The sequence below is a fragment of the Dipodomys spectabilis genome, unplaced genomic scaffold (assembly GCF_019054845.1).
Source record: "Dipodomys spectabilis isolate Male_0828 unplaced genomic scaffold, ASM1905484v1 ptg000076l, whole genome shotgun sequence".
Taxonomy (NCBI): Eukaryota; Metazoa; Chordata; class Mammalia; order Rodentia; family Heteromyidae; genus Dipodomys; species Dipodomys spectabilis.
The window spans coordinates 6,997,583-7,240,000 of NW_024870753.1; the positions used below are offsets into that span (position 1 = coordinate 6,997,583).

The 242,418-nt window shown below is 51.2% G+C and overlaps 11 protein-coding genes and 1 pseudogene across 22 annotated transcripts; 6 read left to right on the forward strand and 6 right to left on the reverse strand.

Annotated features, from left to right (window-relative positions):
• Positions 1-1,394: 1,394 nt before the first annotated feature.
• Positions 1,395-16,225, forward strand: Nlrx1 (NLR family member X1). Of its 5 annotated transcripts, none has more exons than XM_042682932.1 (10): positions 1,395-1,690; positions 3,456-3,571; positions 4,059-4,128; positions 4,565-4,653; positions 5,371-5,990; positions 6,984-7,805; positions 11,802-12,397; positions 13,071-13,157; positions 14,498-14,749; positions 15,185-16,225. In XM_042682932.1, the coding sequence occupies exons 2-10, from the start codon at positions 3,511-3,513 to the stop codon at positions 15,504-15,506; spliced, it is 2,919 nt and encodes a 972-aa protein (XP_042538866.1). In that variant the 5' UTR covers positions 1,395-1,690; positions 3,456-3,510; the 3' UTR covers positions 15,507-16,225. The 5 variants fall into 5 exon arrangements, with proteins under 5 accessions (XP_042538866.1, XP_042538868.1, XP_042538865.1 ...); XM_042682934.1 differs by lacking the exon at positions 1,395-1,690 and adding an exon at positions 1,708-1,726; XM_042682931.1 differs by lacking the exon at positions 1,395-1,690 and adding an exon at positions 1,998-2,070.
• Positions 16,226-16,995: 770 nt separating this feature from the next.
• On the forward strand, positions 16,996-22,390 carry Pdzd3 (PDZ domain containing 3). Of its 3 annotated transcripts, none has more exons than XM_042682946.1 (11): positions 16,996-17,030; positions 17,441-17,471; positions 17,617-17,693; positions 17,975-18,186; positions 19,158-19,347; positions 19,446-19,582; positions 19,795-19,999; positions 20,194-20,390; positions 20,491-20,718; positions 21,344-21,544; positions 21,785-22,390. In XM_042682946.1, exons 1-11 carry the CDS (start codon positions 17,015-17,017, stop codon positions 21,806-21,808), a joined length of 1,518 nt encoding a protein of 505 aa, XP_042538880.1. In that variant the 5' UTR covers positions 16,996-17,014; the 3' UTR covers positions 21,809-22,390. The 3 variants fall into 3 exon arrangements, with proteins under 3 accessions (XP_042538880.1, XP_042538882.1, XP_042538881.1); XM_042682947.1 differs by having other exon boundaries at positions 16,997-17,030; positions 17,444-17,471; XM_042682948.1 differs by lacking the exon at positions 20,491-20,718.
• A 17-nt stretch (positions 22,391-22,407) lies between these two features.
• On the reverse strand, positions 22,408-46,621 carry Ccdc153 (coiled-coil domain containing 153). 2 transcript variants are annotated; one of them, XM_042682953.1, is made up of 8 exons: positions 27,297-27,362; positions 27,161-27,202; positions 26,964-27,045; positions 26,559-26,624; positions 25,750-25,869; positions 25,199-25,291; positions 24,145-24,275; positions 22,408-22,799 (listed from the first exon to the last, which is right to left on the reverse strand). In XM_042682953.1, exons 3-8 carry the CDS (start codon positions 27,031-27,033, stop codon positions 22,671-22,673), a joined length of 609 nt encoding a protein of 202 aa, XP_042538887.1. In that variant the 5' UTR covers positions 27,034-27,045; positions 27,161-27,202; positions 27,297-27,362; the 3' UTR covers positions 22,408-22,670. The 2 variants fall into 2 exon arrangements, with proteins under 2 accessions (XP_042538887.1, XP_042538886.1); XM_042682952.1 differs by adding an exon at positions 46,608-46,621 and having other exon boundaries at positions 26,964-27,310.
• Positions 33,466-91,910, forward strand: Cbl (Cbl proto-oncogene). Its single transcript, XM_042682935.1, has 16 exons — positions 33,466-33,790; positions 52,168-52,415; positions 69,390-69,536; positions 71,516-71,672; positions 73,246-73,367; positions 74,897-75,034; positions 77,349-77,436; positions 77,797-77,928; positions 78,282-78,485; positions 81,208-81,339; positions 81,433-81,810; positions 84,074-84,168; positions 86,158-86,298; positions 86,892-86,986; positions 89,301-89,483; positions 91,302-91,910. Exons 1-16 carry the CDS (start codon positions 33,599-33,601, stop codon positions 91,589-91,591), a joined length of 2,742 nt encoding a protein of 913 aa, XP_042538869.1. The 5' UTR covers positions 33,466-33,598; the 3' UTR covers positions 91,592-91,910.
• On the forward strand, positions 48,376-48,463 carry LOC122110428 (annotated as a pseudogene).
• Positions 91,911-101,493: 9,583 nt separating the features above from the next.
• Positions 101,494-109,425, reverse strand: Mcam (melanoma cell adhesion molecule). Of its 2 annotated transcripts, XM_042682937.1 has the most exons (16): positions 109,326-109,425; positions 107,738-107,862; positions 107,422-107,629; positions 107,270-107,340; positions 107,092-107,179; positions 105,221-105,400; positions 105,003-105,124; positions 104,744-104,906; positions 104,531-104,649; positions 104,318-104,459; positions 104,054-104,175; positions 103,797-103,938; positions 103,610-103,705; positions 103,278-103,425; positions 102,852-102,969; positions 101,494-102,368 (listed from the first exon to the last, which is right to left on the reverse strand). In XM_042682937.1, exons 1-16 carry the CDS (start codon positions 109,390-109,392, stop codon positions 102,339-102,341), a joined length of 1,941 nt encoding a protein of 646 aa, XP_042538871.1. In that variant the 5' UTR covers positions 109,393-109,425; the 3' UTR covers positions 101,494-102,338. The 2 variants fall into 2 exon arrangements, with proteins under 2 accessions (XP_042538871.1, XP_042538870.1); XM_042682936.1 differs by lacking the exon at positions 102,852-102,969 and having other exon boundaries at positions 109,326-109,405.
• Positions 109,426-120,835: 11,410 nt separating this feature from the next.
• Positions 120,836-123,492, forward strand: Rnf26 (ring finger protein 26). The gene has a single exon (XM_042682950.1). It carries the CDS (start codon positions 121,353-121,355, stop codon positions 122,652-122,654), a length of 1,302 nt encoding a protein of 433 aa, XP_042538884.1. The 5' UTR covers positions 120,836-121,352; the 3' UTR covers positions 122,655-123,492.
• A 1,330-nt stretch (positions 123,493-124,822) lies between these two features.
• C1qtnf5 (C1q and TNF related 5) lies at positions 124,823-126,674 on the reverse strand. The gene is made up of 3 exons (XM_042682951.1): positions 126,384-126,674; positions 125,899-126,155; positions 124,823-125,668 (listed from the first exon to the last, which is right to left on the reverse strand). Exons 2-3 carry the CDS (start codon positions 126,110-126,112, stop codon positions 125,151-125,153), a joined length of 732 nt encoding a protein of 243 aa, XP_042538885.1. The 5' UTR covers positions 126,113-126,155; positions 126,384-126,674; the 3' UTR covers positions 124,823-125,150.
• A 453-nt stretch (positions 126,675-127,127) lies between these two features.
• On the reverse strand, positions 127,128-131,413 carry LOC122110365 (membrane frizzled-related protein). Of its 2 annotated transcripts, none has more exons than XM_042682943.1 (13): positions 131,352-131,413; positions 131,160-131,262; positions 130,939-131,052; positions 130,651-130,812; positions 130,337-130,550; positions 130,025-130,155; positions 129,728-129,799; positions 129,434-129,510; positions 128,681-128,829; positions 128,227-128,357; positions 127,994-128,122; positions 127,458-127,585; positions 127,128-127,364 (listed from the first exon to the last, which is right to left on the reverse strand). In XM_042682943.1, exons 1-13 carry the CDS (start codon positions 131,403-131,405, stop codon positions 127,140-127,142), a joined length of 1,689 nt encoding a protein of 562 aa, XP_042538877.1. In that variant the 5' UTR covers positions 131,406-131,413; the 3' UTR covers positions 127,128-127,139. The 2 variants fall into 2 exon arrangements, with proteins under 2 accessions (XP_042538877.1, XP_042538876.1); XM_042682942.1 differs by having other exon boundaries at positions 129,728-129,853.
• Positions 131,414-136,288: 4,875 nt separating this feature from the next.
• On the reverse strand, positions 136,289-165,362 carry Usp2 (ubiquitin specific peptidase 2). 3 transcript variants are annotated; one of them, XM_042682938.1, is made up of 13 exons: positions 165,163-165,362; positions 155,874-156,709; positions 141,978-142,028; positions 141,037-141,160; positions 140,501-140,612; positions 140,292-140,402; positions 140,086-140,150; positions 139,794-139,897; positions 139,633-139,713; positions 139,120-139,198; positions 138,812-138,919; positions 138,536-138,656; positions 136,289-138,023 (listed from the first exon to the last, which is right to left on the reverse strand). In XM_042682938.1, exons 2-13 carry the CDS (start codon positions 156,666-156,668, stop codon positions 137,936-137,938), a joined length of 1,839 nt encoding a protein of 612 aa, XP_042538872.1. In that variant the 5' UTR covers positions 156,669-156,709; positions 165,163-165,362; the 3' UTR covers positions 136,289-137,935. The 3 variants fall into 3 exon arrangements, with proteins under 3 accessions (XP_042538872.1, XP_042538873.1, XP_042538875.1); XM_042682939.1 differs by lacking the exon at positions 165,163-165,362 and having other exon boundaries at positions 155,874-156,710; XM_042682941.1 differs by lacking the exons at positions 155,874-156,709; positions 165,163-165,362 and adding an exon at positions 145,203-145,592.
• A 6,361-nt stretch (positions 165,363-171,723) lies between these two features.
• On the reverse strand, positions 171,724-177,243 carry Thy1 (Thy-1 cell surface antigen). Its single transcript, XM_042682954.1, has 4 exons — positions 177,168-177,243; positions 174,152-174,211; positions 173,385-173,720; positions 171,724-172,952 (listed from the first exon to the last, which is right to left on the reverse strand). The coding sequence occupies exons 2-4, from the start codon at positions 174,186-174,188 to the stop codon at positions 172,840-172,842; spliced, it is 486 nt and encodes a 161-aa protein (XP_042538888.1). The 5' UTR covers positions 174,189-174,211; positions 177,168-177,243; the 3' UTR covers positions 171,724-172,839.
• Positions 176,114-177,334, forward strand: LOC122110225 (formin-like protein 5). The gene has a single exon (XM_042682722.1). The coding sequence runs from the start codon at positions 176,114-176,116 to the stop codon at positions 177,332-177,334; it is 1,221 nt and encodes a 406-aa protein (XP_042538656.1).
• Positions 177,335-242,418: the final 65,084 nt, after the last annotated feature.

Genomic DNA, 242,418 nt, shown 5'->3' on the forward strand with positions numbered 1-242,418 from the left:
CACACACACACACACACACACACACACACACACACACACCCTGTATAAATGCACTCTGCCCATCTCTACATGTTTGGAAATGGGGCCTTCTCTCCCTAAGTGCTCACCTGATCAGGTTCTTTCATATGACCATTTCTGAATGTATGCTAGGACTACACAAAGTACCAGAGGACAGTTGACCAAGACAGTTCATGCTACAGCTTTTAGAGCACCTGGCACTCCATCCCGCGGTCAGACAACAGAAGACATGCCCACGGCATGACTCGCTCTACTTCTGTCTGCAAAAGGCCAGTCAAATTATATGTTATTAATAAAATCTACATGGGTGTTGTACCAACAGGAGAGGGGAGCAGCAGGCTCCCAGCCATGGCCAGTACCTGCAATCAAGTGACATCTGCCTCTTATGGTAACCCCCCCCCACTCCAACCCCAAAATGTCACTTCTGAGACTACAGCCAGAGGATTGTTCTATTCCCCTCTCCCCTTCTCATTCAGCTCCCCTGGGAGAACGTCTCTTAAAATGCAAATGTGCCATTTTCCCTGTTGCTTGAATTCTCTTTCCTTCTCTGGCTTTTTTTTTTAAATTTTGATGAATGAATCTTGGTGTTTTGAGACAGGGTCTCACTATGTAACCTTCACTGATCTCAGACTTTCAAACCTTCTGCCTCAGCCTCCCACCTGCTGGGATTACAGGCGTGAGCCACCAGCGCCGGGCTGATTTATTTATTTATTTATTTTTGGGTCCAGTCATGGGGCCTGAACTCTGGGCCTGGGCGCTATCCCTCAGCTTTTCAGCTCAAGGCTAGCACTCTACCACTTGAGCCACAGCACCACTTCCAGCTTTTTTCTTTTTGCTTATGTGGTGCTGAGGAATCAAACCCAGGGCCTCAGTCATGCAAGGCAAGCGCTCTACCACTGAGCCACCTTCCCAGCCCCTGATTTATTTATTTTTAAGAATCCAGTTCAAATGTTGCCTTTCTCAGTCAGAAGCAGGTAGTTTAATTTCCTCTTCCAGACTTGTCCAAGGCCTTGTTTTGCCTTGGTCTCTCAAGTCCATCCATTTGAACCTGGTGGTGTGTCCCAGAATTCTGCTTGATCTCTCTAGGGCTATTACTGGGCCTGGCAATGGGGTGGGTGCCCAGTAATGGCCCAACACCACATATTCAATGAATAGACAATTGTCTAGAAGTAAAACATACACATTGTCTTCTGTGTGGAAGGAAGATGGCCCGCAAAGCCGTCTTCCCACCCCACCCTGGCGAGTCTGTCTCAGTTCCCCATGTATGCAGAAGGTTCTGGCACACTGTACACCTCCGTCTGCATGTTGAGGTGTGTCCTGCGGGGCGGGGGGGTGATGGCCTCTGTGTACGCCGCTGTTCCTTGCCCAGAAGCTCAGGGATAAGGGCGAGGGCTTTGAGGACGCGGAAGTTCCACTGCTGACCCACCACTGGATGGCAAACAGGAAGAGCAGGTTGGGGTGGGAACTGTCCAGCAGACCCATTCTTCCTCCTTCCTGACTAAAGGGACCTGGGCCGCACGCAGAGGCCTGGGGTCCGACGGATTCAGAAGGGAGGCCCCAGGAAGTCGGCCGAGGAGGTGGCGAGCCGCAGACTGTCGGGGATGGGCGTCGGGGAAGATCCAGGCCCCAGCCTTCCCGCCCGCCCGCCTCCCTGCCGGATCAACCAGCCCTGGTCGGTTGGCTCTTCTTTGCGTCGGTGTCCTCATCGGTGAGATGAGGTCACCGGGTGGCAGCCCGGGGGGGGGGGGGCGCGGGGGGGCAGTGCCAGCGGGGACGGGCCGGAAGACGGGGCGCAGCGGGAATCCCCCCCCCATCCGCGCCGGTCCCCGCTCGCTCGCGGGCCAGGACCCCGCGGCCCGTCCGTCCCTCCGGTGCCCCTGCCCGTGGCGCGTGCCAGCCCGGCCTCGCTCGCCCGGGCGCGGGCGCGGGCGGGCAGGAAGCGCCGCGCTGAGCCAGCCGGGACGCCGCGAGCCCGCGGGTGACGCCGGCTTCCGCTCCGCGCTCCTCCGCCCCGCCGGGCCGCGGCCCCGCTCCCGGGCCTGGGCAGCCAGGGTAAAGGCCTCGCCGGCCCGATCGCCCGTCGGGCCTCGGCTGGGCTGGGCGGCGGCGCGGGGCGGGGGCCGGGCGGGGCGCGGGGCGCGGGGGGGGGCCCGAGCGGGGAGCACCGCGCGCGGGGTCCCTGAACGGCGGGGCAGGCAGGCTCCCCGGGGGTCACCTGAAAGCAGGGGAGCCGTCTGGGACCCGGAGCGTTTCGGGGAGCTACCCCGGACTTGCCCTGCCCGCCCCCTAACTTTTCTTCCTGCCCGGGACCGTGCAGACGGTAACAGCGCCCCGGCTCCCTCCGTGACTCGGGCTGCGCTTTCCCAGGCTCTGGGTCGCTGGGGGCTGCTAAGGAAGGGGAGGGGGTGGGCAGAGCAGACACTTGTTTCCTGTTCTCAGTGAAGACCAGGCCCAGGATTTAAGGGAACTCGGGGGACCCAGGAGCAACTTCCTGAGAGCAAGGATCTTAAAGTAGGTTAGAAATCAAAAGCAAGAACCAGCTGAGCCAGAGTGAGGTGCAGGCTGGAGGCAAACGCGAGGGGAGGAGGAGCTTTGTCTGGGCCAGGAGTTCTATGTCTGTAAGGAAACTTTGGAGAGGGGTGGTTCCTGTCTGGAATGAGGGATAGAAATGGGCTGAGACTAAAGGCAGAGATGCCCGAGGGGAGATGGGGCCCTGTCAGCCCTGGGAGCTGCTGGGTGAGCTCAGATAATGCAGCACTGAGAGCACTGGCAGGCATAAGACTGGTCCTTGGCTTGGAGTGGTGGAGGGAGGTCTGGAATAACAGGCCAGCTTTCCCGAAAAAGACCTGAAACAATGTTACAAAGTAAGTGGAGAGCAGGTTTGCGTGGCTGAGGTTGGAAGCAGTGGCAGCATTTCGTTATGGAGATGTCAAGTTGAAAGTGGCTGCTTCTCCTTCATTTATTATTTATGCCAGCCTCAGAGGCAGCCCAGATCAAAGTCACAGCAGAGAAAGTGATAAAACCATTAAAACTCAGCTAAAGGAACCCAGTGGCGAGGGAAGAAAGGCAGAAGGGAGCGGGTAATTATTCCTGGAAAATCTGGGCTCCAAAAAGCCCCTGGAAATGAGCTTGCTGGCAGCCAAAGGGGAGAAAAAGATGCCTAAAAACAGAACGTTTGCCTGGAACTGAAGACAGAGGGATTTGTGAAGCCTCTGGGGAAAGGCAAGAGGGGGCAGGAGATAAAATGCAACCACTCTGGTTGGGATTTTCCTTGCTAGAGAAGAGCTGGAAGCCAGGCCAGGCCTTCAACCATGCTGACACCTGAGGGAGGGCTGGGCCTCTCCTGGGAGAAGGCTCCTCCTTAGCTGCTTTGGAGCAAGTGGCACATGGGAGGGGTGAAGGACAGCGGCTTCCCATTCCCATCATTCTTCTTGTAGGGAAACAGGACAGAAGTGGTCCTAAGTCACCAAGGCTCTGGCCTTCCCTCCCAAGATGAGGTGGGGCCGTCATTTGCCTAGAGCCTCTGGTCTGGGAAGAACACTGCAGCCACCAGGTGAGCAGGAAGCTGAGGTTTCTGTTTCTGCCTCTTCATTCTTCGGGATCCAGATGGTGCCTCTGAGAAAGCGGCAATTCAGATGCCAGGTGCATTAGTCCCAGCGCTTTGGGTTTCCAAATTGTTGACCTTGGGCAGGTCACCTCACCCCTGTGCGCCTTCTTTATCCCACCCTAAAATAAGAGGGCTGAACTAGATAATCTTCTAGGGGTCCCTTATAGTTGTGGAACTTTGATTTCATTTTTTCCTCCAGTTGCTATTTACCTGCCTTAAGCTCTAGGCACAGAGTGGTGAACAAAACCAGATGAGGTTCCCTCCTCTCATGGAGGAGGGGATTGGATATTAATCAAGTAATCATATCGTGAAATACAAGACTGCCTAGTAACTGCTACAGAGGGGCATCCCTGTTGGCAGGAGAGCCAACGAGGTGGGTATGAATGCAGACACATGCATGGGGCCTGCAGTAGTTTCTTTCTTCTCTCTGTAGATAAGCGCATCCCCTTCCTGACCCACTGGAGATGGTCCCTTAAAGGACATCGCCCTTTGGGGCCCTTCAGGTGAGCCTGGGTATTTTGCCATACATTATACCCGGGGACAGCTCAGCAGACTCGGGGCAGGGGTGGTGGTGGTGAGGAGATGGCGTCAGGCTGATCTTTGGGAGAGAGGATTGGGCTTCTGGAGGCGGGAGGGTACAGAGGCAGCTAGCTGCGGCCTGAGGACATTAGCTTAGTGGAAGTCATAGCAGTGGGGGAAGGGAGGGCCTGTGGGAAGTGCGTGGCTCCAGCCGGGGCCAGGCTGACTTGCAGTCAGGCAGGCAGCAGTAGGGGCTGAAGGCCCTGGGCCCAGGCTTCTGTTGCTGGGAAGGACATGAGAACTTGAACCGGATCAGGCCTGGATCTCAGGAAGCAGAAGTCTAGAGCAGCCTGGACTCAGACTGTACGGAGGCTGAGCCCAGTGGCCAGGCCTCAGCTTACCTCTTGTGCTCACTCCCAGGGCATTTTCAAGTCACCAAGAGAGCTCAGCGGACAGTCCTCCCCCACTAGGGAGGCATGGACAGCTGTTCCGGAGTGTCTCTGCAGCTGGTAAAGGACTGGATGGGATTCTGGGTGGGGTGCCTGGATTCTGGAGGGGGGCCTGGAGGAGGATCCACTGCCGTCACCCATCAGTGGTCCCTGGCTCTCTTTCTCTGCTTCCCGCTCTCTCCCGCCTTCCTATATGTGTGTGTATCCCTTCCTGCCGCGCTCATTCAGAACACACTTATTATAAACAAAACACTTGGAGAGACGTGCTCTTTCTACCTTTAACTAACATTGGGTCTAACAGTCAAGTTACAATTGTCCAGGTTCAGTATTACTTGCCTCGAGTCTCCTCCTTTCTGTCACAGAGCTTCCAAACTCAGTGGGCAATTTGTATTTTCTGAGGGGATCGTGGGCCCTGTATCATTCTGTATCTTTGGGTACTGTGGTTTGGTTTGGTTTTGATGCCAGTACTGGGGCTTGAACTTAGGGCCTGAACACTGTCTTTTAACTTTTTCACTCAAGGCTAGGGCTCTACCACTTGAATCACAATTTCACTTTTGATTTTTCTCTGGTTAAGGTGAGATCAGTCTCAAGAACTTTTCTGCCTGGGCTGACTTCAAACCAGATCCTCCTGAATAGCTAGGATTACAGGTGTGAGCCATTAGTGCCTGGCAGGTTGTGTTCTGACTCTCCAGCCTGATCTACCACCACCCTGGTTAGGCCTGAGCTTCAACATCTCCAGTCCTTTCCCTGACTCACGTCCCTTGCCTTTTTGTGTAGAAGCTATTCAGCGGCATCGCCGGAATCTGGCTGAGTGGTTCACGCGGCTTCCCAGGGAGGAGCGCCAGTTTGGCCCAACCTTTGCTCTTGACACGGTGCACGTTGACCCTGTGATCCAAGAGAGCACCCCCGATGAGCTGCTGCGTCCATCTGCGGAGCTGGTCCTAGAGCACCAGCGGCCCCCGGCTAGGCTTCCCCCTCTGGCTCTGGCTCAGCTCTTTGACCCGGATGCCTGTGGGCGCCGGGTGCAGACGGTGGTGCTGTATGGGACAGTGGGCACAGGCAAGAGCACGCTGGTGCGCAAGATGGTCCTGGACTGGTGTTACGGGCGACTGCCTGCCTTCGAGCTGCTCATCCCTTTCTCCTGCGAGGATCTGTCATCCCTGGGCCCCACTCCCACCTCCTTGTCCCAGCTTGTGGCTCAGCGATACACACCGCTGAAGGAAGTTCTGCCCCTGATGGCTGCCACCGGGTCCCGATTGCTCTTTGTGCTCCATGGCTTAGAGCGGCTCAACCTTGACTTCCGGCTGGCAGGCACAGGACTTTGTAGTGACCCTGAGGAGCCTGGGGCCCCAGCTGCCATCATCGTCAACCTACTGCGCAAGTACATGCTGCCTGAGGTGGGCGTCCTTTGCCATACCCTGCTGTTGTTACCCCCTGCCCTGCCCTGCCCTGTAAGGAGTTTTGTGTCCCCGGCTTGCTGGGTTAGTTCAAATCCTGGCCTAGTTACTTTCCAGTTGAGTGACTCTGAGCAAGTCAGTAAACTGTGTTCTTCTATCCTTTGTGTTGCACCAATTAAATGAAAGACCCTCCCCCCCATATAAAATACTTAGATCATGCCCTGGACTATTGCAGGTGCTCATTAATTGTTACTTATAATTGTTGTAGTCATTGTCCTCTTCATCCCTGGATACTCCCACTTCAGGAACTAGAGGAGACAGGAGTCTAAAATGTGTGAGTGCGCATGCGTGTGTGCATGCACTCTCTCACACACACATACACACATATACATACACACACACACACACATATACACACACACACATACTTGCTAGTGCTGGGGCTTGAACTCAGGACCTCATTGTCTCTCTCAGCTTTTTCTATTATGACTGGTGCTCTACCACTTGAGTCACACTTCCAGTTCTAGCTTTCTGCTGGTTAATTAGAAATAAGTCTCTTGGATTTGTCTACTCCAGCCAGTGTCAAATTGAGATGATCAGATCTCAGCCTCCTGAGCAGCTAGGATTATAGGTTTGAGCCATCAATACCCAGACCTAAGATCTTTTTTCCTTTTCTCTCCTCTTCTTTCCCCTCCCATCCCCTTCTTTTTCTTTTTGTTCCCTTTCTATTAGGGCTTTAACTCAGGGCCTAGTCTCTGTCCCTGAGCTTTTTCACTCAAATATGACACTCTACCACTTGAGCCATACAGCCACTTCTGGCTTTCTGGTGGTTAATTAGAGATAAGAGTCTCACAGACTTTCCTGCTGGGGCTGGCTTTGAATTATGATTCCCTGATCTCAGCCTCCTGAGTAGTGGGAATAACAGATGTTATCCCCAGAGCCACCATTGCCTAGCTTAATATCTTTCTTAACCATCAACCATGCCCTTTCCAGGCCAGCATTCTGGTGACCACCCGTCCCTCCGCCATAGGCCGCATCCCCAGCAAGTATGTGGGCCGCTACGGTGAGATCTGCGGCTTTTCAGATACCAACCTGCAGAAGCTCTACTTCCAGCTCCGTCTCAACCAGCCGGACTGTGGGTATGGCGCCGGCGGTGCAAGTATCTCTGCCACCCCAGCTCAGCGAGACAACCTGGTGCAGATGCTCTCCCGAAATCTGGAGGGGCACCACCAGATCGCTGCCGCCTGCTTTCTGCCCTCCTATTGCTGGCTGGTCTGTGCTACCCTGCACTTCCTACATGCCCCCACGCCGGCTGGCCAAACCCTCACAAGCATCTACACCAGCTTCCTGCGCCTCAACTTCAGTGGGGAAACGCTGGATAGCACGGACTCTTCCAATTTGTCCCTGATGGCCTATGCAGCCCGAACCATGGGCAAGTTAGCCTACGAGGGAGTGTCTTCCCGCAAGACTTATTTCTCTGAAGAGGATGTCCGAGGCTGCCTGGAGGCTGGCATCAGGACAGAAGAGGAGTTTCAGCTTCTGCACATCTTTCGCCGAGATGCCCTGAGGTTCTTCCTGGCACCATGTGTGGAGCCAGGGCACCTAGGCACCTTCGTGTTCACCGTGCCGGCCATGCAGGAATACCTGGCAGCCCTCTACATTGTGCTGGGTTTGCGCAAGACCACCCTGCAGCGGGTGGGCAAGGAAGTGGCTGAGCTGGTGGGCCGCGTCGGGGAGGATGTCAGCCTGGTGCTAGGGATTGTGGCCAAACTGTTGCCTCTGCGGATTCTTCCTTTGCTCTTCAACTTGCTCAAGGTAACAGTGCCAGGACTCCTCCCCTTCCCCTTCCTCTCTCAGATCCCTCCGCCTCCCTTGTTCCTCTCCTAGTAGAAAGCTCTGTCTTAGCCAGGTGCCGGTGGCTCACGCCTGTAATCCTAGCTACTCAGGAGGCTGAGATCTGAGGATCACGGTTCAAAGCCAGCCCAGCAGAATAGTCCGTGAGACTCTTATCTCCAATTAACCACCAGAAAACTGGAAGTGGCGCTGTGGCTCAAGCGGTAGAACACTCGCCTTCAGCTGAAGAGCGCAGGGACAGCGCCCAAGCCCAGAGTTCAAGCCCCACACCCGACAAAAAAAAAAAAGAAAGAAAGCTCTGTCTCTTCTACAGCAGGGGCCTTCTCCCAGGGTTAACAGGCTTTCCCTCGTGGCAGTTTAGCTTTTAGTAGGATTGGAGCCTAAGAAAGGGGGAGAGAAGCTGCAGGAAGGCTTGGGGGCTGGAGTGAAATTTGAGGCCAGGACCTTTAATATTGATCCTACATGGATATCTAACATTTTGTATCTCCCTGTCTTTTTGTCTGCTGAGATTTGAACTCAAAGCCTCATGACTTTTTTGCTTTAGTTACTTTTGTGGATGGGATCTCATGGATTTTCTTTTTCTTTCTTTTTTGTCCATTGTGGGGCCTGAACTCTGGGCCTGGGCGCTGTCCCTCAGCTCAAGGCTAGCACTCTACCACTTGAGCCACAGCGCTACTTCCGGCTTTTTTCTTTTTGCTTATGTGGTGCTGAGGAATCGAACCCAGGGACTCAGGCATGCAAGGCAAGCGCTCTACCACTGAGCCACCTTCCCAGCCCTGATCTCATGGATTTTCATCGCTGGCCTTGACTTCAGTCCTCCTAAATTAACAGACTACTGCAGAAGTAGGAATTGGGGTCCAGCTCATTCATTGTTTGTTTGTTGGTGCAAGCTGGGATAATCTAAACATGATCCTCTTGATCTCGGCTTCCTGAGTGGCTGGGATTATAGGTGTGGGCTACTGCACCTAGTGATCTCTTTCTAGTTTTTGTTACTTGGAGGTGAGGGTCACTGCAGTGCAGCATTGTCTGTCCTGTGCTTTGTAGCCTCAGAAACATGACTGTATCTGTTCTCCCAGAGGTGATCAGGCTCTGGGAGTGATGAGTCATCCTAACTCAATCACCAGAGACAGGTTTAAAAAGCAGATGCCCTTTATTCATTTATACTGAGAGGATGAATGGTATCAGTAATTGGCTTAGGATGGTTCACCCTGGAAGCAGGTCTGCTCCAGAATCCGAACAAGAGGGCCAAGGACCCTGCTGTGAGCAGGGCGGATGTGTGATTGCTTGAGAGATGCAGGGCGGCCTGTCTGCTGCAGACTGCCATTTCTTTTGTCTTTCACACCAACCCTGGAGATCCAGAGATGAAATACTGTTCCCATCCCTTTGATCAGGGAAGAAGTGGAGCAAAGGAACTTGTCCAAGGGGCTCCTAGCGCAAGTAGAATAGCCGGGATGTGAACCCCAGGTTTTGTGATTTTTGAGGCCTGTGCTCTTTCTGTCAGAACTCTTCTGCTGTTTTAGGATATCTGTCAAGCGGTGGTGCCTTGCTAGGAAACTATGGTTTCCTCTAGGAATGAATCAGCAGCTTCTCTGTGAAAGCAGAACCACAGTTAGTGCTCGCAGAATTAAAACATGTTCACTTTTCATAGGCCACGAGACATAAAGAATTGGGGTTCCCCAGTGGCTTGTGCCTGTAATCCTAGCTACTTAGGAAGCTAAGATCTGAGGATCCTGGTTTGAAGCCAGTCCGGGCAGGAAAGTCTGTAAGATCCTTTTTTTTTTTCCCCCGGTCGTGGGGCCTGAACTCTGGGCCTAGGTGCTGTCCCTCAGCTCTTCAGCTCAAGGCTAACACTCTACCACTTGAGCCACAGTGCCACTTCTGGCTTTTTCTGCTTATGTGGTATTGAGGATTAGTATCCAGGGCCTCATGTTTGTACCACTGAGCCACCTTCCCAGCCCTTTAACATTCTTTTTTTTTTTTTGGTTGTGGGGCTTGAACTCTGGGCTTGGGCACTGTCCCTGCATTCTTCAGCTCAAGGTGAGTACTCTACTGCTTGAGCCACATCACCACTTCCGGTTTTCTAGTGGTTAACTGAAGATAAGAGTCTCATGGACTTTCCTGCCCAGGCTGGCTTTAAACTGTGATCCTCAGATCTCAGCCTCCTGAGTAGCTGGGATTACAGATGTGAGCCACTGGCACCTGGCTCCCTGTAACATTCGTATCTCCAGTTAACCACCAAAAAGCTGGAAGTAGAGGTATGGCTTAAGTGTTAGAGCACCAGCCTTGAATGAAAAGCTGTGTCAGTGCCCAGGCTCTGAGTTCAGACTCCAGTATCAACACACACACACACACACACACACACACACACACACACACACACTCAGCACAAAGGGCTGGAGGTGTGGCTTAATTAGAACACTTGCCTAGCAAGCATAAAGCCCTGAATTCAAATCCTAGTACTCATAAAAAAGACGAAGTGATAGATGCTGGTGGCTCATGCCTGTAATCCTAGCTACTCAGGAGGCTGAGATCTGAGGACCACGGTTCAAAGCCAGCCTGGGCAGGAAAGTCCATGAGACTCTTATTTCCAGTTAAACACCAGAAAACTGGAAGTGGTGCTGTGGTTCAAGTGGTAGAGTGCTCGCCTTGAGCTGAAGAGCTGAGGGACGGCACTCAGGCCCAGAGTTCAAACCTCATTTAACTGGGGGGGGGAATAAAAAGACAAAAACACCCCAGACATTCAAAGAGGCACCGCAAGCTAATCCAATAATTCATTGCAAGGGTGTGAGGTGACATCGCCAGCCCCCAAGACATTCATTTCCTTGTTAAATATTTGAGTGCCTGCTGTGTGCCAGGTAACATGCCAGATCCTGAAGGAAAAAACAATCAATTAACCAAACTGCAGGTTCCTGTCCTTTCTGATCTCACAGCCTGAACACAAATGAACAGAACCCGATAGTGAAAAATGATGCTAAATGCCTATAAGGCAAAGTTCCAGGTGTTCTGGAGGTGGAATGGGGGAGCCGGGCTGGAGAAGGGGGTCAGGGAAGTCTCGCTGTGGAGGGCAGGAGAACTGGTTCTTATAGGATTAGTCCAGGGGAGAATTGAGGTGAAGCACCCCAGGAAAGAGCAGCATCATGGAGGCTCCGAGGGAAGGGAAACCTTGACATTGTCAAGAAGATGAGAAAAGCTTGAAGGCGGGAATAGAGTGAGTGTGGAGGGAGGTTTGGGTTGGTGGGGATGCCATGGTTGTTTCAAGTAGTAGGAGCCACAGTGTTCGTAGATGCTTCGAGGATGTGGAAGGCGAGGCACTGACCCCACCCAGTCCAATCCCCTCTGGATTCTCTGGGGACAACTGTGTAGCTCCTTTCCTCCCACTCCCTGCCGTGCTTGGAAATGTATGGGTATTTTGGGGAAAAATAAAGAGAGAAAGAAAGAAAGAAAGAGAGAGAAGTCAGGTGTCAGTAGCTTAGGCCTATAATCCTAGCTACATAGGAGGCTGAGATCTGTGGATGGAGGCTCAAAGTCAGCCCAGACAGAATGTCCGTAAGACTCTTATCTAACCACAGAAAGCTAGCAGCGGAGCTGTGGCTCAAAGTGGTAGAGTGCTAGCCTTGAGCACAAAAGCTTAGGGACCGTGTCCAGGCCCAGAGTTCAAGCCCCAGGAATGGCAAAAAGCGAGAGACAGAGACTGAGAAATTTCGAATGAGACAAGAGTTTAAGAACTGAGTCTGGAAAGGTCAACTGGCCGCTAGATGATGACATCTCAGGTTCCCGGCTCCAGGTCTGAAGTGTGACCCCCAGGTGGTGGGGAGCCATGGGAGGTGTGGCAGTGAGGGGGATGAGTGTGGGCTGACAAATGGTGCTGTGGGTGCAAGGGGCGATCACGAGGCTGGAGCCCCGAAGGCTGCGAGTTCCATGGAGGGCCACCGTGACCTTCCCCTGCTTCTTTTCTAGGTTGTTCCTCAAGTGTTTGGGCGCATGGTGGGGAAGAACCGTGAGGCCGTGGCCCAGGCCATGGTGCTGGAGATGTTCCGAGAGGAAGACTACTATAATGATGATGTTCTGGATCAGATGGGTGCCAGTATCCTGGGGGTGGAGGGCCCCCGGCGTCACCCAGATGAGCCCCCCGAGGACGAGGTTTTTGAGCTCTTCCCCATGTTCATGGGGGGCCTCCTGTCTGCCCACAATCGAGCCGTGCTGGCTCAGCTTGGCTGCCCCATCAAGAACCTGGATGCCCTGGAGAATGCCCAGGCCATTAAGAAGAAGCTGGGCAAGCTGGGCCGGCAGGTGCTGCCCCCCTCAGAGCTCCTGGACCACCTCTTCTTCCACTACGAGTTCCAGAACCAGCGCTTCTCTGCCGAGGTGCTCAGCTCCCTGCGCCAGCTGAACTTGGCGGGCGTGCGCATGACACCCCTCAAGTGCACGGTGGTGGCAGCTGTGCTGGGCAGCGGGAAGCATGCCCTGGATGAGGTGAACTTGGCCTCCTGCCAGCTCGACCCTGCTGGGCTGCGCACGCTCATGCCGGTCTTGCTGCGTGCCCGGAAGCTGGGGTGAGCACCTGTCCTGGTGCATAGATAATGATGAGAGGAGAGGGTTGGAGGCGAAGCAGGGAAGAGAACATGCAAGGGAAACCAGAGGGAGAGGAAGGACCAGCGGCTGCTTCTTAGTTTATTTTCTTTTATTATAGCAAAAGACCTGAGGCTGGGTAGTTTATAAAGAAAACAGGTCTACCTAGCTCAGGGCTTTGGAGGCTGAAGGCTCAGACTAGACAGGAGCCTCTATTGGTGCTTCTTATGCTGTGTTGTAATGTGGTTAAAAGGGCAGAAAAGGAAACAGCTCCATTCAGAAGAGGCTGAGCACATGGAGTGGGATTGCTTTAAAACAACCCCTTCTCATGAGACCTAACTCGCTCTGTGTGTCCACCATGAATCCCCTCGCCAATGATCTCCTTGCCTTTGCACCAGGTCCCATCTCTCAAGATTCTAGACTATCTCAGTTATCACCAACTGGGGGCCATGTCTCCAAACTCATGTCCCTTGGGGGACAAGCCACCTCCAGACCATAGCAGGATGGGATGGAGAAATTGGTTTGGGTGAAGGTGACAGAAGCAACAGAGGGCATGTGGCTCTGGGAGGCAGGCTGGTGAGATCCGGGCCTGGTGGATGGGGAGACCAAGCTGCTTTCTTTGTCCCGTTCTTCCCTTCTATCTTCTTTCTGCTCTAGCTTACAACTCAACAACTTGGGCCCCGAAGCCTGCAGGGACCTCCGAGACCTGCTGCTGCATGACCAGTGCCAAATCAACACGCTGCGGTGAGTGCTGGACAGTGGCTGGAGAGGCTCTGGCCTAAGGGTCTGCTCAGGTCAGGGCAAACTCCATGCCTCACAGTGTGCCTGACACAGGCCCACCTAGGCCACAGTAAAGATGGTGGGAGTCAAGGTTCTAACCTTCCCCAGGTATGCCCAGGTCCATTGGAAGCAGAAGGATGGGGTAAAGATATTAACAAAAAAGATGTTAAGAAAGGCTTAGTAGCTGGGCACTGGTGGCTCATGCTTGTAATCCTAGCTACTCAGGAGACTGAGATCTGAGGATTGAGGTTTGAAGTCAGCCCAGGCAAGAGGGTCAGCCCAAGAGTCCATAAGACTTATCTCTAATAATCCACCAGATAACCGGAAGTAGAGCTGTGGTTCAAAGTGGCTGAGCACTAGCCTTGAGCAAACACGCTCAGGCACAGCACCCAGACCCTGAATTCAAACCTAACAACTGGCAAAAGAGCTCAGGGAAAGCACCAGGGCCCTGAATTGAAACCCCACAACTGACAAACACAAAAGAAGAAAAAGAAGAAAAGCTCTCGTGGTGAATATCAGCCTTGGAGAAGCGGGTGGTAGGTGGAGAGGTTGCTGTAATATCTGGGCTGGAGGCTTGGAAACAGCCAGCTTTTCCCCAGCAGCCTCAGCTGGATGACCTAAGCTGTCTCCCACTACAGCCTCACAAGGTGTGGTGTTGGATGGTTCACCAAGATTCCAGTTGCCTGGAGGTGGATGAGGAAGAAAGATGGCAGAAGGAGAGGGGAGGAGGAAGAAGAGGTTGGAAGGGCAGGAAGAAAGACAGGGATAGGAGAAGAAGAAGCAAGGAAACAAAGGCAAGGAAGGGAAAGGAGAGAGAAAAGAAAAGAAGTCAGCTTTCCCTACTTTCCTCGGCAGGGGCAGCACCCACTTTCCTGTTCCTTTCTGGGCCTGTAGTTTCTGTGTGTGTGTGTGTGTGTGTGTGTGTGTGTGTGTGTGTGTGTGTGCATGTGTATGCTGTTCCTAGGGCTTGAACTCAGGGCCTGGGCAGTCCCTCAGCTTTTTTGTTCAAGGCTATTGCTTTACCATTTGAGCCACAGCTCCACTTCCACCTTTTTTGGTGATTAATTAGAGATTAAGGTCTCACAGATGTTTCTGACTGGGCTGGCTTTGAACCTTGATCCTCAGATCTCACTCTCCTGAGTAGCTAGGATAACAGTTGTGAGCCACGGGGTGCCCTGCTGAATCTGCGTTTCTGTCCTGTGTCTCCTCAACCCAGCCTATGTCCCCTCTTTGGCCTAAGACCTAATTCCCTGCCCAGAGCATCTGTAATGGCCCTCACAGCCTTCCGTTGCTCGTGGCTCTAGGCTGTCCAACAACCGGCTGACAGAGGCGGGGGTCGCCCTGCTGATGGAGGGCCTGGCAGGAAATACCTCACTGACACACCTGTCCCTGCTGCACACGGGCCTTGGAGATGAGGGGCTGGAGCTGCTGGCTGCCCAGCTGGACCGAAACCAGCAGCTGCAGGAGCTGAATGTGGCCTACAACGGTGCAGGCGATATGGCAGCCCTGGCTTTGGCCAAGGCAGCCCGGAAGCATCCGTCCCTCGAGCTGCTGCAGTAAGTCTGCCTGCCCTTGGTCCCATGCCTCATGTCCCCATCCCCTTGCTCTTCTTACCCTGGAGTGATCTGGGCCTGGGCCTGGTGGCTCAACTCTAACTGATCCCTGTCAACAGAGTGCTGAGCTGTTTTGTTTTTTTTTTCTGTGACCAGACCTTACCCTGCCCTGATTGTTTTCCTCCATCTCTTCTAGGAGCCTACTGTCTCCAGTCTCATTCAATGCTTGTGTCCCTCCCTGTCTTCCTAGCCCCCTTCCTTCCTGAACATGGGCCTCTTCCCTTCCATCCCTGGCTTATTGCCCACTCTGACCCATTGTCCTTGGCAGCCAGGAGATGAGTTGTGAGTTTCACCCCTGCCCCTGATGTACCCATCCACCCTCAGGTCCTCCTTCTCAGGGCCCCAATGGATAATGTCCTCCCTTGTCTTTCCTCCTAGCCTCTACTTCAACGAACTGAGCTCAGAGGGCCGCCAGGTCCTGCGAGATTTGGCAGGTGCTGCGGAGGGGGGTGCCCGGGTTGTGGCATCGCTGACAGAAGGGACGGCAGTGTCCGAGTACTGGTCTGTGATCCTCAGCGAGGTCCAGCGGAACCTCAACAGCTGGGACTGGGCCCGGGTCCGGCGCCACCTCGAGCTGCTGTTACGGGATCTGGAAGACAGCCGCGGTGCCACCCTTAATCCTTGGCGCAAAGCCCAGCTGCTGCGAGTGGAAGGCGAGGTCAAGGCCCTCCTGGAGCAGCTGGGAGAGTCTGGAAGTTGAGACCTAGTTATGGGACCACCGGCCCTCAAACCCCTTCCCTCTGAGCCCACCCCCCCTTGTGGTACTCTTTCCAGAAAGATCCCTTTAGGGCTGGAAGCAAGGCAGTGGAGCACAGCTGTACCAGCTACCCCCCTACCCCCACCCTGGGGCAAGTCCAACAAGGACCCCTAAGCTTGGAATTTCCAGGGTCAAATATAGTGAGTGGATTGCCAGAGGAGGTGGCTCATGCCTATAATCTAGTACTTGGAAGTCTGAGGCAGGAGAATAGCAGGTTCAGGGTCATTTGGGCTACATTATGAGACTCTATCTCAAAAACCAAAGACAAAAACAAAAGCAAACCAAGCCAACAACCAATCTGCCAAAATCAAACCAAAACAAATACAGAGAATGGGTTTCGTGGTTGTGGAAATGGATCAGGCCTCTTCTCCCTTTGGTCAGAAGGCACTCAAGTGACCCGAGTGTGTCTAACACCCACCAAGAACTTGACTCTGCCTAGCTCGGTGCCTCTGGTAGTGCCACTCAGGGCTCACCTCTCCTGTCTGACAAGCCAGAGATGTGTAGAAGGGCTTCCTTGTCCTGCCTGATGCTCACCTGTGCACTCTGAGCATACCCTCACTTGGTGCTTTCCCTCACCCCCATGCTCCTGTATTGCACTGGTACAATGCCCCAAGGGCTGCTAGCACCTGACCTGCTGCTATTAAAAAGCTGTGTGTGCTCTACCTACTGTTTCTTGCCTGGTGCTTCCAAGAAAGGATCACTTTGGTTAGAATTTTGAAAGTGACTGTTGAGCTGGGTGCTTGTGGCTCACGCCTCTAATCCTAGTTACTAAGGAGGCTGAGATCTGAGGATCATAGTTTGAAGCCAGCTGGGGCAGAAAAGTTCATGAGACTCTCCAATTAACCAGCAAAATACTGAAGGTGTGGGTGTGTGGCTCAAGTGGTAGAGCACTAGCCTTGAGCAGAAATGCTAAGGGACAGCACCTTGGTCCCAGTACTGCCACACACATGCAAAAAAGGGGCGGGGGCTGGGAAGGTGGCTCAGTGGTAGAGTGCCTGCCTTGCATGCATGAGGCCCTGGGTTCCATTCCTCAGCACCACATAAGCAGAAAAAGCCACAAGTGGTGCTGTGGCTCGAGTGGTAGAGTGCTAGCCTTGAGCTGAATTGCTGAGGGACAGCGCCCAGGCCCAGATTCAGGCCCCACAACCGGCAAAAAAGAAAGAAAGAAAGAAAAGAAAAGAAAGTGACAGCTGGGTACTGAGTTCACAATCTGCCTTGCCTGTGCAGAGGAGCACCTGGGCCTGCTCCAGGATCTCAGGAGAAAGTTAGCATAGGAATGAGGACTGAAGGAATTCACTTCCCAGAGGATAAGATTTACTGATGTTAACCATTACCCGATCGCTTCCTTGAAGGTCTTCAAGGAGGTGGGACTTGGGAGAGGGTAGGTGGGAGGGTCAACTGGTTGAAATGGACCTTGGCCCTACTCTGAACACTCGATCACAGATCCAAGTATGGAGGCAGCTACAGGTAGGAAGCTGGGAGATAACTTCTTTAGAGGGGACCTTGGGGGCAGTTGGGGTGGAGGTGGGGGGTGTTTTGGAGGCTTTGAGACTTGAGGCACAGTTGAAGTTGGGTCTTGGCGTCCTGAGACAAATAGAAGTTCAGAGGAATGAAGTGAACTGATCTGTCTGCCTTCCTGGTCCACACCCTGTTGATAGATTTATGGGCCACAGACCTGGAGGAGTGGGGAGGAAAGGCAGGGGAGAAGAGCACACACAAAATCCTTGTGTGTGAGATGGTAGAGAGAGGGGAAAGCCCTTTTAGAACAGAGTGCAGAGGGCTGGATGGGGGCTTTCCCTAAGTCCGTCCAGTTTATGATCATGGAAGCTTGTCCCAGGGAAGAAGGTGCCTCTCTTCTCACCCACTTCTTTATCCAGTAGGTCTTCGGGACATGGCTTCATTCACTCAGTAAGTGGCGTGAGGGTGGGGGGGCAAGAGGAGGAGAAGAATCTGGAAGGTGGGGAAGCTTTTCAGCTGTAATTCCCTAAGATAGAGCCTGGGGCCCAAGTCCAGCTGCTAGCTTCTCCCTCCAGCTTCCCCTGCTCCCCTGCAGGAAGTTTAAGTTTAATCCCAAGCTGGGCATTGATAATCCTGTCCTCTCCCTGGCCGAAGACCACCAGGACAGCTCTGGTAACCTCCTCGCCCCCCTGGCAACCATTGCTTTTCCCTGGAGACACCACAGGTCCACACAGCCTCCCGTTTCCTTGGTAACCACTCACTGCCTCCCTCGGATCGCAGTTACTGTATGGAGATGCAGGGGGAGGGGGGGCCCCCCCGCAGGGGTGGGGGGGGGCACTCACTCTGTCACTGTCATTCTGCCCTTGAAGTGTGTAGCCACAATGCGCAATATCTGGCTGGGTAGAAGCCCAGGGCCTTCCTTGTACTGGGGTTGTGTCTCCTCTCTCTTTCAGATCCCTGGAACCTGAAGCAGCCTCGCTTCTGTCTGCTGAGCAAGGAGGACGGCAAGAGTTTTGGTTTCCACCTGCAGCATCAGCTGGGCAGAGCTGGAGATGTGGTATGCAGGGTAGAGCCTGGCTCCTCTGCCCAGAAACAGGGTCTCCGAGTAGGAGACCGGATCCTGGCAGTGAACAGCAACGTTGTGGACCGTGAGGACCACATAGTGGTAAGGCCAAGCGCAGCTGCTTAGAGTGGGGAGTGGTCGGAGCACTGTAGAAGGGAAGCTGGACACTGGGGCTGTGATCCTATCCACTCAGGAGCCTGGGATCTGAAGATCGTGGGTCAGAAGCCAGCCCAGGCAGGAAAGTCTGTAAGACTTTTATATCCAATTAACTAGCTGAAAGTGGAGCTGGGAAGGTGGCTCAATGGTAGAGAGCTTGCCTTGCATGCATGAGGCCCTGGGTTCGATTCCTCAGCACCACATAAGCAAAAAGAAAAAAGCCGCAAGTGGTGCTGTGGCTCAAGTGGTAGAGCGCTAGCCTTGAGCTGAAGAGCTGAGGGACAGCGCCCAGGACCAGAGTTTAGGCCCCACGACCGACAAAAAAAAAAAAAAAGCTGAAAATAGAGGTGTGGCTCAAATATCAGAGTGACAGCCTTGAGCAGAAAAAGACAAGTGAAAGTACAAGGCCCTGAGTCAAGCCCAAGTACCAGCACACGCGCACACACACACACACACATGCACACGCACACGCACACACACACACATGCACGCATGCACACATGCACACACACGCACACACACATGCACACACACATGCACACATGCACGCGCACACACATGCACACACGCACGCATACACACGCACACACATGCATACACGCACGCACACACATGCACACACGCACACACATGCACACGCACACAGGCACACATGCACACACACATATGCACATGCATGCACATACACACACAGAGACATATACACACAACGAGGCTGGACCTCACCCCATTGGGTACTGTAGTTCAGGGCCCAAGAGTCACTTGCCCACCCTCTAGGATTTGAGGGTGAGGCGTGTCCGTAGGAAAGGTGGGTGAAGGCATCTGGAGAACTAGTTCCTGGGGTGTCACACACAGCTCCAGGTGGGTCCGGGGAGTCGGCGACCAGCCTTCTCCATTCCCACGTGCCCTCTTTTCAGGTAGTACGCCACATCCGGGCCAGCGGTCCCCGGGTGCTGCTCACGGTCTTGGCGCAGCACGTGTATGAGGTGGTCCAAGCTCAGCAAGAGAGCGATGCCTGCCTCTGTCCTCTGCTAGGCCTGGGGGTCCGGCCCCGGCTGTGCCACATAGTGAGGGATGAGGGCGGCTTTGGCCTTAGTGTCATCCAAGGTGAGGCGGGATGCGGCCCAGGGGGTCGTGGCCCCTGTTCTAGGCAGGCAGCCAGTTGGAACTTATTTTTGTGATTTTTCTTTCTTCTTCTTTTTCAGGAGCTCAAGGTTCATTCTGGCTGGCGCTAAGTGCCGGAGGAGCAGCCGAGCGGGCAGGAGTACCCACAGGAGCTCGGCTGCTAGAAGTGAACGGGGTCAGTGTGGACAAGTTCACCTATAACCAACTCAGCAGGAAGGTATGGCTGCCCATTCCTCCCACTTGCCACCCACCCGGGTGAAGGCTCCATGCACCCAATCTCCTGACCTGCTGGTCGGTACAAACCATCAGTTTGTGCTTGGCCCTCTCTTAGCCCCTGGTTCCTGTGCCTGGGAGGGAGCGCTGGGAGGAGGTACCCCCTTCTTCCTCCCCACTCAGGTGGATGTTCATGCCTCTGCTGGGTCCTCACAGCTTTGGCAGAGTGGAGAGCAGGTGACCCTGCTGGTGGCAGGGCCAGAAGTAGAAGAACAGTGTCGCCAGCTGGGAATGCCCCTCGCCGCCCCCCTGGCAGAGGGCTGGGCACTGCCTGCCACGCCCCGCTGTCTGCACCTGGAGAAGGGGCCCCAGGGCTTCGGGTTCCTGCTCCGGGAGGAGAAGGGTCCTGATGGCCGCCTTGGTGAGTGGGAGTGGGGAAGGTGGGTTTTCGGGTGTGGGCCCACGAATGTGTAGTGTCCCCAATCTGAGCTCCACCCGCGGGGTTCCCCTTCTTGTCTATGCTGGGCATCGTCCCCCGGTGGGTACAGGGCGATGGGGGGGGGTGCACTGCTCAGTGCAAGCTGGAGAGCAGCAGTGAGGTTGTCTGTGTGGTAGGACACTTCCTGTGGGAGGTGGACCCAGGACTTCCGGCTGAGAAGGCTGGGATGCAGGACGGGGACCGGCTGGTGGCTGTGGCTGGGGAGAGTGTGGAGGGGCTGAGCCATGAGGAAACAGTGTGCAGAATCCGAGCACAGGGCACTTACGTGTCCCTCATTGTCCTCGACCCTGAGGCTGACCGCTTCTTTAACATGGTGAGTGCAGGGAGGGCCGGGGCTTGGGGGGTGTGTGGGGGGGAGAGCAGGAATGGCTCACAGCTCAGATGCCACAGGTGAGCTCCCTCTGCCCCTCCAGGTTCGCCTGTCACCTCTCCTCTTCTTGGAGAACAAGGACACTGCTGCCTCCTCCCGGGATCCTCACTCAACATCTCTGACTGAGACTGAGGACCTACCAGTGGAAGACACAGCCTTGACTCCCTGCCCTGCTGGGTGCCGCCAGTGTTTCCTATACCCTGGGCCTGGTGGTGGCTATGGCTTCCGACTCAGCGGTGTGGCCAGTGGACTTTGTCTGTTTGTCTCTCAGGTGACCGATGCCCCATAACCTTGGAGTCTTTCCTTGTTTTTCTTAGTGCCAGTCCTGAAGTTTGAACTCAGGGCCTGAGTTTTGTCCATGAGCTGTTGTGCTAAATGCTAATGCTCTACTACTTGAGCCACACCTCCACTTTTGGCTTTTTTGGGTAGAATACGATAAAAGTCTCATAGACTGTTATGCCCTAGCTGGCTTGGAATCCCATGATCTTCAGATCTTAGCTTCTCAAGTAGCTAGGATTACAGGTGTGAGCCACCAGTGCCTGGCTGCGTTAGAATCTTTCATCATTTGCCTACTGTTCAGCCTTCCTCTGCCTCCCTTCCAGAGCCTTAGGACACCCAGGAATTCTTGAACTCTGGGCCTGGGTGCTATCCCTCAGCTCTTCAGCTCAAGGCCCGTGCTCTACCACTTAAGCCACAGCACCACCAGTTTTCTGGTGATTTATTGGAGATGTGTCTCATGGCCTTTCCTGCCTAGGCTGCCTTTGAACCGTGATCCTCAGATCTCAGCCTCCTGAGTAGCTAGGATTATAGGCGTGAGCCACTGGTGCTCGACACCCAAGAATATTTCTATGGTGTTTCACATTCTAAATGCTCCCCCCCTAACCTAATACCACCAGGTGACCCCAGGAGGCTCAGCTGCCAGAGCAGGGCTGGAAACAGGAGATGTGGTTCTGGAAGTGAATGGGTGTGCTGTGGGCGGAGACAACAGCCCAGAAAGGCTGCAGCAGCTGTCTGAGGCGGAGCCACCCCTCTGCCTGACGCTGGCAGCCAGGACTCAGCAGAGCTTAGAAGCCTGGATTTCCCCAGGGTCTGGAGAGGTGAGGAGGAAGAAACGATTGTTTTGGGGGGGAGCAGCCAGAGAAGGGCAGAAAGGATGGAGTAGGAGGGCTGCTGGGGGGGGGGGGGAGACAATGTGGGATATGCCAGTGGGGACGTCAAGTCATCGAGGATGGAGACAGAAGGAACTGTGGAGCATGTCCCAGTCCTGGACATCATCGATTAGGGCGGAGGAACTCTTCTGGTCATAGGATGACCTTCTTCCTCTTCTCTCTGTGTAGGACTGGGCTCCCACCAGTCTATAAACCGTTCTGCTTGGCACGGATCTACTGAATGGCTTTCCTGTCTTCAGGCTGCAGCCTGAGACACTAGGGATCATCTCACAAGATACCACCTTGAGAGATACGAACACCACCACTCATGGGACAAACCCACGATTGCCCCAGGGTCCCTCACTTCATGGGCCTACCTCCCAGCAGAGAGCATGCTCAGAGATTTCAGGTGGCCTAGTGGGGAGACTGAGGCCCCAGTGCTTAGTGTGTGTGGAGCTTTGGAGAGCTGTACCTCAAGGAAGAAGTTCTTCATGAGAAAGGAAAGCCTTGGGGGACTGCCTGGGATGGAAGCCTTCTGGAACTTGCTCTAGATATGACTCCAGCATGCTATTGCTCACAAATTTGAAGACCACCTCTGTCCTGCTTCTGTGGACACCTTAGGATTGTGGAGGCAGGTGCCTGGTCACTGTTGATTGAATCCTGTTAGAAAAAATAGCCTTTTCCAAGGCTGGGGATGTAGCTCCATGGTAGAGCGCTTATGTAGCACATACAAGGCCCTGAGTTCTATCCCCAGAACTGCAGAAAACAAACCAAAATAAAATAGCCTTTTACTTGGCTGTCTGTGTTTGTGTTGGTAGTGAATAAGCAGAGGTGGCTGGAGAAGGTCTCGGGGCCCCAGGCTCAACAGGTGGGACCTAGTTTTCCATAAAAGAATGGTTGAGACCTTGTTATATTTCTTTCCTGTCATTCAGTCTCCAGGATGATGGGTCAATCAGGAATTGAGATGTGTGTGCCTACAAGGGCTACGCTTCTCTGTTAAAGGTCATAGCTCACAGGGTTGCTGAGTTCTCCATAAGGACACTTTATTGCTGGGCCTCAGAGATGAGAGAGAGTCTCAAATATCCAGAGGGTTGAGCCCAAACTGGCGCAGCTGCTCCTTGTGCCTGGCATGGAGTCTAAGAACGTCTCCATCCCACTGCGGCTTCACAGCTCTCATCTTGGCCAAGAGCTGGTCCAGGCTGCCCTGCAGACACCAAGCTTCAGCTCCCGGGAAGAGGCCAGGGGTGAGGGCTGCCCCAGGCTGCTTAGAAAGCTTTCCTTGTCCAGTGGCTGTGCCCTCTCTTTCCCTCCCGCGCTCCATTCCTTCCTTCCTTCCTTCCTTCCAGTAGGGTCTTGCTATATAGTTAACTCACTGGATCTTGCCACGTACTGAAATTACAGAGGCATGCATCATGGTAGCCAACTGCCATTAGCTTCTTTCCTCCCTCCCTTCCTCCTCTTTCCCTTCCTCCTTCCCTTTCCTTCCTTCTTTCCTTTCTGCCTTCGTGCCTGCCTTCCTTCCTTCCTGCGCTGAGGATCAATACTAGGTAGGCAAGTGCTCTACCACTGAGCTATATCTCCAGCCCTTGTTTTATTTTATTTTTTATTTTATTTATTTGTAGGTCTCAATGTGTAGCCGGGATTGGCCTTGAGCTATGTAAACTCTGTGTGTGTGTGTGTGTGTGTGTGTGTGTGTGTGTGTGTGTGTGTGTTGTCAGTTATACGGTTTGAACTCAGAACCCAAGCACTGTCCCTGAGCTGTTTTTGCTCAAGGCTAGTGCTACACCACTTTGAGCCATAGCTCCAGTGGTTAATTAAAGAGTCTCATGGCCTTTCCTGCCTGAGCTGACTTTGAACTGTGATCCTCAGCTCTCAGTCTCCTGGGTAGCTAGGATTACAGGTATGAGCCACCAGCACTGAGCAGCTGTGAACTTTTGTCTTCCTGCTTGTGTCTCCTGAATACTAGGATTAGAGGCATGGCTACCTCTGTGAGTGTTTTGTTTTGTTTTTGCCAGTCCTGGGCCTTGAACTCAGGGCCTAGGCACTGGCCCTGAGCATCTTTTGCTCAAGGCTAGCACTCTACCACTTGGGCCACAAAGCTACTTCTGACTTTTTTGTTTATGTGGTCCCGAGGAATTGAACCAAGAGCCTCATGCATGCTAGGCAAGCACTCTGTCACTAAGCCACATTTCCAGCCATCTGTCAGTATTTTTTTTTTTTGTCGGTTGTGGGTGCTGTCCCTCCGTTCTTCAGCTCAAGGCTAGTGCTCTACCACTTGAGCCACAGCACCACTTGCAGCTTTTTCTGCTTATGTGGTGCTGAGGAATCGAACCCAGGGCCTCATGCATGCAAGACAAGCACTCTACCACTGAACCACCTTCCCAGCCCCCTGCCAGTGTTTTCTTAAACTACAGTTGTATCTTCTCTGGCTGCCCTCAGGATAGAGCAGTCAATCCACTCAGGATTGTCAGCCATGACACTGGCTGGGGGTGTGGGCATGAAGGAACACTGGCTGGTGAGTTGTCTGGCCACCAGAGGGTGGTGCTTACATGTAAGATTTCTTCATACTTGGCTTCCATGTCTGTCACATGAGCCTGAAGCTGAGCCAGGATCTGGTCTCTCTCTGCAAGTGCTTGCTCAGCCTCTTCCCTTGCAGCCTTCGCCTTTTTCTGGCATATCTCTGGGCGAAAGGGCAAAAAGGTTGGAAAGGACAGGATGATGATACTATGCTATGCCCTGAACAGTTTCCAGGGGCACCCTGTGTGGGATCATTACAGACCTTCGCAGGGTCATTGACTTTCTTGTTGATTCTGTAAAGAGCTTCAGACCCGCCAGGCCAGTAATCCTAACTACTTAGGAGGCTGAGATCTAAAGATAGCAGTTCAAAACCAACCTAGGCACGAAAGCCTGGGAGATTCTTATCTCCAATAAACCACCCCCAAAAAGCTGGAAGTGGAGCTGTGGCTCAAGTGATAGAGTACTAGCCTTGAGCAAAAAAGCTAAGGGACAGTATAAGCCCTGAGTTCAAGCCCTAGGGGACCTGGCTTGCCTTTTTATTTCCCTTTAGTTTCCTAGTGTAAGTCAGCTAAACTAAGAGGCAGTATGTTCTGCTTAGGAGAGAGACAAAGCAGTGTAGGGAGGGAACTAAGTGCCAAAAACTTGGAGAGACCAAACAAAAGGGAAAACAGAGTAAGAAAATGACTTTTTGTACCTATGTCTCAGAGGTTCTTTTTTTAAATTTTTCCAGTCCTGAGACTTGAAGTTGGGGCCTGGGCACTGTCCCTGAGCTTTTTGTTCAAGGCTACCACTTGAGCCACAGTGCCAGTTCCGGCTTTTTCTGTTTGTGTGGTACCGAGGAATCGAACCCAGGGCTTCATGCATGCAAGGCAAGCACTCTACCACTAAGCCACCTTCCCAGTTCCCTCAGAGGTTCTTGCCATCCTGTATCCTCTGCTCAGAGGAGACAGGTGTAAAGGGATCCAAATTCAAACTCCACCAATAGATTTCAGCCTTCTAGAAAAGGATCTTCTAAGTCCTCCTCTTCACACTGGAGGATGTCATTGACTCTTGGAGAGAAAGGGGCGGGTATGGAGGGAGGGCTACCTAGCTGCTCCTGAAGGCCCCTGGCCTGCTCCTCCAGCTGCTTGCTGTGGGCCGCCATCTTCTCCTGCAGGGCTTGTTGCTGGCGGCTCATCTCTGACACAGGGAGGGGTGGCGGCCAGAAACCCAGGTTGAAATAAAGGCATAGAGAGAGCAAATGAAGTGTCACCTGGGGAAGACTTTGTTTGGTCCAGAGGGACAGGAGTACGAGGACTTTCTTGTGATGCTAAGACGCCGGGAGACCCTAAGAACTTGGGGAAGGGATGGAAGCCAGACCCTCTCCTCATGCTGGCTTGGGATGGGTATTCTGGCCCTTTGCTCCACTCACTCCCAGGCAATGAACAGTAGCTCTGGCTTCCTTTTGTATTGTACAAAACATCAGTCATACAGTATTACACAATCTGGAAGGCCCCTGCCTGGGAGATATGCCTTTTCAAGCCTGAGCTAGGCCTGGCAGTTAGAATCTTCTTCTCTTCCCTTGCCTGCATCCTTTGGCTGTCTTGGTTGTTCTCTTCCGGACCTGTGTCTGCCCACTTGTTTAGCCAACCACCTACCTGCATATATGGCCTTCGTTTCGCTCTGAGCCCTTTCTAGTTCAACCTCCAATCCTTGCAACCTCTGCTTCATCAGGTCTTTGGCAGCCTTGGCTCGGCGGGCCTCATCCCTTCGGAGAGCTGTGGGTAATAGAAGAGCTGTGCCCAGAACTGACTTGGGGTCCCCCAGTATCAGTCTCTATGGGCTTGGTAACTCTTGCCTACCTCTGGAAACCTAGCCAAAGGATGTCCCACCTTTAACTTTATTAGTGGTCACTTTCTCTCTAGAATCTCTGGGGCCCTTCAGCACTATGAAGTTTGCCTGGGCTGTAGGTATAGCTCAGTGCTCCAAGGCTTCCCACCATGTGTGAGACCCTAGATTTGATCCCCAGAATCAGAGGGGAAAATAGCTGCCCCAGTTTGCCCAGCCCTCCTCCCAGAAGGAAGAGACAGTTTGGATTTGGCTTAACCTTAAACTGTAGCTCCAAGCTTTCAAGGACACAGCCATGTCTCATGCAGGCCAGACGCTGGTGGCTCACCCCTGTAATCCTAACTACTCAGGAGGCTGAGATCTGAGGAGTACCATTTAAAGCCAGCCCAGGCAGGAAAGTATGTGACTCTTTCTCCAATTAGCCACCAAAAAGCCAGAAGTGGTGCTGTGGCTCAAGTGGTAGTGTATTAGCCTTGAGCGAAAAGTTCAGGGATAGTGCCTAGGCTTGGGTTTAAGCCCCAGTACCAGAAAGAAAGGAAGTGGGGGGGAGGAAGGAAGGAGGGAAGGAGAAATGTCCCTGCAAAACCTCTGCTACCCCCACACCCTTCATGCTTCTCACCCAGCTGGTCTCGAAGTAGCTCCTTCTCCAGCAGCATCAGCCTGTGCTTGGCTTCGGTCTCCACATCTGCCTTGGCAAGGTGGCAAAGCCTTAGTTTATCATGATCTCAGCCTTGGTCCCTGAAGCAAAGAGTTGGTTGGGGCTCCCTCTAGTGGGCTTGTTTGGGGGGGCGGGGGAGAAGGTGGGACTGAGACAGGAATGTTGGGTTTCTGGAGTGTACCTGTTGCGCAGACACCTGGGAAACAGAGTTTACAGGCACAGGAAACTGGCGAAATCAGCTCACAAAGCTTAAGTGAATTCTATCTGAGGACCTCTGCCTGGTCTCTCCTCCAGGACATGAAGAAGCTGGGGTTACCCCTAACCCACAAAACAAAAACAAAACAAAAAAACAACCTAGCTACTCACCAGCACCTGAGTTCTTTTTCTTCTTTTGTGCCGCAGCTTTCCTCCCTTTTTCTTTCATCTTAGGTGGCATGTCCTTGCTTTCCTAGGAGAGGGAGGCTCTTGTGGGTAAGTCTAAACCCAAAGATGACCCCTTAGATGGAAGCAGGAATCTCAGGAGAAGCAGAATCAGAATTCTCCTCTGCAAGTCTGTCTCATACTTTCCAGAAGTTTCAGTTCCTGATCTTCTGATCACCAGCTCTCTGTGGAAAAATCAATGTTCCCGGTCCTCTTTTAGAGAAAATAAATGGCTTGCTTTCTCTCTCTCCCCATCTTCCCTACCCTACCTCTTCCTACCTGTAAGACCCCCTCTCTTGTGTTCTCCCTGTGGAGACCCATACACACAGACAGGCAGACAGAAGCCCACACAGATAAAGCCCGAGGAGGAGCCTAGGTTCTGGTAGCCAATCAAGGATGGCAAACTTGGTCCCCTCCTCCAGGGGAGGAGAGCAGGGCTCAGACTGTTGGTTTTCTAGAAGCTATCTGTTGTCCAGGCAACTGGCAAACACCAAGTTTATAGGATGGTGGCACAGGCTAAATCAGCTCACAATGCTTAAAATCCATAGGTCTTGAAGTACCCTTTCCACCCTTGTCCCCCGCAAAGCCGAAATATCATTTGAAGAGAAAGGGCTTGGAGTTGATTAGCTATGGCTCACTTGTAGATAGACACTGCCTGTTATTTGGAGACTTAGACAATTCTGATATGAACATGTATGAGGCAGCTTGCTCCTCTTGCTGGTATGGAGGAAAAGTAGCCATCGTGGGCATCTTGAGGAGTCGCTGGCAAAATGACATTAGACTTTAAAAAAGAACTTCAGAAAGATATTCTATAGTGAACAAGGGAACAAATATTGGAGCAACTAGTCAAGAAAGTTTTGTGTTTTGTTGGGCACTGGTAGCTCATGACTATAATCCTAGCTATTCACGAGGCTGAGATCTGAGGAAGCTGGTCTGAAGCCAGCCCAGGCATAAAACTTTTAGATCTCCAATTAACCAATAAAAAGCAGAAAGTGGATGTCTGGCTTGAGTGAAAAAGCTAAGCAAGAATGTGAGGCCCTGAGTTCAAGCCCCTGTACTAACTCAAAAAGAAAAGAAAGTTTCACGCTCCAGAGAGATGAGAACAGATATGAGGTGGTCCTGTAGGCTCCGGGGTGCTGAATTAGGAGAAAGCAAATGTTGAAAAGAGAGCACCAGTTGGAGAAAGTTGGGAATTCTAGTTCCCTCTGGATACATGAACTTGGGTGGCAATTTAACTGCATTCAGCTTCTTTCCTGGTCTGCTTATCTTTGATTTAGTAACTCCAGAAAGTCTGTTTAGTTGAGTGTTCACAAGACACTTTTTTTTTCTCTCACAGTGATCTACTGTATTGTCTCTTACCTACCCCTCCCTCCGCCCCCCAGTATCTTTAAGTGGTTTATCAACAGACAGGTGTTGAGAAACTACATTGAAGCTTCCTGTAACCATAAAGTTGGTTGGGGCTCCCTCTAGTGGAGAGAACTTGACCTCTTGAGCTTCAAATTTTCCTTTTTTATTTATTTTTAAAGATTGTTACTATAAAGATGATGTACAGAACGGTTACAGTTACATAAATCAGGTAAAGAGTACATTTCTTCTTGGACAATGTCACCCCTTCCCTTGCTCTCTCCCAGTTTGTCCCTCCCATCTTTACCCACAAGTTGCAAATTTTCCTTTTTAATATTTTTGCACAGTGTTGGAACCACTTTGCCCTTTTGAGGATGCATCCTAGAATCCATCTAGGTTCACATATGGTTTGAAAAATAAGTTGGGGGCAAATATACGTGGCAGCTTGCTCTTAGCAGGCAGCCCCCAGCCTCCCTCTAGCCAGAGGCTATCCTGGAGCTGTGCAATCTGTCGGCCACCCAGCTCTCCGGGCCCCATACTGATTAGAATGAAAAGAGCCAGAACATCAAGGTTTTTCTTTTTGGTGGATTAAAGAACTTACAGACTCCTGCTTTCAGTATTTCTCTCCATCCCTGTCCTCCTTTATACTTTTGGTTAATTGCCTGCTGTCCACGGCAGATCTGCAGAAATAGACACAAGATCTTGGAGTGTAAAGTCTTGTCTCTGGAGCAGGGAGATTCAGGCAGAGACCAACACATGTGCATTGGGGGTACTTCTGTGACAGTTTGGATTTTTTTTTTTGCCAGTCCTGGTGTAGTGGGGTCGTGCAATGAGACTTCTCAGTCTGCAATGAAAATGTAAAAGATTTTATTGAGCAAAAAGTGTTGATGTGCCAGGACTGCACCTGGAGTGGGGATCCCAGAAAACAGCCCTGAGTGCCAGCCCACATCTGCTTGTAAGCATTTTTGGCTAGGGCAGGGAAAGGGTGAGGTTGGGTGTTGATTTTAGCCAATGATTGTTACAAGAAATTCACATCTTAAGTTTAAATTTCCCGCCCAGGTTTTGCTCTCACCTTGCAGGGAAGCAGGGGAATAAAACAAAGGGTGGGATGGTTCCGCTGGATTAGGGCTCATATTGTTCAGAAAATAGCAGAAGCAAAGTTACAGAGTTACAGGGTTACAGAGTTACAGTTACTAGCTAAAATAGCTAGTTAGTTACCAGGGAAGTCTTATCCACAGAAAGCACAGTTATATTTATATCTTGAAATCATTCATTATCCATTTTACACAATTCAAGTCAAATATTACATTCCATCTTTTCTTCCTCCATCATAGCATTGGGGCTTGAACTCAAGGCCTGGGTAGCTGAGCTTCTTTTGCTCAAGACTAGCACTTTAACACTTGAGCCACAGTGCCACTTTCTGGTCTTTTCTGTTCATGTGGTACTGAGGAATCAAACCCAGGGCTTCAATGCGTGCTAGGCAAGCACTCTACCACTGAGCCACATTCCCAGCCAGTTTGGATATTTTATAGAACAAAGAGAAGATAGAATTGTTCTCTCAACTTTTCTTTTTCTACTTCTCTTTTTCTCTCTCTCTCTTCTTCCTGGTACTAGGGTTTAAACTGAAGGCCCAGGAGCTGTCCCTTAGCTTTTTTTTTTTTTGTCCATCATGGGGTTTGAACCCTGTCCCTCAGCTCTTCAGCTCAAGGCTAGCACTCTACCACTTGAGCCACAGTGCCACTTGCGGCTTTTTTTTGCTTATGTGGTGCTGAGGAATGGAACCCAGGGCCTCATGCATGCAAGGCAAGCACTCTACCACTGAGCCTCCTTCCCAGCCTTGTCTCTTAGCTTTTTTCCTCAAGGGCTGGCATTCTTTCACTTGAGCCACAGCTCACAGTTCCACTTCCAGCTTTCTAGTGATTAATTGGAGATAAGACTCTGACAGACTTCCCTACCCACTCAGGCTGGCTTCTAATCTCAAACCTCAGATCTTGGCCTCCTGAATAGTTAGGATTACAAGTATGAGGCACTAGCACCTGGCTCACTCCTTGTACTATTAATGACTTTTTTGTCCTGTCAGTCATGGGGCTTGAACTCAGAGCCTGGGTACTATCCCTGAGCTTTTTTGTACAAGGCTAGTGCTCTATCACTTTGAGTCATACCACCACTACTATTAGTGATTTCTTTTTATTTATTTATTTTTGGGTCCGGTCATGGGGCCTGAACTCTGGGCCTGGGCACTCTCCCTCAGCTCTTCAGCTCAAGGCTAGCCCTCTACCACTTGAGCCACAGCGCCACTTCTGGCTTTTTTCTTCTTGTTTATGTGGTGCTGAGGAATCGAACCCAGGGCCTCATGCATGCAAGGCAAGCGCTCTACCACTGAGCCACCTTCCCAGCCCCACTATTAGTGATTTCTAAACTAATAATAATAATGAAAATGTGGTACAATGGCATGTTCACTGTCAAGAAGGAAATTACACCATTTTAAGGAAAATGGAAGGAAGTGGAGAGTCTCGTGTTGCTCTAGATAAGCCAAGCTCAAAAAGACAAACAGCTTGAATATGGAATCTAGATCTCTTAGTTTTGACTATCTCTCAATAGTGCAATTAGTTGGGAACCAAACCTTCAGAACATGAGCTTTTGGAGGACATTTACTTTTATTTATTTATTGTCAATCCTGGAGCTTGAACTCAGGACCTGAGCACTGTCCTTGAGCTTATTTTGTTCAAAGTTAGCACTCTACCACTGGAGCCACAGCATCACTTCCGTTTTTTTTTTTTTTTTTCTGTTTATGTGGTACTGAAGAATCGAACCCAGGGCTTCATGTGTGCTAGGCAAGCACTCAACCACTAAGCCACATTCTTAGCTCTTGGAGGACATTTAAAATCCAAACTATAGGGCTGGGAAGTTGGCTCAGTGGTAGAGCGCTTGCCTTGCATGCCTGAGGCCCTGTGTTTGATTCCTCAGCACCACATAAGCAAAAAGAAAAAAGCCGGAAGTGACGCTGTGGCTCAAGTGACAGAGCGCTAGCCTTGAGCTGAAGAGCTGAGGGACAGCGCCCAGGCCCAGAGTTCAGGCCCCACGACCGGACCCACAAAAAAAAAAAAAAAAAAAAAAATCCAAACTATAACATGGTATTCTGTAGTTCCTGGAATATTACAGTGAGAATGCTGAGAGCCCTCAGAGCCCAGTTTATCAGTCTGGTAGCAGAAAGCTCACCCACAAGCTTCCAAGATTGAGGTTATTCATTGTTTTATTTATTTTTTGCTGGTGCTAGGGCTTGAACTCAGGGCCTTCTGTTCTTGTTTAGCTTTTTTCTGCAGCTGATGCTCTACCACTTCAGCCATACCTCCACTTCTAGTTTTAGCTGGTTATTTGGAGCTGGGTATAGTGGTCAACTCCTGTAATCCCAGCACTTGGGAGGCCATAGCAGGAAATTGTTGTTTGAGGCCAGGGATACATAGGTTTTTTTTTTTTTCTTTCTTTCTTTCTTTTTGGGTCCGGTCGTGGGGCCTGAACTCGGCCTGGGCGCTGTTCCTCAGCTCTTCAGCTCAAGGCTAGCGCTCTACTACTTGAGCCACAGCGCCACTTCCGGGTTTTTTCTTTTTGCTTATGTTGTGCTAAGGAATTGAACCCAGGGCCTCAGGCATGCAAGGCAAGCGCTCTACCACTGAGCCACCTTCCCAGCCAGATACATAGGTTTTAAAAAATGGAGGGCCTGCTACTAGGTTGGTAGCACTAGGTTTGCAAGTTTTGAGAATTTCAAAAGGATTCTCTAGATTTTTCTCTGGTAGATCCTTTTAACTTTAGCTAGGTAGAAACTGATAAAAGGACTTTCTATTGGTAGGAAATGATAATGTAGGCTCTAAAAATCAGTCTTAGATAAAGGCGATTGATAGGCAAACCCAAGATAGCTAGCTGAATGAATGTTGGTCCTTGAGTTCTGAGATATTTTTCCCCTCTTGCGGCAGTACCAGATAAATTCAAATGCCTTATCAGTCAAGGGCTTTGTGGAAGAGTCAGGAAGGAGCCCCTGAACCAGCGGAACTCATTCCTATTGACACTTCTGAGCGTTCAAACTTACAACCACAGTCGAGGCTTAGAACTAGAATTAAGGCTGTGTGGCTTCCTTCTTTGCAAAGGAAGTTCCTACTTTTGGAGTTCTTCCAACTGAATTTTTAGATTAGAGAAGTGGAGAGCGCTGGAAACTGCACGTCTGTTCGCAGGGTCAGGGTGAGAACCCTGCTCTGGCTCGCGGCCTCTGGGGGCGGGTGTCGGATTGCAGACTTGTGGTGCAGTGCGCTGAGCATCAAGTACAACTTCAGTTCTCAGAAAAGGAGCTGATCAGAAAGGGAAGAGAGAAAAGAAGAAGAAAGAAAAAGGGAGGAGCTGGAGGAGGAGAAAAAGCGCTTGGTTTCCAAGAGATGAAAGATCCGGAAGGCGGAACTAAAGTTTTAGTGTGCCTTCAAGCCTCCCTCAGGCCAAATCAGGCTCCGACCATCCAGGGCATTAAACTTTCTGCGTCTTAGTGAAGAGTTTGAGTGCTAGGCGGTGGAGAAACACTATTCCTGTTCTCCCACCATTTTCCCACAACGAGATGCAAATAACCGCAGCCTCGATTTCCATAGTTGTCAGAAGTGGAAAAAAGACGGTGATTCTCTTTCCGACGCTCCGTAGGCTGAACTGCAACGTTGTGATGACCCCACTCCCCGGAATACGGAACTCTCGTTGCCCACAAAGAATATGGAGCTCCGGCTTCTGCTCATTGCGCAGACTCCATGCTGGGCCCCGCCCCTTCCCTTCCCCGCCTCGCCGGCAGAGGGCGCAAGCGCCGGCTTTCCTAGCCCCGCCCTGAGCCGGCCCCGCCCCCAGATGTGGCCCCGCCCCTTCTCGCCTCCGTGGGTAGGGGGAGGCGCGGAAGCTCGGGCTGGGCCGCGGCTTTCCGGGAGCTGCGGGCGCGCGCGGTCGGGGGGTCGCCGCCTCGTCAGGACGCGCCCGACCGCAGCCAGGCCGCGGCGCGCGTCCCCGCGGGGCTCGCGCTCGCCGCAGGGGCGCGCCTCGTCCCCGGCACCGCCCCCTCCCCTCCCCGCGGCCGCTCCTCCCTCAGCTCCCGGAGCCGGCGGCGGCGGCGGCCGCAGCTGCCCGGAGAGGCCCCCTCCTGCGCTCCCCGCGCCTTCCCCTCGCTCGCGGCCGAGCGGAGCCGGCCGGGCCGCTGGGCCCTTGATCCTCTCCGGGCCATGGCGGGCAACGTGAAGAAGAGCTCCGGCGCCGGGGGCGGCGGCGGCTCGGGCGGCTCGGGCGCGGGCGGCCTGATCGGGCTCATGAAGGACGCCTTCCAGCCGCACCACCACCACCACCACCTCAGCCCGCACCCTCCGGGCGCGGTGGACAAGAAGATGGTGGAGAAGTGCTGGAAGCTCATGGACAAGGTGCGGGCCCCGCGGCGGCGGCGGCGGGCGCGGGGTGGGCGTGGGCGGAGGGCCGCGGCGGCGGGGCCGGGCCGGGCCGCGGAGGAAGCGGGGGGAGGGCGCGGGGCCGCCGGGGCCGCGGGCGGGCGGCGGTGGGGGGCCTGGCGGGGTCGGCCGCCGTGGGGAGGCGGCAGCCCGCGGGGCGTGGGGAGAGACAAAGATGGGTGGGGGCTGGGGGAGGGCAGGCTGGGAAGCCACCCGAGCGGAAGTGCAATTGGGGGTGCGGAGTGTGGGGCTCCGGGCCGGGTGTGGGGATGTGGGTCACGGAGTTGGGCCCCGGGAGGGGCTGAGGGGGCGTTTGCTCTCCCGGCGCCCGGGGGGACCGCGCGGCGAGGCTGCTCGGGTGGACCGCAGGGCCGGGGGCGAGGGTAATCCCGCCGGCCGGCTCGCCGGGAGGTCACACCCAGATGAGAGAAAGCGAGGCTTCATCCGGGGCCAGCCGGGAACTTTTCTGCACCTCCAAGCTGTGTGTGGCTCAAGTTTTTGATTAACCCCGCAAAACCTAGGACGGTGATGAGATAACGCACTGATTAAAACCACAGTGGTGATTAGAACCATTCTCTTCCGAAAGGTGCCTTGGCTGAGCTTGCTCAACAGCCCATTCTGCCTTCCACTGTCTACAATCCTTTAGCTGGGCTCTGGTTGATTATATAAATATATATAAAGGGGCCCAATTGCTAATTTATTATGTCAGGACCTATCTAAATTTGTTCGATAAACCTCTTTGATTACCTTCTTTTAATCAGATGTGAACAAATAACTTGTTTTCTTATTTAGCCCTTTAAGCTTGTCATTTAGCAGAATTTTTTACTTGTAACTGTGTCTATATCATGAAATAATAACAGTTTTCCCAATATTTAAAAGTGTAAGGCTGGGAAGGTGGCTCAGTGGTAGAGTGCTTGCCTTGCATGAGGCCCTGGGTTCGATTCCTCAGCACCACATAAGCAGAAAAAGCAGCAAGTGGTGCTGTGGCTCAAGTGGTAGAGCGCTCACCTTGAGCTGAAGAGCTGAGGGACAGCGCCCAAGCCCAGAGTTCAGGCCCCCCAACAGACAAAAAAAAAAGTGTCTAAACACTTTTGTTAGAATTCAATACTATCATTACTATTATGTTCATTAATAACTTATTTGGAAGAATTCACACTGCAGATGAGAAGTGGTATAGAGGATCTGCCTATAAAATGGTGTGTTGTTTCCTTCACAGTGAAATTGGTTTTCTTTGGTTCCTCCTTAAGCCTGGGTTCCTCTTCTGTGAAGTTCTTGGGTTGTTTTGGATTAGAAACAGCTACTAAACTAATTATGAAGCACTTGATAAATGTAAATGTGCAATATAAATGCATAACAGATCACCCTTGTAGAGAATACCAATGGTGTAAGAGCTGCTTAGCGTTTCATTTCATTTTTGTTCATCATGGGGCTTGAACTCAGGGCATGGGTACTATCCCTGAGCTTTTAGTTCAAGGCTAGGGTTCCACCACTTTGAGTCACAAGTGCTACTTCCGGTTTTCTGGTAGTTAATTGGAGATAAGAATCTCATGGAAAGCAGGGCACCAGTGGCTCACACCTATAATCCTAGCTACTCTGGAGGCTGAGATCTGAGGATCAAGGTTCAGAGCCAGCCCAGGCAGGAAAGTCTGTGAAACTCTTTATCTCCAGTAAACCACCAGAAAACTGGAAGTGGCACTGTAGCCCAAGTGGTAGAGCTCTAGCCTTGAGCTGAAGAGCTGAGGGACAGAGCTCAGGCCCAGAGTTCAAGCCCCATGACTGGCAAAAAAACACAACAAAACAAAAAAACAAAAGCATCTCATGGACTTTCTTTCTTTCTTTTTTTTCTCTCATGGACTTTCTTGCCCTAGCTGGCTTTGAACTATGATCCTCAGATCTCAACTTCCTGAGTAGCTATGATTATGGGCATGAGCCACGGTGCTAGTTTTTTCTTTTCTTTTTCTTTTTTGGTGCTGGAACTGGAACTTGAACTCATGGCCTATCACTCTTGCATTTTCTGCTCATGGCTGGTCCTTGATCCACTTGAGCAGCTCTATCACTTGGTATATGCCTCTGATACAGCCTTTTTATTAATTGTAGACCCACAGACTTTTCTGCCTGGGCTGGCTTTGAACCTGGGTTATCAGACGGCTCAGCCTCTGTATTGTAGGTATGAACCACCAGCACCTGGCTCGATAAGGGCCACTTTCTCAGAGTATACCTTAGTATCACCACCAAGGGGGAAATAGTATAGTAATTAATGATGTATTTAAATTATCATTATTAGAAGCTATAGCAAAACCGTTATAGATAGATGTGCAAAGAGTAGTTTAAATGTGTTTACATGTTTAAAAAAATGTCTCGAGTGGAGCTGGAGGTGTGGCTCAAGTGGTAGCAAGTGCCAGACCCGGAGTTCAAACCCCAGTATCATCACCAAAACAAAAAAGGAAGGAAAAGAAAGCGAATACATTCAAAATGGAAAGTTTTGTAGGTTTCCATTTTAGAGATTTACTATGAAGAACTAAAAAGATCTCTGGCTTAAGAAAAAGTGCATTTCTAATTATTTTCTCATCTAGAACATGTGAATGCATGTATCAAACTTACAGTGGTAATGCCTGACTTTTCTTTTCCTGCTAGTCCTAGGGCTTGAACTCAGGGCCTGAGCAGTCCCTGAGCCTCATTGTGTTCAAGGCTAGCACTTACCACTTTAGCCATGGTGCCACTTCCAGATTTTTCTGAGTAGTTTTTATTGGAGATAAGAGTCTCATGGACTTGCCTGCCCAAGCAGGCTTGGCTCCACAATCTCAGAACTCAGCCTTTTGAGTAGCATGAGCTACAGGCCTGTCTTTCCAGCTTGTTATTTTTAAAGAAAAGTCATGTCGGGCACCAGTGGCATAGTTTATCCTTCATTCATAGGACTAACACATAGCAGAAAGCACTAAGTTCATTTCAGCACAGTTAGTAACAAGTGATGTGGGATGGTTGTAAAGTTATTCAAGACAAGCAATACAAGAATAAAGCATCCCTCTTCCTTGACAGAATGACAGTGTAGAAGCCCATACTATCCTTGAAGCTCCCAAAATCTAAAAAGCATTTTGACTTAAAACTGTTTTGAGATTATTCTCTTATTTCTCCCAAATAACATTGCATAGAAAAACTCAAAATTCAACACATGTAGCTCTTAAAAGGAGTAAGGCATAGGAAAGGATTTATTTGAACTACTTTGTAAAATCCGATTATATGTAGTTTATCCCTCATTCACAGAAACATGAGTTTCAAGTTTATTTATTTATTTTTTAATGTATGTGTACTAGTCCTAGGGCTTGAACTTAGGGCCTGCGTGCTGTCCCTGAGCTTTTTCACTCAAGGCTAGTGCTCTACCACTTGAGCCACACACAGTATCACTTCCAGTTTTTGAGTGGTTAATTGGAGGTAAGAGTCTCATGGGGACTTTGCTGCCTGGGTTGGCTTGGAACCATGATCCTCAGATCTCAGCCTTCTAAGTAGCTAGGATTAGAGGCGTGAGGCACTGGCACCTGGCCAGATTTTCTTAATACTTCCGTAGCACTGCTAGATTGCTTCATCTCTTTTACTTTTTTTTTTTGAGGTGGGGTGTTGCTTCCTGCTTTAAATTGAAATGTGCCTGAATTGAGATTTTTGTTTTTTTCTTCTGGCTGCAGTCTCATGACAGATACTTACCACCATGTCATTGAGATGCTGACTTCTTTTTTTTCAGGTCCAGTCCTGGGGCCTGAACTCTGAGCCTGGGTGCTATCCCTCAGCTCTTCAGCTCAAGGCTAGCGCTCTACCACTTGAGCCACAGCTCCACGTCCGGCTTTTTTCTTTTTGCTTATGTGGTGCTGGGGAATCAAACCCAGGGCCTTAGGCATGCAAGGCAAGTGCTCTACCACTGAGCCACCTTCCCAGCCCTGAGATGCAGACTTTTCTGTGTGAACTGAATTGAAGCTGATATCCTCCCCCGTTTCAGCCTCCCAGCTAGCTAGGATGACAGGTGTGAGCCATTGGTGCCTGGCTACCGTTGATGCTTTAAGTGTTAGAAGTGGTTTTCCTTTTTTCACTTTTATTTTTCTTGGCAAAAGTGTTTAAGGGGATCCCCATACCTTGACTTCGTGTGGCATTATGTAAGTAGTGCAGAACTTACTGACTTGTCACAGGTATCCCCCACATTTATTGAATTAGTCACCATTTCATACTTGATTTGTTTTTGTTGACACCAGAAGTATATAATCCAATTTAGTTAGTTAGCTTTGGAAAAAGATCTTTTTCCCTGCTTCCTCCAGTGTTGGTTGTGTGCAAATAGAGAAGTTGATGTAAATCATGAGTTCTGGTCAACGTAGGTTCAGTTTACTAATTTGCTAATTCATTGGGGGAACTTAAGCTCATTATTGGAAAAACATACTGGATTGCCTGTTATTAAAAGCTAGACAGTGTAAGCCTTTTATTTTTTCCCTCCCCAGAATATTATAATAAATATTTGCAGAAATACCTGTGTAGAAATGGCTTGTAAACAGAGCTAGGCAGAGGAGAGTGGAGAGAAAAATCATGTAGTTACCTTAAATGTAAAATTTAAGATGGCAAGATACTTAGTGACAGATACAAAATTCCATTATGAAATAGGGAAGGCACAATGGCTTTCTGTAAAGGGAGGGATAATAAATATTTTAGCATGCTGGCTGCATGCTTCATTCCATATGCTTTATTGTTATAGTTGTTTAAAAATGTAAAAACCATTCTTAGCTTGCAGATGCATTGGGGGAGAAAAAAGACTGCAGATCATAATTTGCCCATGGAGTAGAGTGTTACTCTGATTAGTATTTTAGATCTCTACTGTTCTTTGTTTTACTTTGCATTTTCAGTATGAGGGTGGGAACCAGGGCTTCAAACATGCTAGGCAATCCTGTGCCCTCAGCCCTCTCTTTATATTTTAAATTAGCTCGCATCATTAAAGCATTAAGGTGCTGATAATTTTGTGTTTGTTTTGGTGGTACTGGGGTTTAAATGCAGGGCTTTGCACTTGCTTGGCTTGATTACTTGGCTGATGCTCTCTTCTACTACTTGGAGCCACATAGGCAGCTGTTCATTGGGTTGAGACAGGGTTTTGCTGTAAGCCCTGGCTAGCTTTGATTTGATCCTTGACCTATCCTCCTATATTCTGGGATTACAGGCCTACACCTCTTGATGATTTTTTTTTAAATGAAGTATCATGTATTAAAAAAATGAGTTTAAAAAGTATTTTTGAGTTAATCATTTTTTCATGCCAGGCATTGGTCACTCACGCTCGTAATCCTCGCTACTCAGAAGATTGAGTTCTGAAACTTGTAGTTCAAAGCCAGAAGTGGAGCTGTGGCTCAAGTGGCAAAGCACTAGTCTTGAGTGGAAAACCTCAAGGCCAAGACAGTACAGGCCCTGAGCTGAAGCCCTAAGACTGGCATGCACACACATACATACATGCTCTCTCGGTCTCTCTGTCTCTCTCTGTCTCTGTCTCTGTCTCTGTCTCTCTCTCTCTCTCACACACACACACACAAAATTTTAGACAGGTGCTTGTGACTCACATCTGTAATCCTAGCTACCCAGGAAACTGCATTCTGGAGGATTTTGGTTCAAGGCCATCCTGGAATGAAAAGTCTGTGAGACTGATTTCCATATTAACTAATAAAAAGCAGGTTAGAGGCATGGCTCAAGTGGTAGCGCATGTCAAGTAAACATAGGGCCCTAAATTCAAACCCTGGTACTGTCAAAACATTTTCCAAACCATGATTATTGTGCTGGGCATGGTGGCTAATGCTTATAATCCCAGCTGTTAGGAGGATCGTGGTTTGAAGCCATTCAGGGCAAAAAGTCAACAAACAACAAGTTAGACATGGTAGCACAAGCCTGATCTAGCTACATGGCTGGCAGAAGTAGGAGAATGATAGTCTTAGATGCTGTTTGAAAAACAAAAATGAAAATTGATGGTGGTGTGACTTAAGTATAGTGCACCAGGCCTGAGTTCAAACTCTAGTACCCTTCCCATCCCACAAGGTACAATTAGATTTTTTTGGGGGGGGGGGGGGGTGTCTGGTCGTGGGGCCTGAACTCTGGGCCTGGGTGCTGTCCCTCAGCTCTTCAACTCAAGGTTAACACTCTACCACTTGAGCCATAGTGCCACTTCCAGCTTTTTCCCTTTTGCTTATGTGGTGCTGGGGAATTGAACCCAGGGCCTCAGGCATGCAAGGCAAGCACTCTACCACTGAACCACCTTCCCAGCCCCCCCCCTTTTTTTTTTTGGTCGATCATGGGGCTTGAACTCTGGGCCTGGGTACTGTCCCTGAGCTCTTCAGCTCAAGGCGAGTGCTCTACCACTGGAGCTAGAGTGCCACTTCTGGTTTTTTTGGTGGTTTATTGGAGATAAAGAGTCTCATAGACTTTTCTGCCTGGGCTGGCTTTGAACCGTGATCCTCAGCTCAAAGCCTCCTGAGTATCTAGGATTACAGGCGTGAGCCAATGGCGCCTGGTTAGATCTTTTTTTTTTTTCCCCCCCCATCTTTCCCTGCTTCTCTTATCCACTGTCTGCCCTAAAAAGAACCTGGGATAAACTCTTGATTTTTTTTTTTTTAAATGAAATGAATTTAAAAATCAGCATATTTCATTGGCTTTCTTGCTGTCTCCACATTTCTCCCCTGTATTTCTTTCTTCCTACCTTTGCATACTCTCTGAGTCCCAAGTAAGCCTCCCTCTAGATATAAATTCTTTCGAGAAGATTGCTTTGTAAGTGCTACATAAATAGTAAATGATTATAAGGGAAGAAGTATAACCAAAGTGATATGGGACCTCTGAAGCAGGAAAACAAATAAACAAGAAATATCTTTCTTCTGGGTTTATCTTAACCCTTGAAGCTTGTAAACTCCTTGAAGGCAGGGACAGTGCCTAGGCCCCCCAAGTTTAAGCCCCAGGATTGGATTAAATAAAAAGGGTAGGGGTAGATTTGTGGTACAAGCATGAGTCCTTAAGTTCAAGCCTTAGTATTCCCTCTTCCCCCAAAGAATAAGTGGTCACTTAGTGTTACTTACACCACACTTGGCAAGTGTTACTTACACCACACTTGGCAAGCACCTTACTACTTGAGCCATGACCCCAGCAATGATCTATACCATACCTCATAGGTCTGTGTAAGTACACTGATACTGTATTCCCTTGTATATAATTGTCTTAGGATGCATTTTTGAGAAAGCATACCATTAAGAGATGCATGATTGTACTTAGAAAGTGACCTGTGCAAGGCTACAAGTGCTCTTTACCCCACCTCTTTCATTCCAGAATGGTATCAGTCTCTTGAATGATACCACCATGATGTTTAGTACCATTCAATGAAATAACTGTTAGCTACTTAAAGTTAGGAGGAAATGTTTCTTCAAATTGTGTGTTCTGGATATTTTACATGGTGAATATAGAAGTTTGTACTCATTATTTTCCCATTACATGCTAGTTGTGGTGGCATTTACCACTATTTGTGTGTATCTAACTTTAATTATATATGTGGGGGGCTCATCAGGAAACCTAAAATATTTATTAATAAGCATGACTAGCTCTTTTATTCACATTTGTGCTTAATTTAATTGGTTCTTATGCAGTAAGACCCCCACCAGGCCCCTCAAAGTCTGACACTCACTTAGCTTGCTCGTGTGGCTGGCACTGCACCACTTAACCTGTGCTTCCAGCCCCTGTGCCATTAAAAAAAAATTTTTTTTTTTTGATTGGTCATGGGGTTTGAACTCTGGGCCTGGGTGCTGTCCCTCAGTTCTTTAGCTCAAGACATAGGCTCTACGTGAGCCTGAGCCGCAGCGCCACTTCTGGTTTTCTGGTCGTTAATTGGAGATGAGTCTCATGGACTTTCCTACCCAGGCTGGCTTTTAACTGCGATCCTCAGATCTCAGCCTCCTGAGTAGCTAGGATTACAGGTGGGAGCAACTGGTGCCCAGCTTGTGCCATACATTTTTGTTTGAGTTTCTTCTGGTTATTTTTCTTTTCTGTGCTACTTCCTCTTCTGGTTTAGGAACAGTTCCTTTCCAATTTGGATCACCTCAGTGTGGTAGAGGGAGTTCCTGTATTGGTCAATCTGACCGTGAGTCTAAAGGTAAGGCACTGAGTACCAGGGTTTATGTTTGATGATCAGAGAATCTCCATCCAAACCTTTCAGTTCAGGCATTGCTCTCCAGCACTCTTTGCGGGGCTCACTGTATGGCCTGGGCATATCAATCAACTCTACCATTGTAATGCCAGAATGGCACACACATTGTTACTTGAAAGTGACCTTTCGGGTACTTGATGTCTCTTCTGATATGCATATGCTTGATGGCTGGGCCGTTTCTCAGGCATTCTTAAACTGAGCACCCAGATTTGAACCTCTTGATTCACATGATTTTTGTGGGTTTTCAGAATCAAAAGAGTAGCAAGCCATTTCTACAAGTCACCTCAGGTCACTTAAAACACATACATGTTTCCCATTTCTACTTTTTTTTTTTCCGCCTGTCCTGAGACTTAAACTTAGGGGCTGAGCACTGTCGCTGAGATTCTTTTGCTCAAGGCTAGCACTCTTACCACTTGAGCCACACAGCACCACTTCTGCCTTTTTCTGTTTATGTGGTACTGAGGAATTGAACCAAGGCTTCATGCATGCTAGTCAAACACTATACCACTAAGTCACATTCCCAACCCCTCAATTTGTTTTGTATTTGAACTCATTCTTTATTTGTTTTGAGTTTTGAACTCAGGACCTGGTCACTGTCCCTGAGTCTCTGTGCTCAAGGCTAGAGCTCTACCACTTGAGGCACAGTACCACTTCCTGATTTTTTTTTTTTTTTGGTCAGTCGTGGGGCTTGAACTCTGGGCTTGGGCACTGTCCCTGCACTCTTCAGCTCAAGGCAAGCGCTCTACCCCCTTGAGCCACAGCACCACTTCCGGTTTTCTAGTGATTTATTGGAGATGAGTCTCACGTACTTTCCTGCCCAGGGCTGACTTTGAACCTGGCTTTGAACCGCGATCCTCAGATCTCAGCCTCTAGAGTAAGCTAGGATTACAGGCGTGAGCCACCGGTGCCGGCCGACTCCACTTCCTGATTTTTGAATGGTTAATTGGAGATAAGAGTCTCATGGAGACTTTTCTGCTTGGGCTGACTTTGAACCATGATCCTCAGATCTCATCCTCCTGAGTAGCTAGGAATACAGGTGTGAGCCATTGGCACCTAGCGTTTGAACTTAAGTTTTTGTTTGAGTTTCTTCTGGTTATTTTTCACTTCTGTGCTTCTTCCTCTTCTGGTTTAGGAATAGCTCCTTTCCAATTTGGATCACCTTACTGTGGTAGAGAGAGTCTGTTAGGTAGGACACTGATTACCTAGGCAAGCATTTTACCACTTGAACCACATCTCCAGCCTCTGAATTATTGAGTTTTTCTGGGAGCTGAAATCAAGTTAACAATTACTAAAAATGGCTGTATTTTATAAAAGTATAGTCATTGTAAAACTGGAGTGTATTGTTTTATGCTGCTAAAGAACCTCCCCCAAAGGATATAAAACTCCTATAATCCCCTATGGAATAAGAGGATAGTATTTCATGTGACTAGTGACAAATTTTGAAAGGTAAGAGTAGGGCTAAGCCAGACAAGAAGATAGTGTGCTCTGTTAATTTGGGGGCTATTTTTAATATGCTGTTAGCCAACATCATACAATGAGCTGATCAATCATGACCAGATTGGTCTCAGAGTCTTTCCTGTAGCAGACTTCATGTTCTGTTCAGCATACAACAATGTACTGTAAAAACAACAACAACAATCACCACTTCTTCAACTGGTTAATATAGAACCTCTGAAGAAAAATGAACTACAAAACCTGAACTTCAAACACATTTTCCAATGAAGTTAGTTTGGATCTATATTAGATTTGTTAGAAAAGAGAGGAGATTAAAACAAGCAAGTTATTGTGAAATGTTTTCATGATTAGTACATTCTGTACTGGAAGGAACTAGGCGGGAGTGGTTGGTCAGTCAGGAGCCCTGGAAGCCAGCCTTGCTAGTACAGCGGACTCCAAAAGGAGGCAAAGGTGTGCTTACAATGATACTGATGGTACATATCCACCAGGCATCCAGACGCAGGGGAGATGCGATGCCATTACTGTGACATAGCCATCAGAAATGAGCAGTGACAATCAAGTACTAATAATTCCTTATATCTTAGTTTACAATTTATTTCATATCTGTAGGGGTGTGTGTGTGTCTTGTGTGTCTGTGTGTGTGTTGGTTCTGAACTCAGGGCTTAGGTGTTGTCCCAGAGCTTTGGTGCTCAAGGCTAGTGCTCTAACACTTGAGCCACAGCTCCATGCTTCTGGCTTTTTTAGTAGTTAACTGGAAATGAGTCTTAGAAACTCCTATCAAAGGGGCTGGGAAGGTGGCTCAGTGGTAGAGCGCTTGCCTTGCATGCCTGAAGCCCTGGGTTTGATTTCTCAGCACCACATAAGCAAAAAGAAAAAAGCTGGAAGTGGCGCTGTGGCTCAAGTGGTAGAGTGCTAGCCTTGAGCTGAAAAGCTGAGGGACAGAGCCCAGGCCCCACGACTGGACCCAAAAAAAACCCCAAAACACAAAAAACTTCTATCAAAGCCAAACTAGCCCTGGGGGGGCCAGGCTGGTAGCTCATGATGTAATCTTAGCTATTCAGAGGGTTGAGTTCTGTGGATCAGGGTTCAGAACCAGCCCCAGGCAAGAAAGTCTGTGAGACTCTTTGTCTCCAATTAACCACCAGAAAATTGGAAGTGGCACTGTGGCTCAAAGTAGTAGAGTTCTATTCTTGACCAAAAGAGGTCAAGGATAGCACCCAGACCCTGAATTCAAGCTCCACAACCAACAAAAAGCAAAAACCAGGCTGGCTTTGAACCGAGATCCTCAGCTCTCAGTCTCTTGAGTACAGGATTACAGGTGTGAGCCACCAGTGCCTGGCTTTGTAGAGAGATTTTTTTTTTTTTCTTTTTGCCAGTCCTGGGGCTTGAACTCAGGGCCTGGGTACTGTCGCTGAGCTGCTTTGCTCAAGGCTAGCTTTCTACCATTTGAGCCACAGTGCCACTTCTGGCTTTTTCTGCATATGTGGTACTGAGGAATTGAACTCAGGGCTTCATGCATGCTAGGCAAGCATTCTACCACCGAGCCCCTTCCTAGCCCCAATTTTTTTTAATTGTAGTTTTTTTTTTATTTTGATTAAGTGAATACATAAATTTTCACATATTTCACAGTATCATGAAATAATGATACTTAAAGTCACACATTCTAACCTTCATGGGCCAGCCTCGATTTAAAAAAAAAAACCTCAAAATATATATCTTACTGTCTAAAGAAAAATGTACTCATCTGACTTATGTAACTGTAACCCCTCTATACATCATTTCTATATAACAGTTTTAAAAAACTTAAAAAATAATGTCTTATGATTCTTTTTTTTGTCGGTCATGGGGCTTGAACTCTGGGCCTGGGCGCTGTCCCTCAGCTCTTCAGCTCAAGGCGAGCGCTCTACCACTTGAGCCACAGCGCCACTTCCGGTTTTCTGGTGGTTTATTGGAGATAAGAGTCTCACCGTCTCTCCTGCCCGGGCTGGCTTTGAACCGCGATCCTCAGATCTCAGCCTCCTGAGTAGCTAGGATTACAGGCGTGAGCCACCAGCGCCCGGCTGTCTTATGATTCTTATAGCTTAAGCAACCTTTCCAAACTACCCAGCTCACAACTTTGTTTTAAAATATGGATCTCAAACTGGTGTTCAGATGTGCCAAGTGATTTCTTTTAGAGTAGTGACATCAATGTAAGTTCATATCACCTAGGAATCTTATTACAAAGGAGAATTGGAGTAGGTCTGGGGTGGAGCCTGAGGTTCTGTGTTTCTGACCATTTTCCAGGAGACCTCAGTACAGCTAGTCTAGGGATCATTCTTTCAAACCATAGTTTCATTTACTGTAGAAAAAACTTGGCAGATTTTTTTTTTTTTTTTGGTCCGGTTGTGGGGCCTGAACTGGGCCTGGGCGCTGTCCCTCTGCTCTTCAGTTCAAGGCTAGCACTCTACCACTTGAGCCACAGTGCCACTTCCGGTTTTTTCTTTTTTGCTTATGTGGTGCTGAGGAATCGAACCCAGGGCCTCATGCATGCAAGGCAAGTGCTCTACCATTGAGCTACCTTCCCAGCTCTTGGCAGATTTTTTTAAATGCATGGTAGTAAGCTACAGCTACCTTATTTATGTTTAGATTTTACTATGTTCTTTTTTTTTTTTTTTGGGTCCGGTTGTGGGGCCCGAACTCTGGGCCTGAGTGCTGTCCCTCAGCTCTTCAGCTCAAGGCTAGCGCTCTACCACTTGAGCCACAGCGCCACTTCCAGCTTTTTTCTTTTTGCTTATGTGGTGCTGGGGAATCGAACCCAGGGCCTCATGCATTGCAAGGCAAGCGCTCTACCACTGAGCCATGAGCCACCTTCCCAGCCCCTACTATGTTCTTTTTAACTTTAGCAGTGGGGCTCCTTCTATTGAACTTATGACCTCACATCTGTACTTAAGTGTTCTACCATTTGAGCCACGCCTCCCAGCCCAGAAATAAGAGTTTAATTCTTTATTTTACTTTTTTTTTTGCTTTTTTACTTATTTTTGTGCCAGTCCTGAGACTTGAACTCAGAGCTTGAGTGCTGGCTTTGAGCTTTTTTTTTTTTTTTCTCCTAAGGCTAGCACAGCCACAGCTCCACTTCTAGCTTTTTGAATAGTTTATTCAAGTCTCACAGACTTTCTTGCCTGGGTTGGCTTTGAACTATGATCCAAAGATCTCAGCCTCCTTAGTAGCTAGGATAACAGGTGTGAGCCACTGGTGCCTGGCTGGCTTATACTATTTATTAGTGTGTGTGTGTGTGTGTGTGTGTGTGTGCGTGTGCGCGCGCGCGCGTGTGTGTCTGTTGAATTTCATTGTTACTTCATAAATTTGTACCTCTCTTACACTCCTCCCTCTCCTAAAAAATTAACATCCCCAAAAGATTTCCTTGTTTTGTTTTTGTAGATGCAATTTTTCTATTTCTACAGTGTTTGTCACACTTGTAGGCAAGTGCTCTACCACACTCTTTAGTCCAATAATGGAAATTCTTAAAATGTAATGTTATTGTTACTATTAAGGTGTTGTGTTGTACAGAGGGGTTACCATTCATAATCTAGGTAATGAATACATTTTTTTTTCCTGTCTGTTGTGGGGCTTGAAGTTTGGGCCTGGGTGCTGTCCCTCTATTCAAGGCTAGTGCTTTTACCATTTGAGCCACACAGTGCCACTTCCAGTTTTCTGGTGGTTAATTGAAGATAAGAGTTTCTTGGACTTTCCTCCCTGGGCTGACTTTAAACCTTGATCCTCAGATCTCAGCTTCTTGAGTAGTTAGGATTACAGGCGTAAGCCACCAGTGGCTGGCTATATGGATACTGGCTATATGGGCACCTTTCTGTGATTACTTTTTTCTTTTTTTTTTTTCTTTTTCTTTTTGGTTGGTCACATGGCTTGAATTCAGGGTGTGGTCTTTTTGCTTTGCTCAAGGCTAGCATTCTACCTATTTGAGCCATAGCTCCATTTCTGGTTTTCTGGTAGTTAATTGGTGATAAGAGTCTCATGGACTTTCTTGCCTGGGCAGACTTTGAACTGCCATCCTAGCCCGCTGAGTAGCTAGGATTACAGGTGTGAACCACAAGTGCCCACCTATAATCACATTTTTATTGATTGCATAGTCAAGATGCTGGAGCTCTAAGAATGACCCAGTGCTCCTACTTAGATCTGTGGTGCAACTGAAATATGTAGTATGGGACCCTCTGTGTGTGTGTGTTGGGGGGGGGGATCATGAGCCAAACCATTACTTAATTCTATGGAGACAGGAAATGGGGATTGGGAATGGGAAGGAGCTTGAGTTGGAGCAGGTGCCTCTGCAGTACTCTGCTGCACAGTTGTGTTGTAACTGGTACACGGCAGCCAAAAGTGATGCTAAAGTTACTTAATCTTTATTATTTATTTATCTTTTTTTGATGGTCTGAGATAGGAGCTCAGCCTTGAACTTGCTTGGTAGGCAAAGGAATCTCACCTAGCCATGCCCCAAGTCCTCATATAATCTAAAGATTAGATTCATGCTAAATATTTTCTTTGAAATTGGACTGATAATTCTGGATAAAGAATCATTTTTTCAAAATAGAGTTCATGTGTAAAAATTGCACAGTGAAGTTTTTAGAACGTGTTATTTAGTTCCATATTGTATTGAATGCATTTTTTCTGCAGTTGATGTGATAAATGAAAGTAATGAAATTGGTTGTGAGTTGTAAGTGGCATGGTGATGTTAATAAATGCCCATGGGTGGTATTTGAGAACTTTTATGTAGTAATTACAATTCAAGAGCCTGAATGGAGTTTTGGTAAATCAATAATGGGAGACTAGTAATTAGAAGTAACAGGCTTTATTCTTGGGAACAGTGATTAGTATGTTGCAGTTAAAAAGTATAGGTTTCTGATTTGTCTCTGAAAAACAATCACAAGATCTTTTCATTCAAAAGCTTCACTGTAAGAAGATTAGCATGGACCCTACTCAAGGATGACAGGCAAATTCGTAAAGCATCTCATATATTTTTTTTTTAAAGCTTCATTGTTGAGCTCTGGGTGTGGTGACAGCGCTTGGGATTTTAAGTTCAAGGGCAACCTGATGACATATAGAGACCATCTCAAAAAAAAAAGCAACAGCCTCACTATATTTTTGTCTTGTAAAGTATTAAACTTCAAGCTGAGATGATGGAATTTCTAAAACTTAAAGTTTTGAGAGATGTGGAAATAAGTGAGCTTCATTTCTGGAGCCACTTTCACTGCGGGTACTACAGGAGGGGCCTTTGGACATTTACTGTGGTCCTTTCCATTGTGTTGCCAGTGATCCTAAGCAAGATTTTTTTTTTATTGTGAAAATGCCATACAGAGGAGTTACAATTACATCGGCAAAGTAATGAGTACATTTCTTTTTTTTTTTTTTTTTTTTTTTAAATTCAGATTTTTTTTTCTTAATTTTTTTTTCTTTTTGCTTATGTGGTGCTGAGGAATCGAACCCAGGGCCTCAGGCATGCAAGGCAAGCGCTATACCACTGAGCCACCTTCCCAGCCCCATGAGTACAGTTTTTAATCAGGCATTGTTGCCTCCTCCTTTGTTTTCCCTTCCCATCCCTCCCCCCCCCCCCCCCCCCGTCCCCCCTGTCCCCCCCCTCCCGCAAGATTTTTTTTTTTATGGTAATAAAACTTAAAATTTTATGTGTAACTCTGCATAACAAATGTTTGTCTTCACAGCATAGTGCTTTATTCATTTTTATTATTGTGATATTTCCATATATATGCATATATGCAATGTACTCCCTACTGCTTTCCTCTTTATTTATTTATTTTTCCTGGTTCTAGGACTTGCACTCAAGGTATTGCACTATTTGGCTTACTTGCTCACAGCTGGTGTTCTACCTCTTGAGCCACAAACCACACTTCTGCTCTGCTTTTTGCTTTAGGAGTTTGACTCCTTTAGACTTTTGTCCTCTGACTGGCTCCAGACACCATCCTCCAAGTCTCAGCCTCTTGAGTAGCTAGGATTACAGGTGTGAGTCACCAGTGCCCAGCTCACTTTGCATTGTTACACCCATGGAAATGAGAAATGCTTCCAGGATAGATGAAGTCTGTCTACAGAGACAATAATATTTATTGAGAATTCATCTTGTTCAAGAATTGTGACACAAGTTAATTTTTTTTTTTTTGGTCAGCTGTGGGGCTTGAACTCTGGGCCTGGGCGCTGTCCCTCAGCTCTTCAGCTCAAGGCGAGCGCTCTACCACTTGAGCTACAGTGCCACTTCCGGTTTTCTGGTGGTTTATTGGAGATAGGAGTCTCATGGTCTCTCCTGCCCGGGCTGGCTTTGAACCGCAATCCTCAGATCTCACCCTCCTGAGTAGCTAAGATTACAGGCGTGAGCCACCAGCGCCCGGCCAGATAACGAGTACATTTCCTTTTTTTTTTTTGTCAGTCGTGGGGCTTGAACTCTGGGCCTGAGCACTGTCCCTCAGCTCTTCTGCTCAAGGCGAGCACTCTACCTCTTGAGCTACAGTGCCACTTCCTTCCCTACAGTTTTCTGAGTGGTAGAAAAGTAGTTGTATTCAAATTCAGAACAGAATTAGGCTTAAGCACTATTCTCTAGTTCTTCATTTTAAAAAAATGTAGCAATTTTCAAGCATAGTTTTATTTCTCCTTATTGTGATCATAAATACTTTCCAGATTTTTCTATTGACCTTTGAGCAGGGCAGAAGCAAAGGAAAGAATGAAGATGGAGAACTTGTTATGAATGAAGTATGTGGCAGCTGTACAGGAATGCTGTTGGTTTCCCAGAGCCTAGCATATTTCTTTTTGACATTGTTCTGAAAAGTACTGTAAACTTAACAGGCAGAAGTAAACAAAGGCAGCCATTTTTGCTACTTACAAAACTTGGAAAGAAAAATAAAATTTGCCAAATAGAGAACAGGCCTAACAGAAAATATTTTATCCTTCAGAATTTTTTTGGATGAATGGTTTTTTTTTGTTCTGTCGTGGGGCTTGAACTCTGGGCCTGGGCGCTGTCCTTAAGCTCCAGCTCAAGGCCCAGTGCTCTACCACTTGAGCCACAGCACCACTTCTGGTTATCTAGTGGTTTATTAGAGATAAGAGTTTCTCAGCTTGGCTTTGAGCCGTGATTCTCAGATCTCAGCCTCCTGAATAGGTAAGATTACAGGCGTGACCCACCAGTTCCCAGTGGGATGAATGCTTTTAAAGCTCATAGTCCATGTGCTTTGGAGGTTAACTTAGATACCATTTAAAATTCATTAAATCATAAAGGCAGTTTGTTTTAGTTTTAAATGTCAACTATTGATTTGAATTATTCACATATTATTTTGGAACTCTTTTTTTGAAGGAGGTTACAAATATCCTGTCTTGGGCTGGGAAGGTGGCTCAGTGGTAGAGCGCTTGCCTTCCATGCCTGAGGCCCTGGGTTCGATTCCTCAGCACCACATAAACAAAAAGAAAAAAAAAGCTGGAAGTGGTGCTGTGGCTCAAGTGGTAGAGTGCTAGCCTTGAGCTGAAGAGCTGAGGGACAGCGCCCAGGCCCAGCGTTCAGGCTCCACGACCGGACCCCCCCCAAAAAAAACAAACAAATAAAAAAACAAATATCCTGTCTTCAACATTTCCAGAAATGACAAACAGGAAATAAAATACTTAGTTTTTATAATTTTATATTGCTTTATCATTTGAGGAGTCTTTGATGATTAGTTATCAAATGGGAATTTTGCAGTTCTAGATAAACCTAATGATCCCATTTCTTTTTTTCTTTTTTTTTTTTGGGGGGGTCCATTGTAGGGCTTGAACTCTGGGCCTGGGCACTGTCCCTCAGCTCTTCAGCTCAAGGCTAGCGCTCTACCACAGCGCCACTTCCAGCCTTTTCTGTTTATGTGGTGCTGAGGAAATCAAACCCAGGGAGGGCCTCATGCATGCAAGGCAAGCACTCTACCACTGAGCCACCTTCCCAACCCCTAATGATCCCATTTCTGAAAGCTCTATTCTAGGAAAATGATCTGTATATAAGAATGGAATACACAGCATATAGGGAAGTCTAGCCTTTAATCTCATTTGTAAGTGGAAGGCCCTGAGTTCAAGTCCTATATTGTTTAAAATAAAAATACAGGGCTGGGAAGGTGGCTCAGTGGTAGAGCGCTTGCCTTGCATGCCTGAGGCCCTGGGTTCGATTCCTCAGCACCACATAAGCAAAAAAGAAAAAAACCGGAAGTGGCGCTGTGGCTTAAGTGGTATAGTGCTAACCTTGAGCTGAAGAGCTGAGGGACAGCGCCTGTGCCCAGAGTTCAGGCCCCACGACCAGGCCCCCCCCCAAAAATAATAATAATAAAATAAAAATATAAAAAAAGAACCCTCCCATTGACAACGAGAAATAGCGTGATAGTGAACAACTGATCATGGATTATTTTTTACATTTTCATGGACTTTTCTTCTGAAAAAGAGCACCTATTTCATGACTTTTTAAAAATAATTTACAAAGGGGAATTGGGCTGGGTGCCAGTGGCTCATGCCTGCAATACTAGCTGAGGATTGTGGTTTGAAGCCAGCCTGGGCTGGAAGTGAAGTCCTGGCTCAAAGTGGTAGAGTGCTAGCCTTGAGTGAAAATGCTCAGGGACAGCACCCAGGCTCCGATTTCAAGCCAACTGATTGACAAAAATGGGGAATTGTCCTTAAGATCCTTCAAGTAATAGCCGTTCTTTTCCATTTGTTGCAGGTGGTACGGTTGTGTCAGAACCCAAAGCTGGCGTTAAAGAATAGTCCACCTTATATCTTAGACCTGCTGCCAGATACCTACCAGCATCTCCGTACTGTCTTGTCAAGATATGAGGGGAAGATGGAAACACTTGGAGAAAATGAATATTTTAGGGTGTTCATGGAGAATTTGATGAAGAAAACTAAGCAGACCATAAGCCTCTTCAAGGAGGGCAAAGAAAGAATGTATGAGGAGAATTCCCAGCCTAGGTAATGGAGAAAAATACTACACAAATATTGATGCAGGTCTGTGCTTGCCTGGAGTTGGCTTGAGTTTTATTTTAACTGTAGTGAAAAGCTGACATGATATAAAGATGTGCTTTATATAAAAGGTTACCTTGGTGCACTGCACTGTACCATGCTTAGATGTGCTAGATTTGTTTATCTCTGAAGTGATTTATACACTCACAGAAAAGGTTGTACATAGTAGGTCCTTTGGAGAGTCTGAAGATCATGAAAGTTTTTGTGTAGATGGAGAATTTGAAAGAAGATTGCGGTTGAGAATAAATAATAGGTCAGATTTTACTATAGTAGCATATTATGTAAGTTGTAAACATTGAATAAAAGGAAAATAAGCCAATAGATTAGATGACTTTTGTTTGGTTATTTTTATTTATTTATTTATTTATTTATTTATTTTTTTGGGTCCGGTCGTGGGGCCTGAACTCTGGGCCTGGGCACTGTCCCTCAGCTCTTCAGCTCAAGGCTAGCGCTCTACCACTTGAGCCACAGCGCCACTTCTGGCTTTTTTCTTTTTGCTTATGTGGTGCTGAGGAATCGAACCCAGGGCCTCAGGCATGCAAGGCAAGCGCTCTACCACTGAGCCATCTTCCCAGCTCCTTTTTATTATTTATTATTTATTTTTTGCTGATCTCTGAGTTCTTTTTAATTAAGGTTAGAACTCTACCACTTGAAACATAGAACTACTTCGTCTTTTTTTTTCTGTGATTAATTGGAGGTAAGAGTCTTATATACTTTCTTGCCCAGGCTGGTTTTGAACCGTGATCCTCAGATCTCAGCCTCCTGAGTAGCTGGGATTACAGGCGTGAGCCACCGGCGCCCGGCTTAAAATAACTTATTTTAACTAGAGTAGGTAAAGGCAAATGTAAGATATTTAATTCATAACACCCTCCTCCATATGTATGCTAGGCATATGTTAGGCATTTAGCTACATAGTACCAATTCACAGTTTATTCCATAAACATTGGAGAGACCACCATGTGTTTTATACTAGTTAAATACTAAAAACTATAGGCTGTCCTACATGTTACTCATTTGCTTATTGTTAGTTATATACTGGGAAGAAGTTAACTGTGGATGTAATTATACTTGATTTTTTTCCAGTTGGAAATAAATATTAACTCATCTAGAACAAGTAATAAAATGCAAATTTCACTTATATATATTTATTTATATATATAATTTTTCTTTTTGGCAATTGGGCTTAAACTCATTGCCTGGGCACTGACTCTGAGCTCTTCTCAAGGCTATTGCTCTACCACTTTGAGCCACAGCTCCATTTCCGGTTTTCTGGTGTTTAATTGGAGATAAGAGTCTCATAGACTTTCCTGCCTGAGCAGGCTTTGAAACTGTGATCCTCATATCTCTGCCTCCTGAGTAGCTAGGATACAGGCATGAGCCACCAGCTCCTGGCTTCCACTAAGATTTTTTAAGTGAGTAATTTACTTTTGAGGAGTGATTTGAGTTGAGGACCAGTACCTAAATGGTGTCTGTGTAGTTGACTAATTTGGCTCACTTGGCTTACGTGTTGATAGCTTGGTGTCACTTAAATTTTTCTCCGTGTCATATGCATGTTGTCTTTACTGTAAGAAATTACTCAGATTTAGTCCATATGTATTATCAGTCTTGTCTTACTGAAAATGTTTTTTGGTGGCAAGTCGTAAAAATTTGTGACTTTTCAGGAAGATGAGGAAGGCAGATTATGAGTTCCAGGCCAGCCTGGTCTGCATAGTAAGGGGATCCTGTCTCAAACAAAATGGTTAATAGGATTTTAAAGAAAAAGATGTGTGGGGCTGGGAAGGTGGCTCAGTGGTAGAGCGCTTGCCTTGCATGCATGAGGCCCTGGGTTCGATTCCTCAGCACCACATAAGCAAAAAGAAAAAGCTGGAAGTGGCGCTGTGGCTCAAGTGGTAGAGCGCTAGCCTTGAGCTGAAGAGTTGAAGGACAGCACCCAGGCCCAGAGTTCAGGCCCCACGAGAGGACCCCCCCAAAAAAAAAGAAAAAAAAGAAAAAGATGTGTTATGAAAAGAGCTGGTGCTAACACTTAAGACACATTGCAGGCTTGAGTGCTCAGCAGGCTTAATTTTTGAGTGCTCCTGACTCTATTCTCTTGTTTTTTTTATTTTCCACCATAGCTGAATAGATAGGTCCATACCACCATACCCACTTTTACAAGATTTTCCTCTCTTGTCCCTGTGAAAGAACTAGGAAATTATTATATTCTTTTCAAGTGATTCTTTCTACAGCTTCTGGTATTTTCTTGTGATTTATGCTCATCTAAAGACTTAGAAGTTCCTTTCTGTAGACTTTTAATGTTGGCTCTTTCTGTGTACTCTCTCCTCTGTATTTTGCAGTATACATACTAGCTTCTCTGGCTTCTCCAGACTTGGAACCAGAATATTAAGTTGCCTGGGCTTCCCCACCCCCTCCCCTCAAGTCTTGGAACTGTCCAGGAGTGAAGTAAGGCAGTCATAGGACCTCTTCATTGGTTGTCCCCTCTGTAGTCACTGCCTCTATGGCTCATGTCAAGTGTCTAAAAACTGTTGTTTCATAAACTTTGTCAGCGTTTTAGTTCTTTTAGATCATGTGGGAAGATAAGTGTCTCTGTAATTTCATCTTGAATCAAAGCAGAAGTTCAGTCTAGAGCTTAGAGCATTTTCTGATTCAGATGCAATTAATATTTATCATCTCTTGCTTTGTACAAGATATATGTTCAAAACTCAGATCTAGTCTTCACTCTGTCATGCTGCATATATTAATGAAACCCTTTACTTACAGTGCCCAACACTTGGGCACTGTATATTTACTGCTGAGAAAAATAACATGGCCTTTGCCCTCTATAAGGACAATATTTTTCACTTTACAGATAGGGAAGTTGGGGGCTGGGAAGGTGGCTCAGTGTTAGAGCGCTTGCCTTGCATGCCTGAGGCCCTGGGTTCGATTCCTCAGCACCACATAAGCAAAAAGAAAAAAAAGCCAGAAGTGGGGCTGTGGCTCAAGTGGTAGAGTGCTAGCCTTGAGCTGAAGAGCTGAGGGACAGCGCCCAGGCCCAGAGTTCAGGCCCCATGACCGGACCCCCCCCCCCCCCCAAAAAAAACAAAACAAAACAGGGAAGTTGAAGCTGAATAAGTAACCTAAGTCTATGTGCCAGTGCCTTAAAAAAAAAATCTAACCTTGAAAATGTTACGACCAGAATGACTGTATTTTATTCTCTGCTATAGAAATAGACTTTTGGTAGCCATATTTTTAAAAAAGATTATTAAGTAGTGTGCAAAGTAGTTGCAGTTCCCATAAGTTGGGTTGTGAATACATCACATCTTGATCAATGTCACTCCTTCCCTTGTTCATTTCCTCTCTACCCTTCCTATCCTCAAATTAGATAGCTCAGTTTTTACATATTCTACATTGAATATAATGATTGCATTTGAGGAGGCCACATTTAAAGAATGTCATATCAAATATCAAACTAAATTGGCGAATTTGGGGCCACTCCCTTTTTATGTGTGTTGGGGTTTGAACTCAGGGCCTTGTGCTTCTTTGTCAAGCATTCTACAACTTGAGTCATGCTCCTAGCTCGATTTTGCTGTACTTATTTTTCAGATAGGGCTTTGCAATTTTGTCTGGGCCAAGTGTCTTGGACTGCCTATCCTTCCTATGGTTTCTACATAGCTGGGATCACAGTAGCTGTATCACAGTTGCACACTGCTGCTTGTTTGAGCTGGGGCTTTTCAAACTTCATGCCCTGGCTGGCCTCAAACCACAATTTCCCTTCCTCTACACCTCTGTCTTCCCAGTAGCTGGAACCACAGGTGTGAGCTATCACACCTGGCTTTTGACACAAAAATACCAGTGCAGCTTACCATCCGAGTATGTATTCACATAATAAGAGAATTTCACTCCACAGTGTTCTAGTTAGGACACAGGTTGAGTATGAATGGAGAGAGAGAGAGAATATGGAGATACTGTCCCATGCCTGCCTCTGAATAATGAGCATTAGCTTTTGTAAAACCAGAGCATTATTGAGAAGTAGGCTATGAATGTCAAGTAGAATGTGCAAAAGTTTTTTTCTAATCACTTTGCTGTAAGAGTGCCAACCTAGAGTTGGTCTACAACCATAATGCTTGTGAGGTCTACAGTTGCATTTAAATTAGAACATTTTAAAGAATGAGCTCAAAAGCTGGCTACAAGAATGTTTTTCTTGCCAGCCTGTAGCATATAAGGCCAACTGAATGCCTCCTAGAGATACATGTTATGAAAATGTTAGCAAAGCTGGCAACTTCAGAAGCATCCTGGCAACGTACTGTTTCTACTTTTTACTTTTATTTGCTATGTATTGAATTTGAAATTTCTTCAGAAAACTCAAATCCTACATGCTAAGTTCGTTAAGGAAATGAAGAGCTTCAGTTAGCATTTTGTTCCTCTTTCTTTAAGCCCTCCCCTGCCCCTTTTACATGCAAAACACTCAACAGCTTGCTGTCTAATAGAACACATCTATGGTTGAAATTCAAGTTCAAGTATTTGGAGTTAATGCCTCCTAACTTGAATTGTTCTTATTTTTATATTTGTTCTGATTATTTACATTTTAAATAGTTCATTATTTTCTTTTGTCTGTGAAGTTGGAACCGATAATAGTGCTCCTTTTTCTCCTCTAACTTCAGTGCTGTGAGTGTGGTTAAGCCCATCATTTAGGAAAGAAAATCTTCCATTGTTTCTCTGAACAGTGGCCTCATTTCCCTTGATATGAACCTTTGACCTATATATGGCCGAACAGTGTTTTTTTCTTCTAGATCAAGGTTTTATATATTATTTTCCTTGCAGACCCATATTGACAAAGCCTCTTCATAGCAAAGTTTTTTAGTCTGGTTTCACTTAATGGTGCACTTACATATCAGAAAATATGTGTGGTGTTGTGTGATGGATTGAATGTGTACAGAAATATGATGCGGTGCGGGATTGTGGAGCTGGATTGCCTAGATTTATCTACTCTATTTACTATTTGTATGACCTTAAACAAGGTGCTTTTTTCCCCTTTTTGGTAGTATTGAGATTTAAATTCAGGACCATGCTCTTGCTAGGCTGTTGCTCTACCAATTGAGCCATGCTCCCAGCTCCTTCATTTAGCTCAGATTTCTCATTTTAAAGTATTTTCATATTGTAACTGTTAATCATTTAATGTAAATATAAAATTACATTGTATCCCATAAGCATATACAATTAAATAAAATTTAGATTGGAGATGTTACTCCAGCTCATGGCTTTAATAGCCAAGAGTGAAAAAGGTAAGCAAGAACAGTGAGAGGCTCTGAGTTCAAGCTGCAGTGCTAGCAGTAAACAAATAAGACAAGTGAACGAATTCCACACTTTTAACCCTAGTTACTCAGGAGGTTGAGACTAGAGGACCATGATTCGAAGCCAGATCAGGCAGAAGGTTTCTGAGACATCTCAAAGTATCCAGCAAAGAGCTGGGCTGGCAGTATGCCTCAAGAGGTGTAAAGTACCAGGTCAAGTAAGCCAAGTGACACCCTGAGTTCATACTCTAGTATTGTCCCCCAAAGTGCTTTTTTTAGAAAAATTTTTTCATAGGATTGTTTTAAAATTAATAAATTAGTAATTAGAAAGCATTTAATAGAGTGATTGATTCAGAGAGAGTAGGAGATAAATCTTTGATTAAAGGAAAATTAGATGCCAGGTTTTGTGGCTCTTACCTGCAATCTTAGCTACTCAGGAGGCTGAGACCTGAGGATCATGATTCGAAGCTAGCTCAGCCAGAAAAGTCAATGACACTTTTATCCCTTATTAACCACTGAAAAAGTCGGAAGTGGAGCTGTGTCAACTGGTAGAGCTCTAGCCTTCAGCAAAAGAAGCTCAGGGACAGTGCCCAGGCCCGGGAGTTCAGGCCCCAGGACCGGCAAAAAACAAGAACAGAGAAAATTAGAAGCCGAATATGTATGGCTCATGCCTGTAATTGTAGCTACTTGGGGCTGAGATTGTTGGGATCATGGTTCAGGACAGTGTAAAAGTTTGTGAAAGTTTGTGAGACCCCTTTTCAGCTGTAAGGAAGAATATACCTATGAAAAAGTGTTTTCCAAGAGCTTCACAGTGGAGCCAAGCATGAGAAACATTAGTCAGATGATCAAGATAGACTCTTCAATGATGTCAGGTAGTTAGCATGTGATGAAGGGCACTTTGACCTCTTCCCATGAACTGATAACTACCCCGGTGAATACACGAGATGACAAATACATTTGGTAGGGATAGGAGGGGATTGTTGGAGACTCAGTGGGTTGCTACCTTCCCATTTCCTTGGTTAGTTTTATATCCCCTTAAGCTTTATAGTTAACGGTGACTCAGTTAACTAAATGTTCTGGAAGATAAATGGTAGCTATTATTATGTACTGGGGGGTGTGGCTTCAAAAGCTGGATCATGAGTATGCATTAAATATACTTAAGTTCTTAGTATAAAAGGTCATTGATATTTTTAGTTTTATTGACTGAGTAGCTCAACGGTTATTTGAGACAGGGTCTTGCTATGCAGCTCAGGCCATCCTCAAACTTCATGTAGTTTCCAGGATTGACTTGCTCTGGAGATCCCTCTGCCTTGGCCTCCAGTGCTGGGATTACAGGCGTGTACCATCAAGCCTTTTTTCTTAAAAACAGCTTTAGCAGATAAGAGTTAAACAGCACTTCACTGACTTCCTGTGAAATTCTGTTGAAAGAAGTTCCCTTGTATCTATTTTTAAAGCTGGTTACTATGACCAGAGGATGCTGCTGCTACTGAGTTATAAATGTCTTTTTAATATGTTCTCACTCAGTTCTGTGGATGATGCTGGTATTTGTATATGGTTTTTGGCATTTAGCAAATATGAAGAGCAGCACCTAACACTGAAATTGTGTTAGAAAATAAAATACTTCAGAAAACACTAGTTACTTCACCTTTAAGCATCATCACCTAAATATATTTTCAGTTCACATTAACTAAATGGCAAGGAAGGGGTAATACTGTAACCTCATTATGAGCATACAACTCTAAAGTGGTACAATATTTTTGTTTGTTGACCATTGTGTTAAAACTGTTAAGTCACATTGAAATTTTCTCATTGGAAAACAGAATCTTAAGTCTACAAATGCAATTAAAGTGATTTATTTTCTCCAAATTATTGGAGGTCTTCTTCAGTGTCGTGGAAATTTTCAGTTATGCAGATTCTTTTGTTTTTGAGAGGTAGCCTAGGCTGGCCTCAAACTCAAGATCCTCCTCTCTTGTCTCCTAAAGTGCTGGAACTGGAAGTGGCGCTGTAGCTCAAGTGGTAGAGCGCTCGCCTTGAGCTGAAGAGCTAAGGGACAGCGCCCAGGCCCAGAGTTCAAGCCCCACGATCGACAAAAAAAAAAAAAAAAGTGCTGGGACTATAAGCTTGCACCAGCATGCCTAACTAATAGCCTAGATTTTGAAAAATTTTTTATAACCACTGTATGCAGAATTACAGTTAACTAAATTGCTGCTTTTAAAAGGAAAGTTCTTTTGCTTTTCTTTGTAAAAATAAAATAAACCTCTTTTGAACTTTTGAACCATTTTCATATGAGCCTTACATGATCTTTGATGTTCTGTTATGTCTGCAAAAATGAAAAATTTTGAATCAGCTATTTCACACATTCTGAGATTGAGCAAGTATCTAGTGTACATACCAAAATTTTAGCCTAACAGATTAACTTTATTTTTCTGACTTCAGATCCAACTATATTTAAATAACATAAAAGCAAATTTAGCCGGGCGCTGGTGGCTCAGGCCTGTAATCCTAGCTACTCAGGAGGCTGAGATCTGAGGTTCGAGGTTCAAAGCCAGCCCGGGCAGGAGAGACTGTGAGACTCCTATCTCCAATAAACCACCAGAAATGGGAAGTGGCGCTGTGGCTCAAGTGGTAGAGCGCTAGCCTTGAGCTGAAGAGCTGAGGGACAGTGCCCAAGCCCAGAGTTCAAGGCCCGTGACCAACCAAAAAAAAAAAAAAAAGCAAGTTTATTTAAATTCATGACAGGCAAGAAGAAAATACACTTTAAAAACGACAGTTTTTCACAATGCAATCTCCCCTTATATAACGTGTACTAATTTAAAAAAAGAAAAAAATGAACAATTTCTGGACATAGCTTCTGGTTCTGGGTCATGTAAAGATGAGCACTAGCTTTCTCATGTCTTTTCCCTTTAATCATCTTAAGAAAGAGGACTGCTAAAGTTCAGGTTTGCTTCCCAGTTTTTTTTGGGTTTTTTTTGGTTAGTTGTGGGGCTTGAACTCTAGGCCTTCAGCTCAAGGCTAGGGCTCTACCACTTGAGCTACAGCACCACTTCCTCCCAGTTTTTTTTTTTTAATAGTACTGAGATTTGAATTCAGGATCTTGTGCTTGCTAGACAGGTGCTCTACTACTTGAGCCATTTACCCTGACCTAACCCTGTGTCCTCCTCCTTTCCGTGAGTGCGTGTGTGCGTGCGTGTGTTTTGCTAGTCCTGCTGCTGCTTGCTTTTCTTTCTTTCTTTCTCTCTCTCTCTGTTTCTTTCTTTCATTCTTTCTTTCTGTCCTGGGGCTTGAACTCTGGGTCTGGGCACTGGCCCTGAGCTTTTTTCACTCACGGCTTGTGCTCTACCACATTGAGCCACAGAGCCACTTCTGGTTTTTTGATGGTTTATTGGAGATAAGAGTCTCACGGACTTTGCTGCCCGGGCTGGCTTTGAACCACTATTCTCAGATCTCAGCCTGCTGAGTAGCTAGGATTACAGGCGTGAGCCACCTTCTCCGGTCCCTGAGCTTCTTTTGCTCAAGGCTAGGTCTCTACCACTTGAACCACAGTGTCGCTTCTGGCCTTTTCTGTTTTTATGGTACTAAGGAATCCAGGGCTTTATGCAAGTAAGGCAAGCACTCTACCACTAAGCCACATTCCCAGCCCATGTTTTTTGTTTTTTCCTTCCTAGTTTCAAATCAGTGGTTTAGTATAAGCCCATATTGTTTCATAGATGCAGTGAAATCTTTGAGAGTGATTTGCTTTGGCTTCCTCATGTCACATATCTGATACAATGGAGGCCACAGAGGTATAAGGTAATTGCAGGAACTCAATAAGCGAGTAGATCAGGAAATACATTTTAGAAATCTAGTTGTCTTGTGGGGTGGTGCCCTAGGGAGTCATGCATGCTAAGCAAGGGCTCCACCTGCAGTAGACATTTAAGCATCTTGACTGTTCTCTTAAATATGTTTAGACACGCTTGGAGAGAATAAGCTGACCCTGCTTTGTTGAATGGATACTTCATTATTATCAAAATGAAATTTTAAAAAATATAGCCCTACCGGGCGCCGGTGGCTCATGCCTGTAATCCTAGCTACTCAGGAGGCTGAGATCTGAGGATCATGGTTCAAAGCCAGCCCGGGCAGGAAAGTCCATGAGACTCTTATCTCCAATAAACCACCAGAAGACTGGAAGTGGCGTTATAGCTCAAGTGGTAGAGCGCTAGCCTTGAGCTGAAGAGCTGAGGGACAGCGTTCAAGCCCCACAACCAACAAAAAAATAATAATAATAAATAAATAAAAATAATAAAAATAAAAAATATATATGGATAGCCCTGATGGAGAAAATCTGAGTGAATATATTACTATATTAGATTAATTGTTTTGTAAGTCATCAAGCTACTTTTTTGAAGAACACTGCAATTCATTCTCTTAGTATTCATTCCTCAGCCATCTTTTTCTTCTTGAAATTTGTTATAGGTACATCTTAAGGGATGAAGCATTCTCATTAACACAGAAATTTCAGAACTTAAGCCGTAATAAATGCATTTTTTCGTAGAAGAGGCTCATTTGTGTTCTAATACTATGTTCTTCCATATTTCCTTTTTCTGTGAAAAACATGCCAAAGTATAGATAATTTTTTTAGTATCTTAAGTAGTAAGTAAATACACTTGTCAAAATTATTTTGAGAGATTTTCTGTTTTTTTTTTTTTTTTTTTTGTAAAAATACTGTACAGAGGGGTTACAATTACATGGGCAAGGTAATGAGTACATTTCTTATCAAGCATTATTGCCTCCTCCTTTGTTTCTCCTTCACATCTTCTCCGCCCCTCCAGAGATTTTCTGTTTATCTCATTCATATATTGCTACTTTTCAACTACTGTCTGACTTGAAATACTGACTGTGATTCCTGTCAAGATAGGTTTACGTTTTTAGTTTTGAAATGAAACCAGGAATTACAATTGCCAGTTGAATTTTAGTATACCTGTGTATTGGCATGTCAACCTCAGGTTTTTTTGTGTGTGCTTGTGCTGGTCCTGGGGCTTGAACTCAGGGCCTGGGCATTGCCCCTGAGCTGCTTTTTCTCAAGGTTAGTGCTCTACCACTTGAGCCATAGCACCACTTCAGGCTTTTTTCTGAGTAGTTTATTGAAGATACCAGGCTGGCTTTGAATTGCCGTCCTTAGATCTCAGCCTCCTGAGTAGCTAGGATTATAGACGAGCTACTAGCTCCTGGCCCAACTTCAGTTTTTTATTAGATGAGAGTATACCCAGAAATAATAGTAATACTATAGGCTTGAGGTACTAGTATTGGCTTTTAGAATAAGACTTGAACTGGGCACCAGAGGCTCACGCCTGTAATCGTAGCTACTCAGCAGGTTGAGATCTGAGGATTACGGTTCAAAGCCAGCCCAGGCAGGAAAGTCCATGAGACTCTTATCTCCAATAAACCACCAGAAAAATGGAAGTGGCATTGTGGCTTAAGAGGTAGAGCACTAGCCTTGAACTGAAGAGCTCAGGGACAGCGCCCAGGCCCAGCCCAGAGTTCAAGCCCCACGACAAAAAAAAAAAGATTAAAAAAGAAAAGGAGGGGCTGGGAAGGTAGCTCAGCAGTAGAGTGCATGCCTTGCAAGCATGAGGCCCTGGGTTTGATTCCTCAGCACCACATAAACAGAAAAAGCCGGAAGTGGCGCTGTGGCCCCAGTGGTAGAGCACTAGCCTTGAGCTGAAGAGCTGAGGGACAGCACCCAGACCCAGAGTTCAGGCCCCATGACCGGCAAAAAAAAAAAAAAGAAAAGGACTTGGCGTAGACACTGATTTTAATAATCCTTAAGAAAAAATTACACTGCATACGGGGCTGGGAAGGTGGCTTAGTGGTAGAGTGCTTGCCTTGCATGCTCGAGGCCCTGGGTTCGATTCCTCAGCACCACATAAGCAAAAAGAAAAAAGCCAGAAGTGGCGCTGTGGCTCAAGTGGTAGAGTGCTAGCCATGAGCTGAAGAGCTGAGGGACAGCGCCCAGGCCCAGAGTTCAGGCCCCACGACCGGACCAAAAAAAAAAATTATACTGCATATAGGGAAGCCATGAGAAAAAGAGGAAGATGGAAGCAAGAGAGTTAGATGAAGTAACTTAGATGTACGTGGTTAGCATTAAAGGAAGTCCCTCCAACATTATACAGAAAAACAACAACAACAACTCTACTATTGGCTGCTACTGAAATTCAGGAACAGAAAACTTTCTGCACAACATTTACAAAAATTGAAGTTTTGGGGCTGGGAAGGTGGCTCAGTGGAAGAGCGCTTGCCTTGCATGCATGAGGCCCTGGGTTTGATTCCTCAGCACCACATAAGCAGAAAAAGCCAGAAGTGGTGCTGTGGCTCTAGTGGTAGAGAGCTAGCTGAGTGACAGTGCCCAGGCCCCAAGACCGACCCCCCCCCCCAAAAAAAAAAAATTGAAGTTTTGTTTCTTTGTGGATCTTTTTTTGACAGTCCTAGGGTCTGGGCACTGTGCTTGAGCTTTTGCTCAAGGCTAGTGGCCTATACTTGACCCTTAGCACCATTTCTGGCTTTTTTCTGAGTAGTTTGTTGGAGATAGAGTCTCACAGACTTTTCTGCTCAAAGTGGCTTCAGACTGTAATCCTTAGATCTCAGCCTCCTGAGTAGCTAGGATTACAGGTGTAGTCACCAGCTCCTGGCTTTCCTTTGTGGATCTTTGAAGAATTGTTAGAACACATTACATGAATTGAAGTAATGATCACAGTTTTGAAAAATACTGCTTATGTTATACTAAGCTCAAATAAGCCCACCAAGGTTCCTTGGTCTCTTTAGATACTAAGACAGATTCTGCCTTTCACATTGTAGATACTGAGCTATAAGCCTGAAGCTTTACAATGTTATTGAACAGAATTTCTATTAAGAGCGATTACAACGTACTCTGACAATAATTATTTCCTGTTACAAAGTGTGATGCTTACAGAGCACATTTTTGGTTTTAAGATATGTATGCTGGCTCGTGGGGGGATGTGAAGTTGAGTAGGAGCCTGTGTTAAATTGATCTTCAGGAACTATTTTAGTCAGCACTTTAAACTACATTTAGATATCTAGTGCTATTATATCCTTGAGGTCAATAACTTCCTTTTTTGCTGCTTACTTTACAGATTTATAAAAGCTTTCTGTCCATTGTTTTTTGGTATGTATATTCTGTGTGATCCAGCATTGTACAAGATACCTGGTAGATTATCAGTGGACACTTATTTGAAGAGCTGTGTCACACTTACATGTAACATTACTTGGTTAGTCGAAACCTCAATCCTTGGCCACACTTCAGACTCACCTTTAAGATGAGGCCTGTAAGCCTACCCTCCCTGAACATCATGCTTCATTGCTCTTCCTTCCCTATTTACCCCTCCCCCCCCCTTCCTCTCCATTCCTAAAAGAACTTGACTTTACTGTCTGATGAGAATGTAAATGCCTTTTTTTTTTCTTTTGGTTTTAGGGCTTGGACTCTGGGCCTGGGGGCTGTCCCTGAGCTCTTCGGCTCTAGGCGAGTGCTCTTACCACTTGAGCCACAGCTCACTTCTGGTTTTCTGGTGGTTAATGGGAGATAAGAGTCCCACAGACTTTCCTGTCTGGGCTGGCTTTGATCTGTGATCATCAGATCTCAGCCTCCTGAGTAACTAAGATTACAGGTGTGAGCTACCAGTGCCTGACTTGTAAATGCCATTTTTAAAAAACTAGGAATTTTGTTTTGTTCACTGCTTTATTCATCCCCAGAACCTTGTGTGTAATAGGCAACAAGTTTTCTGAAGATATAATGAAGGTTAGAAATTGTACCAAATGTCTGGAAGAATATAAATACAAATCAGAAAGGAAGGCAGCCTTTGTGAACACAGATAACAGTACCTTAAGTTCAAGCCTGTACTGGCACCAAAAGGTGGGGTAGGCAGAAGGTGTCGCTTAAGTGATAGAGTGTATTGCAAGTGAGAGGCCCTGAGTTCAAACCTAAGTGTCACCACTGACTCAAAACAGACAAACAAACATAAAACCCCAAAACCATAATTCAAATGTAGGGTTGAAAATGTTGTTGGCAAACTTTTTTTTTAATTATTTTTTGGCACATCCTGGGGCTTAAACTCAGGGCCTACACACTGTCCCTGAGCTTCATTTTGCTTAAGACTAGCACTCGACCACTTGAGCCACAGTGCCACTTCCAGCTTTTTCTGTGTATGTGGTACTGAGGAATCAAACCCAGGACTTCATGCATGCTAGGCAAGCACTCTACCACTAAGCCACATTCCCACCACTCTTGGCAGTAAACTTGACAAATGAGTTAGATAAGCAGAACAAGGGAAATGGAAGCCAAGATGACTCTTAGGCTTTTGAATTTGTGGCAAGTAAGGCATGCTGTAATTCAATACAAGAGCATGGAGGAAGAACAGATTTGAGAAAGAATATTAATTTAATTGTGAGCATATTTTGAGGTGGGGAAGTATGGCAGGTAGTTGGAAAGCTACCAGGGCACAGATTTGAGAATTATTTGCGAAGTGTATTTTGAAGACCTGAGATTGCAAAGGAATATGAGACTATGAAGAGAAAGAATGGGAAAATGGCAGAGAGCAAGTTCTTAGGAAGTATAGCTTAAGGGATGGGGGGCGGGGAGGGGGGAGCCAAAGAAACAAAAACCACAAGTAGAATTAAGAAAAGACAACATTGGTAAAACCAGGTAAAGATTTTCATGAAGAAGGAAGGTTCAGATCTGTTCAGTTTAGAAGGGACTCTGTAATCTCGAAGTGTGTGATAGGCAATTGTTCCTCAAAATATTGAGGAACTTCATAAAGATCTTCTCTAGGGCCGGGCGCTGGTGGCTCACGCCTGTAATCCTAGCTACTCAGGAGGCTGAGATCTGAGGATCGCGGTTCAAAGCCAGCCCGGGCAGGAGAGACTGTGAGACTCCTATTTCCAATAACCACCAGAAAAACCGAAAGTGGCGCTGTAGCTTAAGTGGTAGAGCGCTCGCCTTGAGCTGAAGAGCTGAGGGACAGCGCCCAGGCCAGAGTTCAAGCCCCACGGCCAACCAAAAAAAAAAAAAGATCTTCTCTAGGTTATTATATCTAATACAGTATAAATATAATTTTTGGTATTCTATATTGGCCAAGGAATGACAAGGAATAAAAAGTCCGTATGTGTTCAGTAAGACATATTTTCCTGAATGTTTTTTATTATTCATTGATTGAATCTCCATATAGAACCCTCTGATAGGAAGGCTGAATATATATATTATCCTCATAAAATACGATTCTCTAACATTGTAGAATTAAACTCAAACCCAGGGCTTCATGGTTGAATGAATACTCATTGAGCAGTACGCCTAGCCCTGTGAAGTTTCTTGATCTTACCTGCATGTGTTTTCCCCTTTAGTTAACGGTAAAACCCCTAGCCAGCAATAATCAAAGGATTTCTCATTGCAAGGAAGAAAACAGGAGCAGTAGGAGGAGTGCATGTGTTTTTATCTTATATTTGAGCTGTTTGGGATATTAATTAGTTCAGAATATTTGCAAATGGTACTGCTTCTACCACTTTAGTAGGTAGGTGCCTTTGGAAAACAAAACAGAAGCCTAGAATAGGAAAGGAAATAGCTTACTAGAAGTGAGGGGAAAAAGGCACCCAGAAGAAGCCATCAAAACCTCTGAAGTTGTTTGGTTGAAAAGCAGATTAGGAAGATCCAGACGCATTTTGTGAGAAAGAAGCAGTTAGTAACATAGTACTGCATTTCACCCAGGAAAGACAAAGTCCTGATAAAGACCCTCTAGTGGATAGTATGACTGAAGAAAAATATGTCTTATTTCAGAGCATTTTTTTGGCTTGAAATTTTATAGTCAGTTCAGTTGTTTTTTAATTTTAAAAAATTAAGTAGTTGTCCAGAGGGGTTTTAATTCAGATTATGAGTCCAGTGCATTTTAATCAATGCCACCCCTTCCATTGTTCTCTCCCACCTTTCCCTATCTCACCCAAACCCTCAAGTTATGTATTTATCAACTTAAAGATAACTTTGTGTGTGTGTGTCCTAGTGCTAGACTTTGGAGTATAGGCACTCACTGTCCCTTAGCTTTTTTTTTTTTTTTGGTCCTGTTGTGGGGCCTGAACTCTGGGCCTGGGCGCTGTCCCTCAGCTCTTCTGCTCAAGGCTAGTGCTCTACCACTTGAGCCACAGCGCCACTTCCGGCTTTTTTCTTTTTGCTTATGTGGTGCTGAGGAATCGAACCCAGGGTCTCAGGCATGCAAGGCAAGCACTCTACCACTGAGCCACCTTCCCAGCCCCCTCCCTTAGCTTTTTTATTCAAAGCTAGTTTCCTACCACTTGAGCCACAGCTCTACTTCCAGCTTTTTGGTGATTAATTAGAGATGAAAGTCTCATAGACTTTCCTGAAAGGCTGGGCTGGCTTTGAACCATAATCCTCAGATTTTAGCCTCTTGAGTAGCTAGGATTATAGGCAAGAGCAATCCTCACCTGATTAAGAATAACTTTTGAAGGCACTTGTGGCTCATGCTTGTAATCCTAGCTACTCAGGAGGCTGAGATCTGAGGACCATGATTCAAAGCCAGTCGGGGCAGGAAAGTCTGTGGGACTCTTTATCTCCCATTAACCACCAGAAAACTGGAAGTGGAAAACCAGAAGTGGCATTGTGGCTCAAGTAGTAGAGTGCTAGTCTTGAGTTGAATTGTTCAGGGACAGTGCCCAGGCCCAGAGTTCAAGCCCAACAACCAACAGCAACAAAAAGTGGAAACATGATCTGTGTTAATTGGTAGTCCAGTGTCTTTGTAATCATATTGAGTTGGGCGACTGTGGGGTAAAGTTGATTAATTGTCTGGAACCATGACCTTCTCAATCTTTGCCTCCCAAGGATCAGGAATAACAAGTGGGCACCACTGCACTCACCTATTGGCTGTAAAGCGGTCATGTATATGCCCTGGCTGGCAGGCTCAAATTACGATATATCTGAGTTCAGCCTCCCAAATAGGTAGCATTACAGGCCTGCGCCACCCACCTGGTACCCATCTAGGCTTAGGAATTTAAGGTTAAATACAAGACTGAAGGTGTTTTATTTGTTTTGTTTTGTTTTTTAATTAAAAAATCTAAGCCTCGTTCTGGTGGCTCAGGCCTGTAATCCTAGCTACTCAAAAGGCTGAGATCTGAGGATCACAATCCAAAGCCAGCCTGGACTGGAAAGTCTGAGAGACTCTTATCTCCAGTTAAGCACCAGAAAACCAGAAGTGGCACTGTGGCTCAAGTGAGCCCTTGCCTTGAGCTGAAGAGCTCAGGGACAGCACCCAAGCCCAGAGTTCAAGCCCCTCGAATGACAAAAAATAAATAAAACATCTAGAATGGGGAAGTAAGTAACCTGGTAACTGCAACAGTATTTATTGTGTTTAATTATGTTTGCATCTTTTGTCTGAGGGTTGAGCAAAACAATTTTCTGAAGCTCCTATTTAAATAAGGACAATATCAACAACTATTTTCCCTTCTCCTGTAGTTCTGTGTATCTGAATAATCTTGGCTAGAAAATATATTTGGAGAACTTCTTACTAAATTAATTTTCTTGTTTATATTACTTATATATCATGGTGAATTTAGTGTATTTAAAACTAAAATGGGCTTGTTTAATTATTTTATTTCTGATTATTTGTAGGCGAAATCTAACAAAACTGTCCCTGATCTTCAGTCACATGCTGGCAGAACTAAAAGGCATTTTCCCAAGTGGACTCTTTCAAGGAGACACATTTCGGATCACTAAAGCAGATGCTGCAGAATTTTGGAGAAAAGCTTTTGGGGAAAAGTAAGTCTAAATGATCACTTACTTGAACATGAAAAATTAAAGCTTATAAGTTTTTTTTAGAGATTCTTAATTCATGAGATAAGTAAAGACTTTGAGAAAAGTAAACATGCATTTCCTACCTATGGTAAATACCAACTTCTTGCCCTTTATAATTTAAAGAATTAAGTTTTGTAAATTTAATTGAAGCTTGTGCTTTCTGATTGACTACTGTTCTTTTCTCTCCCCATCCAGTCTGCTATAAGAGACATTTACCTTTCAAATTATTCGTTATTGCAAAACAGTGCTTTGGTGAACAATATCTTAGGGGTTCTTTTGGTCATGGGGCTTGAACTCAGGGCCTGGGTGCTGTCCCTAAGCTCTTTTTGCTTAAGGATAGCAAACACCCTGTCACTTTGAGCCATAGCTTCACTTTTGGTTTTCTGGTGGTTGTTTGAAGATGAGAGTCTCACAGACTTTCTTGCCTGACTAGCTTTGAACTATAAATCCTCAGATCTCAGCCTCCTGAGTAGCTAGGATTACAGGTCATCAGTGCCCAGCTTCATATCTTGGTTTTAGTAAATAAAATTTCTCATTACATACCTAGGAGTGGTATTGCCTAGTTGCTCTCCAAAGAAGTTGTACCAGTGTATATTCCTTCCATAGTATTAGAGTTCCAGGACTAATGGTGCAGCCCGTGGCCTGGCATGTTCTAGGCGCTCCATTTACTCCACAGCTCTGCAAAAAACAAGAAAATATCTAGCCAGGCACCAGTGGCTCACGCCTATAATTCTAGCTACTCAAGAGGCTTCGATCTGAAGATTTGCAATTTGAAGCCAGCTTGGGCAGGAAAGTCCAAGAGACTCTTATCTCTAATTTATAGCCAAAAAGCCCCAGAAGTAGAGCTGTGGCTCAAGTAGTAGAGCACTGTCCTTGAGCATAAAAGGTATGGGACCAGCACCCAGGCCCTGAGTTTCAAGTCCTAGTACCACTTTATATCTGAGGAGAGAGTATTTAGTAATGTAGTTGAGGCTTTAAGGGGTGTGGCTCAGTGATAGCTGATAGAGTACATACTTAGCTTGAGACTTCAGTAGGTTCAGTCCTTAACATTATTCCGCCCACCCTAACAGAAATCCTGGTTGTGGGGTTATGATAAGATTTAAGTTCGGGCTGGGAAGTTGGCTCAGTGATAGAGTGCTTGCCTTGCATGCCTGAGGCCCTGGGTTCGATTCCTCAGCACCACATAAGCAAAAAGAAAAAAGCCGGAAGTGGTACTGTGGCTCAAGTGGTAGAGCACTAGCCTTGAGCTGAAGAGCTGAGGGACAGTGCTCAGGCCCAGAGTTCAGGCCCCACGACCGGACCCAAAAAAAAAAAAAAAAAAAGATTTAAGTTCAACTTTATTCCTTTAACTTGATAACAACATTAGAAAAGACTTCAGCTTAGGGACATGTCTTTAACAAGTTCAAGGCCAAGATTATGAAAAAGGAAAATTCTATGTCTTGTTGGCCTTGTTCTTTTTGCTTGAAGAGTTTTTTTCATCTGTCAGTTCTCTCTTCTTCCAGGATCTTGAGTCTATTTCTTCCAGTCTAGCTTGCTAAAAGAACATGGAATGTTTTACATGCTTAATTTAAAGCTGAATGTATAGGTAGTAAAGGTCTAGCCACAGATACCACATTTTTCATATAGTAAAAAGATAACCTCAACTCTTTCTGCTTCTCTAACAGAAATGTCTGAAGAAAGATGTGAAAGGGGATTAATTTATGATACTCTGCTAAAAAATAGTGGAACTTCTTTGTTATTCACTTGTTAGAAAGTTAAGAAATAATACTATTTAATCCCTTCTTGCTATTCTCAATCCAAATATATAATAGCTCCTGTAAGAGAACTGAAATATGGTGAGCTTAATCTGGCCTTTTTTCCCCTTTGATTATGGCAGTGCCTAGAATGATCTGTTCTCTTACTTTGTGCCTTCTCTCTCATTCCACCCCCCAACCCCACCCTAGGACAATAGTCCCTTGGAAGAGCTTTCGCCAGGCTCTACATGAAGTACATCCGATCAGTTCTGGGCTGGAGGCCATGGCTCTGAAATCCACTATTGATCTGACCTGCAACGATTATATTTCAGTTTTTGAATTTGACATCTTTACGCGACTCTTTCAGGTAGGATACTAAAAACGAACTTCTGCTGATATTTGAAGAGGAAGATTTTATTAAAAAAAAAAGCATTTAGGATTTTGTCTATGACACAAGTATTTTAATCCATTTTAGAAATTATAAGTAAAAAAAGAATATGAAGAAATCTCTATATATTCATTTATTTAATCTAAAATGGAAAAACCATTTTTAAAAGTCTATATGACCTGCTTTTACCCTTCCTATCTTTCTTTGTTATTGAGTATCCTTCTTTTGTATCTTTTTTTCCCCTTTTTTTGACCTTCCTGGAGCTTGAACTCAAGTCCTGGGCACTGTCCCTTAGCTTCTTTGTGCTCAAGGCTAGCACTATACCACTTGAACCACAGTGCCACTTCCATCTTTTTCTTTTTTTTGGTCATGAGGCTTGAACTCTGGGCCTGGGTGCTGTCCCTGAGCTCTTTAGCTCAAGGCTAGCGCTCTGCTGCTAAAGCTGTAGCACCACTTCCAGTTTTCTGGTGGTTGATAGGAGATAAGAGTCTCACGGATTTTGCTGCCTGGGCTGGCTTTGAATGTGGATCCTCAGATCTCAGCCTCCTGAGTAGCTAAGATTACAGGCATGAGCCATGAGCACCTGGCTCACTTCCAGCTTTTTCTTAGTGGTTTTATTGGAGATAAGAGTCTCACAGACTTCTGCCTTGGGTTGGCTTGAATATGGTCCTCGGATCTCAGCCCTTTGAGTAGCTAAGATTACAGGTGTAAGCCACTGATGTGTGGCTCTTCTGCATCATTTTAATGGTTATACAATTACCATAAAATATATGCAATTTGTCCATTTTCTGTTATTGAATGTTGATGTATGTTTGTACTTTTTTCCTATTTTATTGAAGTGCTAGAGATTTCAAAATCTCATTTGGTTTGTCCTTTAGACATATTTTTTCCAATATATTTATGTTAATTTGCACAAACATTTATTTGGAACTTAATTGCACATGTAGGCCTTATTCTGTTTTTCTGGTTTTCATTTGTCATTGTTTTAATTTTTTAATTTTTTATTTTTTACAATATTCTTTTTTTATGATCAAATTTAGGTGTTTATTTGCATTCACATTTTTTTGAGGGGGGGCGGGATCTGGTCGTGGGGCCTGGGCGCTGTCCTTCAGCTCTTCAGCTCAAGGCTAGTGCTCTACCACTTGAGTCACAGCACCACTTCTGGCTTTTTTCTTTTTGCTTATGTGGTGCTGAGGAATCAAACCCAGGGCCTCATGCATGCAAGGCAAACGCTCTACCACTGAGCCACCTTCCCAGCCCTGTCATTGTTTTTAGACTTACTACTGTTGATTAGAGTTGTAGTCTGATTTATTGAATTTTAATGTAAAGTTTCTTCTTATAAAATACACATTTTTCTTGCCTGACCAGAATTTTTATATCTTAGCCATCATTTTCTTGCCTTGAAGTGACAATATAATTGATATTGTGATAATAAATTGAGAACTTAAAATTGAAAGTTGAAGCTTTTTTTTTTTTTTTTGCTATCCATTGCTCTGAGGCTGCTTGAATGTCTCGGGGCAAATGGTCTGTGGTTGATCTTTTGTTTCTTTAGCCCTGGTCCTCTTTGCTCAGAAATTGGAACAGCCTCGCTGTAACTCACCCTGGCTACATGGCTTTTCTAACATACGATGAAGTGAAAGCCCGGCTTCAGAAATTCATACACAAACCTGGCAGGTTAGTATCAGCAAGCAAAATGCTCAGTTTTTTTCTCTTGTGTCTTCTGCTAGAGTGTTTTTTTCCCCCCTCTTTTTTATTCCTTTCTTTCTGCTAGAGTTGTATTTGTTTTCTAGTGGCCAAGATTTTGTAGTTTAGTTCTAGTATATTTTTGTTAGTATAGTTGATGTCTCTATCAGAAACATTGCTCACTGAAATCCTGAGATTTGATAAGTACTTTAAATTTTAGTCACTATAAAATAGAGCTTATAACTGGGTTTACATATTGGCTCACACCATGGGTTTACATATTGGCTCACACCAGTGGCTCACACCTATAATCTTAGATATTCAAGAGCCTAAGACTTGGAGGATTTTAATTTGAAGCCAGCTGGGGCAGAAAAATCCACAGGACTCTTTTTCTCCAGTTAATCAGCAAAACTAGTAGCATGGCTCAAGTGATAGTACAATAGCCAGACAAGGAAGCTGAGAAGTGGAGTCCGAGCACAAAAAACAATCAAAATGAAGTTTATGAACTAGGAATGTGTCTTAGTGGCAGAGTGCTTACCTAGCATGCATGAAGCCTCAGGTTTGGTTCCTCAGTACCACAGAAACAGAAAAAGCAGGAAATGGTGCCGTGATTCAAGTGATAGACTGCTAGTCTTGAACAAAAGAAGCTCAAGGACAGTGCCCACACTCTGAATTCAAGCCCCAGGACTGGCAAAAAATAAATATAAAAAGGTTTATGCTGGATGCAGCATTACATGCCTGTATAGTCCGAGCACTAGGGAGGCTGAGGCAAGAGGATATTTAAGATTAATGGGATGCTATCTTGGAAGAAAGAAAAGCTGGGCGCTGATGGCTCCTGCCTGTAATCTAGCTACTCAGGAAGCTGAGATGGGAGGATCACAGTTGAAAGCCAGCCTAGGCAGGAAAGCCTGTGAGACTCTTTTCTCTAATTAACCACCAGAAAACCAGAAGTGACACTGTGGATCAAAGTGGTAAAGTGCTGCTAGCTTAAGCAAAACAGCTCAGGGACAGTGCCCATGCCCAGAGTTCAAGGCCCAGGACAGAAAGGGGGGGGGGGGGCGGAGGGAGAGATCCTTTGCTTCTGTTCTAGAGTCATTGGGGATGTTATCTGTCTGAGTGAATGAGGGATTGAGCCAGGCTGTAGTGCATTGAACACTTACAATCTCCCCCTAAACTCTTATCTCTCATCTTCAGCCTGTTGAAAATGTGACTCTTCTTTTTTTGTCTGTTGTGGGGCTTGAACTCAGGGCCTGGGCACTATCCCTGGGAGCTCTTTTGCCCAAAACTTTGAGCCACAGGTTTTTGAGAGGCTATTGGTGATAAGAGTCTGATGGGGACTTTTCTGCCCAGACTGGCTTTGAACCGTGATCCTCAGATCTCAGTCTCCTGAGTAGCTAGGATTACAGGTGTGAGTCTCCAGTGCCTGGCAAGAAGTGACTCTTGATGGTTCTGTCAGTTTTTTGTCATTCTCACCTAATACCAACACATATTTTAAAACTTTTCTTAATCTCTGTTCTCAGTTACATCTTCCGGCTGAGCTGTACTCGTCTGGGTCAGTGGGCTATTGGATATGTCACTGCTGATGGGAACATTCTCCAGACAATTCCTCATAACAAACCTCTCTTCCAAGCACTGATTGATGGCTTCAGGGAAGGCTTGTGAGTACCACTGCTTATCATCTTCTGCAAGAGTCTGGGGATTTAGAGACTCTAGCCACTTCATCATTATTCTACTTCTTATTCAGATTAAGATTCATTTTATTTTTTTGTCAGTCATGGGGCTTGAACTCTGGGCTTAGGCACTGTCCCTCAGCTCTTCAGCTCAAGGCGAGCGCTCTACCACTTGAGCACTCTACCACTTGAGCTACCATGCCACTTCGGGTTTTCTGAATGTTTATTGGAGATAAGAGTTTCATGGACTTTCCTGCCCAGGCTGGCTTTAAACCTCGATCCTCAGATCTCAGCCTCCTGAGTAGCTAGGATTACAGGCGTGAGCCGCTGGTGCCCAGCATCAGCTTTATTTTATAGAGATTCGGTAAGTGAATTTTCTCTGTTGCTTTAGTTACTGCCATGAGTACATTTTATCTTTCTCCTTTTCCAAATTATTAACTTCCTTTCAAGTTTGTATGAGGTTTGAAAATGTATAGTTACCAGGAAATATTACCAGGTATTAATCTGATAGTGCTTAGATGTTCTTAATGACAGCAGGTTTCAGTGGCCTTCATCTTAATTTCATTTAGGTTGAGTAGCTTTGCTGGGCTTTTGTCATAATATATGCAGATACTTTATTTCAGAATTGCTGTTCATGTGAGAATTCAAATTATCAGTCAGCAAGCAATGAAAATATGGAGTGAAGCCAGGTGCTGGTGGCTCACGCCTGTAATCCTAGCTACTCAGGAGGCTGAGATCTGAGGATCAAGGTTCAGAGCCAAACGGGGCAGGAAAGTCCATGAGACTCTTACCTCCAATAAACCTCTAGAGAACTGGAAGTGGTGCTGTGGCTCAAGTGGTAGAGCGCTCCCCTTTGAGCTGAAGAGCTGAGGGACTGTGCCCAAGTGCAGAGTTCAAGCCCCACGACAGAAAGGAAGGAAGGGAGGGAGGGAGGGAAAGAAAGAATAGAAAGAAAAGAAAGAAAATACGGGCTGATCAGAAAACTAGTTTGTGTTTTGAAATGATTAGGAAAATTATCTTTTGTTTTACATCCTCTTCGGTGGTTGGATGGTAGCTGAATGGGGTACTGCCTTAGCTGTCAGAGCAGTTAGATCTAGACACTCCTTGATTATTTAATGATTGTCTCAGTGGCTTCATTTGTTCTTGTCACAGTATCTTTAAGCTGGGAGCTGGAGGCTCATGTAATCCTAGCTACTTAGGAGACTGAGATCTGAAGTTTGCCTTGTGAAGCCAGCTCAGGCAGAAAAGTCCCTGTGAGATCCTCATCTCCAATTAACCACTCAAAAATCAGAAGTGGAGCTGTGGCTTAAAGTGGTAGAGCACTAGCCTTGAGCAAAAGAGCTCAGGGACAAGCACCCAAGCCTAGAGTTAAAGCCCCACAATAGATGAAAAAAACAAAACAACAAACTTGTGTTAGCAACAATATTTTAGGTCTTTGGTTATATGCAGACTGTGGGATGATGTAGAGCATGCCTACAATCCCAGCATTCTGAAGGCTGAAGTTGGAGAATCTTAAGTTCAGGTTCAGGGTTAGCTGGGAGCCACTACCTAGCAAGACCCTTTTTTTTTTGGATGGTCATGGGGCTTAAACTCTAGGCCTGGGCGCTGTTCCTGAGCTCTTCAGCTCAAGGCTGGTGCTCTACCACTTGAGCCACAGTGCCACTTCCAGCCTTTTCTGTTTATGTGGTGCTGAGGAATCAAACCCAGGGCAAGCACTCTACCGTTGAGCCACCATCCTAGTCCCTAGCAAGGCCCTTTCTTAACAAAACGAAACAACAAAAAAAAAATCCATACCACCAAATTAAGTTTAAATTAAGAATTTGTACTTTATGATCATCTGTTTCATCCATTGATTTAATTAGGGATTACACTGCATGTTGGTGGCTCAGCCTGTAATCCTAGCTACTCAAGAGGCTGAAATTTGAGGATCACAGTTCAGATCCAGTCCAGGCAGGAAACTCTGTGAGACTCTTTATCTCCAATTAACTACCAGGAAATTGAAGTGGTGCTGTGGCTCCAAGTGGTAGCGTGTTAGCCTTGAGTGAAATTTCAGGGACAGTGCACAGGCTCTGAGTTCAAGCCCTATGACTGACACCCCCCCAAAAAAAATTTTTTTAATTACAATAAATAAGGGGTTAGTAAACTATGGTCCATGGCCTTTCTGCAAGCCCAAGGTAGTTTCCCCAAGGTCGTTTTGCTTTGCTTTATATTTTTTAAATATGTTAGATATCATTTGTCTGTATTAGTAAGCATTTATAAATTGATGTTAAAAGAATTCCAAGGTTGGTTACTCTTTTTGTAGCTATTTGTTTCCTGATGGAAGAAATCAGAATCCTGACCTGACAGGCTTATGCGAACCAACTCCCCAAGATCATATCAAAGTGACACAGGTGAATTTTGTCTTACATTATGGCCATATCACCAGAGCCAAACTTTTGAGTATACTTACAGAATTGACTGTAGTCTCAGTGATTAGAACTCTGATTCTAAACCATTGCTTAGGTTAGTGAATTTCTTTGTGTGTGGGGATTTGTGGGGGGGGGAGACAATCATTTAAACTGTGTGACTTAAAATAAAGACAAGACTGGATACTTTCTCGTTTAATAAAGGTGCAGTGACCACAGCTATGATATTTTTACTTGAGTAAAATTTATGTAGAAAATAGTCTTTAATTTTCTTATTAGCATTTACAGTTTCTGTCATTGATTCATTCCTGTATTCAACAAACTATCTCTTTTTTTAAATCAAAGGAACAATATGAATTATACTGTGAGATGGGATCCACCTTCCAACTGTGTAAAATATGTGCTGAAAATGATAAGGATGTAAAAATTGAACCCTGTGGACACCTCATGTGCACATCCTGTCTTACATCCTGGCAGGTATGGGTCTAAACCATGTGTTTTCTCTGCTATATAATTTCACTGAAGAATTGGGTATTGTATATTCTTTGTAGATATAAAGGGTGGTCTGGTTTAAAATCTTATCTCCATCCCTACCTTCCTTATTTCTTCATTCCTGTCCTCTCTTTCTTTCTCTCCTCCTTCCTTTTCCTCCTTTTCTCTCATTCTTTTATTTTTTCCTTCCTTCTTTTCCTAGTCCCCCTTTCTTTCACTGAAGTTTGATCCCAAGATCTAGAACGTACTGAACACATACTCTCCCACTGAGCTTATATCTCTAGCTTGTTAATTCCATTTTTCTAAATATATTTTATTGTCATCTGTGTCCTCTACAGGAATCAGAAGGTCAGGGTTGTCCTTTCTGCCGATGTGAAATCAAAGGTACCGAGCCTATTGTGGTAGATCCGTTTGATCCTAGAGGAAGTGGCAGTCTACTGAGGCAAGGAGCAGAAGGAGCTCCCTCACCAAATTATGATGATGATGATGATGAACGAGCTGATGATTCTCTCTCCATGATGAAGGAATTGGCAGGTGCCAAGGTAAGACTAGATTTTGAATTCAGGGGCTAGCCACTGTCCCTTTTTATGTACAAGGCTAGTGCTCTACCATTTGAGTAACTGCACCACTTCCACTTCTGAGTATATTGGAGATAAGAATCTCACAGACTTTCTTTCCTGGGCTGGCTTGGAGCCTTGATCCTTAGATCTCAGCCTCCAGAATAAGCTAGGATTATAGGTGTGAGCCACCGGTGCCCAGTGACTGAAATGTTTTTAAGGGCTGGGAATGTAGCTCAGTAAAGTGGTTGACCAGGTTAGATGAAACTCTAGATCAGATCATCCACACTACAAAAAAAAAAAAAAAAATTAACATATCCATAGGGGGGAAAATTGAATGTCTACACCCAAAATTATTCACTGTATTTCCAAAGAGAAATTCAGAAGACTGATTTTGTGGAATACTCCTATTCGAATTTTTTTAGTTTCCTTTTTTTTTTTTTTTTTTTTGGTTGGTCGTGGGGCTTAAACTCTGGGCCTGGACTCTGTCCCTCAGCTCTTCAGCTCAAGGCTAGCGCTCTACCACTTGAGCCACAACCCCACTTCCAGCTTTTTCTGCCTATGTGGTGCTGAGGAATCGAACCCAAGGCCTCATGCATGCAAGGCAAGCACTCTACCACTGAGCCACCTTCCCAGCCCCCCCTTTAGCTTTCTTAAGTATTCAAATTTTTAATAAGATCTTGCAAGATGCTTATTGCCTAAATAAATGTTCAGTGTAGAATGTTATATGAGACCAAATGTCTTAGGCAAGTCTCAGGAGCTGTTATTTGGGAAGAGAATGTGGATACAGGTGAAACACTATTCAGCACAAGGGATATAGATTAAATGCTGTTTGAGATTGTTAGGTTTGTACTGTTTAAATGCTGTAGTCATTTAGATGAAGGAAATTAGCACTTCCTCTAGATGAGTAGAAATTCAAAGAGAATAAACCAACTTTCTCTCTTTCCCTTCTCCTTCTCTTTTCTTCCTCCCTACCCCTTTCTTTCTCTTTTTCTTTGTCAATCATGAGGCTTGAACTCAGGGCCTAAGCTTTTTCACTCAAGGCTAGTGCTCTACCACTTTGAGCCACAGCATCACTTCCAGGACTTCCTGCCCAAGCTGGCTTTGAACCTTGGATCCTCAGATCTCAGCCTCCTGAGTAGCTAGGATTACAGGTGTGAGCCACTGGCACCTGGCTAAAAACCATCTTTTATGAATACATAAATACCTAAGAGAGCCGGGCGCTGGTGGCTCACGCCTGTAATCCTAGCTACCCAGGAGTCTGAGATCTGAGGATCTCGGTTCAAAGCCAACCCGCAGGAAAGACCGTGAGACTCCTATCTCCAGTAAACCACTAGAAAAAAAAACCAGAAGTGGCGCTGTAGTTCAAGTGGTAGAGCACTCTCCTTGAGCTGAAGAGCTGAGGGACAGCGCCCAGGCCGAGTTCAAGCCCCATGACTGACAAAAGAAAAAAAAAATAAGAGAAGAACATGATTTGACCATCTCATAATTTATTTAGTTTCTTCTTGAGGGATACATGGTAGTCTAAACTTAGACATATTGATGTATTTTGCAGGGTACTCTGTTTTCAATTTTTGTTTTTGCTTGAACCCAGGGGCTTGAATACAGGACCTAGGTACTGTCTCTGAGCTTCTTTTACTCAAGGCTAGCAATCTACCATTTGAGCCACAGAGCCACTTCCTGCTTTTTCTGTGTATGTGGTACTGAGGAATTGAACCCAGGGCTTCAAGCATTCTAGGCAAACACTCTGCTCCTAAGCCACATTACCAGCCTTTTTTGATTTTTTGTTTGGGTCTTATCCTTAAGCATTTGTGCTCAAGGCTAGTGTTCTACTATTTGAACTACAGACCTACTTCCATCTTTTTTGGTAGTTAATTGATGATAAGAATCTCTGGAACTTCCCTGTATAGTCTGCCTTTGAACTAGGATCCTCAGATCTCAGTTGCTAGGATTGTGAGCGTGTACAGTTCTTGACAGTTTAAGCTTATTTTAGTCATTCCTTGCTTCTTATATATAGGCAAATGGAAAAGGTTGCATACTTATGTACTGGTTGTCTCTTATAAAATGCTTTGAACTACAGTCCTCAGATCTCAGCCTCCTGAGTAGCTAGGATTACAGGTGTGAGCCACCGGTACCCGGCTAGGATGTTTGTTTTTATTAAAATATATTAATTGTGTAGGGGAGAGCCAGGATGCTTTTCCTTTTTTTTGTTGGTCGTGGGGCTTGGGCACTGTCCCTTAGCTCTTCAGCTCAAGGCTAGCACTCTACCACTTGAGCCACAGCCTCACTTCTGGTTTTCTAGTGTTTTATTGGAGATAAAGAGTCTCAAAGACTTTCCTGCCCGCAGTGGCTTTGAACCTCAGATCCTCAGATCTCAGCCTCCTAAGTAGCTAGGATTACAGGCGTGAGGCACTGGTACCCAGCTGCCAGGATGCTTTTATAGCTTTCCCTTTAGATAGGCATTTGCCTGCAGCTTGCCATCTGTGATAGAGTGCCCTCTTATGGTAACACAAAAATAGTTCATGACTCTGGAAGTTTCTGAGAGCAGTTTGCATAACCCTGAGTGACACTGAACCTGAGTTTGGCCTGTCGCCAATTGTTCCATGCATCGCTGGCATGGTATTTGCTGTCTACAGCTTTAAAAAGAATTGAAAACGCCAGTTTTTCTAGCAAACAAGAGTACCTTGTTACATTTAATGGATTCTAGGTAGAAAGGCCTCCCTCTCCATTCTCCATGGCCCCACAAGCTTCCCTTCCTCCGGTGCCACCACGACTTGACCTTCTTCAACAGCGAGTATCTGTTCCTCCAAGCTCGTCTGCTCTGGGACCTTGTTCCAAGGTAAGGCAGTATGCATTTCTGTAGTTTTCTGATTATTTTTTGTTGTTGCTTGCTAGTGGCATTTGCTTGATTTCTTCCATTTTGCTTTCATAGGCTGCTTCTGGCTCCCTTCATAAGGACAAACCGTTGCCAATACCTCCTACTCTTCGAGATCTTCCACCACCACCCCCTCCAGACCGGCCATATTCTGTTGGAGCAGAAGCCCGGCCTCAGAGACGCCCCCTACCCTGTACACCAGGCGATTGTCCATCTAGAGACAAACTGCCTCCTGTCCCCTCCAGCCGCCTTGGGGACTCTTGGCTGCCCCGGCCAATCCCCAAAGTACCAGTAGCTACTCCAAGCCCCAATGACCCCTGGTCTGCACGAGAACCAGCCAATCGGCACTCCCTTCCATTTACACTGTCCTCACAAGTGGAGCCCAGAGCAGAGGTGCCAAGGCTTGGAAGCACATTCAGTCTGGATAACTCCATGGTGAGTTCCAGTTTTAAAGGTGATTTAGCCTAGCCAGGTGCCGGTGGCTCACGCCTGTACTCCTAGCTAATCAGGATGCTGAGATCTGAGGATCGCAGTTCCAAGCCAGCTGGGGCAGGAAAGTCTGTGGGACTCTTATCTCCAATAAACCACTCAGAAAACTGGAGTGGTGCTGTGGCTCAAGTGGTAAAGTGCTAGCCTTGAGCCGAAGAGCTGAAGGACAGCGCACAGGCCCAGAGTTCAAGCCCCATGACTGGCCAAAAAAAAAAAAAGGTGATTTAGCTTACTAAGTATTTGTGCACAGAATTTTCTGGGTCAGAGGTTTTTTCTTTTTTTCTTTTTTTGGTCCGGTTGTGGGGCCTGAACTCTGGGCCTGGGCGCTGTGCCTCAGCTCAAAGCTCAAAGCTAGCGCTCTACCACTTAAGCCACACAGCCACTTTCGGCTTTTTTCTTTTTGCTTATGGGGTGCTGAGGAATCGAACCAAGGGCCTCAGGCACGCAAGGCAAGGGCTCTACCACTGAGCCACCTTCCCAGCCCCAGGTCAGAGGTTTTTCTAGGGAATATTTAAGGGGACAAAATAAGTCAAAATAAATTTTAGAGAAAGGAGATACCTTTTTCAAGCTACTGCAGTCATGAGGGCTTTGTAGAAAGCGGCATCTGAATCTGCTGAAATATTCTTTGGAAAATACAGAAAGAGGGGAGGTTTGGGTCTGGGTCTGGGTCTGGGTTTTGCTTTTCTTTTTTTTTTTTAAGTCCAGTCGTGGGGCCTGAACTCTGAGCATGGGCGCTGTCCCTCAGCTCTTCAGCTCAAGGCTAGCACGCTACCACTTGAGCCATAGCACCACTTCCGGTGGTGCTGAGGAATCGAACCCAGGGCCTTATGCATGCAAGGCAAGTGCTCTACCACTGAGCCACCTTCTCAGCCCCTTTGCTTTGCTCTTTTCTGCCAGAAAAACACACAGTTATTACATGTCTAAGGCATGGGTTGGGAGTATTAAAAGTCTGACATAGTTTTAATGTAGATCAGAGCTACAGTGACAAGATGCTGTGACTTTTGGGATGATAAGCAGAGCAAAAAGGACATGAACACCTTTAGTACTCCTCCAGAGAGGTTGAGTTTATTCAGTAGAAAATGAGCAGCATGCTGGGCACAGGTGGCTCATGCCTGTAATCCTAGCTACTGAGGAGGCTGAGATCTGAGGATCACGATTCAAAGCCAGCCTGGGCAGGAAAGTCCGTGAGACTCTTATCTCCAGTTAACCACCAGAAAACTGGAAGTGGTGCTGTGGCTCAAGTGGTAGAGTGCTCACCTTGAGCTGAAGAGCTGAGGGATAGTGCCCAGGCCCAGAGTTCAAGCCCCCTGACCGACAAAAAAAAAGAAAAGACAATGAGCAGCATTTGGAAGTTTTACATTAGTGGAATGATGTGGCCAAAATGAGGCATTAAAGAGATTAATCTGGTAGTATGCAGGTTTGGAAGGACAGTATATTGAAAAAATACAGGTTAATGGTCCTTTGTCTACACTTGTAGCAAGGGATCAGAATGGTTATAAGAAAGGAATATTATTTTGTTGGTTCATTTGAGTACTTAACAAAAATTTTGCTTCTCACACTATATTCTGATGGAAGAAGATAGAAAATAAACAAGGAGAGTAAATATATTTGTTCATAGTGGTAAGTACAATGGAGTAAAACAGCTTAAAGAAGGGTATAGGGAGAGCGGGAGTTGAGGCAGGCAGTTCTGAAAGGGATGCAATACAAATCTGAGCCAAGATCCTAAGCAGCTATGGATTGAGTGAGCTGTGTGAACAGTGGAAGAAGACCATTCCAAAATAAAGGGAAAGAAGTGAATTTGGGAGAGGTTGGGTTGAAAAATTATAGAGGGATATAGTGCCAAGTAAGCAAGGGGGAGATTTGTTTCTCTGAGTAGAAATGGACAACTAGATTAGGTGGAGCCAGATAAGGCTCACAAACAGAAGATGAAAAAGATGAGAACAGATCTCATCATACCCACACACACTAATTTTGTAAACCTCACTTACTAGAGACATGTTGGATTTGAGATGGAAGAACTGACAGGTACTAAAGAGGAGAAGAAATCTAAGGAGGTTGAATGGGAAAGATTTAGTTGAGGAATATGATGGCACTCAGCTAAATATTTCTTGGTTGCACACTTAAGTGGCATCTGTAAGTATGGAATTAGTAAAGGAGGTACTTAGCTGTGGCTTTATTAAAGAGGTTCTTTCAACACTTTCCATTCCAGAATATGAATAGTGGCCCATTAGCTGGCCCAGAATGTGAGCATCCCAAAATCAAACCATCTTCTTCTGCTAATGCTATTTATTCTCTGGCAGCTAGGTAAGTAAACTAAAACTGTATTTTATTCAGTGGAATTGGTACTTTTTGGGGTGGTGGGTGTGAGGGGTAAGATAAGATCTCACTGAATAGTCCAGGCTGACTTCAAACTTGTGATCATCCTACCTCAGCCTTCCCTGAGTGCTGTGCTTTAAGCACACACCACCGCACCCAGATTAGTACTTCCAAGTCTGTTGATTTAGAGAACCCAAGAAAGTGTAGAGGAAAACAAAAACTTGTGTTTGTACTATGTAGAAATAATTATTTTATATATGTAGAAATAATTATTTATATCTTAGAGTATTTCCTTACATTCTCTATTGTTTTCTATTGAACATATAAATTGTAATTAAAGGCTATATCTGATAATACTACCTTTGTCTCTTCAACTTGGCAAGACAACCACAATATCTGTTGAGCACCTCTGTTGCTTGCTGCTGCCACATGCTTACTTTTCTTAGAATCTAGGCTCAAGCATAACAATTTACAGTTTAACAATAGCTCTAGGGAATTATAGAATTTAGGCCTACTTTTCTAGGATTTTTAGCCCCCCCCCCCCCCAACATATTGGTGGGCTAAAAATCCTAGAGAAGTAGGTCTAAATTCCAGTTTCTCTCCTTGATTCATGGAGAATTATTTCAAATGCCAAGTTCAAAACTTCTTTTTTGGGGGGGGTGGGGGGGGCCTGAACTCTGGGCCTGGGCGCTGTCCCTCAGCTCTTCAACTCAAGGCTAGCACTCTACCACTTGAGCCACAGCACCACTTCCAGCTTTTTTTCTTTTTGCTTATGTGGTGCTGAGGAATCGAACCCAGGGCCTCATGCATGCAAGGCAAGCGCTCTACCACTGAGCCACCTTCAAAACTTCTAAGAGAGGGCTTACTTTAGTATATTCTTTTTTGGATTTAGGCTTTCAAGTCCTGCCTGTCTGGTTGCTTTCTATCTCTTACATAGTATATATTGCCAGAAGAGAGAGAGAGAGAGAGTGTGTGTGTGTGTGTGTGTACGCGCGCGCGTGTGTGCGCGCACGCCCGCGCTTAAAGTCCAGACCTTAGGCTGGGAAGGTGGCTCAGTGGTAGAGTGCTTGCCTTGCATGCATGAGGCCCTGGGTTTAATTCCTCAGCACCACATAAGCAAAAAGAAAAAAGCTGGAAGTGGTGCTGTGGCTCAAGTGGTAGAGCGCTAGCCTTGAGCTGAAGAGCTGAGGGACAGTGCTCAGGCCCAGAGTTCAGGTCCCATGACCGGACCCAAAAAAAATAAATAAATAAATAAAAATAAAGTCCAGACCTCAAGCTCTTTGTCAGCCTTTTTACTGACAGCTGATGCTCTGTCACTTGAATTGTATTTCTCCACTTGTTTTTTGTTTTTTGTTTTTTTTTTTGGGTGGGGGTGGTGGTTAATTGGGTGTAAGAATCTTGCCAAGTCAGGCACCAGTGGCTCATGCCTATTATCCTAGCTACTCAGGAGGCTGAGATCTGAGTGTCACAGTTCAAAGCCAGCCTGGGCAGGAAAGTTGTGAGACTCTTATCTCCGGTTAATCACCAGAAAAACCAGAAGTGGCCCTGTGGCTCAAGTAGTAGAGTGCACACCTTGAGCTGAAGAGCTCAGGGACAGCACCCAGGACCATAGTTCAAGCCTCATGACAGACAAAAAAAAAAAGCAACCTGCTTTTTTTTGTTTTATACCTTGTGAAAGAAGAAGTTGAGTGCTAGCACTAGAACTGGGATAGTATAATGAAGCTTACTGGAGGTTGGGACTAACTAGAACCAGGAACCCACCCATATATAACACACCTTAAGCACAATAGCCACACTTTTGGTCAGATGAAAGCAGAATTTGTGGTTGTATGCTTCTTCCTAAATCCTAATTTCTTATGTAGGTGACATACGCTTTTGTTCTCTCACTTTTTGAGTTATATCTGTTTTGAAGCTGCCTAATTTGTAACAGAGACCTTTCCCAACTAAATCCTTTTTCTCTTATACTTCATTTTCTAGACCTCTTCCAGTGCCAAAACTGCCATCTGGGGAGCAGGGCGAGGGTGAAGAGGACACTGAGTATATGACTCCCTCCTCCAGACCTCTAGGGCTTCAAAAGCCAGAGCTGAAACGGCCTTTGGAGACAGCCCAGTGTGCACGGTACACAACAACCCTGTTTAGGGGCAAATACCTTTATATGGGTTATTCATATGCCATTCCTCACCTGCTTGGCTTGCTACTTGCAGTACTGTTATTAGTTACAATTAAAGTCTAAATATCAGTCTAATCCGTAATATTTAAGGCTCTGATAGCTGCAAGCAGTTGCTCTCCATGTTTTCTTGGCATTGCTGTGACTTTCTGAATGTGCTTATGTTTAACATCAATCATAAAACATTTATAAGTGATAATGCCATAAGAAAATGTATTGTGTTAAGAAAATCAGGGTTGGGCTGGGAATATGGCTCAGTGGTAGAGTGCTTGCCTAGCCTGCATGAAGCCCTGGGTTCAATTCCTCAGTACCACATACACAGAAAAAAAAGAGAAGTGGCACTGTGGCTCAAGTGCTAGCCTTGAGCATAGAGCTCAGGGACAGAGCCCAGGCTTTGAGTTCAAGCCTAAGACTGGCCCCCCTAAAAAAAACAGAGGGAGAGAGAGAAAATCAGGGTCTTAGGGTAGTCATGAACAGAAGTCTTATGAGTTTGCAGGTAACTGTGTTTTCAAAGATCATTGTGTTTATTTTCCTTCTGGTTCAGAGCGTGTGATTGTGACCAACAGACTGATAGCTGTACTTACGAAGCTATGTATAATATTCAGTCTCAGGCGCCATCTGTCACCGAGAACACCTTTGGTGAGTAGCCTCTCTGCTGTTAAAAATGGACATGCCAGGTGTAATGGTGAGTGCTTTTCATCCCAGCATATGGGATACTAAGGTAGAAGGAGAGTGAATTTGAGTCTAACCTGGACTACATTGCAACTTTGAGCCTGGTATGATCTACATAGAAAGACCCTCTCTCAAAAAAGGAAAGAGAAAGCTGGACACTGAGGTTCATGCTTGTAATCCTAGGTTCTCAGCAGGAGGCTGATAGCTAAAGATTGAAGTTTGTTTTTTTTGTTTGTTTGTTTTTTGTTTTTTTTTAGTCTGGTCGTGGGCCTGAACTCTGGGCCTGGGCACTGATCCTCAGCTCTTCAGCTCAAGGCTAGCGCTTTACCACTTGAGCCACAGCGCCACTTCCGGCTTTTTTCTTTTTGCTTATGTGGTGCTGAGGAATCGAACCCAGGGCCTCATGCATGCAAGGCAAGCGCTCTACCACTGAGCTACCTTCCCAGCCCTAAAGATTGAAGTTTGAAGCCAACCCAGGCAGGAAAAATCTGTGAGACTTTTAACCTCCAATTCATCGCCAGAAAACCCAGAGTGGAGCTATAGTTCCAATGGTTATAGTACTAACCTTAAGCACAAAAACTCATGGACAGCACTCAGTTCAAGTCCCAGGATCACCACAAAGAAAACAAAAAGAAGGCTTTGGAAGAATGACTCAATAAAATCATCTGCCTAGCAAATGTGAACCCTGGAGTTCAAACCCTAGTACCACCAAAGTGTGGGGGAAGGTAGTAAAGGAAGAAAAGAAATCATTGACATACCATAGGAATTAGCTTGTAAATTTGTCTGAGAGAGCTTGACTTAAGGAGAAAATTATTTTTAGTACTCTTTGGCAACATCTTTGATTCATAGATACACAGCTAGTTCCTTTTGTGCTTTCCCATCTTTCCAGGACCTAGAGACACTCTGTTATATGGCCTAGACCTAAAATGCTGGCAGCTCCCTTTTATTCCCATTGCATTGATGAAATTCTTTTGTATGTGGGTGGTAAACACTCAATTCCCATGTTAACTAGCTCACTGAGTTGAAAGTTCAAGAAGTCTTCACACAGACGGGCACTGGTGGTTCACGCCTGTAATCCTAGCTACTCAGGAGGCTTGAGCTTCAAAGTCAGCCAGGGCAAGGAAAGTCCATGAGATTCTTTTTTGTTGTGGGACCTGAATTCTGGGCCTGGGCGCTGTCCCTCAGCTCTTCAGCTCAAGGCTAGCACTCTACCACTTGAGCCACAGCACCACTTCCAGCTTTTTTCTTTTTGCTTATGTGGTACTGAGGAATTGAACCCAGGGCCTCATGCATGCAAGGCAAGCACTCTACCACTGAGCCACCTTCCCAGCCTCCCCTTCCGTCCCCCCCCTGCCCCCCCCCCCAGACTTTTATCTCCAATAAACCACTAGAAAACCGGAAGTGGCACTGTGGCTCAAGCGGTAGAAGAGCTGAGGGACAGCGCCCAAGCCCAGAGTTCAGGCCCCATGATCGACCAAAGAAGTCTTCACACACAGGAGGACCCTTGGCTGATCCAAGATGAAATGCAAATAGGAATGCTTAAAAAGAAATGGTGTTGAGTGTTTGGTATCAGTGGCTATTAACCTTAGCAAAGTAATCTCTGACATGCTCAACAGTACAGCTGCAGGATTGGTGTAGATTATTTCTATCCACATAGCCGCACAGACATTGAGAAACTGTCAAATAAAATGAATGATAGGGGCTGGGAAGGTGGGTCAGTGGTAGAGTACGTGCCTCACATGCATGAGGCCCTGGGTTTGATTCCTCAGTACCACATAAGCAGAAAAACCTGGAAGTGGCGCTGTGGCTCAAGTGGTAGAACGCTAGCCTTGAGCTGAAGAGCTGAGGGACAGCACCCAGGCCCAGAATTCAGGCCCTGTCACGACCACCTCGACCAGCAAGGAAGACGCGACACCGAGCTCTTCTCTCTGCAGTTTATTCAGGACCTTTGAGTAATATTCTGACCCCAACCCCGGGGAGAATTCCCCACAGCCTTAAGTACCTGCTGGGTAGCCAACCCTGATACACCACGTGGGATCCACCAATAGGCTCAGGTGCGCGGAAGCAAGCCAGATTCTTTGCCTTAGCCATATAAGGAGTTGTTTACCACAGAGCCGGCGCCATCTTCCAGGTGCGGCCTCTCGCAGCTCCCTACAAGGCCCCACAACCGATAAAAATAAATTAATGATAGTATATGTATGCATGCTTCAATGAATGGTGCCCTAGGTTGAAATGTGCTAGGGGTAGGAGAAGAAGATAACTTTGCCAACTTTTTTTCCAGGTGAAGGGAATTTGGCTGCAGCCCACACCAACACTGGCCCTGAAGAGCCAGAAAATGAGGATGATGGGTATGATGTCCCGAAGCCCCCTGTGCCCGCTGTGCTGGCCCGCCGAACGCTCTCAGACATCTCTAATGCCAGCTCCTCCTTCGGCTGGTTATCTCTGGATGGTGATCCCACTACAAGTGAGTCTCCAAGCTGCTTTTTGTCCAGTGCTGTTGTCCGGTTCCTGGTTTATTAGTTGGAACACATAGCCAGCTGCAGTGGCAGTCAGTAGGAGGAAGCAGTAGACGAAATGCTAGATTGTGTATCTAAATAGATAGAAAGCAGTCCAAGGTCCCAATTTTTTTTTTTTGTCAGTTGTGGGGCTTGAACTCTGGGCCTGGGCATTATCCCTCAGCTCTTCAGCTCAATGAGAGCGCTCTACCACTTGAGCTACAACACCACTTCCAGTTTTCTAGTGGTTTATTGGAGATAGGAATCTCACAGTCTTTCCTGCCCAGGCTGGCTTTGAACCGTGATCCTCAGATCTCAGCCTTCTGAGTAGCTAGGATTACAGGCGTGAGCCACCGGTGCCCGGCTAAAGGTCCCAAATTTAAAAACCAGACTATAATCAAATTCTTGAGGTTTTGCCAAACTTAGAAATAAAATGGTCTTTGAACCATGGATCCTCTTATGTGGAGGAAAGGTAGAGTTTCTAGCTCTTTCAGATTGCCTTGTGACAGTAAGAATTAAGTTTGATGGTTCAGAATCATGTTCTTTTTTTCTGGGCCTCATCCCACTGGAAAGGAAGTGCACTGTCCTGGAATGTGCATAGAATGAATGGGCCTGGAGCCATCCCACATTGGGCCTTGACTTTGGGGGCTGTTCTTCCTGCACCTATCACCTGCCTGCCTGGTAGAACAGCAACCAGAGTTGCTGTCACTTTGGAAATTGAAGACAACTTTTAGGACAGCTGGTAGAAAGGATGTACAGCATCTAGTTTCTCAGACAGGCAGTGATCCCCACCAACCTGAATTAATCCTTCTTCAGTTCAGCTTAGGTTTATTTTTGTCTCCTTATTTGGCAGTTCTGGGGTTTGAAGTCAGGCTTACTAAGCAGACACTCTACCACTTGAGCCACTCCACTGGCTTGTCTCCTTATTTGTAGAAGGAGGAGTATATTACCTTCCCTTGTCCACTCAGAATTGTGTGTGTGTGTGTGTGTGTTACTCATGGGGCTTGAACTCTGGGCCTGAGCGCTGTCCTATAGCTCTTTAGCTCAAGGCTAGTGCTCTACCACTGGAGCCACAGCACCAATTCCAGTTTTCTGAATGGTTTATTGGAGATAACAGTCTCACACACTTTCATACCTGGGCTGGCTTTGAACCATGATCCTCAGATCTCAGCCTCCTGAGTAGCTAGGATTACAGGCATGAGCCACCAGCACCAGCCCCTGAGCTTCTTTTGCCTAAGGCTAGCACTCTACCTCTTGAGCCACAGCACTACTTCTTGCTTTTTCTGTTTATGTGGTTGTGGTACTGAGGAATCGAACCCAGTGCTTCATGCATGCTAGGCAAGCACTCTACCACTAAGCCACATTCCCAGTCCTACTCAGAATTTCAAAAGAAATCCAAATGATTATTTGTGTGAAAACTTGTTGCTAAGTGAAAAGCATAACATGGCTGCTTATCATAGTAACAGTTAGTTGTTAATGAAACGGGTGTATGGTATATTTAGAAGGTGGTTTCTAAATAAGGAAATTAGATCCCCAAACTTTTGAACCTCTAAAACCTACCTTTCAAGCTGGTAATTTAGGTCAGTTGTAGAGGCTCTGGGTTCCATCCTAGCGCAGCAAGTAAATAAAGTTAAGTTTCTTAAGCCTTTTGTGATGTAGGAGCACAAGCCCACAACGGACAGAAATTCAATAATAGCTTGATGTTAGCACACTGTTCTTATTACTGTTACTTCCATTAAATGAGCATTTTTCCCAGACTTGCAATTTTTCCCCCCTGTTTTTCCTAGACTTCTCTGAGGGTTCCCAAGTTCCTGAGAGGCCCCCCAAACCATTCCCTCGGCGAATCAACTCTGAACGAAAAGCAAGCAGCTGTCAACAAGGCGGTGGTGCCACTGCTGCCCCTGGCACTGCCCCCTCACCACAGCTCTCCAGTGAGATTGAGAGCCTCATGAGTCAGGGCTACTCCTACCAGGACATTCAGAAAGCTTTGGTCATTGCCCACAACAACATTGAAATGGCCAAAAACATCCTCCGGGAATTTGTTTCTATTTCATCTCCTGCTCATATAGCCACCTAGCACATCTCTTCCTGCCTTGGCTTCAGCGGACCCATAAGCCAGGCTCAAGGAGCACCAAGGAGGGCAGAGGTTTCTTTGGGGACTTAAGTGAGGTCCTGCCCTCTCTACAGGGATCATGAGGTGCCCATGGTTCCAAGATTTCAAAGCAGTGGAGTGAAAATGGAGCAGCTAGTCTTCTCTTGTATCGGTCTTGAGTGTATTTGCAGGTGCCCTTCAGTTCCCACTTGGAGAGAGAATGGAGTGGATTTTTATTACATGGTAGCCTACCTGGGGAGCTGGCCCACAAGCAGCAGAACAAGCGTTGTTTTGTAAACCCTAATTGAGAACTTGAGGCTCTTCTGGGTTAGAGATGTGACGGTGTGTATGTGTATGCGTATGTGTGTGTCTATGTCTGTGATTGTATGTGTCCTGTAATTATAAGATGATCCTGCTGTGTGTGCTAATCCCAGATGGGGAATAGCACAAAAGGTTCAGGAAGGAATCTTTAAAAGACTTCCATCTACTGTGGTATTGCACCTCATCTAGTGTGTATTACAGCTTCAACACTCCCCTTTGGCTTAGACTATTATGTGCATAGCTGAAGTCTTTTATGTTGAGAACACCTTCTTTTTCTGTTCTTTCCCTTATGAATTTCTTCCTCCTCCTGGGCGTTCTGTCATTGGCAGTGGGCTTGCTGTCTTGCTGTGACCAGTCTTACTAAAGTCAAGCAGCTTCTAAGATACTCTTTATGCTGTGTGATATTGTTAGTTTGTTGTAAAGCTAGGTGGAAGGGAAAGTGCTGTTGCTCTGTGGTTAGTCATGGTTGGTGCTAGCTAGCAGCTTACACTGTGGTTAGTCATGGTTGGTGCTAGCTAGCAGCTAACACTGTGGTTAGTCATGGTTGGTGCTAGCTAGCAGCTAACACTGTGGTTAGTCATGGTTGGTGCTAGCTAGCAGCTAACACTGGTCATTCCAAAGTACAGTTATATAGGAATACTGAATTTGTTAAAAAATAAGATGTTTGAATTATCCTAATACATAATGACCAATTTGAGATAGAGGCCTTCAAATACATTCCGTGTCCTCCCCAGGGTGTTGTCTGGGGACATTGTTGCCTTGGTGTCAGGTATGTGTTTTGGTGCAGGTCATGAGTCTTTCTATTTAATGGGAAGGGAAGAACATTAATTCCAGGGTGACTTTTGGCCGAGTACCTTGAAGCTTTTAGGAAGTTTCATTCACATGCTATTTTGCTGCACAAAATAGACAATAAGGATTTATCTGTTGACTTTTTTTGGGGGGGGGGGTCTGGTCGTGGGGCCTGAACTCTGGGCCTGGGCGCTGTCCCTCAGCTCTTCAGCTCAAGGCTAGCATTATACCATTTGAGCCACAGCGCCACTTCCGGCTTTTTTTTTTTTTTCTGCTTATGTGGTGCTGAGGAATTGAACCCAGGGCCTCATGCATGCAAGGCAAGCGCTCTGCCACTGAGCCACCTTCCCAGCCCCTATCTGTTGACTTTTTATTCCCAGTAAATCAATTTCAGTTCATATGGTATCTTCTTTTTTTTTTTTTTTTCAGTTGTGGGGCTTGAACTCTGGGCTTGGGTGCTATCCTCAGCTCTTCAACTCAAGGCAAGTGCTCTACAGCTTGAGCCACAGTGCCACTTCCAGTTTTCTGGTGGTTTTATTGGAGATAAGAGTCTCGCAGACTTTCCAGGGTGGCTTTGAACCGCAATTCTCAGATCTCAGCCTCCTGAGTAGCTAGGATTACAGGCATGAGCCACCAGCGCCCGGCTTATATGGTATCTTTTGAACATGATCCAGGGTAGAGTTTCAGTAATGATTTTCCTTTGCCCATAAGGAATAGGGCACCACCCATGGTAATAATGTTTTGCTAATAATTGGCACCTTTCCTATACATCGGTGGTGTTCATGGATTTGGTTCTGTTGTGCCTAGGGCTTTGTCTGTTTCTTCCTTTCCTTAGGTCTTATATATAGTTACTATCTTCACAATAATTAGGTACTACTCATTGAAGTTAATCAAAGACAATAAGGAGAACTGTGGCAGTTAGTATAATTGGGAGTTCATAAAGAAGATTCAGAGTCCAGTTTGGAGACCCACTTGTCAATTCCTGTTGCAACTACTGAGTGGCCCATTGGGTTCAGCTAGGTCTCTGTTAGGATCTCCTGATTTCCCTAGCAACATGTACCCCTTTCCTTGTCAGAAGCGAGCTAGCTTTCCCATAAATCTGCCTTGCTCGGGACCTAAGAAATATTATTGTCTTTGGTTTCAGACAGAAATGATGTTCCTTAAGTTAGTTTTTTTCCCATTCAGACATCTCTAGAACTAAAAGCTTTTCTAATTCTTTCCCTTGGCATCTGGCTACTCCAGGATCTTTTATTTTATCCTCTTGCCTGAGCTATTTATACTCCCAGAGCAGATAATAGAGGCCCTCCTGTTGATGTTCCATGGTTACCCAGTGTCTCTTCTCATGGCTGGAAACAGCATAACAGTACAGCAGGTGCCAGAGGTCCTGTGTTTGGGGTAAAGGGAGCCTGAGAGAGTGGTTAGAGAAACAGTATTCTACTTCAACTTCAAGATGCTGGTAGCATTGAGTTTTTGTATTTTATTTAAACATTGAAGGCTGGCCTGGACAAAGAACTAGGGAAAAAATGGCCGCAGTTTCCAGGCCTATCCATATTGTAGTTTTTCTTTTTTTCTTTTTTTTGTCGGTCATGGGGCTTGAACTCTGGGCCTGGGTGCTGTCCCTCAGCTCTTCAGCTCAAGGTGAGCGCTCTACCACTTGAGCTACAGCGCCACTTCCGGTTTTCTGGTGGTTTATTGGAGATAGGAGTCTCACGGTCTCTCCTGCCCGGGCTGGCTTTGAACCATGATCCTCAGATCTCAGCCTCCTGAGTAGCTAGGATTACAGGCGTGAGCCACCAGCGCCCGGCATTGTAGTTTTTCTTTCTTGGCAAAAATTGCCTATCGTGTGAAGATCTATGGGCTGGGAAGGTGGCTCAGTGGTAGAGCGCTTGCCTTGCGTGCATGAGACCCTGAATTTGATTCCTAAGCACCACATAAGCAGAAAAAGCTGCAAGTGGTACTGTGGCTCAAGTGGTAAAGCACTAGCCTTGAGCTGAAGAGCTGAGGGACAGCGCCCAGGCCCAAATAAGATCTAAGAAAAAACACTGGGCTCATTTTTTTTTTTTTTTTTTTTGCCTTTTCAGTGTACCCAGGTCTTCTGTGGAGACGTGTTCATACCATCTAGACTCGGGCATCTCATCCTTTCCTTTCCTGAGCTCCCATATAACAGCTTGAGTTAGTTCTGCTTTGGTGTTTAGTTTGTCAGGTGTGGGTCACAGGCATTCGAACTTTGTCCATTATGTGAGGACCTTTCCTGGGACAGTGCCCGCCTGTGTCCTGACACTGCCAGGAACCTTTGGAAAGGTTTTGTGCAGCTCTCATCTTGAGGATAGTCCCAGAACTTGGGTATCTTCTGTTTTCTTTTGAGGCATCATTAATTCATTCTTCATCTTCCATTTGTATAGCAATATTTAAGGCTCTTCTGTGTTTTAAAATTGCCCTTTCATGACCAGGCTTTACTTTTGAGTTTTCACATTTTGACAAGCCCTTCCTTATTCCTTCTCCTAAATACAAATAGTTGGTATAGTCAAGAAAACCACTTTAACATCTTCCTTTTTTCTCTTACTTCATTAGGCTATTCTATTTTCCTACTTTTATCATATCTGCCTGCCTCATTGATAGGTCACTGTCCTGCAGCTCCCAGGACTGGACTTGCATTGTTGTTGTTGGTGGTGGTGGTGGTGGGTGTTGGTGGTCATGGAGCTTGATCTCAGGGCCTGAGGGCTGTCCCTGAGCTCTTTTGCTCAAGGCTGGTACTCTCATTTTGAGCTATAGCACCACTTCTGGTTTTTTGGTGGTTAATTGGAGATAAGAGTCTTAAAGACTTTGCTGCCCAGGCTGGCCTCGAACCACAATCCTTAGATCCTTAGATCTCAACCTCCTGAATAGGATTACAAATCACCAGCACCCAGCTTTTTTTTGTTTTTTTTGGTCAGTCATAGGTCTTGAACTCTGGCCTGGGCACTGTCCCTGAGCCCGAGCTTTCTTTTTTTTTTTTTTTTTTTTCAAATCTTTTTTTGGTGCTGGTACTAGAACTTGAACTCACAGCCTAGCACTCTTGCATTTTCTGCTCGTGGCTGACCATGGGGGGAAAAAGTCTGCTTATCCCATTTACTTTCTGCCAAAGTTTTTTTTTTTTTTTAAAGGTTCTTAAAGTGGTAACAAGTAAATAAATCACCTTGTGGTCTCTATAATATATACCTCCTTTTAAATTAACTAATAGATTAGGCCGCTTATCATCTCAGCCTTTGTCTGTTACTATTTAAACAGTGATTTCTGCCTGTAGCTGGCCATTCTCTACTCACCAGCCCTCTTCTTCCCTAAGCCCACCCTGCATGCTCTGCCATTCTTCTGTTCTTCTGCCATGCTTCTCTTCTCACCAAACTTATCACCAGGAGCTCTGATGTATAATATAGTACTGTTAGTAGCATTCATTTGCTAGTAGTTTTTGAAAAATGAGGAGGTCACTATTCTTCATACTTAAAATACTTATTTCCTCTCTAGGAAAATAAAATGTTTTATGGTCCAAACTAGGTTTTGTATCACACGTTGGTTGCACGCTAGGAATTAGCTTGACTATTCTCTTAAGCTACCATTAATGTCTTCTGTAGGCCATCAGCAGTGGTATTACTGCAGAATATTCTCCTACCTCACATAATAAAAGTCAGGTGGTAATTACCTTCAAATTAACTTGGTATTGGCCTTTTTTTTTTATGTCCTGGGGCTTGAACTCAGGGCCTGAGTCCTGTCCCTGAGCTTTTTTGTTCAAGAGTAGTGCTCCACTACTTGAGCCACAGCTCCATTTGGGCTTTTTTTTTTTTTTTTTTTTTTTCCTCCAATACTTTATTGGAAATAAGAGTCTCATAGACTTTCCTGCCCAAGCTGGCTTCAAACTGTGATCCTCTGATCTCAGCCAACTGAGTACCAAGGATTGTAGATGTGAGCCACTGGCGCTTAGCCTCTCTAACTCTGCAAAGACCACTATTCACCTGAACAACAGTATTTGGACCATTGGCCTAACTACAGCAGTTAGATTGTTCATTCAGCAAATAAGTGTTTGATTAGTGTCTGCTAGTACCATTAACAACTGATAATGGATTGTGTCTGAGTTATCTAACACTTAGATTGGCCCCTAAAATAGCTCTTTCCAATACAGTTGTGCAATTTTTATTCACAACTCTTTTATGTAGACTTACCTTATAAAGTTATCCTGACTAAAAATAGGTTCCAGGTTTTCCTATTAACCCTATTGTCATATTACAGCTTTGATAATATTTTTGTTACATGTGTCAGTGGCATCTGCTTGGCGTTGGACATTAGGGCATTAAATGCTTAAGCAGAGCCTTTACCTGTGGTCCCCTTTCCAATCTAGTGCCTTCCTTTATCTTTTCACTGAGTTTTTGTGTCCCTACTTCTCCTTGTTGGGAATATTTCCTTTGCACCTTAGGGATCTGCCACCATATCTTGAAACTACTTGGCATTTGTTTTCCTATCCTAATTCTGTAATATGGCTAATTCTGTACTAGAAAAGCTGAAGGAGTTGGGGAGTGGGTACCTGATGATGTTAAGTCAGTTTGATTTTATAAGAGCTGGATTCTCAGTATTCTGCATGTCAGCCTGCTTCCCTCCCGGAGCTCACTGTCAATACATTACCATTACTCTCCTAGACCTTAAAGCTTCAAAATTCAATCTGATTTCTTCTTTCTTTCTTTCTTTTTTTGGTTGATCATGAGGTTTCAACTCTGGGCCTGAACACTGTCCCTAAGCGCTTCAGCTCAACGCCTAATGCTCTACCACTTGAGCCACAGCACCACTTCTGGTTTTCTGGTGGTTAATTGGAGTTAAGAGTCACACAGACTCCTGCTTGAGCTGGCTTTGAACTGCAGTCCTCAGATCGCAGCCTCCTGAGTAGCTAGGAGCCACTGGCACCCAGCTCAACCTCAAGTATTCAAACTGTTTAAAGCATTAACAGTATACTTTGATCTCAGTCTGTACACAGCAGTCCTTCTATAGGAATATACTTACTGCATGGACTGCTGATAAGAAAGGAGGGTATTGTCATAAGAAAGTTTGGGCTTTCGTTCCATAGGAAATTGAACTGGTTCTTACATGGTGCCAAACTGGGAAATTTTTTACCCTTGGTCCGCCCTCCTACTTCACAGTCTGTTTGTGTACAAGATCCCCAAATAGCACCCCAGTCCTCAAATCCACATAGCCATGGGGAGTCACCATGAGCAAATAAATGCCCAGTTTGTCTTTGTTCACATCTTAAATAGTATACAACCCATTGGTTAGCAATCCCCCACCAGTGAGACTTCCACAGAAAATAAGAAGCATATAGGCAGCATCAGAAAAATCATTCAGCTGCAAGTTGTGGGTTCTCCAGAGAAGCAGCTGTGGACTTGGTAGCTACCCTGGAAGGACATCAATAATACTAGTAGCAAAGCCATTACTGTCTTGCCTTTTTGAGAGGGGAAAGGTAGCCTTGGGAATATGTTTGACTCATCAGGAAAATCCTTAGGCTTAACAGTTCATTTCTTTCATCTGTGGCCTACTCTGTTCCTGACATTTTTTACTCGTTATTCAACTCAGGTCTTTGGCCTTTTCCAGTTTTTTAGGGATCATGGTTTTCACTGTGGCCACTCCTTAAGCTTCTTGTCTCTCTTCAGGTTTTCTTGCTAAAATCCATGTTCATCTGTGAGCCTGATCTGTGTCCTGCATTCCCTTCTCCCCTCTCATCTTTCTGTGTAGGAGGGAGCTCTGCGGTGATGCTTTTCAGCACCACAGAAATTAGCCTCGCTAGAGCCAGTGAGAAGAGAGGTAATAATAGTCGGGACATTCACCATTCCCGTGTGACTGGAGCTCTTGCAGTGAGCACTTTAGAAAGAATATTTAGATCTCCCTTGTTCACCTGCTGCCCTTTCTTGGCCCTATATCATGGAAGTGTTTGTTTTTCTGACTTTGTTTTATTTTGGCTTGGCTTTTTTTTTTTTTTTAAACTACTGCTTGCCTGGATCTTTGGATCTTATTTATCACATCCTAGAGCCTGTCCTGAGTTGTGGGCATTTTATACCGCCTTGCTTATACCTTTTTTAAACTACTAGAGTCATTTGGTATACACAGAAGTAACTTACAATAATCCAAAGATACACATTGAGGCACATAGAAGGGCAGGTCATCAGACTTCGGTAGTCTAGTGTAAGCTCCTGAGTTCAAGGAGCAGAGGGACAGTAGTGCCATGTGCCTTCACAGTGTCCCAGGGAATCTGGGTTGGTTCCAAAGGGAAGTACTAATATTTCTTGGTTCCAGAAAGTAGCACAAACAGTGAGACAAGGGGAAATAGGGACAGGAAGAGCAAGCTCCGCACCTTCAGCGCCAGATGGAAGGCCAGCCCTGACTAACAGCTGTTTGGAGATATTGCAGCCTCTTTCCTGGTATAATGCTTGAGAAACATGTAGCTGACCACTCCCTGTATTTGTCCAGAGCCAATGTGGAAAGCCAACCTCAGATTCCCTACCGATCTGGCAGTAGAACAAATCAGCGGAGTTCTCACTACCGGTTCCTGTATTACTGATTCACTCCTACCACTGCACTTGAGACGGGCTTCTACATTGCCTGGAATGTTTTCCTTCTTCCCTGAACCAATGAGAGGCCAGAGAATAGAGTTGTTCAGTGTGCTACACACACAGCTCCTTGGCCTTACACAGCCTCCCGCACAGGCCGAGGTGGGTGGGCGGGGGTGCGAGTGCCGGTGTGTTTCCCTTCTCCCTCTCCCTCTGGCCCTGTGGTGCTGAGGGTGGCGGTGCAGTGGCTGTCTTGAAAGTAAAGAGACGGCCAGTCTACCAAGGAGTCTGCCCCGCACCTCACCCACAGCCCCTCCTGCTGTCCAGCGGGCCAGCTGCCTCCTGACCTCCCCTTCTCACTGCTCATGAGGTCTTGGTATGACTTCTGCTGAAATGTGGGTGACATGGTGGCTGGGAGGTGCCTCCTACATCTGCTTTCTGGCTGTGGTGACTTGAGATTTTTAACCTTATATATCTTTTTCCTTTATTCAAAACAAAACAATTTTTAGCACACTGAAAAAAAAAAAAGAAACCAAATGTTTTGTGCCTTTCTAAGGCAGCACTGTATCCCAGGCTGCATTTTAGGACTTAATATGGAAATACCAGAGTCTGAGCTCCTCTACCTTGAGTCTCCTTAGCCCTAGTGTCACGGGGACAGCAAGGAGTCCCTCTGTGGTTGGAGAGGTGGCACACAGGGACGGTATGTCTGTGGTGCCCTTTCCTGGCCATTAGGCTTTATTGGCAAAGAACAGCATTGTACCCTGGGGTCATTTGACTGGTTCCAATTAGCTTAGTTAGCAGGCTGGAAGCTTTGTCTCTTCCAGGAGAATATTCTACAACCTTTAGGTATGGACCCCTCCAGGTACCCCAGCCTTGTGCCGAAATGTAGGGTGTACTCTCCCAAGCGGGAGAGGATAGTACGTTTTGTTGTCTTTTTCTTTTTGCTAGATCTTGAGCCAGCCTCAACCTCCTGCCTCTCCTCAGACTTGGCTTTCCTTCCATTCGATGGTTTCAGACTTAAAGCATTAAGCAATGGGTACCCTCTACAGGGTCTGGTTTTCCCCAGGGCGGGGGGCGGGGCGGGGGGGAGGGGCAGCAAGGGACCCATACCAGAAGCCTGACAGAAAGTGTTTTCTATACAGCGACATTTTACTTTTTTCTTCCCCGCCCCTTGGTTCTTCCTGCCTTTAACTAATAAAGAATTAAGAGGTAGAAACACTTTTTTTTTAAGGTCCTCCTTATTCAAGATTTTGAAATTCTTGGCCTGGGTGGGGCTAGAGAGAACTTGATGTTTTCTCCAGGAAGAAGAGTCCCAATTTGTACATCAGTGTTAAGAAGAAAATAAAACAGACACTTAGATGAGATACTCATGGACTATTTTAAAAATGTGTCATTAATATAAAAAAATTTATATTAGCAGTATTTAATCATTCTCACCTGTAAAGAATAAGAAAAACAGAAGGTAAATATTCTTACAGAGAATAGCAGAGCTTTAAGATTCATTTTCATCTTAAGTCCATTTTGTTTTGCCAATGTATTAATGTTTAGAGGTCTGTTATACTAATGTTATTTATTAATTTTTTTCATTTCCATACACAAGTTAACTAAAGAGCTTTTTCAAAGCACCTGTGTCTGTAAAAAAAAAGTATTTTTAAATAAAGTTTCTTTTGTTGTAGCAGACTTGAGTTGTGGCGCATATGGAACTGAGCGAGATGCGTAGGGCAGTTGTAGAGTGGAAGGTCTTGGTGGGTGCTGCAGTGCCAGCTAACAGATTCCTGGGAAGGGGGCCATAGGCCCTGGCCAGCAGCCTGCCCCACCCCACCAAGAGGGGGCACTTATCCTAAGTGCACTGAGACTTAAAGGAACTGCCCTGTCTGCTCCCGAGCTGAAACCATTTGCTCAAAAGTGGGAAACCCCCAGGCTGGGAAGGTGGCTCAGTGGTAGGTAGAATGCTTGCCTTGCATGCATGAGATCCTGGGTTCGATTCCTCAGCACCACCTAAGAGGAAGAAGCCAGGAATGGCTCTGCGGCTCAAGAGGTAGAGCCTTGAGCTGAAGAGCTGAGGGACAGCGCCCAGGCCTAGAGTTCAGGCTCCACTACTGACCAAAAAAAAAAAAGTGGGAACTCCCCCCACTTCAAAGGCATACCCCATCAGCAGTTCCCTTGAAAGTAGTTAAGTTCCAGAGGCCCCCAAGGTGACAAATGGAGAGCAATGGCAGGCTTCTGGGGTAATTAAGCTTTATTTTCCATATACATATATATATACACATATATATTTATAAAAAAGGAAGCGCTTTGCAAATTTACAACCTAGCAAAAACACACACACATACACATTCACACACACGTACATGTAACACCTCCAAAGCTCTAAGCCAGGCCTGTTTTTCATCCAGGTATCATTCTCCCATTTGGGCTCTTGAAGGGTCTGAGCCCATTCGCTTTATAGAAATTTGGTGACCATGTGACTGGTTTCGATACATGAGGAAGTCACCTGGGAGCCATCTTTGTCCCGTCTGTTGCCTCATGACCCCAAGGGGCTGGATGGATCCCTCGAAAGCTGTGCCCAATTTCACCACAGGGCAGGGATGCACCTTGGAAGCAATGATGCCAGCTCCTGGCTTCTGTCCAAAGACAAAAAAGGGGGCTGATGGAGAAGTAAGAGCAACTCTGCAGGGTACTCGAGCCAGGGGTGAGCAGTGCTGCTCGGAACACCAGCTCAGAGGAGCCACCCTAGCCCGCTGCTGTCAGACAGAACACAGGTTGACAGCCATAGCGTGTGTAAGGAGGAAACGCAGAGCCTCCTCTCCAGTCCTGGGGACCGAGGCCCTTGCCGGGATGGTCAGCACTCGATGCAGGTGGACTGGACCCTGAGAGCCTGCAGGGCGGAGTGCGGTCCTTCCCCAGACGGTGTTGGCCCCAGCCCGCTCCTCCGGAGCAGCTGCAGGTGAGCTGGAGCAGGGTGCTCTCAGTGTTCCCTTTTGCGGGTGTCGGCTGGGGAGAAGAGTGAGCAGGGAGCTGGAAACCTTCCAGGTGGGGATGAAGCTGAGTGACCTCGGGGGCTAATGCCTCAGATCGATGTATTTCTCTCCCTGAAAACGGGTAGAGAGGAGAATTAAGAGGAGAACATGCATGGAGGACGAGCAGAATTCGCAGTGAGCACTGAGGAGGGAAGAAAGGCGGAAGCTGATGAACCTGAGTGTAGGAGTCTGGAGGAAAGAAGCAGGGTTGGGGGCAGGGCAAGGGAGGGCAGACCCCCCCCCCCCACCTTTGTATCTGCGTGAAGAAACGGAAGTCACACTGTACACTTGGTGGCTGGAGCCACAGGCCCTGGCTAGGAAAAGGTACAGTGGTAAGATGGGGACTCTACTTAGCCGACCTCTGGGGTCCCTGTGACACTGCCTTGCCCTGCATGTGTCAGTAGTATTAAGGACTGAAGATGGGCCTGCTCCCCATCTCCAACCAAGGAGGAAAGACAAGAAAGAGTTAGTGTTCAGAGGATGAGCCCCGTTAGCCCTTGTCACCCCCAGTCCCTGAAGACGTGTCAGGCAGTGGCCACAGGAAGCAGCTCCTACCTGGTCGCCTGGAGCCCTCTTGTCTCCGCTGCTGCCCTGTAGAAGGCCCATCTCTTCTGGGAGCTTATCTGACTTAACTTCAACTACAAATTCGCTCTTACGAGACGGGGGCAGCGTGCTGGGAGGAGGGAGGTGAGAGGTTGGCAACTCAGGGGCGGGGTGGGGGCGTCGGGAGGGACGCTGGATGGGGGCATGGGCTCGTTGGTACCCTGGGCCGACTTTGGGGAGGATGTCAGGTAAGGAAATGAGAAGGCGTGCTTGATGGAAGCTGGGCAGCGGGTTGCGGAGCAGGGACTGCCCCACCCCAGGGTCCCGTTCCTGCTCCTGCAGGGCGAGCAGACACTGGGAGGGCAAGGGCAGGTCCCAAGAAGGCAGCAAGAAGCACAGGAGGGCGGGGAGAGGATGAGGGCTGAGAACCAGGCTTACATCTCTTGTTTGCCTGACCGCCCGCAGGGCAGCTTGCCCTTCTTGTAGAAGAAGTAGAGGACAGCGCCCAGCACGGCCAGGACCAGGATGCACACGATCACGGCCACGATGACCACGCCCTTGCTCTCGGGCTCTGGCAGCTTTTTCTCTGTCACACAGAGGCGGTCCCGGTCATGCTGTGCTTCAGGCTGCCACCTCGCCGCCTCTGCCACCACCCCACCAAGCCCAGAGCTGACAGAGGAGCCGCTACTCACCTTCCTCCACACGACCCCCCGTCGGGCACAGGGCAGAGAGGGTGCCCTGGCACAGTTCTCTTGCCAGGCCCGGCTTACCTGTGGAGGTGCTGTTGGCTCTGGCATGAGGACTGACCATGGTGGTGCTGAGGCCAGTGGTTGTGTTGGAGTCAGGTGTGAGGGTGGTTAAACTGACTGGGAGCAGAGGGATGGGTTGTTAGAAGCACATGTTAATGTCCCGGCCTGGGAATGCCCCTGCCATCCGCTGCAGGGAGACAGCCCTCACCCAGCTCCAGGACGAGGAGGGTGGTGTTTATTCCCAGGGAGTTGGAGGCTGTGCATTCTGCGCCTGTTGCCAGCAGCTCTGGGGTCACAAGGACATTCAGGGTGCTCAGTACTGTCTGCGGATCCTGTTCTTGTTGACTTGCCTAGGAGGAAGGAGGCAGCTCAGGGGGTGGGGAGGATCTCCGGTTATGGCCACAGGGCCTGGGCAAGGTTGATTGACTGACCGGAGGAGGGGGAAGGGGGGCTGGGCCTGCTTACCGTGCCATTCACATTCCAGAAGATGGTAGGCTGAGGATGTCCTGAGGCCTCACAAGACAGGCTGACCGTGGCATTCTCTTTCACCCACACCTTCCTCTGCTTTTGTGCCATCCATGGGGGCCCTTGAGCGGTCAGGAAGAGTGAGCTGCCCACTGAGCTAGCTGCTTCCACCCCTCTGCCGTTCCCACAATAGCAGGTGGATTTTTGGTCCCCAAAGCCATGCAACTGCGGGGGGTGATCTGGTCTCTGCCCAGACAGCCTTACCAAAAACGGCCACATTGACCAGCTGTGTGCGGTTCAGGCCAGGAACACTGGGGACAGACGCCATGCAGAGGTAGCCTCCTGCGGCCTCCCGTCTCAGGTTGGGAAACCGGAGCACAGATCCCTTTTCCAACACCTGGCCAGTCTAGGGTGAGAGGCGGGTCAGAAACTGAGGAGCAAGCCACGGTCACCCCAGCTCCAGACCCACCTGGATACCTTTTCTCTCAGCCACTGGAACTCCAGCTCCCTGTTGCTCTCTGCCTCACAGGTCAGCTCGAGGCTGCTGCCTTCCACGCCCTCAGGAGCTTCGGGACTCACCTGAATGTCCGACACATCTGGGGGCACAGCAGTCATGAGGGCCTGGGCAGGGTGGGGCCCGGGCCCCCTTGCCCCAGCCAGGCCTCCTGTCCTGGGCCCCCAGCCCCTCACAGTTCACCAGCAGCTCCTGGGGGTCACTCATCAGTGGTATCATGGTGTCCAAGTCCAGGCCCTGACATTCGTACAGCCCGCTGTGCTGCTTCTGGGCGGGGTCCAAGATCAGGATGCCATCGTCCAAGGTTTTCTCTTCCTCCATCTCCCTGGTGCTGGGGTTCTAGGAAAGCATGAGGGGGTGAGTAGAGCTCCCCTCAGCCATCCAGCTGCATCTCTGGCCTGCACCCGTCCGCACCCAGCACCGAGACTTCCATACCTGCTTGTTGATGTTGAAGTGGGGCTGGGGGTTGCCATCTGCCAAACACCTGATCTCCACGCGGTCCCCTTCCTTCAGCACCCCCACGGGCTCAACTTCCATCCACACTCTTTCAGCAGGGTCTGTGTGGGCAGAGAGGGAGGCTCTCAGCTCAACAGCAGGGGGCCAGCAGCCCCCCACCCCCACCCCCCAGAGCGGAGCAGCACTTGAGCACTCACAGAAAACAGGGACGGTGACTTCCTTCGATTCTTTCATGTGGTTCCCACTAGGCAGCCGGTAGCTGAGCTCACAGTAAAACTGGGCGTCTTTGTCCTCCTTAACCAGCTGAGCCTTCAGAACACTCTGCAAGGTGTATAAGCCGTTCGACTCCACAATCTGCGATGACTGAATTTGCACACCTGGGCAGGGAGCAGGGGAACAAGGCTCAGCCTCAGCCCCATCCCATGGTCTCCCATAAGGGGTGACAGACACCGAGACACCGAAAGAGCCTTGCCCTGCAGAGAGGGTCAGGGTCACATGCAAACTGGCAATCCTTCAGCACTTTTACTGATCACTGCCTATCCTGGAAAAAATGAGCCAGGCACTGGCGGCTCATTCCTGTAATCCCAGTGACTCAGGAGGCTGAGATTTTAGGATTATGGTGTGAAGCCAGCTGGGGCAGGAAAGTCCATGAGATTCTTATCTTCAATGAACCACCAAAAAGCTAGAAGTGGAGTTGTGACTCAAGTGACAAGAGAACCAGCCTTGAGCAAAAAAGCTAAGGGACAGCGTCCTGGTCCTGATTTCAAGTCTCAGTACTGGCACAAAGAAAAAAAATGTACAATGATGTGTACCCCATAACGCTTCAGTGATGAAAAAAAATATATATTATATATGAGGGGTGGGCAGAGGTGTAGCTCAATGGCAGAACGTGATTAACATGTCCCTGGCTCTGCATTCCATTCCTAGCACCCCCTGCAAAGAACCTAAAGTGACTAGAAAAATGAGAAGCACTTGAGATCTGAACCACTAGCAGAAAACTCAGCAGTAAGCAAAATAAGCAGGTGTACCTAAATAGATTGATCCGGAAAGACTGCACGCTCGCGCTCCGGCCTACACACACACACACACAAACACACACCACACCCACATAACACACATACACACACACACACACACACACACACACACACCACACCACTTAGATCAGGTTGTTTCTCAGCCTCAGCATTATTGATGTTTCTGGCCAGAATTAACTCAGTGTGGCAGGGCCATCCTGCGTACTGGGGGTATTTAGCAGCATCTTTGACCTCTACTCACAGATGTCCCTGTTCTTGTGGCAATCTGTATCACCTCCAGACACTGCCAAATATCTCTAGAGAGAGTGGGGGTACAAACTCACCCCTGTTTAAGAACCACTGCTGAGAGAGTAAAACCTAACTCCACAGCTCTTGCATGCATGAGTAAATGCATGGAAATAAGCCTGAAAGAGTACTGACAACAGAGATTATTCTGGGAGGGTCTGGGCCAGGAAGAAGGAACTCCTAGCTTTTCTGTATCATTCAAATTGTTATGGAAGGGGCTGGGAAGGTGGCTCAGTGGTAGAGCGCTTGCCTTGCATGCCTGAGGCCCTGGGTTCAATTCCTCAGCACCACATAAGCAAAAAGAAAAAAGCTGGAAGTGGCACTGTGGCTCAAGTAGTAGAGTGCTAGCCTTGAGCTGAAGAGCTGAGGGACAGCGCCCAGGCCCAGACATCAGGCCCCATGACCGGACCCAAAAAAAAAAAAAAATTGTTATGGAAACGTTTCAAGCGTCACTTGTGTAACTTTTTTTTTTTTTTTTTAAACTAGTCCTGGGGCTTGAACTCTGGGCCTGGGCTCTGTCTCTGAGCTGCTTTTGCCCAAGGCTGGCACTCTACCACTTGAGCCACAGCGCCACTTCTGGCTTTTTCTGTTTATGAGGTACTGGGGAATCAAACCTGGGGCTTTGTGCATGCTAGGCAAGCACTCTACCATTAAGCCACATTCCCAGCCCACTTTTTTTTTCTTCTTTACTGCAAACTCAAGGAAATGAGAGCTGGTATGTGTGGTCCACAGCAAATACTACTCACGGTTCTTCTCCTCCCTCAGGGGCCGACCGTTCTTGTACCAGACGACTTGAGGAATGGGGTACCCGTTCCTCCCCACGCAGGTAGCAACCTAAGGAGGGCAGAGTGTGCATTTCCTTGCCTGTCACCCCCCAAGCTCCTCAGCCCCCGCTTGCCACCCTGCCTCCCTCGCATAGCTCACCTCCTCAGGCTCCCTACTGTCCACGGGGATGCCCACAGCATTGGCCTGAATGGTTGGCTCCTCTGGAGCTTCTATAAGGGAAGGGAAGTGGTCAGGGTACAGCTCCCAGCCTGCACTGCCCTGAGAGAAATGGAGGGGGGGGGGTCACTCACTGTAGACACGGAGCTGGATGCGGTGATCCTGGAGCCGAGGGCTCTTGCTCTGACACAGGAAGACCCGGTCATCATGGGGGGTCACCTGATGCAGGGCCAGGGTCGCCCCTGGCCCCTGGAGGCTGAGTCGGTGCTCATACTCCCCGTGGGCGCTCTGGCCCTGGCCCTGGCGCACATGGAAGATGGCTGTTTGCTTTTCCTTGTGGATCTGAAGGGAGAGGAGGAGAAAGAGAGAGAGAGGAGGGTCCTGGGGTACCTGGAGCAGACTTTCCACCCCCCTCCACCCCTTGCTACCCTCCCAGGCCCAAGCACTCACAGAAAACCAGTCCACCTGGCTGAGGTTGCCCAGGGCATGGGGTGGGCCACACTTCAGGAGGGCCGTCCCGCCCACTTCCACTTCCACCAGCTCGGGCGCAGGCTGCTGGGCCTCTCCGGGCACACCTGGGGGGGGACGAAGGGGGCACCCCAGCAGCTGTGTCAGCCCTGGTGGGCTTCCTGACCTCCTCCCCTCACAGGATCACTGCAGCTGTTCTGTTCCTCTGCCACGCAGTGTCTGGAGAGGGCCGTCCTCCCTCACCCTCCACCTCACCCTGCTGTGCCCCCCCCACACCCGGGGACAGCCCTGTCCCAGCCCAGGGGATCCCTGGTCCTTGGAGCCAAGATGGGGCATTTGAGCAGCAAGCAGACAAGGCTGGCAAAAGACAGGGGCAAATGGGCTGTGGTCCAAGAGGAAGTCCCCTTGGCTCCTGGACCCCTCCTCTCCGAGTGAGCTCAGAGAGTGGGAATGCAAGGCATGTGCCAGGCTGGGGCACACAGGCCCCTTTGTGTCCCCACCCGAGGGAAGATATCACTCTTCTCCCCTCCCCTGAAGACTCAGTGAGCCGACTCCAGCCAGAAGCGCCCAGCTGTGTGTGTGTGTGTGTGTGTGTGTGTGTGTGTGTGTGTGTGCCCCCCATCGGGAGACCCCCCCATGCTGGGGGTCGGGGTCAGGGCCGGGTGGCGCGCAGTGACGTCAGCAGTGCCAGCACGCCGCCCGCGCTGCGAGGCGGTGAGGTCACTCAGCGCCATCTGTCCGGGCCCGGGCTGGCTGCGGAGCCAGGGGGGCAGGTGGCGAGCCCGCCCCCCGCAGGCGCCTCGGATCCCCCACTGCCCCGGGAGCCAGAAACGCAGGGAAGGGCGGGGCCGGACTTGGCGGCTGCGGGCGCGCTTCGCTCTTTCCCCAGAAACCCGGCCGGTCGTGCCAGGCGGCAGGCCGGGGAGCCGGGCGCCCCGGGGACGCGGCTGGCACCGGGCGCAAGGCCGGCGGAGGGGGCCAGGCCAGGCCCGCAAGTAACGCACCGCCGGGGCCCGTGCGAGGCAAGGGACCCGGCCGCTAGACGGTTCCAGAAAGGAGATCGGAGGTGCCAGAGCACTCGTGCTTCTGTCTAAAGCCGCTCCGCCCCGGGGCCCGGCCACCTGTGACCCGCTCCCCCCGCCCCGCCCCGGGCGCGCGGCGACCCCGCCTGCCTGCCAACGCCCCGCCAGGCCCGGCTCCCGGCCCGCGGCGGAGTGGGGGGATCCGGCTCCCCCCAACCCGGCCAGCCAGGCTGCCTTTCCCAGCAACAGGCAGCGCGGGGTGCCCGGGTTTGGGGGTGCGGTCGAGCTGCGCGCCCCCCCCGCGGCTGCAGCCTCGGCGCCCCCAGAACCAGCACCTGCGGGACACCCCCCCCCCTCCGGCCCAGAGCTCCCCGGGCTCGGCCCCACCCCTTCCCGCTCCCGGCCGCTCCCGCGCCCCGGGACGCTCGAATCCCCGCTGCAAAGTGGAGTTGTGCGGGGGTGCGCGGGGAGCCTGGGTCCCACAGCTCCGCTCCCGGGCATTCTCCGCCCCGGGCCCGTCCGGAAGGCGCGTTCCCCGGCGAACTCACCCGAGGCGCAGCGCCAGCCACAGCCGGCAACGATCACCCAGGCGCAGACGAGCCGGAGCGACCCCATGCTTCCCGGCCGGAGGGCGAGAGCCAAGTGAAGAGCTCGCGGCCGCCGGGGGCTGACGTCAGGGGGGCGGGGAGGGGGCCCCGAGCGCGGGCCGCCCCGCCCCGCCCCGCGCAGCCCCCCGCGCCCGCCCCGCAGCCCGAGGGGGCGGGCCCCGAGCGCCGGCCCGGGAGCTGCGCCCCTGAGCGCGGCCGAGGTCGGTCGGCGCCCGGGCCCCGGCGCGCCGAGGCTGAGCGGGCAGTGACAGGTGTGTCGGAGCCGGGCGGACCGGCCGAGGCTGCGGCGAGAAGCTGGCCCCGATGTCAGCCCAGGGCAGGGCAGGGCCGGGCGTCCCCGCAGCGCCCTGCCCCGCGCAGCTCCAGCCGGCCGGCGTCGGGGCGTCCCGGGGGCTCTCCCGGCCGGGCCCCTCCGCCCCCGGGGCGGACCGCGCGCCAGGTCCCGCAGACCCAGAGGTGTCTGCGGAAGGGTGGACACGGTGCCGTCTGGGCTCCTCTTCCATCGCACGCTCCCCAACAGCGAGGGAAGGGCCCGGAGTCACGACCCAAGGAGGGCACTGTCCCCGCCCGGGGCCCTCTTCGCTCAGCCTGGCCTCAGACCCCTCCACCCACTGGGTGGCGAGAGGAAAGGAGACGCAAGAGTAAAGGATGCCGGGGCCCACCTGGACGGGCAGAAACCTGTTGGCCGTTCCCAGCTTTCCCTACCTGACCGACTGGGGCTGGCCGCTGGCTCTGATCACCTGCGGCCCCAGAGCCCAGTCGGCACGGCAAGGGGCGCGCGGTTCTACCGCCACTCTCCTCCCCGACCCCACCTTCTTCTGGAGTCTTCTGGCCTCTTGGATGGAGACTCCAAAGCCAAGTGCATAGCTCTCGCCTCACAAAGACCCCAGCCGTCTCCTGCGGCTCCTTCACCAGAGTCAAATAGGGGCCTGGATTTGGGGGTGTAGGCCTGTCACCCCTTCGGACAGTCTTTCTGCTGGGCCGCAGGGGGTGGGGGAGGCAAACCGAGGCAGAGCCGGCCAGGTGATCTGCTAGCGCCCTCTGGGTGGTGTTGGGATGACGCAGAGATGACTGGCAAACCACACCAGCCTCTCTTTCAGAGCCTTGCTGACCCCCTCCCCCTCCTCCATTAGCGTCCAGCCAGAGACGATGCCAAGCTGGCCCGGGCCAGGGCCTTGGAGCCTGGTGGGAGAGAGCGAGCGGGGTACCGGGCTCTCCCACTGCTGTCCACGGCCATCATACAGACTCTGGCCCCAGGCCCAGAGCAGGATGGAACGGTGAGCTTGCTTGTCTGCGGGGCAGGCGAGGAAATGGCTGAAGGATGTTGTCTGCGCTGGCAGGCCAGGAGCCGGGCACCGCGCAGCCGCCTGCCCCCACCCCCAAACACCATTAACTAATCATTCTCTTCTCCCGAGGCACGAAAACAAAGGCAGCTAACCACCAAGGACAGTCAGTTCTGGATTCTTCTTCCGCCCTTGGTCGGGAAAGAGAAGCCAGGTGGGGGTTGGAAGAGGCTCTGCAGCGAAAGGGAAATAAGATTAAAGGCCAGGGTGGCAGCCCCTCCTCCGGGCCGGCGCACAAGCGCTGGCTCTGTCCCTGGGAGAAGCGCTGGCCGAGAGTGGGTGGGAGAGGTCAGGGGGCACGCAGCTTAGGGAGGAGCGGGGGCACTTTGGGGTTCCACACCAAAGAAGGGTCAGGACCTTGGAGGGGACTCAGAGGGAATGGAGCCGGAAGGACAGGAGAGAGGGCAAGGCTGGAGGACGGAACAATTCCTCCAAGACACCAGCCTAGAGCTGCAGCAGCAGCAGCAGCAGCAGCACCAGGCTTTCCCGCAGGCCGGGAGACCAGCACAGAGAGGAGGAGGTGGCCGCGGAGATGGAGGTCGGCAGAGATGGGCCTTCCACCTGGCAGGAATCGTATCTGGCCTGGGCCAGATTTAGGCCAAAGCCAGAGCAAGGGGCAGAGTGCTAATCCTGCCCCATCTCCCTCCAGGAGGGGAGATGAGGGGATCCCCATCCTGCTTTCCTCCCCTCGTGGGTAGGCCCAGGCACCCCAGAGTTAAGAAACTCCTCTCCCCTCTGCACAATGCTCCCGGTGTAGCACTCTGGTTTAGGTCTGACCACAGGCAGAGAAACTGAGGCAGGATGGCGTGGCGGCCCCGGTCTAGTCCTCTGGGGAGGTGGCACTTTCCACTCCTTGTAAGGAGACCTGGGAAGGAATAGTGCTGGCGATAGAGACAAGGAAGCAGCCCCCCTTGCTGGAGAGGGCGGGCTGGCCGAGGAAGGAAGCGGATAAAGATGTGTTTGCAGCTGGGACCAGGCGATGGGGGGTGGCAGTCTTGGCATCGGTGGAGGCTGGGGAACCCCCTGACCGGCGGGTCTTGGGAGAGGAGGCCGGGGACGTGCGGAGGGGGAGCGGACCAAGGTTTTATTGAGGAGTGAGTACGGGTAGGAGTAGGGCGAGGTCGCGGAGGACACGGAGCCAGGAAGCCGGAAACTCGGGGGCCGGGTGGGCGACGCGTGGAAGGCTGAATGGGGGGAAGCAGCCGCGCCTCGCGAAGTTAGGTCACCGTCTCCCCCACGTCCTCCGCACCTGACCGGGGCGGGAGAGGAAGGAGGTGCGGCCGCCCGGGGGTCCCCGGCACCCCACGGGCGGGGGTGGGAGGGGCTGCTTTCTAGCTTGGAAAAGCCCTGGGTTCATCTCCACCCTGGAGGCGCGGCAAAGGCCCCATTGTGCCGGGGAGGGGGAGGGGGCGGGGGGAGGGCGAGTGGCACAAAGGGGAGGATTATGTGGAGCGCAGGCCCGGGAGGGGCGGGTGGGGACCTCCTCTGGTACGGGCTCCGGTCGGGAGCTGGGGGGAGAGGGGGTCCCAGGCATCCGGTGGCCCGTCCCGGGGAGGGGGGCCGAAGACGGATTCCCGCGGCCTGGCGTTCCCAGGGTCCGCGGGTTCTGTTCCCAGGCCCCGCGCATTCCGGGGCCTCCCCTGGGAGCCGCGGGCCGCTTCCCCGCCGGGAAGGGCGGGAAGGGGGGAGAGGATGTGGGTGAATCAGGAGTGACCGGGGGCGCGGCGCCCTCCAACCAGGGGGGGAGCGGGCGGGGGGGGTCACGACCTCCCCGGCGCCCCGCCGAGCGCGCGGAGCAGCCCGGGGGCCCGGGGGCCCCGGCGATCCCGGTCCACCTGCCCCGCCGCGCCCCGCCGCCCGGAGTCCCCCAGGCCGGCCGGCGAGGCCGGGGGGAGGCGGCGCATCCGGCGGCGCGCACCAACCCAAACATTACCATAAATGCTCAGGCCGCGGGCGCGGGCGGGAGGGGACCCGGGCGGGGACCCCGGCTCTCCGGAAGCCCGGATCCGGCTCTCGAGCCCTTCCCCGCGCGGCGGCGAGGCCGTGTGTCCCCGGCGTGGGGCCGGGGAGCTGGCGCGCGCTGCCCCCGAGGGCGGGGGGGGCGGGAGCCCCCGGGGCTCCGGGTTCCTGGGAGCTGCGATTGTGGCCCCAGCCCTCCGGCCTCCAGTTCCGCACCCCATCCTCTTCCTGCCCCCCGCCCCGCCCCCCCAAGGCTTCACTCCGGGAGTGAAGGATGCTGGGGGCGGGTTAGGATGCGGGGACTTCACACCTCGCCCCTGGGGAGCACTTCACATCCGCTCCCCAAAATACCACCACCCAAGCCCGGGAGGAAGGTCCCGGGAGAGCTGGTTGGACTTGGAGTTGTCCCTGAGGGAGGCGCCGCTGGGCTGAGTGGAGGAGCCGGTGGGAAACCCCCGAGGGCCGCGTCCCGGGTCTCCGGGAAGGGCGCGTGTGCGAGGCCCAGCCGCCCCCTTGTTTTCCCGGGCTCTAACTTTGCCTCCTTAATCCTTTTTTCCTCATGAGTCTCCGCAGTCACCTTGGAACAGCCAGACTGAGCCATAGCTATCTTTACGCTAAGGGACAGAAGCTAGCCCGAAGTTAAAGCCAGCCCCACAGGACAGATCACCTCCCCCCCCCCCCCCCCCCGCAAATCCCTTACGAGGGTGGGTGGCCCCCTGGGCAGGAGTAATCACGGAACTAGACCGCTCCGTGATTTCTCCAGAAGCCCTCGCACACCGGAGAAGATGAGGAGTCGGAGCTCTGGCAACCCCGTTCACCTGTCCCGCCTGTGCTGCGCGCCCCAACCCTCTCCTCCGCTGCGGTCCCCAAACTCCCAAGGCCCTGAGAGTCCCCGAGATGCACTTGGGGCCACTGAACCCCTTTATCTCGGCTTCCTTATATGGCTACCTTGATTCAGATGAACTTTCTCTGCCTTTCACTACCGTCGGTCTGTAAATCGGGACGCCACCGACCCAGGTGCGGGTTTGTGGAGGGGGAAGGGACTCTTCACTTAGGGTCCTTGACTTCAATCACAGAATAAGAATTTCTGGACAAATCATACTGGTAAGGAAGCTTGGTAGAGCTCTATTAAGTGAGCACGCAGACAAGCAGAAAGGCAGATGCTCACTCTAGCACAGTGTGAGTATTCTCAAAGGGAGAGACACAGGTTTTTTTTTTGTTGTTGTTCTTGCTGTTTGTTTGCTTTTTTGCCAGTCCTGGAGCTTGAACACAGGGCCTGGGTGCTGTCCCTGATTTTGCTCAAAGCTAGCACCCTACCACTTGAGCCACAGAGCCTCTTCCAGCTTTTTCTGTTTATGTGGTACCGAGGAATCGAACCCAGGTCTTCATGCATGCTAGGCACGCACTCTACCACTGAGCCACTTTCCCAGCAGAGACGCTGAGTTCTTGACATCAGGGGTGTATTTATGTGATAGAGGCAGGCCTGACTTAAAGTTTTGCAAAGATAGGTATGTATATTTGCTCTTAATCACTTTTACAACTTAGGCTCAGGGTCTCTGAGACTGACTAGTACTTTTTTGTTGCTGGCCCTGGGGCTTGATCTTAGGACCTGGGAGCTGTCCCTGAGCCTCTTTGTGCTTAAGGCTAGTGCTCTAGCACTCAAGCCCCAGTGCCACTTCCCACTTTTTCTGAGTAATTTATTGGAGATAAAAGTCTCATAGACTTTTCTACCTGTCTACTTGGGCTGGCTTGGAACCATGATCCTCAGATCTCAGCCTTCTGAGTAGCTGGGATTACAGGTGTGAGCCACCAGCACCTGGCTCTGACTAGTACTTTAAACATATAACCGTTATGTTTAGACATCCCTTTTAGGAAAGAATGCATCCTGTCATATTTGAAAACTGGTGTTTATCTTTGAGATAAAGAATGCATCCTGCCAGGTGCAGGTGGATGTAATCCTAGCTACTCAGGAGACTGAGATCTGAGGATCACCATTTGAAGCTGGCCTGGGCAGCAAAGTCCCCATGACACTCATCTCCAATTAACCACTCAAAAACCGGAAGTAGTGCTGTAACTCAGTTGCTAGAGAGCTAGCCTTGAGCACAAAGAGGCTCAGGGACAGTGCCCAGGTTCTGAGTTCAAGCCCCACAACTGACCAAAAAGAATGTATCCTGCCTGGTGTTGGTGGCTCAAATCTGTAATCCTACCTGCTCAGGAGACTGAGATCTGAGGATCATGGTTCATAGCCAGCCCAGGCAGGAAAGTCTGTGAGACTCTTACTTCCTGTTAACCACCAGAAAACCAGAAGTGGAGCTGTGGCTCAAAAGGGTAGGGCTTTAGACTTGAGCAAAAGAGCTCAGGGACAGTGCCCAGGCCCTGAGTCCAAGCCCCATGACTGACAAGAAAAAAAGAAGACTGCATTCTCGCCACAATGTTTATCCTTTGAGATAAACACTTTGTGTCAGGAGGAGCCATTTTTCCAAGTATCTGCTTCTTCAGAATAAACGGTGGGTTTTTTTGTTTTTGTCAGTTGTAGGATTTGAACTCAGGGCCTAGGTGCTGTCCCTGAGCTTTTGTGCTCAAAGCTAGTGAACTACCACTTGGAGCCACAGCACCACTTCTGCTTTGCTGGTGATTAATTGTAGATATCTCATAGCCTTTCTTGCCCAGGCTGGCTTTGAACCATAATCCTCAGATCTCAGCCTCCTGGGTAACCAAGATTACAGGTGTGAGCCACCCAACTAGTATGTCTTTTTTTTTTTTTTTTAATTAATGTCTTTTCTCAATTTATAGACCATACTAGTTGTTTAGGGACATCAGGCAAGGTCAGATGGAAAAAGCTGTTCTTGCCCTTTCCCCCCCTCCCCTTGTTTTAATACTGCAGCTTATTAAGGAGTTCAAGGGTTAAAACAAAGAAGATAGTTCTTCTATGTTTCTAAATATACTGTTTCTAAATTCCTGGCTGCCATCCAACATGCCTCTTTTTCTCTAGTCTCTCCTGCCTCATTTCCTCCTAAAACAACTTTGATCCCTTAATCTTAAGGGAAATTGGTGGGTGAAGATGAGTCTCCTGTATTTGCTTTAAGCTCAGTTTTTGAATTTCTGACTGCTGTTTACCATGCCCATTCCCTCTTACCTATCCTGCTTCAAGGTCAGGTGGCTGAGCCTTGTCTGTTGACCCCCAGGGAGCCAGGCTTTTACCCTAGAACTCTGCTAACCTACACTTTGCCCTTTGAGGGAACTAGAAAGAACCCTAGGGGAGAGGCATTCTGTAGCTGAGTTTTTTGTTGGGGGAGCTGAATGGGGAGCTGTGCGTAGAGGAATGATTGAAGAAGAGGAAAGTCAAGACTGTGGCTGCTGCCACCCGGGACTCAAGAGTTGGTACATGAAAAGAACTCAAGGTGTAGAGAGAACACAGTATTTGGGCCCAAACCAGATTAAAGCTGGGAGCTGGTAGCTCACACCTGTAATCCTAGCTATTCAGGGGACTAAGATCAGAAGGTCATGGTTCAAAGCCAGCCTAGGAAATCTGTGAGACTTAACCACCAGAAAACTGGAAGCGGTAGTGTGACTCTAACTGGTAGAGCACTAGCCTTGAGCAAAAGGAGCTCAGAGACAATGCCTAGGCTCTGAGTTCAAACCCCATGACCCCCCCCCCCCACACACACACAAACACCTATAATTTAAAGGAAGACTTAAATCCCAAACTTCTATATCATAGCTGTAATTGTTATAGCTGAATTAAGAGATGGAAGTCATGGCATAAACAGGAAGTATGACAAGGATTCGGAAGAGTGTGTCAATGTAATTACATACAGCTGTGTGCCTAGATCTACAAGGGAAGAACCATGCGTGTCTATATATAACATTTAGTTATACATAGTACTTGAAGCCAAGTTCCCATAGCTATGCTCCTACATGTAACCATGTTCCTACAGCCATGTCCATATGTACCTACAGTACAGCCTTGTACCTACAGCCCATATGTATACCTTCAGCCAGGCCCACATAGTGAGGGAAGCTGCCCAGATGGGGCCGGTGGGGGGAAAGTGAGGGAGCTTGCAAGACAAACCCTCTACTTTTATTTCCATTATGCTTACTTGGAGGTCTTGGGAGATTTGGCTACCCAACCAAGTCTTGACAGCAGGCGTGGTGAAGAGTAATCAATGTCAAGGGTGACTAGGCTAGGCTAGAGGGTGCTTGCAGTTGAGGTGGAGTTAGACTATGAAGAAAGAACTTGGAACTTAAGATAGGTTATAGGTTAGGCAATGAGAAGCCACTGCAGCTTCTTAAGCAATGATAAAATTGTGTGTTGAAACTGGAATTTGGGTGTACAATGGTTTCTGATTACTTCTTGACCCAAGAGCGCCCTCTGGTGCCCCGATTGGCTAATCCGACTTGTTCCTTCGTTTTATGGACTAAGTTGGGAGGATGCGGTTGGAAAAGGCTGAAGGCATTATAGAGGTAGACTCTTGAGTCTCATTCCACATCATTCTGAGTGATGACGGAACTTCAGCAAGACAAAGTGAGAGACTGGGAAGGTTTGAGGTGACAGGCAAGGGCCTACACAGGGGCTAGAGATAGAATGAGTGAAGATGAGGTCCCTATGTTTGGGAAAGGCATTCAGGCAAGGACGGTAAACAAATTAGATCACAACTTGCTGGGTACCAGAAACAAATACACACACAGAGTCTTTTTTTTTGGTAGGCTGTGGGGCTTGAACTCTGGCCCTGGGCGCTGTCTCTCAGCTCTTCAGCTCAAGGCGAGCGCTCTACCACTTGAGCTACAGCGCTACTTCTGGTTTTCTGGTGGTTTATTGGAGATAGGAGTCTTACGGTCTCTCCTGTCCGGGCTGGCTTTGAACCGCGATCCTCAGATCTCAGCCTCCTGAGTAGCTAGGATTACAGGCGTGAGCCACCAGCGCCCAGCCCCACACAGAGTCTTCAAGAACCCCATTCTGCATGGGAAGTGGGAACTATTTTTCTTTCTACCTAAGCCCTTATAAGATAAATTCCTGCTAGAACTTAAAAATAAAAAAGACAGGAAGATAACCCAGTTCTGTGTAGTCAAAGGCTTTGTGGAGGAGAGATGCCTAGCTTCATTTGAAAGGAAAAAGGGGGACTGGGAAGGTGGCTCAGTGGTAGAGTGCTTGACTTGCATGCATGAGGCCCTGGGTTCAATTCCTCAGCACCACATAAACAGAAAAAGCCATAAGTGGCACTGTGGCTCTAGTGGTAGAGTGCTAGCCTTGAGCTGAATTGCTGAGAGACTGTGCCCAGGCCCAGAGTTCAGGGCCCACAACAGACAAAAAAAAGGTTAAAGGGTGGGAAACCAGGTAAATAGAGTGGGAAATTTAAACTGCAGTAGCACACTGGGTGGAGTTTTAGCTCTATCCCACAGGGAGGGGGTTAGGGAAGGAGGTGGCTAGATTTCAGATGACTTGTAAACTACAATGAGTTATCAGAGGCAGCTAGGGTAAGTTAAGCGATCACAATCCACTTTAAATCCATCAGAGTTCTGGCCCCAGAGGGATAGAGCCAAAGGCCCTACTCTCTAAAGGAAGCATCCATTTCCTTTCTAAGTCCCACCCCTCCTCTGGATGATGGAAGTTGGAAAGGACCAGTCATTTCTGGGAAAGCTGCTAGCTGCACACAAGGTGTGGCCTTATTTTAACCATTTGTCTCCCACATGTGACTGAGATCTTGGTAGCCTCTCCTCCTTTCCATATCCTACTCAATGTGGGACAGAATCCTTCACCAAAACCTCTAAAAACAGTGCTTGCTGCAGCACCAAGGAAGGGAGTTCCATGCATCTGTTAAGAAAATAAAGACAATTTCTATACACAGGAATAGTCCACGATGTATCTTTTTCAATCGTCACAGAATGCTATATATAGAAAAAGCTTGATGTGGTGCTGTGGTTCAAAGTGGTAGAGCACTAGCCTTGAGCAAAAAAGCTCAGATAGTGCCCAGGCCCTGAGTTCAAGACCCATAACTGACAAAAACAAAAACAACCAATCTGGCTGGAAACTTGGCTTAGTGGTAGAGTGCTTGCCTCACAGGCATGAAGCTCTGGGTTCGATTTCTCAGTTCCAAATAAACAGAAAAAGCCAGAAGTGGCGCTGTGACTCAAGTGGTAGTGCTAACCTTGAGCAAAAGCAGCTCAGGGACAGTGCCCAGGCCCTGAATTCAAGCCCCAGGACTGGCAGAAAAAAAAAAAAGCTACCTGTTGTGTAAGATATGATAGATATTTTATACACTATAATCTGTAGTCACACTTTCAAATATAAACAATGTAAAAATCAACTAAAAATAGGGAGCTAAAGGAGATATAGAAGGAACAGACCCACCTTTCATATTTGTGAGGCCAATGTACATCAGACTAAAAATGTCCTATGTCTAAATGTTAGAACTATTTGATTGTTTTTTTGGGTCCAGTCATGGGGCCTGAACTCTGGGCCTGGGCGCCGTCCCTCAGCTCTTCAGCTCAAGGCTAGCACTCTACCACTTGAGCCACAGTGCCACTTATGGCTTTTTTCTTTTTGCTTATGTGGTGCTGAGGAATCGAACCCAGGGCCTCATGCATGCAAGGCATGCGCTCTACCACTGAGCCACCTTCCCAGCCCTGTTAGAACTATTTGAAAGCTAACCAACTTTTTTTTTTCTTGGTCATGGGGCTTAAAACTGGGCCAGAACGCTGTCCCTCAGCTCTTCAGCTAGAGTTCTACCACTTGAAGCACTGCACCACTTCGTTTTCTGAGTGGTTTATTGGAGATGAGATTCTCATGGACTTTCCTGCCTGGGCTGACTTTGAACCTCGATTGTGAGATCTCAGCCTTCTGAGTGGCTAGGATTACGGACCCACTGGGGCCGTTGATGTTGTAAACATAAATTTTGAACTCAATATTCTTCAGAGGTTCATGTGTCCCTAGTGTATTATAAATCAGCTGGCTGGGACCTTTCTATTCTACCTACATAGGTAGGTGGAGAAGTTCCTCCTTATTGTGAATATTTGCAGGGAGAGGAGCAGATGGCAGTAAACAGTGACAATCAGCCTCAGGCCTTTGACAGCTACTTTGTCACCTATGTGTGGTGACATAGGGTTTGGGCCTCAGGAATCAGATACCAGGTCCCTGACAGGTAGGGCTTTGGAGCTCACAAACTGAGGTTGACCAGCCCCTCAGCCTGTCTGGAATGGACAGGTGTTACACCAAGCACAGTTTGCTCACGTTGGGTTGGCACCAATGACAAGACAGGCCATTATGTAAATGAAGAACCGAGTTTGCACCAATCACTGGACAGTCTGTTATGCAAATGAAGGATCTGGTTTGTACTAATCACAGGGCTCACCTCTTGGTCCAAGTACTTCCTCTCCTCCCCACCACCCCCCAGCTCGGGGGAAGTGTCTGTTTATGGTTTGGTTTGGCAGTTGGTCATCGGTTTGGCCAAAACACCTTCAGAAGGGTGCTTTGCACAAGGGCTTATGTAACAGTACTGCCCTGACTTCTACCCCAGTGTTGCAGGAGGAACAGATGGGCCCGAGTAGAAGGGAGTTAGGCCACGGGCAGGACTTTGGCTGCTCCTCGGCGCCAAAGGAACCAGTTTACCACGGGCCGTGGTTCACGTGGTGGAGCACCAGCAGCCAATGAGAGCACCCGGCCGCATTCAAGGCCCAATGCCGGCACTGAAAGAAAACTGGTTACCACGGGTACTTTGTCATCGGTCACACAAAGCTGACACAATGAGGATTTCACCGGCAAAGCATTGTAGGAGCTGGATAACTGATAGAATGAGAGAATGAACGAGAAGAGGTGCGAAGGCGCTTCTGAAGGACGCGGAGACGGCGATGGCCCAGGGCCAGGCCCACAGGCCGCCACCCGCGGCCGGAGACTACAGTTTAAACCTCCGCCGGCTCCTTTAGAGGGCGTGGCCACGAGGCCGTCAACGGACCAATCACCACTTAAAGGGGAGGGGCTATTGTACGTGTCCGCTCCTCTCTTTGGAAAGTACGTCCATTTGGGCGCCTTTCAAAGGGACCAATGAGCGCTCGAGGTTCCTGCGGCTGGACCTCGCCGATTGGCTGACGGTCATCGTCCCGCCCTGCCTAGGTCGCCTCTTGCCCACCCCTCCGCGCACAAGATGGCGGCGCCCAGCGGAGTTGAGGCCGAGGTCGGGCCTTGCTGAAGCTGACTCTGTTTCCCACTCCTCCGGTGGGCGTCGAGCGCCGCGAGCAGGAGGACGGGGGCCGGGCGGGGCCGGGGGCACCTGCGTCGCTGGACCGCGAACTCGCGGCCGGCCCGCGCCGCCCCCACCCGGCCCCGGCCCCGGCCCCGGCCCCGGCCCGGCCTGGTCCCAGCCTGTCGGTCCTCGGTTCCTCCAGGTCTGACCGGTTGCCCGGCCGTGGTTCGCCGCCCTGGGCCTCCAAAGCGGAGATCTGCCGTGCAGCCCGGGTTCGCCTTCTCTTCAGAGATGCTGGGCCTCTTCCGAACTGGCCCAGCCTCCAAACAGGGACCCTTGGAGTGGCACCTGGCCCCCTCTCCCTCCGACCCACTCCTTCCTTAGACTGCGGTTCCCTTCCAGGTTAACCCCCGACTCCCCACAATATTGACAACGCCCTCCCCGAGAAGCCAGCTTTCCTTCCGGACTACGCTCGACTCGTCCTGATCATGGAGGCTGTGTACCTCGTAGTGAATGGGGTGGGCCTGGTGCTGGACGTGTTGACCTTGGTGTTGGATCTCAACTTCCTGCTGGTGTCCTCCCTCCTGGCTTCCCTGGCCTGGCTCCTTGCCTTCATCTACAACCTGCCACACACGGTACTGACGAGTCTTCTGCACTTGGGCCGAGGTGTCCTGCTTTCACTGCTGGCCTTGATCGAAGTCTTGGTCCGGTTCATCTTTGGGGGCTTACAGGCTTTGGGTACCCTGCTTTATAGCTGCTGCTCTGGGCTGGAGAGCCTAAAGCTCCTAGGACACCTGGCCTCTCATGGGGCGCTACGGAGCCGGGAGATCCTGCACCGGGGTGTGCTCAACGTCATCTCCAATGGCCACGCTTTGCTGCGCCAGGCCTGTGACATCTGTGGCATTGCCATGAGCCTGGTGGCTTACGTGGTCAACAGCCTGGTTAATATTTGCCTCATTGGCACACAGAACCTTTTCTCCCTGGTGCTGGCCCTGTGGGATGCCGTGACAGGGCCTCTGTGGAGGATGACAGACGTGATGGCCGCTTTCCTGTCCCACATTTCCAGCAGTGCTGTGGCCATGGCCATCCTCCTTTGGACCCCCTGCCAACTAGCCCTGGAGCTGCTGGCCTCAGCCGCCCGCCTCCTGGCCAGCTTTGTGCTTGTCAATCTCACTGGTTTGGTGTTGCTGGCTTGCGTGCTGGCAGTGACTGTGACTGTGTTGCATCCGGACCTCATCTTGAGGCTGGCCACCCGAGCACTCAGCCAGCTTCACACTCGCCCATCCTACCACCGGCTCCGAGAGGATGTCCTTCGGCTGTCTCGCCTAGCACTTGGTGTGGAGGCCTGGCACCGTATTTGGAGCCGTAGCCTACAACTGGCAAGCTGGCCGAACCGGGGAGGGGCACCAGGAGCCCCCCTGAGTGGCCCTAGGAGAGTGTTCCCCACCAGGACCCAGGATCAGGACACACCTCCTGAAGTGGGGCCCAGAGCTGATGCAGAAGAGGAGGAGGTCAGCACCATCAGAAATCCACCTGCACGGGGCCGGCAGAGACTCAATGAGGAGGGACCCACGGCTGGACAAGACCCATGGAAGTTGCTGAAGGAGCAAGAGGAGCGGAAAAAGTGTGTCATCTGCCAGGACCAGAGCAAGACTGTGCTGCTCCTGCCTTGCCGGCACCTTTGCCTGTGCCAGGCTTGCACTGAAATCCTGATGCGCCACCCCGTCTACCACCGCAACTGCCCGCTCTGCCGCCGCGGCATCCTGCAGACCCTCAATGTCTACCTCTGAAAACCACTCTGCCTACCCACCCTCCACGCTCCTCGCAGACCCTCCCACGGAAACCTCCAGGTTATGGCCTGATCACCTATGTCGCTATGGCTTCCCTGTAAAGCATCAAGCCATACATCTGTGGAGATGGGATACACTGGAAAACGGTGATCTGGGTGGGGCAGGCTAGCATAGCTTTGCTGAGCCCCGTGGGTCCCTTAATCCTGAGGGTGGTGAGTATTTCACTATGCAAGGGTTCTGAGACTGTCCCCAGTGGCCTCTCCTCAAGTCTGCCCAGGGCCCACTCAGATGTCAGCTTCTGGGGCTATCCTTCGCTTCCTGTTCGTTTTTTCTGTTGGTGATTTACAATTCTTTACCTGCCACTTTGCTCCTAGCTTCTGCAGCCACAACACATCAGTGTCATTTGTGTATTTTGATAACTTAAGGGCCTTGGGATGGTCTTGAACTTTGGTGTTCAGCCAGTATCCCTGTGTCCTGCTAGGTTTGGGGGTAGACTCAGGTGCTCTGAGAGCTGCTTCTGCCTGTCACGATCTGATGAGACTCCCTCCAAACTCAATCCAAAAGCTGGGATCAATTTTCATTTATGGGGTGTGTGTGTGTGTGTGTGTGTGTGTGTGTACCTGGCTTTGGGACCATATGCCCTGGGGCTCCCTAGCTCCACAGGGAACCTCAGGAGGAAAAACCAAATTTCTACTCATTCCCTCACTCCCCACATGGCATAGAAAAATGGCATTTCTCTTTGTCTCTCCCTGTTAGTGGGGAGGGCAGACTGTGCACATTTCATTGGGTCCAAACAGAAGGGGCCAGTTTCTGATGAATAAAGTTCTATTGACAGCTCTAACGCCTCAGCATCCATCCCTGCAAAGGTGAGCAGCGTCTGGGTGACAGATGCTGCAGCAGGGTCTCACATCCGTTGTGTCTGAAGAACCAGGCCGTAGAACTGGGGGTGGGGAAATGAGGTAGAGTGGCAGGGCTGTGGCAGGGAAAAGCCTATGCCAGGCATGACCGGCTTAGTGCTAACTCTTTCTGATTTGTTCTTTGTGTTGCACACATGGGTCTGGACAGGCCTCCCTTATGTCTTCCATTTTTGCCAGAGTCAATCCCTCAAGGAGCCAAAGGTGAACTTACCCGTTGAATCAGTCTTCCCAGGAGAGGACTTGGGATCTCTGCAGAACTGGTGCGTGTCTCTGTGTCTCTTGGCTGAGAGCCTGCTGCAGTGATGGGCTGGACTGTGGCGGTGGGACCTCCTAGTGGAGGCAGGGAGCTGGAGCCTGAGAGGCCTGCGGCCTGTCTCCAGTGCACTTGGGCCCCAGCCCCCTTAGATTGTAGCTGCCCTCCAATGACCAGCAGCACCCCCCGCCCCATAATTGTATGTTATGTCTAGGAGTGTAATGCCTTCTGGAAGGGGGAGGAGATGAGTGGGGCCTGCAGAAGCTGAGGAGAGCCCCGCCAAGGCTGAGAGGCTGCGCACACCACCAGCAAGTTTGTTAGTCTTTAAATTGACTAACTTGTCCCAGGCTAGACCCTGAAGATCACAGGAGGTGAACCTCTGGGGCGCTTTGGGGCTAGCCTTAGACTTCAAGGCTTGGCCCACCCGGGCTGTGTGCAGCACCTTGGGGGAGAGTTCCCCACCTCCACCTCAGCTGGGAGGCCTGAGGCAGCATTGGGCTTTTGTTTCCCTCCCCCCATTCCTGGACAGGGGCCTGAGCAAGGGGAGGCTCGGCTCCTTCCAGTCTCTGTTTAATGTAGGAATAAACATTTTATCAGGGAAGATAAACTTCCTGAGCCAGGAGCAGAAGACCCCCCCCCCCCCTTTTCTTGCTCTCCCTCATCTGGAATTCTTTGGCAGCCCCGAGTACCCTTCCTCCACATAATCACCCTTAAGAACTTGAAGGCTTAAGCAGAGAGCAGTTGCTGCGGCGCACCCCCTGGTGGTCATCCCAGAGACTACTCAGCGTTTCCAGTCACCCAGGGACCAGGCCGAGCCTGCTACTCGCGGTGAAGGCAGCCCCCACCTGGTTTGGCATCCTTTAGAAAAAGGCACCTTTTTCTCCATATGACCAGAGGCCCACACCAGACCCCTGCCCTCCCCCCAGGACATGGCGCTCAGAGGCAGGGCACCCCCACTACTGCAGAAAGGCGGACACCAGCAGCAGGAAGGGTTTAAAGTTTATTGAGTGACCTCTGAGAGAAGGGCCGGCCCTGCGAGCACAAGGGACAGGGGAGGCTCAGAGAGGCAGGAAGAGAGCATCCCACTTCAGGGTTCTGGGCCAGAGAAATCGAGGGGGGGCAGGGGACCTACATTTGCCAACGCAGCACATTGCTTTGGTCTCGGGCAGAAATCCAGCCACTGCCCCGTGCTGCCTCCCGGTCTCCCCGGTCTCCTCCGTCTCCATCCTTGCGGCCGCAGGGCGGCATGGGCAGGGTCCCAGGGGGTCCGGCCCTCCCGGGCGCAGGGCGGGCGCAGGGCCGCAGCGCCGCCCTCCCCGGCGGGGCCTACGCGAAGACCGGGGAGCCGTGCCAGTCGGAGTAGACCAGAAACCCCGAGAAGGTGCTGTCGGTCTTGACGCTGGCGTAGATGCCGATGTAGTCCCCCACGCCCACCTGCACCCACACCTGGTCCTCGGGCTCCAGCCGCACCATGGCGCCGCCCGAGAGCGAGGCCGGCTTGGGCCACCCCCCGAAAAACTGGAAGAAAGAGGCGATGGACTCGCCGTTCTTGACCAGGTCGAACTGCAGGCTGGCCCGGTAGACGGTGGCGTGCACGGCGAAGTAGTAGACCCCGGGCACCTGGCAGGTGAACTTGCCGCTGGCGGCGTCGTAGTGGCCCTGCTCGTTGAGCAGCACGCGGTCGAAGGGCAGCGGCGCGTCGGCGGGCGGCGGCTCCCGGCTCTCGGAGCGCTTGGCGCTGAAGGCCGAGCGCGGGGGCACCGCGCACTCGCCCGCAGGCCCCGCGGCCCCCGCGGGGCCCGCTTCTCCTCGAGGCCCGGGCTCCCCACGCGGCCCCGGCAGCCCTGCGGGGGGAAGAGGAGGTGCAGGGAGGGCGGCGGCAGGGGCGCCTCCCCTCTGCTGTCCCCCCCAGCCCTCCACCCGACCCCCGCGTCCCGCCCCTGGCTCCGTCCCGTCCCGTTCCTGCGGGGCTCCCGCCCGCCGATCTGAAGAGCTCCCACAGGCTGACTCACGCCCGCCCCGCCCCCCGCGCCCCCGCGCCCCCCGGCGGGACCCGGGCCCGGTGCCGTCTTACCCGGCCTCCCGCCCTCGCCTCTCTCGCCCGGCGCTCCGGGCGCACCGTCGCGGCCGTCGCGGCCGTCGCGGCCGGGCAGGCCCTGGCCGCCATGCTGGCCCGGGGTGCCGGGCAGGCCGGGGTGGCCCGGGCACAGGCTGGGGATCTTGTTGTTGTCCAGCGGGGACGAGCCGGACGCCAGGTCCAGGAGCAGCAGGGCGAGGAGCGGCCTCATGGTGCTGGAGCCCGGGGCCCGGACGCTGGGGTCCTCCGGCGATCTGGGGGCCGGGCAGCGGTGGAGTCGGGGGCGAGGGGGGGGCCGGAACCCCAGGACCGGCACAGCCGGGACCCACCCCACCACCATGTACCCGAAGCTGGGCGGCCATGCGAGGGGGACGGGACCCCCACGTCCGGGGAGGGGTCGGCGGCGCCCCCCCCGCGCCCCTCCCCCGTCGCCCTCCCCCCAGGCTTCCCCGCAGGCCACCCCCCCCCCCGTCTAGACTCACCCCTCCCGACGCCCCCTGGCTGTCGGTCGGCTTTGGGGGCGCTCACTGCCGCGCCGGACCCTCGGGCCGGCCCCACTCCCGCCCCTGCCCCTGCCCCTGCGGTCCCCGGCCCTGGTTCGCGCCCCGCTCCGCTCCGGCCGCTCCGCGCTGCCCCTCCCAGACTCCGAGAGGAAACCAGTTGTTCCCAGGCCAAGAGCTCTGGGCAGGGAAATAGCAGGGAAATAACTCGTGGTGTCGCCCGGCGGCCGGCCAAAGTGTGGGGGGAGAGGAGGAGGAGGGAGCCGGAGCCCGCGCAGAACAGCCGCGAGACACGCGGGCTCCTCCGGAGACCTGGGGCAGCTGAAGCCGCGGGGGAAGGGGCCAGCGGCCCGCGGGACCGGAGGACAGACAGGCCTGCCACGCTCGGGCCCTCGAACAGAGCTGTTGACTAAAAGGAAAGAGCGGAGGAGCAGGTGAGAAGGGATTGGAAGCAGCAGATGGAAAGTTGGATGCAGAAGATAGGAAATCCAGGTCAGGGCCTCGGCTGGGAGCCATCTAGATTGTCCAGTGGCTCAGAGGGGAGCAGGGGAGTAGAGGGACAAGGGAGGAAGCAGGGAAACTGGGGGGCTGGGGCAGGAACCCCATGAGCCCCCGATTGGGCCCTGAGGGGGGGCATGGGCAGAACTCCATGCAAAGGTCCCCTCTTGTGTCTCCCTCCTGCCACCCACAAAGGCAGAGGAGAGCAGGCCGGCAAAGGGGCAGGGGCTGGCTTTGGGGTCAGGGCTGGGCACAAGCCTCCATGCCAGCTGCTGCCGGCAGCCTGTTACAGTTGAAGGGCCAGGGGGTGCCCAGCAGCGCCAGGCTAGACTGGCACTGGTGCTCTGCCTCCTGGCAGACGGAGCGGCAAGGAGGAAGGATGCGGCCTAGGGGTGTGCAGCGGGGCACAAGCAGCCCGCACAGGAGCCTCCGAAAGTTCTGGTAACAAGGAAGACTGGTCAGGCTCTGTGGGAAGAAGAGAGCCATCCTCAGCGATTTGTTCCCCAGGCTCCCTCCCCTTCTTGGAGCCCAGGACCTCCGCTGGCCTCTGCCCCGCACCTTGTAGCCTCTGAGCACCTCTACCACCTCCTCCTGGGTGGCCATGCCCACCCAGATGTTAGGGAAGGCCGTGGTGTTGTAGCTGAGCCCGAGACACATCTCCACCTGGACAGGTTCGCAGGCTAGCTCTGTAGGGGAGAGGAAGGTCACTGTGGGCTCCTGGTTTCAGGTGTGTCAGATGGGGTTGCGAGGTGGGAGGAGCTAACATGGAGAACTGTTACTGGAGAGCCAGCTCCAAGGGTGCTGTCACCCTGGGCATTGTGCAGACCCCTCCCTGTCCAGGGAAGGTGGCCCCTCAAAGGGGCCAGGGCCTGCCCTGTGCAAAAAGCTCCCCTAAGTCTGAAGCGGGCTGTGAAGAAGGACTGTCTGAGACAAGATAGCTGACATTGTTCCCAGGGTTGCCACGTCCCTTTGGGGTGACACTCCCCAGCGGGGGGCCCAGCCCCTCTCAGACAGGAGGTGTGTGGGGACATAGGCTGTGGGGTTTCTCTGAGTGGGGTGCCCTGCTGACCAGGGCACACGGGGCGGCTCCTCACCTGGGGGCGGGAGGGAGGGGCTGCTGCAGTTGGTGGCCGCTTCTCCTGTGCAGTCTCTCCACAAGCCACACGCCAGCCGCAGGGCTCCACAGCCTCCATCCTGGCAGAGCTCCCCCGGCCCACAGGGGTCTGTAGGCACACAGGCATTGTGGCACCCGGGCCGTGCCCACCGCTCTGGTCTGTTCCAAGGGGCCACTGCCGCCGCCCACACCAACTCTCCCAGAAGCACCTACTCTCTGTGGCGTTGAAGGCCCGGTAGGTGGCTGAGAAGCCCCTGCTGCTGGTGCCCTGAGCCGTTCTGAAGAGCACAGCCAGCTGGTGGTGTGAGGAGATGAGGTGCCGGGGTGGCTCAGCCCCACAGAACCTGCTCAGAGCAGAGTGCTCCTGGGCCCAGGCTCTGAGCTGGGCCGTGGGGGGGGGTGTAGTCCCCCACATGCAGAACTTGGGGTCTGAGGAGGAGGGTGCACACTTGAGCTACCAGGACAGAGTCAGGGCGGGTTAGTGGGAGGTGAGGATGGCCCCTAAAGGTGGGAAGGGCTGGATATGGAGAGGTTTGAGGGAGGACAGCAGGAGTGAGACTTTGAAGTGAGAAAGAGCAAGTCACGGGTTAGGGATTCTGGCCTGGCAGATGGAGGATGTGGGGTGGGGGGGGGAAGGGGGGGTGGATGGTTTTCCCCTGCTCTGTACCTGCCCAGGAGGCTGGGCGGTCCTGGGTTGTGCCCTTCGTACACCTCCACGTAGTCAAACTGGCAGTCATCGTGCTCTTCCAGGCTGAAGTTGTGGAACTGGAGTTCTATGCCATGTCCCACCGGCACTGAGATATGCCAGGTACAAAGCTGGGGGGGTAGGCAACAGATGGAGACATTCCTGGGTGCTGAGCTCCAGAGGGGTTCTGTGGCCCCCAGCCACGCTGGGCAGGGCCCTAATGGAAACCCCTGCTAGGTCTTACAAAGGGCCTTTGAAGCTAGGGGCCTGTAGTACTAGCCATGTAGGAAGCTGAGACCTGAGAGTCATGGTTTGAAGCCAGTCCAGGCAGAAAAGTTTGTGAGACTTTATCTCCAAAATAATCAGCAAAAATAAAAGCTGAACTAGATGTATGACTCAAGTGGTGGCGTGCCAGCCATGAGGGAAAAAGCTTAATGAGGGATACCAGTGTGTGTGTGCGTGCGCACACACACACACACACACACACACACACACACACACACACACACACACACACACACACACACACACACACAGCCTTTTAACTTGTCTGGTTCCCAAATGAGTTTGCCCATGGGCATGCCTTAGTGCTTAATATAATATTCCCTTCCTGCCTGCTTGATCTCTGATCTCCCAAGCACAAGACAGTGTGCGCCCTCCTGCTCCTAGTCACCCTAACCTTGGTGGCTCTGCTGTCACCATGTGTGCTATACTCTACCGGCGCCCCGTGCTTACCTGTTGGACAGGGTATTGCTGTAGAGAATTGGGGGTAGAGAAAGTGCCCTGGAACCCAGTCAGGTTCCCCCCACACCCTGTGGAGAAACAGAAGGGCTCATGAGCGGCTGGAATCTAGGCCCAGCAAGGCCTCAGCGATGGTAGAGGATGCATGTAGGCCATGCCCCTAAGCAAGCAAGGTCTGGCCAGAAGAATGACCAGGCAAGGAAAAGCACTGGGAACACTGGGGTCCTGGCCCCACCTGGGGTCAGGTGCCTAAGACAGTCCCTCCCGTGGGCCTGGCAGGGCTCATACCCGAGATCTTGGCACTGCAGTTGGTCTCATCACTACCATCGGCACAGTTGGCAAAACCATCACACACTGAGTCTGGTAGCAGGCAAACGAGCTGGTCACAATGGAACTCATCCTGGACACAGCTCCCTGGGGAGGGGGGGGGGGAGACATCTGGAGTCCAACCCTGCCCCTTCCCGGAGAGTTGGGAGTCGCTGGAGCTGTTGGTGGGCATGGGAGGGTGTGTGTGGGGGGACTTGGGGAGTGGGGGAGTGAGTGGATGGGCGGCAGGCAGCTGGGACATGGTGGAAAGACACTCACCGTGTCCGGGGGCCATAGCCTGGTACCAGGCCTGGAAGCCAGATCCTTCCACACTGCTGTCTGAGACAAAGGTCGCTCGGAGGCGGCTGGCATTGGTGTTGAGTGTCGGGGGAGGCACCCTCCCACACACCCTGAAACAATCCAGGTTGAGGGTGATGGGAGCTTTAGAGTTTCCTCCAGGCTGCGCAGCCAGGTAGTGACAGAGCAGGTCCCAGGGGTCCTGTCTCTCAATTCCCTTCCAGTCTAGATTATTCTGTCTTCACAGTTCTACCCTTTAGACAGGGTGGAGTTTCTGAGGAGAGGAGGACCTACCTGAGGAGGGGCCCTTCAGGCTCTGTGAAGATTTCCAGGCGATCGAAGAGACAAGAGGCCACGCCCTCTATGCCAAGGGCTTCGATCTTGAGCTGTATGGCGTGGTCTTTGGCCACCTGGATTTGCCACACGCAGTGGGCATTGGGTGGGTAAGGGTCTGGGTAGTTGGGACTGCTGAAGAAGCCGCTTGGGCCAGGAAGAAGACCCCCGCAGGCTGCAGAGTTGGAGGTAGAGCTTAGAAGTCAAAAGGAGGGAGGTCCTTTCCCCCTCTCTCCAGCCTGGCTTTCTGGCTGCCAGAACGCCTCGGTACTCACTGGCATGGTGGCTAGGGCTGGTGTCTGCCTCCTGCTGCCCTGTCGTTGTTGGGGAAGCGGTGCTGGTGGTGGTGGTGGTGGCAGAGACAGTGTTGATGGTGGTGAGGCTCTGGGTGGGCCATGGGCTCCCAGTAGTTCCAGATAGGGGTGCAACCTGCAACTCTGGGGACAAGGGATTGAGGATGGTGATTTGGAGGTGCTGGATCCCTGGGGAGTGTGGGTGTGTGTGTGGGGGGGGACTGTTCACAGAATCCCAGTTTAAAGACCCGAGCAGTGTTGGGCACTTACGAGCGAGGATGACAGCCACCAGCAGCCCGAGCAGCAGGAGCAGCAGGCTGGTGAGCAGGAGGATACAGAGGCAGGAGAAATGGCAGTCGGGTCGCAGCCCTCGGGGACGCTGGCCTGTGGGCAGGCGGGGGGTGGGGGGAAGGTGGGGGGGGGAGTTGTTTGAGAGCCACTTCTCTTGGACATATCTCTACTGTTCCCTGGGTCCTGTCCCCACGAGTTACCATGCCAGGGAGCTTGGATGGTGCATCTACCATCCTGCTGGAAGGCTGGAGGGAGGCACGGTGGCCCTGCTTCCGGTTCAAAGGCAGGGTTGCAGAATTCATTCTGGAAGGTAGAGAGGCTTGAGGGCCAAGGACAGGTGTGTGTCTGGTGGGGGCGGGGGTCTTGGGAGTGGTGTTCTCTGTGGCCCTTACCTTGCTCAGTTCTGTGACCTCTGTGTAGAGGATGGCATCTGAGTGGTTCTTCATGGCCCAAACATCTGCATGGCTCTCTGGAGTCTCCTTGACAGCAGCCCCTCCCTGGGATCTCCCCGAGGGCTCACTCCCATCCACCAGCCCCCTACCAAAGGGGCAGCTTCTACTTCCAAAGAGGAAAGGGCTGCAAGGCTAGACCAGCAGCTCTTGGCAGACTGGCTGGCTACTGGCTGCTCAGTCCCCATCGGGGAGGGGATCAAGTGTGGAGGAATTTGCAAAGGCATGAAATGGGCCCTTAATCCAACTCAGCTGAGGATGCTGAGGTCCAGACCCCAGCGAAGGGTGGAAGTTCTTAAAGGCACAGGCAACGCCTGGGTATACGGGTGAGGAAGCTAGGTTCACAGGGGTCTGGGACTAGGGGAGCCCACTCACCAGCCCCTTATGCCTCACCCCAATGTGCTGAGCAAAGCTCCTAGGGCACTGGAAGAGAACATCAGGAGGACTCAAATGGTCTGGGAGACAGAGAGAGGAAAGAAGGTGGGGGGGTGGGTAGGACTGGTAGCTCCAAGGCTTCTGCCTTCTAAGGGCTGTGGACAAAAACAGCTGCCCACTGGTCCTCACTACTTTGGTGATGTGGCCATTTGCCAAGCCTGGGTCTTCGGAGGACCCTGTTATACCACCTATGTGACCAGAATAAGAAGAGAAGCCATTCCAGCATGAGCTAGAGTGGGGAGAATTGGCTTCCCAGCCCCAGGCCCCCAAGCCTGCAGGGGAAAGGACCGCAAGGGAGAAGTAATGTGGCAGGGTGGGGGTAGAGCTGCTGTTGGTGCTGTTTGCTTTCATGGGGTCTGCTGTAAGCCTGTACTGCCGGGATCACTTCATGCCTTTTTTTTTCTTTTTTCTTTTTGGCCAGTACTAGAGTTTGAACTCAGGGTCTTTCAACTTGCTTGCTTGGCTGGTGCTCTACCACTTGAGTCATGCCTCCAGTCCAGCTTTTTGCCAATTGTTTTGGATATGGAGTCACATGGACTGTTCTGCCTGGGCTAGTTTCATTCCTTTATTTTTTTTAAATTTTAATTTAATTTTTTGTTAGTCATGGGGCTTAAACTCTGGGCCTGGGCACTGTCCCTCAGCTCTTCAGTTCAAGGTGAGCACTTTGCCACTTGAGCCACAGTGCCACTTCCAGTTTTCTGAGTGGTTTATTGGAGATATGAGTCTCATAGCCTTTCCTGCCTGGGCTGGCTTTGAACTTTGATCTTCCGCTCTCAGCTTCCTGAGTAGCTAAGATTACAGGCGTGAGCCACCAGTGCCCAGATAGCTTCATTCCCTTAGATCTCAGCTTTGTGAAGCTAGGATTATAGGCATAAGCCACTGGTGCTTGGCTCTCTTGTCCTTTCCCCATATATGAAGCTATCCAGGAAAATCCTAGGCTGGCCCTGTGTCCTTGGGGAGAAAGGAGAGGGACTGCTAGTCAGTTTTGTATTAGTCCTGCTTACACTCAGAATCAAGCAGGGAAGAGGGTCTGAAGCAGCCCAGCATCGCTGGCTACCATTTGTGGAATGTCTTGGGCCCTGGGCAAGTGTTTCTCTTCTTCCATAACCATTTTACAAAAGACTGAAAAAAAAATGCGGAGGTGAGCTGAACATAGAACAGAACAGATCCAGTGTGTTTTTCCTATGGCAAATACTTTCACCCACAAGGTGGGGGGAGGTGTGGTACGGGAGCAGAGGGGCAGAGTGGTAGAGGGGAGAGCAAGGAGGAAGAGCCGAAGGAGAGGGTGGTTTGTGATCCCAGGTGGATCTTCTGCACCCAGGAGCGGCATCCACCCCCCCCCAGTTGCTCTCCATCTTCCTCACTGGGGACTGCTTTCCATCTAGGGCTCATGCCTCTCCCTGGAGTCTAGTAGCGCTTGGTTTTGAGGGAAAGCCTTTTGCATAGCTTCAAGGACTCCCCCCCTCCCAGTACTGTGTGCTTTAATACAGGAGGTCCCAGGTTGCATCCCAAACACCAAACAAATCCCCCAAAGCCCAATTGCAGCAAAGTGGGTATCTGTTGGGTACCTACTGTGTGCCATACTGTTATTGTGTATGTGTGTGCCAGTCCTGGGGCTTGAACTTAGGGCCTGGGCGCTGCCCCTGAGCTTCTTTTTGCTCAAGGCTGGTGCTCTACCACTAAGCCACTCATAACTCTGAGTTGGTAGTTATGTTCCAATCACAGATGAGCAGGCCGAGGCTCAGAGAAGTAATCTCGGGTTTAATTCCTGGCTGCTCTCTGCTGTCTTTGGCTTCCTGCACAGGCACTTGCTTGTGCCTGGGAGGGTTTGAAGGGTCAGGACATTCATTCAGAGGTGTCCAGCTCAGCTTGACCTACTACGGCACAGGTAGCTAGCTCATGTGGGTCTTTTGGGTATATGAATGTCACATTGCTATTCAGCTGGGTTCCTAATAGGTGCAGGGTGGGAAAATTCTGCAGAACGTCTTGCACAAGGCTGGTGATGAAGCAGTTAGAAACAGCGCTCAGATGGAAAGAGAACCAACTCCATCCAGCCTTTGCCTCTCCCAGGCCCGGCGGCCATGAGCTCAGCATCCTCACTGACAAAACCAGTGCAGGATGGACAAGGGCACGGCTGTGGTTCTAGCTCTGAAGCTTTAGAGGCTGAAACATGAATTCTCTGAGCACTGATCACTCAAAATAGCAGATCTTCAAATGGGAACAAGGGAGCCGTGGATGTGTGAGTCTCCTCTTGAACATGTAATTTGGAGGAAAAATGACTTAGAATGCACACAACTGAGCCAAGGCCTTCAGGACTCACTAGACCTAGCCAATTTGTGGATGAGGCACAGAGGCCCCTGGAGGGGGAGGTTCTAGTTCAAGGTTATACAAGAGAAACTGTGAGTTGAGGGAGCACCTCCTCCCCGGGCAAGGCCCTCAGGAATGCCAGCACCAAGGAGAGAAGAAATCCAAGTTGCTAGGAGACAAAGAACCCTGAGGACAGATCTGCTTCTGTTTGAGGGTCCGTGTTGCACCTTGGCCTGTTGCCCAGGCGGTTAGAAAGCACCACAGGTTAAGAACCGAAGGGAGAGCTGGGAGCAAGAGTGCCAGGCCTGTGTTGAGTCCCCGTTACCATATTCCCCATGAGACAAAAATGTACAAGAACTTCTACTGCCAGCACAAAACGAATCTGAGGCATTAGAACACTCGGCTCCAAGCTTATTCCATTCTGAAGAGGTTTTGTTCATCTTAGGCGTGTGGGAAATAATTGGCTTTTAAAATCATATCCTGAAGCCGGGTGCTGGTGGCTCACACCGGTAATCCTAGCTACTCAGAAGGCTGAGATCTGAGGATTGCAGTTCAAAGCCAGCCCAGGCAGGAAAGTCCGTGGGATTCTTTATCTTCAATAAACCACTCAGAAAATGGGAAGTGGTCCTGTGGCTCACGTAGAGCACTCCCCTTGAGCTGAAGAGCTCAAAAGGGACAGCACGCAGGCCCAGAGTTCAAGGCCCACGCACGACCAAAAAGAAAAAAAAGTCATATCCTGAAATGTACTCATTACCTGACTTATGTAACTGTAACTCCTCTGTACATCACCTTTACAATAACAATTTAAAAAAAAATCTCAAATAATCATATCCTGGTTCAGGTCCTTCCTGGGGTGGGCAGGGAAGTGTGAGTCCCTCAGTAACAGTCACAGTGATGGTGTTACCACTTTCAATCCTTCTCCACTCTCAGGAAATATCCAGAAAAATGCCCCCGTGATTGACCCATCCACGAGGAGAGTCACACAACCCACAGGTCTTAAATCACAGCTGGTAGGTTTCTGGCTCAGTGAGGATAGGAGAGATTTGCCTTGATTTTTCAAGTATTCACAGCTGTGAAGGCAAGCAGACTCCCTCTCAATGCTAGGCTTAGCTGGAGACCTCAGCTTCTTGGGTCTAAGATCAGCAGGAGGAATGGTAGCTGGGCAGTGCTATTCAGTGTCCCTGAATGCCCCGGTGAGCATGTAGGGGTTAAAGCTGAAGAGCTGAAGTCTTCAAACAAGTTCTTTAGTAGATAGAGGTTATCAATCAGTGGCGGAGCACTTACCCAGAATGCATAGGCTCTGAGTTTGATCTCCAGCACCACAAAAACCAAATACTCCCAAACCCAAACACAAGCCACCAGAAAAACTCCTTAGGGGATTAGACCTTTATCACAGATAGCTGTTCTTAAGTCTTGTTGAAAAGCTGAGACTTTTTTTTTTTTTTTTGCCAGTCCTGGGGCTTGAATTCAGGGCCTGGGCACTGTCCCTGACTTCTTTTGCTCAAGGCTAGCACTCTACCACTTGAGCCACAGCACCACCTCCGGCTTTGTGGTACTGAGGAATTGAACCCAGGGCCTCAAGCATGCAAGGCAAGCACTCTACCACTGAGCCACCTTCCCAGTCCCCCAGCTGAGACTTTTTAATCAAGAGCCAGGCCCCTGCCATGCCTCCTCCAAGACCCCAGGAGCCCGAGGCCTGGGCTTGCCCCCACAGCTGTGCACCAGCACCCCGGTGTTTCAGCAAAACAGCACATCACCCAAGCCAGTAGTAGTTCAAAATGACCCTGATTATACAAAAGTCCCCACACCAAGCAGCGATGTCAGCATTCTCAGGTATGAAATCTCAGAATATACTGGAATTTATCTCTAGAATATATTAGAATGTGGGACATGACCTATCACCCTTCTAATAAGGCTATATAAACAATCGTGAGTTTGAGAAGAAAATCATGCCTGATGTGTATAACATTTCAACTTCTTACCAGAAGTGAAATGTCTAAGAACAAGTAGGCAACTTTTGCCAGAACTTAGCATTAGCAGGCTGAAGCAAAAAAAATATGGCCTTTGCTCTGCTGGGGACCCTTTGCAGGCTTGACCTCCTCCCAAATCAAGACTCCACCACTTGCCATCTTCTTCCTCAAAGCTACTATTTATTCTGTACAAGGTTCCACTGTACATCAGACATTCTTCTACCCTTGCTTACACAGTAAACAAGTGTACACCAGCCCTTGGGCTCAGGTTCACAGGTCTTCCCTAGAGAAGGGTGTCAGGCCAGGTAAACTCAGGGATCTTTCTCTGGTGCCTCTGCCTGGGAGCAGGGGCCCTCCAGGCTGTGAAGGCACAAGCCAGGCCCGGCTGTGGGGATGTGCGGAGCACACTGTGCTCCACGCCTTAATGCCCGACAGCTTTGCTCTCTGGGACAGCACGGAGTTCTAAGGACTCAGGGCAAAAAATAGCAAGCCCATGGAAAGATGATGGAGGCAAGATGTCCTCAGACCCCAGGCTCCAGCTCCCAGGGAAGGACTAAAGACCAATGCCAAGAGGAGCGTGAGTGAGGCGCGGCACGGGCATCCCTGAGAAACTCAGTCCAGAGGACCTGTGTCTAGGCGGCTCTGAGAAGGGGCGGGCAGGGAGCCTAGGGGAGAGGGGACTAAAGAGAATAAATTAAAGGTGAGAGCAGCTCTGGGGACTGGGGCTTGTGCTGGGGAGTAGACCAGGGGAGGACGAGGAGTTGGGCAGGAAGAACTTGATACACTATCTTAAGAAATCTCCTTCTGTCCATTTCCCTTTACCTCACTGCATTGTACAAAGTGCCCGGGGCGGAGGGGAGGGCCCTCCTTGCCCACAGGCTCAAACATGGCACTGGGGAAATGGGAGAGGCTGAGGGATATCTCAGGGAGGGGCAGTTACCCCCTGGTCCCCAAATGCTATAAGGCACAATTCTTGGAGGCAACTAGATTCCATCCAAAACATTAAAATAACAAAAACAAAAGCAAAAAAAAAAAGAATCCCAAACCACCCCAAAACAAAGAACTTTTCCATCCCAGGTCTACTGTGGCTATGTTTGGGCCTGGCCAACACCCACCTAGCCACCACAGGGGCGAGCATGAACAGCATTGTACTTGAATTAAAAAGAAAAACGAGTCAGCCCCAGCTGTGAAGAGGTGTGAAGTCGAGCATCTCCAGTTCGTTCGTTACAGTAATTAAGAAAAAAGTTGGGCTTCTAAAAACCCAAGCCAGCTTTTGTCAAAAGACGTGCCCTAATCTGTGCCCCTGGACTTAGCAGCCTAACGAGGGCTCTTGGCTCATGGGTGGACTGATGAGCAGGTACATGCAGACACTGGGGTCCTCCATCTTGCGATCCAGGCAGCGATGCTCCCCGCGGGCTCCAGAGGGCGCTGTCTTCCCAGAAGGCGTGGGGGCTGGAGAGGGCAGCAGGTGGATGATGATCCTCTCCCCACAGACTGTTGTTGTGACACACAGGAAAAAACCACAAGCTTAATGCAAACAAGAGAAGCCGAGGGAGTAACTGTGCCGACTCCAGTCTCTGTGTCCAGTCCATCTTCCCTGCCAGGCCTGGCTCGGGGCACCTGGCTCCTTTCGCTCCAGACCTTGACCAGGCTGCATCAACTCCTGCTCGGCAGCTTTATTTTAATTTATTTTCTCTTATTTGTCAGGATTTTGTGTGTGTATGTTGGTTTTTTTTTTGTGGTTTTCTTTTTTGTCTTTTTAAAAAACAGAAAAGGGGCCACCACAGGGAGGGGGAGGGGAGCAGCGCCTCACTGCTACATTCGGGAGGGTGGACTGGCCAGTTCATAGAAGAGCAAGTAGGCGTCGCTGGTGCGCACTTGGCTGGAGGACATTGGTGTGACACTGTGGAGAGATGGACAGGTGAGAGCCCTGTGAGGCAGGCTGGGGACACAGGGAATGCTAGGAGGGAGGGCCCATCCCTCACGTCTCTGTGGTCCACCCAACACTAGCCTCGGCCTTTCAAGCTTCTGAGTGGGCCGCTCCTCCTGGGTGCATGCATTCATTCATTCATTCATTCTTTCTTTCTTTCTTTGCTGGTCCTGGGGCGTGAACTCGGGGCCTGGGTGCTGTCCCTGAGCTTCTCTGTGCTCTACCCACTTGAGCCACTTTCCAATTTTTTTTTTTTTTTTTCTGAGTAGTTTATTGGAGATAACAGTCTCATGGACTTTCCTGCCTGGGCTGGCTTTACACCTCGATCCTCAGACCTCAGCCTTCTGAGTAGCTAGGATTACATGTGTGAGTCACTGGTGCCTGGTTTCCCTGACTCTTTTTGTCCATTCAAGATGGAAGCCCCGTAGATGAGTGAGGTACAGGTGGCCAGCCAGCCACGAGCCCCCGGTGGAGCTGTCTCTCACCTGGAGTCATTGAAAGTGTGCCATTCGCCTGTCGCTGGGCTTCGGCAGTAGGCTGTGTAGTGGCCGCCCATGGTGGTTCCCGAGTGATTGGACACAGCATACAGGTTGTAAACAGCATGGTCTGTGGAGGGAACAGGCATGGAGCCCTGGAGGTCTTTCTTGGCCCCACACTGCCTCCCGTCCGCCTCCCCTTCCTCACCTCTACCGACTCACGCTAGCAACCTCGTTTCTACCTGCTTGTGTCTGACACACTCGGGCCTGCTCAGAGATACTCACTGGTGTTTTCTGAGGCGAATTCTCTCAAGTCCAGGTCTCGTAGTGGGAAATTCACAAATGTTGTGAGCTTGCTGGTTCGTAGCCTGGACTCTGAGAATCGTTTCAGGTCTGGGGGTGTTGAGTCAAGGGCAATGCAACAGGAACAAAGTGGAGGGATCAAATTCTACACCGGAAACTGAACTTTTCTGGGAGAAGCTGAACAGCAAAGAACATGAGCCAGTCCCCACTGCTGCTCTCATCTTTTGGTCAGTCTCTGGTCCTCAGTTACCCTCCAAATCAGGTCCCTGCCCTGAAGGACTTAAGGATACGGAGCACCAAGATCTTTGGGAACCTCTGGATGGAGAACTTCTTTATACATCGTTTTCTGGCTCGGCAGCGACAGCAGGTCTGAAAGACAAGATAAATGGGGCTAGAAAGAAGTCAACGGAGCCAATGAAGCCAGGTGCTAGTGGCTCATGCCTGCCATCCTTGCTGCTCAGGAAGCTGAGATCTGAGGAACTGGGTTCGAAGCCAGCCCAGGCAGGTAAATCTGAGACTCTCAGCTCCACTTAACCACCAAAAAGCTAGAGGTAGAGGTATGGCTTTAGTGTCAGAGCCCCAGCCTTGAGTGAAAAAGCTAAAAGGGCAATGTCTAGGCCCTCAGTTCAAGCCCTAGTACCAGCAGCATGTGCGCACACATGCGTACACACACACACACACACACACACACACACACACACAAAACGCAAAGTCAATAGGTCAAGCTTGTAACTCCTCAGCTGGACATTCCCCAAAGCAGTCCCATGGAAATACGTTCTAGCCATTTCCAGAGAAGGACTTACCGGCTTCTCATCGCCATCGAGCACATCCTCTTTGGTGAAGAGCCTCATGCAGTCCATTAATGTCACCTCAGGATAGCCTCGCTGGAAAGGAAGGGGTTAGCGGTGCGTGAGGCGGAACGACGGGAGAAGGGGCTCCGGAGGGTGGCTGCAGTGGTGCGTACCTTAGCAATGGGCAGTGAGAGGTCCCAGAAGGGGTCAAAGACTGTCGAACAGTAGCCACAGTCCGTGCACGTCAGGGAGCTCTTCAGCTGCCCAACAAAGAGATCTGGGAAAAGAAAGCCAGGAGATGCTGACACAGGAGGATGAGCACCGGGTCTCCCTTCTACAGCTCCTGCCTGGTTTACGGCACACTGGCCCATAGAGAGTTCCCTGAGAGAAGAGTCTTCAGGGCTTTGCATGCTCTGCTCAGGCAAAAACAGTGAAAGCTGGCATTCCGTCTGTCCATGCACTTACCCCCAATCCGGCTGTCTTCCCGCTCTAGGTATTTTCTCCACATCTGCCGCCCTTTTTCATCATCACTGGGAATCAGAGACAGGAAATCAATTGGGTCAGAACTAAAACTATGGCCAGTTTAAGGGTCTATCATTCTAGTTCTTTAATCTCTTGCCCAAATTGGAACTCCCAACAAAGTAGGTAAAACTCAAGTTCCTTGCACTCACGGGAGGTGATCGAGGTTCTCAGGATTGGACTTCGGCCTCACGGTGACCCGGTTCACCTCATTGTGGAGCCCGTCCAGAAGAAAGCGAAGGAACTCCTGAGCATCCTGCTGACTGAACCCAAAGAAGTAGTAAGCAGAATATTTGTACTGAGACCCTGCTCATGCTGCTGTGTACCCTGAAAAGGACATACATGTATGCAAGGCCCTTACTTATAGCCAACGAAGCGTGGTGCATATCTCTGGATCTGGGTCTTAAACTCAGATGGGCTCACCACATCATTGGGGGATGAAGTCCATATGGTCTGAATTAGTTTTGCAAACTCTGTTGGAAGAAGAGATCACAGAGAGGGTGTGGAGGAGAGGTAAGATAGTGTCTACAGAAACTCTGGCACACATCTGAAGTCCTAGCACTCAGAAGAATGAGGCCAGATGATCTTGAGCTCAAGGCCACCTTGGACTATGTAGCTAGATCCTGTCTTAGAAAATAATAACCAAATCTCCCTGAACCTAGAATCCCAACAAGAAGTAGGCAGAGAAAGAAAACCAGGCACATGTACATGCAGAATGGAAGCGGGGCTGGGTATGCAGCTCAGCAGACGGTGTGTGTAGCACATGAAACCCTGGACTTATCCCCAGGACCTCAAACCACCACATCACAATCCCATGACCCCCCACAACTAGGAAGCAGAGACCACCGAAATAAAGTGTTGAGGGGGAGCAGGGCTGTGTCCACTCAGGTCCCTCACCTTCCATGAGGGCTGTGTGTGCGTTGCTGGTGTGGCTGAGGTCCCGCATGTAGAGCCTCTGGAGGCAATAATCTCTCAGCTCCCGTGTGTTGCTTAGACACTGCAGAATCGAGTTCATGAAGCACTGCAAGACACCATCGGACCAGCAGTGGGTGCCACCGGCCTCTGTGTTGGGAAGCCTGGTCCCCAGCCAAGGTGGGGCTGGATGTGGTACAGGTTTTAGGAGGTGGAGCCTGATGGGAGGCCTCTAGGCACTGAGAGAATGTGCCCTTGAAGGGGTTCCTGGAGCCCCAGTCCCTCCCTTTATCATGCTCCCATGAACTTCTGCCACGATGAACTACCTCACTACAATGGAAACCTCACTATAGTTGAAACCTCCGAAGCAGAATCAAGTGTGCTGATTATTCTTAGAAGGTAATTTACCTCATCTATTTGTTATAGGGGTGGAAAGCTGACGAACACCATAGGGGAGATGCACACAACCCCGCCCCCCGACATTTCCTTTAGTGAGGACCAAAGGCCCCATTTCCAGTTCATCTACTGCAGTTCCTCTCATGAACCCTCTTCACAGCCTCAGGTTCCTCTTTTCCTAAGTGTGACATGAGGCCAAGCTCTACGATGGGCCCAGGTGATGTAATTGGTTATTTACTACAGAGGTGTGCAAAAGGGTGGACAGAGGGGATGGGAAGTGATGCGAATCCTGGAGGAGGATGATCCAGGAGATGAGCATGCTGGGAGTTATACGGCCAACCTCCTTTTAGCAGTACTTCCTGTTGGGGGATGGGTGAGGCAGAGCCCAGCAATTCTGTGAAGCACCAGCCAGGAGGGACAGGTACTAACTGCCCTAGAGGGTCAGAAGTCAGCTGGAGGTGGGAGACTGGTTAGATCCTTCAGTCAGGGGTGTGGGGGATGGCCTCAGGAAAGGAGTGAGAAGAACTTACCGTGTTCCCAAGGTTTCGAAGACCAGCCAGACCCTGGGCACTCTTAGAATTCTGAAAGCAAGAATAGGTGGCAGGTAAGCATACGGCAGAGGCTGGCCTGGCTAGACTCACATGTAACATTCTGCCACCGGGGCCATGGGCAGGAGGCAGCCATACTCTCTCTTCTACCCAGTCTTTGTACCAGGGAAGAAAGAGAACTGAGAACTGCTTTGTATTTCAACTCAGCCCCAAATACTCTTCAGGGCTTTGTTTTCTTGTGTTAACCATGTGTTTCCCCTTATGTCTTTGTTACTCTTCATTCTCTGCTACAGTGAATACTGGAGATTAGAACGAGGAATGGTACTATCTGGGTACATATCTGACTCCAAGCTACAGAAAATTTCAAGTCCCAAATCCAGACATTATATCAAATGACCTATATTTTTAGTACAAATTCAACACATAAAGCAGCTATAATAATAGGCACCTCAAGGAGCTTATGAAAAGTTAAATGATCACACACCCAGATTCAGTTTCCATCTTCTGCCGGGAAAAACTCAAGCTTGCCTGCTGTTCTGAACTGCCAGAGACAGGTGGAATTCCTTCCAGCTGACCTCAGCTCCAGCGGCTGATTAAGAGCTGAGAGAATCCTCCCTGCCTGGCTCAGGTTTCAACATCCTGACCAGCCACTGGCTGGGAATCCCTGCGAGGGCAGATTGCACCAAGCCAAAGCACCTGGCTGAGGTGCCACTGCCACTCTGCATGGTGTGGAGGCTGAGAGGGGGCTGGAGAGAGAACAGATGCTAGATCTGGACTCTGAGTACTGAGTCAAGGCCTTTTGGCTAATACTGATCACTCTCAGGAGTCAGAAAAGCTTCAGGCCCAAAGGGTTAAAGAAACAGTTTGGCAGAGAAATCTGCCACCCCGTGTTCTCAGGAAGGAGATTTGGGTGCAGGCAACTCTGGAGCAACACTGGCTGGGGCATGCGTGGGGCCAGCTCAACCCTGATCAGAACAGGAGCCTGAAATAACTCAGCTAAAATTACTCATGCCGTGTGCTGACAGCCTCCATAGGCTGTCAGCTCAAAGCCCAGGAGATTGTCAGCTGGGGGGGGGGGGGGGGGAGGAGGGGGAAGGAGCAGGCCGAAGGAGGGCTTTTCTCAACCACTGCTTTGCCCATCCCATGGTAACAGGATCCCTTCCCTGGCTAGTTGACAGGTCCAGCACTAACAGGTAGGAGTAGGAAACATACCCAGAAAAGAGACCTGGCTTACACCTGCTGCTGGACAGAAAGCCCGCTGTAGGTGCCTGCTAGAGCGAGCAGTGTAGGGTCCCCCAAGACCCAACACAATGTGAATCTTATCCTACGGTCTAAACCCCAATAGGTCCAGTGAGAGGACCACCACAGAGAGAATTCCCAGGAATTTATCTCTGGTGAACCCGTAAAAGACTTCCCCATGGTCCAACAAAAAATGCTGCAGAAATCTCCATGCTGCCCATTTGGAACCAACAGTTAAAGTGTGCCCACACAGAATGCCCACTTACACCTATTTTTGGCAGTGCTTTATTGGTTCTTACCCCCTGTTCCTCAGCCTACATCTGTCTGAACAGACTGTAGATGTAAAGTATTTCACCACGGGGGACCATGCCCACCAAAGCGGACCCTGAGCTAACGTCTCAGTGCCAGTGGGGGCGGGGACGGGGAGATGGGGTTCATCTGTCTGCAGAGGCGCACCTGGATTCACTCGGACCCAGCAGTGTAGGGATCAAGAAGGGCCCCCTCTTCCCCAGGCTCTTTCCTGGGGCTACTTTACACCTTCTACTGGTCTAGGGGTGGGGAGAAGGAGAGGATTGCGACCTCCTGTCAATTTCAGTGTTTTTTTTTTTAGGTCGAGAGTTATGTTTTGTCTACATTTTCCTGAGCTCAAAACAACATACTCTTTTCTGCGGGCTCTATGAAGAAAACAGGGGGGTGGGAGAGAGGGGAGAGAGGAGAGGGGAGAGCTAGCTTGCTCAGCCAGATAGTCTTCTGCCATGAATAGGAAATCAGGAGCTCCAGGGAAAGTCAGCACTTTCCATTCCAGAGAGGAACAAAATGTCCCAGGAGTGACCTTTCTTACAGGGCAAACAATTCTACCTCCGAGCTGGCAGGGAGAGAGCAAGGCTAGAACTGGAGGAGGTGGGACCCGGGCGGGCACAGCCAATCGCTCACTGGAAAGCAGAAGGAAATGACCCCAGCTGCTGGACTGTGGCTCAGGTGCAAAGAGTTGAAAAAGTTTGAATCTGGCACTTCCTAACCCTTGGCCACGGCAAAACTACAGCCGTCTAAGAACCAAGCAGGGTTCTAGAGGGCAGCTGCCACCTTTCAAAGAGCTGTCCCTGGTTAACTGCGGAGGTGGCATCTGGGAATGGGACCGCAAGCGCAAGGCCATCTGAGGTGGCCATGCTGCAGGCTACAGACCCCGGTCCAGGCCTTTCCTGCCCGATTCACCGGCACCACGAGGGTCAGCCATGTGTCCTGGCTGCAGCCAAGGAGCGTAGTGTGGCCCTGGCACGGGGCAGGGCGCGCACTGCCAACGGGAACTGGTGCCTGTTACATAAGACCTGTCAAACGCGGGTCCCTGCTCCCTTCCCAAGGGGACAGCGGCCAGCTTCGGCCTGGCCATCACTCTGGGAGCTGCTTCCCGGGAGGACCCCCTTCCCGCCCCCCCCCCCCCCCGGTTCCCCATCCACCCGGCGGCGCAGCTGCCGAGGGCAGAGGACCGAAGGAAAGCCACCCTCCCTCACCTGTCTGCAACTCCTCTGCCCTTCACAGGGTCAAAGGGCCCCCGGCACCGACCCGTGGGAAGAGACCCCTTTGGAGACCTGAGGAGAGGCGCCCCCGACCCCCGGGGCAGCCCTCCCCGGCGGGGATCTGGCCTTGGAAGGGTGACCCTCGGGGGCCGCGGGCTGCGCGCGCCAGCCCGGTCAAGGTTACACTTTGCCCGCACCTGTCCCGATGGGTGCCCGAGAGCCACCTGGTGCCCGGGATGCGGAGCGGGGGCTGAGCGGGGCCCGGGCCGGGGGACACCAGCCGGGGAGGGGGCGGAGCACGCCTGCGGCCACGGGGGGGGGGGGTGTGGGACGTTCCTGCCCGGAGACCCCCGAGCAGGGCGGGGGGGTCGTCCCTCGCCGGGGCACCCCGCGAGGAGGCAGGACCCCAGACCCTCGGCGTCGGGAGGGGACCCCGGGAAGACAGCCCGCGTACCTTGGCTTTGTTGAGCAGAAGCCCCACGAAGGTGGACAGCAGCAGGGACGGGGAGAGGGGGGAGCGCGGCCGGAGCTCCTTGGCGAGGGCGGGGAAGGGGGCGGCGGGGGGCTCCTCGGGCAGGGTCACGGTGTACGAGGTGCGCATGCTGGGGGGCGGGCAGGGGGCTCGGCCCCACGCTCAACGCTTGGCCGAAGGGGGCGCAAGGACGTCCCCGCGCCGTGCCACAGCCCGGACACCGAGGCCGGCGAGGCCGCCACCGGACACCGTCCGCGGCCGTAACCGTTACTGCGGGGCCGATCGCACCCTCGTCCGCCTCAACCTCCCCACGGCGCGCGTCCAACCGCCCCAGCCCGGCTCTCGCGCTCCGAACGACGGGCAGCCTCGCGGGCGTCTGGAGCCGCGCGACGTCAGCGCAGGGGCGTGGCCTGGCGCCAAGCCCCGCCCCGCCCCGCCCCCGGGCGGCCGCACGCGGACCTGAGCGAGGCCGCCAGCCCGCTGCCCCGTGCGTCCTACCCGGTGGCCGTTCCCGGGCGCCCCGGGTCTGCTCGTCCCCTCGGAGCTCTGCCCCGCCCCAGAGGGTGGCAGGAGGGCCCAGGCCGGGGCCGGCCTCGGTGTGGGATTCTCTTTTGGGGGACCCCGCAGTATCTCGGGGGTCCGCTGAGCAGGCCTCCTTCAAGGCTGGTATCAGCCAGGAGAGGGCCGCTCCTCATCGGCGGGGGGTGGGGGGGGCTGAACCCTTGGGGATCCAATGTCTTCTTTCCAGGGGACCCCCGACCCTCTGGCCGGCGCGCATGCTCACTGTCCGCGGGGGGGGGGGCGGTGGTCCCGGATGGAGACCCCGGAGGCTGAGGTCCCCCCGCGGGCCTAGTCGGGCCCACTATCAAAACGGAGGTACGATAGGTCCTTGGCCTTCGGGGCTCCAGGAAAGAACTTTTTTCTGGTCCCTGGGAATTGCTCAACCCGGCCTCTCCGAGGTGGCGCGGGGTGGGGGGGAGGATGCTGCCGGGTCCCCGCGGGGCGCGGGGCGCGGGGCGGGCCCGGGGGCCGGCGGGGGGCTCTTTCCCACGCCCCGCCCCCCTCCCCGCGTTGCGCGCCGAGCCATCTGCGGGGAGAAAGTTTCTGGTTGGGAAGCGTGGCAGGCTATTTTTAGCTCGTATTTTTAGCGTTTAAAAATACTCGGCGAGGCGGCAGCGTGTGCCGTTACTCATCTGCGGGCTCCTTCTGTTCCTCCCGGCGTGCTCATCCCCGCAGCGCACACGCGCCCCGCGCACACGACCACGGCCGCACGGACGCGTGTGGGGCCCGGACTCGAGGCCACCCACCCCCGGGGCAGCGGCTTGGCGCTGCGGGGAGGGGGCAGGGCCTGCGCCCCCCCCCCCCGCGCCCCTCCAAGGGCCGTATGGGCATTTATAACACTGCACGTTTATGCGGCTCCTAGGTTTTCTGGGTGTCCAGTCCTGCCTGAGGTTGCTTTGGCAGGGACCAAATGGTTCCCCCCTCACCCCAGGGGAGGCATCCCCCACCTGTGTCTGGCGATTCTTGAGGTCAGGTTATGCTAGAGGCATCATCCGACCCTAGGCCCGAAGCCTGGAACCAGGGCAGTAACGTTTGCATTTTTATTTTTAAAAGAAACTTCCTGCTTTGCAGCCACATGGCTCCCAGCGCTACGGCACTCGGCTACAGTGCTCACACTCCACCCTGTATCTTGCCCTTGCCCCTTGATTATTCTTTGAACTCAGGGCCTCCTGCTTTCTATTTCTAGGTAGACACTATCATATGAACCATATCCCCAGGCCCCTCCCCCCTCCCAGCCACCCCTCTTCCTCCTAACACCTCCTCCCCCTATTTTTCTGAGACAGGATCTCACTATGTAATACAGGCTGGCCTCAAACGAGCAGTTCTTTTATCTAAGGTGCTCTAGTGCATCACTGATTTTTTTTTTGGTCCGTGCTGGGGTTTGGTGCTAGGCTGGTAATCTTGTAGAACTACTGGTGGTCTAGTTCTTTTAGCTTTAGTTACTTTTTCATGTGGGACCTTGTGTCACCTCCTCCCCGCTTGAGTTGGCCTGAACTAGCATTCTGCTTATTTAAAGCCTCTCAACTAGCTGGAATAGCTGGGATGATGGGCGCATGCCACCACACATAGCTCTCTCTCTCTCTCTCTCTCTCTCTCTCCTCCTCCCTGTATGGAGGTTTGAACTCTGGGCTTGGGCACTGTCCCTTAGTTTCTTTGTTCAAGGCTGGCACTCTACCACTTGAGCCACAGTTTCGCTTCCCGTTTTGTGGTAGTTTGAGATGAGTCACTCAGGCTTTCCCCCTCAGGCTGGCTCAGATCTCAATCCTCAGAATCCAGCTTCTTGAACAGCTAGGATTACAGGTATGAGCCACCAATATCTTCTTATACGTACCTTTCTGCTTGGGATGCGGTCTTGCTAACTTTGTGCCCAGGCTACTCTCAAACTATGATCTTCCTGGTCTCTGTCTTTTTTATTTTATTTATTTATCTATTTGCCAGTTCTGGGGCTTGAACTCAGGGCCTGGGCACTGTCCCTGAGGCTTCTTCACTCATGGCTAGTGCTCTACCACATTGAGCCACAGCGCCACTTCTGGTTTTCTGGTGGGTAATTGGAGCTAAGAGTCTCACTGACTTTCCTGCCCAGGCTGGCTTTGAGCTGCAATCCTCAGATCTCAGCCTCCTGAGTAGCTAGGATTACAGGTGTGAGCCATCAGTGCCCGCCTAAGCATCTTTCTTGATCTGAAACTACTAGGGCATCTTACATGCAGTCTAAGAGTAAGACCGTTTTCCCATAACTACCTTCTATTGTCACCGTCCTCACATCTCCCTGACATTCCACTGTCTGACCTGCTCTTCTGATTACAAATAAAACTGTCGCTGAGAAGGGTGGTGCATGTCTATAATTCCAGCATTTGGGAAACTGAGGCAGGAGGCCATCCAGGACAGCTTGGGCTACACAGTGAGACCTTGTATAAAAAAAATCCCTCTGGGTGCCATTGGTTCAAGCCTGTAATCCTAGCTACTCAGGAGGTTAAGATTTGAGGATCATGGTTAAAGCCAGCCCAGGCAGGAAAGGAAGTAGCGTTGTGGCTCATGCGGTAGAGCACTTGCCTTGAGCTGAAGAACACAGGGATAGTGCCCAAGCCCAGAGTTCAAGCCCCACTACCAACAAAACAAAACAAAACAGCAAAAAACAACTCTCAAACCAAACCAGAGCAAATCCACTGCCAGTGATTAAAGAAGTTCTTTTTCAACAGATACTTATCTCTAAGTATATATATATATATATATATATATATATATATATATATATATACATATATATATACATATATATAGCTATACTTAGCTATGCATAAATACACACAAATATTTAGCTATATAGCTATATATAGATCTCTATATAAATGTATATATCTGTATAAACATAAAATATAGATACATAGATATAAATATCTACATAGGTATATAGACATATATGTAGATATAACTATATGGATATAAAGAAATATATCCAGTTGCCATAATTATATCATGAACTAGTATCTATTACCTCTATTTTACAGATGAGGGACTTTATGCTCAGAGGTCAAAATAACCTACCAGAACCATAAAACTAATAAAAATATAGAGCTTTGAACCCAGACCTAAACCCTAAGAAATTCTGGGATGCCCTTCCTTCTCTGTCACCGACAAAAAAAAAAAAAGTTTTCCAAACACTTATGAAACAGAGATAAAGATGAAAAGTTAACAGTTAACAGTGTTGAAATGCAACTCCAGTAGACTGAGTACATGCAGTCATGGGGTGTTTAGAAATGGGTAGAGTTAATGGGAAAGGCCTCATGAAAGACCTGAGGTTGGTGTCTTTGTTGGTTCATTTGTTGTGCTGGGAATCAAAATCAGGGCCTTACATACTCTAGGCAAGTGCTCTACCAAGAGCTACATGTGTACTAAGACCCAAATTTTGAATCTTTTTTTTTTTTTTTTGTCCGTCATGGGGCTTGAACTCTGGGCCTGGGTGCTGTCCTTGCGTTCTTCAGCTCAAGGCCAGTGCTCTAACACTTGAGCCACAGTGCCATTTCCAGATTTCTGGTGGTTTATTGGAGATAAGAGTCTCACAGATTTTCCTGCCTGGTCTGGCTTTGAACCTCGATCCTCAGATCTCAGCCTCCTGAGTAGCTAGGATTACAGGCGTGAGCCACCAGCGCCCGGCTCTTGGAAAACTTTTATCAACAGATGGTATATGGCTTGTCTTGGTTGTACCAATACACCAAAGGCTTTTCCGGGACAGAGTTGTGGGTTCTCTCTTTTTTGGAAGATTGTAGAGCTTGAACTCAGGGCCTGGGCACTGTCCCTGATCTTTTTTCACTCAAGGCTAGCAGTCTACCACTCTGAGCCATAACTCAACTTCTGTTTTTCTGGTGGTTCATTGGAGACCAGAATCCCTCGGGCTGTCTTGGCTGAGCTGGCCTGAACCTGGATCCTCAGATCTCAGCCTCCTGAGTAGCTAGCATTACAGGCATGAGTCACTGGTGCCCAGCCTTTGTGGGTTCTCTTAGTGAGGTCTTAAGAGGGCCTGGCCAGACTCTGCCTGTAATTCTGAAAGTCCCACGGAGCCTCTGAGGGCAGGGTGTGGGTCTGGTTTTGCATGCTAAGCCAGTGTGCTGTGGGTGGGGACAGTGCCCAAGAGATGCTCAGCCACTGTAGCATTTGGTCTATATCCCTATGACCCAGAGACATGACACTCATAACCCAGAATACCTTGGTACTTTACCAGTATGCTCTCCCTCCTTCCTGGATGTAGGAGGTTGCAGGGTGGGGGTGGGGGGGTAGGGGGTGGGGGGTAGTGTCTCAGAGTTGGAGGGTTGGATGGAGAAAGCTCTGACATAAGTATTTTAAGAAGTCTGGGGTGTGGGGAAAAGATTCACACAAGGTCCAGTCTTGTCCACAATGTCTGACTGCTGTAGGACACAGGTTTCCTTTTCTTTCTTCTGTCTTTCCTTTCTTTCCTTTCTTCCTTCCTTCCTTCCTTCCTTCCTTCTTTCCTTTCTTTGTCAGTTCTTAGACTTGAATTTAGGACTGAGACTCTGTCCCTTAACTTTTTCACTCAAGGCTGGTGTTCTACACCATGTGAGCCACAGGTCCACTTCCAATGTGGCTTACTTCCTTAGTAGCCAAGTAAGTCTCTATGAGATCCTTTCTCCCAAGATCCATTTCTCCAAGTGGGCTATGTGCAAACAAGAGTGTCTTTGGAGCCCGAATCTAGCTTAGTCAGGCTCTGAGATTTTCTGTGCCTCAACTATCTGGAGCTCATTCCTAGCCCCACACTGCTATTTCTCAGAGGTGGGCTCTGCGTATGGTCCTCTGAAGCATACGTCAGTGTCTTCTCCTCAAATCCTTTCTGGCATGGCATGAAGTATACATTAAAGCCAAGTCTGGTCCCATTCGGGCAGGACCCGAGAATGTCCTGCTTCTCCCAGCTCTGAGTGGCAACTTCATCCAGGGCTTGATGACATTGCTTGGGCTCAGGCAGATGACTCGAGGTCAGTGGGCTGGCTCCCTGCATGTGCCTGCCATCGTCACAGCAAATGGATAGACTGGTGGCTTGACTGGCCACAGACAACAGGGTAGAGGCCCCTTCCATAGTTGCCATGGGGAGGTCAGTTGACCCCACCAGCTGTAGGAAGCCCTGCTTCCTGGTATGACTTGGAACTCTAGAGCCAAATAACTCTGAACTCCTCCAAGCCCCAGGCAATCTGGCCTGAACCAGCCAGATTCCAGAAGCCCACACACTTCTTTCTCCTGCTTCCACCTCTGTCTGGGATGCAGGTTTTACGCACGCATTGAGGTAAGAGGGGACAGGGAGCCACGTGGGCAGCTCTAGGCTCTGAACATGATGTTCATCTCTGAAGCTGGTGGTCAGGGGGACGGCTCCCCTAGGGGCAGGGAACGTTTTGCCAGGCTCGGATTAACTTCTGCATTGCTAAGCCCCACCAAGTGCCACATTAACTCACAGAGTCGTCCTGGAGTGGGGGTGGAGGGGAGGGGCAGGGAGAATGGAGGGTGCTGGGCACTAATTGAGAAACACACCTTGGCTAGGGACCGTGCCAAAGCCACCCGGCAGGTCACAGCCCACAGCACGTGCATCCTCAACCAGCAGCATCTTGCTACTATCATCACACACCCCCATGGCTGCCCTGGTCCTGGCCGTGGGAACTCTGCCCCTTAACAGCTCCTCCCAGTGACCTTCACGTGTGGCAGGCTTCTCAGGGTGGCTGCGGGAGCCAGGAGTGGGAATGGGCGAGGACAGGCCCCAGCGCGGCTGAGTGAGAAGACAACAGACACGCAGTCCAGTGCGGCTGAGCCAGAAGCGCGACAGGCAAGGGATGGAGGAGGAAGGTCAGCGTCTCATCAGAAGCTCAGGGCAGCTCCTGCCATCCTCCACTTGTTCTCTGCAGGGCAGCTTTCAAGTTCAAAGTCCCCCCCAAGAGGAAAGTCACATGACTTGAGTTTATATAATCTCCCTGTCACTGAACAGCTGGAACCCAAGGCTTCAGAAGATGAGTCAGCAGCCCTGGTGACAAACAGGACCCAGGGACTCAAGTTTGATTGCTTCTAGAAACAGGTCCCCAAGCAGAGGGCAAGGGTGTGAGAGAGGCAGTGTGTGGGAGAAGAGGCGGGGCCAGGCATGGAGCCTCGGAGCCTCGGTGACTAGCTAGCTCTGTGAGAGGAGCAGGTGCCTGCCCATCCTGCTATCGGTGCTTGGGAGGGGCCTGGGAGAGAAGGGGAAGGCCTGGGCGGGGCCAGGGCAGAGTGCAGGGCTCAGGCCAGCCGGCAGCGTGCCAGGGCTGGCCAGGGAGCAGCTGGAGGGGTGGAGCGGAGGAGGATTAGGAAGGATTGTAGGGGTTAAAGCAGAACCCTGGCAGGGCTCAGTGGGAACAGCTTGTCCTTCCATAGGCCCCGGGTACGGGAGAGGTGGGGCGGGGAGGAGGGGCGCGGCTGGTTGGTACTCTGGCTTCTGGCTGTCGACAGGGCCAAGCCACCTGGGCTGGCTTGGAATCCCCACCAGGGGAGGCAGTGAAGGCATTTCCCCCTGCTGCACCCCCACCGACTGGCATCCGATCGGCATTTTGTTGGTGTGAAAGAGGGGTGTTCCAAATTCATCCCCCACCTCCAATTAGTTCTTTTCTTGTGCTCACTGTGATATTCCAAGTTCATGTGATCTGGTGGAACCCTTCTGCCCTGGTCAGGGCCTGCATCTTGTGTGTGTGTGTGTGTGTGTGTGTGAGTCCTGGGACTTGAACTCAGGGCCTGAGCACTGTCCCTGAGCTTCTTTTGAGCCACAGTACCACTTCTGGCTTTTTCTGTGTATGTGGTACTGAGGAATGGAACCCAGGGCTTCATGCATGCTAGGCAAGCACTCTACCACTAAGCCACCTTCCCAGCCCTGTGTCTTTCTTTATGAAAGTCAACTGCAAGTCAGTCACCCTGAGAGCCCTGGGCTACAGGACACACATTCTCCTGTCCCTCCCGCAGGATAGGCCCTCCCCATTCAATGCCCTTTCTGTACCCTTTTAGGATAGGCCCTCCCCATTCAATGCCCTTTCTGTACCCTTTTAAGTTTATTTTTGCACTGAACCCAGAACCTCACATGAGTGCTCTGTCTCTGAGCTACATCCCCATCGTTTTCCTTTTAAGTTGAAACAAACTCTTCTGCAGTGTCTTTTACTGGTTAACATTTCCACATTCATTGTTTGCTTTAGGTCTAATGGCATGCCATGAGGTGGCAGGGCAGGTGTGACAGTACCCTTTTATAGATGAAGAAACAAAGTTCAGCTGACAGGTGTCCAAGGTGAATGAGGCAAACCATCTCTCCCAGAGGTCCAGGCAGCCTGCCGCAGCCTCAGGTGACCTCTGCCTTTCTGACCACTGCAGGCACTTATTAACACCCATAGCCACCTCCTACTGGAATTATTTAAGAGCACATTTCCCCAAGTGAACCGTAAAGGCACGAGGGCAGGGATCGTGACTCCTACGTCTCCCGTAGCATTGCAAGGGCGCAAGGAGCAGCAGCAAGCACATGTCAGGCTCTTTCCCAACCATCTATGAAGTTGGAACTGTGATCATCTTCAAGTTACAGAAGAGAAAACAGATTTGGAAGTTAAACAATGCCTCAAGAAAGCTGGGATTTCACTTGTAAGTGAGTGAATGGGAATACAAGGCCCTCAAATGGAGATCTGAATGGAAACTGGGCCTGGTTTAAAAAAGAAGTGGTAGGTAATGCTGGGTGCCCGTGGTTCATACCTGTAACCCTAGCTATTCAGGCTGAGATCTGAGGATCATGGTTCAAAGCCAGCCCAGGCAGAGAAGTCCCTGTGAGACTCTTATCTCCAATATACCACTCAAAAACCAGAAGTGGCACTGTGGCTTAAGGTGGTAAAGTGCTACCCTTGAGCAAAATTGTTCAGGGACAGTGCCCAGTCCCTGAGTTCAAGCCCCATGACCAACATGGGTTGCTCTCCACAGTCCGCTTCTAGAAGTGAGCACAGGAGTAGCAAAGTCAAGAAAAGGTCTTAGGCCACTGCCGTAGGACTGAGCTCAGGCACTGAAGGAATCTGGACAGTCTCACCTGCTTCTGGGCCGGAGGGAGGGGTGTTTGGGTGGCTGTGTTTGCCCCAGAACGATGTGTCACCCTTCTGAGGCCTTGTCTCTAAGTTCCCCTCTCCTTGGCCCTGGGGTGGAGGTGGGGCTAGGTGGCCCCCCCCCCAAGAGGTGGAGGGCGGAAGACCCCCAGGGAGATTTGGGGTGTGGATGGGAAGAATAAGACTCATTCCCAGGGGAGTCTTGCCGTAGGAGATGAAGGGTGGGTGGGGATGCGGTCAGTCTCAGCGTGCTGAGCTATCTCCCAAAGAACTGTGGTAAGAACAGATTTTGAGACCCCTCCCCCTCCTGATTGGATTTGGCTCAGTGGATCCCAGGGAACTAAGCCCAACAGGTAATTCTGAGGTAGGTGGTCTGCAGACCCCACTCAGAGAAGCAGTGTTCACCAGAGAGAACCCTTCTCTTCTGAGACGGGGAAAGGAGTCCCCCCATTGGGAGCTGCTTTTTTTTCCCCCCTGGTGCCAGCACTGGGGCTTGAACTCAAGGCCTCTGCATTGCCCCCTTAGCTTTTTCTGCTCAAGGCTGGCGCTCTACCACTTGAGCCACAGCGCCACTCTTTGGGAGCTGCTTTTGATCACTCCCTGGATGAAGACTACCCAGCATGTCTGAGTGACTCCTGTTCCACTCAGGCACAGCCTGCGGCGCTCCCGCAACCTTCCCTCCCAGGCCGGCTGTGTGGCCCCTTCTCCCCTTCTACTAGCTCGCCAGGCTAGCTAGCTGTGCCTTGTGTCATCTGAATGTCCCCCATAGCATAGCACTTCCTAGTTGTCCTCCCCAAGTAATGTTAGCAAAGCTGTCCTTCCAAGCCCTTAGTTATGATATATGCACTGTACAGGCTGCAGTCCAAAACCCTGCCCAAGTCCACAACCCCTCCCCCCCTCTGTCTGGACAAGCCCTTTTGAGCAAAATTGCTTGCTATGGCCCAGCTCCCCTTGGTCACAGAAGGTCTATGTTCTACAGTGTGTGTGTATGGAGGGGAAGGGGGGGGGTTTAAGAAAATAGATAACACACAGCACCCAACCCCCCTGGTCCACATGCTTAAATGTCCACCTGTCCATCCGCCTGACCATCCGCCCATCCATCCACCTGTGTCCATCTAGGCAATCAGCAGGTCAGCTGAGCTAGGCACTGCCAGGGCACGTGGTGAGGGATCTAGAGATAAGATCTTTCTCAACCTCTGGGAGCTTGCCACCTAATGGGCACATTAATAACTACAAAAAAAAAGGCAGAAGATATGGTGTGTTGGTGGCTCACACCTGGAATCCTAGCTACTCAGGAGGCTGAGACCTGAGGATCATGGTTTGAAGCTAGCCCAGGCAGGAAAGTCTGTGAGACTCTTATCTCCAATGAACCACCAGAAAACCAGAAGTGGCACTGTGGCTCAAAGTAGAGAACTAGCCTTGAGTGAGAAAGCTCAGGGGCAGTACCCAGGCCCAGGCCCTGAATTCAAGCCCTACAACCAACCAAAAAAAAAAAAAATTCAGAAGGCAATTGGTGCCCCAGAGAGGCATGTACAGAGATTAGATCCTTGGTCAGTATCCTGCACAGTTTCTTTCCTATACCAGCCCAGACAAGGCTGGGCGAATGGGAAGCCCTAAAGACAGGTAAATCTTGATGTCCAGATCCCTTGGCCTGAGCTTGACAGTGTCAGAGGCACATCTGCTTCCCCTGATGTCTTCTGCCCAGGTGGGAAGCCTGGACAGAGGGAAAGACAGCCAGAGCTGGGAGGCCCCTCTGCCCACAGGGAGCACTGGTGGTCTGGAGCCTGCAGAAACCCTGGCGTTTTGGGTGGCACAGTAAGAATAACAGCATATGTGGCGGTAGTCAAGCCTTCCACAGACTCTGCACCCCGGAATTCCCAGATCTGGGGGAGCCATGGGACCCCTCCCCTTGGGTAGCAGCCATGCTCAGTCCTGACCCCAACCTGGCTCTTCTACATAGATGGCTGTCTCCCTGGCCCATCACCACATACATCCCCAAGGATAAACTCACCATGGTGTCTCGCCCTGGAGAGCAGGAGCGGCTGGGCCCAGGCGTCTGGCTCTTGCTCTTCTCCCACAGTGTGTAGCGGCCACTGGGTCGGTAGGTGGGACTGAGGACTTCAGGGACTCGTGAGGGAGAGGCCTGTGTGAGCACCTGTGGCGAGCTGCTCTTGTGACCGTAGTTCTCCAAGTAATCCACCAGGTACTCCGAGCGGCTGGCCGCCTGGTAGAGGCCCTGCAGCGCACAGAGCTCCTTGCGCGTGCGGGCGAGCATGGGGCTGCGACCCAGGTTTGCAGGGTCTATCCGGTAGCCATCAGAAGTCCGGTAGCTATCTGAGGTCCGAAGGCTGGAGAAATCCCGGGCCAGGTCGGATTGGCTGTTGGATTTCTTCTGGTTCAGAGTCACTCCTTGGTCACGGGCATTCATGGGCAGGTAGCTAAAGGAGTTGCTGGTCACTCCATAAGGGAATCCGCTGCCCCCACTGAGTCCACTGCCTGAAGGCCGCTCAGAGCCCCGGGTCTGGCTCTCTGCCCGCTTACTGCTTCCAATGATGTCAGGTCTCAGCAAGGGGCGGCCTCGATCATAGTCCAGGATGGAGGAGGGGCCATAGGTGCGTGGCCGGGGAAGGAAGCTGCTGGGGGTACCCTGCTTGAAACCAAGTTTCTCCTTCTCCAGGAAGGAGGTGGCCAGGTTGGCCCCGTAGGAGGAGGGGGAGTAGGTACCATAGCCCGATTTGGCAAAAGGGGCATCTGTGTAGCGGGTTGAATCTGTGTAGCGCTTCAGGGTGGAGGAGAGCTGGGACATCCTTCAGGGCGGTACTCAGTGGGAACTGGGAGCCTCATGGGCTGAAAGGCAAGAAGAGCAGTTGTCAAAGGGCCCTGCTGGGTGGGGGTCCCCACTGGGCTGCGTAGGTAGGGCTCAACAGGGACCCGACCAGCCCGTGTCTTCAAAGGCTGCCAAGAAACGCATGGATGGATGTGGGTATGTGCGCGGGCTTTCGTGCATTAGTGTAATAACAGCAGCTGCCTGTCCTGGGCACAAGTCTTCCTCTCAAAGACCCAAATTTACAAGCAGGGGCTGCCCAACCCTACTAGCTTCTCACTCTTTCTTTTGGCCAACTGTCATTGGTTCCTATCCTTAACTTCTGCAGAAACTCTGAAGTTGGGGTCTCACCATTCTTGCCCTTTGGCCCGAGGGTGCTGGGTATTTCTTATGCTATTCAGCTTCCTGTCTTGATTTATATATATGTGGGATTTGAACTCAGCCTCGTTTGCCAGGCAGGTGCTCTCCTCCTCCCTGCCACCTTCCCGCCCTCTGACTTGTGTGAAGAGCATCACAGTCTCCTAGAATGTCCTAAGATCATGGAGTCAGATCCCTCATGAAGAAAAGAAAGCTCAGAGGGGAAGTGACAGGGGCTGGACCTGTGTCCAGTCTCCCAGCTCTGGACACGATGCTTCAGGCCCCTGTTAGAACTTATCCTCTTCGGTGAACTTAGCCTCCTGTTTTAAGTGGCGCTAGGGCTGGTGGCTCCCCAGGAGAGGTCCCCTCCCAATAGAGATGCCAAATTACTGCCTGGTGATACTTAGCTTGTGCAAAGCGTGCCCCCTAGAGGTCAAAATCCCACACTGCAGTTGGCACTGCCAGCCCTTCTCCCCACAAGTCCGTTGTAGTTGGGGAGGGTCTGGTGAAGAAATGCAGAAATCCCTGAATGTGGAGCTTGGAGAGCCCTAAAGGACCGTGCTGTACTGATGGGAAAAATGACTCGGGTTTGCCCAAGGTTGCATGCCAGCAGATCCAAGACTGGAATCCAAGTCTTTCAGAATCTGGCCCAGCGATCTTCCCACTAAACCTTGATTTTGACTTGTGGGAGACTAGCTGGGCAATTTTGCATCAGTTATTTAACTTCTCTGAGTTCCAGTGTCCTTCCCTGTAAACGAGTCTAATAATTATCATCCCGATTCCCATCTCCCACGGTGGTTGTGAGGAATAAATGACCTAACACGTGAAAACACTTAACAATGACTGGTTATTATCTCCTCCTGGTCAGTCCCCGCCGGGCAGCCTGGCTCCTCCCTTCCCAGTCTATAATAATGGCAGGGTTGGCCACCTCCTGGCCAGGCCAGCTTGACCTCAGCCCAGGCGCCAGGCTGCCTTCACTGCCCCCAGTGAGATAAGGCGGCGGTGGGCAGACATTGGGACAGCGGGCAGCTACCCTGGGCCAACAGCCTAGCCCATTGGGCAGAGAGGAGCCGGTGCCAAGCCTCAAGTGCTGAGAACCTGGCAGAAACCTGGGGAAACCCAAGCCACATAAGGCTTGGGAAAGGTGCCGGGGTGGGAGATGAGCAGGTCTCGACTTCCACATAGGCCCCAGCAAGGCATTCCTCAACTCTGCCAGAGACCCTCAGCCAGTTTCAGTGCAGGCGAGCATCAGAAAGGCTTGTCCATCTTACAGTCTGCCCTCTTCTTGCCTGGCCCAGAGCACACTAACCTTGTGGCCTGACGGTTGCCACAGCCGACATAACTTTCCCTCTGCTCTGGGAAGAGGTAACTGAGTGACAGAGACGACAGAGGCTCCGGGGTGGGGGCAGGGGACGAGTCCTGCTCTATTTCACTTTGGAGAACTCCATCAATAATGCAAAGTCAAAGAGACTCCAAGTCTCAGGAGCCGGGCTCTGGGACAACTAACAGCCAATCAGATACATGGCCAACCCAGGGTATGAGCTCATGGCTCCGCCCCCCCATTCCTCCCCTCCTCCACTCCAGGGAATTGGTATTCTGGTGGCAGTTACCCAAGCCCATGACCTCTCTTGGCCCCGCAGTTGACGCAAGAGACTCTGGGGGCAAACAAGGCGCAGCAAGTGCAGACATTCAACCCTGGAAGGGTTGGGGGCTAGACGTGGAGCCACATCTCCTGGCTCCCAGAATCACCCCAGGACGCCCCAATCCTGGCTCTCTTCTTTGCTCCAATCTGGCAGGCAACTGCCAGCCTCCTCCCCCACCCTTCCCCCAGCCCTGGGAGTGACTCCATCACTAACAGCCCCTGGAAGCTGCTGCTAAGCCCCGAACAGTTCCTACAGTTCCCGTCTGTGGGGAGAGGGGCCCTGCTGGGGCTGAGGCCTTGCCAACGTCTCTCCCCTCCAGCGAAGTCTTGCCACCTCCCAGGTAAGACGGCGGCTTGGGCTGGCACCCCTTGTTACCTGGCTGACCCTGGAGGTCGCAGAATGTCCCACAGGCAGGAGTTGGAGCTGGGGCCCTGCTGCGCAAGACAGGGACAGGCCAGGCCCTCACATGGCTGCGGAGTCTCCCTGTTGCCACAGGAACGGCCGGGACTGAATGGCTCTTTCATGGGGCAGTGGGAGGCCAGCCGATTGGCTGGGATTCCCCCTACCCCTCCCTGCCCGGCGTGGGGCCCTTGCTGCTGGTTCCTTTCACGTTTGCCCAGAGCTGGCAAGTCCAGGCCTGTGGCTCCAGGCGGTGCCTCCCAGATGCCCGCCACCTTGCACAGTCCCTGCCCCTGCTCTTCCTTCATGCCACCCTTGCGCAGGTGCCCGCTCTTCCCTTCTCTCTTAGATTCCCCATCCCTCTGCTTGGTTTCCCCTCCTGGGCGGATGCCAGCATTCCTCCACACAGAGGCACTCAGCTTCCTGTCAGGACACCTGAGACAAGCAGCCAGCACCTGGCCAGCAGGTACTGCACACCTATGGACCAGACTCCAAGCCGGACTCTAGTGTTCAGGGCCATCCATACATCCTGCGTCTCTTGGGCGCTGTGGGCTCAGCGTCCAGGAAGAACTGAGCACGTGGGAGCTGGATGTCTCTCAGATAATGAAGTGCCTCAAACTTATGGACATCCCAATGAAAGAGGAAACTACTTTTTAATTAAAAAAAGAAGTTTCTACAATTAAAAAAGTAAATGTACAAAGAACTTAAAATAGAAGCCAGGTCAGGTGCCGATGGCTCATGCCTGTAATCCTAGCTACTCAGGAGGCTGAGATCTGAGGATCGTAGTTCAAAGCCAGCCTGGGCAAGAAAGTCCGTGAAACTCATCTCCAATAAACCACAAGAAAACCAGAAATGGCACTGTAGCTCAAGTGGTAGGATGCTAGCCTTGAGCTGAAGAGCTGAGGGACAGTGCTCAGGCCCAGAGTTCAAGCCCCAGGACCACCACCACCACCAACAACAACAAAAAATAGAACCTAGGTGCTGGGCGGCTCATACTTATAAACCTAGGGCATTGAGATCTGAGGGTTAACTGTTGAAGCCAGCCTAGGCAGGAAAGTCCATGAGATTCCTATTTACAATTAACCCCCTCACCCCCCCACAAAGAAAAGCCAGAAGTGGAACTGTGGCTCAAGTGGTAGAGTGCCAGCCTTGAGAAAAAAGCCAAGAGATAGCCCCTAGGCTCCGAGTTAAAAACACAAAACAAAATAAAAACTAACAAAACAACAAAACAAACTCCAAACCTTAAATAGTGGCTATTATGGGCGAGGGGTTTTGAAACAGTATCTTGCTATATAGACCAGGCAGGTCTTAAAAAGTTGATCCTTGTACCTTAGCCTGCCCAGGGTTAGGATTATAGGCATGAACAACTATGCACAACCACATCTGGCTAATAGCAAAACTTTCAAAGTAAGTTAAAAAATATTTCTGGCCTCAAATGAAGTGTTTAAGGTTCATATTTCTGATGGTATTAGAGGCTGGTGACATTAGTTAGGACTGGTGGTATGGCTCAAGTAGTAGAGTATTACTACTACTACTACTAATTCCAGTATAACACACACACACACACACACACACACACACACACACACACACACACACACACACACACTCACACAGAGTGCAGAGCTTAAAAGTGCACTAAGGCCAGGCACCAGTGGCTCACACCTGTCATCCTAGTTACTCAGGAGGCTGAGAGCTGAGGATCTAGGTTCAAAGCCAGCCTGGGCAGGAAGTCCGTGAGACTCTTATCTCCAAATAACCACCAGAGAACTGGAAGTGCAGCTGTGGCTCAAAGTGGTAGGGTGCTAGTCTTGAGTGAAAGAGCTCAGGGTCAGCTCCCAGGCTCTGAGTTCAAAGCCCACAACTGACAACAACAACAAAAATGCACTAAGACTTGGGACACAGTATATTAACTCACTTAAGTTTCCCAGTAGCTCTGAACTCTCAGCCATGGGTGCTCTTCTGATGCCCGCCGGCAGATAAGAAGAAGAGGTTCTTGAGAGTGACATAGACCTCCCTAAGTCTGGGATTTAGGGAGGGGACCTGCGCACTGTCCGCGCTGAAGCCAAGCCTCCCACTCCACGCTTTCCTGGACCCCTCTGAGGCTGGGGCCCAGTAGGGTAGGCAGGGGGCGGGGGTCATGGACCCATGGGATCGGGGAGTTCCTGGGAGCACACATTCCTGCAGGATGGGCCCTCTGGATTTTCCATTGCAGACGAATGAAAGGGAAGCCAGGTGCAACCTGAGCCGACGACAATGCAGATCAGCCTCACCGGGCTCTGGGAGGCCTCCGTTTCATAGGCTGTGCCAAACCCGTGTCCCCTGGCACTGGCCTCTACCTCTATACTCAGGGGGGCTTGGGCCCCAGCCTCCTTTTCTGGCTGTAGACCAGCCCCCCCACTTCCCCAGGTCCGACACTGGGTGAGTCAGGGGCCAAAAGGAGCCCTGTCCCCTGGGGGGCAGTCTAGCTCCTTGCGTCAGCCACTGTCATCAACCACTGTCATTTCCTGTGGCTCACGTGAAGGGCTCCCTAACCTGCCCGGCCAGGGGAGGGACTTGCTCCCCAAGAATCCCAGGCACTCCTGGCCCTGGGATGGGGGAGGGGGGGAGGCCTACATCCCAGCCACCTTCCCTCACCTCCCTGCCCAGATCTACTCAGCTTTCTGTGCTTAAGGACCACGAGCTGGGCTGTGGGCACACCCAGTCAGGGTGAAGTCCCTCCTACCCAGGTGCTCTGGGCAGGTGAGTGGGGAGTCAGTCTCAACAGGTGCTTGGGAACCACCACAGTGGTGACTTCAGAGCTTCCCAAAGCTGCTTGTTAACCACATCAGAATGTGCTGACCCAGGGGGCAGGGGAGACAGAGGGACCCTGGCTCCCTGAGCCTCCACTCTCTGACTCTTCCTTCTAACTGTGCCCATCCCCACTACACTGTCTGGGCACAAACACCCAACACTGGCAGGCATACAGAATGGGTGTGAAGGTGGGGGTGGGCACATTAGCCTTTGCTCTGGTCCCCGGAGTCCCCTCCCTGACCTGTCACTCTCTGTGAGGGGCTAAGTCCAGGAGCACCAGCTTAGTACACGATCGGCTTGTCTTCCTTGTTAGGGAGCATTAGAAGGAATTTGTGTCTGTCTCTCTCATTCCTAGTAGGCACCAGCATGTTGGTGTGTGTGTGTGTGTGTGTGTGTGTGTGTGTGTGTGTGTGTGTCCATGTGGCGGGGTGGGAGAGGAAGGAAGCAAGACAGAATGGAAGCTGGGTGTCAGTGGCTCACGCCTGTAATCCTAGCTACTCAGGAGGCTGAGATCTGAGGATCACGGTTCAAAGCCAGCCCAGGCAGGAAAGTTCATGAGACTCTTATCTCCAATTAACAACCAGAAAACCGGAAGTGGCTCTGTGGCTCAAGTAGTAGAGTGCTAGCCTTGGGCTGAAGAGCGCAAGGACAGTGCCCAGGCCCAGAGTTCAAGCCCCATGACTGGCCAAAAAAAAAAAAGAATGGAGAGGAAGGCAGGCATCCTGACTGGTGGAGAAGTGGGTGGGCATCTCTCTAGGTCTAAGAAAAAGGCAAGAAATGGATCTCCAGAAGTCCTTGTACCCCCTGATTCTCCTCTCCAGCCACTCTGCCCAGGCACTTTCCTGGGGACAGAGCTATCTCCCTCTCTCTCTCCCCTGGGGTGTTCCTCTGCTCCCACCTCTGGAGGAGCTTCAGACAGCACTCCCCAGGCCCAGCAGGTGGCCTCCCACATGCCCCCCCAGCCTTGCTCATGTCTGTCTACTCCACAGCCACCCCATGAAGTTCAGATACCAAAGGGGCAGCTACTGACCTGTATGGGGGCACCGGAGGGGACCTGGGGGCTTCCTCCCCAGCAGGGCAGGGACAGCAGTGGAGAGCCCAGAAACTGACTCGGGCTGGGTAATCCGGAGCTCAGGTTACTGCTCCGATATATTTAGTATCTTATCTGACCTCGCAGAGATGGCCACTCACTTGCATTCCAAGCCCTGGGAGACTTAAAGGGGCAGTGGCATGCCCACTCTCTGCTGGCTGATGTCTGCCAAGGAGAGCTACCAGGGCTCTTGGGAACCAACATTTTGAAGCAGAACAGTAGAGAGTCCAACTAGAAGCAGGACTGAAAGAGGGCAGAGGGCTGGCATGGAACTCGAGAGCAAAATACGGAGAAGATGGATTCTTTGGAGTTGGCAGAGTAAATCCAGCTCTTGGCATTTTGTGATAGAGGAGACCTAATTTCAGGGCTCATAGAGAGTTGGGACCAGCACCCAGGTTTTAGCTCACTGCCCTCCCTCTCTCCCTCCCTCCCTTCCTTTCTTCTCTTTTCTTCCTTCCTTCTCTTTTCTTTCTTTTTCTGCCAGTCCACTGACCCTGAGCTCTTTTGCTCAAGGCTAGCATTCTACCATCTGAACCACAGTGCTACTTCCAGGCTTTTCTGTGATTATTTGGAGATAAGAGTTTCGTGGACTTTCCTGCCCAGGCTGACTTTGAACCATGATTCTCAGATCTCAGCCCCCCCCCCCCCCCCCCCCCCCGAGTAACTAAGATTACAGGCGTGAACCACTGATGCCCTGTTCACTACTTTCTCATAATGGACTGAACTCAGGTCTAGTCCTAATGCTAGCTCTTTTTCTATTAGATCTCAGGCAATAAGCAAGTCAATTATACTGGCTGAACCTTAGTTATTTCAGCCGTCAATCAGGGAAATAAAAATATAACTATAACAACAATATAATATTAATATATAATAATACTTTATAGTTTTGAGGATGAAATAATATATGGAATAAGAGTTCAACAAATGGCAATCCTATTGAATACTTATTCGTACTAGAAGCAGAATTGGTAGTATCAGACAACCCTTTCTAGAGGAAAAGGGCTTCAGACTACTCCCTCAAAGAATGCCACCCTACATCCCCGTGGGTTTTTGAACTACTCGTGTTCCAAAAGGGAAAAGGAAGAGTAGTTATAATTTGTTATCTTCCTCTATATCTGGCCCACTAAGGCAAGACAGGCCAAGTCCTTTTGGGCTGCTTTTCCCCTTTACCTAGAAAAATATGGTGAAAGTAGCTTCCCCCAGGAGGCCAGCGGCATGCCTGGCCCCTGGGGGGAGGGGATGTAGTTCCACTCTACCTGTTGGAGGGCTCAGGATTCCCTGGTGGAGGGCTGGGCTTGGCAGGGCCACTAGAGGAAGGAGCAGGGTTCTTGGCCTCTCTAGCCTCTGTGCACCTGTCTGCTCCCAGGATGATCTTCCTGTTGTTCGATGGCTCTCCCTGAGGACTAGGAGGACCCAGGCTGGTGCCTCCACCCTGTCTCAGCACAGACGGCTGACTCAGCCTGGACCTGGTGATGCACTTGAGGACGCCCTCATTCCAGTCCTCATTCCTGTCCGGCGTTGCATTGAAGCATCCAAAGAGTCAGGGATGCCCCAACTCTGGCGCACCCACTGGCTCTCCAGTCAGGGGACGAGCCAGGGTTGGGGGGGCAGGGTTTCCCATGGCAAGTGGCTCTTGCCTGGAGCACCCACATCTACTTTCGCTGTAGGATTGGTGAGAATTTCAAAGTTGCCTCTTTCTGATTCGGGATTGGTGGAAAAATCTCTCCTTCCGCTTAACTGCTGTCTTCTCCCTAAGCCCCCTTCCCCCTTCGGCAAACTCGCCAGAGACAGGACCCCCGCGCCCCGACCCCCCCAGGCAGAGGCGAAGGGAGCCCCCCGCACGCGCGGGGAGGGGGCCGGGCCAGGCGTCGTCCTCCCGGCCGCGGACCGCACAGGGCACCGCGACCCGGGGCCGCCCGAGCAGCAGCTCCTGGGAACACAGCGATCCGCACACAGATGGCTCTTCCTGGCACCCCGGGCTGGCAGCTGGCAGCCCCCCTCGCACACTGGCGCCCACAGCTGGAGCGCCCCCGCGCAGCCGGCCCTCGCCCTATATTCCCGGCGCCCATCCTGCCCAGACCGTGGCTGACACTTCACTTTCGGAGCCGGCCCGACCCCCGCGTGCACAGCCCGGCCCTCCCCGCCCCCGCCCCCTCCCCGCTCGCCAGACCTCCGACAGGTGGTGGCACCGTACCTGCCTCTTCTCGGAGGATGGACGAGTCGAACCGGGCACAAGCATGGAGCTGCGGGTGAGTCCTGGCGGGTCCTGGCGCGGCGCAGCGAGCAGCAGCTGACGCAGAGGGCTCCCGGGCCTCGCTCCGCTCCTGCCCGCCTCTCCCCCGCCTCCGCCGGGGGCCCAGGAAGGACCTTCCCGGGAAATCGGCGCCACCCAGCGGGCAGCCGCCTCATTGCGCCCGGACCCGCAGAACCACGCCCCGCGTCTCGCATCACTGACACGCGATTGGCTTGTTCCGATTGTGACGTCACCGGAGCCCCGCCCGGCATGGGTCTCCCCGGCAACCGATATACACAGAGAACCACGTGGAGGGAATGCACGCCGCGGTGGAGTGGGTGGGGCGGGGAAAGCAGCCGCGGGGCGGGTGACCGGCCCGGGCCGCTGCCAGGTACGGAGACCGAGGCGGGCTCAGGCTTCTAGAAGGCCCGGGACGTGCGTCCCGAGGCGCATCGCACCGACTTTCAGATTTTGGGGCGCTTCTGCTCCTCAGCCTCTTTATCTCAAGGTGAAGGGCGCCCCGCTCACTGGCCACCCTTTGGACAAGAGGCTAGGCCATGCTTGCCAGCGTCGGTAAACCGAGGCACGGAGGCGTGGAAGGAGTGCTCTTGGACTCTCAGGAAGAGGCCGAAGCCAACCCGTGGAGATGATGCTGCTCCGCCCCACGCGCAGACCAGATGCGGGTGGTCCTCAGACCCACCCAGGGGTCAGCTTCCGTGGAAGCGGCCGGGAAGGAGCCTTGCAGGTGCCCTGGGCCACTCCTCCCAGTCCCCACCCCCACCTGTCCTACGGGTCTCCCCTCCCAAGCCCCTCTCCTCAGTTTCCCAAAGAAATCCGAGGCAAGCAGGAGCAGAATACCTACATTTCTACTTCCCAACGTATCAGGATCCGTCCTTGCCTCTGCCCAAGCGCCGTGAAGGATGTGTCTTGCTTGTCCAAGACCCTTCCTTTGGGGATCTCACCCTTTAGGATTTCTTGAGCCGACGTTCTATCACTTCATCTAACAAGAAGGGACTGAACCTGACAGACCCTCTTCTAAAAAGGGGACGGGGATGTCCAGCCCCTCCAGGAACTTACATTCTCCTAGAAGCAGCATGTCAACAAGAAGTAGAGAAGACAGCACATTAGAAGGCATTAAGAGCTGAGGAGGACAGCCAAACATGGAGGGTGATGTGGAGTAAGTATAGTCAGAGGCACCCTGGTGAGAAAGTGACATTGGAATGAGCTGAAGATGAGTGAGCCTTGTGCATATCAGCCCCCGGAGAATGTTCTAGACAGAGAGGAAGGTAATTTAGAAGGTCCTGAGGAGGGAACTTAAAGGCTGTGCTGGAGGGAGAATAAGGTTGGTGTGACTGAAGCAGTTAATAATACAGCTTGACCTGACTGCAGCCAATTTTTTTGTCAGGTGTGGGCCTTGAACTCAGGACCTCGGTACTGTCTCTGAGGCTCTGTGTGCTCAAGGCTAGTGCTCTACCACTTGAGCCACAGCACCACTTCCTGATTTTTTTTATGTTTTTAAAATTTATTTTATTGTAAAGATGCTGTACAGAGGGGTTACAGTTACATGAGTAAAGTAATGAGTACATTTCTTGTTGAGCATTGTTACTCCTTCCTTTATTGTTCTCCCACTATCCTTTCCCTCCACCACCTGACTTTTTTTTTTTTTTTTTGAGTGGTTAATTAGAGACAAGAGTCTTACAGGGAGTTTTCTGCCTGGGCTGGCTTTGAACTGAGATGCTTAGATCTCAGCCTCCTGAGTGGCTGGATTATAGGTGTGAGCCACTGGTGCCTGGCCACTGCAGCCATCTTTTTTTATTTTATTTTTTTTTGCCAGTCCTGGAGCTTGAACTCAGGACCTGGGTCTGTCCCTGAGCTTCTTTTGCTCAAGGCTAGTACTCTACCACGTGAGCCACAGTGCCACTTTCTGTTTTTTTCTGTTTATGTGGTACCGAGGAATTGAACCCAGGGCTTCATGCATGCTAGGAAAGCACTCTACCACTGAGCCACATTCCCACCCCATGCCAGCTTGAGTTGTAACCCCCACATATGCCCCCTGAGTCACTCTAGCTGATATTTCTTGCCCGGTTTCTCAGCAAACCATAAATAGAATAAAACTATTAGAGTCATTTGTAGAGCTTTATAATCAGACCCTGGCTTCAGGGAGACACTTGACTCTTTGATATTATTTCTTTCTTTTAAAACATTTATTAGCATATGTTAACTCTACAAAGAGTATGATGAAAAGATAAACCAGGGTTATTCCAGCCAGAATGAAGTCATTGCTGTCTTAATCCATAAATATATCTCCATTCTGGACTTAAATTGCTGGGCTCTACCTGGTCTTTTTGCTGCTTCTGTCAGTAAGTCCCCTAATAAATTGTACAATGTATATTTCCATATCTGCTGGCTTTTCTTTAGTCTCTCTGTACCTTGGGCCAGTCTCTCACACTGCATGGAGTTGATCTGGGATAAGCAAAGGGATGGGGCAGGGAGAGAACAAGAGATAAGTGAGGGGGCTGGGAAGGTGGCTCAGTGGTAGAGCGCTTGCCTTCCATGCATGAGGCCCTGGGTTCGATTCCTCAGCACCACATAAGCAAAAAGAAAAAAGCCGGAAGTGGCTCTGTGGCTCAAGTGGTAGAGCGCTCGCCTTGAGCTGAAGAGCTGAGGGACAGCGCCCAGGCCCAGAGTTCAGGCCCCACGACCGGACTCAAAAAAAAAAAAAAAAAAAAGAGATAAGTGAGGGATGTGTCTGTAGGGCCCTGAAGTCATTCTTCTGACACTGGCTTTTACTCTGGCTTGGAAGGTTTTGAGCTGAGTGGGATGTGGACCTGATGTTTGTTTCTAACCAGATCCTTTTAGGTACATTGTGGAGAACAGATCTGAACAGAGCCAGAGGCCACTGACACTTATCTGGGGAAAAACGGTGGTGGCCTTGGGTTATTGGGATACCAGGAGAGGCAATCAGATGTGGTTGGGTTCTAAAAGCAAGAGGATGTAGTTCAGTAGTAGAGTATTTGTCTAGCTTGTGATAGGCCCTGGGTTTAATCCCTAATATTGCAAAAATAAAAGTGGGGAAGGGATTGTATTTTGTATGTGTTTTGAATCAAGAGTCGCAGGGTTTTCTTATGCATCATTGTATGAGAGGAAAGGAGGAAGTTTCTTCCTGAACCTTAACTGAGGAGAGGCAAGCCATGGAAGAAGCGAGTTTTGGCGGTGGTAGTGGTGGTGGTAGATCAGGAGTCTGGTTGAATACATCATAAATTTGAGATGTCTGTTAGGCACTTAATTAGATACCAAGAAAGCAGTTGATGTTCAAGTCTGGGCTGAGATACAAAATTGAATCATCAGCATATGGATGCTATTTAAAACTATAAGAGATTGCCAAGGGAGCAAGTATAGACAGAGAGATGGGTGAGGCCTCGATCAGAGAGCTTTCTAAGATGAAGTGGCTTGGACTGGCACCATCTGGGAAACTGAGGAATGGCCAGTGTAGTGGGGAAGAGTCCCAGGAGGTGCTATGTGCTGGATGCTGGTGGGAGGGAGTTCACCAAGGAGGAGAGGTCAAGGAACATGAGTTTGAAAATTGATTTCAAGGGTTGGCGACCTCGATCTCTACTTGGGGTAGACTGGGGTGAAAGCCTGATTGTGGATGAGTTCATGGAAGAACAGGAGGAGAGGGATGGAAATGGCTGAGACAACCATATTTGTTTTTGGTTCTGGTACTGGGCTTGAACTCAGGATGCTCAGAGTGCTCTCAGTTGCATGGATTTTTCTGCCTGGGCTAGATTCACAGGTCTCAGCCTCCTGAATAACCAGGATTACAGCTATGAGTCACTAGTGCTAGGCTTTTTTTTTTTTTTTTTTGAGACACCATCTTATTGTGTGGTCCGGGCACCGGACTATCTATTTTTTTTTTGCTTATGTGGTGCTGAGGAATCGAACCCAGGGCCTCATGCATACAAGGCAAGTGCTCTACCACTGAGCCACCTTCCCAGCCCACACCATCTTGCTATGTAGTACAGCGTGGTTTCAAACTCTTCAATCTCTTACCTGAGCTTTCTGAGTGATTATAGGTATGTACCACCATATTGTCACCATGACAGTCTTTAAGTGAAGGTCCATCTCTCTCTTCTTCACGGTTCTGTTGGCAGAACCGTGTGCTCTATTTTTCTCCTTCCCAGTCCATGCAACATCTACATGTCTTCTGTCTCTCAGACTTCAGGAAACTTCTCTTCCACAGCTGTGATTGATCCCCTAGCTGCTAAATCCAATGGACACTTGTTAATTATAAGCAATGTTTTGATCTCCTGTCTTTTTCTCCTCTGCTCCTGTAGGGGGCATGGAAGTTCTGTGTTCCTTCATTCTTTTTATGTGTCACCCAGGAATCTCAACCTAGCAGATGCTTAGGTAGAGATGAGGAAAGAGGAGAAGGGGAAGGACATCAGTGGGGAGCTGTGCCACACCCAGAGACCGAAGGGTCTGTGATCCCTTTCCTTCCAGTCTACTGGGACCCTGCCTAGACGGCTAGCACATAGATCTTGGGAGATGCTGAGCTACTGGTGCTCTGGGCATGTGGGTGGTTTGCTAGGTGAAAGGCAATACCCAGCCCTGTGGATGGGGTATCTGTGTTCTTCTGAAGGAAGTAGAAGAAGGAAATGGAGAAGAGGGGTAGCTGGCTGTGAGTGGCTCATGCTCATAATCCTAGTTACTCAGGACGCTGAGACCTGAGGACTGTGGTTCAAAACCAGCCCAGGCAGAAACATCCATGAGACTCTGACCTCCAATTAACCACCAGAAAAAAGTCGAAAGTGGCACTGTAGTAGAGTGCTAGCTGTAAGAAAAAAAAAATGCTGCTCAGGGAGAGTGCCCAGACTCTGAGTTCAAGCCCTAGGACTGGCAAGAAAAAAAGAAAGAAAAAAGAATCAGATGGATGACAGGCCTTTGACTATCCATGAAGAGAAGCCTCACCTTCTCTGGGCAGCAGGACACCATACCTGGTCTTGGTGGTGTCAGAGGGCAAAGCATTCCTGGGCTGAAGTTACCCTCACCTGGGTGGATGGACTGAGAGGTTTCCAGAACCTGTGTGTTCTGACTCCCCTTCCCGAATTCAGACACATCAAGTGTATTTGTTCAGACAGTTCATGCCTGTGATCTAGTCCACAGTGCTGCTCTGCACAGTGCGTCCTGCAATGTGGCTGGTACAACCCAGGAACTGTCGTTTTCCTTCCTTTCCATTTAATTAGTGTTAAGTGTAGGTTAAAGGGCCTGTAGTGAGGACACAGAGGCCCAGAGAGGGTGAGCCATACCTGTGCAGGTGGTAGGGGGCCCCAAGAGGCCCTCTACCCGAAGGGCACAGTCTTCTGACGAGTTAGGGCTGCGGCTGCTGGCGGGTGGCAGCTGCCCACACCACGGAAGGCCGTGGAAGATCACCATGGAAGGTGGTCTCCGATGGTGGGAGCAGTGTTCAGCCTGTCTTCAATGCTGTCTGAACTGTCTCGGCCTGTCTACCCTGCCCATCCGTCTGGTAAGACGCTGGACACACGGGCGGTATTGTAGAGGTGCCAGGCTCCCACCTGGCTTCCTAGTTTCTTCCAGAAAGATGTTGGAGCTTGACTTCTTACTGCCTCAAGGGCGGGGCTCCTCAGCCTTGGGGCCCAGCAAGGATCCCAACCTTCTCCTTGAGCGTCCCAGCCTGGCCATACCAGTCCAGCCAATGGCTGTCAGCCTCCTGCTCTGTGTTGGGCAGTGCTTCTGGTGGACTTCTCCTGCCCTCTTTGGGCCTGGCCACCACAGGGGCCAGTGTGAGGCAGAGGTCAGGCAGTGGCAGGAAGAGAAGGGAGCAAGTGGCATTAGTCTAGAAAAATGAGCAGAGAGAAATTACTCAGCTGCCCAGAGCTGAATGCATGCGCCAGCCTCTTCCCCCACCTTCCCAGGCTGCAGGCCGCTAGCTTAGGCTGTTTACCAGCTCACACAACTAGAACCCATTCCCACCCTGGGATCCTCATCTAGCCAACCTCACAGTGACCCTCCACGCCTTGCTGAGCAGCAAGGAGAGCCGGGGATGGGGCCAGTGTTCCCCCACCACTTCCGAGGGGACAGTATGTGTCACAGCCCTTTCTTGGGCCACCGCTTTGGGATGGAAGGATGCATGGATTCTTGTCCTGTTGCCTTGGTCCTGTGGCCAATGCTACCGGAAGGAGATGTCTTCCCAGTCGTAAGTGGGTGTGTTAGAACCACCAGGGCCGAGAGGCCAAGGCGGGCCTCGGCACGTGTGATGAGCGGGGCCTGGATGGCCGGGAGTGAGTCAGCAGTGGTCACACTCACGCATCTGGGCACAAGTCATGTGAGCCATCTGCAGAGCCCAGCGTGCCACGGGAGGGGTGAAGGCTCCGGGAGAGGAAGGGCTGCCTGCCCCTGTCCCCCCCCTCCCACACTCTTGGCACCCTCTGCCATAGACACGCAGCCAGGCAGCCTGGGGATTTCAGAGGAGCAGAACAGAGAGGCACACGCGGACAGACAGACTCCAGAGGCCTGGCTTTATTGTGTGGTTTTCTTTTTCCTCAATGAGATGCTAGAAGCTGTGGGGGCAGCACACGTGGGCAAAGGACTGGCAGAGCCGCCGGTGGGGAGGGGGGGGGGAGAGGAAAGGAAGGGCTTGGAAAAGCAATCTCCAGAGGGGTGCATGGCCCTGGGGTCTCCATGGCCTACCTGGGGTCCCTCAGAGACCCCAGAGGCAGGCTGCGGGGCAGAGCTGTCTAGGACTCAGGCCCAGCAAGAGTGCAGGCATTGCAGGGCAGGGGAAGGAAGAGCCTCCCTTAGAAACCGGGGTGCAGCTGTATACCTATGGGACTCCCCCACTTACAGAGTTCTGAAGCTTGGGACTGCCGGGGCTGGGGCTGGTCCCCTGCCCCATCCTCAGCGAGGGGCGGGCTGGTGTTTAGCATGGGTGAGCAGGAGGGCCTTCCCCTCCCCCAGCCTCCATTAGCTGCAGCCTCACCGCCTCTGGGCCCAAGCTCCCCACGGACTTGTGCAATGGCAAGAAGGGTTTTTTTGGTTTTATTTTTTGGTCTGTGTCTCTTGGGGACTCTGTCCTTACCCTCTGGTGACAGGCCACAAGCGCTTGGTGATCCCTTCACCTCGGGGTCTCAAGGCATGCTTCCTATCTTGGGCATGTGCTAGGCCCATGCACACCCCGGTCCCTCCCTCATCCCTGGGGACTCTCCCTCGGCCTGGTGGGCCAGGATAACCCCTTCCCTCCCCCCACTGCCCTCTCCTGTACGTCACGTGACCTCACTGCCATCTCCTGTGTGCCATGTGACCTCACTGCCATTAGGTCCCCAACCCTGGCTTCCCTGGTCATCAACTCCCAACGGAAAGGAAGGAGAAACTAAATAAACCAGACAGAAGCAGCTCTGGAAGAAAGAGTACAAAAACACAGCCAGTGGTGTGTGGAGAGGGAAGTGGCGGCGTGGCAGGGAAGACGGTGGCATGCAGCACTGAGATTTCTCATAAGGGGTGGGGTCCCCGCTTCTCCCCAAGTTGTGTGAGGGACTGAGGGGAGGGGGTCAGCCAACTCAGAGAAGCAGGGTCTCTGCACAGGGCCTGGAGGCTTTCTGTATCCTCCGTCGGCCCAACCAGTCAAAGGGAAATGAAATCCGTGGCTTGGAGGAGGGAAAGCGAGAGCAGGAGCAGCAGCAGCCATGAGGTGTTCTGAGCCAGCAGGTTTATGCCCTCACACTTGACCAGCTTGTCTGTGGAGAGAGAATAAGGGGAAGGGAGGGAAGGGATGGAAACTCAGGCTGGGACCAACCTCCAACTCTCATTCTCATGTTACATGTTCCTGAGCCTTGGCCCATGCGGCTTACAAAAACCGTACTAAATGTCATCCTCAGAAAGCTAAGCAAGCGTGGAGCTCACATCCCTGTTTTTCGGCTGGAGAAAAGGACAGAGACAGGCTTCTAATCAGGGTGTGATAGCTCGGCCTGACAGGCCCTTCCTCCACGCACACACGCTGGGCAGTGGCACCCCAGGGGACCAGACAGCTGTCCAGGGAACAGAGAGAAATATGGGCCTCTCTCCTCTGGCCCAGCTAAGGGAGCCGCTGGCTGTGCACCCAGACTGCTCCCCACCACCCTGCCCCTGTCTCTCCTGGACCGGGTGACCTTGCTGGGGACAGATCTCACCCCTGAGCACAGAGACGTTCTGATTGGAGATGGTGGGCGGCTGGCCGGAAAGGCGGAGCTCGCACGTGTAGGTGCCCTCATCCTTGGTGGTGAAGTTGGCAAGGTAGAGGACCTTGATGTTGTGCCTGGTGGTGAAGTTGGTCCGGGAGCGGTACGTGTGCTCAGGCACGCCCACTGTGCCATACAGCACGTGCTTCTTCTTCTCACGGGTCAGGCTGAACTCGTACTGGATGGGCAAGCTGGTGGTGTTATCATGGCGGCAGTCCAGGCGAAGGCTCTGGTCCACCAGGCAGGCCGTCAGGCTGGTCACCTTCTGCCCTTGAGATGCCTGTAACACTGGCACCAGCGGTGCCTCTTCCGCATTGGGGGAGAGCCTTTGGAACAGGGCTTCCCCCACCCCCCCCAGAAGAGTGGACACAGCCTCGCATGGGGTGTGACCACTGCATGAGTATCTCTTCCCACCCCAGGGTCCGGAGGGAGGGCTCAACGGCTCCCTGCAGACCCCAGCCTCCTTCCTTAGTCTGCTGGGGCCCTGGGACGGGAGAGGAAAGGGGGGGGGAGGGGTTCTCAGCTCCCATATGGACATTTCAAGTTCCTTTGCACAGGAAATTGTGCGGGGCTCAGTAAATTGTGCCTCAAGTCCTCCCCAGGCAGGCCGGCCAGCTAGGCCAGAGCTGACTTGGGATGAGAAACAGCCCACTGTCTTGGTCCCCACACTTCTGAGGCTGTGAGGAAGAGGCTGCTCTGCCCCGCCCCTTGCCCAGTACCTGCCAGTAGGAGAGCGATGCAGATGGCTGGATTCATGGTGCAGGAGCTTCCTTCCGGATCTGGGATGGGAACAGTTAGGAATCAGCCATGGGCCACATGGACTTAGGGCCCAGGAGCACATGGTGGGCACCAAAGTCCTTCCCTCCATTGCTTTTGTTGTTGTTGTTGGTCATTGGACTTGAACTCAGGATCTGGGTGCTGTCCCTGAGCTCTTTTGCTCTAGGCTAGCACTCTATTACCTTGAGCCACAGCACTCTATTACGTTGAGCTACAGAGCCGCTTCCAGTTTTGAGTAGTTAACTGGAGATAAGAGTCTCATGGGGACTTTTCTGCCTGGCTTTGAACCGTGATCCTCAGATCTCAGCCTCCTGAGTAGCCAGGATTATAGGCGTGAGCCATTGGCATCACTTGTTTTTGAAGATGACACTGGTATTATTTGCTCTGCCAGCAGGGAAAGCGAGGGAAGAGGGAGCGTACCATGGAATGGTGTGTGTGTGTGTGTGTGTGTGTGTGTGTGCCCTTCCTATGTGTGTGCCCTTCCTAGCTGAGTGACTTTAAGGGATTACATCTACTATTCTTTGTCAGAGCAGGGACTGTCTTTGAAAGTTTTTATGTGCTGGTTCTGGGGCTTGAACTCAGGGCCTTGTGTTCCTTCTCTTGGCTCTTTTGATCACTTGAGCAACAGCTCTGCTTCTGTCTTTTTGCTGATTAATTGGAGATGAGAGTCTCATGGACTTTTCTTCCTGGGTTGGCTTTGCTTTAAAAATTTTAATTTGATAAAACACATTTACAGGCATGAGTCACCAGTGCCTGGTTTGCTTCATAATTTTTAATTTGGTAAAATTAAATTTGGTAAAATTGGCTGGGAGTGTGGCTTAGCAGTAAAGTGCTTGCCTAGCATACAAGAGACCCTGGGTTTGATTCCTTAGTACCACAAAAATAAAAATAAACGTTAAAAATTACACTTTTATTGTCCTAACCACTTTATAAGTGCACAGTAGTGTTGCTGCATTCCCATTTCTGTGCAATTAATCTTCAGAACTCTCTCTCTCTTTTGAGATAGTCTGTCTTACCAGCTCTGGCTGGCCTAGAACTCACTATGTAGCCTAGGCTGCCCCCAACTCTTTATCCTTAAATGCTGAGGTTTTACATAGGATCCACGGTGCCCAGCTTATCTCTCAAAACACAAATTTTGTACTCATTAAGAAAAAACCTAACTCACTCAGGAACTTCTTATTTTGTTTCAGTGTCTAGAATAGTTTCTGGCATCTAATAGATTTCTAAAAGATATTTATAATTTGTTTTGTATTTGCGCGGCACTGGGAATTGAACTCATATCCTTACACTTGTTAGGCAGTTGCTCTCCCACTGGAGCCACACCCGAGACATTTATGCAAACCGGGCCAGGATCTTCCTCTTCCTCTATTCCCTGTAGCTCAGATGACTGGGGCCTGAGCAGGCCCAGCATAGTGAGATGGAGTCCAGCAGCCTTTTTCCCAGGGCTGGCCTGGAACCGAGATCCTCTCCATCTCCATCTCCTGAATGTGTGGACCTTTGGTTGCTTATTGTTTTTTTTTTTTTGTTTTTTTTTTTGAGACAGTGTCTCCTGTATATCCCCATCTGACCTGGAACTCAAGATTTCTGCCTCTGTCTCCAGAATGAGTGCTGGGAAAAAGAGCTATTGAGTGAACGAAGCTTTTTGAACCGTAGATTCCTACGGGGTGGCGGTGAGGATTAAGAAAAATGAAAGTGTAACTAATCGATGCTAATACAAAATGAGGAGAATGGGGCTGGAGATCTGGGTCAAGTGGAAGAGTGCCGGCTGTAAGCAAGCGGGGAGGGGGAGAGAGCTGGAGGCTCTGAGTTCAAGGCCTGACACCAGTCCCCCACCATTAAAAAACGACACGTGATAAACATCTGGCGGGGCCACGGCCCCCCAAAGTTAACGTCATCGGCCGGCGATGACGTCAGGGGTGTGTCAGCCCCCTCCCCCCCCCCCCCCCGCGGGCCTGCGCGGGACACGTGTGCAAGGAAAAGCCACAGCCTTCTGCACCGAGCGAACCGTGCTTCGGCACGCCCGGGTCTCGGGGCTTCTGGGGTTGCAGGTTTCCGTCCTCTTCCGCTCTCCAGCGCCCCCCGCCTCCCGGCCTGGGCTGGACGCCCGTCTGGGCGACCCGGCGCCGGTGGCCCAGCCGTCCCCAGCCTGCGGGCGGCGGGAGCGGCGCCGGCCAGAGCGCGTGCGCCCCGGTGCGCAGGCCGCGCGCGCCGCGCCGGGGGAGTCCGACGCTCCGGGGCGCCCCGCCTCGGGGCGGGTGAGGCCCGGGTCCCCGCGGCCGCGCCACGGCCGCCGCCGGCGTCCTCGGGGGCGGATGCCCGGCCGCCGTGGCCGGGCCCCGGGGTTGGCACGAGGACGGGCGGCGGGAGCGGGGCTGGGGCTGGGCGCCGCGGGGCCGAAGGGAGTGGCGGGCGCGGGCCCCGGGGCCGACGCTGGTCGGGTCTGGCGCCCCGTTTTCCGGCAGGCCGCGGCCCCAGCGCCGCCCCGGCCAGCGCGCCCCGCACCGGCGCCCCTCCCCCCGGCCCCACCCGACCCAGTTCCCAAGGGAGGCTCCCTCCCCCCCCCCGGCGTCCCCTCCCCCGTCCGGCCCCCTCCCGCCACACTGCGGCTGCCGGGCTCGGGTGCCCGGGTGCGGGCGCTCGCACGCCGCTCCCCGCGGGGTCAGGGGAGGGGGCTCCCTCCAGCCCGCCCGCGCCCACTCCCACCCCCACCGGCCCTCCGCCCCCTCCCCGTCCCGGCGAGCCGCAGTGGGGCTCGGCCAGGTGGGGCGCCGTCACGGGCTGTCCTGGTGTCCTTCCTCCGGTTGTCCTCCGCAGCCCGAGCCTCGGCCCCGCGTCCTCGGGCGCGGACGGGCCCCGCGGAGCACCCGGCCCAGGTGAGGCAGCTCCCGCCGCGCCCCGCGCCGTGCGCCTCCGACTCGGGCCGCCCAGGGCCGGGTCCCCTCCGGCCCCACCTCTCACCTGGGCTCGGGCCCGGTCCTCCGCCGCTGCAGCCTCCGCTCCACCCGCCGCCTCCAGTAGCTGCGCCCCGCACGGAGCCCGCAGTTTTCACCCGGGGTGGGGGCGAGGGGGGGGAGCGAGGAGGGCCCGGGCCTCAGCCAATCAGAGGCGGAGGAGAAAGGATGTAGAGGGGAGGGGGGGGGCGCGGGGAAGACACGGAGGAGCGGGGAGGAGGAGGGGGAGGCAGGGAGGAGGAGGAGGAAGGAGGGTAAGGGGAGGACGCTGAGGTTGCATCTGGGTGTGGGAAAGCGGCGGGCTGCCAAGCAACCGGGCCCTCAGCTCGGTGGCGGGTGGGCGCGGGAGGGAGGGGAGGGTTGGGGCAGCCCTCGGGGTGGGCCCCCCCCATCAGCTGCCTCTTCAGCCCCGTGTGGTTGCTGTCGTCCTAAAGCTGCACCCCCTTCTTCCCACCGTCTTCAGGGTGGGAACCCACAAACAAGGAATGCCGGCGGGGAGCCAAGGCTCTCTTCCCGATCCACCCCTCCATGAGGGGTGTTGACATCAGAGAATCCCCGACTTTCTCCAAAGGAAGCCACTGGGTGCTTTCCACGTTGGAGCAGCCTTTCCGGAAAGCAAGGCAGGCTTGCACCCCCACCGGGGCCTTCCCTGGCCCCCAACCCCACTCCACCCCTTCAGAGGAACACGCAGGCGCTTTCCTCCGCTCCTAGGCCGGTACCTTCCCACTTCCCAGCAGCTAGAAGCTTCTCACTTTTCCAGAGGACTGACCGGTCGCCAGACCAAGGAAGGAGCCCTGCAGATTTCAACCAATTGCATTGGTCGGGCCAAGCGCAGGGCTGTGTCACCCTGGGACCACTGGCTCTGGCTCTCCCCCACCCCAGCCCTTCCAACTTCACCCGGAAAGAGCCAGAGGCCCCCAGGACTGAGCCTCGACCTCCTCCTCGGAGCCCAGTGCAGAGGGGAGCCGTGGGGAAGGCCTGGGGCTGATCATCTGCCAGCTGCTTCTGGTCTCCACTTAATGTCACCAGGGGTCTTTTGTTTTTCTTTTTAACCAGCTAGTTCTAGATGGCTTATCCTTCTCACCGGCAGGAGCAGTGATTTTTGTTTAAACAAAAAGTGTATTGGATTTGATCTTCCTGCCTCGTGGAGTTCTGATGGGGGCTTCTCCTGTGGGCTGCCCCTGCCTCCCAGCCATTGCCTGTCCAGTCTCCTATTTCTTCATCAAAGTCGGTCCTGGCACAGTGGCTGCAGTTTCTGGTACTGTAATGGCTCCACTGGAACCCATTCTGGGCTAGCCAGTGGAGGTTCACTTGTCTGTTTCCTTGCAGGGCTGGGGGGGGGGGGGGAGGGGGTCTCCCAGCACTTAAAGTGATAGGACATTCTAACTGGAATGGGTCTTGCGCAGGGTCCAACCCAAAGGGGCCCTTCCCATAGTTCTAGTAAATCACAGAAGCTCCTCATGCATCTTAAGAACATGCAGCTGCCTCCCTGGTCACCCACACTTCTGGTCATGGAGCCTGGGAGCTGTCAGGTCCTGGGGGCTGAGCAGCGCTAACGGCTCTGAAGCCCACCCCCCACCATAGGCCAGCCTACCTGGCTTTTCATTGGCATAGGTTTTTTTCTACTAGCATTTAGGTTTGAATTTAGGGCCTCTAACTTGCTCAGCTGGTTTACTCATGGCTGGCGCTCTACTATTTGAGCCATGTCCTTCCAGCTTCCTCTCTTTTATTCTCTTTCTTTTCTTCCCTTCCATTTCCCCCCCTTCCTTTCTTTCTCTCTTTTGGAGATACCCAGAAGTCCCTTACCTGCCGCAGATGTTGGGGCTCTGGCTAGCTGAGGCCCTGGATGCTTCGTTTCCCTCCCTGAAGCCCTGTCTCTGAGTGGAGGGCCTAGCTGTGCTACTTTGGTAAGGTTAGGAGGACCTGGCCTACTTTCGGGGTCCCCAGGCACTTTGCCTTCAGGAAGGGGAGGGGGAACGTGGCCCAACAGAATGTGCGGTGGTGTGTCTGCTAGAGCAAGGTGTGCAGTGGTTGGAATTCAGGGCCCAGATGAGACAGTCGGGGATCTGGAAAGGGACACAAAGTGGAACACAGGAGATTTATCAACTCCCATTTACTGATGGACAGGAGTGAGCACCCAAAGCAGGAAGGATGCAGTCGAAGCAAGATTTCCCAACAGACAGGCTGTCTAGTTAGCCCCCAGGTTCCTTCTCCCACCATCGCCTGCTGCTCCAGCTAGAGACATGCGGAATATCAACTTCTCTGAACATGCATGTGTATTTAGGACAGCCGAGGGGACCAGCCATCACTTCCCATTCATGATCCCATCAGACAGTGACACAGCTGGCAGAGTTACAGCTACTCCTCCTGTCACAGCTGTGATGCTCAGGTCTCCTGACTCAAGGCACCGGGCTCTCCGGGGCTCCTCAGGCCTCTGTTCCCTCCTCTCACCAGGTGGTTGGGGGTGCAGGTAGCCACGTCCTTTGGATCTCCAGGGAGATTATGGGGATGACAGAACAGAAAGTAACCACAGACAGATGGGATCAGTGACAGCTTACTGGTCACAAATGTGGCCCAGGTGGGGGCCACTGCATACAGTGAGTTATTATACACACAGGACTCACACTGGAAGCAGTGTGAACAGCCGGGACCTGTGGGAGGCAGGCCTCGTAGCATCAGAAGGTGGGATGCTGTTTTCTGTAGGAGGTTATGACTTGCAGTTTGACTAATTCTGCACAATGCCAGAGAACAGAAACCCACGCCTTGGGGGATTAGCAGGAACTGAGTCCTCAGGATCAAGAAGGTTGTTTGGGGACCTTATCAGCGGATCAGGGAGGAGAGGTTTGATTTGATCAGATGTCAAGACATTTGAGGCCTTTCTGATTTTATCAGACGTCAAGACAACACATAATACGGAGCCCTAATTTTCAGTTAATTGAGACCACACCTCTAGCCTTCCTAGACTTCCATTCTCAGGTTATACCTTTCTTTTCACTTTTCTGAAGTTAGTGGTGGTTGATTGTGTGTGTGTGAGTGTGGGAGATGTCTTTACTTGGCAAAGGAAAAACAGCTACTTTCTGTTGGTCCTCAGAGTTCTTTTAGAAATGTGACTAGTTTATGAAATTTACAGATCCATTTATCCGTTATCTACCTGTCCACCTGCCTATCCAATATCAGTCTTTCTATCATCTATAAGCAAGATCTATCTATCTCAGAAGCAAGGGTAATAGTATGAAGTATACTTGGGAACTCCAGTGCAGCTGGAGAATGCGCAGGGGGACAGGGCAGGACCAGAGGTGCGGCCAGGGAAGGAAGAAATGCCAGATCATAAAACAGATGCGATTTAAAAGGTTCAGATTTCAGACATTCCAGAAAGTAGTGTGCAGCCAGAAAGGCTGTTTCTCCTAAAACAGGGAGCACGGTGGTGGAGCATTCAGGATGGATTAGTGGGAGCCTGGGCCTCGGGTGGGGTTGGAAGGGTGATAGGAGCAGTTGCCAGAGACCAGACCAGGCGAGGGGTGAGCTGCAGAGTGTGCACCTGAGCTGCATGCCACGAGGGTGCTCAGGTTTCTGGTGTGCTGCTCTGAAGGAGGGAAAGATGGGACTGGGCTTTAGGGAGAGGATTGTGCATTTAGTGTGGGATGTGTGTGGAAGAGAGGGCAGGTGTCCTGTGGCTGTTGCTGATTTGGTGGTAATGATCACCTGGCGTGCATGTGTAGGTCCGGAAGCAAACAGGACAGGACCCTAAAAAGCAGCTATAGGAGCATCTGCAAGGGAAGGGTCTGGGGATTGCCCCTGGGGATGGAACCTGGAAAGTGACATGGCAGACATGGGTGTGTCCTAAGGAGGACGTGGTTGGTGATGTGAAATGAGTGCATCTATTAGATCTGGCAACCAGGAGATTTGGCGACCTGGTGGAGGCCGGTTCTAGAAGAAGGTGGAGCCGAAGCCTGAAGTCATTGTTTCAGCATTATTATTTGTTACAATTATATCTTTTACTATTCATTATAGATCATTATAAATAATAGAGTTTTGTAATGAGTAATAAATAATTGTTCTCACTATGAAGCTGTGATTATTGAGGTATGGCAAGATCAACAGATCAGAGGCGGCTGCTAGTGAAGGACAGTTTATTACCTCACAGATCTCAGGAAGAAATCTGCCATGGGGTGGGGCTCACACCTGGAAGCCAAGGCCTATCAGCAGCACCAGGAGGAGGTAAGAGCCTATGTGGTTTGCAAGGGAATGGATGAGCGAGGAAGGATGAGTAGGTTTGAACTTCTGTGGGCTCTGCTCTGGGGCAGGGGAGCTGTGCCTAGCTTTCTGGTGGCAGGCTGTGGGTGATCAAGGCTAACAATCTTCCCCACCATAGCCCAGGTGCTAGGAGAGGTTGCAAGTGTTCTGGGAAGGCCAGGACCTGTCCTCTGCTTTCTGCCAAGCAGACAGGCAGTGGCTCTGGGTGGACATTCTCAGGGATATTATGGCCTGTGGGGCTACCTGGCCCATTGGTCTCAACCTCAGGGTTTTGGTTTGGCCAACTCAGCTTCTCTTGGTCTGCATCAAGCCTCAAATAGCTGCTGGAGTTCTGATTCGGTTTCTGCAGCACAGGGAAAATGAATTAGCAGGGCTTCCCCCCCCCCCCCCCCATTTTGGCAGGATCAGCTATGCCTAGGAATGAACAAGACTCATCTTTGTGGAATGCAAGCAGAAAGCAGAATTTTTTAAAAAAATAGGATATTTGGGGTGAAAAACCAGGCAGAGATCCCACAGCTGTCAGGGGCCACCTTCCCTTCAACCTGCCACGGGCCACATCTGGAAAAGCTGCTCTGAATGCAAACTGATGCCTCCTGAATTACAGGCTCATGATACTTCCGATTCCTTGGGAAGAGGCCAGCAGTTAGTTACCCAGCATCCCTTGCCATCTGGCTTCAGCCAGTAGCATTGCAGTATGTAAATGCAGCATCCTGCAGCTACCAGGGTCCTGCAGTGCCAAAGTGAGGCAGAGTCAACTTTCAGAGCCGGAAGCAGGGGAACCGGAAATGTTTTCTCCATGTTGGAGGCATTCCTACTGCCCATTGGCAGGATGGAAAGGATAATGTTGTTGGATGTGTCCTTTCCTTTTCCCCAAAGTGCAACTCAGTTTTGATATCTAATGCATGCTTTTGTTTGGAAGCATAACCTGGGTAAGGGTTTTGGTTGGATGGCACTGTGGCTTTTGGGTGGGTCTTGTGTGAATGTGTGGGACTGTGCTTGGCTATAACTTTCCAGGGTTACTGGGAGGGTATCTTGGTGTCTTATTTTGGATCCAGCCCAGAAGGATCAATTTTTGGTCAGTTGTGGGGCTTGAACTCAGGGTCTGGGTGTTATCCTCGAGCTCTTTTGCTCAAGGCTAGCACTCCACCACTTTGAGTCACAGCTTCATTTCCTCTGGTAGTTAAATGGAGAAAAGTGGTTTCCCCTCCCCCACCCCCCTACCTGGGCTGGCTTTGAACTGCAATCTTCAGATCTCAACCTCCTAAGAAGCTAGGATTACAGGTGTGAGCCACCAGTGCCCAGCTTGAAAGTTTTGTTTTGCTTTTTTTTTTATTTTTTTATTCCGGTACTGGGATTGAACCCAGGGCCTCCATTTGAGCTACTCCTCCAGCCCCCAGCAAGATCACCTTAGAATGCAAATCTGACTAGTCCTGTGCCCACCTGAAGATCCCTGGCAGCTCTGCAGTTCTTACAGCATCTCTGACCTCAGGTTGCCTGTCTGTGCCATCTGTGAATTCATGTATGTACCAAGCACTATCATCTTGGTCTTTATTTAGCATCAAGAACATGGAATGTGAATAATTTATACAGAGGTCATTAAAGTTAATAATACATACAAAGTGCTGCTGTATCTAACATAGTTTCAATCTGTGGATTCTAAAAATGTGACTGTTATGTCAGAGGCCTATCTATTTAAATTATTTTTACATAACAAAGGATGAGTGTGTGGGGTTCTGAGGACCAAACCTAGTATCTTTTTTTTTTTTTGGGTCTGGTTGTGGAGCCTGAACTCTGGGCCTGGGCGCTGTCCCTCAGCTCTTCAGCTCAAGGCTAGTGCTCTACCACTTGAGCCACAACACCACTTCCGGCTTTTTTTTCTGCTTATGTGGTGCTGAGGAATCGAACCCAGGGCCTCAGGCATGCAAGGCAAGTGCTCTACCACTGAGCCACCTTCTCAGCCCCACCCAAACCTAGTATCTTGTATATGCCAAGCAAGTGTGCTACTACTGAGCTACACATCCTGCTGATGCTTAGTTTTTTTTTTTTTTTGGATGGGGTCTTGATGAGTATTCCAGGCTGGATATACATCAGACTTATTATGTAGCCAGGATGGCTGTGTGTGTGTGTGTGTGTGTGTGTGTGTGTGTGTGTGTGTGTGTGTGTGTGTGTGTTTGTGCCGGTCCTGGGACTTGAACTCAGGGCTCTGGGTGCTGTCCCTGAGCTTCTTTTGCTCAAGGCTATATCACTCTACAACTTGAGCCACAGCACCACCTCTGGCTTTTTTTTTTTTTTTTGGTAGTTTGTTGGAGATAAGAGTCTCAAAGATTTTTCTGCCTAGGATAGCTTTGAATGGCGATCCTCAGATCTCATCCTCCTGAGTAGCTAGGATGACAGACGTGAGCCACTGTTGCCAAGCTCAGGATGTTTTTTTTAAAACAGTAAAAAGCTAGTGGTTTCTGGGGATTGAGGGGAGGGAGGAAGGAGCAGTAGACCGCAGAGGGGTTTTGTGGTTCTGTGAGATACTACGATAGTGGATTGTGTCCGTGTCCGTGTGTGAAGCTCTGTAGAGTGTCACAGCCAAGCCTAGAGTAAACGTGGGCTTTGCTGGTGGTGCAGTGTGCCTGCAGGTTGTCCTGCAGCAGATGGTGCCAGAGGCTGTCAGTATGGACAGGGGCCTTATGGGAGCTCCCTCCACTTCCTCCTCAATTTTGCTGGAACCCTTAACCTGCTCGACAAAATAAAGTCTTTTTTTTTTTTTGGTGCCAGGCCTGGGGCTTGAACTCAGGGCCTGGGCACTGTCCCTGAGCTTCTTTTGCTTAAGACTAGCACTCTACCACTTGAGCCACAGCGCCACTTGTGGCTTTTTCTGTGTATGTGGTACTGAGGAATTGAATCCAGGGCTCTATGCATGCTAACTGAGCACTCTACCACTGAGCCACCTTCCCAGCCCCCCAAGTCTATCATTTTTTAAACGGATGTTTGTTTTAAATGTTGGGAAGTCCCTAGCTAGTCTCTGAGTTGCAATGGTCTCTTGCTATCCAAGCTCTTGCTCTTATTTATATCATGCCCTCATCCTCTGTGCGTGTGTGTGTGTGTGTGTGTGTGTGTGTGTGTGTATGTGTGTGTGTGTGTGTGTGTGTGTGTCTGGACACTCCCCCTTACCTTTTTCACTCCAGACTCATGCTCTACCATCTGAACCACACCTCCATTTCTGGCTTTTGCTTGTTAATTGGAGGCGAGAGTCTCTTGAACTTGTCTTCCTGGGATGGCTTTGTGCGGGGATCCTCAGATCTCAGCCTCCTGAGTAGCTAGGGTCACAGGCGTGAGCCACCAGAGCCATGCTCATGGCTCCCTTTTTGCAGGGCTTGTTTTTCCTCTCGTCCTCTGCCAGATAACATCACACGCCCATTGGCTGAGCTCAAGCATCCAGCCCACAGGAAGGCTTCCCGCGCCTCTGTTCCCAGCACGACGCCACCACTCGCCTTTGCACCGGCATGCCCTCCGAGCAGCACTATGCAGGTATGGCTGTACGTTGGAGTCTGTTCTCATTCATTATCTATGGCTTGTGTATGGCAGATTTCTCCCCAGCTGGGCTGTTCCACGAAAAGGGCGATGACCTGGAACAGAGTTGGAGCCATGGATAGAAAGGCCTGTGTGGCACAGGGGGAGGCAAAGCCCAGGCTGATATCGCGTCTGCTCGTGGTTCACCCATGGCACTTTAAGCCTTTCAGAGGCCCTCCCGACGGGGACAGCACCCCTATTTTTTGGGGGGTCTGGTTGTGGGGCCTGAACTCTGGGCCTGGGCGCTGTCCCTCAGCTCTTCAGCACAAGGCTAGAGCTCTACCACTTGAGCCACAGCGCCACTTCCAGCTTTTTTTTCTTTTTGCTTATGTGGTGGTGAAGAATCGAACCAGGGCCTCATGCATGCAAGGCAAGCGCTCTACCACTGAGCCACCTGCCCAGCCCCAACACCCCTATTTTTTTGTGCTGCTACTACACCTTGAGCTTGGAGCCTGGGAACTGATCCTGAACTTTTATTTTCTCAGTGCTGGCGTTAAACTACTTGAGCCACAGCTCTACTTCTGGCTTTTTAGTAGTTAACTGGATATAAGAGTCTCATGGATTTCCTATCCAGCCTGGCCTCTAGGGAGCATTCAGCATATCAACTTCTTATTGAAAGATGCAATGACTTAAGGAAACGTCCTCCAGCTTGCAGATAGTGTGGTGCCCACAAGAGAGAGTAATGCACTGGCAAATCATAGTGGTTTGGAGGATGGTGGTTGAATTCCCAGCAGCTGTGAGTACCCAGTTGCCTTGCTAACCCTTCCCCCACTCATTCCATGAAGCTATTAACGAAATTAAAAGGATCTGATGGAACATCACATGGTCCTGGTGTTCTTCTGGCGGGGAGAGCTCAGGCTTCTGCTCACTGATGCTCTGACTATTTGTCTTACCTTCTGAGAAGGAGGTGAAGGGATGGACCCGAGTGGTTGCCTTGGAAACCTGGGGAGTCCAGCAGAGCATCCTTAGAACCCTCCTTGTCTGATTCTCAGGCTGGAAGACTCTGAGTCAATGTCTGGCAATGGGCAATGGTTCCAAGGTGTGGAAGACCACACTGCTATTCCTGCCCTGGCTGGCTAGGGTGCCAGAGTTCACTGCATTTCATCAGAGACCGGAGACACCAGAAGTGAGAGCTAGCAGCTTGCTAGTAGCTCTTGGTAGATTGGTTTCTGGCCTGTTGCAATATTGATCAAGTACACTGATGTAGCCTGGCTAGTGCAGAGATCTTTCAGCTCCAACTCTGGGCATTTTTTTTTTTTTTTTGGGTCCAGTCATGGGGCCTGAACTCTGGGCCTGGGCGCTGTCCCTCAGCTCTTCAGCTCAAGGCTAGCACTCTACCACTTGAGCCACAGCGCCACTTCCGGCTTTTTTCTTTTTGCTTATGTGGTGCTGAGGAATCGAACCCAGGGCCTCATGCATGGAAGGCAAGTGCTCTACCACTGAGCCACCTTCCCAGCTACTCTGGGCATCTTTGTCAGCATACCTTATCATTTCTCCCAAAGTCCCAATACACCAAAGTCTGAAGAATTTTGTCCTGAAACTGTATAACTGAGCTTAGGATCCTACAAGAGTAGGATGAGGACCTAGCACTGGGCTGGGTCAGAGTTTCTCCAGTTACAGAGCACAAGAGAATCTCTGAAGGGAGCTAATTTAAAGTTCAGGTCCCAGAAGGACCCATCCCCTGGGACTCTGGTTCTGAGAGTGCGTGTAGGATCCAGCTATCTTCTGCTGCTAAAAGTCTGAGGACCCCTGCTGGCTAAAGCTCTTCTTCCATCTATACTGGACCCTGGGGCTACCATGCTAGAAATGTCACCAGGCTAGGGTGATGGTGTTAGCCCAAAGCAAGTATGGTGTCTTCTGTGAGCTCCGAAGAGATGCGAGATCTTTCAGAGAAGGCCGCTACTGGCTGGCCTAGAGGTGAAGGAGAAAAGAGAGCAAGAAATACACCAAAGGAAATCACGTGTGCAAATAGTAAAGGAGACCCAGCTGTTTGAGGCAGACACAGCCCTTCCATTTGGCTGGGTGGGAGTGGGCTCCAAGGGTTTGCCTTTTGCTTGGAGAGCAACAGGACTAGTGCGATTGATACAGATCTTCTGCTGTGTGTGAGGTGGTGAAAGTCCAGCGTTACAGAAATTCTAGCGACTGCGGCCCTGCTTGCTAGTGTAGCATTACAACTTCCCTGACGCCTGCTGCTGCTGCTTTCTTGGATTCTTCTTTTGTGAACTCCAAGATGAGATCCACAAGAAAGGATGAGTGAAAAGAGCTTTATTTAGGCAAAAGGGGACTTGGCCAAAGGCAGCTGCAGCTCTAAGTGACAGAATCTCAGGTCTTAGAGTCTGATTTGTTGTATGCAAATGAGGTGTAAGACAGTTGCCCAACCAGAGAAGATCTACTGACTCAAACTGTAGTTCTTAATTTAGATCTGTCCTCCCATGCCCCTCTAAGATTGTATCAACCCACAGAGGTGGGAACTTCCCTCCCTCCACCCCTCTCTATTTATTTCTTTTTGATTGTGGGGCTTGAACTCAGGATCTGGGTGCTGTCCCTGAGCTCTTTATGCTCAAGGCTAGTGCTCTACCACTGAGCCACAATGCCACTCCAGTTTTCTGGGGGTTGGTTACTTAGAGATTAGAATTGCATGGACTTTCCTGCTCATGCTGACTTTGAACTACGATCTTCAGATCTCAGCCTCCTGAGGATTACAGGTGTGATGATTACAGGTGTGATCCACCAGCGCCTGGCCTGGGAAAACATTTTTTTCCCTAAGGCTGGAATTTTTTTTTTTTTTTTTGGGTCCGGTGGTGGGGCCTGAACTCTGGGCCTGGGCGCTGTCCCTCAGCTCTTCAGCTCAAGGCTAGCGCTCTACCACTTGAGCCACAGTGCCACTTCCTGCTTTTTTGTTTTTGCTTATGTGGTGCTGAGGAATCGAACCCAGGGCCTCAGGCATGCAAGGCAAGCGCTCTACCACTGGGCCACCTTCCTAGCCCCAAGGTTGGAATTTTAAAACATTGAATTCTGTTGTCAATACTGAGGCCAGCCCGTGTTACCCAGCATGACATATCTCAAAAATCAAAATACATGGGGGTAGCGATCTAAAGTACAGGGTCCCCGGAGGTGGGATGGCATAGGAAAAGCTTCTGGCACAATGCCGGTGACCTCCTGACCTCAGTGGGATTGCCTTGGGAGTTTTGTTTACATTGCTCATAGTGGGCAGATCCCACACAGCCCTCCTGGCACACAGACCACTAGAGTTGCAGCCCTGTAAGCAGACAGCACTGGCCAGCATTGCAGCTCGGTGGTGAGCAATGCCTGTCAGTATTACAGCTCACTGGCACTGTCCCGCCTCAGGTTCTTACCTCAGGAATTCTACAGACTTGCTATCGGCTACTCTGTCTACTGTCTTCCTAGGTGGCTGAGTCTAGGGGTTTTTATACCCTGGGCTGTGCTCTGATTGGTTGCACCTATTATAATTAGGTGTTTTGAAAGGTAACATTTTATTGGTTAGGGCCCACACCATCCTGGTTGGTTGTTAATACCTAATCAGGTCCTTCTGCAGATCCTCTTTCCAGGGTCACTAGCAGTGGGTAGGGAGGGGCAGAGGCAAGATGTTTTGAAAGAGTGGCTCTTTTTTTTTTTTTTTTGCTAGTCCTGGGACTTGACCTCAGGGCCTGGGCGCTGTCCCTGAGCCTCTCTGTGCTCAAGGCTAGCGCTCTACCACTTAAACCATAGCGCTACTTCCAGCTTTTCTGTGTATGTTGTACTGAAGAATTGAACCCAGGGCCTCCTACATGCTAGGCGAGCACTCAACCACTGAGCCACCTTCTCCACCCAAGAGTGGCTCTTTTGCATCTGTTTTCTTTGCTAGGCCAAGATGCTGCCCAGGGGCCCTGGGTCTCAACTAGTCTATCTTCCTCATGTTACCGCCTAGCTCTGTGACTGGCGGCAGGAAGTCAGAGAGGGGGGTACAAGAGAGGGTCCCTAGGCAGGAATTGGTGTGAGGCTATTTTTGTAAGTCTGGATGAAGAGAATGGGGTGGGGGACGGAGGGCTGGGGGGTGTTGGGAGGATGGGGTAGATGGAGGATTGAGGGACTGTGAGGAGGTGGGGGGATGGGGGGCTGGGGGTGGGTGGGGGCTGGGGTGTCAGGGGTCCAGCCCTTACCTTGTGAGTTATGGTGGTAGCAGAGACTTGGTTCCACCCTGGAGGACCTTGGAGCTATGAGAGTAGAAGGGTTTCTAGGTTATTCCAGAGAACAACACAAGGTTAGGGGTTTGGTGGGTTAGGACAGTCTGGAAAGAAGTCAGAAAAGGAGCGTGGGGAGAACCATTAGAACCCGAGGCCACTCTAGGGCCTGCCAGTGGGTGTGGGGGCAGCTGTGTGGTCTGTGTCAAGCCCAGGCTGTCTCTGGAGCAGTCAGGGTCTGGTGGTTTGAGTCGATGTTCTAAACAAGCTAGGAGTGGGGGTGGAAGGAAAGCCACATCCCGGGGGAATGAGCTCCCGCTTCCTCTCTCCCTCACTGCCAGCCTCGGTTCTGCCTTCCTTTCTTGGAGAGAAACACATCACTTACTGGGAAGTCAGCAGGAAAACCCAGCATTCCAGATATAACCCAGCGTGTGTGGGAGAGCTTCGAGGAAAGGCTCCTGTGCGCATGACTGGCGGGCCTGGCAGAGGGAGGTCAGATGCTGGGACTATGGAGTGAAAGGTGGGCTCTGAGCCTTTGACCTTGGGGAGCCCTTCTGATGGGGGAAGAGCCAGGGAGCTGACTGGACCCCTCAAACCTTCCTGACCAAGAGCCGGCTGACTCAGAACCAAATGAAACCCCAGCTCTCTGGGGTGAGCACGGAAGACTCAAGGAGAGCGCTTTCCCCTTGGCTCCCTCCTGGAAGAGTTCTCTGGCTGCTCCCTGCAGGCTTCGGGTGGCCGGACTGTAATCACCAGCTCAGCTTCCTAAACACAGCTGAGTGGACAGGCAGCATTTAACGACGTGTGTTCACAGAGCACAGACAAAGGAGGCATACACAGGAAGAAACTGGAAACAGGCCCGCTGCCAGGTACAAGGACAAGGGCTTCCTCTGAGTCTGTGTGGGGGGAGGGAGCTTCCAGGGTTGGTACTTAGGGCTGGAGAGGCAGCCAGGCTTTCCTGGCAGCACCTTGGCCAATGTTCCAGCAAACACACCTTCTGCAAGTCCCGGGATGCGGCCCTGGCATCAGCCAGCCCTTGGTGCCTTCTGTTTCTGAGGCCACACCTACCTTTGCAAGGCTGGGGAAGGTGATTTCCATGGAGAACCCCGGCTTCGCTCAGCAGAGTCTACACGGTGTCCTGGGGTCCTCTCCTAGGGGTCTGCTGGGAGACAGCCTGCTGTCACGGTCCTCTCCTTCAGGATTCTGTTACCTGAGGGCTCAGGTGTCCTTGTCCACCTGGGAAGGCCTCAAGCTCAGCCTGTCTCCTACGGCTGTGGTTGGCCCTAGACTAGCCTGCTCCGGGAAGGCGGTCCAGCCCTGCTCATCCACTCACACAGGCTACTGGGAACCCGGGGGGCAGCTGAGGAGCCCCAGGCCCCAGGGCCTGCTCCCTCCTGCCAGGAGTGCACCCACCTGTGCTCGCCCTGAATCTTTTCTCTCCTTTTCATTCTGAGCATTGCCTGGGGAAATGCAGAGAATGCAGGCTGCCGCTCGGCTGGCCCCTCTTCTTGCTAAGGTCTCCACACTCTTCTGCAAGCTGGATGCTGATGGGCATTGGTTGGAGCAATGTCTCCCCCTTGTGGTCATTTCTGAAAATGCAGGCCGTGGGTGTGTCCGGGAGCCCTGAGCTGTCCTCGGGCCCACTTCCCTTCCCTTCGGGTCTGTAGGCTGCCTCTTGTCAGCCTGTCTCTGAGTGTTCTGATCCTGTTTTTGGCTATCTGCTGGTCTGTTTCCTGTTGTGTGTTTCAGTGTTGTGTGTCCGTCCGTCTGTCTGGCTGTCTGCCTTGCTGGCTTGGGCTCTCTCCTGTCTCAGCCTCTCTCTGCTCATCCCTCCATCTCTGCTTCTCCCTCGGTGTCCCCGAGCTGGGGTCAGCCCCCAGCGCTGGTTTGTTCCAGAATGAGTCAGGAGCTCTTGGAGGGGAGAGAGCTCAGCTCCCACCCAACAGCGACCTCAGAGAGGCTGCCCGAGGGCAGAGGAGCTGGCAGAGCTGTGGCAGGCAGTGGCAGATTTTCCGAATCAGGTTTCCGGGCTGGTAGAGGAATCCTGGTGGGTCTTAGGGGAGAGGAGGGGGCGGGCTGGCTGGCTTCCCACACAGTGCTGGGCACGAAGCTGCTGCCCATGCTGCCCCCCCCCCCCCAGCACCCACTGCCTGCCGTGAGGAGATGAACTCTCCCGGCTCTACCCTTGGCAAGGCCTCCCTACCCTCTTCATCCCTCACCAGGCCTTCTGTTAACCTCTGGCTTTGCACAGATTCAGTTTCCTTTCCTGGGGTCATTTTCCCTGACACCCCACCTTAGAAACCCCCTCTTCCAGGGAGTCTTCCGTGATTTTTGGTGTCTGAAGTGGGGCTCCCTCGTGCCAGGGTGGCATCCTTCCATCCTGCTTCCCCCTTGTTTCCACAGTGTCCAGGCCGTGTGCAGGCAGGGATGACAGGGACTGGGGAGGAGCAGCCCTGCCCTTGGCTGGCCAGGCCATGGAGACTGGAGGGTCACTACTCAGGACCTCCCCGCCACTTCTCTCCCCTTTGAGTGGTGCTGGCAGCCTGCACTGCACAGAGGTACCATCCCGAGGCTCGTGGGTGCCAAAGGACCGCCTTCCATTTAGCATGGCACCTGGATTCAGGTGCTGTGGCAGGCTGTGGTGGCTGTCCCTCTCTCTGGGCTCAGGTGGGTGGACCACACACCTTCCTCCTGGGGGAAGTGGCTAGAGGGGAGCAGCACTGGGGGAGAAGGAGGGGAGGTGGGGGGGGGCTGTAGGTGTCACCTGCATTTTGGGCTCACTCATCTCCCTGGGGTAGGGGTAGAGGGGGAAGAGTCAGGCCAGCGGTCAGCCTGCAGGATCCTGGGGGCCTGGTGGGCAGTAAAAGGGGAATGCTGGCCTCCTTCCCCGGCCTTCCTAGTCCCGGGGAAGATCTAGACCCAGGAAGGCAGAGGAAGTGCTTTCCTAGTATGAATTAGTGCCTCTGGTCAGTGCGACAAGTTCAAAAATATGCAAATTCCCCTCTGGGCCCCCAGCCCTCGTGTGAAACGCACTTCTTAAGATTAAACCATCAATAATTTAAATGACATCCTTTCTACACCTTTCACATGCAGTCCCTCAGAAACCCAAACAAACACACACATGCATACGTTTTTGTATAAAAAGGGAGGAAAATTCTGCAATCTCTCATACGCTATTCTGCAACCTGATCTTTTCCACCTGTGACAGGAGGTCCACGCTGCCTACGGTGGCTTACATGGGCTCCCCTGTTCCCTGTTCCCCTTCCTCCAGCCCCTGACGCCCACAAGTCTCTTCTCTGTGGAGCAATCTAGTGCCTGCGCTTCACCTCTTCCGGGTACTTTGTCTAAATCGAGCCACACTACGCGGGCTTTTGTGACTACCTTCCCCCATCTCTGTTGCTCTCCAGTTTCTCCTACATTGTAGCACCACTCAATACTTCATTCTTTAGAAAAAAAGTTTCTGGTGTGAGGGCTTGTGCTTGCTCAGATCGTTTGCTCACAGCTGGCCCTCTATCACTTGAGCCATGCCTTCAGCCCAGCTTTTTGCTGGTTCATTGGTGATGGAGCCTCATGGACTTCTTTGCCCAGGCTGGCTTCAAGCTATGAGGTCTTAGCCTGATGAGTCGCTAGGATGACAGGTGTGAGCAGCCAGCACAGGGCCTCCTGTCTGGCTTCAGCCTATCAGGTGACCCGGGGCTGCCCCGAGGCCTTTCTCAGCCCAGACTTTCCATACAGTGAATCATCAGTTCCCTCTCTTTTCTGACTGGGGTCCAGCCCCCTCCCCGAGGCCTCCTTGGCTTCTTGACCCTCAGAATCAGGAGGCTCTGGGCTCCGTCTCTGACGCTTAGGGTCTTGGGGTCATGACTTCATACGTCACCCGAGGGCCGATGGCTCAGGCTGTGGTTCCAGGGCTCAGGTCATCCCAGGACACGGAGGGCTGTCTGTCTGTCTGGCTGAGGTCTGCGGGGCCTCTGTGACCTGGCGAAGCTTCAGTGGAGATCCTCTCTCCCACTGAGCCGGCTAGGCCTGCGTCTCAGCCCGGGCCCGCACAGTGGTTCCATAGTCAGGGCCTTTCACGCTTGGAGGTGACAATGATCTCCCTGACTGGCATCCCTGCCTCCACCCTTGACCCAACAGCGGGGTCTCCACACAGGGTGGAGGTTCTTCCCGAGTGACCTCACCCCTGGCCGAGAAGCCTCCCTTCCTCACCGTCCTGGTAGTCTTGAACTCGTCCGACGCCCCCTGTCTGTCCCCAGCCCCTCACCACCCTCCGCCATCCTCTCTAGGTCTCCAGATCCTGGGCTTTTGTGCTTGCTCTTCCTTCCAGCGGGGCTGCAGCTCTGTGGGGGGCTCCTGCCTCGCACGCAGGAGGCCCTGGGTTCTACCCCCAGCGCTGCAGAAACAAAACCAAAAGCTGCGCATCTCTCTCTCCTCTTGTCTCCTCTGGGGTTTTTCTCCAATGCCTTGAAAATCACAACTCCTGAGCACCCCTGCCTGCTTCCCGCTTCATATTCCCCTCTGAAGGTGTACATTGGAGTCAATCATTGCTCCCTGTTCCTCGCATTGGAGTGTAAGCCCTGCCCAGGCGGGGTGTCTAGGCTGCTTTGTGGATGACTCTGTACCCAGGCCCCTACTCCTGCCTGCTACACCTTTGTGGGACGATTGAATTTGATGCCAGGAGTGAAAAGACCTCCCCAGGGCTGCCGCCTGTGCTCTGCCAGCAGGGGCCAGCAGGTGGCACTGTGGGCACAGAGATCGCAGGCCCCTGGCTCCCTGCTACTTTTCACGGATGTGTGGCAGGGGTGGTGGACAAAACCATGGGATGTGCCGGTGACAGTGGAGATGCCTCCGGCGTCAGCCTGCTGCCTGCAGAATTCCAGAGGACTCTGGTTACTTCTGGGCCCGTGAGGGTCACCAACCTTCGTTCCCACCCAAGTTCTGGGCCCAAGTGGATGCGGTCCTGTGTGGACCGGGCAGCTCACCTCCCGTAGCTCAGCCCTCCGCCCTGGTCGCCTCCTGCTGTCCCCAGGCTGCCTGGAGTCCCGGTCTGTGTCCGGCGCTGCCATCCCCAGAGACCTCGGTCCCGTGCCGAACTTTGGCTTTGTCATCTGGCCAGTGGGAAAGGTGAGATGCAGACCTGTCTGGTTCAGACCGGCCTGGCCTGGAAGCGCCGGCGCGTGGGGATGGGCCCCTGGGTCATTCACCTCCTCACACATCTGTGTGGTTTCAGGGCTTCGGGACCCTGCAGGGACCACAAGGACTTTGTTCCTGTGTTCCATCCAGAAGCTGGGAGCTTGCGCAAGAGACAGGAGGACACCCACACGAGACAGAGTGGAATCACACACGCCAGACAGCACAGGGGTCAGCAGACAGCGCAGGACGCACGGCCCCGCGAGGGGACAGACGGGACACGCGGTGAGCAGGCCGGAAGAGAAGGGGCCCAGGGCCCAGGGAGGCCGTGTGGGCTTGAGGAAGGCAGGCCGAGGCCAAGGCTGAGGCCACGGAGGGAGCAGCCTGGGGTGACGCTGGCAGGGGGTCTGTCCTCACCTCCCACCGCGCCCCGCTGACGGTGTGACCCGTGGTCCAGGCTGCAAAAGAGGAGGGAGTGGCTGGAGACATTCTGCCACCTGCCTGGGCCACCCGGAGTTCAATCTGGTTCAGGGAGGGAGCCCAGCAGGGTGACCCCTGGACAAAGGGCACCCCGGTCCAACTGAGGACGGCTGGGGGAGGAGCCAGTGCTCTGGCGTGGCTCACGAATCCCCCAGGACCCTTGCGAGCTGGAGCCATGTCCATGCTGGAGCAGGACCCCATGAATGAAGAGCAGGAGCAGGGCACGGCCACCCCGACCTAACGTCACTTTGGGGAAACAAAGAGCTGTGAGCTGGTGGCTCATGCCTGTCATCCTAGCTACTCGGGAGGCTGCGATCTGAGGACCGCAGTTCAAAGCCGGCCTCTGCAAGAACGTCCGTGAGACTTGTCTCCAACAAACCACCAGAAAACCAGACGGGGCCCTGTGGCTCAAGTGGTAGAGCACTGGCCTTGAGCAAAAAAGCTCAGGGACAGCCACTGGGCTCCGAGTTGAAGCCTCACAACGGACAAAACACAAACCAAGACCAAAAAAACTTAACAAAGGAACCGAGGGCTGCCACAGCCTGTGGATGACCAGAACAGAAGAGGCAAGTGCCATCTTGTGGTGAGGTCTCACTCCCACATCCTGGAGACCTTCTATCCACCCAGTCTATCCTAAGGCAGAAGGTGGCAGGGTCCTGGGGCCACCAGGGATGGCTAGAGTGGCAACAGCCTCATCTTTCTCTGCCCCTTCTTGGAGCCTGAGGCCTTGTGGTCAACATTAGGATGGTACCCAGAATAGTCTACATCCATCTTCCACCTATGGGTCCCAAACCTCTCCTCCCTCTCCCCCTCTTGTCTGGTCTCCCAGGCCCCTGGAGACACAGCTTGAGCAGCAGGAAAAGAGCCCTGGGGCCCAGATGCTCAGCAGCTCTGACCCTGGCAGTCCCTCACCCGGCCCCACCCCTGCCATCCTGGGCAGTGGCCCAGGCTGGTCCCAGAGGTCCTGCCACCCCTGCCTCTCTTCCTGTTTTTGGGGCTTGGTGCTGCTGCCCTGCCCATGGCCTTGCCCAGCTGAGTGGCACAGGGGATCTCAGCTGTGCCCTCGGGGGGCGCGAGCCGGGACAGGCTGTGCCCTGCACCCCTCCCCCACCACCCAGAGCCCAGCCAGCCAGCGCTCAGATTAATTAATCTACTGCCCAGCCTGCTCCTCCAACTTAATCTTTTATTCATGGACAAGCAGCACACGCCACTTTACCAGGACGCAGGCATCAATATTTCATCTTGCTTAGCCGGCCAGCAACTGCCTGGCTCCCTCCCCCGGCTTCCCACTGGCTCTAGGACCCAGAGGGCTGGGCACAAGGACCAGCCCTGAGGTGCCAGGCTGCCTTCTCCGGCCCCTGACCTGCCCTCCATGCCACTGTGGGCAGAGCGGAGCTCCACCAGGATACTTTCTGGGTATGTGAGCTGGAGAGGCATGGCTGCGGGGGGAGGGAGGGGGCCCAGGGCTCTGAGGGTCTGGAGCTGTGTGGGGTGGGATGGTTGGCATTGGCCCGGCATTGCTGGGTGCCGGGATCCAAAAGGAAGGTTTTGGAGTGGACGGCACAGGCCCTGGCCCGCAGGTCGGGAGTCAGTGGTGTTGTTCTGCCCTCTTTAGACCTGGTGTCCTGCTTGTTCTTTCCACTGGTGTGGAACCCGTGCTGGGAGGGGTTAGGAAGGAGCACGTCAGGTCCCGGTGCCACGTCCTCCGCCTGGGAGGCCTCCAGGTCCCCATGAGGGCTGGACCGCAGGGCCTCAGGCTGCTGGCCTGGTCTATGGGCTGTTCTGGAGAGACACAGACCTCTGAATGGCAAAAATGAAGTGGGGTGGATATGCGTGTGTGTGTGTGTGTGTGTGCGTGTGTGTGTATTGATGTGCATGTGTTTTTTTCTGGGAGATTGCATGATGTGTAGAAGTATCAGAGTGAGCATGTGCGTATATGTAAATGTGAGATTGCATGGATGTATAAAAGTATCAGAATATGTGTGTGAGTGTGTATGTGTGTGTGTGAATGGCATTTTTATTTCCTCTGGAGAGGGTCCCTGAACTCAGGGGAGTCAACAAGCCATTAAAGGTCTCAGTCCACCTGGACTTCTCCATCTTCCTGTCTCCACCATCTGGGAGCTGGGATTACACGTATGCACTACTATGTGTAGCTTCGATGAGGATGGGAATGTTCACACCTTGCTCACTAGTTCATCTGTGTTAGTGCTCACCGCAAAATGGTGCAATATATATTGCAGAATGAATGAATGAGTGAGTGAATGAATGAATGGATTGCTCATCACCTCCCTCAGGGGCCTATTTAGGACAACCCATGCACGATAGTTCCTTCCGTACTCAGGCTTAGCTAGTGTTGCAGAGCTGGAATTCATTCACTTACTCATTCATTCATTCATCGGCTGGAGATCTTCACTGAACACCACCTGTGCCTGGGCAGATGCTTGCGGCTTCTTGAAGAAAGCAGGCAGATGAGGGTGGTTTTTGGGTGGTGTCATTTTCCTGGCCGCTTCTGCTGTCCCCATGCACCAGGCTGAGTGTGAATGTCTCCTCTGACCTCACCTCACGCCTCCACTTTTCTTCTCTTGTCCTGAGGGTCTGGACAGGAAGGGAGCCATCCTGAGCACCGTGTGTGGGTCTGACAGCGGGCCGGGGGCGCCGGGGTCTGAATGGGCCTGGCTCACTGGCCTTCTCCAGCCCCGTGGCTATTTCTACCCAGCCAGACCAGGCCCCGCACTACTGCTTTGATGAAATCAACCATTTGAATCAAATGTAAGAGTGCGGTGTGCGTTCTCCTAAGTGAATCCAAAAATCCTTTGGGAGCAGGGTGTGCATGGATTACTGTTGTAGTAAATACACCTGTGTGTGTGTGTGTATGTGTGTGTGCATGCGTGCTCACGCACTTGTGTGTGGTGGGCTGGCGCTGAGAGACAGACTAGGTAGAGACGGAGGGCTGTCTGGAGAGGAGGCTGCAGGGGACGGATGTCTTGCGGGAGTCAGCGTGATTTGCTCAGCCACAGCTTGGTGGGATGTGTTCTTGTCACCAGCCTGCCATCTCCTGACTTAGTGTCCCCTCCCTAGCCTTGTGCAGCAGGGTGGGGCTTCTTCCTGGCTTCCTCTCCAGGCCCCGGGGTGGGGGTGGGGGTGCCAGCAAGGGGGCGGGACAGGAATGGGGGGCAGGGGGGCCACGTGGGGGCAGGAGGAGGGACTTGTGGGTCTTGTGGAATCCACCCAGGGTATCTCCCCTGTTCTCACTGGACTACATCCCCTCCCTCAGCTCCTCGGCCTTGATGGTATACCAACATGGGGTAGTGGGAACGAGGGTGTAATAAGGGGGTTGGGGCCTGAAGGCCAGGGGCAGAGGCGCCCGCCTCCCTGTGGACCTGGCTCTGAGGCGCTGACCGGCCCTCAGTCCTGCCTTCGTCCCTCATCCCTCCATTCCAGACACCCGGGGACTGGGAGAGGGGTTGTGGGAGGCGGTGAACCAGCTAACTGGCCCCCGCCCCTCCGAACACGGAGTCACTTCCCCGAGCTGCTGCCTTCCAGCTGCGGTGGGGATAATGGCTGTGAGGACGGCGGGCCGCGCGTGGAATGTGAGGGGGGCCACAGGGGCCTGCGTGGAGTCAGCACTCAGCAAGGGGGAGCCGCTGTCCGTGCCATTCGAGGGGTTCTAGAAGTCTCCTCACCGCCCCCAGCCCAGAATTCCTCCTCCACCTGCTCCTCGGGGGAATAGCTCTCCCAAAATTCCACTGAAGCTGGGCACCCATGGCTCACACCTGTAATCCTAGCTGCAGCTCAGGAGCCTGAGATCTGTGGATTGGAGTTCAAAGCCAGCCCGGGGAAGAAAAGTCTGTGGGACTCTTATCTCCAGTTAACCACCAAGAAGCTGGAAGTGGAGCTGTAGGTCAAGTGGTAGTGCTCTAGCCTTGACTGAAAAAGCCTAGTGAGTGTGTGTGACCCTCCCTCCCTGCCCCCCACACGACTCACATCTGACCACACGGTGTGAGGGTGAAGAACAGGGACTTGAGGTGTGAGGTTTGGCTGGCTTTGTCAGGTCAGAGATGCCACAGGCCCAACCGTAAGATTGCTGTGAAGACAGAGCGAAGGCATACATGGGAAGCAGTCATGTAGTCTGTGCTCTGGGGGCTTCTGGGGGCTCATCACACAGCTCTGACCCGGCCTCATTCCGGGGGATGGAGGAGAACGCACCAGGCCCCTCCTAGGTGAGAAGACTGAAGCGGAGGAGACAGACTTCTGAGCAGGGTCTCAGTGTGGCTGGCTAGCTCTCCCTCCAGCCACCTATCTCAGAGGTCCAGCACGGATCACCCCCACTCTTTGCCCCTGGCCTGAGAACTGGAGGTACCTGGAGGGGGAGGGTGCGTTTCTGGGGGTTTGCGACTCCCTCAGCACACCGAGCACCGTGCCTCTCTCCGCAGCCCCTCGGCCCAGCTCTGGGCCTCGGTCCAGCAGCTCTGGGCAGGCTGTCTGCGGGAACGGGAGGCGCCTGCAGCCCTCGCCCCCTCCGGCATGGCCGTCTCTGACGTCTTCGGGCCTCTGCAGGTCTCAGGAGAAATAAAGCCTAGCCCAGGCTGGGAGGTAAGCTCTAGATGTGTTCTCTTTTTTTTTTTCCCTGAGATGGCGGGGGGTAGGGGAGAAGATGGGTAAAAATAGCTCCATCAGGACAGAGAAAGGAAGAAAGCGATGTCCTTCTGAAATCTCTGTTTCTGATTCTCCAAGGTTGCAATCTGGAAGTGTCAGAGCCACTGGCTTTGGCTGGGGTAGGGGCCGGGCTACTGGAGAGGAATGGAGGTGGGATGGGTGGGGAGCACGGCGTGGCCCGTGGGCAGCTGGGGGGGGATGATACGCTGGAGGGCTGCGCCATGCACGGGCCTGAGCCGGGAGCACAGAGGAGTGGGTGCTGAGCAGAGAGGGAGGGGATCCCCTGGGGTTCCGAGTCTGGGCGGAGGGGAGCCAAGATCAGCGCGGGAGGGCCTGCTTGGAGCGTGGTCTCAGGACATTGCAAGGACCTGGGTACCAGGCCCGGCCGGCCGTGACCTCGCTAGCTCTTCTCTGGGAGGTTGTCTGCAGGCGTCAGTGGGGCCCAGGAGAACTGTGATGCCCTCAGGGTGATCAGGTGTGGAGCCTGAGGCCCATGGGTGCTCCAAGGGTGTCCTGGGCACCCTCCTTTCCTCTGATACCATGCTGACCCCATGCTCAGAGCACTAACCTACACCCATCCTCCAACAACCCAATCATCCTCCATCTCTACCATCAACTACCATCCTCCATCAACTACCAAGATCCCTCCACTCACTAAGCCATCAACCACCCACCGACTCAATCGACCACCATCCACCCGCCAAGCCAGAGCCTCCTAAGTGACACACCAGCCATGTGCCAGCCAGATAACCCACCAACCAATCTTTTAACCACCCAGTCCCCTAACCAACCTCTTCACCCACCATCCTGTCCACCCACTCGCCAACCAACTTATCACCTCACTGCCCAATCAGGAGAAAGACACTGCACAGCAACAGTCACAGAAAGGTTTTCATCAAGAAGACTAGGGTCAGGCACCGGTGGCTCACGCCTGTAAACCTAGTCCTATTAGAAGGCTGAGTTCTGAGGATCGTGGTTCAAACTAGCACAGGCAGGAAAGTCTGTGAGATTCTTACCTTCAACAAGCCACCAAAAAAGTCGGAAGTGGAGGTGTGGCTCAAAGTGGTAAAACACTAGCCTTGAGCAGAATAGCTCAGGGACAACACCCAGGCCCTGAGTTCAAGCCCCATGACTGACAGAAAAGAAAAAAAAAAGAATTATTAGGGACTGAGAAGGTAGTGGTATTCAGTGGTAGATCACTTGCCTAGCATGTGTAAGGTCCTGATTTTGATTCCCATAACACATACACACACACACATACAGACACACACACACACACACACACTATGCATAGAACTATTAATTATAAAGGAAATTCCTATGGCAGAGGATTACCTGCCTTTTCTAAAGACTATAGGCTTAGGGCTGAGGATGTGGCTCAGCGTTGGAGTCTAAGACATGGAAGTCGTTCGGTTCTATCTTCAGCACTGCAAAACTAAACCCAACCCAACCAACTAGCCATTCTTGGGCTCAGGAAGTGGAGAGGTGGCAGGGAAAGGAAGGGCTCCACCCGGAGGACAGACCCTCAGAAATCAGTTATCCAAAGTGGGTGGTCTGGGCATCCTATCCCTGCAATCCGTGGCGGGACCAGGTGGACATCTGACATTCCCGAGGGGGACACACGGCAGCCCTCCGGTGACTGTGGTTTAATGGGATGGAATGAGCGGCTTTTCAGGGAAGGGATGTTAATCTGGGGTTTGAAGAGTGGGTGACTGGAGATTATTTATGTATGTGCTGATACTCAGGGTCTGGGGGCTGTCCGCTTAGCTTTTTCATTTTTCTTTTTCTTGTTTTGTTTTTGGCCAGTCTTGGGCCTTGAACTCAGGGCCTGTGGGCTGTTCTTGAGCCTCTTTGTGTTCAAGGCTAGTGCTCTACCACTTGAGCCATGGCACCACTTCCAGTTTTTGAGTGGTTAATCAGAGATAAGAATCTCAGGAGGGCTTTTCTGCCTGGACTGGCTTCAAACTGTGATCCTCAGATCTCAGCCTCCTGAGTAGTATGAGCCACCAGTGCCCAGCTTAGCTTTTTCACACAAGACTGGTTCTCCACCACTTGAGCCTCAGCTCAACTTCCAGCTTTATTTTTTTTTTCTGGCTAATTGGAGATAAGAATCTCGTGGACAGTCCTGCCCAAGCTGGCTTTGAACCATGCTCCTCAGATCTCAGCTTCCTGAGTAGCCAGGATTACAGGAGTGAACCGCTGGCACCTGGTGTGGGGTGGTTCCAGGTGGGAAAGGTGAAGGAGGGAGATGGGGGACAGGCATCTCTGGGGGATCACTGTGACCAGCAGGAGACACGCATGGGAAGGGAGTGGGGTCCAGCAGCCCCCTGGGGCCTGCAGGAAGTGACTGTCCATCTTGTCACTCTGTATCACACTGCCAACTACTTCCTGGGGTGGTGGATGGATGGACTTTCTATAGCTTCTTCATCAAGGGCTAAACTGGGATTTAAGAGAGAGAGAGAGAGAGAGACAGAGAGAGAGAGAGGCTTCAGCATCAGGCCAACATTGGAAAGAACTTCCAGTTCAGACCAGCAGGAGGCCCAGGAACCTGATTCTCCATGGACCTTAAAGACGAGACTCAGGATCCGTCTGGACCTGCTGAAATACTGACCCATGCAGAGAGAGAAAAGGGCCCAGCCAAGATGCTCCACCCCAACCTCATTAAGTCAGGCTCCCGAGGGGCTGCCCATCGGTTCCCAGCTTCCCATCAATGGCTCACATGCCCTTATGCATCTTAGAATAAAAAGAAAAACCGGACTTTACCATCAATGGATGGTGGAAGGTTCTTCAAACATTTCCCAGCGAAGGTAATTAAATTCCACTAGGAGGAGATGGAGCGGCTGGTGACAACCGGGCGGTGGGGAGCGTGTGCCGGCGCCAAGCTGCTGAGCACTGAAGTCCTGGGCGTGCGCAGCCCAGAGCTGGCAGCCGCACAAAGGAAATTGGAGCAGTCAAATATTTCCCTCCTCGTTGAGTTCCATTTACATGTTTATAATAGAGGTTCTTAAGGCCTTAATGAGAAGGCTGCTCATTGCAGGGAGGAGGATGATTAAGGCTCTGCCAGACGGAGATCAGGGACAGGAACAAAGGCCTGTTAATGACTACAGAGGGACCAGCAGCAGAGCCAGGCCCTGCTTCCCAGCCCTTCTGGGGACTGGTGTCCTTTCCGTGTTTCTAGGCTCAACTCTGCCCCCTTGTCCAGGTGACTTCTGAGGGCTCCACGGCTGGATTCTGAGGCTCCAGGCTCCTGCCCACCTGTTCAAGGGAGTAGTAAGTTCACGGCTGTCCTGTGCGGCGTGGCCTGGAGCTCTTGGGGGTGGGGGCCAGAGAGAACTGGCCGCCGTGTGGGCCTCTTGTGGGTGGATCACAGGAACTCTGGGCCCCCAAGGGGGTTTATCACCCTGGCCAGCAGCAATGAGCCTTATGTCTGCTAAGCCCTGTGTGGATGTTTCTAGTGCTGTTCCTGGACATGCAGATTCATCAGTCCAGGCAGATGGGTGTTTGCAGCCGGCAAGAAGCACGCTGGGCCTGTCCCTGCGGTACACATGAATGGTCCCCACTCCTGCCAGGAGGATGAGAAAGTCAGTCCCTCTTCTCACCCTTCGGAAGGCCCGGGAGGCATGGATATCCCGTGGACAGGCCCAGGCCAGAATTAGTGACTGTCTGTGCTGTCTGATAAGGAGGCAGAGACTTCTTGACAAGTTGGTTTCAAGGCCTCCCGTTTTATTTTGAGATGGGGTCATGCTTTGAAGCCCCAGGTTAGCCTGAAACTGCGATCCTCCTGCTTCAGCCTCCTAAGGCTGTTCAAGACCTCTTCAGTGATGAGAGTCTGTTGTCGGGTAGGAAGATGGAAGGCTTTATTTGCCGTTTGAGCAACCTGCGCTGGGTGTCCTCTTTGGATCTCAGTTTTGTCATCTGTCCACAGGGAAACCTCACCTGCCACCCTGGGATGGTTTGCTATTCAAAGACATAATGCCCACAAAGTCTGGCATATTGTAGGTGCTCAGTTCACAACGGGAACCTTCTCTCCTGACTTCTGTGGGGGCCGGATTGATATTTGGAAGCTGGTAGCCATCTCCATTTTGTCTTGCCTGTTCCAGAGGCTGAGTATACGCAGTAGCCAATGTTCCTAAGCCCGTCTCTGCTCTGAGCTCTTGCAATGGCTGTGTCTGGGACTATAAAATGGGGAAACGGAGGTGTTAGTTTGATCAGAGACGGGTGCCCACGTGTCCTTCTCCTACCCCATGCTGCCCCTCAGGGCTTAGGAGATGAGGGGCAGGGGAGAGAGATAGCCAGGAGTGTGGCAAACTCATGCTTTCCCCGTGTGAAGAGGGATCCAGAGAATTAAATGTCATGCAAAGCAGACAGCGCCTGGGAATTCAGAATGAGGTGGAAAGGACTTTGGCAGTTGGGAAAATGATTGTTCCCAAGGATAGAGGGAAACGAAGAAAATGATTGTTCCCAAGGATAGAGGGAAACGAAGACCCTGCGTGGAGAGCCTCCAGCTTCCCAAAGCAGACGTGGTGTCACGCGGGGCTCTGCAGTGCTGCCCTGGTGAATGGAGCCAGGACTGTGATGTCACCAGAGTGGGCGGGGCTGAGCAGAGCAGCTTGGGAATCTCAGCAGCACGTGCAGAGCCTGCCTGGAGCTATCCGTGGTGCTGACCTCTGATCCTGTCTGGCGCTGCCAGGTTTAGCTCAGCTCTGGGCACCCTGGAGAATGCCATCATATTGAGTTCGTGTTGATAGAACCCGTCTTTAGTTCTCAAACTGAAGCATGCGTCAACGTTGCCTGGTGAGCTTGTTAAATCTCAAATTACTCGGCCCTACTCCTAATTTCTAACCCAGTAAATATGGCATGGGGCTTGAGAGGAGTTTGCATTTTTAACAAGTTGTCAGGAGGTGCCACACTGCTGGCTCAGGGACCATACATCGAGAATGGCTGCTGTACAGAATAGAACAAAAGAAAACACCTCGCTTGCCGCTCTAGCCTCAGGGGCCTACGCAGAATGGCCACGAGGGGGGACGGGGTGAGGAGCAGTACTTCAGAGACCCCAGAAGGGAGCCCCTTCCCCTCTGATCTCAGAATAGAAGCCTTGGAAGTCCTCAGCCAGCCCATTAATATCCACGTTTGATCTTTGTGGTGCAATTATAGGGAGGGAGCGAGGGGCAGGGGCCGGGAGGGCTGCTGTGCATTTTGTGTTCTTTCCCAGCTTTGAAGGTCCTGGCAGGGCAGTGCAAGGCAGTGTGACAGCTTCGTCATAATGACAGATGGGGAGATGGCTCCCTGCAGAGCTAGGTGCTGGTGGAGGGGTGGGTGAGCTGGGGGAGGGCAGGGGAGTCAAGGGTGGGTGCGTGGATGGGAGTTGGGGAGATGCGGTGGGGCCAGGTGTGGAGAACTTTGGATGATGTTTCTGTCCCAGCCTGGGGACTCTGCATCCTCTCCAAAGGGGATGCAACTCAACCCCTGCAGAAGTCTCTGGAAGAATAAAGACCTCAGGTTCTTAAAACTGCCCTCAGCTGGGCTGGGGTGAAATCAAGAGGCTCTGAGCATAAGAGCGGCAGGACTCACTACTATTCAGTCTCAGATCTAGGGCTCTGTTTTCTCCTCCCGCCATCCCCGCCCAGCCCCCCCCCCCCTGCATCCCCCCCCCCAGCACAGGCAGGACCCTTTCTCATTGAGGGCTTGGGAGGAGTCTGAAATTCTTAGTTTTAGGCATGAGTGCCGGGCCTGCCCTCAGCAGAGCCCTGTGTAGGAATTTCGCTGGAGAATTCGGCGTGGTGGGGGAGAGGAACAGGCAAGGGCCCTACTCGGAGACGAGTTGACTTGGGGGCTCTTTCTGGGACTCCGGTAAGGTGTGTGTGGGCTCAGTGTCTTCCTGTTTACAATCACGAAGGGCAGAGAAACACCCTGAGATGGCTGGAGAGTCAAGTCCAAGAACGGCCCAGACCCATCTCCGAGGTGTCTCACAGTCGTTTAGAATTGGTGACCACAGTTTTCAAACATCCAGATTCTCAGTGAGACCCAGGACAGAGGACAGGGGCCGTGCAGAAGGGCAGATCTGTGCTTCGGGACAGGAGTTGTGCAGACTGCTTTGCGCTGAGAGCCCGCCGTCCTGGCCTGTGTCAAGGCCCTGCATTTATCTTCAAGGGACTTTGCCCATAGTGGGTCAGGGCCTTGGCTTTCAGTTGAACAGATCTGGGTTTTAATCCTGCCTTTGCTTTCTAGAATAGTTGTGTGCGCGTGTGTGCGTGAGTGTGCATGTTGATACTAGGGTTAAACTCAGGGCCCAGGCACTGCCCATTAGCTTTTTTGCTCAAGGCTAGCAATGTACCACATGAGCCGCAGCTTTTTGCCGGTTAATTAGAAAGTCTCACTGACTTTCCTGACTGGGCTGGCTTCTCACTGTGATATTCAGATCTCAGCTTCCTGAATAGCTGGGATTACGGATGTGAGCCATGGCTCCCGGCTACTGCTTGGTAGCTTTAAAGAGTGTCATCTCGAGCCAGCTGTATGGTCTTTCAGTGCCTGAGTGTGCCCTCTTGAAACGGGATAACAAGATGAATGTATAGGGGCACTGAGCACACTCAGTGACTGCCCCCCACCCCATCAATGATGGCCATGCGTGTGAGGAGGATGCACAGGAATCGCTCAGGCCCACCCCGTCCTGGGTCCACACCAAGAGGAACTACGGACCAGTCCTTGAGCCCCTCCCTCAGAGGGACTGGAGTGAACATCCAATCCTGATTAGCTCCTCTGGGCTCCCTCGTAACCTTTTCATTAGGAAATTATGTTTAATAGAAATTGTTCTGACACCTCTCAGCAGCGTTTCCCTGCAGTTCATTATGGCAGGGAGGGGCGGGCGGCGGTGCGTTCTGGGGCTTGGCTCCTGGCGGGAGGGGCCGCTCTCCTCCCCGCCCCTCCCTGGCCCAGCCACATTGTGAGGAGGAGGAGGGAGGGACAGAGGTGTTTCCTCTCCACGTCCCCACGGAGAGGCAGGCCAGCTGTGACAGCTGCACGGGCCTGCCTTGTTCTCACACTTTCCCCGGAGTCCCATTTGGGACTGCCCAGCTGTTTCCAATGATGCTTGTGTGTGTGGATGGCTCTCCCAACTCTTGTTTCGTCCTTGTATTGTCCCCAGAAGACAGAGGGCCGTGCTGGTCTCTCAAGCTGCCATGGCCCAGGAAGAACCAAGGTGCGTCTCTACTGCCGGCTGAGCTCTCTGCCCGGGAGCCTCGGTGGATGAATACATGCAGCCGGCTCCCACCTGAACCTCCTCCCTCCTGCATGCAATCCCAGGGAGATTGTCTCTCCCTGGCCCAGGGCGCCTGGCAGGCACTTTCCCTCTGGGATGGAACTGGAGACAGCCATAACAGGGTCCAATTCATTGTCACAGACATCCACCTGGGATCTTCGGAATTTGAATCCGAGCATCAAGTCCCCTCCAGAGTTTTCCTTTCTTTCCCCCTCCGTTAAGTATAGCCTTGTGTCTGGTATGCAGCAGGGGATGGTTGCTGATGGAGAATCACCCCATCTTCCTTCTCCCTCACCTCTTCCAGATCTGACAACCAACTGGAAAGTTCTGTGCATCTCTCACAGCTGCTGCTATGCTGCTGCTGCTTCCCCCTCCTTTGGGGCCTTGGAAGGCGCCAGGCCCCTCATCCTGCTGGTCTTCGGAGATGGAGTCGAGGGCATGGGAGGCCCAAATGGAGGTTGGGAGACAAGTCCTGATGCTCCCCCAACACCTGGAGAGACCCCGGTGCCGGCTCAGCGCCTAGCCTCTGAAGCCAGAGCCTCAGCTCTCGCCACGCCACTCGGTGGCATCACGAGCAGAAAAAAGCATTAAGATGCAAACCACTCAGTTGTACTTCTTTATATTAAATCCCTTCTTTGCTCTATCTCCCTTTTAATTTTACAAGGTTATTTTTTCTCCTTTTTTTTTTCTTATAAAGAAGAGAACTGGGCATGCAAGGGAATCATTTCAACTCCCCTATAAATCTCCAAAATGAATACTTAAATTCGAGGAAAAAAATACATTCTTATACCTTTAATTTCCCTGCTATGTAGTGTAATGAAAAAGCCTGATTATTTTTAATTCTTCCCTTTAATAATTCAGCAGCAGAGTGATTTAAGACTAGGACTTATAATTACCTTTCTGCTTTCTTGGCAAATGGGGTTTTAATAGAAATGAGAGATCTGGCGACTGAAATGGGTGTCAACTGGTCACGGGGAGGGGGTGGGGAGGGCTGGGATGGGGGACGGGCAGGCTCATCACGGATGGATGAAGGTGTTCCTGGGACTCCAGGGTGTGAGGCCTGGACACTGGGCCTGCGTGAATGGAGAATTGCATTGTCAGTGCTCATTGGGCATCACAAGTAGCTGAAGATCACAGTGTGGATGTGAAATGATTCATTTATCCTGGAGGTGGAAGCTGGCGCAAATGGTCACCAGGAAAGACTTCTTGATTAGCACAATGAACTACTAGCCGTGATGCTAAGGGTGGGAGTAATGTTCTAGGCCTGGTGCTAAGTTCTTTGAAGCAGTTCTGTCTTCCGACCTTCATGAAATGCCATCCCACCACGAGGAAAACTGCATCTCAGAGGGAGGTAAGTGAGCCGAAGTCAGGGAGAATGATGTAGCTGGGGTCTGACCTCAGTTCCGTCTTCCTCTCTGGTCCCCGCTGTCCTCACTGCCGCACTCCCCAGGTACTACCAGGGGGTCACCCAAATCCCTTCCCCACGCATGGTGCCCACGCCTGACCAGAGACTCCCTCACTCTCCTTCTTCATAAAATGGGGTTGAGGAGAGCTGGTCTGTCTACTCCAAGTGACTGTAACGAGACTCAAACATGAGAATGCATCTGAGCAAGCCTTCTGAAGCCTCCATGTCCTGCCCGGATAAAGCAGAATCACCATTGTTTCATAAGTGAAGTCTCATAAAGGCTCCATTTCCATCCGCTCCTCCTCCTCCTGCCTGTGCACCTAAAACTCAGCCCAGCCTTCTTCTGGGAATCCTTCTCGGAGCCCGCTGGTCCATACCCGTCCATCCATTGCTTTCTCTGTGATTCTTACTTGGCTGTTTGAATCCCTAAGTTCTTTGACAAGGCACAGTTTTGTGTGTGTGTGTGTGTGTGTGTGTGTGTGTGTGTGTGTGTGTGTGTGCCTCTAGAGACTGTCACATGCCAGGATGGAGCTTTTTTTCTTTCTCTCTTTCTTTTCTTCTGTTTTTGTTTTGCAATCTTCCGACGGCCTCTGCAGTCAGGTTGTAATACATCAATACGGCTCATTCGCTGCCTGAATAGACAGAGATGGTGAAAGCCCAGAGATCATTCCAAGCCAAGAAGTATTGGTGTTGGACTGCCGACGCATGAAATGAGGCCCATGGGTGGGCTTGTGCCCACGCACACGCAGAGATGCGCACCGCAGCAATCCGGCCGGCGCCGGCCGCACCTGATCTTGTTTACCTTGTCGTTATCCGGTTGGGGCCACTTCTACCCAGAGCTTATTTTTTTTCAGTTTATCAAGCACTTTTTCATACATTATAGAATAAGATTGTGTCATCAGCCTCCAGCAGAGAGAGGCGGAGGCTGGCAGGGGGAGGCTGGGCTCCTTTCTGAGCAAGAGAAGTTAGTTGACTTGCTCACCATCCTCTGGGGTGGAGAGCCCAGGACTTCAGACTCCTGAGCCATGAACATGAAGAGGGACTGACTGCCTGGTGGCAGAAAGGGGACCCTCTGAGCCAAGAGCCTGCGAGCACAGTCCTTCCTGAGTCTCTCAGGAATCCAATTTCAGAGCCAGCGCACATGGCCTTGAGACTGGAGACCCGTGGGCTGGGCCTCCTGCCATGACGGTCCCCCTGGTAGCCCCATGTCTAAGGGCTCCAGCAGGAGAAGCGGGGCTCTGCTCATGCCCCGCCTCCCTCCGATGCACCCCAGAATGAGGCAGCAGCCGCAGAGGGGCACTCAGAGGCACTTGAGGCCTGATTGGGAATAAGTGTCAGATAATGACTGCCATCAAATGTCAAGCGGCCGAGCTTGGCTCCTGGGCTGATTGCTCCCCTGGGAGGGTGGGGGCCTCTGGTCCTGGATGCTGCTCCTCGGTGGCAAGCCACCCCCAGCTTTGTCTGCAAGGTGACTTCTTCCCGGATGTGAACGGCTCAGGCCCAGCATGGCTCTCCCTGAACAGCTCAGCCTTTGTCAGAGCCGAGGAACTGCCAGGGGCTGGCACCGGAGGGGTCAAGGGTTGAAGGGGAAGCTGGCTCTGGGCTGGGACAGGGCTGAGTCCAGAGGCAGAAGCTCAGTGGGCTCTTGGAAGCAAAGATGAGTCCTGTGGGGCCTTGGGTGTCCGGCCCTCCCTCCCCCAGGCTGTGAGTGGGGGCCTTTCCTTACGAGCCCCTGCACCTAGTTTTGGGGCAAACCACCTCAAGGCTTAGTACTGCACAACCAGAAGGGCTGTGAATGCCTTGAGTCTCTCTCTGGGGGCTCTGGTGATTCCCTGGCCTTGGCCGGGGTCTCTCATGTAACTGGGGGGAGGTGGGTTGAGAGGCGCTTTGCGGATGGGGACGGGGCCTCAGCTTTCCAATGTCGGCTCTGATTCAGGGAGGTCCCCGCTGAGACAGCTGGGATCTTTCCCCTCTCAGCTCTCCTTCCATGGCTCCTTCCAGTCCAGGCCGGGTCATGGGCCACTGCAGCTTTCTAAGTGAGCATGGAAGGTTCTAGAGCTCCTGAGGCTGAGCCTTAGAACCGTCTTGCCAATTCTGTTGCCTTCTATTAGCTGAAGTGCGTTGTATAGTTTGGACCTTGAATGTCTCCCTGGCTGCTAAGAGCCTGTCTCCAAGTCTGTGGGACTCTTGGATGTGGCGTAAGAGTGCTCTAAAGGAGCCCTTGGGACCCCAGTCTCTTCTTGTCTCTCCCTCTTCTCTGCCATGCCCTCCTACCTGTTAAATGGAACCTTTCCTCCTTTTAAGTGGATTATCTTCAGGTATTTCATCAGAGTGACAGAAAGCTGACTAGTACAGTGAGTCACAAGGCAGCCAGATTTAACAGGAGAGGCAATCGACGCCACTTCTTACTGGGGGATTGTATCCCCAAAGTAAACAAACCAAACCAACCAAACAGGAGCGTGCAACCACAGGTGGCAGGCGTGGGGTGGGGTGGGGTGGGGGGAGAGGGACTTAGGGCCTGCTGTGGTTTGGAAATGATCTGACCATTCCACCAGGGTCTGGCGTTGGAAGCGTCACCCATGGACTGGCAGCAGGGGGCGAGGGCATTTAAGAGATGGGGGCCAGAGGGAGGCAGGTCACTTGGGGACCTGGCCCTTGGAAAGGATTTAGGTGGTGCTGATAGAAGGTTGTTCTAAGGAGGAGATTGACCCCATCCAGCTCTCTTGCTCCTGCCTGGGCATGTGATCACACACTCCTACTGTTCCAATCGCCATGTGGTGTGTAGACGGTGTGTGGACGGCGGGGGGGGCGGGTTACCCCAGCCTGGATGGGGCTACTGGGATGTTCAGCTCCCACTAAGTCTTTTTTTCATCAGTTAACTTGTCACAGGTGTTTCATTGCGGCAAACAAATCAAACTAGTCCAGGTGCATTTCTGCAATCAGTCCATCCATCAATCCAGGTGCATTTCTTCAATCAATCAGCCAACCAACCAATCAGTCAGTCCAGGTGCATTTCTGTCCTCTGACTAGTCCAGGTGCATTACTTTAAGAATTTTTAAATTGTTACAATAAAGGTGACGTAGAGAGGGGCCACAGTTACGTAAGTCAGGTAAAGAGTGCATTTCCTTTGGGACAATGTCAACCTTCCCCTGCTGTCTCTCCAGGTATGTTTCTGCAACCAGTCCTGTGACTGGCTAGTCCAGGTGCATCTCTGCAACCTGCCCTCTGACTGGTCCAGGGTGCATGTTTTAAAAGTGATGTTCAGAGGGTGTCCGTTGCATACATTTCTCTTGGACAGTGTCATCCCTTCCCTCAGTCGCTCTCCAGATGCATTCCTGCAACCAGTCCTCTATATCCAGCCTTTGAAATCTATGGCTCCTGTCCTCTGAGGTCAAGTGGGAGCACTTGGCCCTGATTGCCAGCGAAGGGATTGGTTATGTGAGGTGTGGTCATGTGATCCACCAAAGGTTCTTTTGTGGTGCCACTCATGTCCTCCTGTCCGCTGGTGCTTCCAGTCAGCTTCAATTGTGTGACCTCGACTACTTTTCTTCCCTCTTTCCCTTCCCTTCCTTCCCTTCATTACCCTCTCTCCCTCCCTCTCTCCCTTCTTTCTTCTCTTTCCTCCCTCCCTCTCTCCCTCCCTCTCTCCCTTCCTCTCTCCCTCCCTCTCTCCCTCCCTCTCTCCCTCCCTCTCTCCCTCCCTCTCTCCCTTCTTTTTAAAAATGTTGAGACAGAGGCTCACTATGAAGCTAAGGCTGCCCTCAAACTTGAGATCTTCCTTCCTCCACCTCCCAGGAGCTGGGATTACAGGTATGTACCACCGCTACCCGCTTTCACTACGTTCTGCTTCAATTTCCCCACTGGTGAAATGAAGCAGATGGATTAGCTGACTGGTTACTGGGAGACTGCTATGCTAGGCATAGGCATTGTGCTGTGGAAGGTCTGGAAGGCCTGGGGCAGTGGGCAGGATGGAGCACACTGATTCTAGCAGGAGCTCACTACCCTTTGGCACAAATTGGTTCCTCAGTGTGAGCTAACTTCCCCTTTGACACAACTGGGCTGTGGAGGGTTTTGCTATAGCTGGGCGCCAGTGGCTCACACCTGTCAGCGACTCAAGAGGCTGAGATCTCAGAGTCACCATTCAGAGCCAGTCTGGGCTGACAAATCCTCCAGACTCTTATCTCCCATCAACCAGCGAGAAGCTGGAAGTTGAGGTGTGGCTCAAGTGGTAGAGCACCAGCCTAGAGCGGGAAGCCAAGAACATGAGGCCCTTGAGTTCAAACCCTAGCATCAGCACCCCCAAAAAAGGGAAAAAGAGGGGCAAATCCACCTAGCATCCTTAATTAGCTTCATGCTGCAGGTGTGCACTCTCTATATACACATATACAAATATATACACACATATATGTATGTATGTGTGTGTGCATATGTATATATACACATATATGTATGTATGTATGTATGTGTGTATATATATATATATATATATATATATATATATATTTGGTTGGTTGTGGGGCTTGAACTCTGAGCCTGGGTGCTGTCCCTGAGCTCTTGGGCTCAAGGCTCTACCACTTGAGCCACAGCGCCACTTCCAAGCCGCAGCTTACTGCCTAGGTGCTTGATCTGCCTTGGGGCTTGCCCTGAGTGTGCCAAGGTGTTCTGCTCCAACTGAGCCTCGGGCATGGGTGGCTGGGGGCGTTTGTGTGACAATGCGGCTGCGAGCACGAATCTGCGATCTGTCTATGCCAGCTGGGTTTGAAGAGAATCATGGCTAACAGAGAATCATGGCTAATAGACCCGAGCTGGGACTTGAACATAACTCCTCTGCTTCCACACCATTATTCTTCCTGCCACACCACCCTGGTGACAGCTGAGCTCCAGCTCTACTGAGAAGAGAACAAGCTGGAAGGGCCTTAAAAGGCAGGGGGTGGGGTGGGGGGATTCCAGTGAGACGAACCCAGAAACACCTCCAGGGAATCACATCATCATGTAGTAATTAACAAACCAACAGTAACAGTGACAGCTGAAAGGCTGGAGGCAGGGCTCAAGGGGTAGAGCGCCAGCTATGGACGGCGAGGCCTTGAGTTCAAACCCCGGCACCGCGCGAAGGAACTGTTACCGCGAACAGCCATGCTAACTCTGTGCACGTAGCGCCCGGCGTCATCCTGTGGGGCCTGTGAGGTTGGTGCCACTTGGGAAACGCGTCCAAGCTCATTCGGGACGCAGGGGAGCTGGGCTTGGACGCGGGCCGCCTGTGTCCGCTGGGCCCAGCACGTGGCTCTCGAGGGCCAGGCCGGGTGCTCTCTGCCCCAGGGCTCTGCCCGCGGGGGCTTTGCGCTGCCGTGGGTGGAGGCGGCGTGCCTTTGTCTGTGGCTGCGAGCTGGGGTGCAGCTGGGTGTAGTGGGGTCTCCCCCGTGAGGAGAGGGGCACAGAAGAAAGGTGCGCGGGCAGAGCCTCCGGGCAGCTCTTGCTCAGGGAGAGACGCGTGGCTCCGAGACCCAAGGCCATTTTCTGGGTGGGGGCAGGAACTGTTCTCGGCTTGCTTGTTTATCCTGCCCAAGGGTGGGCCGTTGCTTCCAGAAAGCCTGCTCATTTCCTCTGGCTCTTCCTGTGGAGGGTGTGTGTGTGTGTGTGTGTGTGTGTGTGTGTGTGTGTGTGTGTGTGTGTGTGTGTGTGTGTGTGTGTGTGTGTGTGTGTGTGTGTGTGTGTGTGTGTGTGTGTGTGTGTGTGTGTGTGTGTGTGTGTGTGTGTGTGTGTGTACTGCGTGGGAGCCGCTGGACGGAGGAGGACTGCCCTGTAGTGTTCTGGGTACATGGATGGAGACTGTGTTGCCTACGTATCATTGCTCAACCCACACTAGGTGGCTGCGCTGTGTGTGTGTGTGTGTGTGTGTGCATGTGTGTGTGTGTGTGTGCGTGTGTGCGCATGTGTGCACACCAGTACTGGGGCTTCAACTCAGGGCCTCTCTCTTTCATTCAGTTTTCTTGCTTGTGGCTCACACTCTACCACTTGAGCAATGCCTCCAGTTTGGCATTTTGCTGGTTAATTGGGAATGAAGTCTCATGGACTCTTCTGCCCAGGCTGAGTTCAAAGCCCTATCTTCCAGGTCTCAGCCTCCCGAGTTGCTAGGATTGCAGGCATGAGCCCCTGGCACTCAGCCAGCATGAGTATCTCTTCGTATGAAAGAGCGTTCTTCTGTATGGGTCTGAATGTGTTCCCTTCATGTTCATGGTAAAATTCTAAGGTCTGAGGAGAGGGTATTCTGGATGTCTGAGGTTCATCAAGGAGAGATCCTGGGAGGCACGAAGCTATCTACCAAGCACTCCAGGAAGAGACCTTGGACCAAGACGAGGAGGACAGAGCTCCCTGCCCCAGGACATTGTCACTTCCCAGCAACCAAAGATGAGGGAGTTGCTTTCTGTCTATTGGCCCCAGTTACCCTAGAGAAGGAATGGGGGTACAGCAGCGTCTGTGGAGCCCTTGTATATCCTGGTACCCATGTGACACAGTGGGTCACCTCCCCCTCCCCAGGTGTGGATCCTTCCACAATATTTAAAGAGAAAGGAGGGACTTGTGCTCCGGAGGGCTCCGCGAGGCTCTCTGTTTCCCTGGGAGGGGAGCAGGGGGACCATAAATAAGACAATTTATTCAGAGAAACCATCTCCCCTATTTACATTTAAATTGAATAATTTAAAACACCTTTACCCATTTCCATAAATTATCCCCCGTTGGACTGCATTCTCACGGTGTGGAGGGGGTGCTGTCCCGGGAAAGGCCTAATTACCTCCTGCTACAAGGCTGGCGTGCAGGGAGGGGCGGGGGGGGGGGGGGGAGGAGGGCTCCCAGGAGGCCCAGAGCTTGCCTTGGACCGGTAGGAAGAGGGAGGCGTGGTGGCAGAGGCCATGTCCTTTTAAGAACTCGGAGCACCAAGAGGTACAGGGCCAAGGCCCCTTCCTCTTCACAGACGCAAGGTCTGGGGCCTGTCCCCTGCCAAGGACACCAGCCCGAGTCTGATCCCTTCTCTGCAACCCACGTAGGCTTGGTCTCTGGTGCTGAGGGTGTTAGTTAGTCTCAGCCACCTCCCGAGCACCTGCCAGGCTCTGGTGCCGAGTGCTGGGGACAGAGCGGAGTCTCTGGGCCTTGCCCACCAGGTTGCGGACAAAAGACCTCCAAGGCTAGGGAGGTTCAGGCTGGCTCATCCCTGGGAAGAGGGCAGCGGGAGCAAATGCACTGGGGCAGGAAGACACCCGGTCTGGGACTAAGGCCAGGGTGATGTCAGAGGAGAGCAGAGCAGGAAGGGGTAGGGTTGGGGGGGGAGCTGGGCCTCAGGAGATGGAGAGCAGCGGGAGGCGGAGCTGGTGCCTAGGTATGCTGGCATCATCCAGCCCCATGCTCCACAGCCTGGGGTGTCATCCACTCCCCGGGGCCCCGCGGCATTCCTGACTGAGCGCCTCCATTTCCCCACCCAGGGCCAAGAGAGGCTGGAGGGTCGTCCCAGGCCCAGGTGCTGTACCAGGGCCTGGTTGTTGGCAACTCCATTTGGGTGCTCAGGCCTTGGTACCTCTTTGCCTCAAAGCAGATGGGGAAAGCCCCAGACCTGGCCCCAGACTCTTTGTCCTCTGGAGCTCCCAGAAGATGGACTCCAGCCTGGGGCTTCCCTTCTCTTGGGGTACAGGTCAGGGCCCCAGATGAGCTCTGGGGACTGAGGCACTCAAATCTGCAGCACTAAGCCGGGCTGCAAAACCGCTTCTACGACCAAGTGGGATCTGGGGGCCCAAAGAGACTGTCCAAAGCACCAGGGCTCCGAGCCCGTCAACTCCTGCCTGCCGGAGCTCGGGGAGTCTGGCTTTGGGGCTGACTTGACTCTGCCCCCTCTACCAGCTTGGGGTGGGAAAAAGAACGTTTGCTTTCTCTGTGTTAATAAAACCTGAAATGAGTCTTCATTACGGGCTCCATTAAGAAGCCGCTGTTATTCTTGGCACTCATTAGCGTTACTGCTCACCACGAAACTGCCACGCTGGTGTCCCCCCCCCCCCCCCCAGGCTGCAGGGCTGTGCTTTAGATCTGACGTGCTGTCTCAGGAGCACCAATGCCAGTGAGTCCGTCCCCTCTGCTCCTGTCTCCACACTCCCGTTCATCTCCTCTAGCCTTGTGCATGGCTGCTGCCTTTCTTGCTGGATGCAGGTTGTAGTGGACGCTGCCTGGAAGTTCTTCCTCTTGTCTACCTGTCTGGGTTACCGCAGCTGATCTGCACCCTTCACAAGGATACTGAAAAGCGTCTTTCAACCAGTCACGGGTGGCTCATGGCTATAATCTTAGCTACTCAGAGACTGAGATCTGGAAGATCATGGTTCAAAGCCAACCCAGGCAGAAAAGTCCATGAAAGTTGATTTAACTAGGAAAAAACCAGACTGGAGGTGTGGCTAGAGAACCAGCCAGGAGCTGAGGGAGTGAAAAAAAAGTTCTTTTCTCTCTCTCTCTCTCTCCCTCCCTCCCTCCCTCCTTTCTTTCTTTCTTTCCTTCCCTCCCTCCCTCCCTCCCTCCCTCCCTCCCTCCCTCCCTTCCTCCCTTCTTTCCTTCCTTCCTTCCTTCCTTCCTTCCTTCCTTCCTTCCTTCCTTCCTTCCTTCCTTCCTTCCTTCCTTCCTCCCTCCCTCCCTTCCTTCCTTCCTTCCTGCTTGCTTGCCTACTTGCTTGCTTGGCAATAGGGCCTTGCTAGGTAGCCCAGGCTGTTCTAGAGCTTTCTATGGAAGCCAGACTGGCCTTGGACTCTCCATTTTCCTGCCTCAGCCTCCAAAATTCTGGGATTACAAGTGTGCACTATGATGCCTGGCTGAAGAATAGCTTTTGAGGGGAACTTCGCTTTCTTTTTCCCGCAGAGTTCAGCGCCGACATTGATTCTGATGAACAATGGCTCCCTAGGGCCTGATACAAGTCTAGAGAAAGGGCTCACCTAGGCGCAGTTATCTCTTAAATTCAGGCCTTTCCTCCATTTGTGTCCTCTCTCTACCTCATCAAAGCCCACTGGGAAAAAAAAGACTAATTTTTCAAATTAGCGTATGTTACTTATCCAGGAGGATTTCATGGTTATATCTCCTCACAGATTTACACTTATATTCCAGTCAATCTTGTCTCTATCAACTCCCTGCCCCCTCCACGACGAAATCTCATTTTATTTATTTATGTTTTTTGAGGAAGCAAGCCAGCACTCACTTCCTGTGTCCCTCAGGTGGGCTGGGCTGGGCTGGGCTGGGCTGGGCTGGGCTGGGCTGGGCTGACCCGCTGCGGGTTGATGCCTGTCTCTTTCTCTTCCTCTGAGTTTTGGAAGGAGCAGCGCTGTCTTGTAAAGTTACAGTCATATTATGTATAATTTAACCCACCCCGGAGGTGGGCGCCCTTGTTTCTGTTATTGAAGACAAGCTCAGTGAAAGCTTTGAGAAATCATGAGCTTCAGTTTGCCATCTGTAGAGTGGGAATGATAGCATCTATTGTGGATGATTGAGAAGCCCGGATGAGATGATTCACCGGAAGAGTTTGACTCATGACTGGTGTGTGAAAGGCATAAAAAATATGAAAGTCAGGGCCTGGGGATGGAGCTCAGTGGGAGAGTCCTTGCCCCGCATGAGCCAAGGCCCTGGGTTTGACACCCAGTATCACCAAATGGTTTTAATCAGATGAGCTAGTGAATCTTGTGGGAGAGGAAGGGAGCCGAGTGGGAGGTGTCCATCGGCGGTCATTCATTCATTCAACCAAGAAGACAATTTGATTGATCCAGTTAAAACTGAGATGGAGCTGGGTGCCGGTGGCTCACGCCTGTCATCCTAGCTACTCTGGAGGCTGAGATCTGAGGATCGAGGTTCAAAGCCAGCCTGGGCAGGAACAGTCATGAAACTCTTATCTCCAATAAACCACCAGAAAACCAGAAGTGGCGCTTTGGCTCAAGTAGTAGAGCACTCCTTTAGCTGAAGAGCTGAGGGACAGCGCCCAGGCCCAGAGTTCAAGCCCCACGACCGACAAAACAACAACAACAACAACAACAACAAACGCCCCAAAACTCAGATGGATACTCTTCTAGGCACTGGCTAGTTAATAATCTTTGCTACTCAGCAGGGGCTGAGATTTGAATATTGTGGATTGAAGCTAGGCTGGGCAAAAAAGTCTGTGGGAGGGGCTGGGAAGGTGGCTCAGTAGTAGAGCGCTTGCCTTGCATGCATGAGGCCCTGGGTTCGATTCCTCAGCACCATATAAGCAAAAAGAAAAAAGCCGGAAGTGGCACTGTGGCTCAAGTGGTAGAGCGCTAGCCTTAGCAGAGAAGCTAATGGACAGCACCCAGGCCCCAAGTTCAAGCCTTAGCACACACACACAAAAAGTAAGAAGAGAACAGAAAATGAAAGAAGGCTTCCATTTGGGTCCTTGGGGTGGGGGTCTGCCCCATGGCACGCAGACACACGCGTGTTGGAATGTCTTCCTCATACTGCATGCACTTATGCATGCACGAGAGGTTCACGTGCATGGGAGGGGCAGGCGGGGGAGGGAGGGCAGGAATGAGCGGTGGGGGGCTGGCATAAAGGAAGGAAGCTGCCCTGTGTGAACTAGCAGGTAAGGTTGGCGGTGAGGAGAGGAGCGCGCGCGGGGGTCCCCGTCCCCACCTCGCTCCCCAACAAGCCCATCAGTGCAGAGTCAATCTGAGCCCAGAGCGGAGCCGTTCCCCTGCCGGGCACTCCAAACTAATTTTCTGGTACATTATACACTTGGCCTTTTGAACAATCAATGGCCTTAAATGCTGTTTGGTTCCTGCAGCCAAATCCAAGAGAAATAAGACATAATCCATCTGCTGCGATGGCTGGAACAGGGCGGGGAGGGGAGCGGGGGCAGAGTCTGGAGCTGTCAGGGTGGGGCTCTCCTTTTGCTCAGGGAAGGCGGGGGACCTGGAGGGGCCTGCCAGCTTGGAAGAGAATGGGCCTTTAAGAGATCCCGTCTCAATGCAGCCGGCCCCCTCTAGCTGTCATTCTCAGGGAGGCTGGGGGGAGGCTTGGGATCCGGGCCTGGAGGGAGGCCCCCTCTAGCAGATGTGTCCTGGATGGGTGGGTCTGCAGCTGGGTTTGGGGGCAGTGGTCTGGTCCCAGGCCAGGCCAGGGAATGGCTGGCAGAGACCAACCCCATCCCAGGAGGCTCAGACTGGGGCCTCGCCTGGAAGAGGGTGGGGTGCCAGCAGCGTCTTGGGGGACAGCGGAGCCTGCAGGGCCCAAATACGTAGAGGAAAACAGAGCTTGCCTTCCTCCCAGCCTCTGCTCTGCCCCAGGACAGGAGGCTGTTGTACACAGCTAGGAGAGCTGTACCCAGGGTACCCCCAAACACCCTCAACCTCTCCTTACAGCTCTGGCTCCCGCCTCCCTGGAGGAAGTGTGTGGGGGGTGTCCAGGCACCTGTTCAGGTGGGATGGTTTCCAAGTGGGAAAAGACTCCTGGTAATTGGGGGGTGGGTGGACCAGCGCCTTTCCTGAAGGGTTACCCAGAGGGGTTTCTTGGAGGAGGCAGGTGGGGCGGGGAGTGGGAGGTGGAAGATGGTGCATCCTGCACCTGGCTGTGGAGACCAGGCCTGCCCTGAGGCTCTAGCCCTGCCCCATGCCCAGGCCGCCGCCATGTCTGAGAGACTGCGTCACCACAGTCTGCCTCTTGGTGTAGAGACACAGAGAGGAGGGACGGCAGCGAGACTAGAACCCTGTCCCCGGGTGTCAGAGCAGAGGAATTGGAGACAAGGGACCGGGAAGCGGGGGAGCTCAGGGTGGGCATTTTAGGGGGGGGGTTACTGGAGGTAAGGAGAGGACAGGAAGAAGCAGGGCTCAGCATTCACGGGCTGTGGAGCCCATTCCAGGTTTCTGGTGGAGACGCCGGTTCTTCATTGCCAGGGCCTGGGGTCTCCTGCCCGCCCCCTGCTCCTACCCCCACTTCCCGGTCCAGGGCGGCGCAGCACGGAGACTAAGCAGGGACAGCTCTGTGAAGAGGGCGGAGCCGCGCACCTCCCCATGGGTAACTCTTCTTCCAGCATGTTCTAGGGACAAGGCGTGTACTTGTTCCTGCAGAGGCCTCTGGGAGCTGAGGGAGAGGTGCCAGTTGGGGAACCCATCCCAGTAGTAATGAGTGGAGGCTCCCAAGCCGCATCCCCTGTGACCCCCATCCCTCCCGGGCCGGGGGAAGGAGGGAACCCCGGTCCTCTGACCCCGAGGACCTTCTGAAAGGGGACGTGGTGTGTGTGGGGGTGTCACCCAGGCTCAACAGCCACTCACTCCAGCTGCAGCGATTCCTGATAAAGCTACGGCCAGCTGCCCTTTGCATAGCGCTCACATCTGATTCCGCGACGCTTTGAAGAAGTGATGTATCCTTAACTGATGGGAAAAAACCTAACCTGGAGAATGCTGGGCAGCTTGGCTAAGGTCACAGGGCCTCTAGTCTAGAGTCCTGGCTGTCTGGATTATTTTCAGTTTTACTGGAAGAAGTGCTAATGTTTGAGATCAGGGCTTTCTGATTTCCAGGCAGGTGCTCTACCACTTGAGCCATGCCCTCAGCCCTTTGCTTTCATTAATTTTTCAGGTAGGGTCTTGTGTTGGCCTCAGACTAAGATCCTCCTAATCTGGCCTCTGGAGTTAAAAAGGTTATATAATGAGTGGGTTTCCGGGTTCACTCAGTGCAAAGGAATAAGGACTGTCTCCTCCTCCTCCCTCCCTCCCTCCCTCCCTCCCTCCCTCCCTCCCTCCCTCCCTTCCTCCCTCCCTCTCTCCCTCCCTCCCTCCCTCCCTTCCTCCCTCCCTCTCTCCCTCCCTCCTTCCCTCTCTCCCTTCCTCCATCATCTGCCAAGGGCTTTCTGGGGGAATTTTAAAGGGAGAACTCCTTTTCCCAGGATTGAGGGTGGAGGGAACTCAGGAGCTATAGGCACCTGTAAAACCCATTTGAAAATCAGTCTAGCCAACCAGCCCCCGAAGGAACCAAAGAGAACTATAGAGTAACTCAAAAGCAGACACTAATGGAGGAGAAAAGAAATGTAGTTACATATTCATCAGCTTTTAAATATTCATGAGGATTGTAAAGCAGATTAATTTTCATGCCTCATTTCTCTCGTGGTTCGCGCTGTCCATATTTTACCGAAGCGGCAGAAGAAAAAGGAGCTATGGATCACTTGGCCACTGCCTGACCATCACTTAAGAGGCAGGGTGTGTGTGTGTGTGTGTGTGTGTGTGTGTGTGTGTGTGTGTGTGTGTGATTGTGGAGGTACGGCACTGGTCTCCGGGGGAGACAGTCTGTCCCAGTGAGGACAGCAGGGTGTGGTGGCTGAAAGGTTGGGGGTGTAGAGCAGCTAAGGACAAGGACGCTGGGAGCATCCGGGCAATTTCCTGCCTCTGCCAGGTGAAGAACGGGGAGGGCCTTCTCAGAATCAGCCAGTGTCATCTCTCCTCTCCTTCTACAAATGGTCGAGGGCGGGGAGAAAGCAGGGGGAGGCATGCAGCTGATGGAGAGGCTGCTAGGGAAGAGGCCAGAGGACCAAGAGACACAGCAAATGCGAGGGCAGACAGACCCATGGACAGAGGACTCGGTTAAGATGAAAGGATGTGGCCGAAAGCTTTGGGGATAGAGGTTAGCGACCTGGAAGGACTTTCTAATCCCAAGGCTATGGGACCCAGCACCAGCTGGGAGGCACCGTGGAGCGGGGCTGGAGCCAGACCTGTGCTAGGCCTGATGAAGGCTTGAGGAACAGCCAGCCAGGGCAAGGAGGAATTAGGGAAGATGCCACAATTGTGAGAAAACTCTGGGCAGGAAGCTGTAGGTTGGATAATTCCTGGAGCCCATGCAGGGCTGGGGAAGGGGCAGTGAGCTGGGCAGCTTTGTCGTATTTGGTACTTCAGATGGGGGTCCTCACAAAGATGGTTATCTTGGGCGAGGGGTATGGCTCAAGCGGTGGAACCCTTCCCTAGCATATGTGAAGCGCTGAGTTCCAACTCCAGTACAGCCAAAGGGGGAAAATGATGTTACCTTAGCCATAGACCACAGCCCATCCCAGATCCATTCTACAGAGCTTAAATGCCAGCTCAACGGAACCCAAGTTTGCCTGGTGTGGTAGTGTATACCTGTAATCCCAGCAGTATAGAGGTGGAGGCAGGGGGATTTTGAGTTAAAGCCCAACCTGGTCTACATAGCGAGACTCTGCCTCCACGGTGAAACAAAACAACACCAAAGAGGAAACAGACAAGCAAACAAAATGAAAACAGAAACTCGAAGGTATTCCAAATAGCCATGAGCTAGAAGGAAGCCCAGTGCTCTTTAACGGAATAGAACAAAAATCCAGAGCTCAACAATGGAAGACTCACAATATCCATCATCTAATAATTAAGTTATGCCAATGAGCAGAAAGATATGACAACCAGAAGAAAAACCAATCAACACCAAAGACTCAAAGCACAGAAGTGACAGAATTAGCAGATAATTAGCAGACATGACAGCAATGATTATAAACATGCTCCTGTGCTCTACTATGACAAAAACGTGAACACAATGAGGACACAAAGGAAGAAACAGACTCGGTGAGATGAAGATGGAATGTCTGAAATGAGGACATGGGACACATAAGCATTCTATTTTCTGCTGCTGCTGTTACAAGAACATGGGGGTGTATTGTCCCCCCAAACTTATTGTCTCAGCAGCCAGAGCTTGCTCTGAGATTGTCTGGGAGAGGTTTGCGTTCCTAGGTCCCCAGAAAACAGGGGACTTAAGGAAACAGGTTTCTCTTCCATTTGGTTCCTAACCACAGTCTGGATTCTAGGCGGCAAACTACTGCTTCCAGGAGTCTTCCCTTGGCTGGTTTTGGACCTACTCTCTTGTCCTGTGATCAGGGCCTTCTGCCTCTGTCCAGCTGCATCACGAATCCCCCCCCCCCCCCCGCCTCTTTACCCTCCACCCCCCAATTACCTAGGGACATTTCCAAATGGGCCCACGTCTAGCTTAGTTTACCCAATACAACGAAGAATGTGGCTGAGTTCACGGCTCTGTGTTGATAAATCACTCCGGAGGGGGCAGACCTCATTCGGCAGGAAGGCAGGCGGGCTGAGGTGTGGAAGGTGGTCAAGGCCTAGGCTGGTGCGTGTGATGCGAGGACCAGCGTTCTGGGCCAGGCTGTCCCTCACTTGCCCCCCCCCCCTCCCGAGGACCTTTGTCAGCCGCCAACACCGCCTCGAAGCAACCCAGATGTGGGCACCTGGTGGCTCACTGCCCATCTCTCTCCATGCTCTGCCCTAAGCACGCTACGACCAAGATGGAGATCTGCACATCGGCCGGCCTTTCGGGGTGACCCTGGGACACGGTGTGGGGGCCACATCGGGGTGGGGGGGACATGGCGGGTGAAAAACAGAGCCGGAAGGGAGGCCAGGTATCATGGCGAGGTGGCCTTCCTCCAAACGCACTTGGAAAGCCACAGATGCCCTTAGCCCAAGCAGGGCGGTTCCGAGGCGGAAGGGTGGAGCAGCCCCGCTGCTCAGACACAGGCTTTGGGTGACGGACGCACCAACCCTTTGCATGGCTGGCAAGGCACCCCGTGAGCCCCGGGTGCCCCTCGGCTTCCCACCTGCGGGTTCCGGCCTACACGGGAGGTGTTGTCCTAGGTACTGGCCAGGAACAACCTGGGAAGGGGGCACGGGACCTGAGCGGCCATGAGTCCCGAGGTTGCCAGGTGGAGCAGGGCCTGAGTTACATCTGGTGTCTCGAGGGCTGGAGACACTCCAGTTCCTTGTGTTCTCCGTGAAGTGCAGACAATGACCTCCCCATGGGCATGTTCCGGGCTGAACCTGGGGCAGCTGCTGATGCTCTTGATGGACTTCCAGAGTGGATGGAGGCCCCTCCCTGCCTGCCTCCCCCTGCCTCCTCCCTGCCTCCCCCTGCCTCCACCCTGCCTCCCTCTAGCCCCCAGCTTTTGCCAACCCCTCCGCTTCCTGACCCCTGCTCTGCACCCTTGTCTGACAGCCCCCACAGGGCCTTAGTGAGTCCTTCCTTGCAATTCTTCTGCTCTGGCAAAGCCATCAGCACCTAATGTCCCATGTCATTGCTGGGTCTCTGTCTGCAGACACCTCGCTTCTCCTCAGCGCTCAGCCATCCAGGGCGGCTCCATCTGGCCAGGAACGACCATGGCGGGAGGGGGTGGAAGGGGGCGGGGGGGGGGCAGAGTCAAGACCTCAGGGACGCGCAGGTGACAATTTGCCTACAAATAATTTAATATCACAAAGTTAAGGCCACGGTCACTGGTCCTGGCTATTACTCTGGACCTTCCTCTAGTCCCTCCCAGAAACCTCTCCCGGGACTCCACAGAGCAGAGCCCCACACCCCCTGCAGGTCTGCCTGCGATGCAAAAGCCAGGTTGGAGAAGAGGAACGTGGGGGACCAGGGCCAAGGGAGGCCTGAGGCCAAGCACCCAAGCTGCCGTGCTGAGGGCTGAGGGCGGGCGCTGTGCTCCGAGTCAGGCCCCCCCACAGCCCACTCCTGGCCTCAGCACCCAGAGAGCATTCAGGGCACAGTGTGGCTTCCTCGGGATGAAATGGGCCAGGGGCCAGCCATGTTCACGACAATGGACTTTGTTCTAAGGAGCCCAGAGTCAGCCCAGGAGACAGAGATGGAGAGAGGGCTCCAAGGCAGGCCCCTTCCAGGGGAGGAGCCTCCTCTCCCAGCTGCGACCTGGTCTCCCACAAGCCTTCCTGCCTCCTCTCTCTCCCCCTCCCCCACTCTCTTTTTTCTCTTTCTCACACAACCACACACACACACTCCAGGAGGTATGTCTTTTACCTTGAGCTCAGAGAGACACACAGAGACACAAACGGCTTGGTTAGCTCCTGTCTGCGTGGTTGAGATCGCCTGGCACAAAGATCTTCCATAAACACTAAGGGAGAACAAAGGAGAAGCAATTACAGAAAAGACAAACAGCGTGAAACAGTTCAGTTTTGTAAGTGCACACTTCCCCAGCCGCAGAGCGCCACCCTGGAGCCCGGGCCCCTGGCCTGGCTTCCCAGCAGGCCCTGGGCCAGGAGACGGCAGCGTCCCAGCCCAGCCGCCATCTTGGATCCTGCCAGGTGCAAGCCCCTCAGCTCTGGTTTTCCTGCTTGGGGATGGCCTTCAGCCACAGCTGGCACCTGCACCACGGGGCCTACTCCACCAAACAGCTCACCACCTGGATGCCTCCCAGGTACCCGCTGCCTGGCACGAGTGAGCACCCGTGTTGACCCAAGGCCTCGGCCATGGGATCCCTCTTCTCAATGAACGCTGTCAGACTTACCATCTAACCCTCTCGGCCCCAATCCGTCCTTCTTGCTTATGAACAGTGGCAGGAACTGGCAGACATTTGTCCAGTGTGATACAGCATCCAGTGGAGGAGGACTGGACTAGACAGTGTGGCTGGTTGGATTTTAACCTTAGGGGTGTAGGGTCAGCCTCAGGGCAGCCCCTTTGTGCAGTTCTTTAACCTAGTGCTTGCACACATGGTCATCAGGAGTCTTGGGGTCTCCTAGAGAAAGCCCCCGGGCTGAGCAGCAAGCTGGAATCGCCAGTGCCTTGGTGGCTTTCCTGTCTTTGACAGAATCTACCTTCCTGCCTCTAGGTACCGTAAGGTATTCCTATGTCCTGTGTGTGTGTGTGTGTGTGTGTGTGTGTGTGTGTGTGTGTGTGTACATCCTGAGTCTTGAACTCAGGCTTGGGAGCTGTCCTTTAGCTTTCTTTGTTCAAGGCTCGAGCTCTACTACTTGAGTCATCTCTCCACTTACTGCTTTCTGGCAGTTAACTGAAGATAGGAGTCTCATGGATTTTCCTGCCTGGGCTAGCTTTGAACTCTCAGCTTCCTGAGTGTCTAGGATTACAGGTGCCAACAGTGTGGCTAACATGTTAAAGAACAAGTCCAGGCCCCGGAAGGCTGCAGGGGGCCAGGCACCTCGCCTGAACCAGCCAGCGGGCCCCGGTGGCAGCTGGTCCTTCCCCTTCTGCTCCCGCCCCTGGCGCAGAACCAGAGCCGAGCTCCCCCTCCCCGCGTGGCCATCCATGCCAGGCTCCTCGCCTCTCCGTTCCCAGACTAGCAGCTGGGAGCAGGGCGCCTTCGATTTCTCTATTCAGGCTGAGGCGTAGCAATTTTCTGCTCTCCTGTAATTAGGGGATTTTAAGCAAACTCCCCGACGGATGATTACAGCAGGTTCAATCCCGGCTCCTTTGATCAGCGAAGAATGAGGACGTTGTTGGAATATTCCTCGCTCGACCCGAGGGCCAGACAAGCAGGAGAGCGTGGCTGGTTCTCGGGCGCCCCCTGGAGGGCTTTGACGGTTCACATCGGCCCCGGAGTCTCCAGAGCGGGGGGCGTGGGGCTCAGATCCTGCTTCACCAGAGACTGCTTCCCGTGTGGCTCATCTGGGCTTGGGCCAGAATCTGAGCTCTGAGGCTGGGCTGGTGTGTGTGTGTGTGACCTAGGTGTTGGCACGGTGGGCTCCCAGGGTACTCTGCTGTGGCCTCTTGAATAAAGACTCTTGCATAGCACAGCTTGTGTGGACTTCAAATGACTCCAGTTTTCAACCCCGCTTCGGGGTTGAAAGAGACTCTTCTCCTAGCCTGTTGGTCCAGAAAAAAAAAAAAAAGAGAGATGATTGTGGCAAAAATAAATAAAGAGTGTGGCCTTTGTTTTTTTTTTTTATTATTGTAAAGATACTATACAGAGGGTTACAGTTACATGAGTGAGGTAATGAGTACACTTCCTCTTGAACATTGTTACCCCCTCCATTGTTTTCCCCAAGATTGGCCTTTGGAATAGCCAATCTAGAGGATGAATTCTAGTTTGACTACTTCCTGGCTGTGTGACCTCAGGTGAGCGGACGAACCTCTCTGAACTTTAGTAGTTATCTTAAAGGATTATTTGCGCGTTAAATAGCAAGGGCCCTTTTGGCCTCTCCTAGGTGCTCAGTAAACATCGCTGTGGTCTTGCTTTTTCCACTCCTTTCACACACGTTCTCTTAAACATCATGTCTACCCAGGGCAAATCTATTCTCTTTGTCTATCCCCGAGCCCCTGTGTCCCCCTCGAAGTGTGCCAGAGCTCAGACTGGGCATATTAATAGAGCATTCTTGAGCAGTGGGCCTGGGTTTGTCATAGGTTAATTAGGCCATATTTCAGGATAATTATGGCTGTATTTCCCTGCACTAATTAAGTGGCTTTAAACCATCTCCACAATGCCGCTCCGTGAATCGTAATTAAGCCTTCCCACCGAGGGCCTCCGCCAGCCTCCCTGCCCTGCATCCAGCCTCTGCCGGCCACGCCCAGGCACGAGGGAGGCCATGCTGGAACAAGGGGCTTGAAAGGGACGTGTTTTCCTGGGATTGTGTCAGGCTGCGTCTCCGTGAATAGCGGATGAGGCTTTGAGCGGTTCCTCTTGTGTGTGCGCGGGGAGAGGAGGAGACAGACGGCGTGGATGCGGGTGGGTGTCCTCTCCCGCTCCGCCGCCGCAGTGTCGACTTGAACGCATTCCCAGGGGCTGCGGGTGGGGGCGGGCTGGGGAAGGGGCTGCAGGCGGGCTCTGGCGCCTGGGTGCGTGTGTCAGGCTGTTGTGAGTGCGTGACGCAGCGCGCGCCCACGCTCTTGTCCCCTAGGGACTCGTGTCTCATGTCAGTCAACCCAGCTCACCTCCACTCACAATGAAAACAAAGGACTCGCAGAGGGGCTGGCTGGATCTGGGCTGTCGTTCGTGTGTGTGTGTGTGTGTGTGTGTGTGCGCGCGTGCGCGTGCATGTGTGCTCACGTGGGTGGCTGGGGACCGAACCCAGGGCTACACAAGCATTCTACCACTGAGCTACCTCCGCAGGGCTCAGTTGGTTTTGTCCCCAGTTCAGAGGCTCACAGCAAATCTGCGAATGTCAGGACCAGCCCGGACGGCAGACCCAAGTGCTGTCGTTGGCAGAAGACCAGCTGGCGGCCTGGCTCTGCCACTTCTGGCTTCCACTGCTTTAGGAAAGGCGACGCCTCCTGGACTGGGATTTGCTCCTCCTCCTCCTCCTCTCCCACCCCCTCCTCCCCTCTCCTTCACTACTTTCTGTTTTGTGTTTGGTCAGTCACTGGGCTTGAACTCAGGGCCTGGGCGCTGTCCCCGAGCTCTTTTGCTCAAAGCGAGCGCTCCACCACTTGGAGCCACAGCGCCACTTGCAGCTTTCTGCTGGTTAATCGGAGAAGAGAGTTTCATGGCTTCTCCTGCCCGGGCTGGCTTTGAACTGCGATCCTCAGATCTCAGCCTCCTGGGTAGCTGGGATGACAGGCGTGAGCCGGCAGCTCCTGCATGCGTTCTTGTTAACGAGGGAGATCACGAAGTCCCTCTCACCCCCTTCCTTGGGGGCGAGCTCGGGGAGCGCAGCTGGGCGGAGAGGCAGACACAACCAGACATGCACATGTCTGGAAAAGCCACCCTGGACATGGCCCAGGGCCTGGATCCCCGCTGATGGCCCTTGGACCCCGGTTTCCCTGGCTCTCCTCTTCTGCCTCCTGACTGCTCTCTTGGTGTTTCCCCGCCCCCCGGGCTCCCTGCAGTCTTGTTCCTTCCTTTCTGGGGACCAGCCATCAGGCAGCAAAGGAGAAAGAGGGGGACACACCTTGTCCCTTGCTGTCTTCCACGCAAGGGTGGCCTTAGGCACTCAGAGTGTGCCACTGATCAGGTAAGGACAGGCGAGGCTAGATGCCGGCTGCCCTGTGCAGCAGGACGGGGAGTTGGGGAAGGAGAAGGAGGCCGCCTTCATTTAACCTGCCTGTCACACAACCCCCGGCTTCTCTGACAAGCGAACGTGGCGTGAAGGGATGGATAAGCTCCACTGGAAAGCTGACAGCAGCCGAGGAGCCCGGCACCCGCTCGCTGCTTATGGCTCTATTAAAACAGAGAGAGGTGAGCGGGAGCCAAGACTCCCCCCAGCTCCCCCTGCAGACCGTGGGGGACCCAGCCTGGCTCTCCCTGGAGGGAGCGTCAAAGGGCTGTGGGCTGACAGGAGGAGAGCGCTCACAGGAGGTACCAAGATTAACTGACGTAGAGAAGAGACCGTGTGGAGAGGCGCAGGTCAGACCTCCAGATGGACTGCCAGCAATGCGCACTGATGGAAGGGAAGGAGGTTGCAGAAGGCAGAGGCTCAGTGCACAGGGTGGTGGTGAGAGGGTCACAGTGCTCCGCCACGCGAGACTCACATCGCCCTTCCTGCAGCGAGAGCGAGCTCCTGGCACACAGCGCATGTGTGCCGGGGCCTGGGGCTCGCCTCAGGGTCTGAGCGCCGTCCCTTAGCTTTTTCACACAAGGCTGATGCTCTACCACTTGAGCCACGACTCCATGTCTGGCTTTTTCCTAGTCAATTGGAAATAAGAGTCTTCATGGACTTTCCCTCTGGTTTTGAATTGTGATCCTCAGATCTCGGCCTCCTGAAGAGCTGGGATTCCAGGTGTGAGCCCCTGGCACCTGACTCCAGCGGAGATGTGATCTGTAGTTTGGATGCTGAGAAGAGTTCTCCATGGAAAAATCAGGAGAGACCGGAAGGTGGATGGAGAAGCTCACAGCTGGTGCTTTCCCACCTGAGCCACACCTGTACTTCTGGCTTTTTGCTGGTTAATTAGAGATGAGAGTCTCATGGACCTTCCTCCTGGCTTCGCACTGTGGTCCTCAGCTCTCAGCCTCCTGAGTTTAAATTATTATTATTATACTAATGAAATTAACTATTTGACTGACTACCGAAGTGCGGATGTGTTTCTAGGCCTCTTGAGATTCTGGAAGGTGGGGTAAACCAAACTCTGAGCCCCGCAGTGATAGCTGGGCACTGGTGGCTCATGCCTGTAATCCCCTCTATGCAGGAAGCTGGGATCTGAAGACGGAGGTTCGAAGCCAGCCCAGACAATACAAACTGAGAGACTCTTATCTTCAATTACTCACCAAAGAGCTGGAGGCAAAGCTGTGGCTCAAGTCGTAGAGCTCCATTCTTTAGTCAAAAAACTGGGGGATAGTGCCCAGGCCCTGAGTGGAAGCCCAAGTACTGGTATGCATGTGCACATGCACGCACGCACACATGCAAACACACACACACACACACACACACACACACACGTGTGCGCGCTATGACAGCAATGGAAATTACAAAAGTCCTATGGATTAACCAAACAAAGAAGGCCTAGAATCACAAAGGGAAATAATGTTTTCTGAAGTCCATTAACTAAAGGACCTGAATAAAACAGACATATTCTATCCATGTTTGGGGTGAGTTAATCTTGGAAAGGTGCCTATTAACCCAAAATTAATTTCTACATTCAATTAAATTCCAGTAGGAATTTTGGGGAATTAAATTGATTATAAAAATCTATCTGGAAGAATTGAGATCCACAAATAGCTAATCCAATTTAAACAAGAACAAAGAGCAACACTGGTGCTGTTGATAATCAGTCTGATTGCAAAGAAATAATAATAAAAGCAGGGTGTGTCTGTGATAGGAATAGACAACAAGAGCAGGGGACCAGAAACAGATGTAGACACGCATAAATAAACACAAACAAGTCTAAACAAACAGAACCACAAGAGAACTCAGCGGATAATGGAGGACCACTGTCAGCCAGTGATGGAAGGATGCATTATTTAGTGCATGTCTCAGGAAAGATGGTCTACACTTTTGGAAATAAATTAAATTGGGTTTACACTCAATAAATCATACACAAACCATAAGGTACAAAATAAATGATTTGTTTACAGTGACATTATAGATTGCTATTAAAAGGAAAAACACGTGTTCATCTGTGCAGATGAACTCATGCCTGTAATCCTAGCTACTCGAGAGGCTGAGATCCGAAGGATCAAAGTTGAAGCCAGCTCAGAGAGAAAAGTCCAAGAGACTCTTATCACCAAAATAATCAGCAAAAAAGCCATACCTCCAACCATGAGCAAGAGAGCTGAGCAAGAGTGAGTCCCTGAGTTCAAAACCCAGTACTGTCAAAGAAGAAAGAAAAAAAGGAGAGAAAGGAAGGAAGGAAGGAAGGAAGGACACTATACAAACAGAATTAATAGAGAAGTGGTAGAGTGGGTATACATATATACACATTATGTGTGTGTGTGTGTGTGTATGTGTGTGTATATATATATATATATATTTTGTTTTTGTTTTTGTTTTTTGTTTTGTCAGTCCTGGAGCTTGAACTCTGGGCCTGGGTACTGTCCCTGAGCTGCTTTTGCCCAAGGCTAGCACTCTACCACTTGACACAGCCAACGTCTGGCTTTTTTGAGTAGTTTATTGGAGATAAGAGCTTCTCTTCCCCTCCCCTCCCCTCTTCTTTTCTGCCTGGGTGCCACCAGCACCCGTCTGTGCAGGTTTTTTTTTTTTTTTTGGGTCTGGTCATGGGGCCTGAACTCTGAGCCTGTCCTTCAGCTCTTCAGCTCAAGGCTAGCGCTAGCGCTCTACATATATATATATCCTGAGCTTTTTTTGCTCAAGGCTGATGCTCTTCCACTTGAGCCACATCTCTACTTTTGGCTTTTTGCTGGTTAATTGGAAGTGAGTATCATGGATTTGTTTGTCTGGGCTGGCTTCGAACTGTGATCCTCAGATGTCAGCCTCCTGAGCAGCTAAGATTACAGGCGTGAGCCACCAGTCCCTAGCTTCTGCTGATATCTTCTTTGAGCTACTACTACTACTACTACTCTCTCTCTCTGCCCCCCCCCTCTGTCCCTCCCTGCATTTAGAAACAAAAGATAAAAATGAAATAAAATAAATAACACCTCATTTTTTTAAAAGCTAAAAGATTACTTAATAAAACGATAGAAATCAAAACAGTAAAACCAGACAGCTCTAGTAAGAAGATAAGGGGGCTAGGAAGGTGGCTCAGTGGTAGAGCACTTGCCTTGCATGCCTGAGGCCCTGGGTTCGATTCCTCAGCACCACATAAGCAAAAAGAAAAAAGCCGGAAGTGGCGCTGTGGCTCAAGTGGTAGAGTGCTAGCCTTGAGCTGAAGAGCTGAGGGACAGCGCCCAGACCCAGAGTTCAGGGTGACGGTATTGTAGTAGGCTTGAGCTGGACGTGGTGATGGTATTGTAATTAGCTTCCAGGAAAGGAAGGCCTCTTCTGAAGGCATACAGGTGGGGTGAAATGGTGTCTGTGCTTTGCTTAGGAATCTTCAGGGGGAGAAGGTGTGTGGGGAGCAGGGGATGCGGCCCCTGAGAGCAGGCCGGGGCGGCTCTTGGACGCACTGTGGGCACCGATGGCAGAGCTGGTTTAGCATCAGCCAGAGGAGGCCTTCTTCACGGCTACGCCTCCTGCTGACCCCCGACGGCACCGCACCATCCTCCCCCTGCGTCTCCCTGGGCTCAGAACCGCTCCTGCTCCAAGAGGAAGAAACGGAGAATCGCATCTGGTGTTTTCAGTGGCCGGCGCTCGTCAGCCTTCTGCTCCCGTCGCACAGACCTGCTCGGAGCCAGGCCACGCGGGGGACCAGGTGGTGGCTCACACTTTCAGAGCTTGCGGTGGGTGGAGGAGGATCCACGTGGCTGGCGCTGTGGGCTGGATGGAGGCAGCACCTTTTGGTGGTGCCAGAGTCGGTGGAGGAGGCCCGTACCCCCCCCTCCCCGGCTGACACTAAGGGCAAGAGAGGGAGCCTGGCTTCCCACAGCCCCCTAAGGACTCACCCGATGCCTGAGACCCAGACCTGCTGGGTGCCACCTCCCACTCCCGCCTTTAACACACGGATGGACTTCTTTCTCTTGGCATGGTGTTTGCATGGTTCATGGAGCTGTAGTGGGCGCTTCCTTCCTGTTGGTGGGTGAACAATGACCCTGGTACAGAGGGAACACAGCTCCCCCATCCGCAGCACGGGGGATTGAAGCGGAAATCGCAGGCTGGCTAGGCAAGGGTGTTACCACTTGAACGATGCCCCCATCCATTTATTTATTTATTATGCATATTTCTGTGCTGCTGTTTGAACTCAGGGCCTTGATTCTCCACTCCATGAGCCTTGCTTTAGAGATGATAATACTTATGCCGATCTAGCCTCAAACGGTCAGTCCTCTTGCCTCTGCCTCTTGAATAGCTGCGATTACAGGCATGCAGCATCGTACCTGACTGATAGATCACGTATTATTTAGCCATCGGTCAATTAACCGACATTCCCAATTGTTTCTACCCTTGGGCCATAATAAGTAATGCTGCTACGAATATTTACTTGTGTGGCAGTGTTTGTGCAGATTACGTCTTCCTTCCTTCCTTTCTTTCTTCCTTCCTTCCTTTCTTTCTTTCTTCCTTCCTTCCTTTCTTTTTTTGTCGGTTTTGGGGCTTGAACTCTGGGCCTGGGCACTGTCCCTGAGCTCTTCAGCTCAAGGTGAGCACTCTGCCACTTGAACCACAGCGCCACTTCTGGTTTTCTGGTGGCTAATTGGAGATAAGAGTGTCATGGACATTCTTGCCCAGGCTGGCTTTGAACCTCGATCCTCAGATCTCAGCTTCCTGAGTAGCTAGGATTACAGGCGTGAGCCACGGTGCCCGGCAGATTGTTTTTCCTTGTCCTCATTCTATGCCTATGAGTAGATTTGCTGGTTCACATGTCTTCTCTTTTATTACTTTTATTAATACTGTTATAATGTATTAACATATCATTATAATTTATTAACTTATTTTTATCACTAGGCTAGCAATTTACCATGCTATTTCACAACACATTTTTGTTTTATTTTAGCTTTAGTTGATACATAATAATTGTACAAATTTATGGGATACCATATGATGTTTTGATACATTGTAAAAAATCATCAAATTGGGTTGATTAACATACTCATCACCTAAAAAATTTATCATTTATTTGTGGCAAAATACTCAAAACCCTGTCTTTTAGCTACTTGGAGATACACAATGGTTATTATTATTATTATTATTATTATTATTATTATTTTGGATCCGGTCGTGGGGCCTGAACTCTGGGCCTGGGCGCTGTCCCTCAGCTCTTCAGCTCAAGGCTAGCACTCTACCACTGAGCCCCCTTCCCAGCCCACAATGAGTTCTTATTGAGAACAGCCACCACTGCACAAAAAAGGAGCAAGGCTTGCTTTTATCTAACTGTAGCTCATTCCTGTTGACCAGACTCTTCCGTTCCTCCCTCTCCTATTTCATAATTTAAAAGGTACAAAAGAATTCTGAATCTATCCTAGGAGCAACAAATATTTCCCACTTGCTGTGTATTTTTGAAGACATTTCTGGCATCTATAAACAGGGATGGGCAGGCTCCTTTTTATATACAAATACTCATATATAATACACACTCATCACTACCTTACTTTTTGGGGGGCACTTAACATTAAATCTTAGAGATTGCTCTCTCTCTAATGCAATCTCTAAGATTTAATGTTTCCATTCTTTTTATATCTGTGTAGTCTTTTCTTGAATGGAAGGAACTAATTTAAATACCACACACAGTCTTCAATTAAAAGGCATTAGTGGCTTCTACTCTTTTGTTACCACAGACAATGAAGCGGGGAAAACCTTTGAACAAATATCATTCCCCATAGAACTTTATAAGTTCATGACAATGGGGTTGAAATTGTTTGTTTGCTGAAAACAGACCAAGGAAATCTGTTGAGATTATTTTAAGAAAGGGGAGAAGGTAAGGGAGAGGGATGGAGGGGTGAGGTTGGTTGGGATACATTGCGAAGAAGAAGAAGAAGAAGAGGAGGAGGAGGAGGAGGAGGAGGAGGAGGAGGAGGAGGAGGAAGAGGAGGAGGAGGAGGAGGAGGAGGAGGAGGAGGAGGAAGAAGAGGAAAAGGAAGAGAAAGAGGCAGGAGGAGCAGGAGCAGGAGAACAGGAGCTTTTCTTAGATCTCACCCCTGTCCTTCTTCTTCTCCATTGGCACACGTTCCCACTGAGGTGGAGAGCCATCCCCCAACAGTTCCAGACCCTTCTTTGGCCAGTTGTCCATCCTTGGTGGAAAAAAGAAGAGCGTGCGCAACACCTCAACAAGTGTGCCAACGCTGAGGTTTGGGGAACCGGTGTGGAAGCTGCCGGTTCCCAGGAGAGCCTGTCCTCATGTGTGGAGGGGACTGAGCTGCCTGTGCGGGAGGACCTCCCCTGCGGAGTTGCCTGAGCAGCCGGAGCGGAAAGCTGTCTGCCCGGAGGGGTTAGGATGCCGGCCCACCGGGCACCAGGCAGGCGCGATCACACGGAGTTACCTGGGGCATGGCGGTGCCCTGTGCCTGGCACGCAGGAGTTTGGTGAAGGCTTGTGGGCAGACGGCATGGATGATACAAGAAAGGACGTGACAGGCACCAAGCACGTGGCTCGGGTTTTTCTGTGACTTCCCACAACCGAACTGCGAAGGCGGCGTTAGGACTTCAGTCTTGCGGAGGTAGAAATGGAGGCTTGGTGAGTGACCGTGCCAGAACAAGAAGGTGGTAGAGCTAGGACTCAAATCCAGGTGGCTTTCGCCCACCAGGCCTGTGCTTTCTTATTGCACCATGCTGCCTTTGTCCACGAGACCCACACCAGAGGCAGCTGTGTCAACAAAGCGTGCTTGTTGATAAGGGAGTTGAGGTGGAGGAAGAGGAGGATGATGAGCAGGGGGAGGAGCTAGAGCAAACTCTGGGGCTTCACTCTGAGCAATTTATCTCTGTGCCTGGGCCTGGAGCTCTGAGGGAGCCAGGTACGTGGGTGAATTCATTGAGGGAATCTGGCTAAACAACTGCTGTGATGCCTGTAATCCTAGCTGCTCAGGAAGCTGAGATCCAAGGATTACGGTTCAGGAGCAGCCAGGGCAGGAACGTCAGTGAGACTCTGATCTACAATTAATCAGCAAAAAGCTGGAAGTGGAACTATAGCTCAAGTGATAGAGTGCTAGCCTTGAGTGACAAAGCTACAGTGTAGCACCTAGGCTGTGAGTTCAATCCCCAGGACTGGCACAGACAACACAAAACATAACAAGAGCAACAACAACAAAACTGCGAGGGAGGGAAACACCATCTGTGAGGTGCATTCGCGTATCACTGGTTTATCCATTGCTGACAGTGTATTCCTTTCCATTACTCCTCGTTTTCTGTTATAGAAACAGACCACACTTCTTTTCTTCATCCTGCCATTTGGAAATAAGCCTCGGTGAGTGTTCTTGCATGGGTGCTTCAGTGGCAATTCTGCTTCTTTTTGATGATTGGATGTCAAGGTCATGGGGTCACCCAAGGGGTGACCTGCCTACTTAAAGCCTCTCTTGTAGCTCAGATGCCTTCCTGCATGGGGCGCTGTTGAGCAGGGGTGCTGGGGTTGGGACCATGATGGTCTCCTGAGGCCACCCCTCAGAGTTTCTCAGCAGGGTTTGGCTGTGGGGGTTTTGACTCTAGCTTCTACCAGCACCAGTGTCTCTGTTCATATAATGTTTCGTGTGATTAGCCAAGTAATGACACCTTAAAACTGTAGAGCTAATATATTACGTAATAAAACACAGGAGCAAATCTCTTTGACACATAGTGGTGATTTACTCTGCCAGCCGCAAAGATAATTGCGTTTCGGGTTGATATATACAAGGCAGCACTCAGAGCTTGGTGGTGGACCCCTCCGTCCCCACGGGCCTGTTTATCCCTCCTCTTTCGATCAGCTGGCACGTGCCAGCCAAGCTGGGGCTGCCCGGTGCCTGGGCAGGTTGGCGGCTGGCACTTACCAGGCAGGGTTGGAAGGTACTTACTCCTCCAAGCCGCTGTCACACCCCAGGGGGTGCTTGCCCAGGAGACCCGGTACCTTATCTCTGGGCTTGTTTCCCACCACCAGCTTGAAGCCACTCACAATATGCCCTGGAGACATGGTGTTCCCTGACTTGCCCCATCAACCGGGAGATGTTTATGGAGAATGCTCCGATCTTCTGGGCCAATTTTCCAAAATAAAAGTCCAGTCTGTCCATCTGCCAACTACTTGTACTGTGGTAAGAACAAGGGAACGGGGCGTGCGTCCAGGGGCTCAGAAGACAGCAGCCTCAAGCACAGTGCTTGGGTGCAGCCATGCCTTCAAACTGGAAGAGTCTACAGAGCAGCACAGACAGGGCTGGGCATATGGAAAGTGTTTTCTGTTTACCTAACAGCAGAATGTTCCAGAAGATGTTCAGGGACTGCGAATCCCTTCACTTGGGGAGGTGGGTACGTAGAGAAAGGAGGTTTCCCCTCTGTCCTCTGAAAGTTTGCTGGAATCCACCTATAAGGACAGATGAACTAGGAGAGAGACAGATTTATCAACGTGTGAAAGGACCAGGGCTCCAGTACAGAGTCCTAGAGTGTGGTTACCCATAAGTCCCCTGTTACCATGTCCTCCATGTCTGTGGCTGTGTGTGCCAGGGACAGAGTAAAAGGATCTTTAGGGGAATTTAATGGGGCTGGAAAAAATACAGTGACCCAGGACAAAGTTGGTTTGGCCTACAGAGAGAATAATTAATCAATGTTATTGACGGGACCAAAATAGAAGAGAATGTCATGTAGCAAGTCTGCCTAGCTTTGTGGACAGACTTCCATCATTCTCCCTGAAGCATAAGCTTAGAGACAGGACCAGAGACCATTGTTTCTCCTTTAGCAGGCAGATGAGGGAACTTGTAGACAGTTCTCTCCTTCCTGCCCTGAGTAGGAGGAGAGAAACAGGGAAGGCCAGGGGAAGCTGGTTTCTGAGGCAGAGTCAAACGACTGTCAGCAAGACAAAGCACCGGTCTTGAGGTGTTGTTTCCTAAACCCCATAGATGCCCATCCCGGGAAGGAGGGTAGATTCACCCCAGGGCCTCGATGCACTTGGTCGCGAGCTATCAGTTGCTCTTCAGGCCTGTTTATCCTTTCTAAAAGTCACTTGAAAATGACTTTTACATTATCTACCTCCAAATTACTCTGCTTCCCTCTGCCCTGTAAGGAGTTTATGTTGCTTGGGTTCTTGCTCTCCTGTGACATCCGTGAACATAATGAATGTGTGTGCTTCCTTTCCCGTTCATCTGCCTCTTGTTCCTTCACGGTCACAGGGCTCAGCAGCACAACTTTAGGGGATGCGAGGAGCATTCTCATTGTCCTCCACATTGCAATTGATGCTGTCCTGGAGTTGCTGGCTTCCAGGACTCCCTCCTCCATTTCCCTGCTCCCCAGACCAGGAATGAGAGCAGGAGTTTGGAATTCTATCCATGCTTCCTGTCTGCTTAGAAAGCAGAGAGGCGGGGGCTGATTGTCCCTCCAAATTCTGTAGAGGAGGAATAATTTTTTTTCCCCCTCCTACTCATCTTAGGCTCATTGGCTGGGTCCCCGGTGACCAAAGACAGACTAACAAGCGAAAGACCAAATGTGATTTCCTCATCCATCTATGGGAGAGGATGTTAGCTTTCTATCACTGTGACGAAATGCCCGAAGTAATCAATTTAGAAAGAGAAAAGGTTTATTGGGCTCACAGTGTTGGAGACTCCAGTTCATGGTTGATGGCCCTGTCGCTTTTGGCCATGATGGCAGGCCGGAGTGCATGACCCAGCAAAAGCATTCACTCTTACGGTCAGGGAATAAAACAGAGAAAGAGGAAGAGTTGAAGGTGGGGGTAGTTCCACAATTCACCTCAGGGGGTTGTCCCCCCGGGACCAGATACCTTCTGTGAGGTGCCACTTCTTAAAGGTTCTACCACCTCCTGAGCGTGCTATGCCCAGGACCAACCCAGGAACCCTTAGGGAGACCTTCCACGTCCAAATTAGAGTAGACACTCAGAGGAAAATGAGTGAAGACCAAAAGGGAAGGCTAGAACTCGGAGTGCAATCTGAAAGGATGAAGGGCTGGGGTGTCAGTCTATGACTAGGAAAATCACTGCTCACAAGGATAAGATGTGTTGAAGTTGGTGATTTGTGTGTGGAGCAGCGTCTTTAGTGATGCATTGTTCCCGTGCAGGAGCACCCTTACAAATGGGATTTCCTTTAGAGATGTAAATTCCTCCCTCCCCCACCTGCCAAGGGCAACAGCTCCTCTGTCTCAGCGCCTCCCCTGTGTGTCTGCTGCTCTCAAAATAATCAGCTCAAAATAGCTTTATGCCGAAGAGACATATTTTTGTGTGGAATATTCTAGTCTCCAACAGTCATATTCTAGGGTGGCGTATTTTGCTGTCTTATAATTCACACAGAAAATGAGTGTCAGAGCTGAGCTTAGAAACCAGCATGAGACAGGCCAAACCAAAGACATGCAACCTTTGCTACCAGCCTGGTGAGCGGCTCTGCTGGGCCCTAGAAGCTTGGAGTGAGGACCCAGGATGATGCTCCACGGAGAACGTGGTCTCCACGCCAGGCCTGGGCACACCTGTCATCCCAGCCACTCAGGAGGCTGAGATCTGAGGATCACAGTTCAAAGCCAGCCAGTGCAAGAGAGTCCATGAGACTCTTATCTCTAATGAATCACCAAAGAGCTGAAAGTGGAGCTGTGGCTCAAGTCGTAGCGTGCTATCCTTGAGCAAAAGAGCTAAAGGGGCCAGGCTCAGGCCCCGAGTTCAAGACCCAGGATGGGCATTAAAAAGTAAGACAAGGGCTGGGAAGGTGGCTCAGTGGTAGAGCGCTTACCTTGCATGCATGAGGCCCTGGGTTCGATTCCTCAGCACCACATAAGCAAAAAGAAAAGAGCCGGAAGTGGTGTTGTGGCTCAAGTGGTAGAGTGCTAGCCTTGAGCTGAAGAGCTGAGGGACAGCGCCTAGGCCCAGAGTTCAGGCCCCACGACCGGACCCAAAAAAACAAAACAAAACCAAAACACAAAAGTAAGACTAGATAGGAATTCAGCCATGCATTGAGAACACTGGGCTCCAGATGTGGGTAAACAGAAATCCCTTGCAGGATCTAGAATGTTCAGACAGCTGCCTGGAGTCCCTCTCAGCTTTCTGCTGAGCCCAGCAGGCAGATCACATAAGTTGGGGGTGGGAACACTAGGAACCCCCAAGCTTCTCTTCCTTCCCATCATGTCCTGCAGCAGTTCCCAGGAGGCAGCTTGGGGGGGGGGGTGGGAAGGGAGGAGGGAGCTTGGGGGAGGGACACGGGCTCTTTGAGTGACATGGAGGGGTTGTGGGCGGGACCTGGGGTGCTTGTGAGAACTCAAGCTCTTTGAATGATGGGGTGGGCCACGGAGGATCTTGAATGACATGCAGGGTGGTGGCAGGGACGGCAGGGTGTTCATTGTTCTCCCCTGGAGGGGGGGGGGCTGATGAATGTGCCACTAAGGGCTGCAGGAAGGGCTGCCCCTCCACCTGCACCTGCTTCTGGGAGCCGCCCCAGCGGGGAGCTGGGGGAAGATGAATCTTGTTGAGTGTCAGGCTGGATGTTTAATTTGGGCATCCCTTTAGGACACCCTCCGCCTCCACCCGTGCTCCCACCCTGCACCCTGCTGGAGAGAAAGCCTGGCTCCTCAGAAGTCACCTGGATGGATGCAGAGGAAACCCCCAACGTGGCTGACTTCTAGAAGGGTGCGAGGGAAGGCACCGTCTACAAGGATAAGATGGGATTTGAGTCAGACATCCAGAAGGACTGCCCTGTGAAGGATGGGGAAAATTGTGTGTGTGTGTGTGTGTGTGTGTGTGTGAGAGAGAGAGATTCTTCGGGTGGAACTGAGGCACCTGCTGTTACTTGTCAGGTGCTCTACTGTTTGGGCCACCCTCCAGCCCTATATTGGCCTGTGACTTACCATTTTGTGACTTGCACAAGTTTCCTTGCTGGGGATGGGGCACTTGGGGTCCCAATCTCCTGGGAGCCCCATTCCAGCCTTGCTGTGGGAGGGTGGAGGGCCTGTCTGCCCAGCCATGTGAGCATCGGGAGGGCGGGGCGCAGGCCAGGGGGCTGGGAGGGCTGTGGAGCCCGCATCCCCACTGGTGGAATGGCACCGTCCCTCCTGTCCTTCACTGAGGAGCAGCGTGGGCTGCTCGAAACCCACTTGAAGGGGGGTGAGGTGGCTCTTTGAGTGAAGAGGAATTGGAGAGCCGGGGATTCATGCTCCTCAGGGGCTGTAGGGTGGAGGACCGTTGGTGGCTGGACACAGGCAGGTCTGGAAGCACCCCACCTGCTCAGAGGTGCTCATGCCGTGGGTGCCATTGCTTTGCGGTGTCTGACTGTCCTGCAGGCCATTCCCACCCCTCAGCAGACCTGCTTGGCAGAGCCAGGAGGGTGCATGGGCTGGAGTGGGGACAGGAGTCCTTCCTTCTGTCCACTCACTGGGGCCCCTGCTATCCTGAAGTGGGCTGGAGAAGGGTGTAGCAGAGGTGTGGCTTGGGTATGAGGTGCCCCCACCAAAGACTCCTGAATCGAGGGCTTTGTTCCAGCTGGTGGCATTATAGTGTGTATGTGTGTGTGTGGGGGGGGGGGTGGCAGGAAATGGTGAGTCACTAAGGGCCACTTCCTGGCCACCATGAGGATAGCAGCTCTGCTTCTCCAAGGCCTCTCTGTCAGCATGCTCTCCTCACCACAGCCCACACCCACAAGCAGTGGGGCTGGCTGACCGCTGACTGAAACCAAAGTCCAGAAATCCGTCCTCCTTTTAAGTTGTTCTGCCAGGTGTTTTGTCACGGGAGGGAAAAAGTCTGACTAATGCAAACAGAAAGCTTGAGGTGAGAGCCAGGTGTGGTAGTGCATGTTTGTAATCCTAGCTTTTGGGAGGTTTGAGCCGGAGGATATCAATGCATTCAAGGTCAGCTTTGGAAACACATCAAGACTTGGGGGGAGGAGAGGGGAGGAGTGTCAGAAAACCCCAGTCTTCATTTGGTAGCTGTCGCCTCAGTTTACCTGTCTATAAAATGAGAATGCTCGGTAGGCCGTGAGGCGTCAGGAGGGGAAGTGACAGCAGCGGCAGAGTGATGTCAGGTGTGCATTACTGTCATTATACGCCGTCCAGCAGCAGGCAGGGCACTGTGCCAGGTCGCCTCACCTCAGGCTGTGCATCACTCACCCCGGCACGTCCACCTGCAGGTGCGTGCTCCCCAGCAAAGGCCAAAAGACAACGCACACCACTGCGAAGATTAGCGTGTGCCATCTATCCCTCATCCAACAGGAGAAGTAGGCTTGGGGTGGAGGGGCCCCTTGCAGGAGGAAGGAAGTTGGAGGATGGGCAGATCTCTTCCAATGCCAACCACCACTTCCTGGCCCTTCATCCTCGAGACTGACATTTTATGGGTCCCAGAATAATTGCAAAGGGTTTTACAAGGCCAAGTGAATGAGGCCAACCAAGCAGGGGGAATTATGGACCCATTATGTGCAGATCCTCAGGCCATAACTGACAGCTCCAGAACCGTGAGCCCCATGAGGCCCTTTTCTCTTTGTCAGTTGATTACCCAGGGTATTTGTCACAGTACTGGAA

Bases quoted from the DNA above. Each gene is read 5' to 3' on its own strand.
- Nlrx1 (XM_042682932.1), top strand. From the start codon at position 3,511: ATGAGGTGGGGCCGTCATTTGCCTAGAGCCTCTGGTCTGGGAAGAACA. The intron at 4,129-4,564 runs GTGAGCCTGGGT...GCTCACTCCCAG, and splicing joins CGCCCTTTGGGGCCCTTCAG to GGCATTTTCAAGTCACCAAG. The intron at 5,991-6,983 runs GTGGGCGTCCTT...TGCCCTTTCCAG, and splicing joins GCAAGTACATGCTGCCTGAG to GCCAGCATTCTGGTGACCAC.
- Pdzd3 (XM_042682946.1), top strand. The intron at 17,472-17,616 runs GTAAGTGGCGTG...GCTCCCCTGCAG, and splicing joins GACATGGCTTCATTCACTCA to GAAGTTTAAGTTTAATCCCA. The intron at 18,187-19,157 runs GTAAGGCCAAGC...CCCTCTTTTCAG, and splicing joins ACCGTGAGGACCACATAGTG to GTAGTACGCCACATCCGGGC.
- Ccdc153 (XM_042682952.1), bottom strand. From the start codon at position 27,033: ATGCCACCTAAGATGAAAGAAAAAGGGAGGAAAGCTGCGGCACAAAAG. The intron at 25,292-25,749 runs GTAGGTGGTTGG...TCCCTGTGTCAG, and splicing joins AACGAAGGCCATATATGCAG to AGATGAGCCGCCAGCAACAA. The intron at 24,276-25,198 runs GTAGCCCTCCCT...CCTTTCGCCCAG, and splicing joins GGGCCTTCAGGAGCAGCTAG to AGATATGCCAGAAAAAGGCG.
- Cbl (XM_042682935.1), top strand. From the start codon at position 33,599: ATGGCGGGCAACGTGAAGAAGAGCTCCGGCGCCGGGGGCGGCGGCGGC. The intron at 81,340-81,432 runs GTAAGGCAGTAT...TTGCTTTCATAG, and splicing joins CTCTGGGACCTTGTTCCAAG to GCTGCTTCTGGCTCCCTTCA. The intron at 89,484-91,301 runs GTGAGTCTCCAA...TGTTTTTCCTAG, and splicing joins GGATGGTGATCCCACTACAA to ACTTCTCTGAGGGTTCCCAA.
- Mcam (XM_042682937.1), bottom strand. From the start codon at position 109,392: ATGGGGTCGCTCCGGCTCGTCTGCGCCTGGGTGATCGTTGCCGGCTGT. The intron at 107,341-107,421 runs GTGAGTGACCCC...CTTCCCTTATAG, and splicing joins CATCCAGCTCCGTGTCTACA to AAGCTCCAGAGGAGCCAACC. The intron at 105,125-105,220 runs GTGAGTGCTCAA...CTGCCCACACAG, and splicing joins AGTCACCGTCCCTGTTTTCT to ACCCTGCTGAAAGAGTGTGG.
- Rnf26 (XM_042682950.1), top strand. From the start codon at position 121,353: ATGGAGGCTGTGTACCTCGTAGTGAATGGGGTGGGCCTGGTGCTGGAC.
- C1qtnf5 (XM_042682951.1), bottom strand. From the start codon at position 126,112: ATGAGGCCGCTCCTCGCCCTGCTGCTCCTGGACCTGGCGTCCGGCTCG. The intron at 125,669-125,898 runs GTAAGACGGCAC...TTCCCCCCGCAG, and splicing joins AGGCGAGGGCGGGAGGCCGG to GGCTGCCGGGGCCGCGTGGG.
- LOC122110365 (XM_042682942.1), bottom strand. From the start codon at position 131,405: ATGAAGAACCACTCAGATGCCATCCTCTACACAGAGGTCACAGAACTG. The intron at 127,586-127,993 runs GTGAGGAGCCGC...TCTCCCCTACAG, and splicing joins CCCCTCCCTCCCGCCCCCAG to AGCTAGCCTGCGAACCTGTC. The intron at 127,365-127,457 runs GTGCGGGGCAGA...TTCTTCCCACAG, and splicing joins AGGTGCTCAGAGGCTACAAG to AGCCTGACCAGTCTTCCTTG.
- Usp2 (XM_042682938.1), bottom strand. From the start codon at position 156,668: ATGTCCCAGCTCTCCTCCACCCTGAAGCGCTACACAGATTCAACCCGC. The intron at 140,403-140,500 runs GTAAGGGCCTTG...CTTTGGGTTCAG, and splicing joins CCACGCTTCGTTGGCTATAA to TCAGCAGGATGCTCAGGAGT. The intron at 138,920-139,119 runs GTATCCTTAAGT...CAACACCCCCAG, and splicing joins CCCAAAGATCTTGGTGCTCC to ACCTGAAACGATTCTCAGAG.
- Thy1 (XM_042682954.1), bottom strand. From the start codon at position 174,188: ATGAATCCAGCCATCTGCATCGCTCTCCTACTGGCAG. The intron at 173,721-174,151 runs GTACTGGGCAAG...CGCTGGTGCCAG, and splicing joins CATCGCTCTCCTACTGGCAG to TGTTACAGGCATCTCAAGGG. The intron at 172,953-173,384 runs GTGAGATCTGTC...CTCTCTCCACAG, and splicing joins GAACGTCTCTGTGCTCAGGG to ACAAGCTGGTCAAGTGTGAG.
- LOC122110225 (XM_042682722.1), top strand. From the start codon at position 176,114: ATGACGTCAGGGGTGTGTCAGCCCCCTCCCCCCCCCCCCCCCGCGGGC.